This window comes from Lutjanus erythropterus, chromosome 11, assembly GCF_056507025.1.
Source record: "Lutjanus erythropterus isolate fLutEry1 chromosome 11, fLutEry1.hap2, whole genome shotgun sequence".
Taxonomy (NCBI): domain Eukaryota; kingdom Metazoa; phylum Chordata; class Actinopteri; order Lutjaniformes; family Lutjanidae; genus Lutjanus; species Lutjanus erythropterus.
In genome coordinates, this window is record NC_139327.1 from 2,105,015 (window position 1) to 2,393,372 (window position 288,358).

General features: G+C 38.5%; 11 protein-coding genes across 16 annotated transcripts in view; 4 read left to right on the plus strand and 7 right to left on the minus strand.

Annotated features, from left to right (window-relative positions):
- Positions 1-10,807, minus strand: part of tiprl (TIP41, TOR signaling pathway regulator-like (S. cerevisiae)) — an 11,437-nt gene extending 630 nt beyond the window's left edge. Inside the window, exons 1-8 of the mRNA XM_084730510.1 lie at positions 10,712-10,807; positions 7,579-7,706; positions 6,394-6,573; positions 3,923-4,022; positions 3,682-3,813; positions 1,531-1,626; positions 1,365-1,427; positions 1-77 (exon numbers count right to left, since the gene is read on the minus strand). The exon at positions 1-77 is cut by the window's left edge and continues 630 nt beyond it. Coding sequence (XP_084586636.1) covers positions 1-77; positions 1,365-1,427; positions 1,531-1,626; positions 3,682-3,813; positions 3,923-4,022; positions 6,394-6,573; positions 7,579-7,703 — 773 coding nt within the window. The 5' untranslated portion in view covers positions 7,704-7,706; positions 10,712-10,807. The remainder of the gene's footprint in view (positions 78-1,364; positions 1,428-1,530; positions 1,627-3,681; positions 3,814-3,922; positions 4,023-6,393; positions 6,574-7,578; positions 7,707-10,711) is intronic.
- Positions 10,808-25,362: 14,555 nt separating this feature from the next.
- Positions 25,363-39,007, plus strand: riox2 (ribosomal oxygenase 2). 2 transcript variants are annotated; one of them, XM_084730557.1, is made up of 10 exons: positions 25,363-25,562; positions 27,382-27,819; positions 29,908-30,027; positions 31,407-31,535; positions 32,386-32,489; positions 33,075-33,177; positions 35,606-35,774; positions 35,880-35,968; positions 38,438-38,548; positions 38,743-39,007. In XM_084730557.1, exons 2-10 carry the CDS (start codon positions 27,388-27,390, stop codon positions 38,893-38,895), a joined length of 1,410 nt encoding a protein of 469 aa, XP_084586683.1. In that variant the 5' UTR covers positions 25,363-25,562; positions 27,382-27,387; the 3' UTR covers positions 38,896-39,007. The 2 variants fall into 2 exon arrangements, with proteins under 2 accessions (XP_084586683.1, XP_084586684.1); XM_084730558.1 differs by lacking the exon at positions 25,363-25,562 and adding an exon at positions 25,570-25,743.
- Positions 39,008-55,488: 16,481 nt separating this feature from the next.
- Positions 55,489-76,703, minus strand: LOC146318512 (flotillin-2a). 3 transcript variants are annotated; one of them, XM_084730422.1, is made up of 11 exons: positions 76,497-76,703; positions 71,926-72,007; positions 68,426-68,516; positions 62,710-62,833; positions 62,221-62,339; positions 61,983-62,096; positions 61,744-61,863; positions 61,400-61,614; positions 60,566-60,749; positions 58,946-59,095; positions 55,489-56,008 (listed from the first exon to the last, which is right to left on the minus strand). In XM_084730422.1, the coding sequence occupies exons 1-11, from the start codon at positions 76,543-76,545 to the stop codon at positions 55,958-55,960; spliced, it is 1,299 nt and encodes a 432-aa protein (XP_084586548.1). In that variant the 5' UTR covers positions 76,546-76,703; the 3' UTR covers positions 55,489-55,957. The 3 variants fall into 3 exon arrangements, with proteins under 3 accessions (XP_084586548.1, XP_084586547.1, XP_084586550.1); XM_084730421.1 differs by lacking the exon at positions 68,426-68,516 and adding an exon at positions 67,813-67,903 and having other exon boundaries at positions 76,497-76,699; XM_084730424.1 differs by lacking the exons at positions 68,426-68,516; positions 76,497-76,703.
- Positions 76,704-82,431: 5,728 nt separating this feature from the next.
- LOC146318513 (sodium- and chloride-dependent GABA transporter ine) lies at positions 82,432-108,705 on the plus strand. The gene is made up of 13 exons (XM_084730425.1): positions 82,432-82,639; positions 83,080-83,214; positions 88,567-88,771; positions 94,723-94,855; positions 94,949-95,083; positions 96,050-96,153; positions 96,258-96,382; positions 97,734-97,846; positions 100,796-100,936; positions 101,030-101,129; positions 102,504-102,604; positions 103,256-103,423; positions 108,191-108,705. Exons 1-13 carry the CDS (start codon positions 82,465-82,467, stop codon positions 108,341-108,343), a joined length of 1,788 nt encoding a protein of 595 aa, XP_084586551.1. The 5' UTR covers positions 82,432-82,464; the 3' UTR covers positions 108,344-108,705.
- A 1,036-nt stretch (positions 108,706-109,741) lies between these two features.
- dhrs11a (dehydrogenase/reductase 11a) lies at positions 109,742-146,252 on the minus strand. Its single transcript, XM_084730426.1, has 7 exons — positions 145,875-146,252; positions 118,628-118,837; positions 117,652-117,746; positions 113,451-113,580; positions 111,184-111,276; positions 111,032-111,097; positions 109,742-110,939 (listed from the first exon to the last, which is right to left on the minus strand). Exons 1-7 carry the CDS (start codon positions 146,004-146,006, stop codon positions 110,898-110,900), a joined length of 768 nt encoding a protein of 255 aa, XP_084586552.1. The 5' UTR covers positions 146,007-146,252; the 3' UTR covers positions 109,742-110,897.
- A 3,395-nt stretch (positions 146,253-149,647) lies between these two features.
- On the minus strand, positions 149,648-170,393 carry ggnbp2 (gametogenetin binding protein 2). Its single transcript, XM_084730427.1, has 14 exons — positions 170,248-170,393; positions 169,277-169,389; positions 166,026-166,106; positions 165,624-165,877; positions 164,694-164,792; positions 157,525-157,638; positions 157,216-157,425; positions 155,560-155,734; positions 155,275-155,463; positions 155,056-155,188; positions 152,729-152,854; positions 152,470-152,618; positions 152,172-152,384; positions 149,648-150,407 (listed from the first exon to the last, which is right to left on the minus strand). Exons 2-14 carry the CDS (start codon positions 169,367-169,369, stop codon positions 150,204-150,206), a joined length of 2,040 nt encoding a protein of 679 aa, XP_084586553.1. The 5' UTR covers positions 169,370-169,389; positions 170,248-170,393; the 3' UTR covers positions 149,648-150,203.
- A 1,786-nt stretch (positions 170,394-172,179) lies between these two features.
- On the minus strand, positions 172,180-174,355 carry pigw (phosphatidylinositol glycan anchor biosynthesis, class W). 3 transcript variants are annotated; one of them, XM_084730428.1, is made up of 2 exons: positions 174,234-174,355; positions 172,180-173,668 (listed from the first exon to the last, which is right to left on the minus strand). In XM_084730428.1, the coding sequence occupies exon 2, from the start codon at positions 173,663-173,665 to the stop codon at positions 172,193-172,195; it is 1,473 nt and encodes a 490-aa protein (XP_084586554.1). In that variant the 5' UTR covers positions 173,666-173,668; positions 174,234-174,355; the 3' UTR covers positions 172,180-172,192. The 3 variants fall into 3 exon arrangements, with proteins under 3 accessions (XP_084586554.1, XP_084586556.1, XP_084586555.1); XM_084730430.1 differs by having other exon boundaries at positions 174,331-174,347; XM_084730429.1 differs by having other exon boundaries at positions 174,149-174,239.
- A 997-nt stretch (positions 174,356-175,352) lies between these two features.
- myo19 (myosin XIX) lies at positions 175,353-195,658 on the plus strand. Its single transcript, XM_084730431.1, has 24 exons — positions 175,353-175,601; positions 177,359-177,500; positions 178,758-178,906; positions 179,353-179,466; positions 182,765-182,897; positions 182,985-183,054; positions 183,151-183,253; positions 183,921-184,017; positions 184,118-184,194; positions 184,551-184,641; positions 185,207-185,372; positions 185,615-185,688; positions 185,770-185,891; positions 186,067-186,180; positions 188,519-188,695; positions 188,780-188,917; positions 188,998-189,105; positions 189,202-189,272; positions 189,362-189,441; positions 190,720-190,865; positions 191,680-191,809; positions 192,135-192,220; positions 195,101-195,424; positions 195,515-195,658. Exons 1-24 carry the CDS (start codon positions 175,539-175,541, stop codon positions 195,626-195,628), a joined length of 2,889 nt encoding a protein of 962 aa, XP_084586557.1. The 5' UTR covers positions 175,353-175,538; the 3' UTR covers positions 195,629-195,658.
- Positions 195,659-197,271: 1,613 nt separating this feature from the next.
- Positions 197,272-201,475, minus strand: znhit3 (zinc finger, HIT-type containing 3). Its single transcript, XM_084730432.1, has 6 exons — positions 201,267-201,475; positions 200,022-200,089; positions 198,789-198,820; positions 198,600-198,665; positions 197,971-198,048; positions 197,272-197,849 (listed from the first exon to the last, which is right to left on the minus strand). The coding sequence occupies exons 2-6, from the start codon at positions 200,087-200,089 to the stop codon at positions 197,647-197,649; spliced, it is 447 nt and encodes a 148-aa protein (XP_084586558.1). The 5' UTR covers positions 201,267-201,475; the 3' UTR covers positions 197,272-197,646.
- A 2,550-nt stretch (positions 201,476-204,025) lies between these two features.
- Positions 204,026-216,214, plus strand: vkorc1l1 (vitamin K epoxide reductase complex, subunit 1L1). Its single transcript, XM_084730433.1, has 3 exons — positions 204,026-204,288; positions 210,077-210,186; positions 213,431-216,214. The coding sequence occupies exons 1-3, from the start codon at positions 204,065-204,067 to the stop codon at positions 213,655-213,657; spliced, it is 561 nt and encodes a 186-aa protein (XP_084586559.1). The 5' UTR covers positions 204,026-204,064; the 3' UTR covers positions 213,658-216,214.
- Positions 216,215-222,129: 5,915 nt separating this feature from the next.
- Positions 222,130-238,772, minus strand: gusb (glucuronidase, beta). The gene is made up of 12 exons (XM_084730434.1): positions 238,504-238,772; positions 237,105-237,290; positions 236,776-236,957; positions 235,503-235,645; positions 235,160-235,347; positions 234,263-234,403; positions 233,912-234,090; positions 231,636-231,782; positions 230,971-231,055; positions 225,524-225,700; positions 225,210-225,345; positions 222,130-223,463 (listed from the first exon to the last, which is right to left on the minus strand). Exons 1-12 carry the CDS (start codon positions 238,720-238,722, stop codon positions 223,312-223,314), a joined length of 1,935 nt encoding a protein of 644 aa, XP_084586560.1. The 5' UTR covers positions 238,723-238,772; the 3' UTR covers positions 222,130-223,311.
- Between the last annotated feature and the right edge of the window lie 49,586 nt (positions 238,773-288,358).

The window sequence follows — 288,358 nt, forward strand, 5'->3', positions numbered from 1 at the left end:
TTCTCACACTCTGTCAGCTTCAGGGTTAAGTGCTGGGCGATCTCATTAGGGTCAGTGTACAGAGCAGGCGGAACGTTCTGAAGGAGAGAGGAACAAGAAATACAGTGCATCAGTGGACACTCCACATATTGATAATCAGCCCCAGATTTCATCTTCGTACCTGAAATGTAAAATCTCTGTGGAAACCTACACTCCTTGTATGTGGTCCTGTCCAAAAAATCAAGCTAACATGCAAGATAACATGCAAGATCTGAGTCAAGATGTAATTGCTGGTGCTAGTTTCTAGCAGACTGTACAATATCCTTGTATTAAGCTGCTAGAAAGAATATCGCTTTGTCTCAATAAATGACAAACCTTCTAAAGCAGTGTTCAAGAGCAAGAGTGTTCTGCTCTTTTATACTTGTCCAAAGGACAATTCAGGAAGATATGGACTCCATACCTCTGCTTTTCCAACTCCACATTGCAAGTGTCATTTGCATTTTAAATTGTTATATTTGGGGTTTTAATTCTTTAATTTTTCTAAAAAGAGCACCTATTATTAATGCTGATTGTGTAGGCCACTGTTTTTGCTGAGCTCTTCATCATTTGTCAGATTTTCCATCTGATGGAGCTGATATATAAATTTAATTGAAAATAATAATCACTAGGAGTTTAGCCTGTTACAAGGTTTAATAGCCAAGAGTTTGATCTTTTAAAATATATTTTCCATCATAAATGAAGTGTAAAAATCACCCCCTCAGTTTTGTCGCAGTAATAAAGAATGATTGATGTATGTAGACATGAAAATAGTGTTCACATGCACACATGGTAATGTTGAGATTATTTTTCAAATGTAAAAAACTGGTATTACATTAACGCTGTATGCAAACATTGGTGATGAAGTTATACTGTGGTAATAAAAAAGGGTTTTATGTTCCTCTTCAATGGCACGTGGCAGCATTTTGTCAACCAAAACTGTGATAAAATGGAAAGGACAAAACAAACTTTATGTAAGAAAAAATGACTACATCATGTCATGTTAGCTAACATCAGACCACACACACACACTTCCTCTCAGCATTTTTTTTTTCAGGAGACATGAACCCACAAAGCTGACCCATATTGGACCCCCATCCCACCTAAAGACATGTCTTCCTTAAAAATAAACACATCAGTATGATGCTCTGATTATCATAAGGCCTATAAACGAGGTGATCTGCAATGTTAATAGTTTTGATGAAAAAAGAAATAAATATGCAGATTAGGTGATTTTTGCTCTTAAATTTTAATTTGCAAAACATGAGTAAACTCTATCAAGCACAGTTCTGCATGTTAGTGCTCTGAAGCTGTGCTGTGATATGAGTGTGTGACGTGTCACAGCTCACCTTCAGTTCTGCTACTTTGCTTTCCCTTGTGCTGAACTCTCGTAGCATGTAATCCTTTCCAGCCTGGAATCAAAAACAGCACAATAATTTCGTTACTCATTAGAGACTTTATCATAATCTGTGTGGATTAACATTTAAATCCTCCGACCTGCACCGCCCAACTAACCTCATGATACAGTCGTGTGTCATTTATTCTGATCAGCACTCCGTCCACTCGTAGGAAGAAACGCAGCAACAAGAAGAAGCTGGTGGGCATCACCCTCTGCATCATTAACCACACATACAGAAACATCAGACTGTCGAATGCAACATTATAAACTTGCCAAAGTTTGGAAATTTGTGTTTGATCGATCATATCTCTGTTGTCACTGTATTCTTAACATTGTATCTGATACAACTGGAAAGCCTGTTCATTTCCCTTTACAATGTTCCATTTGTCAGGATCCTGTATTTGTGGGATGAGCAGCACAGCTGATTATGTGGGTGGGACCCAAGTGAAATGTGCCAAATTTTCCTGCAAAAGTCAAAGTGAGTATTCTCCTGTTGGTGTTGTTGTTTTGAGCTGTTATTGGCTGATTGAACTCTCTATCAGTAACAAGAAAAAAAAAAGACAAGACATTCATAATTTTACACTTTATTCATAGAACAGACAGTTGGGAGCCTCAGTAGCGGGTGGAAGAACCACATGCAGCCAATGTGGTTGTGTTGGTCACTCAGCATATACACCACGCACAAGCTGATCTCACAAGTGTTGGGTTGATGGAGACGACGTGCTGGGCCTTCTTTTCCGATGACGGTTTCCCAGACTGTCCCTTGGCAGGTGCCCTTACGGAAGTGCTGCTAAAGTACATTGTAAGCTGTAAGCTGTCTTTCGCTGCGGTGCACACATCCATTGATCACCTGTAAATGCTCATAAATAACATTTTAACAGAAGTCATTTAACCTCAATCTAATATTACAGCAAATGAAGCTATGACTACTAAAGATCATCTGCTTAATATATATAAGAGTCCAGGCGAGACCTTGTGATAGTTCCAATAAATGCATAACCTATAGTTTACAAAATATAAAACAGAGTATGAACTGGGACAAATAAGACACAGTCTGAGACTTGTTGAAAGGTTAGGGTAAATGATAATGCTAAATGGGTGAATGATTTTGTTCTCATACAATAGACACCTGTAGCAGCATATCCACATTTAATTGCAGTGTGTGTGTGCGTGTGTGTGTGTGTGTGTGCGTGTGTGTGCATGTGTGTGTGTGTGTGTGCGTGTGTGTGTGTGTGTGTGTGTGTGTGTGTGTGTGTGTGTGTGTGTGTGTGCACTGTGCTCCTCTGATGGCAGTGTTCAGCACTCAGGCTCAGTCTAGGGTTCAGGCTCAGAAAAGCCATTACACAAAAAATCTACAATCTTTCACAAATTGGATTAGTATTATGGAAAGGTCCTATATTTTATTAGGCTACCATCATGATAAGAATAAACAGATGAAATGACGTTCTCATGATGTGTTCTGTACAGAAACACTGTTTTCATAATTAATTTTCATAAAGTTAATTTTAAACTAATCGTGTCATTTATGCAAGTAGCCTAGATATGAGCTATACTGCAACTGTCCATTTGAAAAACATAATGTTGGTCTAATAAAGCTAAAACTACGACAGCATGAATGGAGCACATCACTAAAGGACAGCTTATGAGTGGTTCAGACCGTCCTTCTAAAGGTAAACATTTCAGAAGGCATACCTGAGCTAAGGAGACTCTGGGAAACAGCCTGTAAGCTAACAGGAGACCTTAAGGCACAGCTTATTAGGTTATACATGCTAGAGTGATCGACGCAACCATGCTGGCTGACCTGTTACAAATCCTGGTTGAGGGATGGAGTGCCAGCCCAGAGCAACGTGTGACCAGCATGAGGTGGAGGAGCCAGGCTGTTGCAGCTGCATGTGGTTCTTTCACCCACTACTGAGGGTGGAGGAACCTACTGGGAAATTTGACACATTTCACTTGGGTTCCACCCACATTATCAGCTGTGCTGCTCATCCCACTAATGCAGGATCCTTACAAATGGCACATCATGGTAAAGGGAAATGAACAGGCCTTCCAATGATATCAAATACAATGCTAATAAAAGAGAAACTACAGAGATATGATCAACCAAAAACAAATTTCAAAACTTTCTTCATAATAACACATCCTGCTTCAGTAGATTAGGCACTGATTACACACACACAGTGTCTGGAAAATCAGTTAAAGGTGAGCAAATCTGGTCCTCATTTGGATCAGCACTATCAGCTTGTTTACATGAACACAACACTCACAATTTTGACGCTGATCATTGAGACTCCGTGGTCGTGCAGCTCGTCCTCGAACAACAGCACCTCATCAAAGAACATGATCTGTTCCCGAGCCTTCAGCTTCTCCATGTCGATCCGTTCCGCTGTCTTCATCACCTTCACGTGAACAACAAAGTGAAATCAAACACAGCTGGAAACACAGCTGTTCAAAGACACTAAACCACTCTGCATGTTTGTGTTCCATTCTATAGTGAAGATGACCCACCTTTATCTGCATACCTTCTCCTATAAGGGTGCCTCTGTAGTCTGTGGTGTACGTCCAGTCGTAGGGTCTCACCACCTCTTTGGAGTGTTCAGAGTCCGCTCTGAAGGAGATCACACAGACTCATGTTAACAACACAGGTGACACTCATTATGTTTCTGGAAATTAACTGCTTTTTACATTTTCACAGTTTTTTCAACACAAAAGTACACCCCTTTGTGTCATATCTGTGATGTCCTGTTGTCTCAGAGTCGAGGACCCCTTTTCTCTCTCTCTTAACTGCAGTGCAGAGTCTTATTGCCTGATGCAGCCTGACTTGCTGCAACAACAACACACTCAGGTTCTTCAGGTTGTGTCTGACAAAGAAGATATGATGTGTGCAAGTGCACAAGCAGCTGATGGACTAAAAGGGAGTGTAGAACAGCATACAAAACTGTTCGAAAATCTCCAACTGGATTCTGAGAACAAATCTACACATTAAAAGGCTGAAAAATTACTGTTTCCCACTGACCTTTTTTTAATCAAATCAGCAGCAACATCTTAAACACATGATTAAACTGTCTGTGGACAGACTCATTTATTCTGCAAACCTTTGAGCTTTAAAAAACTGTGCCAACAAAGAAATATCCCCGATGACAGGAGCAGGCTGCACTGAAACTATAATCAGTGGCTACATTTACATGCTCACTAGTTTTCCTACAATATTCTGACTTTGGATATTCTGAGTTAGGCCTTAATCGAAATGGATTATATTCTTATTTAGACACGTGGGACATGCTGGTATTATTCTGGTTTAAGGAGCATTCTTCAGACACGGAAACAGCAAATTGAGAATATGCCTCTAAGTTGTGTTTTTTACAGCAATTTGTGATACACAACATCTTCCACTCTGTGCTGTGAACAAACCAACTAGCCAACAGTTCACAAGGCTGAAGCAGAGATGCATGCCCAAAGGGAAATCTCAAATTTATGCTCAGAAGGAGGAACACACTTTTAAATATTATTTTAAACATTTTATATCAACAGATTTTGGTGGTTAAATGGATGAAAGACAGAGGCAGAAAGAAGCATGCATAATCAGAGTATGCACACCTGCATGTGAATGGGAATATTACAGGTCATTTTCATTAGCCATGTAAACAGCATAGTAGGAACATGGTCTTTTACAGAATAAAGACAAAAACTGGAATATTGTGTGCATGTACATGTTTGGGCCAATATGTGTTTGGTGTTTTCTACTCTGAAACACTTAAAATCACAGCACAGATCAATCTTCACTGACTATGTTAACATGTACAAAATATTCAGTTTCTTGTCCTTAGTTTGAAAATGACAATATTCCTACTGTAATGAAAATGAATACTACACTAATACAGACTATTACAGACTCTGATTAACATAACAAACACAGCCTCCCTCTGTCATTCATTCAACCACCTTAGTGAAAAGATTAGCACTGTGATATTTGTCCATGTAAAAACCTGTTGATATCCACATCTTTCATAATGTTTAACAGAAGAAGGTGTGTTTCTCCTTCCATCCAGCAATGTGGGCTTTTCTTTGATGCATGCATCTCTACCTCAGTCTTGCAAACTGCTGGCTAGTTGGTTTGTTTACAACACACAGATCTGACCATAAAACAGGCAAGTAAAAACCCAACTGAGATGCAATTTCTGCATCTACATATGCTACATGTCAAGAATGCTCCTAAAACCTGAAACATACATACATACATGTATTAATTGGAAAATCCAGTCCAGTCTGAAAAAGGCCAAATCAGGAACCTCCAAACAAAATATGTCGTTTACATGACCAGCATCTTTTTTACAATACTGACATATTCTAAATCCTAGATTCTGGTATGTGTACTACTGGTGATACATGAACTCCTTCTAGTAGTACACAGAAGAATATCAGAATTTTCATATAATTTCAAAAAACATACAATACTCTCAAATGCTACAAAATTTAGAATGGGAATATGTAAAATATAAGATAACTGAAATATAAGTTAAAATAAGTTTTCTTTCCTATATTTTTGTTTCAAAGTCAACCAGCTATGACAAAGAGAAAAATAGATCAGGAACCGCTGTGTTGAAAAGAAGTGGGTATCACTGAACTGAGTGCTAGTGGTTACTTAACAAGCACCAGTGAAGCCTTCACAGCACCTCCTGCCACCACACAACACAAAACAGTAAGGTGGTACTTGGAGAGCTTAGTATTTTCTCAGGTGGTACATGGTATAAAGTTTGAGAAACACTATTCAAAATAATAGCAGCAACTCAGTGCGCATGTAAATGTTGTCACTGACACACACACAGTGCAAGTGAGTTGCTCTAAGGAGCCACAGTGTAATACAAGTCAGATTTCAAAAGGATAGTGGAAATCAAGGAGTGTCAGAAATTCAACAGCGATTCAACAGTTCAGGCCACATAACTGTGGCCTTTGCTAACACACTGTGATGCTCATCTTGCCTGCTCTCCAGCCATTCCTGCGCACAGGCCACCTTCACAGCATCCTCCATGTTGTTGACTCTCTTTAGGGCATCGATTGCATTGAATTCGATGCCATAGCCGTCTGTGTGTTGGATGCGCAGGACATTGTCCCCAAACAACATCTCTGGAAGGGAGGGCATGTTCATCTCCTCTGCTAACCTGGAAAGAGAGAAGAAAAGATTCATTTCTTTGTGGTGAAAAAAATTACACGCATTCTTTAACCTATTAAAGTCTTGATTTTCCCATTGAAGTCCAAAGTTATGGCTGACGCTGTGTGAGAAAATTGCACATACAGAATAATATATCTCTGCAAGGTCAAAAGCTTTATTGAACATACTAGTGTTGTTAAAATATTGATCAATATCAATAGTGAATATTTGAAATGATTTCAATACTCTTGTTTCACAGTATCAATATTCTGGTACCAGCCCTCCTTCATACTTTTTCCTCTCTTTTACAGCGAGTTGACAAACACAGCTGCAGTGTCCACATAGTCCCGCCTCCTCTCACTTATTCACAGTGCTGTCTTCTTCTTGTCACTTGTCTCATTTGCTATATCCACTGTAATGTCATAGCCTTGTTTTGTTTGTCTTTTAATAAAAAGCTAAACTTTCATACTATCAATGCTGAGTCAATTTCCCCTGTCGTCTTGAAAATGGTATCAAATGTTGACATTTTTCAAGGTCCTGTATCAAAATTGGAGATTCCAGTATCATGACAAAACTGAATACATATTGGATATAATGATTGATACAGTGTAGGCTGGGGGATGTCTACCAAATTGGCATATGATAACATGCAGTGAAGCACTGCAATGGACCATGATATCATTGCTGAGTCTAAAAGGGTCTTCGTCTCTGCAACACGTCTGTAACTTAGTTGTATTTAAAAAGAAAATAATAAACGGAACATGGAGACATTGTGCAATGAACAGCAGCAACATCAACAACAACAACAGCAACTTCTTTTTATTTACTCTCCCAAATGTCAAAAACTTGGGTAACAATTCTAAGTGAAGTGATAAGTGATAGCAATAACTCCAAAATTTGGTAACTCTCACAGAAACTATTTTGATGAGTAGCGCTAAAGCCAGAGGAAAAATGAGGTGAACTGTCCCAACAAGCCGATGTATATCTGCTCCCCAGAATAAGAAGACCATCTCACCGTTCAATGTCTTTGGATTTCATGATGTGGTTTTTGGCAGCAGTCACTTTCCATGGCCCAAAGGTGAAGTCCTGCTTACTGCTCTTGAAACCATGTGACATCATCGTGGACAGAGTGGCGAACATCAACTGCAAAAGACATCAGCAGATCTTTCAAACAGAATGAGATGGACAGAGCCTGAAATAAGAGCATGTGGATGGAGTGTACAATCCCTTTCACTGGTCATACTTGTGTGGCTCCTCGATCCATTATGAGTTTCCACAGGTACAGCCAGATGTGGCATTCACAGTGGGGCTGCACAAATACTCAAAACTTAATCAAAAGTGCAATATGGCTTTCTGCAATTTTCAAAAATCACAGGAGGTGCAATATTTGTTACAGGCAAAATGTGTCAAAAAAAAAACAGCTGTTATGAAGAAACACTGAGCTGACTGAGTGATGGTCTGACACCAGCAGCCTCATTCTAGAAAAAAAATCCTCGTCCTATCTTAATTTAAGTTTTCAAGACAGGATAAATCCAATCCTCCTCTTAGAGAAGCAGTTTCTAAATTCATGTCTGTGTCCTGTCCTATCTCAGACCTTAACTGAAATTCTAACTAGAGCTGTAAACTTAATTCTCCTCTATCTGAGTCTAATGTATACACAAGACTGCCTGTATCCATGACAACTGCTGTCTCACTTCATTTGTCACTGGCTTGTGAATGGACAAGGAAAGACGGGTGTTCAGTTTTAGCTTTCATGAGTCACAGGAATTAATTGTGTCTTAGAGGAGAGGAAACACCACCTCTTTGGGAAGTTCCCATTATTGACCCATGGTAAGGATTTGAAGGAAAGGAGCCCATCAATCAAATTCAAACTTGATTGTCTTGGCAGTCAATATTCACCCATTACATGGGTCAGGGAAATTTAAAACATCATCACAGGGTTTGAGCAGCCTTTCAGTCATAGCGATTTGGAGTTGTTCCCCATCCTCACTGTCATTTCCAGACACACCTAACAACAGAGATGCTGCCATGTCTGACAGTTATTTTGAATTTATTTGAATCCTCCTAACTGAGGATATTCTTAGGATGCTTCTGTAATAGCTAAATTCTTATCCAAATATGAGATGGGATGTTTTCCTAAATGTAGTTGGGTCTGTAATATGCCATCCTAAACTGACATAAGAGAGGATTTCAGAGTTTTCTGTAATGAGGCCCCAGGGCTCTGCCAAGCCAGTCAAGTGCACAGGGGCAAACAGAAAGGTGCCTCATCTCGTATTAGCTGCATGTTATGATTTCTTATTTACATCTGCACATGTCAGGTTGTCAAACTGTAAAAAAGAAAAAAAAAGTTCTGAGCCTGCGAACAGCCAGCACCCTCCCAGTGATCTACAGATGGCTAGAGTGCAAATCTACTATACACTGCATGTACTGTAGTCAATATGGAAATGGAAGAAAAAACTAGGGCTGAACAATTAATTACAAATTTTTATCAAACTGTAATTTACAGGATGCACAATATTTGTTAAAGGCGTATCAAAATACTGTTTTAAATGAAATATTGTGGTGCTACAGTGGTGTCCTGGCCAACACATCATTCTACAGACTTTAGAAAATATCCATGTTTAGTACAGATCCCTGCAAAAAATAACATTCCATAATACTTTTAAAGGAATAGTTCACCCAAAAATGAAAAGGCTGAGTTTAGTTTCACAGGAAAACAGTGTCGCAGAATCTCCCTAGAAATGGAAGTGAATGGTGACCACTTTTCAAATGTAAAAACACAACAGAATAAAAACATAAAATGCCTCCATACTGCTTGTCTGCTGTAATCCAAGTCTCCCAAAGCCACAACATGCCATGCTGACAAAAAAAATGTTATTTACACCATATTTTTAGCCTGAATCTTCGCTGTGGATCTTTAGCTTGGAGTCACATTCACATGCACATACACACCATCTGAAGTGGGGGGGGGGGTATGTTGTGAGGGTGTGCAAATGTCATGTCAGGACTTGGATTATGCCAGACAAGCAGTATTATGGAGGCAATTTATGTTTTTTCTCCCTGTTGTTTTTTCAGTTTGAAAACTGGTCATCATTCACTTCCATTGTTTGGAAGATTCTGCAACACTGATTTCCTATGAAACTCCAGCAGTGTTCTGTGGACTAAAAAAAAACAGAACCGACCTTTAATCGGCATGATGGTGAGTGGATAATGACTGAATTTTCATTTTTGAGTGAACTATCCCTTTAATGTGTTTTCAATGAAAATGAAATTAATGATGTAAAAATTATCCCTTCTTCTAATGTTGTAAATCATATCACAATTAACTGCAATTAGATACTTCTTCAAAATTGTTCAGCCCTCGGAAACACATGTATCCTAACAAACAAACCAATACAAATAAGCTGAGGACAAAAAAGGACTGGCAGCAACAATAAAAATGAAAGGATCCACCTGATCCCACATGCTGTTAACTGATGCACCAACACACGTGCTCACATACTGACACACCTTCACATGTGCAGTCTGTTTCTGCCCATCCCAACTCCTCCTGTTACCACAATCACAGCTGAACTACACTGACAGTGAGTGAGTGTATGTTGATTAGAATTAAAACAAAGTAAAATGAATTGTTGGCACTTTAATTATATCAATTTAAATGTACTTAGTCCAATCAGTTCATATATTACGCCACATAATCATATATTATATTCATATATGTTTACATCAGTTGGTTAGCACCCAGAACATGTAGCCTCTTGAATCAATTAGTTCGGCTTCTGGTTATTTAACCACAATCCCAGTTTTATAGAACGTTAGAATAACGATCAGGAAACTTGCTTTGTTGTTTTGATTCACTAATTTAATCAGAAGTAAAAGTAATAACAGCAGGTGGAAATGTCTTCAGCTCTAGTTTCTGACAAAAATAACATGTATAACATGTATAAATGTTGTCAGTAGACTCTACTGTCCCTGTCATGAACACTGACATTAGAATGAACTGCTGTCTGTCGGCTCTGTCTGTTTGTCTGTCTGTGTGTCTGTGTGCTGGTTGGTTAGGACAGACAGCCTTCAATAACCACAGACACCGTCAGTCAGTCCAGCTGTGTGTCACAACCCATTTCATCAGAGAAAAAACATCTGTTTACCTCGGTTTTGTTGTCAACTGCTAACTGTCATGGAGTCTACTTGAGTGCGCCGGTAAAAACAGTCCGGTTAGCCGCTGCGCTCACACTGTGGTTCCGCTATTTGGTCACGTGTCGGTCTGCTGTTACAGTCAATCTAAAGGGCAGATTCCGAGCACACCGCCCCCTGCTGACGGTGCAGCTGAGTGCACCTTCAGGATGGAGCCATCAAAGTCTTTCTCACTATGGACGCTCTTGCAGGAGTATCATTTCCACCATTGACATTCGATTCTTGTGTTGAACTGTTGTGTGAATGATCCCTGTCTTGTTTTATATATATATATATATATATATATATATATATATATATATATATATATATATATATATATATATATATATATATACTTTATGTAACTGTAACTGTATATATGTGTGTGTGTGTGTGTGTGTGTGTGTGTGTGTGTGTGTGTATATATATATATATTTTGTTTGTTTGTTTGTTTTGTTCATCAATAATTATTATATCAATTATTTATTTATTTATTTGTATTATTTCAGCAGAGGTAGAACAAATAAACTTACAGCAGCGGAAAAGATATTAAAGAAAGTCTACACCACTGTGAACATTCAAGGTCAAACCCCCCACCCCTGTAGCAACCTGTGTCCTCCCCTCCCCTCCCCTCTCACCATAGTTCTATCTTAAATAATAGATACAAAATAATACACAGATTCATAAATAACCAGCCTTCAAATGAAATGCACTTCCATACAACATAATAGTTTACAGATAATATGTTCAGATCAACAGCTGCAGCTGCAGCTACAGAGGTCCATGCCTGAATAGTCCATTCAGTGGCTCCATGTATTCCAGCTATAGATTGTTCAAAAAGTATAATATTCAAAAAATATGTCAGCCATTGCACATGAGTGAGTGTATGGGGGGGGGGGGGGGGGGGGGGGTTCCATCTAAGCACTAACATCTTCTTCGCTGCTGTGAGGCCTGAAAACAAAACTTAATATTGGGAGGGAGAAAGAGCCAGTGATGATACCATTCAAAATCAACAGCCTGGGACAACAAGGTATACGCACATCCAGTAAATCTGTTAAGGTAGATGATACCTCTTTCCAAAAAGCAGCAACTGCAGGACACTCCCAGTACATATGTAAAAATGAACCCATGAGACCAAGGGAACATAAATGACAAGTTGGAGAGGATGCAAGTTTCATGAGATATCATTTTGTAGGAGTGAGGTATAGCCTATGTATAAAATTAAAATGAATAAGTTTATGGTTAGGATTTTTGGATGTGTGATTCAAGTTGTCCAAGACAGCCAACCAGTCCACATTACCAATGTCTCTCTCCCACACCTGGTGAATAGCAAGTGGGCCACAAGAAGAGTTCAATAACAGTATAAAGCTTAGACACTAAACCACTTGATTAGACATCAACATCTAAAAGGATATGAAGCTCATGAGTTTGTAAAGGATGGTCCCAGGGTACCCCATAGGCATGCATTGAAGATCTGAGTTGCAGGTACAAGAAAAATGAAGAACCAGGTAAATCAAATGATAATTGCAAATCGTTGAATGCTCTGAGGCCCTCTTCATTATAGACGTCTCACAAAGTATGGATTCCTCTGTTGCTCCACTGGGGAAATGTAAAGGGGACGCCTCCAGTAAGGAGGGCAAAATTATGAAAGATAGGACTGTGAGTATGCCACTTTAGATGAGAATGAGTTGCTTTTCCTACTTTTTGCCAGGTTGATAAAAGGAAAGACATTATGGGGCCCAGTTTAGATTTGGAACATTTATGAGAGAGATTAGTGTATACCAAGTCTTGTAATCAATGAGGAGAGGCCAGATTCTCCTTAATAGCTCTCCATGAAGGTACTAGCTTGGGGTCAAACCAGACTGATAATGGCACAACACATATGACCAGAAATACATCTCAAAATTAGCGACGGAAAGTCCTCCTTCTTTCCTGACACGTTGTAAGGTAGACAATTTGAGACAAGGACATTTGCCTTTCCAGATAAATTTAGAGATAAGGTCATGGATCTTACCCCAATAACCCTGAGGGGGTGAGAGGGGAAGCATATTCAAATAAAAATGAACCCTTGATAAAATATCAGTTTTTATAGTTGAGATACGTGCTGTACGTTTCACATCAGTTTCAACTCTGCTTAAGATGGCCTGAAAGTTTTTATTAAAAGTGGTGTATAAGGAGGGAAAAAATCAACTGCTAGATAATTAAAAGACTTCACTACTGGAATATTGGATGGTATGGTGGAAGGTACAAGGAAAGAGTTGAGAGGAAGTAGTGATGACTTAGACCAGTTAATTACAAAGCCAGATAAAGCACTAAATTCTTCAAACGTGTCCAAAACCTGGGGGATGGAGGTATGGGCATTATCAAAATATAATAAAATATCATAAGCAAATAAAGATATTTGATGTGATGTTTTACAAAAGGTAATGGGAGAGATGAATGGGTGTTGTCTTGTTTTTTGCACCAAGGGCTCAAGAGAAAGGGCAAATAATAAGGGTGAAAGAACACAGCCCTGCCTAAAACCCCTTGAAATACTAAAATAAGGTAAGAAGAGCTTTCCTGTAATAATCATGGCTGAGGGGTTAGCATATAGGACTTTAACCATGTTTATGAAGTTAGAGCCCAAGCCAAATCTGTCCAAAGTCATCCATAAATAGTCCCATTCCAGGCGATTGAAGGCTTGTTTAGCATCCAATGAGAGGACTGCACAAGGAGACGCAATATCCTTAGAGAAATGTAGAACATGCAATAGTTTACGTTCATTGTCTGCTGCGTGGAGAGTTTTAATAAAGTTGGTCTGATCATGATGTACAAGTTTGGATCATATGTGTTTCGAGTCTTACCGCTAGCACTTTAGTGTATATCTTAATTTAGGCGTTTAAAATTGAGAGAGGCCTATAGTTGCTACAGAGGGTGGGGTCTTTATTTGGCTTTAGGAGAATAGTCAAAATGGCAGAATTGGCATCCCTATCAAAGAATCCTTTATCAATAGATGTAATAATCATCTCTAACATGAATTGTCCTAGACAATCCCAAAATGCAAGATAGAATTCAGGGGGGATACCACCACTGGAGATTTGCCCTTTTTCATTGATTGAGTGGCATATTTGAATTCCTCTAGAGAAATAGGGGCCTGCAGGTGATAGATATATATATCTATATGTGTAACCTGAATAGTTTGTTTCCGGTTCTCACAGATTATTAATTGTTGTTTTTTTTTCCAATTCTACAAGCTTTAATTCCAATTTGTTAATTTTACTTAGCCAAGACTTATTAAAATGGGAAGCAAAGGATATAGTGAAGTTCCTAATGCATCCCTTCAATGCGTACCAGAATATCCGGAGGTCATCAACAGTACCAGAGTTTTAACAAGCTCACCCCTAATTGCACTTATATAATTAAATTATAATAAAATAATATAATAAAATAATTGCAGTGATTAGTATTTTCCAAGAGGGTGGTGTTAAAATACCAGCAGGATGCTTTAGTAGGTCTGTTTATTAAGGTAAGATTGACCAGTATGGTCAGACAACGGACAGGGCACCATTGATGCATCATGTATTTCTGAAATGGCTGGGGAAACAAAAATGTAGTCTATACATGAGTAGGTTCTATGTCTATTTGAGAAGAAACTATATTGTTTGGCTGTAGGATTAACCACTCTGAATGCATCTAACAGATAAAAGTCTGAAACAACCTGAGACAGAAAAGATGATGCAGAGATTTGGGAATGGGAATGCTGTTCCAGTGGATTTGAACAATCTAAATTGGGATCTAAAACAGCATTCATATCCCCTCCCATAATCAATGCATAATCCTGAAGCTCTGAAAGTATCATGGATAGGTAGCAGAAGAATTCTTAGTCACATTGGTTAGGTGTGTAAACAGACAAAAAAGCTATTTTACGTCCTTCAATGACAAAATTTATCAATGAAATTTGCCTGTACTGCCAAATTTCTCCAAGATATTTATAGATAGGGAGCATTTTAAAACTATGAGGGAACCACAAGCTTTGGAAACATAAGAAGCAGATGCTGCAACATAGTAAAATCTGTTAGCAAATCGCTGTACATCTACAACTTTAAGATGTGACTCTTGGATAAAGGCAATATCAATATTCTAGTTTTCTTTAAAAAAAAAAAAAGTGCATGCATTTCCGCCACCGAAACAAAAATATCCCCATAGTATCTCATAATTAGAGATTAAAAAGTGGAAATTATTAATTTTTATTGTATAATTTCAACTTTAAACATATATTTTTGACTTTTATTTCATACTTTTGACTTTTTTATCTCATATTTTCGACTTACCATGGGGATATTTTTCTTTCAGTGGTGGAAATAGGCTTCCATAGTATTATTATATTTATATGAATGTGAGATTCTGTATTTATTTTATTGTCCATCTGGGCCACAACATTTTTCCCAGATCCAATCACAAGAGGCCTCCTGGTTAAATAAAGGTTTCAAAAACTTTGAATAAGAGTCACAGATTTTTGTTACCAGCAATTATAGTTCCAGGGTCTTGAAAAGTGTTCAGATGCCTAAGGTCTATGATTCTAACAACAATACATACCCTGCTCAGACTTAAAGAAATAGTATTATAAATATATTTGACCAAAATAAAAATATCCAAACTGAAAATACCCAGTTCCACCCAAAACAGAAGAAAGTCACTACAAAATAATGAATGCTTTCTGCCCCTGCAGTGAATTTGGACTTTTGGTTTTGAGGTTGATGAATGTGTTTTCTGTGAAGGTGATACTGAAACAACAGAACATCTCTTTGTGTCATGCTCTCATTTGTTCTGGAAGTAGCAATACCAGACCTTAATAGTATTAATTTTGGTGTAAGACACAAAATTGGACCTACTCTAAAATAATGGACCTGGTCAATGTTTTACTCATTTTGGCCATTTCTGTAATCCATGATACTACAATGAAATTCAACTTTATACAAAGTCCTCATCGATGAAAATCCTTTAATCTGTCATATTGAAATTGTTACTTTATGATTCCCTCTGCTTAATCTATTTCAATGTATACTTTTTTAATACTAGATTCAGTTGTCTCTGTGTAAATGTCTCTTAGTGTCTGCTCATTAGACATTATTGAGGGTTTATAACTGTAATTGAATGAATGAATTGCTTTATAGTCTGTAAATTTTAAGTTCTTATAAAAACACAGTTATAGAGACCTGAACACAATTTCTCAGTTGTTTCACACTAGACGATGTGCTGGTCCACTGACCCACAATCTGATGTCAGTAGTCTACAGACCAAAAGAAAAAGGCATAATACCAAGAAATGTCTCATGAAGTTTCCTAAAATAACTGATAAATCTTATTAGCAATTAAGACTGTGACCCCTCCCAGTACAGTGTGAATCCTGCTGTCATTCTTTATCACAACTCAACATCCATCAGGAGGTTCAGGTTGACTTTTATTGGGCTTATTCTTTATGGTTTAAAGAGGAGTTAAACACACCTTGTATCCTATTAGAAAAATATTTAATATCACCATATACTTTCAAAGATGTGCTTTTCAAGGCTTATCACAAAGGGATAGTTCACACAAAAATGAAAATCCAGTCATTATCTACTCACCCTCATGCCAAGTGAGGGTCGGGTTTACTTGTTAGTCCATAAAACACTGCTGGAGTTTCACAGGAATCTCCCAAACAATGGAAGTGAATGGTGACCAGTTTTCAAACATAAAAAAAACAACATGAAGCTAAAGGGAAGTGCAGCATGTGAGGCTGCAACAGGAGGGATAGCTGATAAGCCTGGTCAAGTGCCAGCAAAAAAAAGAACACAGATATGTCAATGTGACCTTCGAAACAAAAGCGACACTATTATTTACACACTAACTCTGCAATGCAACCTTTATATTGAAAGCCATAAGCAGAAGTGATAGGTCGTATTTTGCTGGGTTTGACGCACCCATCATTGCTCAAATCAGCAAAAATTCATAGATAATCGAGTTGGTGGGGGGAAACGCGTTGACAAACCAAATTACTTTTCTATGCATCGTGTACGTTTGGATACGCGTTTCTTCTGTCCGTAAAATGGGAAACTGCCACACCGTTGGACCGAACGAGGCCCTGGTGGTTTCAGGTAACGCACACACTGTTTGGACGTTGTGTTTTAGCACCTTGAGCTGCTCCTTCCTGCTCCAGACGAACCTGGAAACGCATTTTAACACTCTCCTAAGATTTACTTGATGTTTATCTCTTATTTGTATCAAACAGTGTGTCAGAAAGCTAACAGAACAAACCACCTAACCATTTTACTTGAGCAGTTGGTCCACCCCAACTCATGTTGGACAAGCATTTGCATTACTCGGCATACTTCTGTGCCGTTCTCCGAATAAATCCACCGGTTGTCTCTGATTAATATTGAGTAAAACAAGGAATAGGAATAGGAATAGTGACAAACATGACAAACATTTGCAAGAATATTTTTGATCCATTTGCATGCCTTTTGCTTTACTCATGCCGACACATAGGTGATGTGTTCACACACAGAACACAACAAAAGGTTAAATGTTAATCTAACATGCCAGAGGTAAATCCCCCTTTGCAGAACTTGTGTGTTGTTTTTGCTGGATCCTGCCAGAACAGGATCGGGGACCTCCCAGACTTGGACTGGCACATATGTAATAGGAACCAGTGCCTCCTTTGTCACAATCAAAATCTTTAAATAAAGTTTTGTAATAAAGTTTGTGTAATATTTAATGTTATCTGATGATAACTGCAATCTCTATAAGTAAGTGGCTATTTGTGCTGTAAAGTTGATGAAATAACAGGCTAAATTCAGAGGTTCAGTGATGCTTATTAAGTACCAGAGCACACTAGGAAGGCTGTACACTGACACAAATTTGGAGTGGCATTAACTTAAAAAAAAAAGCTCGGTAACAATTTCTACACAAAAATTCCTAGTAATAGTTACTTGGGAAATCCTCAAGTAAAGTTTACTTACACCTAGGACTAGTTAAATCTAAAATCCTCAAGCAGAACACGATTTTCTCAGTTTTTCTCTGCTTTTCTGGTTGGGCCACAGGCTGGGCCACTCAGGGACTACTTATGGGCCCATTTCCCGCTCTGACCCAAAGTCAGCGTTCATTAACCGGCCTTGGGAAAGCTGGGCTCAACTCACTTTGGCCCCTCCTCTGTTGCTGTGGGCTGTAGGACCCCTGCAGACACTCATTCCATCTTCGTAAGTATGTGTGTGTGAGTGTGTGTGTGTGAGACAACCGTTCGTCTTTCATAAGCTGTAGTGGGCTCAGTTTTAAAGTTAGTGAAGATGCTGGTATCATATGAAACTACAAGCCCTGTTCCAAAAAGTTTAATCCATAAATAAAACCTGAATGCAATGATTTGCAAACCGTTTTGGACTTAACAAGTTTGTGGTTTGTGACTTTCATGTATAAGTGTGTGTTTGGGTCACTGATGTAACCAGTGTTTTTTCTCAAAGATAATTCACTAGCATTGGTTTTCAGCTTTTTCAGAATCCTTAAAACACCTGAGATAAACTTTGGGATTTGGATTCAACTTCAAAATAAATTCAGAAACCAATTAAAAATGATTGACAAATAAATTAAGACATAATTTACAAGATGGAATAAGGTAAAATGTTTTAAACATTCAAGACAGTACATGTAAAAAACTGTCCCAACAACTTACTGTATCATAAATACAAATTTTAGTTAATGCCTGAAAATTTGTTGAACTGAATTAAAAAGTTAACCAAGATTATTAGGTTGGAAAAAAGACACGTTTATTATGGTCCAAATAATTATTGGAAACACACAAATTTTCAGAACTGACCTGGTTGTTTTTCCTCTCAGACTCTCCATCAAGCAGTGCTTTGGAAAAACTGCACAAGGCTTGCAATTTGAAACTAACAGTGACATAAATTGTGACAGTAAACCAAAAAAGAAATCTAGCTTTACTTGTGCAGACGTCAACAGTCCCATGTGCCCTCAGAAATGTTTTAGAAATCCAAAAAAGTGTTTTTTTATTTTTTGGGCATTTTTGCCTTTAATGACAGTGACAGCTGAAGGTATGACAGGAAAGGGGGGAGAAGAGACAGGGGATGACACGCAGCAAATGGTCCACAGGTGGGATCCGAACCGGCGGCCGCTGCAGAGGACTAACAGCCTCAATACATGGTGCGCGCACCCTACCGACTGAGATATAGGGGTGCCCCGATTTGTTTGTATTTTGAGGAGTGAAAATTAAAGGGTTTTAACTGAAAATATTGAAATTTTAATCATCATTCACTTTCACTTCAATAAATAATAAAAATTTTTAAATACACCTTTTTAGAATTTCTGAAACTCCAAGAAGAAATCAGTTCATTATCTCAACAAAAGATCTGTAGTTGGATAAAACTTTGAGTTGAGCTTAAATATCAACAATTTATTGCACTAAATTGTCACAGCTTAAGTTTGAGTTTTCTCATTTTTTTCACATTTAGTTCATGTGACAAAACAGACTGGTTGTGTACATATATATATATATGTATATATATATATATATATACACACACACACACACACACACACACACGCACGCATATACACTTAAATATACATATACATACAGTATCACACAAAAGTGAGTCACACTTCTGCAAATATTTAATTATATTTTTTCATGGGACAACACTGAAGAAATTACACTTTGATACAATGTAAAGTAGTCAGTGTACAGCTTGTATAACAGTGTAAATTTACTTTCCCCTCAAAATAACTCAACACACAGCCATTAATGTCTAAACCACTGGAAACAAAAGTGAGTACACCCCTAGGTGAAAATGTCCAAATTGAGCCCAAAGTGTCAATATTTTGTGTGGCCACCATTATTTTCCAGCACTGCCTTAACCTTCTTGGGCGTGGAGTTCACCAGAGCTTCACAGGTTGTTACTGGAATCCTCTTCCACTCCTCCATGATGACATCACGGGGCTGATGGATGTTAGAGACCTTGCGCTCCTCCACCTTCCGTTTGAAGATGCCCTACAGATGCTCAATAGGGTTTAGGTCTGGAGACATGCTTGGCCAGTCCATCACCTTTACACTCAACTTCTTTAGCAAGGCAGTGGTCGTCTTGGAGGTGTGTTTGGGGTCATTAACATGTTGAAATACTGCCCTGTGGCCCAGTTTCTGAAGGGAGGGGATCATGCTCTGCTTCAGTATGTCACAGTACATGTTGGCATTCTGTAGCTCCCACCACCATGCTTGACTGTAGGTGAGACACATTTGTCTTTGTACTCCTCACCCAGTTGCTGCCACACACGCTTGACACCATGTGAAACAAATAAGTTTATCTTGGTCTCATCAGACCACAGGACATAGTTCCAGTAATCCATGTCCTTAGTCTGCTTGTCTTTAGCAAACTGTTTGTGGGCTTTCATGTGCATCATCTTTAGAAGAGGCTTCCTTCTGAGACGACAGCCATGCAGACCAATATGATGCAGTGTGTGGCGTATGGTCTGAGCACTGACAGGCTGAAACCCCACCCCTTCAACCTCTGCAGCAATGCTGGCAGCACTCATACATCTATTTTCCAAAGACAACCTCTGAATATGACGCTGAGCATGTGCACTCAACCTCTTTGGTAGACCCTGGTGAGGCCTGTTCTGAGTGGAACCACGGACCGCCCAGACCCACACACCGTCCTATACAAACCCAGACCTATAACCAGTAAACTATTAAGAGATTTTAAATTTTGACGGGACGCTTCTATTTTAACTGGCACAACTTTTCTAGTCTTTCTGCTGCTGGTTTAGCTGATCAGGAAACACACAGACCAACTGCAGAGAAGCTGCTGTGGAGGAGACTGTTGTTAATGATGGAGTTTATTACAACAGAAACTAACGTGATGGTTAATGACATCGACACCAACCAGATGCACTTATAAAATTAAACAACTGTATAAGGAGGCCTATACGTAAAACAGGAGAGTCTGTGTTTCTCTGTGAGAAACTTTCAGATCTTCTCACAGCAGAGTGAACAGGTGAGGGAGGAGAGGAGGACAGACTGATCACTAATCAATCACTGATACCGTTGTCCTCTCGGACTGATTAAAAAAATAAAAATGCCAAAATTGGTGACAAACCAAACCTGGATGTCCACACAAATAAAGTCTTTGTGTGAAACACTGCAGAGTGTAACATCGTGCTGTTTACAGACAGTCTGCTGTCTGTAGTTTGACAGAGAGACAAAGAGGGTCATATCTAGAAGGGAACCTTAGACCCGCGAAAGATCGCGCGAGTTTGATTATTTTAGTAGAAATAATGGAAACAAATCTCGTGAGAGTTGTGCAAATAAAGAGTTACCTTCTAGACACGATGAAGAAAAATGTGACTTTAACATGTGAACAAAACATTCTGGTGACTGTTTCAGTTAAAAGAGTTATTTCCACCTTCTGTTTGTGGTTTCTGCAGACATTACTACCTTTACTTTTACCTTTGTGCTTGAAAAAAAAAAGTAAAAAGTAAATACAGTTAAAGTAACTCTACATTAAAAGTAAAGTTACTTTACTGAGGATTTTTACTTTAGCAATTTATAGTTGTTCATTTAATAGACCTGTCTTATCTTCTCTTTTGTATATTACCATTGTTCTTAAATAAAGCAAAAGTAATGTAATAGAAAAAAATGCAGAACATGCAATATTTCTTATCTGATTACTCAATTAATCGCCAGAATAATCGATAGATTATGCTTTAATTTTACTGTGGCCCCTGAACCAAAATGAGTTTGACACTGCTGAAGTAAGTGTAGTAGTTGTATCAACGTGTAGACGTTGATACAACTACTACACTACTTCAGTATATATCACTCTAAATCAAAACACAAATTAGACATTATGATGTTCCGGACCTTTGCTTTAGGAAATTTTCTCTAACTGGACCTCTTTGAATTTTAGTTGAATACCCCTTGCCTAGGCCATCTTTATGTAGAGCAACAATTCTTTTTTTCAGATCCTCAGAGAGTTCTTTGCCATGAGGTGCCATGTTGAACCAGTATGAGAGAGAGTGAGAGCGATAACACCAAATTTAAAACACCTGCTCCCCCTTCATACATGAGACCTTGCAACACTAATGAGTCACATGACACCAGGGAGGGAAAATGGCTAACTGGGTCCAATTTGGACATTTTCCACCTAGGGGTGTACTCACTTTTGTTGCCAGTGGTTTAGACATTAATGGCTGTGTGTTGAGTTATTTTGAGGGGACAGTAAATTTACACAGTTATACAAGCTGTACACTGACTACTTTACATTGTATCAAAGTGTCATTTCTTCAGTGTTGTCCTATGAAAATTTATAATTAAATATTTGCAGAAATGTGAGGGATGTACTCACTTTTGTGAGATACTGTATATACACATATATATATATATCCAGTATATATGTACACAGCACTACATCGTTTCATTTTGTGCATGTATTCCTGCGTAACACAGCATCACGTGCAGGCACTTGAATGCACATGACACATACTTGCACCAACACATTAATATATTACATTAATTGTTTTAAGTCAAGCAATATCTATCACAAAAAGCCAAAATTGTTGAAAAAGACTATCTAGACATTACAGAAATCAGAGGGCCATGTGTTGTGAATCCAAGAATGACCTTATTGTATCCCATAAGCCACTCCCTTCCCTGTCCAGACCAAGAAAAAATTAAGCAGCCTCTTCCATGCTTATGAGATTCAGATCCATCCACTTACTCAGGTTAAGAAAACAATTGTGTTTCCTAACCTTCCGGTTCATAAGAATTAGATGTTTTGTTGCAAGGCATGCCAATGTTACAATTTTCTGTGCAGATTTACCATGGATGCCAGTGGACTGAATGCCTAGCAGGGATGTGGATGGACTTAAAGCTGTATTAGTGTTCAGTATCTTAGAAAGCAGATTTTGAACTGCGGAGGGGCCTTAACAGCTGGACAAAACCATAATTAGTGCACGAGGCTGCCCACCTCCCCACAGCCATGCCAGCATAAGCCTGAAAGAGTTTGATCCATCTTTTTAAGTCTGGATGGAGTGATGTAGGCTCTGTGCAGTATTTTCAGTTGTGTTATTTTGAATCTTACACATTTGGATAGAGATACTGAATGTCTCCAGATTTTATCCCATTTATGTGGGGTGAGTGACATACCCTAATCTTGCTCCCATTTTGTCAGTTTGAATATATTTGGTGAGGAGAGGAGAAGCAGCTTGTATACACCTGAAAACATTCTCCTCTCACTTGCAAGTTATCCTGGACTTCATGGCAACCTATGTGTGTACCATTAGCAGTTATTTTCAAAATGATAGCTTTTAAATGCAAATAAAAGAGGACAGAGGATGCATTCAAATTAAATTTTGTTTTCAGTTCAGAAAATGGAATTAAAGTATTGTATTGGTGTATGTTCTGTCCCTGCATAGGTATGATGGTCGGTAGTTTACCACCTACTGAAGACAGCGGATTTCTCCATACTGGACATGAGGGGAGAGAGGCACCTACCTAACCTAGTACCTAACTTCCTATGTAGAATTATAACTATACTAATGGAGAATTTGATCAATGGGTTATTCAACCCTTCAGTGGTTCTGGGACAATACCCTAGTAATGTTTAAGAGACAGATCCTTTATGCCCTGCGATTAACTGCTCCTCCAACCAGTCCCAGTTTGCTTTGAAGACGCACCTCCATAACCCCATACAATGGGAAATCTGGCATTATAGGACAAGTAATACAAATACATACCAGGGACGCCCAAATTGCCTTTACTGCTCAGCATAGACAACTTCTTCAGATTTTTTTGTCTTTCCATAGGAATTGAGATAAGACAGTATTTAGCTCTGAGAACCAGTATTGAGGGATTTGCAGAGGAATGGAGTATACAATGTAGGCCACTCTTGTGAGAACATTCATTTTTAAAATATCTACCTGTCCACACAGAGGTAAGTGTAGAGTTGACCATCTTCTCAGATCATCTTTAATAGTTTTTAGTTTTTACCTTGACTGTTTGATTCAAATTTTCCTTATTCATCAAATGAGGTGCTGTTACTGTCATGTCTGAAGACATTTTTAATTAGTCAACGGTAATTAATCCATTAATGGTTAATCATTAACATCCTTACTCCAAACATGTGCTGCTGCAGCATTTTGTTCTGTTTTTCATCTGTATGTCCTGGTTTTCATTGGCCCGTTTGTGATCAGATCAACTTATAGGCTACTAAAATGCAGATGAAAGGTTTGGATATTAACTCAAATTCTACTCAGTACTCAACTATGATTTTGAAAGTAACTAAATAGATTACATCTTGTAATGCATACTTAACTCCAAGAAAAAGTATAGACTTGATAATCTACTCATAAATGTAGAAGTACCCAAAGAACTACTTGATTACAGTAATTTTAGTATTTGTAATTAGTTACTTCCAACCATGTTTAATACAAGAGGTGGATTCGAGGGGTGTTCTTTCTTCTCTCTTCTGATACATACTACCTTTTAAACAGGAGGTCATGAGTTCAATTCTGGCTCTAAGCACTGATTTTTCATACCTGGCATGTATTTGTTTTTTGTTCATCTTACCAGCCCGATTCCTGTTATGCACCAAGGCACCAGGTCAGATTCCTTGTATGTGTGTAAATACTATAGCAAATTAAAAGTAGTAGCATAATTAATGACACATTTTATAGATTGATGCTGTTACAGTGAACGGTAATAATTTGACTGATTCCTAGAAGTTGTAGCCCCCAGGGGACATCGGTGAGAGTGCAGTCCAGACAAAATGTTCCTTTTTGGTTGTTTATTGAATAAAACAGGATGTATGAGGTTCTGGAACGCAGATAAATGAAATAATTAGTGCAGTCTATGTATATGCAGTATACATAACACACACAACAGATTCTTATTGCCCTACAGGTATACAGTGCAATAAACACACATTTAGAAGTACTATATAGATATATAATCTTATAATAGATGCCTAACCTAACCCAAATACAACCAGAAATAAAATATTTACCACATCTGTGATCTCTGTTCAACATCAAGTTGCAAATTAAGTGAAATGCAGCAATAAAGCTATCCCTTCTATCTGCTGAACATGTTTTACGTCATTTCTAAACACAGAATCAATATTTTCTTCAACCCAAATTCACCTACAACACAAATGTTGAGAAACAACAGAAATAAACACATACCATGTGCAGAAAACAATACACTAATAACTTCCAAATGGAGGCACTGGAAGCTTATAAGACAAAATTTCTATCAGTGTAAGACCTTTTTCAATGATTGCACATTCACAGGCACAAATACAGGTAAAAACAAAAAAAGTGTTGGCGAACACTAAGCTCCACCATTAATCAGACACCAACAAACAAACACAATGTAAACACTGACAAACTAGCAACAAGGTAAAACTAGCAACAGATATCAGGTACTTACTGGTTGTTTACACGCACAGTCAGTACATACAACCTACACACCACAGTCTTCAGCACGAACACGCTCCCGCTGAACGTTTCCATCCTGTGCCGCAAACGAGCGTGAGGTCATTCCTGATTGGCTGCTTCACAGACAGCTTGTAATCCCGCTGTAGAGCCCGGCCTTCATCACAAATGACTACACTATTTTCAACATTATTTTGGTGGATTTCGTGGCATTATTTATTCGATTATTTATTTGTTTAAACCCTTTTTTTCATTTTTGGTACTTCCCGTCCTCTGTAGCTTCAGTACAACATCAGGCTGTGTGGTTTCTAGTCGGACACATTAAGGGAAACACCATTCGGTTCACGTGGGGCGGTCTCGGGCTGAACTGGTGAGTGAACATGTATGGAGGGTAGTTAAACTCTTTTTCCTCTGTAATCTTGCAGTGGTTTTGGTATGTTGGAAGACATAAAGAGTTAAGCAGTTGAAATGAGTTTAAATGTGAAGATACGTGACTGTCACCAGCATTAAAGTCACACTGTCAAGCCAAAGCAGCCTTAAATAAAGACTAAGTGACACCATGTTAGAAATGCAGAGGAGGTGTATTATGTGGCAGATCTAATGTTACAGTTGACCGTAAACGCACCATCTCTTATCTCACCGTGTACGAATGTTACACTGTCAAATCAGACTGAAGTGCTGGTGAGAACAGCTGATCCTAAAGCATCTGTAGAAAGTTAAAGGTGCTCAGTGGAGTTTCTGTTTACGTTAAGTGTTACCACAATGCATTGTGGGTGTCCATGTGATCTAACAAACTGCTGAATGCACAACCTTCCTCAAAGAACAATTGCAAAGCAGATTTTTTTTTTTTTTTTTTTTTTTTGGAAAATTGCATCATTTGCAGCATTTGCATCTATGTTTATTTGCTAGCAGTCATCTTCTCCAGCTTTTGCTGCCTCATTGCTGCATTACCTGGTGTATTAAGAGACCTGAGGGCTGTACTATGAAGGGAGCTCAACACAGTCAGACTTTCTTTTCCTAAAACCCCAGTCAGAGATAACAAGTGTCACGACTGTGGTTATCAACTCGTTTTGTTAACTCAGGTTTGCATCTTCAGAATCTGTGTGCTCACATAAAAAGGGGTGTTTTGCATCATTTGACTCTCCTTCTGCACAAAGGGCAGTGATCATGAGCCACCCACGTCAGTCAAGATGAACAAGTCATTATAATGAAGAGCTATGGAAAATAAATAAACAATTAATAAATAATAAATAAAACAATATGTTGAAGCAGAAAGCAACACTGTTGCTACAAATAAGGCAAGAGAAGAAAAATGCTGCAGAAAAATACTGATTGACTGAATGTGATCTTAATGCTATCACTTATGACAACTGCAGCAGATTTAAACATGATGCTGTCAGTTTGACAGTCCTATGATGACAGAGACGTGCGGATCACTTCAAAGTAAAATGAATGGAACTGAAGATTTCCTGTGATCAATAGGATAAAGTAAAAAAAAAATAAAATTAAAAATTAAGTAAATTAAAAGTTCAGTAGTTCTATGCATCCTCATGCAGATTGAAGGTTTGTTTTTAGTTTTTTAGTCCACAAAACACTGCTGGAGTTTCACAGGAAAACAGTGCTGCAGAATCTCCCAAACAGTGGAAGTGAATGAAAGCAGTTTTCAAATGGAAACTGAGAAAAACATAAAATCCTCCATACTGTTCATCTGGTGTAATCCAGTTGTATGTTCTGTTCATAAGTTAGCTCCATTACATATAAAATATCCATAGTTTTTCACAGTTTGGATTAGTATTATGGAGAGTTCCGATATTTTATTAGGCTACCATCATGATAAGAATAGACAAATTAAATGACACCCTCATGATGTGTTCTTCACAGACACATTGTTTTCATAATTAATTTTCATGAAGATAATTTTAAGATAATGATGTAATTTGCACAAGTAGCCTAGATATGAACTATACTGCAACCCTCCATTTGAGTGATATGAAACTTCTCTATGGGGGTAGGTTTCTCAGCTACATCGCCCAGGCCTATGAGGTCTTTTAGTAGCTGGTGTAGCAGTAGAGTTTAATGGTTAGTCATTCCTTTAGACGTAACAACAAGTCATTTTTCTGGTAGCTCTGAGATTGGGCCTGGCTGTAGATGAGATGGTTATTGATAATATTCTTTGAATTTGTCCTCAGGTTAAAATGCCAAAGAAAAGCAAAGCAAAGAGGCAGAGCAGTGATGACGAACAGCTCCCTGTTAAACAGAGCAGGGTGGAGCCCAGCGACACTCCGTCCCCCCTGTGCTTCGACAGTCCGGCCAGCCTGTTCCAGGGCCTGATCCAGCCCCTGGATACAGAGCAGTTCTTCAGGGAGTACTGGGAGAAGAAACCCCTCCACCTGCAGAGGAACGACCCCATCACAGCCTCCTACTACCAGTCCCTGTTCCAGGTGTCTGACTTGCAGGGCCTGTGTTCTCAGGGTCTGGAATACTACAGGGACGTCAATGTTGTCCGCTGCATCAATGGCAAGAAGAAAGTCCTCAACAAAGAGGGGGAAGTAAAGAGCAGTGTTCTCAGTAAGAACATGGTGCAGAACAAGGCCACCATCCAGTTCCATCAGCCACAGAGGTTCAAGGTCAGAGTCCTGCCAGCAAAGACTGTATTTTTACTGCATAGTACAGTTTGACTTCGAAAACTTCATTTTCCACTGCAGATGGTACCCAAAGAAGGTGAAGCTTATCGCTATAGCAATGTTATTCCAGCATTTGGGAACCAAAACACACGCTTTGGTTTTGAGAGGCTGCAGCGTTTATTCATTGACAAACTGTAACCTGCTCACCTTTCCCTGATGCATTCACTGACACTATGTGCCTCTTGCGCTCTGTCCTTCACTACTCATACAGAAGGAGCTGTGCTGCTCTTATAGCAGAGGAGCTGAAGGGATGTTGTTCTTTAGGTGTGCAACAGATTGCAGTTGTCCTGTGTTTGGTATGGATCACCCCCATGGTTCGGCAAGCATGTGATCTGCAGACTACATGTAAACATCACAGTGTGAAACACAGTTTTACGGATGGTGTTATTTGTACATGAGTCAGAATACCTGAAATCTCTATGCAGAGTTGCAGTGAAATGTAAGACAGATGAGTGTTTTGTGCGAAGAGCGACTGATTTAAAAGCCATCACATCGCCTCAAGTGAAATCCCAACCATGACTTCTCACATTTTGACTGGTGTAACTATGTTGTTGTCATAGAAACAGATCATAAGTTTTTGGTATTTCTTGAAACTTTGCCAATACTGTCTGAACTTCTACAGACACACACAGCTCCTCTCAGCTCTCTGTGTCTGTCTGTGACACAGTGTGTCTCTGTTGATTGGCTGTTCCTGACTTCTAACCAATCAGTGCTGTGGGTGGGACATTGAGCCGGTATAGTAGCGTAGTATACTGTAAAGTGTATGATTATCTATTATGTGTATACTATATACATAGTATAGTACTGTATAATATAACCATAGAGTCTAGTATTTGAAGTATACTATATACTATTATTTTTTAGTCTATTTTAGTATTTTATGTGTTTATATAATATCATTCTTATTACTGATAACTACAGACAGAGAGATCAAAGCCAAGTGCATTTTTCAAATAATTTAACCCTAATCTCACCTCTTTTTTCTTTTTTGTGTGTTTGTTCAATCCAGTGCACTCCTACTGTTAATATTAGTCGATCAGATGCTCATTTCCACAGGACATCTCTGGAAACAACATCCATTGAGCTGCACTCTGTGGGTTTTTGATTGAGATGAATTTTATATGACATTTGGTTTCACTGTTTTGATAAACTATTGTGCTGCTTTCCTCCTTTTTTGTTTGTCTTTTTAAATATTTTGGGGCCATTACAAATACATCAGGTCAATTTCAGAAGCAACAACAAAACAGCAACAACAGAGATATATGCTACCAGAGAAAAAGAGTACCACAATCAACTGATCATTCTTAAAAAGCAGTCATATTGTTATATCAAAAATACTATAAATATAACTTATTTTTGGCAGCATTTGTAGTATGAACACAATGTTCTGAGGCCTTTTTTCATTTGCAAATTGATTATTAACCCTCATCCTACCAACATTTAATATACAAGGACTACAAACTGTGGTCCTTGGGAACCCCAAGAATAAACTACTGTAAGAAACATCACAGTAAAATGTTAACCTATTTCTTCTAAATATCATTAGGTATATAATAATGCTATCTAAAGAAAAAAAAATATTATTATTATTATTATTATTATAGGAAGTTACAGTAAATTTGTGTGTTATCTAGAACTAAAATAAACAGAGCATGAGGAAATGTGTTTGCTGCATCTGTCTCCCTCAGAACGACTGACAGTGACACAGGTTAAGCAATAAGCTACACAAAAATTTTAATCAGGAGCTATCTGATTTTAAATCCAGCCTCCACCCAGCAGACACGGGTGATGAGATCTTGTGAAGAAGTCATGTTTGTTAATACACTTATTTCATTTACTGACCCCTCAGTGGATACAGATATTCTGAACTATTTTTCCATGTTCAAGATATGATCAGGAAAACTGATGAAGTGTGATCAAAATGTCTGAAGTTCTGTTTTTTTTTTTTTTCACTGATCTCAGATGTGTCAGTTGAGTTGGCTGAGAGTTATGAGGAGCAGCTCTCATGTTCTTTGTCCTGTGTGTTGTCAGGATGAGCTGTGGAGGATCCAGGAGAAGCTGGAGTGTTTCTTTGGAGCCTTGGTGGGCTCTAACGTCTACATCACACCACAGGACTCCCAGGGCCTCCCTGCTCACTATGATGATGTGGAGGTACAACAATGATTCCATGACTGGACTCATTCAAGACATTTACAGCACTAAATATTTGTTTTAAACAAAAAAAATGTAGCAGTTGCTCCTTCAAAAATGACTACAGCAGTCCAAATAGTGCGCCAGAAATAGGTTGAAATCCCATTTAATATACGATCTATGGTTGAAGTGAGTTGTGTCCCTGATGCCACCTCCTCCCCAGACTGAGGGACGCTGGGGCAGGCTGCAGCAACACTGCAGGAGCACAAGACACGCACAACATTGTAATTTGACAATAACAACAAAGGAGGGGTCCTCCACTGTAAATTGATCAGTTGTCGTAAGTGTCAGTAGTCTGTCAATGTAAAGTTAAGCCCTTTATAATGAAAACAGAACCCCTCTCCTCTGGTTTCTTTACTCCTTTATGACAGTGAACTGAATATGTTTGGGTGTCAGACATAACAAGACATTTGAAGACGTCATCTTGGACTTTGGGAAACACTGATGGACATTTTTCACCATTTTCTGACATTTTATACACCAAGTAACTACTCAAGAAAATAACTGACAGATTAATCAACAATGAAAATAATGGTTGTTTGCAGCCTCACTGCTGTGCACAGGGCCAGCAGCAAGATGTATTTTAGATACGTAAAAAAAACCTATATCAGTTTGACTGTATGCTATATTTAAAATATTTTCACTGCTTTACCTTCCTGCCAGACAGCCTTTTCTGACAGGAAACTGAAGCCATGCTATAAGTCAACTGTCATGCAAAGGAACCAGACTTCTTTGACAAAAACATGAATTTTACCTTGCAGAACACAGGCATTGCTGATCTACAGCTCCCTCAACTGGTTTGTTTGTCTCTTTTATTCTGTTTATTTTATTCTAATGCTGGATCTAATGACCTAATGGAGCTAATGTGATACACAATATGGCAAACAAACAAACCAGTCGAGGCAGCTTTTTTTAGATGCTTTTGTCCAAGCATGTATAAATAAGGTACAGTCCACACCACAGTGGATCGAGGAGATGCCCACAAGAACATCAGTTCCATGTTCCAAATGACACACCAGGCTGCAGGTGAAGTAACACATAGGTCACATATTGTGCCAAATGAATGGAGTTTGGTTACTGATTCCACCAGCGAGAGAGCTGCCTCACAGTGACATTTCGCTAGTTTCAGGTCATTGTGAATGAAAACGATCAGAAAGCTGAATGAGGGAGTTGAGGTCTGTAGACGAACATACTGAACTTAATATGAGAAAGTGATAAGGAGCCAGTGGAAAGAAATGAAAAGCTGGAGTGAGCAGTTTTTGACTGACAGTACACTAGTTGAGTGAATGTGATTTGTTACTTTCAATTACAGAATCATAATGATGGTGCTCTTTGCCCAGGTGTTTATTCTGCAGCTGGAGGGGCAGAAATGTTGGCGTCTCTACAATCCTACTGTTCCTCTGGCAGCAGAGTACAGTGTGGAGCCAGAGGAGAGGATTGGCAGCCCAACACATGAGATTGTACTGAAGGTAAAACATATACATAATATATGTGTGTGTGAGCTGTGAGTATTGTATTAGGACAAACTTTTAAAGGTGCCTTATATGACATTTACCCTAGAGGTCACTGTTAAACACTAGCATCGCAGACCAGAACATGAAGACTTTGGTTTTTCAATAAAATTAGGGAAAAAAGTGTTGTCTGAACTCACACTGCTCATAAAACTCAGAAACTCAGAACTCAGAACTGATCAAATGTGGATCACGATTGTTACATCACCTTTTTACCTAACCCTAACCACATGCTTTCTGTCCCTAAACCTACCCAGCTCTTAAACAAAGCATTGCCACTTTATAAAACACAATTAGTTTGTGCACAATGAAGAAACAATGTGTCCAAATCCTACGACTTTAACAAATCAATGTTTCCCTTCTAGACACAACCGTTTGCATCAGAGTCTCCTGAAACTCAGATCAAAGAATCAGACTAAGCAGTGTTGATCAGAAAACCCTCAATATTCTGTTACTACATCATCTATTTCTGCCTAAAATAATTTCAGAAACACATTTTAGTCACTGTTTAGCTGTAATATAGGAAAGTTCCTCACCGGGCCACCATAGTGAAAACAGATGCAGGGAAGACCGAGGGGCGTTCTGAAGCACAAGCATGCATGCTCACATGCTCGAGCCTGCACACACAGCTGTCCCAGCTAACAGAAGAAGACCAAACAACAACAAAACCACAGGCAGTGTGATGTCTCTCCTCAGGAAGACATTACTCCACTCTTCACATTGCAAATAGTTGTTTGTTGGTATCTTATGAGACTGTTATATTATATTTAGACTACGTTATATTTAGACTGTGTTGCATTTCCTACAGGCAGGAGATCTTCTGTACTTTCCCAGAGGAACCATCCATCAGGCGAGCACTCCAGCAGGAGTGGAACACTCCACCCACCTGACCCTCAGCACCTACCAGAGAATGTATGAGAGCTCCTCTTCTCTGTTCCCTTCACTATGTTTACACAGGAGGCGTAGTGACAGCAGCATGTTAGCTTCAGCTCTGTCTCTGTCCACACAGGATGCATTCAGGCACAGTACAGTACAGTGTATGTAAAACTGGAGGAAAACACACAATAACACACATGATGTGTTGCTGATTCATGTATATATAGTTATACAGCATGTGTAGACTGTAGACTCTACTTAGTTACTTTCAAAATCATAGCTGATTACTGATTACCATTTGGATTAATATCCAAACCTTTCATCTGCATTTTAGTAGCCAATTAGGCGATCTGATCACAGATCAGCCAATGAAAACAAAGACATGCAAATGAAAAACAAAACAAAATGCTGCAGCAGCAAACATTTGGAGTAAGGATGTTAATGATTAATCATTAATCGATTAATTACCATTAAGAATTTAACCAATTAGAAATGTATCCATTGATATTTCATCAATAGTAACTGCATCTCATTTGACATTGTTTTGTCTGGTGGAGACATTTGTTGAATAAGGAGGAAAATTAGGGAAAAAAGTCTGTACTCTGTCTGTCCTTCACTCAGGTCATGGGGAGATCTGCTGTTGGACATATTTCCCAGCATGCTGTGTGACCGCAGCAGGACTGAAGTCAGCCTGAGAGAAGGGATGCCCAGAAGGCTCTTACTGGTAAAAGTGTTTGTTTGGTTGACTAAGAATGATGCTTTCTGTTTAGCTGAAAGGATTCACATGGCACAGTTTGTCATCTGCCTGTGTTTGTGAGCTCTGTACAGACACCCATGTGTCTACATGCATGGATTGTATCCACGTCTCTTCATGTGAACACCCAGAGTCCTACAAACAGAAGCCGTTTTGGAGAGCAGCCTTTAGGCCTTCAACAGTCAGCCAGTCAAATCAAAATTTTGGCCCAACATCACACTTCAGAACAAAGTCTGAATTAAAACACCTGTGCTGGTCTGATGCACACACATTTGAACGTTCAGTAACTGATAAAATGTGGCATAACCTGAATGTACATCACTAAACAATATAAGTTGTGTCATGAGGAAAAACTCATGCGCAGGAAAAGTGAAACAAATTCAGTAAAGTGCAAGTTCCTTCACAGTCTGCAGTCCAAAGATGGTGGACAACACATGTGAGACCACACCTGACACTGCACCTACCACAGAGAGAAACTGCAGACACCCAGAGCAGTGGTTAAGACAGACATATCCTCTTTATAGATGAATCCAGTGACTGCTTTGAGTATACCACCATCTTGTGGTGCTGTCATTGCTGTGGTGGTACCTTGTGTCATTCGCTCTCTGTGTCTGCTGGTTGGGTCAAGAAGGGAACCCCAAGTTTGCAAGACTCTATCAAGATTTTTCATGGCTTCGGTCAAAATGTTCACTCTCACGAGATCTTTGGATCTGGAGTTCCCTTCTAGACCCCATGTCTGCTGTGATTTGCTAATAGTGACAACATGGATAATTGGATTGACACTGGTCCTCAGTAAGGGGTGAAGGTTCTCCTCATTAACATTATTCACATGCCATATTTTGTTGGACTGCCTTTAGCATTAATTATAGCATACATTCGTCATGGCATTGTTTCAATAAGCTTCAACAATGTTACATCATTTATTTCTGTCCAGAGTTGCATTAATTTTTCACCACATCTTCTATTGATGATGGGAGAGTCAGGCCTCTGTGTAAAGTCTTCTCCAGCACATCCCAAAGATTCTCAGTGGGGTTCAGGTCTGGACTCTGTGGTGGACAATCCATGTGTGAAAATGATGTCTCATGCTCCCTGAACCACTCTTTCACTATTTGAGCCTGATGAATCCTGACGTTGTCATCTTGGAATATGTTCGTGTCATCAGGGAAGAAAAAATCCATTGATGTAAAAACCTGCTCATTCAGTGTATCCAGGTAGTGAGTTGACCTCATTTTTTGGGAACATAACGTTTCTGAACCTCGACCTGAGCAACTGAAGCAACCCCAGATCATAACACTGCCTCCACAGGCTTGTACAGTAGATACTAGGCATGATGGGAGCATCACTTCATCTGCCTCTCTTCTTACTCTGATGCCCCCATCACTCTGGAACAGGGTAAATCTGGACTCATCAGACCATATGACCTTTTTCCATTGCTTCAGAGTCCAATCTTTATGCTCCCCAGCAAACTGAAGCCTTTATTTTTGACTATCTTCACTGATAAGTGGTTTTCTTAAGGCTACACAGCTGTTTGGTCCCGATCCCTTCAGTTCTCTTCACTCTGTGTGTGGAAATGTTCTTACTTTCACTATTAAACATAAACATGAGTTCTACTGTTCATGATTTATGATTTGATTTCACCAAACATTTAAGTGATCTCTGATCACAATCATTCAATATTTTTTTCTGACCACATTTCTTCCTTGAAGATGATGGTTCTCCACTATCCTTCCAGGTTTTAATAATGTGTTGGACAGTTCTTAACACAGTTTTAATAGTTTCATCAGTCTCCTTAGTTGTTTTCTTTGCTTGATGCAGGACAATAATTTGATCCTTCTGAAACAGAGTAACATCTTTTCCTCGACCACAGGATATGTCTTCTGACATGGTTGTTTAAGAAATGAGAAGCTGCTCACTGCATCAGTTAGAGTTCAATAACTTGTTACCAGCTCAAACATATTAATCACTGCAGTAACTATTTGCTTAGATAAATCCAGGTGCTGACTTTTTTTTTTGGCCAGGCAGTGTATATGAAACATTAATGCATTAATAAATGGTACGTACGGTTCAGTGGATGCACACAAGTTAAATACAAAGGCTGTAGCATCCGTTTCAGGCCTTTTTAACATACAAACGTGCTATGAACTTGTTTTCTTACTTCTCCTCACTTTATTTTACAAAGTTTTAGATTATTGTTATTATACTTTGTACATATGTGAGCTGTTTCTGAAAAAGACAATGACTACTTAAAAAAAAAAATAAAAAAAACACCTGCAGACACTGCAAGCTTCTGCTTCTCACTGAGGGAAATGCTATTCAGGCACAAAACTTCACCACTGACTGTATGTGTGTCCATTGTGTGTGTGTCTGTCTTTTGTGTGTGTCTCGTGTGTGCATGCAGGGCAGCAGTGAAGACGTGGACACAAGCAGGCGGCTGGCCTCTTATCTCAGATCTCTAGCTGATGAGGTAGAAACAGGGATGCAGGACATTCGCTCTGCTCACATGAAGAGAGACTTCATCATGAACAGATTACCACCATACAGCCAGCAGGAGGAGCTGCTGACACCAGGTCAGCTTCACACATGTACACAGGACTGTATACTGTGTGCCTAGTCAGAGAGGTTTCTGTGCCATTTTGTGTATATATGCATCTAAGTGTGTTTGTGTGTCACAGCTGGGAAGATTCCTGCCCTGGAGGACACGGTGTGTTTGAAGTTTAAAGAACATATGGTGATAACAGTGGAGCCCAGCCCAGAGAGAACAGTAAGTCCATTAAGACTTTTATTTAAAGGGACAGTTCACCCCAAAATCAAAAATACACATTTTTACCCTGGCCAGTAGTGGTATTTATCCATCTAGATTTTTTTAGTGTGACTTGCAGAGTTTTAGAGGTATCGGCTGTACAGATATCTGCCTTCTCTCAGGTATAATGGAACTAATGGGCCTTTTCCACACACAGAGCTGGCCTGGCTCAACTTGGTTTGACTTGGCCTTTCAGCCCATCATGGTGGGCTTTTACATTTCCATTACAACAGCATTACTTGCCTGAAGGTGTGTCTTTTACATGAAGACGAGCTTGAGGAGGTGTGAGGCGAGCAGCTGTAAAGTGGTGGATAAACTGTTCATATACATCTCTTGGATAAGCACACTGTTTCCTTAAATTCTTCACAATAAAAGTCCCTTGTTTTTTCATAATTTATATGCTTTTATAATAGCAGCACAAACAGGAAATCTTTTCATTTGGCATTCAGCAGTAATATGACACGGTAAAATAATGCAGATACCTGAAAGTACAAACAGAGACACAGGAGAGAAACAATATTTAATATTATATTTATATATATCAGGGCTCCAGACTAACTTTTTTTACTAGGAGCACAGTGGCCCTGAACTTAAAATTTTAGGAGCGCAAGCAGAAAATTTAGGGGTGCACACCGAAATCGACTCGCAAAGTACTTATTCACATTTCCTCTCATTTTCACTGTATTACTGATAAATACTTTATCAATAAATGCAGAAACTGTAATGTTTTCCTTGGCAATGAAATAGGCCATGTTAAACTTTAATATCAATTTGGCCTCCTCAGCGCACTGGTTAGCAGCCTCTTGTCTTCTAAATGCAACTGGGAGTGGAGTTGCACTTTCGTTACACAGGTCACAGCACATTTTATGTTTCAGAGTGGCACTGTGTTTTGCTCAAAGTGTTGTGTTTTAATTGTGTGGTGCCAGTATTATCAGTGAATTTCGTGTTCCCCTCATGTTGTGGGTATCTACAGTAGAATTTGCAGTTCATTGAATTTGTCTCCTTGAAATACCTCAGTCAAGTGAACTCGCGCAGCCACTCATCGCGAAAACAGAATTTCCTGGCTTTTTTTGCCATGACCGTTTCCTTGCAGTCTGAGTCAGACTCATTATCAGCATTTGTCTCCTCTGGAACACGAGGTTTACTGGGGAGAAAGTAAGAACTGATAGTCCTCTTCGCCATTGGTCATTGTCTACAAGAGTTATGTGAAACCTGTGGATTTGCGCAATAACCCCAAGACCCGCCCCTTTTCACACATAAGCCAATCACAGTGGTCATTCGCCCCCACACTCTCACACACATTGGCCCGCCTTCTTCTTCTTTGGTGTTCGTCTCCTTTCTTCTTCTTTGGAGTTAATGTCGGTTGGCAAACCAGCTCATTTGTGCATTACTGTCAACTACTGGGCTGAAGTGTGGAGCAGAAGTTTGTCAGCAACAAACAATATTCAATAATAATAATTTTAAAAAAAATCGGCAAATTTACTGGTTGCACATGTGCGAGTAGATGAAAAATTTACTCGCACTGTCTCAAATTTTATATGCAAAATGCGACCATTTAGTTGCAGTCTGGAGCCCTGTATATTATATAATATTTCAAAACAAGATTCTGTTAGAAGCTACAAAAGAACTGAGAGCTGAACAAACTGTAAAGAGACTTTAAGAAGCGTCTTTCTCTCTGCTGGTCTGCACACACATGAACTGAGTATGACAACACACGTTTGTTGGAGGGGGAGAAAGGAGACTTGTCACATGTTGGTGGCAGCCCACTTGGAGGTGGGTTGGGTTTGCTTCGGCCCACTCCTGAGTTGGTCCATCTTGATTCAGTGCAGGTCGGTGTGATAAAAGTCCTAAAGGAAATGCAATCAGCGCAGCACGGTTTGACTCGACACAGCCAAAAGTGCCAGTGAAAAAGACCTATAAATGCCACTCAGCTTGCAGTGCTCAAAGGACCAAAAATACATTTGAAAAATTCAAAACCAGTATCTCTTTTCAAAATCCTGGTTACTCAGGATATCCCACAGACCTTGTTGTGAGCAGGAACCACTTTCTTTCTGCTATAGAATCTCTGGAACTACTTTAGAATTTACAAGATTCAATTACTGCTACTCTAGAATCGAACGGATCTACTTTCTATCTGCTCCAAAGAAAGTAGTTCCTACATGAAACTGCTCACAATAAGGTCTGTGGATTATCTTGTGTAAAATGGACATGATTTTTGTAAAGAGACACTGGTTTTGAATTTTTCAAATGTAGCTAAATAGCCGAGTGCCATACTAAAGGCCAGGGGGAAAAAATGTACTTTTGATTTTGGGGTAAACTGTCCCTTTCTGTATTTTGTCTGTAAGGACACTACCTGCATTTGTTTTGTCACTCTAACACAACTGGTCAGATACCCTGACAAACAGTGACGTGTGTTTGTGTTTGTTTCAGGATGAGGCCACAGAGCTGGTAGTGTTTGTCTTACACTCCCTGAAGAACCAAAGAGAGAACCACATGATGGGTGAAAGTTGTGATGAAGAGGAGGAACAGGACATCTCCAGGGTAAGCAGCTGACTCACTGAACACTGAGAGGATGGACTGTTATTTCTTCTTCAATGATAACTGTTTCCTCTGTTCCTTATAGCTCCACTGTTTTCATAAACAATTAAAAACCATCACCTAGCCACAGTAATGTATGTGATGTCCGTGTCCCTGGTTGTCCAAACCCACTTCCATGTGTCTGTTGTCTCTTGCAGGGCCTGCAGTTCCCTCTGTCCCACCTCCAGGCCTTGAAGCAGCTCCAGCAGGTGGAGCAGTTGACTGTGTCCCAGCTCCAGCTGCCCACACAGGAGGACAAACTCAGTCTGGTCCTGGCCCTGTGGAGTGAGAGCCTGCTGATGGTGCTATAGCATCAAACATCACTGAAGTCAGCTATTAAACTCACATCTGTTGATTTTTATGAATGCCTCTAAATATTGGCTTCTTTTCCTGCTCCTCCTGAATAAAGCTGCCACAGGTCCAGCAGTGTAGAGGTAGATCTTTGTTCCCATTTACATTAAATTATATCTTCTATACAGCTGCCCCATTTACACTGATACATTCAGAAAGACAAGCAAAAGCATTTCTTTCATGCAGGTTTTTAAACTTTTTTTTAATCATTTTTGAATACAGTACGGCACTTTGTTATAATGGGTTTACAATATTTAGTTCTTTGAACTTGTTCCCTTCGTCCCATCCCAACCCACTGATAAACTCTGAGCCATAAAGTATAGTTGAAAAGGTACATTCTCTTACTCATGTACAGTTATAGTCAAAAGTTTACATACACTTATAGAGAACATGTAAATCATGGCAGTTCTGAGTTTCCAATGATTCTGAATTTTCTATGATGCAATGATTGAAACGTGTGTGACAAAAAAAATCATGCATTTTGCTTCTTTCATAAATTTATTCCAGGTCTTCTAAAAATATGACAAAATGCGCAAGTCAAAAATATAATACAATGATGCTAATATTTGGTTAAATGTCATTTTCACCTCAGTTAGGCTCTTTTGGTCGCCATCCACAAGCTTCTGGTTGTGTCTTTGACCGCTCCTCTTGACTGAATTAGTGCAGTTCAACTAAATTTGTTGCTTTTCTAACAGACTTCTGTCTTCAACACAGTCCACATATAGATACTAATAAATTATATGCGGAGAAAATGAAAAATAAAATAAAAGGTAGACAATAGATCAAAATCAGATAAAGGAGGGGCACCTTGGAGAAATGTATGTTTTCCATAATTCCCAATTTTCTTCAAATTTAGTTTTCTGTAGCCTTATAGAAAAAGTAAGTCTTTCCATTACAAAAAATTCATAAATGATATCGTACCAGTCCTCAATGGATGGTCTGCCTGGTTTGAGCCATGTCCTAGTGATTGCTGTCCTAGCTGCTACACTCAGTATCCCAAATAGATATTTAGCCTTTGTGTTTGTTGATATTGAGTGTGACATCCCAAAAAGGAGTTCATCCCAGTTAAAAAACATTTTTGACCCAAATATAACTCTTAATTCTGTGCAGATCGTTTGCCAAAATGTGGTTATAACTGGGCAAGCCCAAAACAGGTGAAAATGATTTTTAGTCCAGAATCCATTGTATAAGCACAAATAAACACTTTCAATAACTTATTATCAACACATATGAACACCATCTTAAGATCTTTATGTCCTCAAGCCAACCCCTCTTAGAAACTACATATAACCAACTTTTTAGAGATGGAGTGACCCATCTGTTACCTGTTTCGATTAATTTTTTTTTGATTAGTTTTTTATCCCCTAGACATGCCTGGATTGAATCTACCCAGATATATTCCCCTCTGTTTCTCTCCATCTGGCACGAAAATCAGAGTTACACCAACAAATCAAGATTCTCAATTGGGCAGCTAAATAATAGTCTTTTAAACAGGGTAGTGCAACTCCCCCCTTAGTTTTCATCAGTTGGAGATTTTGATATTTAATTTTGGGATTTTTCCCCTGCTATGCATATCGTGATATGAATTTGTCCCATTCACTGAATTGTACATCAGATATTTCAACTGGGAGAGTCTGGAACAAATATAGTATCTTTGACATGATATTCATTTTTACTGATTCAATCCGTGAATCAAAACTTAAAAATGGTATTAAATTTTACCTCTTGATATCCTCCTTTATCTTCTTATTTAACAAATTAAAATTTAAAGCATATAAATTTGTTAGTTCTTTTGGTATGTTTACTCCGAGATATTTAAGTTGGTCCAGGTTCCAGTTTAATTGAAAGTTCAATTTTATAATATGGCTTGGTTGGCAATCGAAACTCGAGATTTAGTTTTTCAGGATATTTCATTTATAGCCTGAGGCGGCACTAAATGAGTCTTAACACTGACCACAATTTTGGAATTGAGTTCTCTGGGTCAGACAAATAAATTAAAACGTCATCAGCGAATAACGAAATTTTGTGTTCTTGACTTAATATTTTGATGCCTGTTATATTAGTGTCCTGAATAATCCCCTGACTTAATACTTCAATAAATATTGCAAAAAGTAATGGACTGATGGAGCAACCCTGTCTAGTTCCTCTTTCCAGGTCAAATGAGTTTGAGATTGCACCGTGCCTGTATGGTTCTAATAAAGATCTGATGGAATCCAAATTTTTGTAGCACTCTATATAAGAACTCCCAATTTACAAGGTTGAAAGCCTTTTCTGCATCTAGGCTCAATAGTACAGCCTGAACGTTATAGGGGTGGTGAAAAAAATTGATTGATTATTAATTCATCGCGATTTTGTTGTGGACGAGTATGAATCGATTATTAAAATTTCAAAAATTGATTATTTTTTGCATTTTTTTATTTTGAAAAATGTTATCCCGCGGTCAACGGAAGTTGAACGTCACACGAGCGCGCCCAGTTCCAATTCGCAAGTGCAACCAGCAACGAGCAACCAACTAGAGCTGCAACGGATCGCAGTTGATCCGTGTCCCATACGGATCGCCCTCTACGGTTCGGCACGCATGTGATCCGCGGACCACATGTGAGCATCATAGTTTTACTGTCATTGGTACTTTTGTATAAGTTATAATACCCAACATCTCAATGCAGAGTTGCAGTGAAAAGACAGGACAGATGCTGCTGTGTGCAGCACATCTCTGATTTAAAAGCCGTCACATCACCTTGAGTGAAATCCAGACCATAACTTTTTTCACTGATGTAACTATGCTATCACCAAAGAAACAGATCATAAAACTGTGATGTTCATTGAAACTTTGGTGATATCAGCTGTCTTAACTTCTACACAGCTCCTCTCTGCTCACCAGAGCAGCTCTGTGTCACAGTGTGTCTACTGATTGATTGATTGATCATGACTTCTAACCAATCAGATGTGCTGTGCTGTAGGCGGGACATTGAGCCAGACTACAGAGAATAGTTGTGTATTATACTGTACAGTGTATAATGATCTAATATATGTATAGTGTATACATAGTACAGCACTGTATAAGTTTGAAGTTTTTAATATTATTACCATTATTACTATTATCATTATTACATTACATAACTATGGTGATAATTACAGACAGACAAAGATTAAAGACAAGTGCATTTTTAAAATAATTTAACCCTAATCCCACCACTTCTATCTTTTTTGCACTACACAGGAAGTGCTTTGAGTTGTTACTCAATAAAAGAGTTAAGTAATTCAGCAACTGTTTTTTTTAATGGTGCAATAACTTTGTGGTGTATTTTGGGTTACTGTTGTCAAATGGAAAATCAATAATTGCTAATCGAGAATCGTTAATAATCGAAAATCGGTTGGTAATCGAATCTGGACCTCAGTAATCCTAATCGAATTGGATTGGGAAATCAGATAGATTAACCACCCCTAATGATCGATTACATGTAGTGTTAGTGAAATCTGTCTGGTCCAAGCTTATTATTTGGGGGAGAATTTTTTCAAGTCTTTTTTCCAATATGTGCGTGAAGATCTTGCTATCTTGGTTCAACACGCTTATTGGTTGATAATTACCACAATCAAGTTTATCTTTTCCTTCTTTTGGTATCAAAGAAATCACAGCTTCCTTCCAGGAAGGAGGTGTCTCACCTGTTTGAAGAACGTGATTAAAGGTTTTTTTCATTATTGGGATTAATAGGTCTTTCATCTCCTTATACCACTCAGACGGAAAACCATCTGGCCCTGCTGCCTTATTTGGTTTCAGATTTGAAATAGCCATTTTGATTTATTCATCTGTTATTTCTTGTATCAAATGCTCATTTTGATCATCTCCCACTTCAGGTAAGTTTATATGATCAAGAAAGGTATCCATTTTTGTTTAATCTATTTTGGACTGTGTGTATAATTTTTTATAGTATGTTTCAAATGACTGTTGTATAGCTATTAATTTGTGACATAAAGAATTTGTTAAAGGGTTCTTTAATTTATATATTGTACTATCTGCTTGTTGTTTCTTCAATTGGTATGCCAATAGTTTAGCCGATCTCCCTCCAGCTTCATAATATCTTTGTTTTAGAAATAAGATGTCTTTTTATATTGTTTGAATAGATTTCATTTAGTTCATTGTTTGTCTTATCCAGTTCCATTTTTATTCTTTGATTTTGTGCTTTTTTATGGATATTTTCTAGATTTTTAAGTTTTATTTGCAGCCTTTCCAAGTTTTCCTTGTTTTGCTTTTTCAAGTTGGAGCAATAGCCAATAATCCTACCCCTTAGGACGGCCTTTAATGCGTCCCAAAGAATTGGGGTGGACACCTCCCCGTTATCATTTTCTTCAAGATAATTTTTAATATCCGTTCTTATTTGATTTAGAATCCCTGTGTTTAGTCTCCAGATTGCTCTCTTCTTTTCAGAATCTAATTGTATAACAGTATAGACTGGACAGATCCATGCATCCAATACAATACATCCACTACAGCTATGTACGCTACCTATATCCTTTTGAAACATGAAAAAGTAATCAAGCCTAGGATATACAGAGTGTGGGTGGAAGAAAAAAATGAAATCTCTTTGTTGGATTCAACTCCCTCCATGTGTCTATGAGGCCCAGCTCTGCCATCATTAATTTTACATTTCTTGTAATTTTTGTTTCTCCTGAATAGGAAGGTCTAGTAGTGTCCAGAAATGAATTGAGTACAAGTAAACCTTGAGCCTCTGAGATTATCAGTTCAAATATATGTTTATAAAATTTCCATACAAATCCTGGTAGGGCATAAACACTTAGAATAGTGATCAATACCCCTTCCAGGTATCCCCAAATGAGTATAAATCTTCCATCAGCATCTTTTTTTTTTTCCATATGTGCACTCAAAGTTTAATTTATTGGAAATCAGAACAGTTGCACCTCTCCTAGGGCCCTGGTTACAAGATGATGACATCTGCTTAAACCCAAATCCTTTCAATTTTGTATGTTTAATTCTGTCAATTGGGTTTCCTGGAGAAGAGCTATTTCCACTTTCTCTTGCTTTAATTTTGCCAAAATTTTCCTTCTCTTAATCGGATTACCTAAACCATTTACATTGTATGTAATAAGTTTAAAACTTTCCATTTGTGAATCTGATAGTGTTTTAAGCCCCCCCCAAAACAAGTTTACCTGAGTCATAAAGCTCATTTCTGCTACCACAATGAACGGTGGCAAAAGAAAAAACATAAAACACTAATGACAAAGTGAAACAACTGACCAAAAACTTCCAAAAGTAAGGCCTGTAATGTGGCCTTGTGACTCTGATGGAATGAGTGTAGAGGGAAAGCCTCTTTCTCTTTGCAGTGAGAGAAGGCCCTCTTCAGCCTCAGAGCTGACAAAAGATTTAACCTCTTAATGCCCATAACTTTGTCTTCACAATAACGATTATATCACACCGAAAAAAAGTTCAAAGCGAGAAACTGTACCATGCTATATTCAGTACTAAAAGATTTGTTTCTACTTGCATTATTTCTGACAGAGCAATACTTATCTATATTTTCCATCAATATTATACTCATCAACAGTAATGTTGTCATCAAAATTATGTTTGTATCACGCTGGAAAAAAGATCAAGGCAAATGTCTGTAGCAGAAGATATTAAGTAATGAAAAAAGACTTGTTCGGACTTGCAGTGTTTCTGATAGAGCCAGAGTAGCTCTGCATACTTATTAAATATGACCTGACATAATTATGTCAAAGAGCAGCTTCAGTTACTTATCTTCTCTTATCTTGTTGCTGGAATGCCTGGAGCTGTTCCTTGTAGCCTCGTGCTGTGCTGGCATTTTCCCTGTTTCCTCATCTTCTGCTGGTTCGCCAAGTCATCTGGCTTATTTGGCCCAAGAGGGAAGTCTGCTTTTTCAGGACTGTCATGGGGATGCCCCTCTCTACAAAATCCACTGTAGCCTCTTGTGCTGATCCATAAACCATTGTGCCATCCTAGTAAAACACTCTCATTCTTGCCAGTTATGGAGTTTGAAACTTTGTTTTTTTTTTTCCCTCAGCACAGCTTTTGCCTCAGCATACTCCCTTTGACTCGTCAACAACTCCAGTGCATAAGCATGGTCCAATTGCACTCTTTTGTCTTGGAAATCGAAACCCCTCTTCTGTCAGGCTCTTCTGATAATATCCTGTAGCTGGAGAACTTGACCACAAGTGGTCTCGGAGGGGCTTCTTTTGGTGGTTTCGATGCTAGCGCCCTGTGTGCTCCCTCAATGTTAAGCACTGTGGTGGAAGGAAGCTCCAGTCCTTTCATTAATAAGTCCTCCACAAATGCTATGACCGGTGTCGAATCGTTTTCAGCTCCCTCCATTACTCTATGAATTCTGACATTTTCACGCCGTGTGTGCCCCTCCAAGTCTGTTAACTTGGCCGTCGTTTGCGTATGGAGCTTCGAGTTTCAACGGGCGGATATTTGACCTTGTTGTCGGGAGCCTACCGCACTATGCTGCCATCACCACCTCAACTAACCCGGAAGTCCCCTCTTCAAAAGTCTTAATGTGTTTACACTTCCAAATACAGTGAAATAGAGTCCTTTTTTTCCCTACATTTTATACAATTGTCTGTGATATTGAGATTGAATTTATTGAGTTTTTCAGGGATTATGTATGTTTTCATGAGCCAGTCATATTGAATAAGTTTAAATCTGCTATTAATAGATAATTCTTGTTCTGTGTCCTTTCCCACTTCTGCTCTGTGTTATTGATCTGAAGATCCTCTATCCACACCATTCTTTCAGAATCTGAGGATTCTGTAGAAGCCTTTATCAAGTTTCAATATATTACTGAGATCCTTCCTTTCATGCAGGAATCTGATGTTACCAGTGTTTCAATGGTACTTAAAGGAGGGTGGTGAATGAATGCTAATGCTGATGAAAGTTTGAGTGATCCCAAATTTTATTTAATTTTGCAAAAATGAAAATTCAGTCCATCATCTCCTCACCCTCATGCTGATTGAAGGTTGGGTTTATTTTGTTAGTCCACAAAACACTGCTGGAGTTTCACAGGAAAACAGTGTTGCAAAATCTCCCAAACAATGGAAGTTAACGGTGACCAGTTTAAGCAGAAAAAAACAGGATAAAAACAAAATGCCTCAATACTGCTCATCTATTGTAATCCAAATCTTCTAAAGCCCCAGTATGCCATTTGCACACCTTCACACCTCACATCAGCAGTGCATGTGCTTGTGAACGTGGCTCCAAGCTCAGGATCTAGAGTGAAGATTCATGGTGTAAATGGCATTTTTGCATCAACTTCACATGTTGGGACTTACACCAGACAAACAGTATGGAGGCATTTTACGTTTTTATTCTGTTGGAGTTTTTTTTTAAATTACTTGTCAGCCTCCTGCCATGCCCAAAAATGATCGTAGTTGCTTCCTTGTCTGTGGCAAAGAGCATGACTCAATGGCCTGGATCTTATTGACCTGTGGTTGTATCACCCCACTCCCGATGACATGGCCCAAGTATTCAGTCTCTGTAGCAGCAAAGACACACTTTGATGGGTTGACAGTCAACCTGGCAGCGCGGAGACGACCCAAGACAGCATGCAGATGTTCCAAGTGCTCCTCCCAGGTGGTACTGTAAATGACAATGTCATCCAAATATGCTGCAGCAAAGTTATGGAAATCACACAGTACCTGGTCCATGAGCCTCTGGAAGGTAGCTGGAGCCCCATGCAGGCCAAAGGGCAGAACTGTGAACTGGAAAAGCCCCCATGGCGTCCTGAAGGCCGTCAGCTCCCTGGATCGCTCAGCAAGTGGAACCTGCCAGTAACCCTTGCAGAGATCTATTGTGGTCAAGTATTTTGCTTTCCCCAGTCGTTCCAGCAGTTCATCAATTCTTGGTGTGGGATAGGAATCAAACTGAGAAACTGAATTCAGGTACCTGAAGTCAATGCAGAATCTCATGCTGCCATCCTTCTTCGGCACCAGAACCACTGGGTTACACCACTCACTTTTTGAAGTCTCAGTGATTCCCAGGGAAAGCATCAGGTCAATTTCTTTTCTCAATGAGGCTAGCAGGCGTTCAGGAATCCTGTAACTAAGCCGTCTCACAGAAGCACCTTCTTTAACAACAATATCATGTTCAACAATACTTGTCCTCCCAGGATTCTCCTGGAATACATCTGAATTACAGATTTCTCTCACCTGGTGCTGCTTGTCGTCCGAGAGGTGGCTGAGGTCGTGGTCCACTGAAGCACCAACTGAAGGTAAGTATTGCTCATCCACTTCTTCGTCCTCCAGCACTCCTCTAATGAGCATCACCTCTTTCTTCTCAGGTCGCTGCACCCACTCCTTCAGAAGATTTATATGCAGTACCCTACTTGACCGAGGCTGCCCTGGGGTTGATACCTGGTATGTGGTGGGCCCAAGTTTCTTCATGATCTCGAATGGTCCTTGCCACTTTGCCAGAAGCTTGTTGTCCTCACTGGGGAGGAGCACTAGCACTTTCTGTCCTGGGTTGAAGGATCTCTGCCGGGCTGACCATACCATACCAGGACTTCTGCTGCTGCTGGGCCTCCGCCATGTGTGACTGGGCAAGCTCACTCATCTTCTCCAATCGCTCTCTCATCTGGACAACATAGGATATAATGTTAACAGAATCCCCCCTCCCCTTGCCTCCCTCCCAGATCTCTCTCAGCAGTGAAAGAGGTCCCCAGACCTCATGCCCATACAAAAGTTCAAATGGAGAGAAACCAGTGGAGGCTTGGGGTACTTCCTTGTATGCAAAAAGCAGATATGGCAGCCACTGATCCCAGTCTGTGCCACTGCTGTTGACAAATTTCCTTAGCATCTGCTTAACTGTCTGGTTGAAGCACTCTGTCAAACCATCAGTTTGACGATGATATGGTGTGGTCCTCAGCCCCCTTATGCCCGGTAACTGGTAAACCTGTTTCAGCAGAGAGAACATGAAGTTAGTTCCTTGATCAGTCAGTATTTCCCGAGGGAAGCCTACTCTGGAAAAGAACTGCACTAGACAGAAAGCAACAGATTTGGCTTTTATGGATTTCAATGGAAACACTTCGGTGTACTTTGTGGCATAGTCTGTTATAACCAGCATGTAACGATTTCCGGCTTTACTCCTTTCAAGTGGACCCACAATGTCCATCCCCAGGCGCTCAAATGGGATGCCAATGATGGGTAGCCAATGAAGTGGAGCTCTGGAGGGAGTTTTAGCAGATGTTATTTGGCACTGAGGGCAACTTCTACAGAATTGAGTGACATCCCTGCGTAGGCCAGGCCAGTGGAAATGATGTTTGATGCGTGCTGTGGTTTTGTGCTTACCTAGGTGGCCAGCCCAGGGAACAGAATGCCCCAAGGCGAGTATGTTGTCTCTACTAGCTGCTTGGGGAACCACTAGTTGCAACACTGACCCTTGTTCACGGTAGAGTATGCCATTTGCAGAACATACCCATCTCTGTTGAAGTCCAGCTCAGCTCCTTCTCCTTTGCTTTCTGAAAGAGAGATACTAAAGATGGATCAGTTTTTTGCATCTCACTGATGTTGTTCCGGCACTTTAAATCCTAGTGGTAACTCTGGCTCCGTGTTATTTTGTGGTTTCACAACTGTATGTTGGAATTTCTCCTGCCTTCTCTGACTGCGAGTTTTGCGAGACTTCCCGGGTGTGGTATCCAACTCGTCATTGTAGAAGGGTAGGGCACTGAGAGTCTCAGAGTATTCACCAGATTCTTTTGCCTGTGCTCTGGTGACAACAACATAACTCTTTTGGCCCTGGTCAGATTCCAACAAATCAAACAGTACTGGAAGGTCTCGTCCTAGCACAGCAGGAAAAGGCAAGTTATCAACAACTCCAATGTTCAACAAGTAAGTTTGCCCATCTCCTGTTATGTACAGGTCAGCTGTTGAATAGCTCTTCTCATCTCCATGCACACAACAGATAGGTATAGTGTCTCTGGTGCTGATTACATTTGGAGGTACAAATTTCCTGTGCACGAGAGTCTGATCACTCCCTGAATCAAGTAGGGCCTTGAGAGTCATTCCATTTACTTCAATGTTTGTCATTTTAATAGACTGGTCTTTCTTTAACTCAGGTTCCACATGAGAGCGTGGCACAAAGCACATTTGTGTCATCTTCGAAGAGTTTTTAGGGCACATGGGCTTCGTGTGGCCTTCTACTCCACAAAGATAACAAATTGGCTTTTTACCAGAATACTTCACTGGTCGGCTAGCTGGCTGGTTCTCCCCCATGGGGGGCTTACCTGCACCGGTTGCTGGCCCCTATTGTGGGCTGGTTTGCGGTTGTCTTTTGTTCTCCACGAGTTGTAGCTCCATGGTTGTCCCTTCCTCCGGGCAGCCACAAAGACATCAGCCAGCTTAGCAGCCTCCAGTGCTGATTCTGGATCATGCTCTCGGATCCAGACCTGAAGCTCAGGGGACAACATTCTCAAATATTGTTCTAATATGATCATTTCACCAATTTCCTGGATGGTTTTACCTTTTGGTTGGATCCACTTCCCATACAGTTCCTTGAGCCTTGCATACAGCTCCTTGGGCTCTCAACAGGGTTGACCTCTAGGGAGCGGAATCTTTGCCTGTAGGTCTCAGGGTTAATGTCATACTTAGAAAGAATGGCAGATTTTACCTGGTCATAATCAAGAGAGTCATCAATGTCCATCTGCACATATGCACTTCTAGCATAGCCTGTTAGCAACGGGATCAAATGAAAAACCCAATCTGATTTCTACCATCGGCATGCTACAGCAATGCGTTCAAATGTGATAAGAAAATGGTTAATGTCATCATTATCAGTCAATTTTTCCAATCTGGGGTCATAGTGTGTATGAGACTGACCTGCAGAGGCCATGATTGGGTTGGCGGGCTCAGCTTGGGCCTGAGGAGGGTGCATGGTAGATGACTGAACCTCTGAACCTAATGGATCAGTGTCTGCTAACAGAGGATCTGGCACTGGAGATGTTCGGGCCTGAACTTCTAACTGCAAAAGCTGAAACTGATATTGAAGCGCTTTAAAACGCTGTTCTTGTCTTGCAGTTACCTCATTCTGCTTTGCCTCTCGTGCCTCCTGTTGCCCCATGTGAGCTTGAAGAATGGCCACCACATCTGACAGAGTTGGCTCCCGACCTTCACCCTCAGTGCTCTCTACCACTCCAGAAGCTCCATTTTCCTCCTCCTCACCGGCTTGCCTCTCCTGGACACCTGTCAGGCTTGCAGGCCCTCCTGGTCTCCTTCCACCTTTTCCTCCTCGATTCATTTGTCCTTTTTATGCCGGGGGGGGACTGCAAACTGAAGGAAAAAGGAAAAAAAAAAATCCTGTTTCTTCCACTGGATGATCCCACCACTGCCACCAATTGTCAGGGACCAAGCAGTAAGGCAACGAGGAGAACAGGAATTTGTGGAAAAGAGGGTTTTTATTTATCCAAAAAATAATGCCAAACAATATAAATCAAGAACTTATTAATTAGGCCTATAAAAGAGGTCACCAAAATATAACTATACTCAAAAATGACAGCAACAAAACTGTGTTGACTGAAGAAACTGACCTAACAAAATGAAATGTGAGGGAACATATATACCGGTTTGGCCAAACCAACTAACACAAAAAGGGGGAAACAAAATGGTATCTACTAAAACTAATACAGAGAAAAAACAAACTAAACCCAAAACCCCCCTCTGACACGGCTGCAGATGGTACGGCCTGATGAGCTGGCCACAGGATTTAACAGGTTCCACTCCTGTGCCACACCTTTTGCCCATCCAGGAGGAAACCACCCCCACCAGCATGGTAACTCAAAAAAAGAGACAGAAAAATGATTAATACAACAGAAAATTACTAAATCTAACCTTAAAGTGTGAAAATGTGTGCACTCCATTTAAACAGTGTAAAGCTAAAGGAAAATAAAGAAATTATAACTCAAATAAACTGTGTGGACCTAAATTGTTTGGGGTGTGGTTGACTGCAAATTAAACTAACCTGTGCATTGAACAAAGAAGTGAGGTGAGTGTGCATGGTTTCTACCCTCAACTGTCCATTTGTGTGGCCTTGGGCATCACATTACTACTTATCCTTTTTTTTTTAAACTAGAAAAGTAAATAATCTCAACTAAAGACTATAGGTTGGCAAAAAAAATTAAAGTTTATTTCAAAGCTGCAGAGTCTATTGCAGTTCTTTGCCTTGAAATGTTGAGTTGTCTCAACTTTTTTTAGTGTGCAAATTGATTCTTAATGTTCTTTTTTGTTCAGATTTTGGTAGTTAGTCTTATATATTGAGCAGAAGCTCACTATGGATGCCATATCAAAAACTGAAATGTCCTCAGGGAAAAGTGAGAATTTCATAGTTGCTGCTCCAGACAGATTTAATTTTCTAATGTCCATTTTGATTTTTTGATTTGAACCAAGATCCCAGATGGTGTATGGGACAGTCATCTCAAGGTCCTGATCCCTCATCAGGAGGATTGATGTGTTGAATCATGTCATATCGTCTTGAACTACGGCCTTTATTGCTTGAGTGAGGCTTTAAACAATCTTCTAGAGCAGTGGTTCCCAACCTTTTTCCTAGAAGCCCCCCCACACACACACAATTCAATCTATGAAGATCTTAGCCCCCCCCCAGCCCACACACACACATATGTGTGGCAAAAGAATAAGTGATTATTTCCAGGCTTTGACATTCATTCAGTTATAATTGTTTCCATTTCTTCAACTTTTACCAACCTCTTTTAAAGATGTGTGTGAGATGTCAAGCCTTCCTATTTTAAAGGGACAGTTCACCCAAAAATGTATGAAAAAATATTTTTACAAGAGATCAAAGCTCAGCTGAGGGGAACACCATTTATGTTTGTATCCCCCACTGACACAAGCACAACCCTCTCATCCATTAGTAGATGCACACTTTCCTCTGCAGGGTGATACTGTCAGCAAGTGTAGTTCATGAGCTCTAGAGAGAAACATCTGTTGAGTTCAAATTTATTTTGGCATCTGAGCACCATCTAGTGAAATTATATCAGAGAGAAGGCAGACATCTATACAGCTGATCTCAAAGCAATCTAGATGGATAAACAGCACTACAGGGAAGAGGAAAAATATGTATTTTTTTATTTAGGGTGAACTGTCCCTTTAATGCTGTATAACAGACAGGCAGTGAGGTCAAAAGGAAGTGGTATCAACATTTATTATAGGGTGACACACAACACAGAATAACATGAATACATGTTTAAAATGCCATGCTGCATCGGTTTTTCCAAAGGCCAGTGTTACATGGGAAGTCACAAGATAAATCCACAATATCATTTTTATAGAGCTTATAGATTACTTCCATGATAGACAACAGATGGACAGTTAGATCAGGATGAGAGTTAAGGCATAGGTCTGTAGAGTTTGGTCTTTAATTACATTCTCCTTCTCTTGGGAGGATCACAAAGTTGCCTCTATTCTGATTAGTCAAAGGAAATCAAACAATTGTAGTTTCTGGCACACACAATCATGGCCAAATGATGAGTGATAATACTTTAAGAGGTCCAGATTCCAAAGGAAAAGCTGTAAAATGCTACAATTGTATTTATCATTTAACTAGATATAATCTGTTCGCTTGTACATTTGTAGTGCAGTAAAGTACATAAAAGAGAACAAGTAGAAAGAGCAAAGGTTACAGCTGAACACCATGTATCTCTAACATACACATATTCTACAAGTTAGTCTAAATTCATCATAGAATGTCCCATCAGTACTTCCAAGTGTGTAATTATGTAACAGTCAACAAAGTGTACAGTAAAGTACAGATGACCTAATTATTTAACAAAGGCACTGTGTACAGAAACAAAGCCGACTTTTCTAAATGACACCACCATTTTAACCAGTTTATTTAGACACTTTTACCTTTGCACAGCCTGGAAACAACCACTCACAAGATGATAATCCTGACCGGAATGTAAAGAACATAACCAGATGTTTCTGACAGTCAAATGATTCTGCAAATGTTCAATTTTCACCTTCAATGTATTCAGAAACTAAACTGGGTGGGTTATTTTTGTGTTTTTCTAGCCCATGGACTGCCAGGGACCTTTCAGTCAGGTGTACAAAAGGTTCCATGTTGATATGTGAGTGAAGACAAAAAGTGTGCAGCTGACTTCAGCATGACATCCACAGCCCTACAGACCACACTGACATGTAGACTGTTGGAGTACCAGGCTGCAGAGTGGGACAGTGTATGCATGATCAGGTGATCTTTGTCAGGTTTCAAAGACTAATATCAGATACTTGTTAAAAATATTGGCCATATCAAATGATGGTAAAGAATATTATCAACAGGTTAACAGTATGATTGTATTTGCAGTAAGCCAGGCAGTGTTTCCACCAACATGTACAGAAATGAAACAGCTGCAGGAACATTAGAACTTGAAGGGAACTGTTAACATTCATGACAAAAATAAAAACAAGATGAAATTTGCTCAGACTGAACAAGCCACAAGCCTCATGTTTATTCACAGACAAAAAAGAAAATGGTGCGCCTGTGATGGCTTCAGAACGGTCAGCCGCAAAATAAAACAAAAGGTCACAGATTCTATAAAGTGGTTCATGATCATTCACAATGTGATTTAAAAAAGGGCAGCCCAGCCTGACTGTGTGCACAGAAAGCAGCTTCAATAATGTGGCAGAACAACAGACATAAGAGTACGAAGATTAAATTTAGCTCTGACAGCAACAGAAAGCTCATTTACTTTGAATTCTAAAGGGGTGAAACTTCCAACTTGTTGCACACTGTCCTCACACCACATGTGATGATGTCACACTGAACCATTGCTTTGGACATTGGCTGTGACCTGGCTTTCTAATGACTAAATGATGTAACCGACTGCATCAATTACTTTGACATTTTCAGAACGCAACAAGGAAACTTGTTGCAGCAGGAAAAGGAAAACTGGTCCAACTGCTCAACTTTGACATTTACCCAACTGAGGATTGACAGCGCAGAAACACCACGTACGCTGGTGTGCGACCTCATCACGTGCTCATCATCCAACTTCATAAGTCATGGACAGACTGAATGAATGTAACACTAATTTCCTGCTTCTTCATCACAGATTGGGTGTGGTCAGGTCACAAAATATGTACAAAGTAGGCAAAAGTGAACATTAAAACATCTGAGTGGTAGGACTAACAGTTCTTCTGAGGGAGAGGAAACAGAAAGAAGTGACAAAATGAATTAAAGCTCAGACCCTGAACATCTACCATCTATCATGATTAATAAAGAAATATTCTGTGAGCCTAGCAGGCATCCAGAAGGTCTTTTAAGGCGGATCTTTTCTAAGTATGGCTTTGTGTTATGCTCAGCATTTATATCTGCTTATGTGCCCAAACACACAACAAAGTGAAGTGTAAGCTCTACTGTTAGTATAAGCAGATGATATGAGAACAGGGAACACTTTCTAAACATCATCCATCTATAACTGCGATATATATACTCTGACATAAATCTTACTGAAGCCAAACCACTGTCCTAAGGTTTGGGCACTTGAGTGATGAACAGGCACTGCACATCAGAACCGAGAAGACAACATGACAATATACCGTGAGGTAACAATTATCGTATAAGAGATTCACTCATATTGTAATATCCTGTAAATTTTACAATCACAGTGGGTGAAGACCTGGTGAGCCTTAAGTAGAACGGTGATTTGGTAGTCTGTCAAGTTCTCTGAGTTAGAGGTAAGTAGGGCTGTACCGAATACTTCAAATCTTCTTCACATTGACATTAGAATTCTAAATAGACATTTAAATGCTGCTTCTTATTCTTCCTCCAAGGAAATAGGCCTCCAATAAGGCCACACTAACATTATCACTATTATAATATTTGTAAAAATTAATTCTAATGGAGGCTGCATAGGATTGTTCCAGTAACTCCAGAGTGTTAGTGGAGTCCAAAACTCAAAATGTATTTGAAAAAGATAGATGTAATCATGTCCAAAATGTTTTTATCAACAAAATCTTCTTCTTCAATCCATATGTGTTGGTGTTGAACCTTTCAAAAACATTTTTCATGGCAGCTGTTCACTGTCCCACTTGTGTACAAAGGGAGACATGTACCTGGACTAACAGGGTGGTCTAGCAGCAGTCTAACAGGAACAGAAAGTGCTGTTCATTAAAGGACTTGATTTAATAAAAATAAAGTAACTCATTTAATGATGAATCATTTTACTCAAATTAAGTAAAACTGTTCAAGAATTGTTTAATTTTTTTTAGGGCAATGATGTCATTAAATATGACACCAGACATTTGAAGCTTCATTCAAAAATGTCAACAGAAGCTTTGAGTGTAAAAAAAAAAAAAAAAAGACATTCGGTACAGCCCCAGAGGTAAGTCTGACTAGTTGAAACAAAAACAGTTTTTGAAAAGCAAAGAGGAAATAAAAGCTGCCTGTTCCACACTGTGTGTCAGTCTACTGAGTACTACTTCACTAGCTGAGCTCTGACTATTTAGACAAAGACTAACTGATGAAGAGGCCGGAGCTGGGACACTTTGCTCTGCTCCCAAGGTGAATAAATGTCATAACATGTGGCAGGAAGTGGTGCCCTCCAAACAGCTGCTCAATATTTGTCCAGCACCTGCTACTGAATACTGTGATGTTTTTCCTTCTATAGATAAAGTCTAACAATACCACATTTAAAGTTGGCCAACTCTGCTTTGGAGGACCTGTAGGACTGAACAGGACTGCAGCATATAATCCTGGTTAACTAGTGCAGTGAGAGAAGAATCAATGTGTCTACAACAAAACCTAAAAACAACGCAAGATATATACAGTCTGGTCCTGTAGAGGTAAGGCCCCAGATTTTTTCCTTTAGAAAATTAAAAACCTCTTAAAAATATATATTAAAAAAAAAAACACCTCTTGGTTGGCATCAAGTGTTTCTGGTCGAAGGCAGTTGCATAAGGGGTTAGAGGCTGAGAAAACTATTGTCATGCTTGAGGCAGATAAATGTCGCAGGATTCAGAGTAACCAGTCCGTGGCCTGATTCATCAAATGGCTGTTTGGCACTGTGGACCCACCATCTTCTGGAGCAGAGGCATCTGTGGGGTCAGAGGACAGAAGGATTAGCTGGTTTTTAACAAAGAGTGATAAACATCAGGGCTGAGCTCACAGGACTGTCCCACATTCACAAAATACATCTAAGTGTTACATTTCTGACAACATTTTACACTTCACAATGAAATATGAAACTAAAGGAGATGTTTTCTGAAAAAATACTCAGCATGGATGCTCATATAAGAACATGAATGTCTTCTGTTGTTTTTTATGGTGACATTAAATTAAACAGCACCACCTGATGGCCAATCATTGTTAACAGGAGCTGATGAGAGGCCGATGGCATTCTGGAAGAATATCAAAGTTACGGCCAATTATTCTGAATTATGACATCAGGAACGTACGGATGCTTTTTTGACATTCCATGTTTTCTCTCCATGTGCTGTGTAGTTTTTTTTTTTAGCTTTTTGCCTTTATTCAGATAGAACAGCTGAAGATATGACAGGAAAGGGGGAGAGAGAGGGGATGACATGCAGCAAATGTGCTGCAAGCGGGAATCGAACCGACAGCCACTGCAGAAGGATAAATAGATACAATCATGGTGCACACGCCCTACCAACCGAGCTATAGGGGTGCCTCGTGCTGTGTAGCTTTGTGTGCATGTAACAGGTTTGCAAGTCACAAAGAAAAAAAGTCTATGTCAATGGAAGTTACACACTCCTAAAGAAAACAATGCTCCTCAACTGCCCAACGTGCCTTGTTTGCCTTTACTTGGTGACATCACTACGGAACACATTTGCATAATGCACAGCTAGTTTTTGTGTCCTTGAGGAGACATGAGCTCAAACAGTGTTTCAGATAGGAGAATAGTGCTGCTGTGGCTGTGAGCAGTATGAGCAAAAATAATGTGTGAGATTTAGTTGGAGATGACAGTCTGACGCTGCCGTTTTGTAAAGTTGTGACTCCAGCAGCCTCCCACTCAAGCTAACATTAGCTGTGCATCAGCGTGAAGTTTCACCAGTATTGATCAGCTATTTACCACACTGACAGTGAATATTCATCTATCGTGTGCCTCAAATGTCAGTGTGAAAGCCCTGGTATTAATATGATTGTTTCTTGTCCGGCTAATTTAAACGAGAAAATTCATATTTATTGTCACCAAAAAGGAATTAACAGTGCTGCCAAAATAAAGAATGACCATTTTCTGGAGGGTCATACATTCTTACTGCTGTTCTTTTGGGATCCTTTCCTTTCCAGAAGGGGTGGGGAACCAGAGATTGTGATGGATTTGTATGTAGGGCTGGGTAATATGGCAAAAAATATTATTGTGATAATGTTCCCTATGCAAACATTTTGTAATAACACTTTAAACATGCAAACATGCTTTGTGCATTGCCCTCTAGTGTCAAAAGAAAATGAAGAGAAGCAGTGTTCCTTCCATTCGCCAGGTTTTTGTTTTGTTTTTGTTTTTTTTTTTAGTGCCCGAGTTGACAGTCAGTTTTGGCTACATTTTTGTGAAGTGGTACCTCTGTCTTTGTTTTTTTAAACAACTAATTAAAACAACCTAAAATATATTCAAATAATGTAAATAAAAGTAAAAGCTGTGACTTTTATCACATCACATTCCTAGGGTAGCAAACATTTCAATCTCAAATATTTGTAGCGGTACAACCCAAACAAAAAAGTAAACAAATGGATCATAATTAAGAATACTAAGAAAAAATAATTATATACAGTGGACTGGTTTTACATCTCAAATGTTGGAGGTGGAAATCTGAATAAAAGCTGAAGTGCAAAATGTAAACATTCACACTCTTCTTTTCGATTACATTTCATATGGGATTACAACGACAAAAGAGGACACTATTGATTGCTGTTGTGGTACAGCCCCGCTAGCACTGCCCACAGCAGCAGAAGTACTAGCTCGTTGACCAACATTTGTTGGTGGACTTACTGCAGTTTTGGCCCAGATTTTCATGCTCTCAGTGTAGTTGCTGAGATGCCACCTTTTCAAATGATGGAAAAAGTTTGTTGTGCTTCCTGTCCTAGTTTGCACAAACAGATGACATATTTTGCAGCCCATCTTTGACATTATGTAACCTATTCCATCCACAATTTCATTGTTTTGGAGGATTTGCTCCTCACTTCCACCCATTTTCCCCTCTTTTCTTTATGTCCAAAAATAATCAAAACAACAGAATAAAAAAATAAAATGCCTCCATACTGCTTGTCTAGTGTAGTCCAAGTCTCCTAAAGCCCTAACATGCCATTTGCACACCATCACACCTCATACTGGCAGTGTGAGGTGTCTTGTCTTGTCTTTACAAGACTCATTATGCCAGACAAGCAGTATGGAGATGTTTTATGATTTTTCCCAGTTGTATTTTTCCGTTTGAAAACTAGTCACCATTCACTTCCATTCTTTGGGAGATTCTGCAACTCTGTTTTCCTGTGAAACTCCAGCAGGACAAAAAAACTAAACCTGACCTTCAATCAGTATGAGGATGAGTAGATAATGACTGAATTTTCATTTTTGGGTGAACTGTCCTTTTAAAAAGTTATGTGACTGTGTTAGACACAATAACGACTATTATACTCATGTGGGTGGTCAAATCATCCATGTGGCTTCTCAGGCTGCTGATATTTTGTTGGGAAGTCCCTGAACACATGAATGATAAACAAACAGCATGGAGGCTGAAGCTGGGCAGGTTGGAGAATTGTTGAGCACTGACAGGGGTGTGTTTGTGCTCTTTTAAGTGACCGCCGTTCAGCGGTTGTTATTTTTATTCCACTGAAAATATCTTTTCTGAAAAATCTAACAGTATCATGGATCAACAGCAGGATTATGAGGCTGCTTTGTATTCTATCTTTTGTTCAAGAAGTTCAAACACCCTGAAGGTAACATAGTAAAAGCTAAAAGTAAAAACAAGAGGGTTCTTAGGACATACAGGAACTCTTGTGGAGAACAGCGACACACTCACCTTAGTCAGATCCACTCCGGTGAGGGCGTTGACAGACACAGGGAGCTCAGCTAATAGACGGTTCACTTCTCCAGTCACACGGCTGCCTTCTCCACTCAGGATGACGATCTCATTGGTCCTGGACAGCGGTGCAGCCACTTTCCCAGCAATCTGAGGAAACACAGAGAACATCTGTGTGCTACTTCACTGACAAAACACTCTTGGAGTTGTCTAGACATCTGAGGATCTAACAGGAATTAATATAAATATCTTCTATTCATCTTCTTCTTGGAGGTTTTGTCCCTCTGTTCTCATCACCAATGCATGGCTTAAGTATTTGTACCAAATTCATCTGATAGCTCACTTCAACAAACACCATGCAGAGGCATTGCAGGTGCAGAGCATTACTCTAAATGTGAGAAAATTACTACTTACAGCATCTGTAAGGCAGGAGGAGCAGGTCATTTTGAATGACGCACATGTAAACCTGCCAGGTGTGTTGAAATGTAAATGCACTCTAGTTTATAAAGTTTATGACATGTGACCTATATTTTAATGCAGTTGACAGGTGTGAATGCTGTCACAACATACATTCATCTACTACCAACATTTCTTCGTCTTATTCTTCTCATGTGTTTATTGTTACTTAAATCCTCCCACATTTTTCAAACATGAAAACATTCAGCTTAATTAGGAAGCTTGAGCCGTTACTTTTCTCATTCATACCTTTCATACATTCTGAAATATTTCAGATTTTCCAGGAAATTAAAATAAACAAACAGAATGTTAAAAATTGACACATTTGACACTTTTTCAAGGATTTTCAAATCTTATGTACTTTCAGCCAGATACTCCATTTAAACTTCAAAATGTTCCACACCCTTCATACATTATGAGAGTTCAACTTTTAAATTCCATTCCTATCAAATACACAATTTCCCACTGTTCCAAACCTTCATAGTCCTTCAGCTGCTTCTTCATACAAAGTTATGGCAGTTGTGCAGTTTAGCTTCCAGCCATTAGTCAAAGGATGCAGTTTCCATTCTTCAGCCCCTTCCCAGTTTTGTAACTTTTTCATGCTTTTTTCAACTTGAATCTACTCATTTGTACTTTTAGTGAAAAACTCCATTCAAACATAATGTTCTGCATTGTTCATAGACAACATGAGGAGCGTTATTGAGCTTTAAAACCAGCAATTCAGTTTAGCCTAAGCTTTTCAATAAACCTTAAAATATTCCACATCTTTCATACATTATTAGTATTATTCAACTTTTAAAGCCAGCAATGCAGTTTAGCCTCAGCTTTTCAACATCTAGTATTCACAATGTAATTTGCTTCTCTAGTTTATAAAATACTTATCTGAAGGTCAGGATTAGTTTGCTGATGTTTGAGTTTACAAATATGTATACCAACTTCAGAATACAAAAAAATATTTAATGTTTTAATCATGTCAACTGCCTTGATTATTTTTTTACAATATGTGAGTAGTTGTTAGCATTATGGAAAAAGCTGTTTAAAGAAGACACAGAGATGACTTTGGTGCCAACCCTCTAGTGATGAAGACGTTGGGTAAACAAACCAAACTCCCCACAGGTTGTGGATTTCTTTAAAACCAGTGGTGTATGAATGTAGACAACAGACCTTGGGCAGAGCCTCGAGGACCAAAGCTGTCTTGGCAGCATCACCGTACTGCTGGTAGGCTTCAGCTTTCAGCCTCATCTTCTCAGCCTCTGCCTTTCCCACAGCTTCAATGGAGGCAGCTTCTGCCTCGCCGACAAAGCGGATCTTCTCTGCCTCTGCTTGTGCTGTCAGCACCTTCTTTGTCCTGGGGAAGAGTTCGAGAAGCAGCAAAAGGACTGTTTAGTGTTCACTTTCATTAGCAGTCAATCATGTACACTAGTGCAATTTGTGATGTGTCACTTCAAAGTCATCATTCCAGTATCAATTAGGGCTGCAACTAATGATTGTTTTTATTGTTGATGAATCTGTTGTGTATTTTCGCGATTAATCAATTAGTTGTTTGGTAGATAAAGTGTCAGAAAATTTTGATTTTATATTTATTATCAGATCATTTGGTGATTACTGTAATAGTTGACAACTAATTGATTAGTAAAGTAATTATTGCAACTGCTGGCATCAATTAAATGACCATAAAAATGTGTTTGTTTTTTCCAGATGACTGGGTGGAAGGAAGTAATAAACTGTCTGCCACTTTGTTTTTTGGGACTCATTTTGTATGATGTTGTGTCATTTAATCCAAAGAGTCTGTAGATGAGCAAACACACTTGTGCTTCAAGGTATGTTCCTTTATCCAACATTGGTTGCTGCTACATAGTTTCTCCTGTCTCCAGAATTGTGGTTCAATAAATGAAAAGACAATGAAGTAAGAGCACTTGAATTAAGAACCGTTTGGACCAGAAACTTAAATGATGATGCACTGTGCACTGAAAGGTGATCTATGTGGGACCTACTCACTTCTGTCCCTCAGCCAGCTGCTGCATCTTGTATGCTTCAGCCTCGGCGGGCCTCTTCACGGTGGCGATGAGCTCCTTGTCAGTGCGCTCGATCTCCTTCTCCTCAATAGTGATCTGCTTCTTCCTCTGCACCACCTCGATTTCAATCTCTTCTAGACGGATCTTCTGCTGCTCTTTGGCTGCCTGAAGCTCATAGGCCAGCTGAGCCTCTGCTTTCTACAGAGATGACAAGTTTTATTCATACTTAATGCTCTTACTACTACACACTACTACTACTACTACACACTACTTAACACATGTTTGATTTCTGACAATATCTTCAGTCAAATCTGTATGACTCTATACCTTTGTGTTCACTTCCTGGTTAAAGGAAGCTTTCTGCATTTCCAGCTCACGTTTGGAATCAGCCATTTTTGTGTCAGCTAAGAACTTAACATCCATCATTTCTTTCTTACATTCAGCTTCCTGTAAAAGACAGTGTGCAAAAGACAATGACAAGGAGATGGATTAGGAGCAGTTTGTGATAGCTGTTAGCTATGAGTGAACAGACATTGTTTCATTCCTCATTTGTTGTTTCCTCTTACTCTGATGCCAGCGTCTCTCTCTGCCTCTGCCACTCCGATGTCTGCATCCCTCTGTACTGCAGCTGTCTGAGTTTTACCCAGTGAGCTCAGGTACTCCACTTTATCATACACATCCTGTCAGGAGGAAAAATAAATATGGAGGCACAGTATGGTAAGAAATAAAAGTAGAAAACAAGGAAATGGATGTTGAAAAGATAAATGAAGAATGAAGTGAACTTGACATTTCCATGTCTCACACCTTGATGGTGAAGCTGAGGATCTCGATGCCCATGCGGCCGACATCAGGTGCAGCCACCTCTCGCACCAGTGTGGCAAATTTATCTCTGTCTTGGTAAATCTGTTCAACAGTCAGGGTGCCTGAAAGGATGGAAACAGCAGTTAGTGTCTTCCCATTCAAATCATCACTTCCACAGTTATTATTGAACTAAAACTGGGCACACAGCCACAAAATATAACAACATTTAAAAACCACAATCATGATCATTACAGCCATTTACAAAAAGTGTTCATCCTGTGATCCTGTCGTTCTTATCTCTATCTGCATGCTTTGACGTGAAAAATAAAAAGTTGAAGGTGAAAAAGATTTGATAGGGCCATCTTTATCTGCATTTCCCTTTATACCTGCCGATCTCTACTTTCCAAGAATATAAGCAAACATTTAAAAAACTAACTGGACTGGGCATATTTTGGGGGGAAAAAATAAATGCAGTTTTTGGAGATTACCCACCAAGAATGGCACGCAGGTGACCCTCAAGAGTCTGCAGGATGACACTCTTGATCTCCATGACCGACTTTCCCAGGAACTGTTCACAGGCATAACCCAGCAGTTCATTGTCTGTCATCACCTTCACCTGGTGCCAAAGTGAACAAAGATCGTCAGCTGAACACACATCCACTAACACAGACACAAATACAAATTGAGGCACACATGGGTGTAGTACACATGAAAACAGGACAGATATGAGCCATTCAACTGTCATTTTCTAGCTTATCGTTTACCACACGTTTCACTTTTACACTATTTAGTGAAGTATAGAAAACAGCTGAAATTACAAAAGAAAACAGAACATTTAGAACGGGAAATCAACACACAAATACAATTAGGCTACAGAAAAACTTAGTCTGCAATGTATTAAGTGACATGGTTCATAAAAGCTGGATTGTCTGGAAATGCAAACTTATGGTCACACATCATTGTTATTGATTTGGCACCGTGGCAAATGCTTCAATTCTTAAAGGTAATCTTGTATATAATAGTCACCTTGATTGATTAAACAAGTGTGTAGAAAATACTGGCCAAAACTAACATGGAACAAAAGCTATGTGTATGGCAGAATAATCAATAATCAATTACCAGTTCATGTTCAAGTTCCTGCTGAATTTGCTTCTCAAAAACAAAAACTCCATGTGCAAAATTCAATACACCACACTAGCTATGCATGTTCATATGATCATTTTAGGATAACCTTTGGATAGAAATGAATACAATTGATATTAATTTATCATATCAATCATCATAACATAGGGACTGTAGTCACAGTGTGTGTGTACATGGATCAATGCAGAAGGCTGCATCCTTGTATCTAATCTGTGGTCTCTAAACTGTTTTTAGATGCTTTACATCTGCTATCAATATCAGAAGATGCAGACAGAAATTTGACTTTAAACTTTCTTTTGGGCTTATGATGACAAGAAAAACATGTACCTGTAAAGAAAATGCTTCTCTATCACTTGTTGACGCACAAGTACATGTACCTGGTGAATTAAGTTCTACTTTCAAGAACATCCCAACATCTTAGCTAGATTCAGCAATCTACTGTATGTTCCTGATAACATGGTCAAAAGTAATGAACAGTATCATTTAGTACTGGAGGGAATCCGATGAGGAAAAAAAAATCATTAGTGGGATCATTCACAATAAAATTAAACAAAAGGAAAATTTATGACAATGACCAGTTTACAAGATAAACACAAGGACAGCCACTGACAGTAAGAGAGGCCACTTATACAGTCAAAAAATTAAAAAAGGTGTAATAGGGAAACTTTTGGGTGATGTACTCCACTGGAGCTGTGAAAAAAGAGAAAGTGAGCTGGGTCCTTAGGCGAGAGGTCTGCACATGGTTTGTTTTGCAACATGCACTCATAACAGGAATGAGGGCAACATAAAGTCCGGGAGGATGGACGTCATTCCAAGGAAACACATGTCTGAAAGCAGAAAGGGCTGCAGGCCAGATACACAACCACACACAGGCCAGCTCAGACAGACAGCAGGGGGAGCTGTGCCGCAGCCGAGACTGAAATAAAGACTTGGTTGCAATGGTGATCTCTTTCCCTTAACTTCTGACCACCTACCCCAGCCCCCATCCCATCAGTGCCACCACCCTTCTCCTGCCTCCTCCAAACCTGCAGCTCCTTCAAGATACAGGAAGTACAAGAAATGGTGTCCAAACTTTTACTGACTGTTCCTCGAAAGCCAGAAAATACTTCTTTAAAACGGTGATAGATTTGTCAGGTCAAAAAAAATAAATAAATAAAATACAGAGTGAGTGATTAATATCCAATTTTCAGAAAAAAGTTAAAACAATATCCTAGATTGACATTCTGCTGTGGTTTGCTGGGTGCCTCCCCCTGATGCTACACACATGTGTCACTTTAATTTAAGAAGGACACACAACTCCTGTTGCCATGAGACACAGGCTTTACAATGGCTTTGGTTTAGGCTGGACCAATCAAACAGTGGCATGATAAGCCTCTCTGTGAAGTGAACTGTGTGAGAGTGAGGGGCTGTTCAGCTCCAGACAGTGGGCTCATTGTCAGCATGCATGTAGGAAAACACAGAAGAGAGGAACATTGGCATGACTGTGGTTTAAATACAGAACTGATAATGAGGTACCCTCTCTCCCACACAAAAAAATACTGGCATGCAGACAAAAACAGGGAAATGAATAAGAGCACAGAACTGCAGATTGTAGTGGTATATTATATTACAAGCTCTTAAGGAGAAAATCCACCAAAAAAAAGAGTGTACTTTTACTGCACTTGTTAAAAACTTAGTCAACACTCATTTTCCTCAAGCGGTGGTACTACAGTTGTTTGCACAGAGGGTCCAGGGTCAGGGACAGCTACCAAGAGGTCAGGATTCAGTTTGCAGCTCACACACTTACACTGGATTTACAATGGACACAAGGTGTTAACAACAGTCCTGCTACAGATTGTTACAGCAATGATTTGGAATACTTTAATTAAACTCAGAAAAAGTTTGCTTTACTTATTTAGGAGGAGGTGCTTTCCTTGTTTCATTCACTGTGATAGAGAGTAGAGTACGACCGATATTGACCTGACATAGGCCAATAACAGATATATCGATACTGTTTGTGTTTTAACTGATATGCACCTTTGTGAAAAGTTCTTTACAGAACATATAATACAGAAAATTATGCTTGTGGTGATTTGGCTTCAGCACAAGGTGGAACATTTTTGAAGACAAGAGGAGTAAATGTTTTACAACCTGCCCGTAACTGACTGACACTAATAAAATATTGATCAATTTACTGATACTGAACAGTACTGATGTTTATTGAGCTATATTTTTTTATTTATTCTTTATTTTCTCTGTGTTCCTTTCTACAGTTGGTAGACAGTGTATATGTTAAAATTATTTAACATTGTAAATAGAATATATTAAATATATTATTATATTAAATGGTAACTGTTTAAGATAACAGCCTTCTAAATATCTTTGCATTGTCATATAAGTGCAAAATTGGTGCACAATTCACATAGAAAAGGTCTATTTTTATTCAGACTCAGAAATTCACTCCGTCATCCACCATATTAGCAATCAGAGAATTTTTCCCCTCTTAAATCGGTTGGGCTCTAACAGCTACAACTGCAGGAAGCAGAAGGTTAGCAGTGCAGGCAGCTTGGCTTGATAAGAGTCACTGTAAAACAGCAGATTACTGAGCTTTTCTTTAACTTGAAGTTGTGTTCACTGCACGACAGTCATCAGAAAGAAGCATCAGAAACTTGCAGCAGAAAACACAAGCAACCCAAGCTGACCAAATCACACTTCTTACTGCCTCCACAATGTGTAGTTCCAGTTTTGCCTCCTTGCTTGGTTGCTATAATTTCCATTATTCTGGTTTTAGCAGGAGATACATAAACTGCCACATTTCTACAATCCTTGCTGCATTGAGCTGTCAGCTGTTTAGCTGTCAGTTTTAGATAAATGGGTGTTTGCTGCTGGGTTTTCAAAGTTTACTTGCAGGGACCAAAATTAACTTTTTGGTCTATTTGCCAGTGGCTGGAAAACTGAACTAATTTACCAGCCAAAATCTTTTTCAACCAGTAATAAAGCTGCAGCTTCACAAATGTGACAATTTGCTGCTTTTCCACTTTATTATTTAAATAATGCTGTTTTATTTTTTTTGGACTGCTAGCTAGACAAAACAAGTATTGTGACAGTGTCTCTTAGAGCTCTGAGGTGGCATTTCTCACCATTTTCTAATTAATGGAGAAAATAATCAGTACATTCATCAACATGAAAAATATTTAGTAGTCCTATACAAAATGCTGAAAAATGCTCCACGTCCACCAACTACAACAGTAAAATCCTGCTTTTACATTACTGCATGAGTAACAATAATCTAATGATAGAATAGTGTCACAGGGAACATTATTCTGTATGGAGTATGTTTAACTAACATACTCTAATTATACTTCAATTATCTTGTTTTTAACAACTTAGGTAGAACACCCACAGCCTAACTGCATCTACTTGTTGTCTGACCCTACACTGTGATTCCAGATTATTTAGTGGTGACCTGGTCAGTGACCTCAATTTATTTTTCAGTCCAACCCAAAATTTACCCACATTTGGCGCCTGGCAAGTGTTAACTGTGAGTGGACTGTGATTGCATGTCATGCATTATTGTATTTTAGTTTGCTTGTCATCATCTGCTAATGTGATCATTGTTTTTATACTGCAGAGAGATTTAACACTGTAACACTGAAAAGTGCTATATATGAAGAATTTCATTTTTATGTATTTAGTGCCAGTGTCTTTATGCTGCTCATTTTCATTTTGTAACTTTAGTTACCCAAACGGATTGTGGAGTAGATGTGTGTGTATATATATATATATATATATTTTTTTTTTTATAGCAAATTTTATTTTAAGGTGGATTTTCTCTTTCACATCTCAAAGTGGAAAACCTAAAAAAAAAAAAGTTAATTTTGGCACAGAACAGGATCAAACAACCAAACAGCAGACACAATAAAAGAAAAAAAAAAAAACACTGAGATTGACACTGAAATGCACACATCAGGCTCTACACAGACCCGTTCCCCTGACAAACTATGACCAAGTTCAGACTGAAAAGGACACTGTGTCCACAAAGTGCAGTGTGTGCTGCTACAGAGATCAGTGAGGCAATAAAATATGAACTAGGAAGTCCAGTTTGACATTGTGTCAGACACAGAGTGCCGACTGAATTGTGCTGAAATGAATAAAGAAGCTGCGCTTCTGACACAGAGCCACTGTCAGTCTGAATGTGGCCAGACCAGGTGAGTTTAACTAGGTGTATTCTGACCAGATATGAGGGAAAATCATGCAGACAACAATTTGAGCCAACATCTGTATGTACATCTGTCTTAATGTCTTAATCAAAAATACAGGTGTGCATCTCCATTTGAGCCCTCTGTATGAAATACCACCTCTGCTGTGATTACGGGGTGATGCCAGACAACAGAAAAAGAGGGGAGGAGGGGCAGGGGAGGTGTGGGTTAGTGGAGTCTGAACTGGCATTCCCAGAAAAGTGTGGTGATTTACCTGAGCCACCCCAGTGACAGTAATAGCTACACCCTCCGCTGTCTCTACATCCTCACACTTGGGCTGCAGGGTCATAATCTCAAGCGTTATCCTGTGAAGAATGTGGAAAAATATAAAATAAAAATTGACATGTACGGAGGGAAGGCAATTGAAGGGAAGGGCCAGAACAGAAGGAAAGAAACAGAACAAAGTGAAACCATTCACCCAAGGACTCCAGATCACTAACAACGGAGCAAAATGAGATGCTATCCAGAGCTCAAACCTCACAGGATTCAGGTTTTTGTCTGAATTATTGTAAAATGCAGCTTTATTCAAATAATTCAATCTGTATATTGCATTGGGTCCTTCAACCATCTTTTTAGCAACTTCTATAGCCTTCATTTATTGACCCCGTTGCCATAGGTGACTCAGAGTTCAGCTTTATGGCCAAGGCCAAGTTAGTGACAGCTGACTGCCTCCTTTCCACTGCCGAGGAAAAAAGCCATGAAGATCAGAAAAAACAAAATCACACACAGACGTTAGCTTGTTAGTTGAACCATTTTCCTGTGTCTTCCTTTGGTCTCGAGCATCAGCAGCCACTGGTTTTTTGTTTTGGTCTTTTGAAATGCATTACCTGAGCCACCCCTGTCACATCCAAGGGAACACCCTCCGAAGTTTCGATATTCTCACAGCGACAGAGGATGGTCATAACCTCCAGAGACATTCTACGCAGGCAGGCAGGCAGGCGGGAATAGCAGAGGCAAAACAGTAAGTTGGACAACAGCTGTTAGGAATGTCAGTAACCAAGGTCAAGAGGAAGAGGGAAGAGAGAGGGGGTAAAAGACACAACCTGACCTCCTGTTCTGCTGGTTTTAGCCCCAAAGGCTATTTTCATGTTGTGACACCTCTAACAAAACCAGAGTGGTCACAGCTACTGCACAGCTTCTCTTGTCTCTGTCTGTTCATACATGTTTCAGTAAACTAGGACAAAGAACAAGATCCGTAGATGAAAAGTCAAGTGTTGAAATGATTCTTGATCCTATCCCTCCACAAGATTACATCTGCATAGAGATTACAAAAGAATGTCCTATACAATCAATCATTATATGCCATTTCATCACTAGTCCGGATGGACTGTTTACATGAGATAATGTTTCAGAGCTGATAAAACAGCCAGAGCTGTTCAGCAATGAATGCTGGCTTGGATTCATTGTTGTTAAAGGCAAAGACATGGAAGGCTGACTGCAGCAACACTGGAAAGAGGAGACTCTCTGGTTAACAGCTCCTCCCTCTTCTTTCCAGAAGAATTAGATCAATGAGTCACCGGCCTGGACATTAACATGATTACTGCATCACGAGCGGGAAGCCACACGGCCTCCCCTTGTGTAATACTGTCCAGCGACCAGCATGTGCACACAGAGCTTTTAGCTGAAATGGTCACTACCCTGAAAAACAGCTCGATCACCTCTCCTGTTTTTATCATCCAAGAAGGCATCTGAAATGTTGACCAAGCCGCACATGACCGGAATAAAAATAGACAAACAAGGATTCCCTGGACAGCCTGTCTCTAAATGGAGATTTATAAATCCAGCCATGCATCAACTGTATTTTATTGTTGAGCTCTACCATTCATGTTTCCTAGCAACTCAAGACAAAGAGCAGCACTTAAAGGGAAATGGGTAACTTGAAGAAGACACACCAGGACTGACACAGGACAAGATCAACACCAGACAAAGCAAAGCAGGTTAGCAAAGTAGAAACAAAGAAGCAGGCAAACACCAAACAACAGTTAATACTAAGAGCTCCAGACACAAGGTGTCTAGAGCTCTTAGTATTATTATTAGAGCTGCAACAACTGATTAATTAATCAGTTGTCAACTATTTAATTAATCAATAACTATTTCGATAACTGATTAATTGGTTTGAGTAATTTTTAAGAAAAAAAGTAAAAATTCCCTGTTTCCAGTTTCTTCAATATAATTATTTTTTGGCTTGTCTAGTCCTCTATGATGGCAAACTGAAGAACTTTGGTTATTATGGACAATGTAAGACATCTGAAGACATCTTGGGCTTTGGGAAACACTGATCAACATTTTTCACCTTGTCTCACATTTTATGGACTAACTGATGAATCGATTAATGGAGAAAATAAAAAACTGACAATGAAAATAGTTGCAGCACTAACATATTCAAAGGATTACTGTACACTAACTTGTAAAGAAAGGTAAACACAGGTGTTACCAATATATTAATTAAGGTCCTGTTCCATTTAGTGTGACAGAGCCTTTCCATAATAATGTTGTGAAATTATTATACTGAAACATACACAGTAAACTGCACAGCTTAATAAGGAACACAAAATCAGTAAAGTAACTTACTACAAATAAAAAATGTAATGTGTATAGTAACCATGGTTACACTTGTAGCACGAAACAGCAACAATGATTTGTTACATTTAGAAAGTGACCATCAGTGAAAATAAAACCTGTTTTAAAAGTTAGTGTAAGAATTTTAATGACATTATAAAGTACTCGTATCAGTACTCGGTATTGGCAAGTACCCGAATCTAAGTACTTGTACTCGGCTTGAAAAAAAGTGGTATCGGTGCATCCCTAATAAATACACAGAAATATATTTGTAATGACTATCATGGACAAGTCTCACTGAAAGCTGATCATATCACAGTTTCATTACAAATAGAAGCTGCTTCACTGAGATTTGCAAATCAACCACATTTTGAGCACTGGTGTTCCAGTTGCAGGTTTTTATCTCTTGATTAGAACTAGACTTGATAAAGATCAGACTAAGGATTCTGTTTTCTCATTTTAAGCTCTGACAGAGAAACAAAACCCAGTTAGTCATTTGTTTATTATCAAATGAATAACAAGCACATTATTTTCAGTTTCTTCTAACTTCAGTGTCAGTGGTTCAGAAGTGTTCAACACACTACAAGGCTAACTTTTTTTTTTTGTAAATATTATGTTTGGAACTTTCCCTGACCTTGCCATTATGCACCATATGTTTATATTTCCATTTTTTCTCAGAAGCTGGCATGCTGAAGCTACATTTAAAAGCAGCTGACAGTAATGTTTACACATTTGGTAAACATTAGTTTTTACTATCAATGTTGTTTGCCTCAACTGACCATGAATATTTTGTTTATTTTTCACAGAACTGTTAAAGGGTATAAAATGTTTGGCATATTGTGGTAAAGAGACTTATTTGTACATATTGTACAAACCCCAATTCCAAAGAAGTTGGGACACTTTACTTTTTGGGACACTTGAATATCTGTATTCAAGTGAATACAGTACAAAGACAAGTTTTGTCATCTTCAAACTGATAAACTTGAAATATACACTCATTCTGGACTAGCATTAAAAGCCCACATAACTGTAAAAAGGACAGTACGTGTTCAGGAAGACTTTGATTGTCAGTGAACAGTTTGTCATTGCATTTACAAATGTAAATTTAGACGTTACAGCAGAACATCCTGAAAAGCTGCAGAATTCTCTGGACCAGGGCTAATCAAGATGGACTGACACAGAGTGAAAAAGTGTGCTGCGGTCTGATGAGTCCACATTTCTGATTGTTTTTGGAAATCATGGACGTTGTGTCCTCTGGGCTAAAAAAAAAGCCATCATCTGTGATAGTATGGGGGTGTGTTAGTGCCCATGGCATCACAGGTAACTGCTGCATTGTCACAACTGTGAAGACCTCACTAATGCAATGAGAATGAGTGTACATTTACAAAAACAATAAAGTTTGAACATTAAATATCTTGCCTTTTTACTGTACTCAACTGAATACAGGTCAAAAAGTTTTTGCAAATCATTGCATTGCATTTATTTACATTTTAGACAGCGTCCCAACTTTTGTGGAATTAAAGTTTGTACAACAAGCCCATTTTCTCTAACATATGATGCAGAAGAGTCTGTGAATTATATATTGTGCTTGCGATGCAGAGAATAGGACTTCTAAAATTTGGTTGAATGTGTCATTCGGATCTGCAGATACCCCATTCTTAAAAGCTTCCTGAGTGAGTCTGTGAGCACTGTGCCATGTAAGACTGAATGGCTCTAGAGGATATTTAAGGGTTTTCTTTGGTCTGGAGCCAGAGCAGACAGGTCTTACCTCTGGATGTCAGAGATGAGCCACCAGGCCCAAGCCCAGCCTCCCACAACATACGTCTTCTCATCTGAGCCACAGCAGCCACCTTTGGAACAACACAGATGAAATGGACGTCACATGGTTTTAATCCACACAGACAAAAAAAGAGTAGAGCATCAGTTACTAACAGTCAGAAAAAAACAGAAGGGCAAGCCCAAATGCAACACGGTAGTGGTCTAGTACAGCAGCACGTTGATTTGGATTGTTTAGACCTTTAAAATAGCCATAATCCATATTTAATGCAAACAATGTATGCTAACAAAAACAGAATCAGTCATTGCAACCAAAAACTATGACATACAACAGCACATGGAAAGAAATACATGTATAATAATACATTTTATAATAATACATTTCAAGTACAGTCTCATATGAAACTACAGCAGCAGCAAACCTTAAACATTTGGCTTAAAACTTGAAGTTGCATAGAGATAGAGGTGGAAAAAAAGAGAGACCAGATCAGACAGTGACCCAGTTTTCATGTTCTGCAAGTGGTTTTCTCTGGAAGATGATCATGTGCTGTTCAGAAAGCTGTGAAAACATGCACCAATCCATCTTCCAACCACAGCACCCACAGTGTTTGTTCCTCTGGTGTTATCCTATGGTAGGTGCTTCACTTCACCTTTGCTTTCACTTTTCTTGATTTGATCTTGAAACTGGCAACTTATAAGACGTGTGTTTTAATTGTCAGTGCTTCATTGTTTTTGATCCACTCTGATTTTGATGTTGTATTTAATCATGGTGGTTCATGTGACTTAATACCATTTATCCTACTCATACATCATGACTGTCTTCACAATGCCTTTACAGAAAATTTACACCTGAAACAAACTCTTCTTTCCACACAATACACTACCAACACTTATTAGCTGTACTGTTGTAATAACATGTAGAACACAACCAAAACATCAGATTTCCAACCCTCCTGTTGAACCCAAACATCTCCTCAGTCAGACAAGACAGATGTGCTGCCATCACTGGAGCATGCATAATATTTACTTAGGCTACACTCACTTTAAACCACTGACATGTCATTTTAAACCACTGACCATGTGCAATATTTCTACACCAACCACACATTAATCAGTCCCTCCAGAATTTTGCAGGTTTTTTTGGGATTGCTGTGACCTGAAATGTCTGATTTCCTGGCAATTTTCTAAATAATACTGATGCATGTTGCAGTGTTCTAGGCATTTCTTGGAAACCTTGTGATTTTTTTTGTATAATTTACTAAAAATCAAAGGCAACTTGTTAGCAATGACAAACTTTCTGTTCTTTTCAGTGCACGTGACAATTAAATAAATAAAAAATACATCTTGATACATTAAAGATCTTGAACTCTGAATCTCCCAACATCACACTGGAGAAATTACAGTAACAATAGTTTTAAAGTGAGTTAAGTTTATTTAGGCAGTAAACTTAATTCACAGTCACTGGCCTCCGTCTGATAGTTTAATCTCCAGTGTTTAGTGTGACATTCCCAGCTGTCACATGTTAACTGACAGACAGAGGAGGGGGAGGAGCTGGACTATCTTTACTGGCACATACAGCAGGACACTGACCCACATCTCACACACACTGCTGATGAGGGTTTTTTTTTTTTTTTTTAACATTTCCATCAACAGTGTTACTGTTAAGACTCTTCGAGGCAGGCCTTTTCAATTGACAGCCCAATGGCCGAATCCAGCCCTTTCATCATATATATAAATATGAAAAAATGTTTGAATAATTAATTTCTTGAAATGAGACAGTGGCTAATAAGCTGATTAACTGGACATATATGTTTTTCAGCACAGAAACAAAAAAGTTTTAACTCCGGCTGTTTAGGCAGTGGGAATTAAAGAGTCCAACTGAATAAAAAAATATGTTAAATACAACACTGTGTTTATTAAAGCATCAAGCTAGTTCTAATCTAGGATTAAAAAGGCACATTGTCTTTTCTTGTACAATTGTGCATATGTACATTTATATATTGTTTAATTTATGAAACTAATGAAGTTTTGCAGGTAATTTCACTTTACTGTTTTTCTTTAAAAGTCCAAAAAAGTAATTGAACAGACCTGCTTTATGGTTGTATGGTGAAATTTTAAGTGTATGAGGAGCAGTCTCAGTCTTTGACACAGTTTTCCCATTTTTCCCATTATGCAAGTAATGCACTTTCCTGCTGAGATCCAACAATATCCGGCAGGAAACAGTAGCACTGCAATGTACGGGCCAGGAAAAGGACAAAGAGTTCTTGAAAAACCAAGTAATACTCTCAACTTGAGTTAATGATGGTGTGACAAACTACTGCACTAGTCTGTCATGTGAATTTTTATGTTGCTACATGTCCCTCAATCTTGCCTCAATCAAGTCAATATCTGAAAAATTACAACATGCACCATACTTTGCCTTTGGTTTCTTAAATCCTGAAACTTTAAACCAGAGTCTGGTCATGAACAGAATGCATGCCATGAAAATATTTTACTCTGTTGCAATATAATCTTGGTCATACTGAGTACTACTGCCATTTTAACGAAGGAATGTGAGTGGCTCAGGTTTTTCGTACTTAAATAAACCTGACTCCAGCTAAATGCAATGCCAAGTAAAGCAGTAACAGGCCAAGTCTGACCTATAGATATGCTCAGCGCTACACACCCCACCCCAGTGGCTCCAGTCTACCACTGACATTACTGAGATTCCTGACTGCATTCACTTCAAAGAGTGGGGGAGGGGCTCCATGTGACTGAATGAAACTTTACACAAGATAAAATAAAAGCTAAAGGCTAAAAATACAAGTCCTGATATCAACTTAAGATGTCTTAATGCAGGGTTTTATGAGCACAGCCTTTATGCACAAAGAATTACTTTCTCTGCAAGATGAAGGGAGACATTGATGTGTTTATCAATGTCAGTGATGACTGGTGCTCAAACACAGTCAAAGTAGACACATGTCACACAAAATGTTAAGACTGTTGCTGCTCTCTACATCCCCAGATACAAATTAAAAACTGCACTAGTGAATTATTGCTTTCTGAATATATATATGTGTATATATATGTGTATATATATATGTATAAAACCGTATGTTGCTTTATTTGGATCTATTCTTGATTAAAATATCTGTATATACAATTGTCTATGGGTGTTAGAAAATGACACATAGATGACGTTGTTATCTTGAGATAATGTGGTATTATTTCTTGCTTTGCCTTTCAGATAAGGCCAAAAAAAGGTAACTGTCCTTTGGAGCCCAACCTAAAAAAAATCATTAAGTCCTTTCTTTTAACGTAGATGAACTCACTCTTTTGAGCAATCAGGATATGCAGCTCACACCCACTCAACTCTACTCCCAATCTAGTTCCACTATGTGGTAACTGACATGATCTTAAAAGTGTGTTCACAATGGAAAATCCCTCCGTTGTTTCTCTATTTTGCCCATCACAAGTGGATTCAGACAGGAAAAGGTTTCTGACAGATTCAGTAGCAGAAGAGGGCTGTAAAGCTTTTACGCACAACACTGCCAAATCACGTTTATAAACTAAGGAATTAGGCAAGATTTTCAAAAAGAGGCAAAGATCGGGAATTCCTAAAAGTGAGGCCTGTGGTCCACCAGGTGCCCATATCAGATCAATGGAGACTGTGTGATGAATAATTTGGATTTTACAATTATTTGACTAAATAGAAACTAGTGACACCATGTGTGGAATGAAGAGATCTGACTCTCAACTGAGAATTTTGAATAAGAAAAAATCCTATGTCAGTCTGTGGGACGAAACACCAAACAGGACCCTGGCTTCTTAGTTTTTATGGAGGGCCCTGAGGAACCGGGGCAGTTTATCAGCGTCTGTCCTGTAATTTAATTAATTTTGCTGTATTCATCCTGCAGCAGAGGGCCGTGTCCGTGTCCTACCACCACCCATCAAGAAAATGAGACATAAAACAAAAATCTCGCTTCCTATAGTTATCCCAAGCATGGCTGCTTTATGTCATGAAATGCCAGAGAAAGCAGTTTTATGAGCAAATGTTACACCAAAATGAGAACAGATGCAGAACAATGACCAACCGAATCTCAACCACTAAAACAGAGAAAGAGGAAACACTTGAATAGACATTACAACAGTGAAATAATACTTTCACACAAGGTATTTATATAATATTAAACAGAGAAAACCGGTGGATTTATTCCGAAAACGCTACATAAATAACGAACGGAACGAAAACGTCGGTCCAACACGATGGGTATTAATGGTGGCTGGTTTCTAGAGGCAAAAAAAATCAACATATTTTCCCAGTTAAACACTCACTTATCAACACGAATGAAAAAAACATGTTTTTTTTTCTTTTCTGTTTCGGAGTTGGGGTGGACCAACTGCTCAAGTAAAATGGTTAGGTGGTTTGTTCTGTTAGCTTTCTGACACACTGTTTGATACAAATAAGAGATAAACATCAAGTAAATCTTAGGAGAGTGTTAAAATGCGTTTCCAGGTTCGTCTGGAGCAGGAAGGAGCAGCTCAAGGTGCTAAAACACAACGTCCAAACAGTGTGTACGTTACCTGAAACCACCAGGGCCTCGTTCGGTCCAACGGTGTGGCAGTTTCCCATTTTACGGACAGAAGAAACGCGTATCCAAACGTACACGACGGATACAAAAGTAATCTGGCTTATTAACACGTTTTCCCCACCAAATCCCGATTATCGATGATTTTTTTTAACTGAAGACCCGAGCAATGGCGGGTGCATCAAATTCAACGAAATGCGAAACAAAACTTCCGCCTACGGCTTTCAAAATAAAAGTCGCATTGCGGATTACGTGGGCAGGTAATAGTTTCGTTTTGTTTTGAAGGTCACATTGACATGCTTGTGCCCTTCTTTCGCTAGCGCTTGACTGTGCTGATCAGCTACCCCTCCCCTGTATTCTGCCCCTCCTCCACAGCAGAGGGATACGATATCATAATAATGAAATGGGCGTGGTTGTTTAAATTTCCTCTCACGCACTAACACAAACAAGAAACTCTGTAATTTTCCGGACTTAGACGTGTGATTGAGCAGTTCAACCTCGTGTTTAGTGACGCGTAGACGTACCATTTATGTTCTTTGGTGTAACATTGTCATAAATTGCTGTGATCGCCACAGCCTTAACATCTCTGTCTGTCTGTACTATCTGTTCTGTATACTGGGCGTTGCAGGGACACGCCTAATCTGGCTGGAAGTTGTGATACTATAGAAATGTGCTTTAATATTTGCAAATAAAATTTATACATTGTCCTGAAATACGACACTCTCATCCTTTGACCTTCATTACCAAAGTAAGATTTGAAAAGGCCTGATATGTCGTGCCCTCCTGCAGAGATAGCCCTTTACCAACACCTGTAATCAGAATATAAAATCTGTCTATTATCAGGGAATTACAACACTTGACAGAATGCTCTCACTGTATTTTAGCAGCTGCCTCTGTGTGCATGATGAACTGACAAACTCTGACCCACATTTAGACTCCTGACAGAGTCTGGATTGGCTTTGAACAGTCAGATTATGCTTGATGGTTACATGTTATCAACTAGACAATTATCTTCTTCCATTATAACCCAAACAATGATCTCTGTGACAATTCTGTGAGGTGACACATGTTCTTCTTCTTCAATGTATTCAGTATTTTGATGATCAATGATCATTGCCATAATTTCATGACATCCTAATCTCTAGTTATTTATTCTTCATTTAGTTCATGATAGCTTTAGCTGATGCATATTGTTTTTTTCATACTCCATATCTGTCCCCTTGTGATGTGTCATGTTTTCCATATGGCTGGCAGATGGATGTGTGAGTGCTGCTGCTGCCATATAAAAGGACAAAACATGCTCCAGGGCAGGAAAGGACAAGGACTCTCCCTGGACAACAACTCCACACTGGTTCCTCTACATCTAGCATGTGAATATCCCACAACTCAGCCTCTGCAAGGTTTTCATGATACCTTAAAGGTGCATTCACAGACATTCCTGAGATATAAAAAAACATTGAATCCTGCTGCACTCTACAGGACAGCCTGTGTACTGTTGGAGTTGTGATCTCTCATGAGGGCAGCACTTTCTGACTAACATAAGGCCCCAATAATGGTGGTAGTGAGGGTCCTCAAGAAGAAGACTATTCAAATTAAACGCACAATATGCAAGTTCTGCTGCTAGGTGTCTCTGTTGCATTAAAACAAAATCAGTTTGTTGATGTTGTGGAATAGTGTGGGATTATGAGTTATCTTCACTTTTAAACAACAAGTATAGCAGATGAAAATCTATCTGACATGACTCAGGCAGAAATCAGGTCATAGATGAAGTAATGTCTTCATGTTACATTTAGTCACATGCATCAACTTCCTTCCCCACTCTGATGTATCTGGACATATCCTGTGTTTTGACGCTTCACAATAATGACCTGATCACTGTACATTATCCCTTACTTGGTTTGATCAGAGAGTGTATTGAAATCTTTGAGTTTAAATTTAACTTTGGTTAGGAACTGTGTCCTAATATCTTCATATTCGCTGCAGTGTAGCAGGAAATATTGCTTTGTCTCCATAGACACAGTTGACACAGCCAGTCTTCTCTGGGCAGCCAAGTCTTCCTGTGTCAGCCAGTCTATACAGCCAGGCTGTGGTCACATCTTCTTATGCCACCACCACCAGTGTCTAGACTTCAAATGGGGTTTCATGTTCTACTTCACACAGAATGAAGCCTCTCCTGATTGAACACTGCACACATCAGTCTGAAGTTTGCAGTTTGAAAGTGGATATGAGCTTGTCTTAAACTAATCGCAACAGGAAGTGGATTAAGGATTCCTATCTCATGTCGCCATCATCTCACAGCCACACTGCTTTACTTCTCATTCTCTGCCTCCCCTCCATACTCCAGGCTTCTTGCAGCACCACATTTGTCGTCTCAGCAGAGTCGGCTTTGGGATAGAGACTGGACGCATGTCGACCTTACCCCAGAAATCTCAGTGTTTATATTCCATGTAGGGGTGAACGATTTGGAAAAAATGATTGATATTGTAATTGACCCTTTGCTAAGCACCTTAGTTACTGTTCCTAAGCCTCCCAAACTTTCCATTCTCGCACTGTATTTATGCATTTTACAGTGTTAACATGGCAGATTTTAACATCCAAATTAGGAGTAATTGTTGAAACACAAGATCTTTGGATCCTTAAAGGCGTAAACAAAAGCAGATTCTCATTCCTAGCTAATGTGGTGGATTTTCTCAGCTAAAATAATAACTCATAAGTGTAGCTGGTTGATGTAAGCTAATACTGACTCCTTGAGTTGGCCAAGTCAGTCTACAGCTGACATTTTAATGTTTCCCTCTGACACGTTTTAAAGCAAGAACTCTGGGAAAGTGTTTATGTAAAGATAGCTTACAGCTGAATACATGATATAACATTAATGCTAAAAGACTGAGGCTAAAGCTAGCTTTCATCTCAGCAAACATTGGTGGTGAAATACAGCAGGTATATGTATGTGATAGATGACAGAAATACACTAATTAACGTGGGAAAAGGAAGCGCAGGGACTTGATTAGTGCAGTGGACTTTGAGACGGGTCACCCCACCAGACCAGCCAGACCACAATTGCAGGAGACAGTCAGGATAAGAGCTAAGCTGAGACAGCGAGCCAGAGAGAGATGCATCATCGTCAACCCACTTTGATTCTGCATCAGCCCACATCCTCCTCCTCAAACCCCCACAGAACAAATGCAGATGCAGTGGGATCTGACAAGTTTGACTGGAGGTAAAGTTACTGCAGCTAGTACATTGTTAGTCAGCCACACATGCTAATGCTCACAGTTTATGTTAGAGCAGATGAAGACAGAGTTTAATCCATTCACCACGCATGTGCTCTAATGTTTCACGATTTGAGAGACAATAAAAAAAGACACCACCATCCAGAGGCCTCAGAGCCTCCTGCACACCTTCAACATGCAGAGAAATGGAAAGCTTGACAGCTCTAATTACGGTTGCTAAGCTATGATTGGACAGTTGCTGTTTGGAGGTGGGGCTTAGCAAGGGGTCAATTGCAATCTGTACCAAACAAAGTTGTTTTATTAAGTCTGCAAAATATGATATTTAGGCTGGAACACATCTGCAGCACCACAATATTTAATTTAAAACATATTTTGATAAACATTGTTTAAATTGTTTAAAAATTGCAATTTTGCTAAAATTCTGATAAACTGTTAAGCCCAATTTCTGTGTACAATATACTAAAACTGTTGTCAACATAATATACAGTATGTCTAATATTCAATCCTTAACTTCTATTAAAACGCACCCTGCGACTCATGTTGTGACTTGTGAGCGCTCACCTAATGTTTATTTCCCCATTAGCCAAAGTCTCCCATGAGTGATATGGGACAATACAGGAAATCCATAAATGTGCATTTGGGATATGAGCCTAATTGCAAAGACATTGCAAACAAGGTTTGATAAAAGCCCTCCACAAAGCTGCTGTGTAGTTTTCCTTGCAGCTGTTCTTTGTGGTTACATATTTAAAGAGCCTCTATGTCTCTCCTTATCATAAAGGTTATTGTCATAAAAATATGGGTTGTTTGACCACAATGACCCCACATGAAGTCTGTTACAACATTACAGCACGTGTTGCTGGTAGTTTTACCACGTACTCATTACATATGTGTCATTCTGCACATGTGTAACAGACTAGTCATGAAGGACTAAAAGGAATACAGTAAAAGATATCACTGTCTTTTTCTGTCTTTACTGGGGAGCTCTAGATTTCTTGTTGATGTAAAGATTTTATAGTGTTACAGAGATAGAGCTTGTGGCTTTTACAAAATGCCATAGAATGTTCATAGTGATAACTGATATAAAATGATTTCATGTTTAGTTAAGTAGATGATGATTTTTGACCATGTCAGTTTTGTCAAAAATATTTAAAAAACTTTTTGATGTATCTAAATGAGGGTATGTATATGTACATAGTATGTGTATGTGCATACATGTGTTTATATTTATTTATTGTTTGTTTGTTTGTTCATTCTTGTGACTGCCTTGTAATGTCTGTGAAGGAAATAAAAAACATAACTGAAAGAATTTTTCATGTAAAGAAAAAATTTTTCAAACTAAACATTGTATTTATTATGAATTCAAAATTGAAAATACCCACTTACTACTCAATTAATGTAAAAACAAAACAAAACACTGCAAATAAATGATACAGGAATGTTGTGAGTTTTATTTGTTCAAGTTAATTAAACAAAACAAATACACATGCTGAAAATATGTTCAAAGGCTGAGAACTATGTAGAACTGAACTGTTCAACCATTCAACTGTTCACAATTTCAGTGTTGAGGATTTTTTTGTCAAACCTGAAACATGGCTCTGTGATGTGCCAGAGCCACGGTCTCTTGATACTATATAAGCCCCACAAACCAACACACAAATGACAGAGACTCCCTTTTCCTCACCCTACCTAGTGGTCAGTTACAATGTACCAAATCAGCCCAGCAGTTCACTTCAGCTCACTTGAGTTCCAACAACCCGACACAGAAAGAAAAAATATCATCCTGTCACCGTCCTCTGCCTCTGGTGGCTCAAATATGTCTGGACATGTCCAATAAAGCTGCTAGACGGAATGTCCATATTTCATGTTGTTTTCAGGTCATAGTGGTGTTTGACACTCATTCAAATTTGGCTAGGTGGTTAATAACACGTGTCTGTAGTATGGCAAACTCACAACACACATTCATTGTTGATTTACACAACCTTTAAAACCCTCCTAAGAACCCCCTTTTATAGCTTGAAGAAAACATATATGAAGAAAACTTGTTGTGTGTCTCCAATAAAATTTAGGATTAAGTCATGGTTGTTCACTTTCACAATAATGAAAATATTATAAATCATGATGTAGGTTTGTATTGATTTCATTCCCTACCCCCTTACACTGAAATTTAATAAGTTCACTGGGAGCAGTTTCACATGCTGGAACAAAGTAGCCCAAACAGGAGCAAATGCAGCTGCAAGTTCATTGTGTGACATGAAAAACTGACTTTTCTAACTGAGAAAATGTTAAAAGAAATCAAATTTATTTGCAATGTCAGGGTGACTGTGAGTTGTTGGTTCAATTAAATATCTTAATTATCTTTATTGACCAAGTTTTCTCAAGTATAGCTGAATTAATTTAAATTGTATTTGACTAGAAAAGTTTATTTGTTTTGAATTGTTGTGTTTTTGTTTTGTTGTTTTTACTGTACACATTGGTTTGACAAATTGGAAAAAAATTATGTTAAACTATGAACTTGTCAAAATAAATATTTCCATGAAATAATTAATGGAAATGTATTGAACCATTGTTCACTTCATGTGTTATTCAACAACACAAATCTGAGTTTTATGGCACCTATTAACTAAGGGAAACGTTTTCCTGCATGCTGAAGTGTTTCTGCTAAGCTAATCATTAAGGATAATAAAAAGGAAGGTTATATCAGCCAGAGTCACTTAAATTCCAGCAAACATTTCCATGGAGTTTGGGTCCGGACACGCGACGGTGGTGACACAGGGAGCAGGCATGGAAGAGCAGCGCAACAGACCAACGTGGAGCAGGCAGATAGAGTTCACCCTGGCCGGCATCGGCTGTGCTGTGGGTCTAGGCAACGTTTGGAGGTTCCCTTACCTCTGCTACAGGAGTGGAGGAGGTGAGAAATGAAGCTGACTTTTCAGCCATAGAATTATGACACTAGACCACCCTCTGTACTTATACAAACAGGGTCCAAAGGTTTACAAACTGAGCTGTGAGCATAACTTAAGGTTATTTATTCTCTAGTGATACTGATTGTGTAGGAAAGTGTTCAAAGTGTTCTGGAATTAACTGCATTTCATGTACGTAATGTGTGTTACTCAGCCGTGCTGGGGTGGAAGGAACAGTATTTACAGTAATAAAGATGTAAAATATTATGGAGTGACGCCTTCTTCACCTGTCAGTTATAAATGACCAGAGATACGATGAAAAAAATGCAAGTGCAGGATGACATTCACAAAAGTTAAAGATAAAAAGATAATAAAACTAGTGAGATCGATGTGACCTTGGCATGAAAATGTGTGTAAGAGCTCATTAATTGCCGTCATTTCCTGCCAGGTGCCTTTCTGGTGCCGTATCTGATCATGCTGGTGGCGCTGGGGATCCCTCTGCTCTTCATGGAGCTGACTGTGGGTCAGTACACGAGGAGAGGGCCTGTCCACGCCCTGGCTATTGTCTGCCCACTGTTAAAAGGTATGATGTAACTGGAAAACTGGAAAATACACTGGAAAACCAAATGCTCAAATTAATGAATTGTTACAAGTAGTGAAAACTTTCAATTTATTTGGAAGTTCTGCAAACCTTTCTTTTGTGTTCATACCTGTCAATTTATATGAACTTTACTTAACATGAAATAATAGGTTTTTATTCCTAAAATTATTCTGTTCCCTTATTGCGAGGGGTGAATGAAATTCTTAGTGGCATCTACAGAATATATTTGATTTACACACACACACACACACACACACACACACACACACACACACAGACAGCTTGGATACATTATCACATTTTGAATACAATATGTGCCTATGTCTACAGTATACACACATCAATACTCTATAACCCTACTGATAATACAATACTGTGATAATAATAACATTTAAAATTTAAAATCTTCCTATCAATAATCCAACTATCATACTGCTCTTGAGCGAGTTATTGTAATGAATACCATAATTTAATGGTTAAAAAAAGTCTGTCTTCCCATGTCAGTTTTTATTTTTGGTATTACATAAAGATTTTTATCTCTTATTTTTATGTTTACTTCATGTTTGTCATGCAATAATAGCAATTTGTCCTTAGTACTAACTGTATTTTTAAATGTTTGAATCTTTGAAATTAATGCAATAGAATGTTGTCTTACATGCTCTGCCACTGTGGGACATCCCATTATAGTATGAAGTTCACTTGCTCCTTTTTCAAACCCACATCTTAAGACAATTGTAGCTGCCTTAACTAAAGGAAGCTCATTTGTGTATATACTAATCAATAATGGTCCAATGCAACTGTTGTGTGTAGTTAAAGCTATTTTAGCATCTTTAGGAATGGGGCAGATATTTGCATATTTCCATTTGGTGCATATTTCCATTTGGTGCAAAGAGAGATTAAACAGATATTTATAGATATATATAAGTTTCACAATATACAGGGTTTCTACCCTGGGGATTTATTGCCAGGAAGTGAACTCAAATTTTGTTTATAGATAGTGCTGACAAGAGATTAAAAAAATTGAGAGATTAATTAATTATGATCTGTAATTAATTGATCCGATTAATCTCTGTTTTAATCTCACCTAAAAATTCCTGAGAAAAGCCCTCAACTTGAGGTATTTTCATTTAAATTCATTACATTATTGTGGCAGATCAAAGATTGATATATAACAAAAAAAGTGGCTTCATAAAGTCATTTATTGTTTTTAACAGACTTGAATCATTGAATCATGGATTTACCTTCCGCTGTATTTGAGACTAATCCCAAGTGCTGCCTACAACCTTTAGTTTCGACCACCAGGGGGGACTATTGCTGTGTTCTTTTGTCAATTTCCAAATAATTAAAAATAAAAATAAAATAAAACATCAGGTCCATATGAAGTGCTGTAAGTTAACATCAAAAAACAGTAAGAACACTTTTCTGAGCAATACAAGTATTGAACACTGAACTTGTTGCTTTTCCTCTGCTTCAGATAATATAGAATAAATAAAACACACCCATCAATGTAATCAGTGCTGTAAGTTAGCACATAAAAAATAACATTGTTCATCATCACAAAATAAAGTGCTGAAATAACATCAAGCAATCACTTCTAGTAGGCTACAGAGGACATAGCAGCTATGCTGACCTCATGCATCTTATTTCTTCTTCTTCAGCCAATCGCTGAGACCTACGGTAGCGCATTGCATTCACTGGATAAAAAAACAAAATAGACACCTTATCTCGTAATTACAAGAAAAGGAAAGGTGCCACATTGGCCACTGCTTCACTCAGAACCACTAACTGCACATCCACGAAGAGGTAGTTAAATTCATATATAAATAAAAACTTGGTTTATTTACGACTGTGGCTTTGTTACGTTTTGCAATGTGACGTCGTTACAGTGGCAACAGAAAAGCTGACATGGCTGACATGCATGATCGAGTTGTTGTTATTGTTAAGGTGCCGTACAGTTCTCTGAGTCACTACCAAACCAGATTGGATGCATTTCAAATATATGAATTTGTATCCATGAAGCATCCCGTGTTGGTTCAACTGCTCCTGCAGTCTCCTGCGTCAGACTGGGCTTTCTGCCTGAACAATCCTAATGACTTGAGATGCCTGCGCAGTGTTGACATACTAATATTAATACCATCCTTTGTACCATTTAGGAACAACCCATTGAAATAAACGTGTAAAGTGTAATTCTTCTAACTTTAAATTACTTAAATCAACAAAGATAACCATTACCATAACCATTTGAAAAACAAAAACAACAAGTGTCAAATTCCAGTTTTGATCATCACTGCTTCATTTCAGTACATGTTTTCTGTCAGTCCCCTGTGTCTTTCCTGACATGTGTTGCCATCACTTGTGGTGTTGCTGCTCAGTGCTTATGGAACTCCATGAAGCAGTTTTTTTCAGGAGTGAAGCACAGGTAGGTGATACATTTTGTGCACTGCAATTTTACTATACCCTTACATCCAGGGTATTTGCATCTGCCCTTTCTCTCCACCCAAATAGGCCAGTGGTCAGTGTTGTGTTTGCTATAGTGATTCCATAATGGTTCACTGTTGCCTAAAGGCAACACTGCAATTTTCCATGATGGCACGTTGTTGCCTCAGGGCAACAGCTGCATTTTAACAAGTTTCCACTATTAAATTAGCAAATAAGTTGCATGAAACTATCAAAACTTAAAGTTTACTCACCTATTAGTGTGAAGACATTTTTTTCCAGGTGGAAAAGGGACAAGTAATAACTTTTTGAGAGTCTTTTTTTGCAGCAAGATAGCAGAGCTGTTTCCTTAGAAGAAGCCCACCAAGAAGGGTTTCAAAATGGCTTCCTGGAGGTCATGTGACAAATTAAAGCATTGTTAATGGTTCCCTATGGTTTTTCCTCTTTTTTAAAGTATTGCATCATTTAAAGGGATGCATTGTGGAGATGTGACAGGGCAAAAATGGGTTTGTTGCCTGAGGGCAACATGGTACCATAGAGTGTTAAATACAAAATAAGTTTTCTTTTTGAAAAACGTTCAACGTACAATTCCTGAAATATATAATAACAATATAAAACAATTTGGGGCACGCGTACCTGCAGTTAAGACAAAGGATTATAGAGCATAATCATCATTGCTTGTGGACAACCGCGCATGCTCTCTCTCTGGAAAGACAGCATACGTTACTTTAAGATAGACCTCAGTGCAAATAATCCGTTACTTTGAGGATTACCCAAAATCATTTGCTACTATTACTAACTGCAGGTACAGATTAAAAGCAGCAGATGGCATCGTGTTCCCATTTAGCGGGATTTAAACATTACTTTTAACATGAACCTTATTTAACTATGTTACACTTGGTCACATTTTCTGGGAGCAAGGCTGCCCTTTTCTTTTGCACTATGTGGCCTGCGAGGCTAAACAGTCTCTCACAAAGTACAGAGGTTGCCAGGGAGGCCAGGTACTTCCGTGCTAGGGCCGACAGCTTTTCATAGGCTCCTGAGTGAGCATACCACCACTGCTGGGGACAGTCTTTAATACTGATGCTGGGCTCTGCTCTGTAGCGCTGCAGCTCTCCACACAACTCTCACATGCTCCTCCATTTTCACGCCTCCTCTCTGGTACTCACCACTCCTCACCTTGCCCTCCCAACTACAATGGGAGCCTATCAGCTTATGCTAAACAAGCCCAAACACAATGACAGCCAATCAATGTCCACTTCAGGGTGTGACTGACCATTGTTTTCTACCCCCAACAACTCAAGCACAAGAAGCCCAATGCATAAAAACCGATTGTATAAAAAAGGCAACTCGCATACAGAAACAGTAAGGTTAGAGATGAAAAATTAGATTAATGCGATTAAAAAACATAATGCGCTAAATATGACTGTAATTAATTAACTGCAATTAACGCAATAATTTGACACCCCTATTTATAGATGTCAAGTGTTTTTGTAATAGTGTCATGATTTTGTTCCTGGACTTCAACACCCCATTTATACCAGGTATTAAAATGCCGTCTGTATCTGGATAGGTTATCCAGATTATTGCACAGACAGGCCAGTTTAACACAACAGTACAGACCCATTTAGCTTAGCTGACAGAGATAGACAGATTTGTTGCTAAAGTAGGCTAACAGTTGTCTGAAGCTGGCATTAGCTAGTTAAATTAGCCACTTAGCCATAGAGCTAGCTGCCTAATGAGCCGACTCAATCCTAAGGTGCCAGGAACTAACCTGGCATTTCAGACCGTTTGTTACACAGAACCATCTGGGAAACCGTCCATAGAAACTCTTTGGAAAAGTTTGGGCACTTTCAAACAACACTTGGCAGGTGATTGGATGAACCATGTCATGACTAACATGGGCTAACTTTAACCAATCTGATCAACTCACCCAACTGTGGCTGAAGGCGGCCGGAAGAAAAGTGAACATCTTTTCCTTCAATAAAAGGCATCAGTGTTGTTCTTTGCTCTTCTTTCAAAGAAGAAATACCTCCAGTTCTGATATAACTGATGCTATCACAAGATCTATACTAACCTCTTCAGGAGCCACCTTTGTTTGTTTGAGACAAGCTGGTTCCATGGACAGTTTTCACTGTCGGCACACCTGTGGCTGCCAGTAGTCCTTCTGAGGATGCTGATTGGCTTTCACCGCCTCTGGTGCAGACACAAACGGATAGTTTGGAGCATAGCAAGATGGATTCCCATGTGATCTTGGGAATCCAGCTGCCTCGCAAGGTAAGCCAGGAGTCAAACCCAGCAAGAAAACCACCTCGGTACTCTCTTCCCTGTTAAACTGACCACTGCCGTTCTCAGAGGCTGTGTTCCGGCTGGGATCTGCAGTCCAGTCACACCCAACTAGATGCTGATTGAAAATGACACCAGTAACTTAATGACACTTACACAGTCAATAAATAAACACACTAAAAGAGCGGTGTGTTTCTTGAATATGCTCATATTTTTGTTGAACTTAACAAATCAGTTTGCAATTAATTAATGTGAAAGTGAGCATTGTTTATTCTTGAGAGAGAGAACACTGCTGACATCGTTAGCTGATGAAAAACAGTGTGATCACAACAGGCAGAGTGTGTGCACGAAAACATGATATAAAAACTTTCTTTGATCTTGAAGCCTCATGTTTCTGGTGTATCAGGGAAGTATACAAACTACACAACATACTAAATTCGCACAACACTAAATATAATGACTTATGCACACCCCTTCAAATAAAGTGTTAACATTTTTTTTTTATTCCCTTATATCACTACAGGCATCAGCCCCAAAAGTCCCTTATCAGTTAGGCTCTTAAAAAAAAAAAAAAAACTTTTTCTTTACATTATTATTTTTGTCTCCTTTCAGGGGTGGGCATAGCATCAGTGGCCATCTCCTTCATTATGTGCACCTATTACAACGTCGTCATCACCTGGGCCCTCTATTACCTCTTCAGCTCCTTCCAGGCACCACTACCCTGGGTGAACTGCAACAACACCTGGAACACACCAAACTGTACTGACCATGCCACCAACAGCAGCTACTCCTCCACAGCCAGCCAGGAGTTCTTCAAGTATGTCTTTCTCAACTCAACTCAACTCAGCTTTATACAGCACCTTTAATACACACATGCAACCCAAAGTACAGATAGGAAAAAAATAAAAATGAGCAAATAATGATAAAAATACATAAATAAAATCAAATAAAAATGCAGCAATAAAATGACAACAATAAAACAATACAATGAAAGTCATTAAAATTAAGTAAAAGGAACAATGAGAAATAGAATAATATAAAAACCAATGGCAAAAGCTTAAAAGACTGAGGTTATAACTTCACTCCCAAAGTAACAATTAAAGCAGACTTTATTTTTCTCTTAAAAATGCTGAGAGAGCTTTCCAATTTAATGTGCAAAGGCAAAGAGTTCCACAGTTTAGGGGCATAAAAACAGAAGGCAGTATGTTTATGGGACACATAAGGAAAAGAAAAAAAAAAGAAAAAACAGTGGAGCACCTAAGTGATCTGGCTGGAATATAAAATGAAACATGTCTGATGTTTGGAGGAGCGAGGTCATTCAGTAAAAGAACTTTAAAATCAATTCTAACAACATGAATCTAATGGTGATAATAATAATGTGGATATCAAAGCGAAATGGGAATTGGAAGATAATAACATTATTAGGTAACACAAACATTTAAAGCTGGCCATAAACTAACTAGTAGTCCATCATGGAGAGAATTTGATTGGAAGGTAAAGATGTGGTTCTTTAATACTCCATCTGTCACTTCAAAATATAGTAATACATCAGAATCATGTTGGCGGGGCTGCAGAACAGTGGAAGATGATATTCTGGGACTGCCCAAAGCTCTTGTTTTTTTTTTGTTTTTTTTTTTGGAAAAGTGTTCAAAGAGCGATTGAACAGATTTGTGGTATTAACCTTGCTCTAGATCCTGGTCTTTGTATACTGGGGATACTCCCAGATAATATGACAGATCAGGACTTGATTTCTTTATTGAGAACTCTGCTCTTAATAGCAAAGAAGACAATAATGGTTTCCTAGTTGAAACCGCAGCCCCCCAACATATTGCAATGGAGAGACAGGATAAAAAAAACATAATGAAAATCACAGTGAAATTGCTATTGAAAACAGACGTACAGTGGTCACCTAACTGTACATTAATGTTCAGAATGGACATGAAACGGATGTGAACTTTGAACAGTCTTGTATTTGCATCTCCATGTTGTATGTTCTCTGTGTTTTGTGTTTGACAAAAAAATGCATCCCTCTGAGTTAAAAAGGCTCTAACCTTAGCAACATTTCTAAGATTAAAAAAATAGGTTTTAATTGTTTTAAATGAGAATGTAAATTTTAATCAGAATCTAAAATCACTCCTAAATTTAATCTGTCTGTTAAGACCACCAAGCATTGGGTGCAGTTTTTCTCCTCCACTTAAAAGAATCTCAGTTTTATCATCACTGAGCTTTAAAAGTTCTTGCTCATTCAAACATGAATTTCAGTGAGACAGGCAATTAGTGTGAGAGATATTTACATATTTATACATATATGTATATATGCATATATACACACATACAGTGCTTAACAGATTTATTAGATCACCTGTCAAAAAAATGAGATATTTTAGAAATCTTTCAAAAACTTGTTTAAAACTAAAAATGTTATTGTTATTTATTTTGTAAATAACAAACTGAAATAACTAAACAGTCCTTTTTCACACATAACCAAAAAACTTCATATTTTGTATGGCCTCCTTTGGCCTTGATAACAGCTTGCATTCTTGCTGGCATTATTTTTCTGTACTTTTCCACAGTCTCTTTTGTTATTGAGTTAGAAATTGTTTCTAGCTGTTCCCACAGACTTGCTTTAGATTAAACTTTTGTGTGATCAATCTTTGAACCTACTAAACACCAAATTTGGTCAATAGGATTCAAATCTGGACTTTGACTTGGACAGTCCATCAGTTCCAGAACTCCAGATTCATTTTTCTTGGTCAAATAGTCTCTGCACAGCTTTGAAGTTTGCTTGGGCTCATTGTCTTGTTGGTATATGAACCCACGACCAATCAGATTCAGTCTAGAGGGGATTCCATCATGCACTGAGATGTTGTGGTAGACATTCTTGTTCATGATACAGTCGATTTTCACTAATTTGCCCAATGCCGTTTACATAAATGGAACCTGATACCATAATGGAATCTCCACCATGTTTCACTGTGGGTGAAATGCATCTGGCATCAAAACATTCTCCAGCTTTTCTGCAGACATGAACACGATGATGTTGACTGAAGAGTTCAAACTTGGACTCATCCGTCCAGAGTCATTAACAGTCCAGTGTTTGTGCTCCCTGGAAAATCTGAGGTGTTTCTGGATGTTTGCAGGCCTCAGCAATGTCTTCTTAGCAGCTAGTCTTCCCTTTAAGCCTTGTTCCATCAGTCATCTGCTTGTGGTCATTCTGGAGACTTTTTTAAGACTCTGATCTAGAAGCATTTATCTCTGCCTGAAGATCAGCAGTGGTCTTCCTTCTGTCTCTAGTACTTCAAATCTTGAGGTGTCTGACATCTGCTGTAGTTAACTTTCATTTCCTGCCTTTTGTAAGTACCAGTCTCAGTGATTGAAGTGCTTTAATGTGGACTCTTTCATTTTCAGTGAGGTATTATCATTTTGAACAGGAATGAGGAATTTCAAACTGAATTCACCTTTTTAAATTTGAGCCGGCTCACTGGGCTTCTCTGAGAAGTCAGAAATAAATCAAGCATAACATTCAACCACTAAAACAATTTTTTCTGTTCAGGAATGCAAGTAAATAACTATAATCTGACATCTTAATCAAGAAATAATAATGTGCTTTATTATTTTTTCTGTTTTTTGTAAAACAGTAAATTTGAAAATTCATGAATAACAATAATAATTATATTTTAGCATTAAAAATATCATTTCAGTTAAAGAGCTTCTACATACTTGTGTATTAACCATTACAGAAACATAAAAAATCATTTTGGTAATTACCAATGCTGTTTAGGGCAGCTGTTGCATAAATCTTACACTGGGTGGTGGTCTAATAAATTTGTTAATCATTATACACACACACACACACACACACACACACACACACACACACACACAGTGAGAGAAACCAGTACTGTTTTAGTGAATTATAAAACAATTAGACAATTAGATAATTAGAGGGTTGTAGCAGGGCTACAGATTACTGGTTTACACAACCGGCGATTATAAATAGAGGTGAAAAGGCACTGATTATTTTAACACACAGCATGACATTTATTTTGAAACCACATATTATCAGATTCATGTGAGGAATATCAATCTAGGTGGAGGTTAGTGATAAGCAAACATATTAAATATGTTAAGGAAGAGTAGGAAATGTTAAGTCAGTTTTAATGCCATCAATAGGCTAATATAAAATGTAAATACTTATAAAAATGAAAACGTGTAGCTTTCAACTGTGTACAGCTCAGGCTCATAATTTATACAAGTTAAAGAGAATTTAGATAGAAATAAAACAAACAATGACTGTCCAGATTATTATTAGGCCTAATGGAAGTTGAAGGTATAGGTTGGCAGTCTGTGAAAATCCAAGACACTCTGACTGTGAATATTAAATTCCTTTATTCAATGTAAGGTCATCAGGACATGATGCTTTGATGAAACCTGATAAAGGATTTTTTTTTTATTCCTATGTAACAACTGGCCCTATCCTTGACAGGCACCAGATTCTTCATCAGCACTACTTTTTTTACCCTGTGCTGCGCTCCCTATTTTTTTCTATCTTCAAATAGATGTTTGTTCTTTGGTTCTGATGTGGAAACATTAAGAAAAACAGAAGATTTTTGGGGGCAGTTGAGTGCAAACCTTGTGTTTTTATATTGATTTACTCATTAACTTGTTTAACTGCAGTTGGTGGATGAATGCCAGTCTCTGGATAATGATTGAAATATAAAGTGAGTTCTACAGATAACAGCTTTGTTTCTGGGTCATGAAGAGTCTACACTCATGCTAGTGGCACTCGGTTGTATTGAAATGAATGTAATAATTTGGATGTTGTCACAATAAAGGTCATTGTTGAATCAACAAAGGTGAAAAATGAGCTACAGCGAAAGAAATACAGCCTTTTTTCAAATGTGGTTGTGAATTATCTATATTATATATGATACTAGATGTCAGTCCAGTACAATGTAAACAGCATCAGTGCTTTTATCAGTACATTACAAGTATAGTTGAGGCTAATGGGAATGGGGAACTTAATGGACAAATTCAAATTTTGACCTGACAATGGCATTTGATAAAAAGTCACTTCATAAAGACCAAGAATGTCTGCACCAAATTGCAAGTGAACCTGCTGGTGGAGCTTGAGGAAAAGTCAGATGAACATCAAGGTCAGTAGGATTCATCCCCTGTGGAATATGAATGTTTTTGCCAAAATCTGTGTCCAATCATCTGTGTAGATGTTGACAGAATAGTGGTGCAAAGGGTTCAGGGATCACCAAAGTTGTTCTTTTCTTTTTACTTGGCTCTCTCTGTATGTTCAGACGTTTCTTTATCTTTTGATGGGCATGGTGCCAAAAAATTTATTCTAAAAGACTGGAAGACATCAACTGGGTGTGTGAACTTGCGTCATTAATTCACACAGAACAACCGTGATTTAATCATCCAAAATGTGAATGTAAATGGGAAGAAGCTCGGGTCCATTTTTGCAATATCTGGACTCAATGAGTGGATCTGGATGAGTTTTTGCAGATCTTTTTTGGTCTTCTTGTTTCTGCATACTCTTATTTATGATAGACTGTATTTAAAAATCGTACATGAATGATATGTATGGTTAGGTGCCTTTCTGTTATTGATTTTAGGCCATGATGAACTTAAGTACGTGTCAAGATCCCTCTCCCATATGTGGGCGTTTGTTAGGTGTGTGTGTGTGTCTGTTTTGGTTGGGTCTTGGGCATGGATTTTTTGTAGTTTGTATGTTATTGAAATACATCAAATTAAAAATAATATTTAGAAAAAACAGCAACTTAAAATTATGTTGAACCAAACTTTAAAACTAGCTTAAAATTCAGAAAGATTAAATCGAACCTTTCCTTAGTTTAGTTTTTACTATAAACCTAGATTAAATTTAATTCTGTTAAATATTTTTAAAAATGGCTGCCCTTTTTTCAAAAGTAAAAAAAAACAAAAAAAAAACAACACAACAGAATAAAAACATAAAATGCCTCCATACTGCTTGTCTGGTGTCATCCAAATTTTCAAACACCCAACATACCAAGTTGACTTAAAAAATATTATTTACACCATTGTTTGGGAGATTCTGCAGCACTGTTTTCCTGTGAAACTCCAGCAGTGTTTTGTGGACTAAAAAACTAAACCTGACCTTCAATCAGCATGAGGGTGAGTAGATAATGACTGAATTTTTATTTTTAGGTGACCTATCCCTTTAAGGGACAGAGTCAACCCAATTGATGCGTCTTTTCTTTCCTTCACTAGCTGACCCATTAAACTCCCAGTCACTGCCGGGCAGTCTCTTTATTCCTTACTCTGCTGATAACCATTTTTAAGCTTCTATGATTTGCTGTATTGCTACATTAATGTAACCAACAGGTTTTGGCAGGACATGACATTTTTTCTCATATGTATTCATTTATTTTAATTTAGGCAAACAAGGATCTCCATGTTGATTTAACTTTAGGTTTACATCAATAAACCTTTCTTTAAAATAGTGCAACAGAGCTACATGATTAATACTGATTTTAAAGCTCGTTTTGCTAAACTCTGATTAGAATTGATCTTAGATTAAATTCATATTTGTTGGTGTAACCCAGTCTAAAAGGCCTGGACTCCACATGTTAATTGTCTGCCTGATTTAACACTTTGTTAATGGCTGCACTCTTAAGTTTTAAGGCTTAACAGAAGGATTCATATGGAATGTAATTGTCTTAGAGCAATAATTATCACTACAACTTTTTTTTTAGTTTTTGTTTGGTTTCTTTGAAGATACAAGATGCTGGAGCAGACTAGTGGAGTTGAGGACACAGGAGTGATCCGGTGGGAGCTTTTCCTTACTCTCCTCCTGGCTTGGATCGTTATTTACCTGTGCATCTTTAAGGGGGTGAAATCAACAGGAAAGGTGAGTGAAAAGAGAGAGAAATTGAGACAGAGACAAGGAGGGACACAGATAGACGGAGAGTCAGTGACAACCCTTGTTTGTTTCTGTTTGTAGGTGGTCTACTTCACAGCTCTGTTTCCTTATATTATCCTGATTGCCCTGCTGATCAATAATGTGCAGCTCCCTGGAGCATTAGATGGAATAACCTTCTTCATTGTGCCGGTATGGGACAAACTACTTGAAGTGGAGGTAAGAGAACTCTAGCATCTGAATTCTGGACATACTGTAGTCTAAGCCCCAAGAGGAAGGGGATATTTTATTTATTTCTATTTTATTCTTATTTTGTATGGTTCTTTGTATATTCTGAATTTGAGTGTCTCTGCTGAGAATCAGCCATTCATTCATTAACATACCCTTGTAAATGAGCCTTTTGTTGTATTGTGAAGAGAGCCCAGTTGTCCCCTGAAATTACACCTTACCTACCGCCAACTGCAAATTCACATTCACAACCTTGTGATGGAATCTGCATTCTGACCCTCCTGTGATTTCCTGTAAAACTGTATATAACCTGGCAAACAACCTGACTCCAGCAGATAGTATCATGCCTCCGTGTTGTGAAGCAGTCTCTGCTGTGCAGTGAATAAAGCCCATCTAGAACCAGCCAAAGATCTTGGACCTGAAATAATCTTTTCTTCAACAAGGGGCATTACAGTAATCTAGTCAGGATGTAATAAAGACGTGAATCACACAGATTTATATCAGAGAAATTGCAAAGTGTGGCCAGGGAGGCAATGAGCCTCAGACTTATCCTGATTAAGCTTGAGGTAGTTGCAGGTCATCTATGCATTAATATCATTTAAGCAGGGGTGTCCCTATAGCTCAGTTGGTAGAGCAGTCAGTCAAGTTGGATGGTTTTTAGTGCCTGAAGGTTGGGTGTACATATAGAGTTGTGTGTCATCAGCATAGAAGTGAAAACTGAGGCTGTGTTGAAAAATGATGTGTCTGGGGGGGGGGATGTAAATAGAATAGCAATGAACCAAGATCTGAGCCCTGGGGAACACCAAGGAATCTGGCAATCCTGGATACTCTGTTCTTTAAAGGATCATTTAGATAAGGTGATGCAGCAGCAAGAGAAAAAAAATATCAGTGTTCATATTGGCTTTGGCATTGACAATTGATACTGTACTTTTGGATGAATATCCCTTTGTGTTGCAGGTGTGGGTGAATGCTGCATCTCAGATCTTCAACTCCATTGGGATTGGTTTTGGCTCCCTCTTGGCCATGTCCAGCTACAACTCCTTCAACAACAATGTTCTGAAGTAATAAACCAAAAAAATCATCTGCTCAGTTTTCCCCTGAGCAGTGCAGTAACACTCTCTAGGCAGAAAGAAAGTGAGACAAAAGACATTTTCTTTCCCCACAGGGACACCCTGACTATATCCATCGTCAACTCCCTCACCAGTATCCTGGCAGGTTTTGTCATTTTCTCAGCTCTTGGATACATGTCTCATCTGCAGGGCCTTCCTGTCAAAAAGCTGGCTGTGGATGGTAAGAAAACAACTGATTTAATGCAGATGCCTTTAAGACCCCAGTGTCAGGAGCAAACAGTGCTATTTGCACCCAGGGTGTAATAGCCAATATAGCGACTTACACCTGGGATTTTATAGACTAGCATGGCAGAAACAAGCACCTGAGTGTCAATAGCCAACAATGGTATTTGGACTCAGTGTGGAATAGCCAAAGTAACTATGTGCACCCACATGACCAAGTAGTTTTTTATTGCCTGCCTAACCAAACTGAGACTGAAAAGTGAAAATAATGAAGAAATGTGAAAATAATAAGTGGAAACTTAATAACACCGAGTGCAGATTAAATTTTGACTTGTCTCTCTTTATAGCTAAATTATGGGGAGTGAGTGTGAATAACCGAAGAGCTGCCATGTGTCTATTCTTACCCAGGTGCAAATAGACATCTCATTTAAAAAGAACAATTTTGGGGCAGCTATTTAGCTCAGTTGGTAGAGCGTCCCGATCTCAGCTAAAATTGTCAGCTCCTGGGGGACTGGTTTTAATTTCTAATTTTTTAAATTTAATTTTATTTTGGAGGGTGTTATCTCCAATAATAGTTGTGGGAGGGTTAGGGTTAGGGTGATTACTTTATGGAAGCCCATTTACACCGCTGAAAGAAAAAATACTCCTGTGGTAAGCCATCATTATGAAATAAAATGTCAGAATCATGAGATAAAAAGACGAAATCAAGACATAAAAAGTAGAAATTATGAGATAAAAAGTCATCATTTCAATTTTTAATCTCATAGTTATATTTTTTATCTCATAATTTTGACTTGCCATGTGGATATTTTTTGTTTCAGTGGTGGAGATGAGCTTCCATATTACTAAAACTGAGGAGAAATTAGGTTAAACTGAAGTGAATGCAGTCTCTGACGATGTTGACAAGCTCATCATACACCTAACTTTTTCCAGATAGAAAAAATGTTTGAGCCGACATGAAAAGGCCTCAGATCCAGCAGAGAGTAGACATCTGTGTTTTTATGTAGCATGGCATGCTCAGAATATCACCCCAAATCAGTAATTTACCCCTGTAAGGACAACTGTATGCAGCAGCTCACCACATGTATTAACAGGTACACATATAGGAAAATGCTTTTTTCTGTAAACACTTCCTTCAAATGCATGCAGTCTATAGCTATGAACAATTTGAAGTATTATGGTATATATTCATATACTTGCAGTTATGTCTCACTGAGTGGTTGTGTTGGAGACGCAGATAAATTCTGCATGTGTTGCTCTTTCAATCACAATTTCATAATCTGAAAGTATTCCAGACAGGCCACGATTTTTATTCACTGACATTTTTGTGTGTGTGTTTGTGTACCCAGGTCCAGGACTGGTTTATGTTGTTTACCCACAAGCCTTTGCCAACATGCCATTACCTCAGCTCTGGGCTGTGATGTTCTTCTTCATGCTGTTTTGCCTTGGGCTGGATAGTGAGGTAGTGCTGTTGGAAAAAAAAAAAAAAACTTCAGATGGGCCAAAAGTCTTCAGGTCCTCCTAAACAATGTTTCCTAAACCTTTTTGCTGGGGACCCATGTTTTTAAAAATGACAAACCATCATGACCCAAATCAAAATATTTATGATATATATAATACAAATGATCAATATGTCAATTATATTCTCGATTATTAGTTGTTTTGTCAGAAAATGGTGAAACGTCCAGTGAATGTCTGTGCACTCCACCTGTTTTTACATGTTTAGACCTATTTTTCAACTAATGATCAAGCTAGTGATCATTTTTCCACTAATCGATAAGTTGTTTGGTCCATAAAATGTCAGAAAATGTTGATCAAAATCCAAAATCTTTTTATACATATATATCATTGTCATCTTGAATTTATATAGGCGTGCGTTCACAACATCCAATAGACAAAATAAACTCACTTTAATAAACGCGCTTTTCTGCAGTTAACTGAAAAATTAAATGTTCCAGTGGGTGCACCTGTGACATAAAGCTTGAGATCTGTGCCCAAACCTGATGGGACAGGTTTGGGTCAGGTTGAGTTGTATTTCTCACATATTTCGTGGGCTTACGTCAGGTTTGGGCTGTATTTTTCTTCTTCTTATTATTATTATTATTGTTGTTGCTGTTGTCATTACTATCATTACCACCATCATCATCATTATTATTATTACTACTGTTATTATTAAATAACACTACTGTTATTATCATCAGTAGTTGTGGCTTTTTAAAAATTTTCTCCCCAATTTTTTTTTTTTTTTTTTTTTTTTGTTCAAAGCCCCCCCATGTCTTGTCTCTGTCACTGCCAACTCCTGCTGTTTGGTACATAGAGAGAAGCTTGTTAAGAAAAATGTCTGGCTGTAATCAGCTTCGGGCTGCAATATGCTAATGAGGGATGGGATCGGGCTGGGCTTGTGTCAGGTTCACTTTTCACTTTTCATCATTATTATTATATATTTTATTCTAACTCCTACTGTTTGGTACATAGAGGGAAGCTTGTTGAGAAAAATGTTGGGCTGTAATCAGGTTTGGGCTGAAATATGTTAATAAGGGTCGGATCTGGGTTGGGTTTGGACAGAATTTTGTTGGGCTTGTGCCTTTTTGGGCTCAACATTTCAAACCTGATTAAAGTTCTAAAAGTCTCTGATGAGCTGATGAATCCCATAAACACTCAATAATTTTTCTCTAACACGATCATCTCAGTGCAGAGCAATGTGTATACATGAATAAACATAAAATTATAAGTATATGACAGCCGATGTCATCAAAAGTTGCGTGTGCATTTTGGCAACAGAAGTAGTGGTCTCCCCCAGCCAGTAATCCAGATGAGTTATCAAGCTCCAAACGTTGAATTAAACATTTTACCAGCACCCAAATCACCAAAATGCCTGGTTGCTATGTCAGAATTGATATTCCACTGGTTGACTCTCTGGGAACCATCACCTTATTGTGGTGGAGAGGTTTGTGTGTCCCTGTGAACCTAGGAGCTGTGTTGCCTGGAGCCTAGTGCTTCTGGTAGGGTCTCCCATGGCAAATTGGTCCCAGGTGAGGGTCCAGACTAAGAATGGTTCAAATACACCATGACAGAACAAGGAAGGAGCAGAGTGACCCTGCCCAGAGGAGGCCACCATCTGGAGCCAGGCCTGGAAAGGGGGCCCGACAGCAAGCGCCTGGTGGCCAGGTACACCATAGAGCCCGGTCAGGCACAGCCTGAACAAGCAATGGCGGAGGTGCTCCTCCATCCTGTGGGCCCACCATCTGCAGGAGGAACCGCTGGGGTCAGGTACACTGCTCGTTGGGTGGCAGTGAAGGTAGGGGGTCCCAACGGACCAGAGCCAGGCAGCAGAGGCTGGCTCTGGGGACGTGGAATATCACCTCTCTGGTGGGGAAGTAACTGGAGCTTTTGCGGGAGGTGGAGCGCTATCAGTTAGATCTGGTGGGTCTTACCTCGGCTCTGGAAACATTCTCCTGGATAGGGATTGGACTCTGTTCTTCGCCTGAGTTTCCCAGGGTGTGAGGCACCAGACAGGTGTGGGGATACTCACTAGTCCCCGGCTGAGTGTGGATGAGAGGGTCACCTCCCTACGCCTGTACTGTGCTTATGCACTGAACAGCAGTTCGGAGTATCCTTCTTAGATACCCTGAACGGAGTCTGTGAGGAACTCAGAGTAGAGCCGCTGCTCCTTTGCGTAGAAAGGAGCCAGTTGAGGAGGTTCAGGCATCTTGCAAGGATGCCACCTGCCACCTGGGAGGTGGTCTAAGCACATCCAGCTGGTTGGAGGCGATGGGGCAGAATGAGGACAAGGTGGAGGGATTTATTATATCTCTGCCCTGGCCTGGGAACGCCTCGAGATCCCCAGTCAGAGCTGGCTAATGTAGCTGGGGGAAAGGGATGTCTGGGCTCCCCTCCTGGAACTGTTACCTCTGTGAGCCGATTTTGGATAAGCAGTCGAAGATGGATGTATGGATGGATAGATGGTTGACTCAAGAATTCAGACAGGATCATGACCGTTTCAGACCAATCGGCAGCATTTATGGCTGCAAGCTATTAAATTTGTTGACTGAACGGAGGATGTGATCAAAATTGCGGCGCCCACTGTACTCCTGTTGCCAAACTGCAAACAAGCTGTAAAATGGTCTATATATGAGTACTGAGACACTGGTTTGGAATTTTTCAAATATATTTTTTTGTTGCTTATAGCAACACAGGACTGCAGACATTTCTGCAGCCAATATCTCCGAAATTCTGCAGATCATACTCAAAATATCAAATCTAGATGGATCAATAGTACTACAGGCCAGAGGAAAAATATACATTCTTGATTTTGTGGTGTACTGTCCCTTTAATGTTGAAAACAGGGTAATTGCATGCAGAAGTTCAATGCTGCTGTGCAACTTCTTTGTTTTTTGTTCTTTACTGGCAGTTTGCAATGGTTGAAGTGCTGGTGACCAGTCTCATGGATCAATTCTATTCAAGTCTGATCAGAATTTTCAAGAGGAAGGAGCTGCTTGTTCTTGTTATTTGTGTTGCAGCTCTCCTCCTTGGAATTCCTTGCATCTTGCAGGTACAGAGTGTAATTTACTGGCTGAATTATGATCAAAGTATGTGATCCTTTGTCTCACATACCTGCTGTTCTAAAGACTGTGTCTCTGTTCAGGTGGGAATCTATGTTTTCCAGTTGATGGACTATTACACCGCTATAGTGTCCATCCTGTTTCTTGCGCTCTTTGAGGTTGTAGCCATCTGTTGGATTTATGGTGAGAAAACACGTGTTCAGTTTGTGATGAGGCACTAAAGTCGTAAAAATCTGAACAATTTTTAAGTTGATATGTTTATACACTGCCTGGCCAAAAATAAGTCACCACCTGGATTTAACTGAGCAAATAGTTAAGAGGCTTCCATTGGATAATTAGTGCAGTGATTAATATGTTTGAACTGGTAACAAGTTATTGAACTCTAACTGATGCAGTGAGCAGCTTCTCATTTCTTAAACAACCATGTCAGAAGACATATCCTGTGGTCGAGGAAAAGATGTTACTCTGTTTCAGAAGGATCAAATTATTGTCCTGCATCAAGCAAAGAAAACAACTAAGGAGATTGATGAAACTATTAAAACTGTGTTAAGAACTGTCCAACACATTATTAAAACCTGGAAGGATAGTGGAGAACCATCATCTTCAAGGAAGAAATGTGGTCAGAAAAAAATATTGAATGATTGTGATCAGAGATCACTTAAATGTTTGGTGAAATCAAATCATAAATCATGAACAGTAGAACTCATGTTTATGTTTAATAGTGAAAGTAAGAACATTTCCACACACAGAGTGAAGAGAACTGAAGGGATCGGGACCAAACAGCTGTGTAGCCTTAAGAAAACCACTTATCAGTGAAGATAGTCAGAAATATAGGCTTCAGTTTGCTGGGGAGCATAAAGATTGGACTCTGAAGCAATGGAAAAAGGTCATGTGGTCTGATGAGTCCAGATTTACCCTGTTCCAGAGTGATGGGGGCATCAGAGTAAGAAGAGAGGCAGATGAAGTGATGCTCCCATCATGCCTAGTATCTACTGTACAAGCCTGTGGAGGCAGTGTTGTGATCTGGGGTTGCTTCAGTTGCTCAGGTCGAGGTTCAGAAACGTTATGTTCCCAAAAAATGAGGTCAACTCACTACCTGGATACACTGAATGAGCAGGTTTTTACATCAATGGATTTTTTCTTCCCTGATGACACGAACATATTCCAAGATGACAATGTCAGGATTCATCAGGCTCAAATAGTGAAAGAGAGGTTCAGGGAGCATGAGACATCATTTTCACACATGGATTGTCCACCACAGAGTCCAGACCTGAACCTCACTGAGAATCTTTGGGATGTGCTGGAGAAGACTTTACACAGAGGTCTGACTCTCCCATCATCAATAGAAGATCTTGGTGAAAAATGAATCCAACTCTGTTGTAATGTTGTGACACTGCATAAGCTTATCAAAACTATGCTATGATGTCCAACAAAATATTAGAGTGTGTGACTTTTTTTGGTCAGGCAGTGTATCTGCCTTTCAGTCTCATTGCAAAATGCTGTAAAAGCCAAACAAAAGATGCCTGGCTGTTTATTAAAGGAGCTTTTTGTGTGCAGGAGTGACTCGACTTTCAGACAATGTGGAAGAGATGACTGGAAAAAGAGCAAACATCTTCTTCAGACTGTGTTGGCTGATAGTTGCTCCTGTGCTGATTGGCGTAAGTCATCAGGCCTTTTTCTCCAACAGGATTCTGACTGAAACAAGCTGAAATACATCTTAAAGGCATAGTTCACCCAAAAATGAAAATTCAGTCATTATCTGCTCACCCTCATGCTGAATCAAGTTTGTATATAGTTTTTATTCCACAAAACACTGTTGGAGTTTCACAGGAAAACAGTGTTACATATTCTCCCAAACAATGGAGGTGAATGGTGACCAGTTTTCAAATGTATAAAACTACTGGGAAAAAACAACATAAAATGACTCCATACTACTCATCCGGTGTAATTCAAGTCTCCTAAAGTCTCGACATGCCATTTGCACACCATCACATCACACACACACAGACTGTGTGCATGTGCCTGTGAACGTGGCTCCAAGCTGAGGATCTACAGTGAAGATTCAGGCTAAAAACATGGTGTAAATAACATTTATTTAAATCAGCTTGGGGTCACTTCCATTTTTGAGAGATTCTGCAACACTGTTTTCCTGTGAAACTCCTGCATTGTTTTGTGGACTAAAAATACTAAACCTGACCTTCAATCAGCATGAGGGTGAGAAGATAATGACTGAATTTTCATTTTTGGGTGAACTATCCCTTTAAAGTGTCAATGCTTCTGTAAAATTTGAATGTGTGTTCTTGTTGCAGGTTATCTTAATTTTCTCCATCATCCAGTTCAAACCGGCTCGCTATGGGGACTACGTGTTCCCTCCCTGGGCTCAGGGGGTCGGCTGGGTCATCGCCCTGGCTTCCATCATATGGATTCCTTTGGGTGCCATTCACACACTGTGGGTGCTCCCTGGTTCATTCATGCAGGTGACATATATTTATTTTATTTATTTTTCCACCCAACAGTACAGGTATAATGGTAACCCTTTATTTCATGGGTTGTTAATAAGACTGACCTGACACTGTCATAAGCATGACATGACACTGTCATTAAGATGGAATCTTTATGAATGTTTCTGTATCATTATTAATGTAAGGTTGACATTGTTTGAGAGGTCTTTGTTTTGACAACTTGACATTAACCCAGACAACATAACCTGTGTTACGCCCCTCCCAGTCCTGTACGCTTGAGACTGGCTGACATGGGAGGGTCGTCAGCTGATTGAGTTCACCTGGGCCTCTTAGCCTAAAAGCTGGGTCCTTTGTTCACTTTTTCTCCAACTTCCTCCAGCTGCCCTCCATGTTGTGTTGTTTTTTGTTTGTCTTATGAGTTGTGTTAGCTTTAGGTTAATAAAATATTCTTGTTTTTACAATAAACCCTTGGTGGACACATTCTTTGAGCTGGTTTGTGACAAATGGGGGCTCGTCTGGGATTTGAAACCTGTTTGGTAAGGAAAAAATCCAGCCTGTGACAAATGAGGAATTGTTGATTAGTATGATCATGACCAATGTGGTTTTAACCCCTGTTAAGGTTTTATTTGTTCTGTTTAGACTGGTTATACCATAGTTACTTGAGTTTGTTTTTGGTGGATGTTTGAAGGGAGCAGGATCAGTCTCAAATGAGTTTAGGTTGCAAACCCATTTGTTCATTTACAATAAGAATTGGTGCATATAATTGGTGAATATATTGCCACCTCTCAGTTTGTCAGAGCAACGTATCCCCTTTGTAGGCTTAAGTGGTTGATCTCGATAGGAGACCAGCCAATTTGTTGTTTTTGCACAGGGTGATGGACAGTGTGGGTAAAGACAATGTCTTGGGAGCATTTCCCTGGTTTCTGGAGGGTTGCCAGCTTCCTGGCTGCCCTTTGGTTCTGGTGGAATTAGTGTCCCTCCCACAACTATCTGTCAGAAGACTAGGGCTGAGCTAGTTAGTTAGTGGAACTAGTTAGGGCTGGGGAGCCTGGCCTCCGTGGTGGCTTGTTTTCACCATTGTACATGTTCCAGTGCCAACATGATTATTTGTTCCCTGGGTTTGTCATCTCCTCATATGGTTACTGTGGTCAGATCTGATTATCCACCTGGCATGCCTTCAGATGGCTAGGCAGACATTAGAACTTGGTTTGGTAGGTTAAGAGCTTGAATGAGGAAGTGGTTATGTCATTTAGTTAGTGTTACAAGTTGGTAGTTTGTCTGTTAGCTTTTGTAAAGTAAGTGCAATAGCTCATGCTTTGTTTGGTTTTGTCTGTATGAGTTTTGTTGTAGCTTGGTTTCTTCTTTGTGGGCATGTTGGGATGACTTGGTGGGCTAGTGAGCCTTTTCTTCAGAGGAACCTTTGGAGATGCTACTTTGGTTTTGCACTTATGTTAATTTCAGTTTTGTGTGTTTGGTGGCTGAATTTTGTGAAGGCAGTGTTAAGCTCTGCTCATGTTTAAGAGCAACATTTTGACATGTAGTTTGGGCATGGGGATTTTGGCCTTGTGTCCTGCTGACCACAAACCTCATCTGAGGTGAGTACTGTTTTAACACTCTCTTGGTCTAAAATCATGTGCAATCCTATACACCTGTCAACAATTTGTTCATATGGCTCATATTTGCAATTAAGCTGCCTCTTATTAGTAATTCCTCAGCCTTAAATTGCTCCTCAGGATCCAAGATTGCTGGGTGGGGGATTGAATTTGGTAAGGGGGATGATGGGGGTGGTATGTTCAGGTCACTGATCATGTGGGAGTGTGTTTGTAATATCAAGTCTGTCATAATGGGGACTAAACGCTGCTGAAAATTTGGAGAAATGTTAGTTTTGCTTAGAGCTTTAGATTTTGTTCTGGTATTTACTTTGTCTTGTCTTACACATGTCAAGGTGGAACCTTGATCTTAAGAAAACATGCCATAGCAGGTCTAATTATCAAATTTTTAAAAACAATTTTGCTTCATGTGTTAACATTAAACTGTCATGGACACTGACACCATTATAATTGTGTCCTGAGTATTTTCTTTGATCTCAGATATAGTGGTATATTCAGACTAGACCTAAAGATGTCATTCCGTTTTATTACACTGTCAAATGATTTTTATAATTTTAGGATGTCATTAAATGTTATCACACTGTCAAATGCTTTCACATATCTTACAGAAACATTATGCAAGAATTTGGTCATTTTTTGCAACTCTGCACGCTGGCAGTTTCAGAGTGAAATTCACTTTTCCACTTTTTGTAGCACAGCTCTGACCAGGACTCTGATCTGGAATATATTTTACAGAGAAAAGTCTCAACTCTCTTGTCTATGGAGTTTCTTGATGAAAAGACAGCTTTAGCGCTGCTTGTTGCTTAAGTAACCACTAACTGTTGCTGAGTGTGGCTGCCATTCGCTAGTTAGCTGTGTTAGCCATGCAGGTGGCAGTCCTGACTTGGTTGGTGTTTACACCCAAAGCACAGACACATTGGACAGCCAGGAGGAGGTTTTCAGGTCCAACCTGCACCACTGGAACTGAGGTCCAGGAAATTATGCATGACACTATTATAAAAGCGTTCGACAGTGTAACATCACCTACTGACCATTTAAGGTCTAGCTCAAATTGTACAATTAGAGTTGAGGCCAAGAAAAATATTCATGACACAATTATAATGATCATTATGGTCACAACACATAAAGCAATAAATAAAGTCCTGCCTCTTTTTCTATGTGCTCCAATAACAGAGCAAACTCTGTACCTTTACCTGGAAAAAACGACATGTAGGGTCACATCTTAAGTTAGCGAATAGTCACCAAACTCTAGTTCACCAGCTATGTAATGATTTACGTAGAATAGCCAAATGCTAGCTAATTAGCTAGCACTGGTGAAAGTAACTAAGTATGCATTACTAGGTGTAATGTACTAAATTACTTTTAAAATTATAGTTGAGTACTGAGTACAATTTGAATTAATATATATTATGTATGACTAAGTTTTCATGTGTATTTTAGTAGAAAATCAGGTGATCTGATCACAAACGGGCCAATGAGAAACAACACATATGGATGGAAAACAAAACAAAATGCTGCAGCAGCACATGTTTGGAGTAAGGATGTTAATAATTAATTGATTAATTGCCATTAAGAATTTAACCAATTAAAAATGCATTCATGGATATTTAATTCATTCATTCATGGCAGTCATTCCCCTCATCTGGCGTTGTTGGTTTGTGTGGCGGAGCCATTTGTTGGATAAGTAAAATTTAACTTAAAATGGGGAAAAAATGACAAAAAAAAGAAAGAAAATGAGGAAAAAATATTAACGATTAATTGATTGTTAGCAACTACTGGTTCAGGAAAACACACAAAATTTGCAACCCTGTGACATCAACAGTTAAAAGTAACTGATACTGACTAAATTTTGCAATGAATACTTTGTGCTTTTACTTCAGTATATTTTTAACACTAGTACTTTTACCTGTAATTGAGTAATATTTTAGGGATGTCACAGTACTTGTACCTGAGTACATATTTTCTGCACTATTTCCACCACTGCATATAAATCTGTGATGTGAATTCTATGTCACTTTTACAAGTCCTCTGGTAACGTCTTAACCATCTTCAATATTTGAACATATTCAACATAAATGATCCAAGCACACAGCATATCTAAATACAAAAAACACAGGAAAAGAAGAAAGTTGACCGAGGCACCAAGCTTGCTCCACTGCCATTGGAGGAAGGGCATATTAGGCCTGCTATGACATGTTTATGACAGGACTGGTTAAGGTCAGGTTGTCGCATCTCAAACAATGTCAGCTTTGTATTTAAATGACTGAATGGCAATATTACAATGTTACAGTTTCATTTAGCAGATGCTTTTATCAGGTGTGAAAGTGTTCATGTAAGAGCCGCTCTTCAGTCTTCTCTTAAAGACTGAGAGGGACTCAGTAGCTCGTTCCACCATCGGGGAGTCACAGACTGCAAGAGTCTAGCTAGTGACTTTGGACCCTGGTGTGGTGGTTGAATCAGGTGTCTTTGACTGGCAGAGCGCACAGAACAGGAGGGAGCATAGACCTGACTGAGGGAGTTCAGGTAGGTGGGGGCAGCTTTAGTTCCTATTTTGTAGGCGAGTGTCAGGGTTTCAAATTGGATGTGGGCAGCGACTGGAAGCCAGTTGAGTGATCTGAACAGCGGGGTGACATGCTGTTTTTGGCTGATTGAAAACCAGATGTGCCGCCATGTTCTGGATCATCTGCAGAGGTTTCACCATGCAGGCAGGGAGGCCTGCCAGTCAAGAGTCGCAGCAGACAATAAATGATATTACAAGAGCCTGAAGCAGGAGTTGTACTGCATGCTCAGAAAGGTAGGGTCTGATCTTCCTGATGTTGTTTAGGGAAAACTTAACACAACCGAGCAATCGAGGCCACATGGACCTTCAAGGTTAGTTGGTCGTCAATCATGATGCCCAAGTTTTAGGCAGATTTTGTTGGTGTGAGCTGGGTGGATTCAAGTTGACTACTGATTTCTTGTTGTACAGAGGACTGACTGGGATGACAAGGAGAATGACAAGTCTTGAACATTTATAAAGACTCCTTCACGTCCATGATAGTGTCATGTCAGTGTTATGTACATCCCTTCAAATAAAGTGTTACCCAGGTAGCACCCATATGCATGTGTTGCCATGTTATGTTCACAGAGAATCAAGCTGTGTGTTAATATTGTTGGTACATTTCTTCAACAGAAGCTGAAGCTGTCCATCAAACCATATGCGCTGAATGAAATGCCAAAAATGGCATATTATGAGAGGGGGGGGAAGTGTGGAGAACCAGCCATAGCTGTCATCAGCTCCAACGTCCAGCTACCTGAAAAACCTCCTATAGAGACAAACCTCTGATACCTCAGTGCTTCGCACAATCATAATGTTCACCAAGCCACACAGAGCGGCAGACCTTAAAGCTCAAGTTAATCACAAATAACTGTCTGCCATTAGCTTTCAATCTTAACACAAATTTCTGGTTAGAAAGTTAAAGAGAAGTAGGCTAATATAATAATTTACAGGACTGTGAAAATGTGTTGCTGCATATCTGCTATGCAGATATATTAAAGTGGCCATTGTCATGGGCCGATGAATTTGATTTGTGAAATTTTGTTGAATTCCTGCAAACAGTTTTGATAATTTTTATTGTGATATTGTGGAAACAGTGTTTAGAGTCTGTTATGTTTGTGTACATCTGTAATATCTGGCCAACACCTCCTCTGATGGAGCTCATGTTTCACCACTCTCATTTGTGGCTTTTACTTTGCTAAGGCTGCCATCTTTTGGCCATGTCTGTTGATGCAATTATGAGCGTTAGTAAATTTGAGATCTGGCACTGTGCTTTTTTTTTTATATTTTAGCTAATAAAATGACAAAAAATGACACTATTTAACGTTCACATTTCAGCTACACATTTGTGTTGAACCAGGGGTCTTGAAACAGGGGTCTGCAACTTGTGGCTCTAGAGCCACATGCAGCTCTTTATTTCCATATTTCTGGAAAGAAATATGGAAATGAATAATTATTTGTTTTTCTTAACATTCACATCATCATTTATCATTGTTGTAGGTCTACGTCACAACAATGAAAAAGTTGAGAAAACTCAAACTTAAAGACAACATCCTGCAATAGATTTTTGAGTTTTGAGCCCAACTCAAATTCTTAAGTTTTATCTAACTACAAATCTTTTGTTTGAGATAATTAACTTTTCTTCTTTGGATAAACTTACATTTTTGAATTTTATAAACTTGTATTTAAAAAAAAATCTTTGTGTAAAGTGATTGAGGTGAAAGTGAAATTGTAATATTTTCACTTAAAACCATTTCATTTCAGGCACCAAAATAAATCAGGTTCACAGCTCAATGTGACCAATTTTTTTAATACATATTTTTGAGTTTCTAAAACTCAAAGACTCAAGTTTATCTAAAAAAGAAAAGTAAATAATCTCAACTAAAGACTATAGGTTATCAAAACTTTTAAAGGTTTGTTTCCTAACTTTTGGGCTCAAATCTCAAAAATCTATTGCAGTACCTCGCCTGGAAATGTCTCAACTACTTTTTACAGTGTGAACTGATTCTTGATTCACCACCAAAAATGATTTTGTCAACTAAATTTTGCTGATTTTTCAGGGAAAATTAAAGTTGAGATAATCGTTGTGGCTCCAGACATTTTTTTTCTTTGTCTGACCATAAATGGCTCTTCTGATCATAAAGGTTGCAGACCCCTGCACTAAAAACATAAACCACTGTGGACCAATTCATTGTGACTGGCTTATTTATTAGGTCAAATGCAACATTGCACTGCTGATAAAAATGAGATGGTTGTTAACAGAGGAGTACACAGGTCATGCAACTCTATATAAGGTGTAATAAAAATCTGTCACAAAGTCCATAGCTTGTATTGTGTCTTACCTCTGCAATAACAGTCTGTGGTCAACATAAAACAAACCATAACTTCCTTCTGGGCAATCAGTTTTATTTATTTATTGAAGGAGAAATTTCCACTGAAAGGTACACATTTCTAGGGTATACATGTGCACAGAGTTTTTCCCCCAACAGAAGTTGCCAGTGTTTCCTTCTCATAACTCCTCATAAATGAATCCAAAGTGCAGAACAACTGAAATTACACAGGCAAAAAGGTGGGTTGTAGAAACTTGTGTGCTTTAACAGAGAAGGCTTTGTCTCTTTTATGTTTCCTGATTCCTTATATGAGTTTGAAAACTGAGTATATCCAAACTTGGGTGACTGAATGTGTTTGTGAAAATATGGTGTGTAAAGGTGGCTGGATGGAGAGAGTGTTGATGGTTAGTTACAGTGAGTACAACATATTGTTGTCTATGGTTAGTGAGTTTGAGACCACACTATGATCAAAAGTTAAAATATTTATATAAAAAAAAAAAAAAAATCAAAAAAATCAAAACAAAAAAACAAAAACAAAAAGCCATTCTTAAAAACAGTAATTACTCTTTCCATTTAATTTCAAAAAGATATGTCATATGACCTACAAAAACAAAACAAAAACACATGTGCAATCAATGGCATACTCTTCCCTCTGAAGTGATGGTCGTGCAGATGACCACATAGCACAGCAGCAGCAACTCCCTCCTTTCTCATTTGTTTCTACTGTAGTTTGGAGTCGGCTCAGTTGGGGACTGGGCTCAACGATTCACAAATACCAGGTTGCTGCGTTCAGTAGTATTTTCGTAGTGGTTTACAAAGTCCACACCCTTCATTTCCTCGCACAGCCTCCTCAAGGCTCCAAGCCCTCTCTGACTGTGGTCCCTGCAGATCTGACACAGCTGTAGTTGATTTGTTTTAAGCCCCCACCCTCCCACCCTTTGCCCAGCAGAGGTCGCTAAGGAGTCACCATGGCTGCCATCTGTCTGCTCCTCCTGCAGCTTCCTGTTTCACTGCTATGACACCTGCTCCACTGGCCTCATCTGCACATCTCCGATCTGAGGACACAAATAAGGGAGATCAATACAGAAACCATCCAGTATTCAATATGGATGCACTTTACAGTAGAACGAGAGACAGAGAGATATACCTGGACATGAGGAGGGGCACTCAGGACAAATGTGACTGCACTGGCTATGTCTTCTGCTTTCAAACACTGGAAAGAGGAGAAAAGAGGTGTTACTGATGCAGCCACACAAGCATACTTTGACTTTTATGTGAAATACATCTGCTGACTCTTACTTTCATACTCTCATACACTGCAGCGGCTTTCTCTGGATCACTGTTGTGGTGCCTGAAGGCAAACTCAGTCTCCACGATTCCAGGAGATATACACTGCAGGGAAGACAACTTTATTAGAAATGCACTGCTTCATGTTTACACACTGATACATACACAGACATCACAGTTGTCCTGTACTGATCGCCCCTCTTGGTTGAGCATGCATGTGATCCGTGTACTACATGTAACCATCATGGTGTGAAATAGTTTTACTGTTGCTGTTACTTTTATATAAGTAATAATACTTGAAATCTGAATGCAGAGTTGCAGTGAACAGACAGGACAGATGCTGCTGTGTTTTACTCTGCAGCTAATCTCTGTGAAGAGCCACTGAAGTCACCACATCACCTCGAGTGAAATCCTGACCATGACTTTGGGTATTTTCACTGGTGTAACTATGCTGTCGTCATAGAAACACATCATAGCGTGGTGATATTTATTGAAACTTTGGTGATATCTGCTGTCTGAACTTCTGCACACACAGAGCTCCTCCCAGCTCACCAGAGCAGCTCTGCGTCTACCTGTCTGTGACAAAGTGCGTCTGTGTTTATTGGCTGTTGCTTGTGACTTCAAACCAATCAGATGGTGCTGTGGGTGGGATACTGAGCCGAGTATGAGTGATTTAGGGGAACTTGACACGTTCACCAATTTTCTTGTATATATTTTCTTTCAGATATGAATGCAGTTTACAAGGTCCAGACCTGTTGTAGAGTCAGTCAGTCTGCTGGTATCCAACTGAAATGTTTTACTAATTACTGTATATTTCATTAAACTACAGACATTTGAGTTTGACAAAAAAAATACACTTCATAATTATCTTCATATTATCCTGTGACTACAACTGAAATGATAATAGAATTGTAAATTTACATATGAAGCCTCTCATCATTCATTCAATGACCTATTATTACCTTCTGCCAGGTGTATTAGCTGTATATTTGCACATGTAGGTTTATGAAGTCTGTCCAGGTCAACATCTTCACTTATTCTGTCCCTGTTCTCTGTGATGAAAACTTCCCTTGAGCCCCTCCTCCTGCTGCAGTTACTTCAGTTACTGCAGTTACTTCCCTTACTTTTCCTTACTTATTGCGAGTGTTTTTTTTTTCCTCTGAGGTCATTTTCATATGACAGTCCAACCCTCCAGTAACACTGCATTAACAGCATTCACTTTTTTCGTTTCTTTGCTTTAGCAAGTCTTTAAATTCCACTGCTGACACTGTTAAAATGACAGATCTTCCTTCATGATCTCTGAAAGCAGAACATCAAACTCCAATCTTGTAAAGTTCTTCTTTTTTGTCTCTGATGTCATTTTCATGAATGAGCACTTCCTGACATCATTAATTGTGCTAATTTACAAGTCTCATGGACGTGCACTCAAATACACACAGGTGGATAAGGTATACAGTTACCTGCGTTGAGAGCGTTGATTCTGATGTGGCATGTTTGCATGAGCCATTCATATGAAAAAATGTAAGAAATTTAAGATATGAAAATGTTCTTGCATGAAGTCCCCTTGTTTTGCACGCACTAAAGGCGTCTGACGCTCCGTTTTGAAGTGCACCCATTGTTCTAAATGGCAGAACACACACTGAAAGCATCTTGACGTGCATCAAACTGACTTGACGCTCACACTCCGAACTTGTTTCGATTTTGGAGCGTCAAATGAGGACCAGGGCTTTTTTTTAGCTGCAGCTGCAGTTGGTGTTTGGGGAGTTAAATGGAATAAATAAGGCAGGGACGTGAGGAGCGAGTGCTGATTGAGCTTTAGCTCCACCTGAAAGCAGATAAAAAAAATCTACCCGCCGCAGAGAGCAAGGGAGGGAGAGAGTGTGTGAATATGGACAGATGCACCGACTTGATATAAAAACTTTTTATGATCATGAAACATAATATTACTGTTTCATGATTTTAATTACTCCCTGTCGATTAATCATAACTACGAAGATCTAGAGACAGCAGAGAGGAGGGAGGGGGATCGTGTGTGAAGTGCAGACTGATAGAAAACTTTTTTTGGTGATAAATCCTGATGGTACTGAACAGTGCCCTGACTAAAATATCAGTAACAAACAGACAGATGCTCGTCTCCTCCTTGAAACGTTTGTTACTTCACTGGATTATTCTGCAGTGTGTTTTGGCTTTTTTGAAAAAAAAGAAAAAAAAAAAAAAGAAAAAAACCTGAATATTTGTATGCATGTAAACGCAGTCGCTGATGTTGACAACTAACTTACCGTGGCTCTGATGTGGGTGTTTGCTTCTCGAAGCTCTTGCCGTAGTCCCTCAGTCAAAGCAGTCACAGCGTATTTGGTGGCACAGTAGAAATGCTCATCAGCACTCGGTACCACTCGGTGCCCGCCCATACTGTAACAGGTAGTAGGGGAGATAGAGAAACATGAGATGATGAACATAATGTAATAAATTCTCTCTGAATGACTTGCCATGCTGTAAATCTTGCACAATAAGACTTCTCACAAGTCAGGTTTATTCATATGGTCTAATGTTGCATTTGCAGAGGTCATTTTTTGGACTGCAAAGTGTTCACGAGCTTTTAAGTCACAATGCAGAAACAATGTGGATGCAACAAAGTGTAGGGTAGGGTGGTTGTATGTGTCATCTGGGTGATGGATTGGCTGATACTTGCTTCTCAGTGAAGATTTCATGTTGCTATTCAAGTATGCAGAAATGAAAAGTTTGAAGCTTTACTTACCATCTCAGAATTGTTGCTGCACCTTGAAATGCCCTAAAACCCCTAAAATGTTGCTCTACCTGACTTGTTATCAGGATTAATACTAAAAAAATAACTTGTGTAACTAATCTAGGTCACTCTGCGTCAGTCATTCCCATTCTTGGACTCTGATCAGCATTTTTCACCATTTTCTGACATGTTATGGACTAAACAACAAATGGACTAGTGGAAAAAGTATTGCCTGATTGATCACTAGTTGAAAAATAGGTCCAAACATGCGTACTTCCATGTGCTCCATCTGTTTTCACATGTTTGGACTTATTTTTCAATTGACAAAATTGTAACAGGATATAAACCAAGCAACTAATAATCAATTAATTGAGAAAATAATCAACAGATTGATCGACTATCTAAAAAGTATTTTGATTTGAATCACAATGGTTTGTCATTTTTAAAAAGTGAGTCCCCAGAAAAATGGTTTGGGAAACACTGCTCTACATGATATGCAATATATTATTATTATTATTATTATTATTATTATTATTATTATTATTATTATTATTATTATTAATAATAATAATAATAACAACAATAATAATAAAAACTTATCAACATTTACTTTTGCATGCCATGTTTCTGCATATATGATGTCAACAGACAACAATTTGTATACCAACATTTTTGCTGACTTTTTGTTTTGTTCAGACTCAAAGGGGCGTTCATTTTAATTTACCCAGTCAGGAACTCATTTTTCTGATTATATTGATACCACATGAATGCAGGATAATATCACAGACAGTGTCTTGTAGGGCTTTACATGCCCAGAACAGTTAAAAAAAAATGCAAAACTGACATTTGAATCAATTAATATTTATACAATTTTCAACAAAAATATTATTTTATCAACAGAGTGCTGCAGTGTGTGTCTAAAACATGAAACAAGTTAGCATTTTTGCACATTGGTTCCCTTGTCTGAAAATCAATGGGTTTTTGATGATTTGTCTGAAATAAGATATTTTCATGTTTTGTTCTATGACATAAAATATGTCACTAAATACCCGACTCATGATTTTTAAGCTTTAATTTGTCTTTAAAAAAGTGCCTGCTAACAAGTGGCTAAACAAGACAACAGTGATTATCATGGACATTAAACTTCATCATACTGTAACCTTGCTGACAAGATGATTGATATTGTTTAGCTGTAAAGCCAAAAATCCTCCCTCTCATTTTCATCAGATTGCAGATATTCTTTACTACCTTAAATTGTATAAAAACAAACAAAAAAAAACATCTTTGAAGGCTCTTCCAGTAAGTTCCTGAAACTGTGGCTCCCTTTTTTTGATTTTGTGAAGAGTCAACTTGTCACCTGACAAACATTAGAGGATACAGCCCACCGGCTGCTCCTTCCCCTCCTGTGCCTAATGTGAGATGTGACCTCTGGATATTCTTGCACGTACTTTGTGCTCCTCACTGACTCCAACGACTGTTCTTTTCTTCTTCTCTTTCCTCTCTCTCTCTCTCTCTCTCTCTCTCTCTCTCCCCTCTCCCTCTCTCCCTCTTTCTCTCTCTCTCTCATCTAATTTATCTCTTTATTGTTATTTTTGTTTACTTACTCATTTCCTTATTTTCCCTTATGTTCCCCCTTGTTTGTCTTTTGTTTTTGCCCTTTATCATATTGTATACAATCAATATTATCAATTTGTTACTGCCAGTATTTTTAATGTTCATTCTTTTTTTCTTTATTCTTTTCACTTGCTTATGATAGTACACTGATTGTTACAATCATCTTGTTGGTGTAAATATTCTATGTAAAACCATAGAAATTAAAAGTGGGGGGAAAACAAACAAAACAAAACAAAACTTCATCATGCTGAACACTAGACAACTACGGACAACGAATGAAAACAAAATGTTTGTTCACCAGTTTATTTTCTGCACTGATCTGAAATCCAAATAAAAACTCTTATTAGGTTTTTTCTTGAGGGAACTAGTGTGATACTGAGAGTGCATTCATGTGGTGTTGGAAATACGGGAAAAATTATTTCCTGACTGGAAATTCACATGAACGCCCCTTCAACTCAGACAGTCGGAGTAAATTTTGTTATACGAGTTGCCAAGTTATTTGTCTGCATCATATATACAGACATATGGTAAACGAAAATAAATGTTTGGTTGATAAGTTTTCATTAATTCACATATGGCATAACATTTTTGGTCTCTGTAATTTGTAATATAGTATTAAGTCATGACCTTAGTTGCATAAAGTGACCTGATTAATTAGAAATGTTTTTTATTAGCATTAACACTGATAACAAGTCCTGTACCACTAGCATCCCATACTATTAGTGGCATCCATGTTGTTTCCACTTTACGACTGAACAGCACATGAACACACCGAAGTCAGAAAAATGACCCATTAATATCTCGGAAACTGGGACCAACTTAGGAGCACATGAATGCATAAAAACTTTGGGGTTGGCCTACAAAAATGCAACCCACCAATCTTGAGGCAAAGCAGGAAAAATTAAGTTTTAAAAATGCCATAGACTAATAAATTTAATTGGCATTTGACAGGAAAGGAAAATAAAGTCATAGCATGTTGACACATTATTCTTAAGATTTAATTTTCATGCAGAGTAGCGTGTGTTTTGTTGCTCTTATGTGTTACCGCACGAGGACACCAAGCACTCTAATTAATTAGTTGACAATCATAAAAAGCCATGAATTCAAATGCCTCTGATCATTAATAAACTTCACACAGGAACTTGTGGCTCTACCATCTGAATTAGACACAACCTGATGTGTGCCACCAGCTTTGAGCAGAAATATTAGACAATGGAGATGTAAATTGTGCGCATTCCAGGTGAAGCCAAAAGCTTCAGGAACACTGGAATTATAGTTTTTCCAAAATACATCTGAGTGAAATACTGGCAGAGATAGCAGCATATGATGGCTTTACCTTCAGCAGTTGGCTGTGGCAAAAAACGCCCCTCCCTGAAGAAAGATGCCAAAATCTGTTGAAGAATTCATCTGCACACCCAGTGAGTGAGAGCTTTTTTAAAGTTTTGTTTTTTAACTTTAAATGATCATTACATTAATTAAGTTGACTATGTTGAAAAGTTAAGTGCGCATGGTGACAGCTGTCTGCTGCGCTCAGCAGCAGCCTCTGAATGCCAACAGAATGTGGAATCTGTTTCAGCTCAATATCAAGACTCTGGAAACACCAAATGACTTGATTTAACAAATTTCATTAGTTTAAAATATGAAGAATTGTAAAATCTCACTTCCATGAGGCTGTTCAGTCAGACAGTGACAGATCACAGGCTGAACTTGCATTTCATCCTTGCATGCAGCCACAGTGAAGGTCAGATGTCACGCAGCATGTTTATATCATGTTCATTATAATGCTGAAATAATGTTTTTCCTGCCTCAATAATAATTCTTAATACCACCAGATTAAACACTAAAGTGATCTGGTTTGGAACCCACATATATTGGGATAGTGAGTTTCTGTTCCCAGGGTAGAAAATGTGTCATTTTTGCTAAAATATTAATCCCTACCCCACCACATCACACCCTAACATTACACAGGCTGACATTTTTTCCCCCCAGTGTTCAACTCACGTCAGCTCCCATGGTCAAATTTAGATAGAAATTCAATATCAATTCTTGTTCACCTTGTATTGGTATTGGTACTGGTATTTTCAGATGAACTGATACATTTGTTCTTAAATCTAATAGCTTACCTGTTAATATTGATGATGTGGCCGTCGTCCACATTCCTCTCCTTCATCGATTTGTATGCCTCGCGGGTGCAGATAGACAAGGCTAAGACGTTCACCTGCAGGAGAGGTGAAAAGGGCAACTTAAACCATGTATCAGTCAGTGGATGTTTCTATTAACCTATATTATACTTAAGTAAGACAAGGAGTTGAAGTCACACTGTGTGAACAAACATGAGAAAGTTGACATCATTTGCAGAACCTAACTGTGGCCTATTGCTTAATCACTTATAAGAATGCCACATGATGAGTCTAACTGACTGATGTTCACTGGGTCGCTGTGTTGGACCATCTGAACCTGCTGTTCCTGTTCAGCTTGAGGCCTCTAAGCTGCTCCCGTACTGACATTGATAGACGGCAGGTTAAAGCCAACGTGGTGGCAAGATAGAGGGGAAGTGACCAAACAAGGTCAGCATACAGATTAAACACAGGCTAAAAATACACCGCTGTACACATTCACGTGGGCTGCCATGACAACAGATGGACGAACGTTATGAATGCGGGGAGTCTGGGGACAGAGACTTTAGAGCGGGGGGGTTTCGGTGGTCAAGAGCTCAATGAATCAGAATGTCCCAGCGAGAAATAGTGCTGGCTTTCATTAGTGGGCCTCTGCCGTGCCAAGGCTTCTCCTCTGAGCCAATCAAGGGGAGGTGAAGGGAGGGGATCAGTGTGCGTGTGTGTGCACAAATCCACACATTTCTGCTTTAACTCTTTATCTTTGAACAACACAAGCTCTACAAACACAAGACTTCCACTCACACTCGGCAACGGTTATAGCTCCTCCCTCTGCTTTTCTGTTTGAGCAGAGCAACCATAAAATCAATACAGCATAAACCTAAGACGGATCATTCTAACAATCTCTGTTATAAATAAATACTAAGATTCTCTCCAGCTTGTTTCAGCCCAGGCATTTGTATTTGTGTGTTTGCGATCCACCCACATCGATCATGTTCCTCCAGCCCTCTGTCTTCCCACTGAGCAAGGGCTCATTGTGGGCCAGCCCAGCATTGTTGATGCACACATCCACACCCTTGTGCAGCGTCTTGATCGCTGAGAACATGGACAGGATCTCCTCCTCATTGGACAGGTCGCACTTGTAGGGGATCAGTGTGCCGCTGTAGCCTGCACTTTGACATTCTGCTGCCAGCTTCTGAAAAACACAAATCAGACCCAGTTTGACAATGTGCATATTTGTTGTAATGATAATAAATATGACATTTTAAATATAAGTTGCGATTTAAGCGGCCATAAATTGATTATCAGGACTGAGACACTGTTAGATAAGAGCAAGAACTAGAAATGATTAACCTGCGGCAGCGCCATAATTAAGATCGATCATGATAAACACCCTACCCACTCAGACACTGAGAAAGCAGTGAGAGCGTGCATCCATAAAATCAACAGCACATCAGTTAAGGGCCAGAGGTAACCTGACAGCATCAGTTTAGCTAAAACCACTTCAGTCTGTTTGTTTCCTGATAATAAAAAGCATATTCAGTGAAATTCCACTTTCTACCAAAATCCAAATCATGACCCTGGATGAGGAAGAGTGAGCTCTGCACTGATGGGATGCCACTTCCTTGGGGATACAGCTGGGCTGAGCCTGCTGCAGGCTGAGCGGGCTACACTCCAACCAGGTCAGCGAGCCGTCCACCGCTGTGGGGTTTGATACAAACTGACACAGATCCTCCTGCCAGGCACAGCTGCACCAGTCACCTGACGTTGTGTGCTCTGGGTGCCAGTCAGACTGGAGGGGGCGTGGGTGATCAGGGCGGGGCTGGTGGTAGACAGAGATGATATCCGCACTGTGGAACGCTCTGCCTGTGTGAGCATCTGTGCAGCCCAAAGGTTTAAATGTTTACAAAGTCGACCATGCTGACATACTAAAAGAAGCTGAACTTTTAGCACCTTACAAAATCTGCAGCACCCAGCAATAATACAGTCCATCATAGAGTACATTCTATGTTAACATATTAGGTGTGTTGGTCTTATTCTGTACATGAATATGAAGTTGCATTCAGATATTTCCAGCCCAGCCACAAAGAATCCTATGCCTATGTTTTTTTTCTGTGATCTACAGCAGTAGCTTCCAACTGTTTTCATTACTTTAAGCCTAGTATTTCAACTGTTAACAAAATACTTTTAGTTAACCATTTCTACAGTTTATTCATTACTTTTAGTTAACCATTTCTACAGTTTATTCATTACTTTTAGTTACTCATTTCTACAGTTTATTCATTGCTTTTAGTTAACCATTTCTACAGTTTATTCATTACTTTTAGTTACTTATTTCTACAGTTTACTCATTACTTTTAGTTAACCATTTCTACAGTTTATTCATTACTTTTAGTTAACTATTTCTACAGTTCATTCATTACTTTTAGTTAACTATTTCTACAGTTCATTCATTACTTTTAGTTAACTATTTCTACAGTTTATTCATTACTTTTAGTTACTAATTTCTACAGTTTATTCATTACTTTTAGTTAACCATTTCTACAGTTTATTCATTACTTTTAGTTAACTATTTCTACAGTTCATTCATTACTTTTAGTTAACTATTTCTACAGATTATTCATTACTTTTAGTTACTCATTTCTACAGTTTATTCATTACTTTTAGTTAACTATTTCTACAGTTTACTCATTACTTCTTAGCTAACTATTTAAACTGCTAACAAATTACTTTTAGCTAACTATTTAGACTGTTTACCTTTAGCTAGTTAGTTAACTATTTCTACAGTTTATTCATTACTTTTAGTTAACAATTTCTACAGTTTATTCATTACTTTTAGTTACTTATTTCTACAGTTTATTCATTACTTTTAGTTACTCATTTCTACAGTTTATTCATTACTTTTAGTTAACTATTTCTACAGTTTACTCATTACTTCTTAGTTAACTATTTAAACTGCTAACAAATTACTTTTAGCTAACTAGTTATCCTGTTTATTCATTACTTAAACTATTTTAATCATTCATCCACATTGTCTTTAAGACTAGCAAATTACTTCAACTTCTCAGAACGCTTGCCAACTAGTTTTCACACACTTTCATTTACAAAACGTGGCATTGTGTTTCACTTGACACAGGCTGATGGGCAGCTTAATAGTTATTGTAAAATTAATCAAGATCACCATCACTCCATTGCTTGGTAATCCTATGGTGTTCAGCTGAGTTAATGGGTTAAGCTTTCCACAAACCCCCTGGAAAATGCAGAGGTACCCTTTAAGGCCTAGATTCTCAAACTGTGGCACATGTACCACTAGTGGTACACAAGCTACTTCTAGTGGTATGCGGAGGAATATCATTTAAAAAATGTATACTATTAAAATGCTGCAAAATTTCAAGGGAAAATAGACAAAGTTCAAAGAAGTTTTGACACTCCTGTGTTGTTTCGATATAAACCTGCTACGTAGTCTCAGTCACACATATAGCATGCATCATATGTCATCCATGATTACCAGCAGCTACGAGCTCAACTGTGATGGCAAGATAGCAAGTGGAGGTAAAATGAAGAGACTGAAAATGTTTCAAGAACAACAAGATTCAGATCAGGAGGAGAAAATTTCAAGCTGCTGCGTTGAAAATTATGTGGATGACAGTCAACCTGTGCTTGTAAAGCCCCAGTGAAGACTTCACAGCATCTTCTACCACCAAATGGCACAAAATAGTTAGGTGGTACAGCTCAGTATTTTCTGATGTGGTAAACAGCAAAAACATTTGAGAAACACTGCTTTAGGGTACAAGCATTTCTGGTTGGGAGTCACTGATCTAAACAAATAAACTAAACAATAAATGTTGGTTTTGGCCTCAGTCCCACATAAAGAAACAGCAAGGACTCATCTCCAGATGTATCACTTGTTTAATGTTGTTGTTGTCCACCAAACAAGAAGAAATCCATTAAAGCCCTGGCAAAGATACCAACTTACGCAAAATGTGTAATGATAACAGATCAGAATTCAGATCCGCCATGTGACCATAAGTACGTAACACACTATTATTAGTGAACTCATATCGAAATTGGTGATATCTACCTGGGCCTGCATTTGATGTTAAATGTCAATCACCTGGACAGAAGTAGTATATCTGCTGATCCCATCTCCTTAAGAGAAAAAGAAACACTAAGTATACTTGTGTTATTATCAGGATGAAATTGGATTGAGAGATCATTCTGGCTTTTTCTAATAAAACCTGTAATAGAGTGAATGCACCCTATCTCACACTTGGAGTGTGCAGATTTCCCTGCCCTTCCTCTAAGCTGTTTAACGCGGATTATCCAGAGAGAAGGCATTACCCGCATAAAGCTGTCAAAATGCTAAAACACCGAAAACATGTCTACAACTTCAACTGCAGCTGTGTGGTACTGTAGACAGGTGAACCACAAGCTTTAATGTGAAGCTAGACTGAAGATCTTTAAATCACACTGGCCTGAATCCCTGGAGATACAGGCTGTGGTGCAGGAAGGAGCCGGCAGACACACTGATGGAGAGGCTCTTTCATTTACTCAGAAAGGAGGTTAACGTAAAGGGGAGACCAGGGCAGGCTTTTGTTCAAGGGGGAGAATTAGCTGAGTTACTGAGGTTTAAGTGGGAGCAGCAGAGCAAACAGGCTGTGTGATCATGGTCCAACAACAGGAAGTCTCTGGCTGTGAATCTCTACGTGTGTGTGTGTTTGTGTGGGTGAGTGCTGGCACCAGCTGTACTGCCATGGCCGGTACTAGCCCTCACACTGGCCACACCTACAGCAATAGCACTACAGCATGCTGTGCCACAGATAAGAAACCAGGCCGGAAAATGTAGCTGCAGCATAGTTGGCAAATGCACAACACACATCATTCATTTATCACAATCCAATCCAGATTATTGGAAAAAGGATATCTGCAGGTTAAAGAGATAGTTAGAGGATTATTTAAGGTGGGGTTGTGTTATCGATAGTCAGCGCATTACTTACAATAGATGGTACCCCCAGTTTGCAGAGGCAGAGAGGAATAGCAGCCTGGAAGCTAAGTAATGAACTGTTGTGGACAGGGTCAACAACTAAAATAATTTAAGGCACAGTTCACCCATAAATGAAAATTCAGTCAGTATCTACTCACCCTCATGCCGACTGAAGGTCAGGTTTAGTTTTTTAGTTCACAAAACACTGCTAGAGTTTCACTGGAAAACAGTGTTGCAGAATCTCTCTAACAGTGGAAGTGAATGGTGACCAGTTTTCAAACAACAGAATAAAAACATAAAATCCCCCCATACTGTTTGGTGTTATCCATGTCTCCTAAAGTCCCAACATGACTAAAAAGGCATTATTTACACCGTTTTTAGCCTGTAGATCTTTAGCTTGGAGCCACGTTCATGTGCACATGCACACTGTTGGAACTGGGTATGTGTGGTGTGACGGTGTGCAAATGGCATGTCAGGACTTCAAGAGACTTGGATTATGCCAGTCCAGCAGTATGGAGGCATTCTATGTTTTTTATCCAAATGTTTTTCCTGTTTGAAAACTGGTCACCATTTACTTCCACTGCTTGGAAGATTCTGCAGCACTGTTTTCCTTTCTGACAGATAAGATGCAAACTCCTTGAGTCCTTTTAACCATTAAAGACACCAAAGTCAAACAATAACAGAAATGAACTAACCAGTCGAGGTACCGACTAACAAGCAACCCATGTTCTGTGAGCTAAAGGAATTAGTTTTCCTCACTACGAGGAACTTTCATATGGTGCTGATTTTGGATGCCTCTGTGGACAAAAGTGGTAGTGTTTCCACCATAATAACCAGAAATTATTACATCAAAAATAAAATGATCTAACTAATTTAATTAGCCATCGTACTACTCACTGCAACTCTGCCTGGAAAATGTAAACAGGCTTGTTTCATCTGACTTCAAGGAGAATCCAACCCGTTGGCAGGTGTTAAGAACTAGAGAAATAGCTAATTGTCAGGCAGAGGGTCTTGTTAACTTGTGTCACATACAGGCATCAGTCAGTTGAGATGATTACATAACCGGTTAAAAACTCCTTGTAGGTTGTTTATTCATTATTTTTAGCTAACTATTTCAACTGTTTATTCATTACTTTTAGCTAAATGTTTCAAGGGTTTATTCATTAATTCTAGCTAGCTATTGCTGTTTAATCAGTTTTAGCTATTTTTTTAGTTGGTTAAAATATGTTTTCCTGCTGGCTCTATCCACAGCAGTACATTTCTACTTCCTACACCAACACTTCTGCTTGCCCAGACTCGGGGTATGTCTATGGAGAACCACCTCATACAACCCCACTTCAGAAATTCCAAACTATCTCTTTAATCATGTTTGGCATCGCACCTTTAAAGACAGGAATGAAAAACATGAGTGTGAAAACCACTAAACATATCTCAGTGACAGACTCACATAGCAGTGCTGCTAAATGAGCCTTGGGGAAAAACATAAGCTAAGTATGTTTGAGGTCAAAATGTACTGGAGTCAATCATATTCTGCATCAGATTTCATTTTTCAATAAACCAAAATGTAAACAACTCATGACATTATGTAATTCATTTTCTCTCAATGCATCATTGACGTTTTGAACTTCCTGCCATACTCATTCTCCATCTGGTTTGTTTTTCTTTGGACAATATTTAATACATTCAAAAGATATGTCTACATGTACAAACCTGTTTTCATATTGCCTGTATTATCAGTTACTTTTATATGGGTTTGTTCCTGGGCAGTTATGGAAGAGTGCACATGTGTACACTCTGTAACTTAAATAAAATCATTGTTTGCTATTACCCAGACAGTCCTGATAAGACCAATAGTGACAGATAAAAATTCTTACAATTCAAAAGACAAATAATGTTGCAACAGGTCATAAAAGCTTTATATGTTAGAGCGGGGGTCTGCAACCTGTGGTTCCAGAGCTGCATGAGGCTCTTTGGCTGCCAAGTTTGTTGTTGATGTTTTTTTTAAACATTTAAATTTTTATTTATCATTGCTCTAGGTCTACACTGTTAAAATTAAAAAGTTGAGAAAACTCAAACTTAAAAGGCAACATAATGCAATAGATTGTTGAGTTTTGAGCCCAACTCAAACTTTTCTTCTTTGGTTAAACTTAAATCTTTGAAAAAGTTGTATCAAAATATCTTTGAGTAAAGTCAATGAACCGAAAGTGAATGATGGTTAAAATTGCAATATTTTCAATTAAAATCATTTAACTTTGAGGCACCAACATCTAAAATTGAACAGCAAATAATCTCAACTAAAGACTATAGGTTGGGATAACTTTTAAAGCTCAAAAGTTAATGTTGGGCTCAAAACTCAAAAATCTATTGCAGTACCTTGCCTTAAAATGTTGAGTTGTCTCAACTATTTTCACAGTGTAAACTGATTCTTACTTTATTTTGTGTCAACTAAATTTTGATGGTAGCTAGTCTTTTTAAGTCTCTATAAGCTCGCTCAGGTGCAAAATAAACAAACAAACAAACAAACAAACAAACCAACAAAAAAAAAATCCTCAGGGAAAAGGAAGAATTAGTTAGAAATAGTTGCTTTTTTTCTGACCAAAAATGGCTCTTTTGATCATAATGGCTGCAGAGGTTCCCCCTGTGTTACACTAATGGATGCATACACCCACGGGGTGCTCTCAGACACATGTGCACAGGACTACATGGACACATTCATGGCTTGTAACCCCTGCAGCGGGCTGTTATATAAGGCCTACAATGTAAAGGACATCATTGTCCTGCACCATGTTCATCAATCATTTACCCACTCACGTGGAACTGGTGTAAATGGACCAGCAAAACAACTTGCTAGAGGACAGGAAAAGAGATAAAAATAAAAACGGCAAAGTGCTAAAGGCAGACGAGCTTTAAGTGGTGAGCCAAATCAATAGCACAAGGTACCAGCCATCAGCAGAGGGAGATAAGAAATTAGATTTGTCTCAGGTTGACTCAGGAGGTCTCCCAGACAAAACAGGGATTGTGTTAAAGCCCGCTATGCTTCCTCTTATTCTACAAAGACTGGTAGGCAGTTAAAAAAAAATCAAAAGATGTAATGCAGCCAGCAACTCCTCCCCTCTTAATCTTTTCTGTTCTCTCTTAAATACCTGTGACACACAAAACAATTTTGCCTGTCATACTGCATTTTCATCCTCATTACTGAGGCTGTTGTCCAGTGATCACAAAAAAGTGTGCAGAAGGAGGGTGGAGGAGGAGAGGGAGGGTTGGCAGCCACAAAGTGAAACAGAAGGAGAGTGAGAGGGAGAAAACAAAACCTCAAGCATATACTGCATTAAAGCTGATCAGAATGCACTCAGATGCTCAAATTTTAGTTGACAAAATACTTTTTGGTGTACATATTTTTACAGTTAAAGAATGTAAGAATCAATTTACACTGTAAAAAGTAGTTGAGACAACTCAACATTTCCAGGCAAGATACTGTAATAGATTTTTTAGTTTTGAGCACAACAGTTTGTAAATTATCACAACTAAAGACTACAGGTTGACAAAACGTTTCTTTCCTTTTTGTCTTTAGATATAATTGAGCATTTAAGTTTTAGAAACTGAAAATTAATTTATTTCCAAAAACTGGTCACCGTGAGCTGTAAACCTTGTTCACAGGTTACTATGTATTTCATACTGTATTTTGTAATGTGCAGTGTGTTCCTACTGCTTTTATTATGTTAGGCACCTTTATTAACTGTAGTCTATATTGCACTTTAAATTTTATTTATTGCATCTACTTGTTATGTGTTATGATGGAAATTAGTGTCTCACTAAATCTGGTGCAACCATGTGTTCAGTTATTGTAATTGATCAATGTCATTTCACACTGTCCTTTTATAAATCAAATAAACTAAACTAAAACCTGTTTTGTCATTATTTTGGTGGCTGAAAGTTAAATGGTTTTAACTGGAAATATTACAGTTTTACCCATCATTTACTTTCACTTCAATGAATTTACTTTAGGATTTTTTAAATATAACTTTTTGGGGTTTCTAAAATTCAAAGATTTACATGTATCCAAAGAAGAAAAGTTAATTATCTCAACAAAAGATTTGTAGTTAGATAAACTTTCAAAACTTAAGAATTTAAATTGCCTTTAAGTTTGAGTTTTCAACTTTTTTGTTTTTACAGTGTAGACCTACAAAAATGATAAATGAAAATTTAAATTCAAAAACAAAACAGAACTATAAACTACAAACTATTATTAATTTCCAAATATTTTTTTGGCATAGCAACAGGGAGTCAGTGGAGAGCAGCTAAAGAGCCGCAGGTATCAGACCCCCACTCTTTAAGAAGACGGCGGGAGAACAGCAGCAGCACAGGACGGGTCACGCAAAAAAGTAAGCACAGCTTCAAGGGAAATTACAGAATTTAGTAACATTATCTTCAGTGTAAGCACTAAAAAGTCAGTCCCTCCAGGATTTCGTGGGCCTTTTTTTGGGATTGTTGCAGCCTAAACTGCCTAATTTCATAGCAGCTTTTCTAAAAAAAAAAAAAAAAAAAAAAAAAAAAGTTGCAATGCATGTTGCAAATATTTTAGGCATTTTTATGCAATGAAATTTGCTGGACCAAGAGAAAATTGTAAAAAGAATCTGAGATTTTTTCTGTAATTCAATGATCCATTCAAAATCAAAGGCAACTTGTTCCAGGGAGAACAAAACACAATCTGTCCAGAATGTTCTGAGTAAACTTGCTAAAAAGCCTCAGGATTACAACAATTTTAACACTGCTTTATTTGCAGATGAAGACGTGCACCAGGGGTGTATATAAGCAAAATCAAACTCAGTCAAAACAGCAAACACAAAATTATAAAATATAAAAGTGCAGGGATAAACATCAATAACACTGACAAACCTTGTGTTCTTTTCAGCAACAGTGTAAAAAATATAAAAAATAAATAAATACAAAAATAGTAAATAATTAAACATTGAGTTGTTTCATTGAGATGTATACATAAGAGGTTTGTGTGGGGGGCTGCTATGATTGGTACTAGTTGTTGGAAGCAATTATGATTGGTCCAAATTGCGGAAAAGTTGCAGAGTTTGGACAAAATTGCAAGGTTGTGCAGAATTCATAGAGATTGGTTGAATTTGCATGAACTGTTGTGATTGCAACATTGCAACTTGGAGGGACTGAAAAGTAAGCAACACTACCCTCTAAAGCCAAGAGATTTTATTCCACATTTCTTTTCTGCAAACAAACCAACAAGCTGGTCTCTGAGGAACACATTCAGCTGAGACAGTTTATTTTGCTGAGCCCCATCACTCATTATCCAGCTCAGCTACTGTTGTGCGACATAAAAATAGACTCTTTTCAGCCTTAGCCTGAGCAGAATCATAGCGAGTGTGGGGTCAAAGGTGACAGTAGGCAGTGTAATAGGATTGCAGCAGGGTAGAAGGGAAGGTTGTGTGATTATCTCCTCTTCACACACACACTGCCACCAAAAGGTCTAAAGGTTGAACAGGGTGGTTTTATAACAATTCCTCCAGGATAGTCTCATCAAGACAAAGAGATAAGAAAAACTACACTCATTGACAGACTAAGGATTTTCTGGGAAGTTCCAATCAAGGAATGACGATTGAGCAACAGTGTTGGGGGTTACAAAGTAATGTGTTAGAGTACTTACATTACCTTTTTGCTGTAATGAGCATCATAATACAATAAAAGTACTCTTTTTTAAAAAAAAAAAAATGAGGTCCGCTTTTTATGCCTTTAATCAATAGGACAGCTAAAGTGAAAACAGGAAAGTGGGAGAAAGAGTGGGGGAATGCCATGCAGCAAAGGGCCACAGGCAGGAGTGAAATGAATGAATGCAAGCTGTCATAAGAAGTTTGCAATTTTCTACTTCTATACTTACTTTATATTAAATGTTACTTTTGACAAAAACGTCTAGGAAGTTGGGAAGAACCTGTGCTGTTCAGCTGCTCCAACAGTCGGGTCAAATTTCAACTTTGGACAAAAACAGAATGCAGTATCTACAAAGCTTTACTTGATGAAGAGAGCTGCTGTCTGAGAGCAGAGACTCGTCAGAGATTCACTGAGTGTGCAGAGGACCACCATGTCTCACAGTTAGAGATGCACCGATTGCAATTTTCTTAGCCGATTCCGATTTTCGGTTTTTATACGGGTCTGACCTGCCAATTCCGATTTTGGGCAATTCCAATTTTCAGTCTTTCTAAGAACTGTAATTGACAGCATTCACAAACATTTTTGCAACTTTTCTTGTAAAAATTAAATTAGATGTTCATAATAAGACACTGACTATTAAATATTCATTAAACATTACATTAAGATTATGAATCAGCTGAAGGTGATCTTGTGAGATTTCGCAGGACGCGATTTCACGTGATCTCCTGTGGAAGCAGATGTAAACAAACTGGAGACGGACGCTGTGCAACAGTTTGCTGCGGTAAAACTTTGCCGTGAGAAAAACAGATGCAAAAGTTATGTGAAAATGTTTGAGGAGACACATCAACACAGGTTGTTTATTCTTCATCCAGAACAGGAGGTGAGATTTTAAGTGTCCCTCTATGAACAGCAGTCTGCTGCTGGCTAACATTAGCCTGAAGAGCTACAAAGTTTACGGATGTTGTGCGACATTGTCAGCTGCTCTGTCTTGTTGTAGACTGTCTGTCTTCTCTTTATCCATCCTTCTTGGAATCTTTTGCTAACATCAACTTCATGCAAGCATGTGTCAGTGTGTGTAGCTGTTATCAGCGCTGTGTTGATATCACGGTCAGTTTGTCTGCGCGCATGACGTGACCATCGTGCAGAACATGTGTGTGACAATGACCGGCACAGAATCGGATATGTGACGCTGACCGGCTGGTCACTGGTCAGGGCCGGTCACGTTGAAAACCGGCCGGTTCCGGTCTCTGGCCGGTCGATCGGTGCATCTCTAGTCACAGTGGATCAAAAATATAAATAGACAGAAACTTTGTTCCTGAAAATCTTAAATATATGATGAGAAATGTGACTTCACATATTTTTTTAAATATATATTACACAGTACTATAATCACTAAAACATGGTGGAGGTGGTCCATTTTTGTCTCATCTCCATTGTCAGTCCAATACATGATGTCACTCTCAGAAGGCAACAGCAGACACAGTGTCAAAAAAGGGAATCACAGACCCACAAAATCTCTTGAGAGTGAACTTTTTGACTGAAACCATGAAAAATCTTGCTAGAGTCTTGCAAATTTGAGGTTCCCTTCTAGACACAACCAGCAATGGCACAAAACACAAAAAACAGTCACCAGAATTGTCTATTGAAATGGGAATACCACATTTGACATAGTTTTGTCTGGCAGAGCCATTTGTTGAAGACAAACAGAGCAGTTGTTTAGAGTCGGCGCCTTATTGTGTTGTCATTCTGCTTCTTTAAATGGTTTGTGCTTCATGATTTAATACTAATATTCCACTAGATGAACTGTGTATTCTATTAATTATTAAAGATTAATTGATTATTGATTGTTAATGTGGAAAATGCAACAGTTTTTGTTAATGTTGCAAATAAAAGTTGACTGCTAATGAACTCTCTTTCAACTGATTTAAATGTGAAAACTGAGGGGAATCATCTGAATTTTGATGACTTTTGTGACTTTCTTGACTTGAGCAATGACTTGACTTGTCTTGTTTGACTTCTGGCAGGGACTTGATTAGGGCTGCAACTAGCGAATATTTTCATATTTGAATATTTTCTCGATGAATCCATTAATAGATGTTTGTTTTAAAATGTCAAAAAACTGTGAGAAATGACAATCAGTGTTTCCCAAAGCCTAAGATGACATCCTCAAATGTCTTGTTTTACTCACAGCCCAAAGATACTAATTTTATTGTCATAAAGGTTTCAAGAAACCAAAAATATTCACAGTTGAATCAGAGTTTTGACTTTTACTCTTAGAAAATTATTCCACCTGAGTCTACTTAAGACTTGAAGGCTAAGACTTAGGCCGGAGATATACTTGCTGTTTAACCATGCGTTTGCGTTCGCGTATGCGTCGCGTTAATTTCTGAGGACGCGCACAACCATCGCTCCAAATGGACGCAGGATACGTGAGGCAGCCATGAAGCGTAGGGATGCGTAGGGGTGCGTATGCGAACGCGTAGTTTAAAGCAAGTATATCTCCGCCCTTACTCCCAACTCTGGCATTGAGAAGGCCTGGGCACTATAGCTGAAAAACCTACCATGATAAAGATTCAAGTGAAGTTTGATATCAGTCGATATTGATAATTATTGATCATGTAGGTTGTGACTGACTATATGGGAAGTTCAGAAAATAACCACTTTAATGTAAAGCAGCCTTCAGAAACAAGAAAAGACAACAACAATGGCATATTTTGGATATAACTATATCCAAAAATCTATCACAATATCTATGCTTGTATCATGATACAATATAATATTGATATATTGCCCAACCCTAGTATTGGGTGAATTAAAAGAACATGACAACTGATGTTTGGTATGAGTATCTGGCACTAAAGAAAAAGCCTTTTATAACCCTGACAGACTAAGTCAGGGTTATAAAAGGCTGGCAGTGAGCAGGCAGACAGGTGTTGTGTAACAAACTGGTGCAACCAGTGCGGTCACATTGTATTTTCCCAAACATAGTGATAAAAAGCAGAAAGAAGCAGCAGCAGATCTTTATTCTAAAATAAGAGTGAGAGTGTGAGGATGACATTTCTGTCAGCAGCACTTCAAGACTAGATTAACTACAGAGAAAGAGCAGTTTTTATTCATATATTCACATGGGCATCATATGATAAAAAGTGGCTCTCCAGCTCTTTTGTTTGCAGTTGCAACATGCTGATGGATGAAGCGCCTTTCTAGTGAACCAGCATCGCCCTGTGCCTTCTACGTCTCATGTGATGGGTTATTCCTGCACCTGATGCCGGCCACTGGTGCAACAACAACTCTGCACTCACCACAGGCCTGAGGGTGGCCCCCATGCTAGCTATGAGCCACATCATTATGCATGCTAAGTTTATAATAACTGGAACCCAGAACAGACAACAAAAACAGACAGTCTCATGGTGACGGTGTTGATCCAACGCGTCCAAAATGAAAACCTTTTAAACTGGGCCAGTCTGAGCTGGGTCTATTCAGAATGTGGGCTTTAGAGTAGCCATAAAACGTTTCCAATATCAAACAAACACCCAGCAGCAAATCCAATTTGGCTGCTGTCAGAGCGAAAACAATCCAATTTGCATTCTTTCTCCCCTCCCCATTTTTAGAAATGCTGAACTTGGTGACCTCAAAGCTGTCTGTGTTTGTGTTGTAGATTCATCAAATCTTCTCACTGCTAAGTGCTTCCTTTCGCACTCTGCTCTCTCTGCTACAGATGTACATTCAATTACAAGCGCCAGCGTGTTCCCGTACTTAGTGTGTATACATGACGTCTTCCTCCCTTGCAACATCAGACCTCCTCACAGAAATACACACACACAATCTCACACACAGGGAAGAGCTTTCCAGCAAGTCTTCAATAGGACAGGACAGGAAGTGCCCCACCTATCATAGCAGGAGGCCCCGGGAGAGAATGTCAATGCTGGTAAACCTTACACCTTGAAAGATGATAAGTACAGAGAGGACAGCACAGTGGTGGTGCCGGGAGACTGGTGCACAGGGGTCACTGAGCTGTCCCGACCAATCAGATTGCTGGCTGTACGAGACCCCAGTGGTGTCGCATAAGAAGTAACTAAAAATGCTCCTGACAGAAGAGCTTTAAAAGGTAGAATATGTAACATTTTCACATTAAAATATCTAAAACAAACTACACCTATGTTATATGTTGAGTTGAGTACTGTTCTTACATTATCTCAAATGTTTCCAACCACATTCAAAGATAGAAAGAGGAATGCGCAGTTTCATTCGAGGTAGCCAGGGGTCTACAACCTTTACAAGCAAAAGAGCCATTTTGGTCAATAAAATAAAATAAAATCTATCTGGAGCCACAACAACTAAATTCTCAATTTTCCGTGAGGATATTTCTCTCTTTTTTTTTTTAATTTGTCATCTATAACAAGCTAATGGAGACTCAAGAAGATGAGTCACCATCAAAATTTAGCTTACAAAAAAGAACAAAAAGAATCCATTTACACTGTAAAAAATAGTTGAGGCAACTCAATATTTCAAGGCAAGGTAGTGCAATACCTTTTCGAGCCCAACGTTAACTCTTCAGCTTTGACATAAACTCAAAAACTTAGGTTTGCCAACCTGTAGTCGAGATTATTACTTTTTACTTGGAATTGTTAATTACAGTTAGTTAGTTTTAGAAAAAAATACTCTGAGGTTTACTGTGATATAATGAGACTGTAAGCAAAGTGATATAGTATATTGCTATTTTTAAATCTAATTTTAGTAAAACTATCATAGTATAAAGAATATACTAGAGTGGAGCAATTGGACAAATATATCAGCTATCAGTGATTTTTTTTTTTTTTTTTTTTTTTTCTGGGTGAGTTTTTTCATTTTATTTTGATAATTTAACGCTGCGCTGCAATGCACTCTCAGTCAGCAGTGCAGTACACACCTACTGGGCTGGATGATGAGTGAGTGGAAAACAGCCAGGAGAGCCAGAATATTTTCACATCTATCACTGTGAATTATGGATTTATTTCAACCAAACCAGAGTTGGTGATTGCCTAACCAGTACGGGCTTTGGTGAGTTTGATTTTGCTTCTGTCTTTCAAGTTTGAATAAGGTGTGTTACATGATGTTAACAAGGCAATTATAGCTCTTAAGTCTGTAAAGGAAAGAAACTTTTAAATAGGTAGGAGAATTAAGACACACTTGCGTAATTATGATGGATGATCATTGGTTGCTGGTTCCAGTTGGAAAATTTTAACATATTGCACAGCCCTAGAACACACCGCTATCTAGTGTTATGAGGTTTAAACACAACACAAGATAAACCACTGACACAAATCTTTGCATGTATCATGACATTACGATACAGTGCTTTGAGAACTGTCACAGTATCACAAAATATAACTCAAGTGTTATTTTTTCTTGCACCCTGACTGTGAATGGTGTCATATTCCCTTTATCCTCTCTAGATGCTCTAACTTCCGAGAAAGCACAGGAAACACCAGATGATATGTCAGAAAGTGAGGAAGGAAGTCGGGCAGCTAGCTAATTAGCCACTCTATTGCTGCATTTGCCATCCTTGTAAAATGCAAACATAAAGCCTAACCCTAACCCCACAAAACAGGACTACAGAGAGACACTGATTTCTTGCTCTTGTTCTATGAGACAGGACAGTGGCCATTTTCTAACACTATCAAAATAAGATTTTCATCAGCAAAGGTGGTCGTTTAACAATGAAGACAACAACTCCCATGATCCAACATTACTTAATGATGTCAAACTCTGTCTTTTCCTTTAGTTTTGATTGAGACCCTGGTGGCAGATATTGCATGCTATGCATTTATATAAATTGTAGCACATCAAGAAAAAATAAATCTGCTTTTTTATTAATGTGCAGTAATAATGGTTGTAATACTAGAATACTGTGTAGCAGTAATAAAAATGAGAGCTCAGTTCACTTTTCACTGTCGTGTCTGAAATCTGGCTTGCAGCATAACAAACCCAGACAGTGTGACTGTTTCTGCACCAGCAGTGTGCAGGTTGTTAAGTTAAAAAAAAAAAAGGAAAAAAAGAAATCATATTTTTTGTGCCTAGAACGTTTTTCTTTTTGCCGTGGTATTGAAAGAAGTATCAAGTTTTTTTGCACTAGTTTATATGTATATATAGGCTATACAACACTGTACTGACGTGTAAAATTCTTCTAGTAGATATTAGTAGAGTAATGGAGATTAAAGTAGTAGAGAATAAATCAATACAATTGAGATATTAATATCTGATTAGTTCTTTATCCCTCAATGTTCTAGCTATTGTACCAGCTATTTCTACATTGTGTTAAAATAGACAAAGACACTTTTCTTATGCTCAAATTCTTGCATAAAAGCCTGTCAGTTTGGAAGAGGAAAAGGTGATTTAGTATACTGTACACAGATTGGACCATTACAGAGATGAAATAGATGGATTTCTTATCAGCATCGGTGACCCTTATTACATAAGTCTGCATTTACAAACCCACATGTCACCATATATCCTCAAACCAATATGGACTGCTGCTTTTGGAGGATTTATATATGAGAAAATGTAGTTATTAATTGTGTCGGTGAGAATGTTGCATCTCTTCAGGGGTAGAATCCACAGACACATAATGGATTATTAGTTAGCTATATGTCTTTGTCAGCTCACAGCTCAAGTGGAAAAACATGCAGTCAGTGGAAAAGCTTTCTGCATGCGTAAGACAAAAGCCTGTGTTGAAGAAGCCATGAGGTAACTCGATGAGCTCAGGAGAAAACTGACACGAGAAATCAGAGAGCAACTGTGCAGGTGGAGACAGCAGCAGTGCCTTGGTTTCTCACAGCTACAGATGACAAGTGATACAGCAAAAAGCTCAATGCTGTAATGACTGGACTATTCATAGATACTGCATTTAAAGGAAAAATCTGTATTATATTTACTGTAATAGATCATAAAATGACAGTGAGAGGTCATCAGAGATTAAGGAAACATGCTAGGTTGAAATGCTGGCTTCTCTAACAACAACGCTACGCTGCAATGTCCTTTCAAATTTTTATTCTGACCCATAACTTGTGTTATTGTTTGCCTATTTCATGCCTTTTAGAGTTAAAATTAATGGCGAATATTACCTGAGTGACCAAGTGTTTGTTTATGAGTTGTAAGAAATGTTTAATAATCTTTTAGAAGGAGTAGGTGTTTGAGCAAAATGTTACTGGAGATTGGCAGGCAGTGAGACAGGCAGCTCCACAGTGTGTATTTTCAGAGCAGTGGGATTTTGTTTTCAGGATAACAAACATTTTCGTACCTTCATACCTTCCTAACATTTCAACAGGGTATATGGTATTTGTGTGAAAAACACAAATCATTAAAAGCTGGTGATGGAAGTCATTGTAACATATACATTGTCTAGATTTAAAAAGTGTTATGTCTTATATGCAATTAGCTTTCCTAAGGCCAAAACGCACTAAAGGCGTCTGATGCTCACGTTTTGAAGTGCACCCATTCTTCTAAATGGCAGAACACACACTGAAAGCATCTTGACGTGCATCAAACTGACTTGACGCTCGCACTCCGAACTTGTTTCGATTTTGGAGCGTCAAATGAGGACTAGGGAATATGGACAGATGCGCTGACTTGATATAAAAACTGTTAATGATCATGAAACATAATATTACTGTACACTTCAGTTGTGTATGATTTTTTGTTGCTCCAAGTCCCATTTGTGCACTTTTAAATATTTAATTACTCCCCGTCGATTAATCATAACTACGAAGATCTAGAGAGGGATAGCAGAGAGGACGGAGGGGGATCGTGTGTGAAGTGCAGACTGATATAAAACCTTTTTGATGATAAATCCTGATGGTACTGAACAGTTATCTGACTAAAATATCTGTCTGAAACAGACAGATGCTCGGCTTCTCCATGAAACGTTTGTCACTTCGCTGCGTTATTCTGAAGCCTGCAGTGCCCTATAGAAGCTTCATCTGACGCGTGTTTATTGACGCGTGTCAGATGAAGCCTGCAGTGCGTTTTGGCCTTTAGACAGTCTTGCTGAGTTTAAAATACTGATGGCCCACAGAGTAATGAATATAATAGGAAATAAGCTCCCTTATTCCATAGATTCTGTAGTTGCCGTGGATACCAGCACATCATTTGGCTGAACAGAGATGATTTATAGATGTATCATGCTGAAATGTTTGACACTTTGCACCACACAATACGAACACTGCACATTAACCTACAAAACATGACAACAACTCACTAAATTATTCAAATTTTCTGAACAAAAAGGATCACAGTGTCTCCAGGTGAACAACATTGTTCACACAGAGCTGATGTTAGCTATAGCCTGACACAGTGTAACTAACATTAGCAGTGTTAGCAGCAGCAGCTGCTCTGCTTGCAGGTTAATATCTGTGTCTGTGCTGAATGTGATCACATGTTGCTCCAGTCGACTGATTAAATACCACCTTATTATGTCACAGTTTACATTCAACTTTATTTTCATGTTCTAGATCAAAACACTGCTAAACCATGCTGATTCTGAGCTTTTATCTGTCCGACTTTACTGATAGAAACATCCAGGGTTGTGTGGGCCATCGAGACATATGCGCTGGGACTAGTGGTGGGCTGCTGCATAACATCTTAGAAGCAACAGGCAACCAGCACTGTACATGAATAAAGTATTGTTAAATAGTTTAACCAACTAGTATTTCTGGTGCTGACTAGCGAGGGTGGTGACGTTTATATGTGTAGTCGACTAATCGCTCATCCCTAATTTGGACTGCAGTACTCATTTTTGCTATATTAAAGTGGCTTTGGTAAATTTTTCCAACAGCCATCTAACACTGCATTTTGCACATCACACATTAACACTGAATTACAAAAGACAAAAAACAAGACAAGAAAATAAACTATAAAAGTGAATCAGGACAGACTAAAAGAGACAAACACAAAGTGAGGCCGAGGGTGTGAGACAAAGAGAGTAAAGCTGTCTGACCTGACCCACTTCAAATCCTTTCTGGAGTGAAATCTATTCACAGTGAAATATCAGGACAGGATGTCCAGACACAGCCTACAGGAGGCAGCGGCAACGGCTTCAAATTTGCAGACAGGGAGACACTGATTGACTTTTATTGTGTCACCTCAGCTTTTGAAGCATGACTGAGCACCTTTTACCTCCGTCAGAATGGGCACTGAATCGAAGTTGGTCAGCCAAGGGCTTAAATTAAGCTGCTGTCTCACCTGCCAAAGGCCTTTGAGTTTGAATTTAGAATCTACTCACTCAAATAAAAGATGCTTAGGCTAATTTAAAAAGTGCAGAGGCGACTGCTTTGTGCAGAGTTGTGTGAACGGCCAGCCAATCAAATATGAGTCCAATGAAGAAAAATGTGTTGGTCAGCTTTGATGAAGTCTTAAAACAGAGAGAAACTAAATCTAACCAAGGTATTCAAATATCATCATCTCAAAAGATCAAAATATTAATCTGTCAGTCACTCATGCTCCTCCTGGTTTGAGTTTTCTTCTACCAGATGGTTTTCTTTCTTGCTGAGCACATTAATTTAACATAGGTTATCATCTCTGGACATATTTATGCAGAGTCTCGCACTAACACAGGCTCTCTGTATGCCAAACACAAATCTGTTTAGCACTAAAACCTCACAAATTATGTTTTCTAAATTAATCTGATCTAAAATTGCGGCAGCCAAAGCTTTGAATTTTGACAGATGCCTCTTTTGTGAGCAGCCTAAAAGCACCCTGGAAATGTCAGTTTCACTTTATCACTTTTAAATGGACTTAGAATACAAATAAATGTATTTATTATCAGGAAGCAGGTGTTCTTTCTGCTTTTAGCCTTGGTTAGAAGAAATGTGACTACTTGTAGGGAGGATAGAAAAGCAATTCTGCTCTAAAAAAGCACATTTCAAAAATTGCCTGAAAAGACTGAATCATTCAGAGACATGCTAAATGTAGCATGCATATGCATTTTTCCCGATCAGTGAAGGGGCACAGCTGAGATTGTGGGTCCTTATTTGTGAAGAATCATTTTACACAAACTCAGGGATTAACCTAGGTCTGAATGTTTCTTATTGGCCTGCATTCAGTACGACACACACTATACTGTCCAGGAATCATTAGATATATGGACCACTCAATGTGATTGATTATTTGACTGACCCCATCCCACCCTCTCCCTCTCCTCCCCAGAGCAACAGCAGCACTGACACTAATCCCCTCTACACCAGCCCTGACCTGCAGATAAAGCAATAACATAAAAATGCAATTTATGGTTATATCTTCATGGTGTGCACAGACACTTAATGACATCTGTGTTATGGGAGATTCAGATAGATTTCATTATAACTCAACAGGTTTCATTTGGAAAATAAGGTTTAGCAAATAAAAATAAATTTAAATGTTATCTAAATTCATTCAGTGTTATGGAATTTCCCTGAGGCTGAAAGAAAAATTAATAGTGGTCTTAAATCTAGTATTTGTGTTTGAAATGACAGCTTTTTTTAGTTGTTTTGATCAGCAGCTGGAGTTCACTCTCCCATAACTGTTTGTTTACTACAGCATCACATGATGCTAGGTAAGCAGACATAAATACAACCAACATATGGGCAATGTGGGCCAGAGTGCAGGGCCCCACAGTAATGGTTGCCAGGCGGCCTTTGGTTGACATCAATGTCAACCATTTTCTAACATGCAGCTAATTTTTTTGTTGCATTAGTGATAATTAAATTAGAGCCAGACAGACATATTAGTTGGCCAATATTACTGGCCTGACAATTGCCTAGCACAGCTGGATTGGCCTATATTGGTATTTCTGTATGTAGCATAATGCTGATTGTTATTTGTGTATTTAACCCATTTTCTTAATTCAAGTTGTTCTTGTCTATACTGAATCCAGAATATTGGCTAATATATCACTATCAGAATTTATTTTACTACCTATTATCAATATTATCCCCAAAAATTCCAGTATCTTTTGGGTTCTAATTGAGACATTGCTGTTACAGTCTAGTCTTTGCACCAGATGCACACTGCTGATATAAGTCCTGCTACTGGCTGTGGTATCACAACGTCCACTATCTGTGTTCTCACACTCCCCGGAAAACAAGAACAACCCCTGAGCAGCAACCTATACACTGGTACAAACATAAACAAGCTAACAGCTGTTAGCTTTTCTTTTGTAGTGATGTGGTCATTTTATTGCAAAAGCTCACCTCCAGATATACAAATGTTCCGCCAATACAAGTTCCCCCTCGACACTACTTTGTGACAGCATCATCGCTGCATCCTGGGCTTAGCTCCGCCCAAGAAGTTTGCGACTGCAAACAAGGCAGGGTGTTTTTTCCCTTATAGCAGAATGTGTAAGCGTGGAACCAGACTTTTCTCCAGTGCTGAGTGCTTTGGAGAGACATTTGACTATGCAAGACTAGTTACAGTCAGAGCCAAGCTTATACTTTTTTCAATTATTAAGGTGACATGTAACTGCATATTATCTTAATTACTCAAAATATAAGATGACTAAAAATGCTAACTATATTTTCAGTTTAGACAGGCAAATTCTGATGCCTGGCAACCACTTTTAAAAGTTAGTGCTGAGCCCTGAGATTGAGGAAAAAAACCCTGTTCAAATGGTAACTAGGTGTCCTTGTCCTCCTCTGAGTCAGATGTGAGTTCAGACTCAAACTCCTTCTAATGTACAAGATTCTCACAAACATGCGTATAGTTTAATATACTTTGCTTCACTTGATGGTGACATCACCACTGAAGTCAAATACTGCAGAGCTCAATTGTAATGAAAATGTGACTACATAACATACGTCTCTCAATGGCACACTTTTGGACCATGCTGTCCTCTGCACAGAGGCCATGTTTAAACCTTTTATAACCTCGAAGAATACGCTGTGTGCAGCGTGAAGACATTTCTCTTCCAGTTAAATAAAAGCTTCTTCCTCACTGGTCTTAAAAGGTTTCACAAGAGTTAATGAGAAGCTGTGTTGCTGCTACTTGGACGCGGCCCTGTTGTCTCCATTCCTGCACAGAGCCCATGGTGACCACACGTCTCCCTTCAGCTCGCCTCTCCCCCCACTGACTGCTCTATAGTCTCACAGACAATAAAACAATACCACAGCCACAACTCTCCACTCTGCCTTCTCCCGGTTTTGTTTACACAGAAAAACAGACACCTAAAATATTTGAGTACATTTCTCACTTTAATGACTGTATCTGAATGGTGAGGAGTGGGAATATTGCTGTTGGAAAATGCTGACCATAAATAGCTTTATTTCCCCAATTAAAGAAATAAACACTAAAAGGGAAGTCAAGAACAATTGCATAGTGATGGACACTTTGCATCCCCCACCAGCAGCATGCCAGGTTTGGCAGAACTACAGCAAGAACCCAGTTTACATAGCAGAGAGAGTACAATACTGGCTTTGTCCCTCAACTCACACAGACAGCTCTCTAAGGTCCTGTAAAAGTGATGAAACCTGTCATAGGCTAAGAGAGATCTGTACAATTGCTCTCTCTAGTTCTGAACAAATATTTAGTTAGTAGAATCAAAGCTGTATTGCAAACTATGATAGACTGGTTCAGACTGCTGTAGCTGTGATGTAGTCAGCTCTTTAATGCTGACTGACATGGACATTATGTAAAAGTGTTACAAAGATTGTAGATGTTGTGACCTTGTTTTAGTCTTGCACAAGTGACAGACAGGGGCCAAAACAAGCTGCTGTGGTTAAAGATTGACAGGAGGGGCCATGTGACCTGAGTATGAATGGAGGGAGGCTCTGTTGCACAATTCATACTCACTGTATGCATGTATGGGCATGTGTGTGTGTGTGTGTGTGTGTGTGTGTGTGTGTGTGTGTGTGTGTGTGTGCGTGTGTGCGTGCATGCGTGTGTGCGTGTGTGCGTGTGCATGCATGTGCAGTCAAAGAGGTGAAAGTGCCTGAATGTCTGAAAAAAATGAAAAACAAGACCTGCCTGAAATATGGAAGATTTCTTTTTTATGTCTGCACGCAATTCACACCTTCTCAACACCATCATCAGCAGAGTTCCCCAAACTGACATTACTCCAATACTCTTGCAAAGCTCTGTTACTGCAAACTATAGGCAGTGTAACAGCAGCCACAGTCCTGCAGTGATGGGCTGAAACTAGCGATTAATCTCTCAATTATTTTCTTAATTAATTATTTCAGTCATCCCCAAACACTGGGTTGGGAACCACAGGTGGGTCACAGGTGATTATATTTGGGTCACGTATATGTTTGCATATGTGAATGTGTATATGTGGGCCTTTTTGTGGATTGTTGTGGCCGAAATTGCCTAATTCCACAACAGCTTTACTAAAAGAAAACTGTGATACATGTTGCAATGTTTTAGGCATTTTTTTTGCAATAAACTGCAGGACCAAGTGAAAATTGCAAATGGAAGCTGCCATTTTTTCCTATAATTCAATAATTCATTAAAAATCAAAGGCAACTTGTTCCAGGGAGAACAAAAACCCAATCTGTCCAGAGTGCTCTGAGTAAACCTGCTAAGAATTTCAAAAATTTGAACAAAATCTGCTTTATTTGTAGATGAAGAAGTGCACTGGGGGGTACTCTACACAGAAGCTCAGTCAAAATGGCATGCATAAAATTTTGCTGTTTAGTTTTCATTTATCATTGTTGTAGGTATATGAAAAAGTTGAGACAAATCAAAATTTCAGCAACAGATTTTGAGTCAGCTCAAACTTTTACAATCGACTCTTTAGATAAAAATTGTCTAAATTCAAGTGAAGTAAATGTTAAAAATGTTTATAGCCCATTAATTTTTCAGGCACCAAAATAATGATAAATCAGGTTCACAGCTCACTGTGACGAATTTTAAATACATTTTTTTGAGTCTCTTCAAGTTTATCTACGGAAGAAAAGAAAATTATCTTATTATAGTTTGGTAAGAGTTTGAGTTCAGCTCAAAACTAAAAAATGTGCTGCAGTACATTGCCTGGAAGTGCTGTACATTTACATTGTAAAGTGATTCTTACATTCACTAACTGCAATACCAAATTTTAGAAAGTTTCAAAAGTTTTTGACAGTGGCTTGTCTTCTTCAGTCTCTATAAGCTTGCTGTGGATGAAAAAAAGGCTTCAGGGAAAAGAGAGAATTTAATTGAACAGTTGCAGCTCCAGACAGATTTTTTTTTTCTTTTTTTGGCCCAAAATAGCTCTTATAATTGTAAAGGGTGCAGACCCCTGACTTGGGTGATATTCTACACCTAAATATTCAAATATGGCAGCCACAGGCTTGCCAAAGTACAACCCCCTGCGTTGCTGTAGCTGTGTAAAAGCTGGCTGAATGTAGGTGTAGCAGCCTTCGGCAGCCCAGTATTGGAAGATTGGACAAGTGTGGGGTGAGAAGGAGAGTGAGGCTTAATTATTGGCTGACCAGATAAGCAAGGTGCAGTGCCTTATGGCTTATGATTAGGCAACAGTTAGTGGGGAGGGGCCACCGACACCTGCCCTAGAGGAGGCATCTGCCTGCCTTAGTCCACTAAAGTCTGTGCCAGTGTGTCACAGAAGTTGAACTACAACCAGTGCACTTAAACTGAACTTTTGCCTCATGTATTCACCTGAGGAGTTAAATTATTTTTTAATTATAGCCATAAATTCACTGGTTCAATATGTAGGTGAAAAATTCTTGTGCAGTTCAAGCATAATCACCACTGGCACTAATTACTTTTTTTTTTATAGTGACGATGAGAGCAGGACTTAAATAATGATTGGACTTGTCTTTTATTCTTGTAGTGGGGGTGATTTAAGCTCTCTGTTACACAGCTAATTGAGGATTGACCTAAAAAAATGTGATAAGCGTATTGAATCATGATTGTCCCAAACCACATCAGAACTTAATACTGCTGCACCAAGTCTGGGTGGGAGAATTAAATAAAGGAGTATAGCAGCAGACATGTTGATTAACATGGCTTGTTTTAAAATACATTGATGGTTATATAAGGTAGAAATAAATTTGGGTCATGTTTTATCAGGATCTTTTAATGGGTGAGCTTATTGGTTGAGAGACAGCAGAGACCTGAAACCTGTGATAAGGATTGACGTTCTTTTACACTGAAGAGTAGTGATTCCCAAACCTTTTTTCTGGGGACCCACTTTTAAAAATGACAAACCATCGTGACTCAAATCAGAATACTTTATTTTTGATTAATCTGTCGATTTTCTCCATTAATTGATTTTTAGTTGTTTGGTCTATAAAATATCAGAAAATGGTGAAAAATTTATCCTGTCACAATCTTCAGGTAGACTGGTTTTCACATGTTTGGACCTATTTTTCAACTAGTGATCGATCTGGCAATAATTTTTCCGCTAATCGATTAGTTGATTGGTCCAAAATGTCAGAAAATGTTGAAAAATGTTGATCACAGTCCATGATGATGTCCTAAAATATTTTGTTTTGTCTGGTTTGTCTTGTTTAAAATTAATTTAATACTCGATTAATAATTGAATAATTGTTGCAGCTCCAGTGTTAACAGGCCATCTCACCCTTTTAAATTCCTCTCATCAGGAAACCAATAAGACATTAATAGCCGAGTTCATAAATGAGACACAATAAGTGCATACATATATATAACATAGACATTTTAAATGCTTTATTATGCATATATAAATCTTAAATTTGCAGAATTTCTTCCATAATCTTTTATTTATTTGGCAACCCAAATAAAAGCTCCTCTGACCCACGTGTTGGTCACGACCCAGTGTTTGGGAGTGACTGCTCTAGAAAACACTTCATTTACATTGTCCCATGAGACAGGGGACACCCTGACACTCCTGTGTGCGTCTGCTGATACCTCTTTGGAAACTGTGATAAGGTAACTCGACTCTACCTGGGCAGACCATTCATTACTGTAACACTGGCTGTAGATCACAGGTGACACCAGTAACTGTCTCACACAATGGTCAGCTGTTAGCAGGCATCTGTCTTGCTAGTGCTTGTGCAGGTCATAGTGAACCCCTGCCAGCTGTATAAATGGTGGTCTGCTGCTGCTGACCCTGACCTCTGACCTCACTGGAGAGGGTCACACAATGCAAAATGAATTTTCCAGCAAGGATTGATAATCAGAGATTATTAGTTGGAGATTAGGGGTGTGCTGCGATATGAAGAGTGATGCTGGTTTAGGAGCATCACATTTGTACACACAGTATGGTGATACTGTATGACATCTAATACTTTCCCTGTGTCGAATCAAAGACAATATATAATATTATCCCTGTAATATTTAAACGGGAAACTAACAACATTGTTTTAGCTGTTTCATTGTTTGCTTTTACCCACTAAGTCAATATATCCACATTTGTGATCATTATTTATCAAAAATTTCATGATTTCAGTCCTACATTAATATTGTCATAATATTGTTATCAAGGTATCTGGTCAAAAATATTGTGATCACTCAGCCCTGCTATAAGATCATCACGTTTGCACTATTTGAGAATTTACAGTATGTTATCTTAGAGTATGTGTGTGTATATTTATATAGACGATAGATAGATAGAATTAATGGATAATTTATTAATTAATTTAATAATCACCAACTATTTTGATAATTGATTCATTGGTATAAGTAAGTTGTTATGGAAAAAAATGGAAAACAAATCTGACTCCAGCTTCTTAAATGTGAATATTTTCTTTATACTCTATATTTTCTTATTTAAATTTGTGTTGTGGGCAAAATTAGGTATTTGAGGAAACAGTGATCAACATTTTTCACCATTTCTGACATCTTTAGAAAAAAAGTATCAATCCATTAATCAAGAAAATCGTCGACCAAGTAATCCACTATGAAAATAATTGTTTGATACGGCTCTAATATGTGTGTGTGTGTATATACATAATATACATACACACACACACACACACACACACACACATATATAAACATTTTTATATTTTTTAAATTATATTGTTGAGATATTATTCTGTCTTTCACTCTGTGGATTCAGATTATTTTATAGTATACCATACAAAATATAAATCCTAACTAAAAAATAGGCCTAATACAGTACAAAACTTAATAAAGAACAATAATGAGCCTAGCGTGGGACTTAAATATGACAGGCCTTTAAAATTGTTTGTGGAAATGAAATAGTTTGTTTAAATAAGTATGAATTACCAGAAGTCTAATCATAAAATTAATGCAGGTTATAATGAAGCATTTTTGTAAAAAGATATAAATATATATATATTTTCTCATGACAATTTAAATGAATGAATGTGAAAACTTTTCCTGGTGTCCCTGGCAGAGTGCCACAGACTCCTGTTTGAGAACCTCTGGTTTACACATGTTATGATGCAACTGCTCAGGTTTCTATTGTTAATTTAAACACACAAAGCTAGAACGTTACCTAATGTCAGTGTCCATGTAGCCATGTACCGCTGGGGCTCAAGGTTCCTAGCTGAAGTTGTAAAGCTAATGTTAGCTAGCAGTTAACGTCAGTTAGCTAGTTTGTTGTTGCCCTAACAGAGCTAGCCTCTGCTACGAGTCGGACCGACTTCTCTCACAGCTGTTAATGACATTAAATTAAATTGCCCACCTCTATTTTGTCGACATTCCTGGCACAGCCGACAACCCTCATGCCTTGCTGGACCAGTGCCCGGGCTACAGCCGCTCCAATCCCCACCGAGGCTCCGGTCACCAGGGCCACTCTGCCTTTCCACCGCTCCATCTCCTTCGTACAGTCTGCACCGGTACTGTACACGAACAACAGCCTGTGTGCGGTGTGTCTGTCTGCTCACTTCACGCTGTCACACTTGTGTCTGTCAGTATTAATGTAGGATATGTTGAGAATGAAGGATGCAGCAGCCTCCTGCCTCAATCTGTGCAGCATCCAGGACAGCGGCGGGCAGTGTGCCTGAGCCCGGATCCATGCGCTCCTCTGGATGAAATATGAAGAGCCCTGCTGGCGTGTGTAAATGTTTGGTTCACATCACCTCCCACTTTCTTTTTGAGCCCCGGGGCCTGGAGTGCTCACCGTGTGTGGCTATCTATCGCCGCCTATTGGACAAAACTAAAACAACACTGGTTTACATGTTGCCTTCAAGTATTTCATCAAATCAAATGCAGTAAATTAGTCTTATGTGAACTGATTACTGAACAAATCTACTGGGCACCGGCCTAGGGGCCCAAAGGATCAGGCCCCCCCTGGGCTTCACCTGTTGCTTAAAGAGAAACAACAACTAGAAAGACTCAAAATGACAACAAAAAGGAGAAAAGCAACCACAAAGATGCACACAATAATCATAAGGAGACACAAAGTGATGAAAAAGGGGTACATAAAGACCACACAGAGACCCAAAATGACCTAAAAGAGATCCAAAATGACTATAGATGCAAAGCTACTACAAAAATAGAGGAAAAACTACCACAAAGAGACACAGTATAACTGCAGAAACCCAAAATGACCTAAAAGAGACGCAAAATGATCACAAGGAGACAAAATTGATGACAAAGAGACACGTAAAGACCACAAGAAGGCACAAAATGATCAAAAAGAGACACAAAGCGATGATAAAGATACGAATAAAGACCACAAAAAGACACAAAATGGTCATTAGGAGACACAAAGTGATGACAAAGAGACACATAAATACCACGGGGAGATGCAAAATGACCAAAAAGAGACACAAAATGACTACAGATGCAAAGCAACTACAAAAAAAAGAAAAACTACCACAAGGAGATACAAAAATAATAACAGAACCCAAAAAGACCACAAAGACACAAAATGATTCTAAAATAAGGGATGTTGGGACCTTTAACACATCTGTGCCCAGAGGCCTGTTGTCTCATAATCCATCCATTCATTCAGAAATTAGGCTTAAGTGAGATATAATGTACCATGCTGCACCCCAATACAACTCATATTTGAAGATTTCTTCAGAGCATATTTGACAGCTACAAAAGAACAGAAATATATACATTGATGACACTTACACATATTATAAAGTCATAACATTTAAATCAGCACATCATAGATTTAACTGTATCAAAGACTTTAGGAATATTGAGGCTTAAAGGGACAGTTCACCTCATAATCCAAAATACATATTTTCCCTCTTTCCTGTAGTGCTGTGTATCCATCTGTACTAGGACTTCAATCAGGCCTGTGAGGTTGAGCCCAGAAAGGTCCAAACCCAACAAACTTCTGTCTGAACCTGACCCCAACACATCAGAACCTGATTACAGCATGACATTTTTCTTAACAAGCTTCCCTCTGTGTACCCAACAGTGGGAGTCGGCAGTGACAGGAACAATACATGGGGGGAATTTGAACTGGCAACGACAAAACTGGGGAGAAAAACAGAAAAAAGAGAGAAATTACTACTACTATGTATAATAATGATAAAAATAATAATAATAATAATAATAATGATAATAATAATAATAATAATAATAATAATAATAATACAGCCCAAACCCAATTGTTGTGAGCAGTTTCATGTAGGAACTATGTTGTTTCTGCAGTAGAATCAACTGGAACTACTTTAGAATCTACCGTAACTAAAGTAGTCTTTCTAATAGAAAGAAAGTAGTTCCTATTGAAAAGTGCTCACAACGAGGTGTGTGAATTATCTTGAGTAATCAGGTATTGTTTTTTTTGGAAAGTGATGCTGGTTTTGAATTTTTCAAATGCATTTTATGGTGCTTTGAGCCCCACAAGCCAAGTGCCACTTAGTTCTATTATATTTGAGAGAAGGTAGACATCTCCACGGCCAATATCTCCAAAACTCTGCAACTCACACTTAAAAAATCTAGACGGATAAACATCACTACAGGCCACAGGGAAAATATATATTTGTGACTGGGGTGAACTGAGGACGACATCTCCCTGGTTGGTTAATTAGTTTAACTGAGAACTGTCAAATTTCTAATAAAATTTGAGGGTAGTAATATCTCCACACATTTGCTGAAGTTAGTTCCAGGAACTGTCAAATTCATTTGTTCCAGCATAAACATTTTTCACAGCAGCCATTTTGACATGAAATAGTCAACACAGGTGCAACCAATAATACGTATTAAGGTTCCATTGCATTCAGGTCAAAGTCAAGAGTATCACTGGTAACACCTGTGTTTACTCCACTATTTCAAATCAGAATGGCTGCTGTGAAAAAGGGATATTCAATTTCAGTAAATTACAAAAAGTATTATGTATAGATACACATCTGATACATCTGACTAGTAGCCCATTTAATTTGATTAATATCATTACTGACATTGAAGGTTTTCTCCAAATGTTCAGTTTCCATTGCAAGGATAACAGCTAGTTAGTGCTTTAATCATTCCTGAAACATTGAGCCTGTCAGGGCCTGATGCCAATAAAAGTCTGTCTGAAACTGACCCAAGCCCAACCCTCATTAGCACAGTTCAGCCTGAACCAAATCAAAGCTTACATTTTTCTTAACAAGTTTCCCTCTATGAACCAAACAGAGTTTTCAGTGACAGGGAATTGGAATCGACTAAAATGAGCAGAAGAATGAAAATAAATAAATAAATAAATAAATGTAGTACAGCCTAAACCTGACAGAGCCTGTGAAATATGTGAGAAAAAAGGCACAACCTGACCCAAACCCATTGGGTCCCATCAGATGTGGTCACAGATCTCAAGCCCTAGAACTAGTCCCAGACTATTTTTCCTGTGGACTCTGGACTTTTTAAAAATGACAAACCATCGCATCCCACCTCACAATAAGACTTCAGTCAGTAAATTCTGAGTTCATTTTTCATGTTCTGTGCATAAATGATCTGTCCTTACCATTTTTACTGCCATTTCTGCATCACCCTATATTATCTTGATGTTTTATTGAAAATATACACATTAAAACTTTCTAAACAAGAAATTAATTTACTGAATTATACATTTTATTTCCTCTTGTCAGGTAAACAACGTAGGACATTTTTGCCTAAATGAGATAAAATATGTGCATTTGGATAGGATTATCAGGCTCTTGCTTTTTCCTCTTATCAGTAAAACTATATACACATTTTAAATGCTTTATGAAAGGTGAACTGCAGATATAACTCTTTAATTTGCAGAATTTTCTCCATAGTCTTTTATTTGTTTGGAGACCCAAATAAAATCTCCTGTGACCCACCTGCAGGTCCCAACCTAGTATTTGGGAATGACAGCATTAAAGAATATTATAAACTCAGGGCTGGACTTGCTCCTGTTCTGGTAAACTGTTTATAGTGTTTATGACTTGGTAAAGGCCAAGAAAAAACAGCTCAAAGAAAGAATATGCATTTCTCTTCAAAGACCAAAATGTATTTGTGCTCTCATAAGATGAAGAAAAAAAAACAACAACAATGTATAATGCATATTAATAAATATTCTTTATTTAGTAAATTTTGCACATTGCGCTCTTAACATCACACCCAAATCTTTATTACAAATGGATGTTTATTCTCTGTAAAATCTTTATATTTGGAATTTCTGTACACATTTAATGGTACAACCTTTACCACTACATTGAAGTGTCACCAAAGAGAAACAAAATAGAAAAAAAAAAGAATACATAAAATAAGACTCCTAAAATTTATCCCTAATGTCACAGCTTGCAAAGCTTGATTACTGATTCCACTGTGCTGTTACCCAATGACCCTACAGAAGACCAACAACAAATAGCTAGGCTTGGTCAAAGAGAACAATTACAGGTGAGAAAGTGGCCAAGAAATGAGATGGAAAATTGTGAAGTGTAAAAAGAAAGAGAGAGCAAAAGAAAATAAAAATCACATTTACTTTAAAGGAGAAATGACTGAACAAGACCCCAAATGTACTTCAGTTCAGAATGATCTTTTCTAAAGATGTTGCAGCAGTGGTCACGAGTGTTTTTCCCCGGGGGATGGGGAGATGTTATTAGTGCAGTTAGTTGACACTGGTGGTGGCGAACCACTTTCCACAGACCGGCTTACTCCGCTCAGTGGCCCGACAGTAGTTGGTGAACTTCTCTTTCAGGAGCTGTCGGTACTGGTGGCGGTTGTTGTAGAAGGACTGGTTTCTTTCTAAAAATGCTTGGATTTCATCTTGTGTCAGACAATTCTCTTCATCTGAAGTCACCTCTGAATCATCCTGTATTAGGAACACAACCAGTACAACGTTCAATACAATGTTTTCATTCATACTTATAAAAAAGTATCATGTAGTTACAGGGATAATTTGAATTATTTGATGTGGGGTTGTGTAACGTACTTGTCAATAGTCAGTATATGAGTTACAGTAGATGATGGACAGCATACCCCCAGTTAAGAGAAGCAGAGAGGGGCACCAGCTTGGAAGCTAAGCACAGTGCAGCTGTGGACAGGGTCTGCAGCAAAATGTATTTTAGCCACTTCAAAAAATAATTATTCATTGTATATTTTTATATACAATATATTCACAGTATTTTCTAAATGTGGCTTTAGTTTGCGTCAGACAGCCTTTTCTGAGGGGAGATCACTGTTAAATAAGCTAAGAATCGCTCTCTCCAAACCAACCAATTTCCACAAGCAAAATCATTTTACCTCACAAAACACAGGGAGTTGCTTATCTACAGCTGCCTCGATCTTTTAGTTTGTTTGTGTTATGGTGTGACTTGGTGATTTCACTTTATGGTGTTTTGAAAATGATAGTTTGGATTCACCAAAATCACACAATAACACAAAGTAACTAACAGATCAAGGCAGCGGTAGAACAGAAACTCCTGTGTTCTGTGTGGTAAAATGACTGATTTTCTCATGGAGTCTGGATGGTTTGGAGGGAGCAATAACTGTCTTATATGATAGCAATTTCCTGTTGGGAAAGGCTGTCTGGCAGCAAGGTAAATCTGTGAGAATATTCTACATGAAGCGTAACCTTACACTGATATAGATTCTTTTAAGTAGACATGTTTTAAGTGGCTAATACCTTTTATTGTTGTCCCTGTCCACAGCAGTACATCACTTAGTTTCTGTTCTAGTGATGCTCTCTTCTTCTCTTAACTGAGGATGTGTCAACTCATCTACTGTCAGTAATACACTGACTACCAACAACTATCTCATACAAGTAGACATCAAATAATCCAAAGTATCCCTTTATTGGTTGATTTCACTAAGCACAGCACATCTGCACCATTATTTTTGATCCATCCTACACACAACTGCATGCCACGACCAGTAGCGTTTCAGAAGTGGAGTGTTTTGCCTGCCTGATTATGTTTCTTTGCTCAGATTTTGTTGATTTGGTCCTCTTTACTTGCTCTTTGCGTTTCTACGATGGATAAGTAGTTTGTTTTCCATCTATCTTTATATTATTTATTTATTTATTTTATGATCTCAAGTCTGCACGAGGTCTTTTATTTTGAAAACTGACCAGATTCTCTCTGCTTTATTTGTGTCTGTCTTCCTGTCTGCTCACTCTCTGTGATAATTGACGCAGCATCCGTCAAAAATAGACTTGGTGCACATCTTAAGTTGAGAGCTGCTTCAGGGACGCACTGGGTGCTGCTGATGGAGTCATAAACATGGCGTAGAATGACAGTGATCAGCTCCTGATGCTGCAGTGCAGCCATGATGCAACACAGCCCTGCCTGGTGGAATTTAGTTGTTAAATATCAAGATTACAAGCTCTTTATTTTCTTCTAAAGCATCAACTTTAGACCTTTCGTACAGCAGACATACAGTACGTAGGTGTGCCAGTTTTTGGGCCCTGCCACTCAGCACATTAGCTTACTAGCACGGCTTACAGGCTAAGCTAAATACAAGACAGCTATCATTAATGTTATCAGTTGCAAACTCTACTTGTTCAACTATAACAAGTCAAATTGTCTCCTGTGAGAAAGATGTATTTTTTGAGTTTTAAACTACATTTGTTACTAACCAGAAGTTCCACGAGACTGATGTTTGCCTCTGGAGGACTCGAATGACGGCTGAGGTTCTTCTGACGTACTGTCCATGGTAACCGTAGTGCAATGCTGGCAAATGTATCACCACATAAGGAGGAAAAGATTTCTTTGGTTCGGCAGGTGTGTGATGATGGTGGACTGTGGCCTGTTGTGTTCCCCTCTGGCATACAACCTTCACCCTTTTGTCCCTGCAGACAGGAAATGTAAACTCTTTATTTGATACCAAGCTGGAAATATTCTGCATACAGCATATGAATCGTACAGTCTTCTCACCTGACTGTTGCATAAACCCTTGCCCTTCCTTTTCTTCTTTTTACTCTTGCATTGAGTGTTTTCCTCAGAGTGTGGCCAGCAGTCAACACAACTGTCTGTCCCATCCTCCTCTTTGTCGTCAGCACAGTGGTGGACATTTGATTCATCTCCTGTCAGAAGACAAACAAGACCACAGTGAGAAAATAGACTCACAACACTATACTTTACGTTTAAAAGATTGTGAAATGGTCTCAGCATTTTAGAGCCTCTCAGACCAGACCTGGTTCATCGTGGTTGCATATGCCCTCAGAGCAGGCGATGTCAGATCCCTCTCGCGATCCTGTCTCACTGCCCTCCATACTTGAGGAGTAGCCGCAGTCACTACCATTGCTGTGGGGGGACAAATCTGGAGAGACACATGGAAAAATGCACATTTTCAAGCTAATTATTTGTCCTTACAATACATTTGTCTTACTAATGCAGTAACCTCCACAGACAAACAGGTGTTCATACATTTTCAAGCTTCTCCAGCACCTTCCAGCTGTGGTTAAGTATGCACGCATGCGCGCACACACATATATATTTTGCTCATAATTACTTGATTTCATTTCCTCATTGCATTAATTTAGATGTTACTGTACTACAAACAGCTAAAGTTATGTTTCGTGATAGACATTAAAGCAAAACCCTACTAACCTGGATGAACTGATATGAAACAATCACTCAAACAATTTCTAGACAAATAACTTTAATTTCAATCAATTCCTTTTCATTTAAACAAAATAATATTTTTGTCTGTTTTTTTTTGTTTTCAAGCTTTCAAGTTCTGTTAACCTCTGCAACACTGTTCCATCAGAAGGCGCACATCAACAAAGACTGAAAGATGACATTGAAGGCGTTTTCACCCCCTGCCTCATTTGGTCCAGTTAAAACAGGTCCTTGTCCTGCTGTCAATCGAACCCTGCTACGGTCTAAAGAACCGGACCAAGTCCGCCTGAAAAGGTGGGTCTCTGAGTGGTGGAAACAAAATTCTGGTGTGGTTCGTTTGTGATGTGAAAGCAAACAATCCAACCACAGGATTTTATGATAGCAGATGTGATTTTAGCATGATTTCAAAGCCTAAACTGCTAATAAATCCATCTGTTGATCATTACACCTGTTCAGGAGGCCACTGTATATATAAAACTATATTTATGAAAGTGTGGATATTTTCCCTGATTAACAGGCCAAAAGCTGTTAATACTAATATACTTGTATCCTACTCTGTATGCTTTGCCCAATTAAAAAGTGTGTGACAGTGATCCCGCAGTAATACAACTGAATGTTACACATATGAAAAAGCCGGTGAAAGGCAGATGTGCTGTCCCTATCCCTCCCTCACTTTCTCTCTCTAAATGAAGGAAAACAAAAACCCCAGTGTTTTCTTCTTATCCTTTCCTTCTCTTCCCAGCACTTCTGCCAGTGCATACTTAAGGATCTACAGTAGAGCTGTCAGACACAGTGCTGCAGCACACTGTCTCTGTGTGGACATTACACACATTAGAGTCACAGCAGGTCAGAAAGGTGCACACAGGTGCTCAATGTGCTGTCGTCTACAAGACGCCTCCTTTTCGTCCTGTTTCTACTTGTCACTCATTCATAACATGCCCTGATTTACTGAATAATGCTTATAATTGGTTATTTTTTGTGAGCTGAGCTATACACATCTGAAGCATGAAAGTGCTGCATAAATCTCTGTCAGTCATGGGAATTTGATTTTCCCATGTGGGTCCTGATGATGCAGGATGACAATCACTAAAAGTGTCCAATTAATGAGTTACCTGTAAAATATCAAGAAGTTTCCTCTTCTTGGTTCATTCATAAAAAGTAAATGTGAACACGAACCTGAGCAGGACTAAAATGCAACAATGGTTCTTTTAATTCCTTTTGGTCCGGACTAAATGAATCAAACTACAGGTGAGAAAACGGCCTACATGTGGCCACAACTGCTGAGTACCAAACTTCAATTTGAATGAAAGGTAAAAGCAATTAGACTCTGTCTTATTTTATTTCTTTATCTAAATAGCAAACTCAAAGAGAGATTTATTATGAATGTAATACAATTTTAAGCAGTTTCAGGCACTTTCTCTGAAACTGAAGCACTTTGAAAACTTTACATTTAAATTAAAATTCAAGTGTTTTAAAGGATTTCCAGCACACATCAGAACCCTGTTAATGGTTTGTGCCTCCTTGTTAGGGCTGTCACTTTATATTCCAAATCTGAACTTTTGTTTAAAAAATAATATTTTTGACTTTTAATGAGCTGTTTGGGTTAAAACTATACCTTCTCTTTGTGTATAAGACTGTTTGAAGTAGTTTGAAGAAGTCCAGCAGAGGGCACCATCAGCTTGACCTATTCCATGGCCTATTAACCTTTCAGTAAGCTGAGCTAATAAATAAAAATGAAGGAAGACACTAGTAAAGCCGGGCTGATCTGATAATCACAGACACCGAAGCATCTGAGAGGAAGTGTGTGGACGCATTTTGGGTTCTGCATCACATTACACAATAGGTGGCAAACTTGCCTGTTTTGAAAAAGTGTGAGCTTTAGTCTGTGTGCATTTTTACCCTGTTTGGTGTTGTCTGGGCAGCTACAGGAAGTGCTTCCACTGGCAGCAACGTTCTCATCACACCCGGTCTCCTCCTCCTCATCGTGGCTACCACAGACTTTGCAAGAGCTCTCAACAGACTCAAGAGAACCCTGTAACACACCAGTGGGCCACATGTAAATAAAGGCAAACAGATGAGATGAGGGGATCTTGACCTGCACTGTCGTCGGAGGATTACCTCGTCCAGATTCTTCTCCTTGTCCTCTGCCTCCTGTTCAGTCATGTCGAAGCCACACTTGTTTTTGCGTCTATTTTTTCGCTTTTGCCTCTTTTTCTCCTGCTTCAGCTCTTTGGCCCGCTCCTCCTCAGACAGCTCCTCAACAAACTGCTCTAGCCGACTGATCCCTTGCATTTTCTCCACCGCCATCTAGGGGGAGCATGGAAACAGATACATTATGCATTGATCATCTGATAAATCAGTTTAAAACGATACCACACACACACTGGCTTAGAAGTTGGGTACCTCAAAACTTTTGCGTAGTGCATCGACTCCCAAATGGAACAATATCTGCCAGGTCTGCTCCTCCGCTCGTAGTTTCTGCCACATCCTGTGCAGGCGCTCGTAGAGGTGAATACCCAGACAGGTCAGGACTTCTTCTTGTGCAATGTCAATCGTCTTGGCATGTCTCTCTCTGCGTCTTAAAAACAAAACCCACCATCATCAGCTAAATGTAGACACACACTGAAAAGAACGCGAGATGATAGAAAATGACTCAAATGAAACTGAAGATTATCAAATCAAGGCTAAAAGAATGTCCCAACGTTTTAGACAAGGGAGACATAACTAGACACTTATTGATCAAGCTATTGAAAAAGTCAACAAAACAAGAGCGAAGAACTATTGAATCTTCTCCCTAACCAAACTGAAAACTGAATACTGTACAGCCTCTATACAAGTCAAACAGATTATAAACAAACACTGGAAAATCCTAGAAGGTGACCCAAGTTCAATCATTTATCATCATCTACACCTTATTTTTGTTTTAAGAGAAGCAGAATTATCAGACAATGTGTGTGGGCCAAACAAAGCCTCATCTCAAATTGGGAGTAGCTGAAAGGCTGTCATTAGAAATGGAAACACGGTCTATGCCACAGCTAGACACTACATGTAGAAAACACATGGCTCTGCTACTTCCCAAGAGTGGGCTATGTGATTGACCAGCTTTTAACCTATGAATAACCTATGAACTTAATGAAACACAGGATTTGACTTGTTTTCTGTCTATGATATGAGTATGAATCTTAATTCATATCTCTCTCTCTACAGGTAATTTAGGCTCTTACGGGGAGATGTGCCACACATTTAGTGGTGCAGAGGAACAGGTGTAGGACCTGGTCTATTTTCTCAAGATTTTTAGCATCCAGTCAGTGGTATAATGGGGTTAATTTAAATAATGTAAAGCAATATGATTCTTGTAAATCTGTATTAACCTTGTTGTGTTTTTAGAGAAATTATTTTTTGCATAAAGACATTGTCAAGTTTTTTGGATATTTTTTCTTTTTGAAAAATGTTGCAATATTGAAAAATGAAGTGAGATGAATGTGATAATCAGTCATGTGGGGCGGCAAGGTGGTGCAGTGGTTAGCACTGCCGCCTCACAGCAAGAAGGGGCCTTTCTGTGCAGAGTTTGCATGTTCTCCCCGTGTCTGGGTGGGTTCTCTCTGGGTTCTCCGGCTTCCTCCCACAGTCCAAAGACATGCATGCTAGGTTAATTGGTGACTCGTAGGTGTGAATGTGAGTGTGAGTGGTTGTCTGTCTATGTGTCTGCCCTGTGATGAACTGGCGACTTGTCCAGGGTGAACCCCACCTCTCGCTCAATGTCAGCTGGGATAGGCTCCAGCAGCCCGCGACCCTTACAGAATAAGCGGTTACAGAAAATGAATGAATGAATGAATGAATCAGTCATGTGATCTATGTGTATTTATCCCACCTGTGAGTGCTCATGTCATTTTGCTGAGCAAACCTGCAGAAGCCACAGGTGGAACACGTTTGTTCTTAATAACGTCACAATAAAGTCAGCTCAGTGTGCAATGGTTTACTTTGATTCTTCAAATGAAATTGAGTTCATCAGTGGTGAAAGTGAGCTCTGTAGCACTCACTGTTTAAATCTTTACTTACTCGTAGCCTCCTGCAAATTCAGGCTCTGCCCGGCCGAGGAGGTGAGCGATGAAGTCAGTCTCGCAGCACACGTGGATGTGGCGTTCATGGGGACAACAGCAGAGTCCCTCATACAAAGCAGCGCAGTACCCCTTCTCTTTACTGCAGTCAAGCTCCCCCACCAGGATGTTGTATGCCCTCAACACTTTATTCTTACAGTCAGTGCAAAACCTGTAGACAACAGTAGAATGAATTTAATCCCGATCTCTTTAAACCTTGAACATCACATTTCAAAGAGAGAAAATAATGGCTGTGATAGCCACACATTACCTGTGTTTACGCAAGTATGTCTCCAGCGTCTCTAAGAGACAAGCACTGTCGATGACGACCACCTCATCCCTGCACACCTGAGACATCAGCTCCCACACATCCATCCAGCTTCCCCTGTAAGCAAACATACAACCATTATCCCATCCCAATGTACACTTATTGTCTCCTAAATGTGAAATAACAGATTTCTGGGACACTTGGGGGTAGCTAATGTGGTGAAATTTTTAGCAAACAGTTGCCAGCAGATATGGAGCAACATTGGCATTCATTAGGAGTCCTGTCTCTGGCCACCTGGTAAATCTAAGTCCAATATCCAATCTCCCTATAGCTCTGGATAAAAGATAATTGGCTCATTGGCTGCTAAATGCTTGCTACATTCAATACATTTAGACAATGCCAGCATATCTGACCGAGGCTGTTTGATTAAAACTATGAGCCATTCCAAATGTCCTAAGTCTGTTTTAAAGGCATGCTACTGCTGCTGTCTCAAAGCACTGCCGGAAGATTTCTAGCAGAAATAAAATATTCACAGGGTTTCCCTCTTTCCCCCTTCTTATTTGCCCTGGCTATTGAACCTCTAGCTATCTGGCTGCATCAGGAGGGTGGGTTTGAGGGCATCACCTGGGGGGAGAAGGTTCATAAATTATCGCTGTACGCTGACGACCTCCTTTTATACATGTCCAACCCAGTTGTCTCCCTCCCTGTGGTTCTCAGTATCTTCGACAAATTTGGTCTCTACTCAGGGTATAAACTGAACCTAGTGAGTGAAATTCTTCCCCTCAATTATCAGGCCAAAAATATGCCCCAGACTTTCTTCCCTTTCAAATATGCTTCAGATGGATATAAATATTTGTGGGTGTTCATTACTAATTCAATCAATCGACTTTTCTCTAAAAATTTTCCTCCTCTCTTTGAGAGGTGTAAATTAGATTTCGACAGATGGGCTGGTCTCTCATTATCCCTAGTAGGTCGAGTCAGTTTGGTTAAAATGATTGTTTTACCTAAGTTTTTATATCTTTTTTTGCATATCCCCGTACTGATCAAGAAGTCATTTTTTAGATGGCTAGATCAATTAATAAGTTCATTCCTCTGGAGCAATAAAAATCCACACAGGAAATCAGTGCTACAGCTCCCCAAAGCTGTCGGCGGCTTGGCATTGCCTAATTTCTTACACTATTACTGGTCTTGCAATATTCATAAACTTTTATATTGGATCAACAAAAAAGCAGGCGACATGCGCCCCGCATGGTTGGAGATGGAACTTGCATCCTCTAATCTCCTTTTCTGAGCTCTCAAAGAAATTTGACTTAGCTAAATCTCACCTATTTCGTTTTTTTCAGCTAAGACATTTCATTCGAAATCAGAACCCCAAATTCCCTAGCCGTCCTCCAGAAACTCTGGTAGACGCCCTTGATCCTGAAAAAAAAAACACAGCTAATTTCTTCCATTTACAGCCTTATCAACTCTGCTGTTGATAGCCCAACACTCGGCTCCAAGGATTCTTGGGAGCGAGAGCTTGGAACCACGTTGCCTGATGACTATTGGCAACAAGTCTTACGGTTGGTTCACTCCTCTTCAATCTGTGCAAGGCATGGCCTCCTACAATGTAAAATTGTACACAAAGCTCACTACACTAATTTGAGGCTGTCTTGGATTTAGCCCGATGTAACTGACTCATGTAATAGGTGCAAACAATCTCCAGCCGACCATGCCCATATGTTCTGGTTCTGTCCCAGGCTTGCCACATACTGGTCCGAAATCTTCAAAACTCTTAGCACAGCATATAATACTACTATCACTCCTGAACCTCTCTTGGCCTTGTTTGGTGCCCCCTTGCAGCCTATTACCTCTAAAGTCATGCAGACTGTTCTTGCCTTTACCACCCTGCTGGCCAGGCGACTTATACTCCTTAATTGGAAACACCCTCAACCTCCATCCCACAACAGGTGGGTGAAAGAGCTGTTACTGTCCATTAGACTTGAAAAACTTAGATTCTCCCTCAATGGCTCTCTAAACTCATTTAAAAAGACTTGGAGACCTCTCTTAATCATGTTGATTCTTTGACATCTCTGCCTGATTGTGATGTCTGAGTTGCTAATTTTTAAAGCATTTTTTCTTTTATTTACTTATTTATTTGTTTTCCTAACTGGTGTATTTGTTGTATGTACTCTGTATTCTTAACAGGATGTTAATGGATGCACAATGATAATCGCTCTCCCTTGGGTGGGGTGGGATTGTGGGAGGGATATAGGGATAAAGGAAGGGAAAAATGGAAATAAAGGAAGTTTTCATCACATTCCATTGTTGTGTTGGTGCCTGTGAAATTGCTTCCAATAAAGAAAGTAAATTAAAGAAATAAAATATTCAAACATTACAGCAGAAGTGATAGGAGATGGTGTAACGGTCAGACTGTATTTGTTTGGGGTGCCAGTTAGGTCAGCGCCTAACAATACCTCGTCAGGGTGTGAGTCAGTATTTTTATTTTTTTTTAAGTTGTCAACCGCACATAAGAGCAGAAACTCTTTTTCCCTTAAAGAAAATACTACCATCCCCCAGCAAGGCCACAAACAACACAAAATCACTGCATTACACTGTGTGTATACAATGCCTTGGTTTAAATGACAATATAATTATCAGATTTAGAAGGATTAACAACACTTGGTATGTTTTGGTTCCCAAACTTGAATACAAACTAAACTATCATCTCATGAAAGGTCTCCAATGTTTATTGAACAAAATCAAGACAAGTAACTGTATTCACGAACCCATAGTTGTACATGTAAATAACAGTGTCTCCTAACTGCAGGACTGTTTCTGTAATGGTGCTTCCAGTGCAAATATCAAGTAATGTGCTCTCATTCATAATTATGTTACAACAAGGCTCAACAATAAGGCTGGCCTGCTTGTCAAGGGCAAGTAAAATGCCACATTGGGCTCCTAAATCTAGCATCTCACTGGTCAGATTGGGCAAGTTGTAAAAAGCAATTTTTCATGCAAAATGAAAAAAAAATGCTGTTTTCAGCCTCTCAAATATGGATTTTTCCCACTTTTCTTCATTGATCATCATATTAACCTGAATACCTTTGGGTTTTTACAGTGACAAAATGAAACATTTAAAGACACTGAAAAACTGGGAGGGACATCAGGCAAGTGAAACGAAACATTAAAGGCACAGTTCACCCTAAAACGAAAATTCAGTCATTATCTTCTCACCTTCATGCTGATTGAAGGTCACGTTTAGTTTTTTTTAGTCCACAAAACACTGCTGAAGTTTCACAGGGAAACAGTGTCACAGAATCAGAAAAAAACAAAAAACAAAAAAAACACCTCCATACTGCTCGTCTGGTGTAATCCAAGTCTCATAAAGCCTTGACTTTATGTTTTAGTTGACTTGAAAGACATCATTTACACCATGTTTTGAGTCTAAATCTTCATAGTAGATCCTTAGATTGGAGCCACGTTCACATGCATGAACACACTGTCTGAACTGTGTGTGTGTGTGTGTGTGTGTGTGTGTGTGTGTGTGTGTGTGTGTGTGTGTGCGTGTGGCATGATGGTGAGCAAACGGCATGTCTGGACTTTAGGGATTACACCAGACATGCAGTATGGCACCATTTTATAATTTTTGATCTGTTGTTCTTTATTTGAAAACTGGTCACCATTCACTTCCATTGTTTGGGAGATTCTGCAACACTGTTTTCTGACTGAATTTTGAATTTCTGAGTGAACTATCCCTTTAATGTTGAATCTATTACGAGCATATACTGTATATGGAGTATGTGACTATGCTATTAACTGACATTATTTTAAAAAAAACGCTGCTCTTTCATTTTGCAGACGTGTTTAAGTCTGATGATGTAGATATCAGATAAACACATTTCATGATTAGAGCTAAAAACCACAACCACAGTTAAAACTCTGCAAGAAAATAATCAACACCTCATGGTTTCTGTCTAGTTTTACATTTCTCTGTCAAAACCCTTGTCGACTTTCCAAGTTGATACTTATGTCTGTATATATTATCAACAATCCAGGGGACAAAAGAAAACCTCAAATGGTCCACAGTGATGACTGGCATAAAGCCGACATCTTCTAGAGAAAGAGCATACAGACTTCATACAGCTGTTTAAGAGTTCAAGCACTTTCAATCAATGTAGCAAAGAGTTATGAAAATGTCTAATCAAGTACTGTTACATTACTAAAACATTACTCAGCTACAAGTAAAAGCACAGATGTTAGAAACGCTGAAGTACAAAGTATTCTTGTCAAAAACTACTCGGAGTATTAGTTACTTTTTAATAGTTAATGTATAATTTCTGTTTGTTTTGTTTGTTTCTCCAAATCTTCAGTCTGAATGACTCCTGATATTCTGCCTCTCCTCTGCCTCTGCTAACAATCAATTAATCATTCATTTAGATTTGTAAGATACAGACTGTTTGTTTTTTTCTCACTTTCAATTTTTTCTGTATTTTTGGTCTTTTTTTTTTCTTTTTTTTTTATTTATATAGCACTACTCATGCAAAAAATGCACACAAAGTGCTAAACATAAGTTCAGAAAAAAAAAACATTTAAAACAAAAGCAGGGATAAAATAAATAAAATTAAATTAAAATGATGATAAAAAGACGTGTCTTAAGATTTCCTTTAAAAGTGTCAACAGATGTAGAGCCCCTGATTAACATTTCATTGATTTTTAATTGATTACATTCTTGGCAACGGTTAACTGATAGAGGATTAATCATTAATTATAAACATCCTTATAACAAATCTGTGCAGTGACCTGCAGTGTTTTGTTTTTCTGCTCTCATTGGCCTGTTTGTGACCACATCACCTTTATTGGCTGCAAAAATGTAGCTAAAATGTTTGGATATTAATTCAAACTGTACTCAATACTCAATATATTTTAAAAGTAACTAAATAATTACATAGTGTAATGCATACCTAAGTATAAGTAAAAGTACAGACTCAAAAATCTACTCATAAAAGTACAAGTACCCCAAAAAAACTACTTAATCACCAGCGTTTCCCCTAGCTTTTTCACTTTGGGAGGGGGGGCGCCTGGGCTGGAATGAGTGTGGTCCGTCGTTGGGGTCCTTGCAGGACCCTTTCACCAAAGGACCCCATTACCATGATTACAGAGCATTTGGACCTGAATAAACAGTTAACACTGATTTGTGATCACATTTTTTTAATTTTAGCAGTGGAACACTATTTTTGCTCATTTATTCAGTCATTTATTTATTTATGCATCTATCCATCCATCCATCAGGGGCGGCGTTATGGGTGGGTTTAACGGGCCTGGGCCCACCCACTTATACAACTGGCCCACCCACTTATACAACTGGCCCACCTTAAATGACTGGGAGAACATATATTTTCTTAACTTTTATTTTTAATTATTAAAATCAGCATTTTAATACACCCTTAAGACAGAAAGTTTCCATTTGACAAAAAGACAACATTTATTCAGCTATTATCACATGTGAGGTCTGGACCAATCACAGTGGGCCATAATTCATCGCACCAGATATGTTACGCTTGCGCATGCATGTCACACTATGGCGGTTGTTCATCAGAAATGATGACCAGTGTACTGAGGAAAGCTCATCATTGTTTTATTTTAAACCTGCAAATGCATTTTTCATCAAAACTAGAATGTCTATAAAATGTAGACGATACAGGAGGTAGAGCTGAATATTGGTGCCTGACTTGAATGTCCTCAGATTACCTTCACAGCACAGATAGTTAAGTTTATGAATGAACAGCGCATCACAGTGCGCTCTCTCTCCTGTTAAAAGTCATTGTGGCTCACCCATCGTTCTGATCGCTTCGTTTCTCTCTCTGCCTACAATCAATTTAAAGAGTAATCCAGCCAGATCGGGCGAGACCCGCCCGTCACAGAGGAGAGGAGAAATGCATTGTAATGATTTAATGAAACGATAGCAACGCATCCGACTCTGAAATTGCACAAATTAGAGTTAGCTTTTTTATTTGATAAAAAAGAACACCTGTTATAGGCCCTTTGATTCAAATAAAAATTAAATAATGGAATTAAAATTACAAAAAAATCTCCAACTTGAATTTCTGTGTGGGGGTCCTGTTGGCAGGGTGGGGGCATCTGTTGGGGGGGCGGGGCGCCCTCCCAAATACACTATAGGGGAAACACTGATTACAATAATTTGTGTATTTGTCATTAGTTACTAGGGATGTCCCGATACAACTTTTTCACTTCCAATATGATACCGATATTGCAGCCTTGAGTACTGGCCGATACCGATATAGATCCGATACGATATCAGCACGAATCATACATACTTTTATTACTTCTTTTGTAGTGTGGAATGTTAGAAAAGGCTTGATCAAGTGATGTTACTCAAACAGAGAACAATAGTCAGCAACCAGAGTCACCTATGGATAGAAGTGCTGGAGCGGAAAATGGACTGCTTATCAGAGCGCTTATATCAGAGATTTTAGATGCAGTCCGATAAAATCTGATACTCGTTTTTTGGCTGATATCGGACCGATATCAATATCGGATCGGGACACACCTATTAGTTACTTCCCATGCTTTCAAGGTACTTAAACCAAAACTTCCCAGCCTTTATCACCACATTGTTACTGTAGGTACAACTGCAGATTCCTATATACCCACAACAATCAATGTATATTATTACTTTTTTATTTTTAGCGAGCAGCTATTCATATTAATTTCTATTGTGTGCTTAGATTCATGATTATTTAATGAATATGAATGACAAATATAAGGACCAGATCATTTCAATTGAATGACGAAAATATTTTTGGTTTACATGAGTGACAACAGATGATGTTGAAAATCAGGGCATAGGAGTATATTGACATTCAAGAATATTCCTAACCTTGAAAACATAACAGTTCAAATTAAGATTTTTCTAAACTGTGTGTTTACATGAAGGGGGACAAAAACTGTCCAAAGGGAAAGACAATACCAAATATGTTGTTTTCCAGTGGAATTCCTAAAACCTACCTCTCTCTCTGTGCCAACTTCAAGACACCGGCCCTGCCAGCTGGGAAGAGTTTCTGTTCCTACTTCTAAAGCACAGCCTCTTAACGCTAACACCCTGACAACAGCCACATCAACAAATACAACAATCTGATGAGGGGAAAAAAATGAAAAATCATACTACTCACCCCAAAGGTTTAGGTTTGTGCGTGTCCAAGGAGTGCAACTGACACCGCTTGTTCTTTTTACTTTTTGGAATGGCATCAATCATGCCATTTAACTTTGACCTGTAAAAAAAAGTGAGGGGGGGGGGGGATTAATAAATCCAAGTATTGTTTTCACAGTAATACAACAGTGCAAGTTTTACAACTTAGAGTATGTGCACTGCTTGAAGTTTATTTATTTAAACCACCTTTTCAAATCCATGTCTCAAAGAAGTTAATATAGAAAAATCAGCCTAATAAAGAGGAAAATAGTGGGTTTATTTGAGAGCAGTGTTTCAGTTTGGTATAGCATTACCTATAACGGTCATCCCAAACACTGAATTGAGACCCACAGGTGGGTCATAGGAGATTTTATTTGGGTCGCTAAATAAATAAAGATTATGGAAGAAATATAGTAGAATCTTAATTACATTCTTAGAATTCAGTGGACTAAAATGTTCTATATTGTTTTCCTGATGAGAGGAAATAAAAACAATGAGATGTCCTGTTAACCCAACCTAAATGTAAATATTTCTCATTATTTAACATGTGTACATGTTTGCCATAACATCAGTCAAGATTAGGGCTGCAAATAATTTTTTGCCAATCAGTCTGTCCATTACATTCGCAATTGATCAATCAGTTGTTGGTGAAGTATGGTGAAAAATATCAATCTGGCAATAATTTTTCAACTACTCAGCCCATAAAATTTAAGTAAATTAGTAAAATCATTTTATTAATCCTGTCACAATCTTCTCAATTGAAAAATAGGTCGAAACGTGAAGACGGCTGGAACGCACGGACGTACATACATTCTTCAAAAGTGGGTCCCCAGGAAAAAAGTTTGTGAAGCACTGATCTATAATATGATCGACTTGGATATGAAAATCTAAGAAACCTTTTTCTGTATCTTACCCATGGACGTAGAAGAGGGTGTAGAGCTTCTTTACATCTGTTAAACAGGCTTTGGTGACAGAGAGCATGCCTGTGGGTTTCACTGTGAGGGGCTCCAGCGCCGGGTTCCCCGTTTCCACTAAATGTGAGAAGAGGCGCTCGACACTTCGCCTGCAGCCCACACATGGCACCAGCTGAGATAATGCACTGTACACCTCCCTGGATGTCACCATCAGGGCGATATTCAAGTCCTGTTGCGTCAACTTGGAGTGATACTAAAAAAGCCAATGAATCATACATCTGTCACACTAAGGCAAATGACACACATTTTGGCTCAGTTATGTAACTAATAGATGGCAAAGTGCAAAAATGTACACACTTTTGTGCATTTAAATGATGCAAAGGCAATTAAAAACTACTCACCTCAGAAAATTGTTTCCAATGAGATGTGTTTATTTCATGGGTGTCAACATCCATGACACTATCAGGAAATTCCATCACCATCTGACAACAATATAATATACAAGAGTTAATGTACAATATAGAAATTCTCTGACTCATTTCAGCCATGCTGATAACTTGTTCAAAGCATAACCACTTCTCAGAGAACTTCCTGTATCATTGTTCACATTATTAATGTGGCACCTCTTAGATGTATGGTTAACTGAATTCTAGTGAATATCCCCAGTGTGGGTACAATAAAGTTTGTCTCATCTTATGGTGTCACATGCCGATGATCAGAGTAAAGACTGTCTTCTTCGTTGTTTAAGTTTATTAACACAAAAAATTCTTGACACTGATTGGCTGGCAAGTGTCTATTATTTTCTTGAAACACACTGTAAAAGGACACCCCTAACTCAGGTTTTTACCATTTAAATGAATAAGTTTACAGTTTTACTGTAACTGCATGACGCTTTGGCTTCAGTACCTTTGTTTAGCAAGAGAGCTCGGAGCTCATGTACACAGCAGTTATGTATAAGTGGAACAGTAACATTTGAGGTGATTGACTGAAATATGCAATGTAATAATAAAAAACATGATTTATGTCCTTATCAATATTAGGGCTAAGGCTGGGCAATAAATTGATATTATATCATATTGTGAAATGAAACTCAATATCATAACACATTTTGGATATCACTATATATCGTGATATAGAATAAGTGTTGCCTTTTCTTGCTTTTTTCTTTAAAGGTATTACAGTGAAGTGATGTCATTTTCTGAATTTATCAGACTGTTGTAGCTGTTCTGTTATTTATTTACTTACTTAGTCCTTATATCCACATTACTGATGATGATGAAAAATTTCATTGTGTTAATTACTGATGTTCATGATTAATCATTAATCACAGTTCAACTTTTAATTTTTAATGGCAGTAACTGTGCCTAATTTTACATTATTTTGTAGAGATGCACCAATCGACCGGCCAGAGACTGGCGTCAGCATCACATATCCGATTCTGTGCCCGTCATCGTCACACACATGTTCTGCACGATGGTCACGTCATGCGCGCAGCTGACAAACTGACCATGACGTCAACGCAGCGCTGATAACAGCTACACACTCTGATACATGTCTGCTTGAAGCTGGTGTCAGAGACAGATTCCAAGAACAAGATAAAGAGAAGACAGACAGTCTACAACGAGACAGAGCAGCTGACAATGTCGCAAAACAGCCGTAAACTTTGTAGCTCTTCAGGCTAATGTTAGCCAGCAGCAGACTGCTGTTCACAGAGGGACACTTAAAATCTCACTTCCTGTTCTAGCTGAAGAATAAACAACCTGTGTTGATGTGTCTCCTCAAACATTTTCTCATCCAGACTCGTTTAACTTTTGCATCTGTTTTTCTCACGGCAAAGTTTTACCGCAGCAAACTGTTGCATAGCGTCCGTCTCCGGTTTGTTTACATCTGCTTCCACAGGAGATCATGTGAAATCGCGTCCCGCGAAATCTCACGAGATCACCTTCAGCTGATTCATAATCTTTTTTTTATTTTTTATTTTTTTTAAAGGTTATTTTTTTTGGCAAAATTGGAATCGGCAGGTCAGACTCTTATAAAAACCGGAAATCGGAATCGGCTAAGAAAATTACAATCGGTGCATCTCTATTATTTTGTCTGGTGAAGGCATTAGTTGAATAAGGAAACTTAAACTTCTACTCAAAATGAGGGGAAAAAAGAGAAAATAATGAAAATGACAAAATAAACATGCATTATGTATCTTATAAATTATCGGTGATTAATTGAATGTTAGTGTTTTCAGCTATGAGTAAATGAAAATGCATAAACTTAGAACCCTTGTGTTAATAATCTATAATCAATATGGCATCTACAACCTCACAACATGCTTAAGGGAAAATTTGGCACTTTTCATGTGGGTATCCACTCAGTGTTGATGATAAATGTCATCAATTGAAGCAATAGACCCCTCAATGTTATATGGAATAAGGAAGCTGAATTCTCCTGCTTGTGGAGCCATGCCCACAGTTCCTATATGTACCAGGATGCACTGCACACAAGTTTATGATGCCCACACCCATGCGGCCACACATCACCACACTAGCATATAGCTACTTTGTTGGACAAAATATAGTGTTAGGTGACAAAAATACTCATGTAGTACGGCCCCTGCCTCCCCCAAAGCAAAAACAGACATGAGGCGTGCAAATTTCGTGCATTTTCTTTAACTGATTATGTTAAAATCATTAACAATCAATAGTTCAACTATTTTGATAATTGATTGATGCAATTGATTTTCACCATTTTCTGACATTTTATCAATCAAACAACAATTCAATTAATTGTGGAAATAATCTCCAATGAAAATAAGTTTGTTTCTGCCCTAATGTAAAACATTAATTCATGAAGCAGAAACAATTTAAAAAAAGCACAATAATAAAGCAAAAGGGCTCTTACTCAAAAAGGCTGCTCTCGTCTGCCTGTTCTTATTCACCAAACAGCGCAGCCAGCCAAAATGTTAAATGGGGCGCAATTACTGCTATTTCTAGACTAGCAAGGCAGAGCAAATGAAATTATGAGAAAACCTGTGCGCTCTGGAGAAAAGGTACACAAAACATAGATTATCAAAAATATTTTCATTGATTAAATTTTTTACAACAATGAGTAATTATTAACATTTCTACTGGGAATCCAAGTTGAAATACCTGTAGTTCTTCCTTACATTACTTACTTACTTCCCTACATCACGGTGACATCGGTAGATGCAGGAAGAACAACAGATTTTGCAGGAGAACTCAGCTTTCTCAGGAAATATAGTGCACTGAAGAATTTTTGCCTCAACCGACTACATTTTCCATTAACACTGACTGGATAGCCACACAAAAGTGTCAAATATCCCTTTAAGATAATCAAACTGGTTGAATATTAAGCTTGTAAAAAGTGTGTCTCTCACACCTATGGGGCCATAAAATTTTAATTATCTGTCTAAACCTTAAGATGTCATAATTGGGTGTCTAATAGAAGTTAGAATAACTGAATGTTTGTCCTTTAACAGATTAGGACTTGGCTAAGTAATAACTAAGCCTTTACTTCTGATGTAGAGTGCTAACACATGATCAAAAGAGGCTTATGTTTGAGCTAGCCACTTAAGCTAGCATCTGTGATCTTTCTACTCATTCTCCTTGTGGTGGTCATTGACATGGAAAGACTTATTTACCGTGAGAGTATCATCGATGTACAAGGGGATCTGTCTGGCGAGAAATGGGTAGTCTTCCTCCCCTTCCCTGCAAACTGCCACCAGACGTGCCATGACTTCTTCCAGCAGCTCTCCTGCAGGTGACACACAAGAGACCACCGACTGACCACACTGACATCAGCAGAGGCTACAACGAGCTAATGCTAATCTACTGCAGGTCACTGCAGCTAACTACAACATCACCATGTCACTGCAATAAAAGCTATATTACAGACTACCTGGCATTATAACACTGTACAAAAGGGCGGTTATTTGTTCCTGGCGTTGACAACATGTGATCTCACGTTACTAACACTGATGCGGTGCAAACAGATTTGTCTTGACCCAGATTTAATCAGCTAAGTTAGCAAAACAACCTCGGAAACGACATATTGGAAGGGGAAATCGTGTAATACTTTTGTTTGTATACTCTGTTCAAAGCTGTTTTTGGCTAGACGTGTTAATTTACGAAGACCGGTTTAGCTATTAATCATACTAACGTCTTACAAACTATCAGCTGGGCAGAATAAGGCAGAAACCGGTGGCTAGCTAGTTAACGTTAGCTGCTAGCTAATTTCATTTGCCAGTACAATGTTACAGATTGAGGAAGCCGGTCGGTTTATTTCATGGCCAATATGCTCAAACCACGTACATACTTGGAAGTTTACAATACCATAACAAATGATAAATATGTTGCAGTGTTGATATAGCTAGTTTGTCAACGCCCTGTCGATGGCAGCAAACTTGGCTAACTTACTAGTTAGCAGCTGCTCTGTGAAGCTAACGCTAGCAAGCTTGAATACGGCTAATATAAAGTTCAACTGGGTGACTGGCTACTTAGCGTCTGTCACTTTCGTCAGCGTCTCTTACTAACGCAGAAAAGATTGACCATAACCTGTCACCCCGAGAAAACTAAGGCATATCTTATTAGCAGCTATTGTTGTTTCACTTACCCGCTTCCGAAATTTCCCCTTAAAAATAAACAAGTGCGACAGGGAGTGAGGCTGCTACGGTGGCGGAATCTTCATTACCGATTTGACCTTTGCCCCCTGCACACGTAGTAGCTGACGTTGTAATGCGCGTCGCCTCCAGGGGGCGAACTGTGGCTATGTTTAGACAGGGACAAAATGTTCATTCATGCATTTAAAGGAAATCCAGTTTGTCTGAAATGAATAACAGACCCTTTATTTCCTTATTCCTTTGTATTCATAAGTTTTACATACACATGTTGCTGGAATGGATTTTAACCTCAGCTCTTACTTTTGGTTGAGGATTTGGTGCACAGACTGCAATAGACTGTTGCTTTAAGAGTTTAAGAATTATTTATTTCTGTATAGATGTTGCAGTCATCGAGATTTTACATAAACAGCACTACAATGAGTAATGAAATAACCAGAGAATTACAAAAAAGAAATACAAGAGATTAAGAAAAGACAGCAGATGTAAACATATAAATAAATAGAAGAGTAAAATCTCTTAAACTAATTTTTAGAGGCTATGATCAACTGCTGCACCATTTAAATGCCATTTCTCCTTTTATGAAAAGCTCAGATTTACTGCTGACAAACTTTTAAAAGTCCACTGTATAAAATTTACAGCAATCTACTGGCAGAATATGGAATATAATATTCACAAACATGTTTTCATTAGCATATAATAATCTGAAATATGAGCTGCTTATATATATGAATATGTAGATACCACATGGCCTTTGGATGATATGTCAACATATAGAGTAAGCTGGAGAAAAGGCCATTTTTCCTACTCCATGTAGACCAAAGACAGACCCTTGAATACAACATGAGTCATTGAAATTTGGTTGACAAAATGTAAATGTTATAGTGCTAATTATCCAGAAATTACACATATTTGTTCACAGGTCAATTTTGACTGGACCAATATAGTGACAACTTCAATGTATCACAGTTCGGGGCTGAAGTGATCAATTTGGGGTCTGTATTATATGTCAACAGAGCAGTTCCTTTTCTACTGAGCCCACCAGTAGTCCAGAAAGGACAAACCAAACACTGGCTCTGGAGAGAGCCTTTCACATTTTTTGTGAGTTTCATGGCCACTGTAGATTCTCCTATATGCTTGAAAGGGAGGGTGAGAGAAGGTGTTTGCTATCTGCAAGGTGACTGTTAGATGCCACTAATTCCTACACACTGGTCCTTCAAAATCCTTGTAAACCAGTGCCAGTGTTTCATGTAGGCCAGTGTAAGCAAAATGCATTATTTAGCAGCAACCACTGTATTGTTGTTAAAAAAAAAAATCAGACAAATGTAAATCATTTAAGCACACTTGACATGTCTGTAGTCCAAGTCTTCACTTATTCTGAGCCACCATTTTATCAACACATGTTCATTTGCATATTTAAACATATAATGTACAATAATAACCAGAGCATTACAGATCATATCTTCTTATAATACAAGTCTTCCCACTGTTTTTAACTGTCCTGAAGTTCAATGTCCAACTCCAAAAAACCCTTCAAAATACTAGGAGTGTCACAATGTCAATATTGAATTGAAAGTCAATCGAAATGAGCTTTCAGTTTTAACAATCAAACTCAAAGGCAGAATCAGCAATTCTCAGATTTTTTTGTCCCTCCACCCCTACCTACTTACAGCATCTGGTGTCTGCTTTTTACATTTAAAAACTGGTCATCATTCATTTCCATTGTTTAGGAGATTCTGCAACACTGTGAAACTTGTGTGTTTTGTGGACTAAAAAACTAAAACTGACCTTCACTCCTGCGGGTGAGTAGATAATGATGAAATGAACATTTTAGAGTAAATTATCCCTTTAAAATCAAAATTCAAATCAAACTGTAGATTTGGAGAATCATGACACCCCTACAAAACACACAAATGATCGCTGCACAGTTACAGTGTCATTTTACCAGAATTTTACTGTAATTCCACAAAGATGCAAAACATATATTACAAGGCAATTCATGAACATGTAAGACAGCAAAACACACACTGAAACTAAACTGCTACAACTAAGTGTGTCCACTATGGAGTTGGTCAACCCTGTCATGACATTTGCAAGCAAGAAAAACAACAACTGATTCCTGCTGACAGCCTGAACAAGGCAGTGTTTTTCTATTTCACCTGTCTTTTTGTCAGAGTCTGAATGTTTTTTACACAAATTCCATGATGAAGGCACAAAGTGACAGCCTGATGTTTTTTTGGAAAACAGTAAAACCATATCAGCTATACCAAGACAGGACATGAAAAACAAAGACTGAGCAACACTCCAGATGCAGAAAGGTAAATTACCTATGCGGCGAGACACTGGCTCCAAGAGTGTCTGACATGGGTACAAAGCAGCATACAGGACAAAACTTCCCATTGAGAGGTTAAATAGTACTCTGAGCCACTGTCTAACCTGGGATCTTGGTTCCATCACATAGAGTCCTGCCTGAACTCCTGCCATGTAGATGGCTACATAACCCACTACGGAGAAAATGCCTTCTTTGTTAGCATGCAGGAAGTCCTTTTCTCTGTCATTGTTGTGGATGATGAAAGCCTTCAGCCCTGATGTCTCCAGGGTGAACTGATAAACTACACTGATCAGAAGAGCAATGATCCATGACTGACTGGCTGGTAAAACAGACAAAATCATAGAGGCCACAACCCTGACAATGGCTAGCGTGAAGAAGAAGTTCCAGTGGACACCATATTCTGTCACATGCTCATGGTAGCCACTCATTTTGACACTCACTAGTCGTGCCATACCAAGAACAACCAGGGGCCAGACTGACATGAGTTGCTTTGTGATATGATTCATCTTGGACCCTGAGATGTTCTTCCTGCGTGCCTCTGGACAGACAAGGGCATTTGCAAAGACATACGCTCCAACGCCAAAGTCCATAACCCCTGTTCCATAGGTTTCTGTTTTAGCATATCGCCTTGGGAAGACACTAAAGTCTACGGCAAGAATGCTGATGGCTGTTTTCACATTTACAAACACTCTGAAGATAGTCACAAAGGGAACCTGGTCGAATTGAACGTGACTCTGAAGGAAGGCACTGACAGCGTGTTGGGTATTGCTGTTGACTCCATAGATGCAGCATATCACACAAGCTGAAACAAAGGTTAGGCTCAGGATGACCTGGTGGAGAATGCTGCTCAGAACAGTGCATGACAGGACGAGGGGGAGAATGAGCACAGAGAAGTCTAGCAGCAGGTGAGAAATCAGTGGAAGTGGCAGCGGGATAGTCCCTTTGGCCTGATGGTAGAGGATCAGGATGAGTCCTCTGTTGATGAGGCATAGTGGAGTGAGAAATGAGCCCAAAGCCACTTCCTGCAGACTGGTCCCATTTAGATTACTGACAAACGCCTCCTTCAGTTCCCTCTGAGACATGGCCTGCAAACATTGAAATTCATTTTTTACTACATGAGAGAAACATGGCTGTACTTAAGAGACAAATAACTAGGAAGATGCTCAACAGACCTTTTTCACAGCAGCCAGACTGCTATGAGATAGTAGGGCAAAGCAGGTGTTACCAATTATACTAATTCAGCTCGTGTTCCATTTAGTGTAGCTGAGACTTTCCTGTGAGTCAACATGCACATTAGGAGCACCCTGACTCTGTTTAACCTGAATGGTACTGAACTATAATCAGTAACACGAGTAACACCTGTGTTTAGCCCACTAATTAATGTCAAAATGATTGCTGTGAAAGTTAAACGTTTAGGAAACTGTGACAGAAACGACGGTGAATTTACTCTTTTTGGTCGGAGGTATTAAGTGTCACTTAAATGGCCTAACTGTACAAAAGAACATTTTGAACTGCTCTGCAGGATAAATATTCACTTTCCCAAGAAGTATTTCACTGGCACTCACCACGAATGGAGTCAGTTCTCTAATTTATAGTGCGGCGTTTATCATTCTCAGTGAGGCAGTTATGTGTCGAGTTACTAAAACTTACCACGGGTCTGTCTGCTCGGCGTGGGGAAAGCAAATTCACAAAATACCTGTTTTACAGCATACCTATTTACAGTTACATTCAACTACAGATAACTTACGGTTACTTCCGTATTCGGCTCCATGCCACATTCAGGGCAGCTCGGAATTCTGTGAACTTCCAGCCTAGTCTAGACTTAAGTCAAAAGCTTTAGTTCTAGTGGTATTAGTGGTATTGTGTTTGGTAATAAAATCAAGGACATTAAGAGTGTCTTAATATTAAATAGTCTAATAATCCTTCAGATGGGGAAAATATCTCTGCTTTAGTGTGTGTGTGTGTGTGTGTGTGTGTGTGTGTGTGTGTGTGTGTGTGTGTGTGTGTGTGTTTATGACCCCTAAAACAACCATGCAAGTATTATTTTTCCCCCCTGTATTTCTAATTTTTTATTACTATTATTGATTTTATATAATTTATGTTATCCCTATCCCTATACATAATGTGCCTTGAATCTTATTTTTTTTAGGATGTTAGGACTATGCCTTGTTGTTTGTACATGTTTAATTATAAATACAGAATAAAAAAAACTTTCTGAAACCTTAAAAAAGAAAAATGGTATTTCTAATTTAAGTATATCATGAATATGAGAACGTGGTTTAGTCCGAACCAAGTGATAAATGCAGAATGGCCATTAATGTTTGAGGTTTGGAAACAATAAATGAAAACTGATAAATATTTAACTCCAGTTAAGTGGCACGAGAAAGGTTCTAAAGTAAGAGTAATTTCATGGAAAACCATACCCGTTTAATTGTCAGTTAGTGGTGGCCAGCTGAGCCTAGAGGCATCAGGAAGAGGGCGGGAATAAGAGTCGTTTCTAGAGAGGGATCCCCAGACCCGCGAAAGATCTCGCGAGAATCATCATTTTAACCCCAACTATGATAGTTTCCTAACCCTAACCAACTGTTTTCGGTCTCTATGCCTAACTTAATATTACACACAGTATTGTCACGTCATAAAACACAATAAATTTGTACTGTGCACGGTGCACAATTACGAAACTCTCGCGAGAGCTTCGGAATTCAAAGGTTCCCTAGAATACACGATCGGGAATAAGTGTGTGGTTTGAGAGTTTGGGAGGCATACGGACAGGCGGCGCTGCGGCACGGGAAGTTGTCCTTGAGGAATGTTTCTGACAGTAATGGGAAATACAGAGGTTCTGGAAGACTTCGGGGCAGAATAACCACAGCTCATCTTAAGCAGAATTTAGACACAGTTGCTATCAAAGTTTTTCGGCTGAGTTTTAAGACAGACACGAAATTTACGGCAAAATCAATGAGTTCTGCGGACAACCGACGTACCGTTGGAGCAGTGGGATACAGAAATGGAGGGGCGACGGTAAGTTAGGACACGGGGGGAACACCCGTCCACTGTTTCTCAACTGGTGGTTTAGAGATTTTACCATTTTGGCTTATGAAATTTAAAAGTTAGAGAGAAGTTTAACATAACCTGGAGTAACATTATCGTTCTGTACTGGTTCTCAGTCATGATTGGTTGGTGAAATGTTTAATGAACGGATACCTGTGACTCAGCGCTGTAATCCAGTTTTTACGTTAATGTCCCAGATAAAAATAGTCCCTACTCACTACAGTGCGTGGAGTAAATGACAACGATCGGGCTGCCAAAAAATTACAATCTTGCTTTTAGAAAAGGTAGCTAGAAATAAAATAGCTTGTCATATTCTTAGAAGCATGACTGAAAACTGGTAAATTGTTGCAGGCCACTTTGAAATCTGCTATTTCAGTAAATGTCAGCATATAGACATTATTTACTAACGTTGTGTAACGTTTTGTGTCTATCAGTGGCTTAAAAAATTTAGATGGTTCCTTATTATATTGGGGTAGTTGCCACTTTGCACACATATACATATACATGACATCATTCACTGAATTGCCAGATTTTTGAATGGAGTTTTGAATAAGAGCAGCAGATAACGAGGACAACTTGAACAGGTGTCACAGAACTTAATAAGTCACTTATTGATCATTATCTACCTATATATGAATTACTTGATGTCTTTGATTTATTTTTCTGCGGCCCGCTGTTTCCAAAAATCATAATATAACATCCTGCAATAATATGAGACTGAAGTGTTAAATGTACTGTGTATGTCAGCTACACACCAATTGAATATGTTGTGTACTGTGTGTACTCAGGGTGTTATTAATGCAGCATTAGGTATTTGGATGTATTGTTTACATTGTGTACTCAGGATATTGTTCATACAGCATTAGGTATTAAATTAATGGCATCAGGACTACTTACATGGTTTAAAATGGCCTTACGTAATGATGGGATGTAGGCTACCTGCCTACATTTCATTGGATTAATTCTGTCTGCACACATTTAGTACCTCTGAGACGGCTGACAGTTGTCAGGCAGGCTGCAGGTCCGGGCCATGTGTTCTAGTAGGATAAAGCAGACCTCCTTTAGTCAGTCTGGAATGACTGTTACTGGATGAATTAGAAGTGAGACAAGTGGTTCTGCACAAATCCATGTATCAGTGAGGTCCTGTAAGACTATGGGGTTGTTTTAGGTTTGTACAACTAACCATGGTGTTAATTGGAAAATAGCATGTGAGAATAAATACTTGATTAGTGTATGTAATCTGTATGATGTTTATTCTCTTGAAGCAAAGAATAAAAAGCTTTAATTACATGGGCAACAGGTGCTTCGTATGTTTGACAGATTGTATGCTTGAAAAAAAAAAAAAGACCTGCTTTGTGGTAATGTTATGGATATGGAGATAGGAAATCAGCCCTTATTTTGAAAATACTGCCCTTACCTTGAATCAACTTGCTGAAAACTAGCATGATCAGGTTTGACATCATGATTACATTAGTGGTTTGGGCACAGCTGTTTGTTTTCTGACTTCTGTAGAGCAGTGATTATGTTTTTAATATGTGTCCTGCATTTTGAGAATAAAAAATACAGTATGCATAAAAACATAATCCTATTCTCACATTTTTTATACGTTTTCTTTTGTTTTACCATTGTTTCAATCCATAGGCATTTATTTAGCATTTACTTGCAAGATGTCAGTTCTTGTTTTAAAATCTGTGTCCTTTCTGCCTCATGGTTTGCCTTCCACAAAGGTGAGAGGTCTTGTCCAGAAAGTCCCTCAGATGTCCCTAAATGATTCACTGGAGGGAGAAGTTCAGGCCTTCCTCACTGATGAAGACCAACTTCACACTTATGATGACCTCACCAAAGTCAATCCAGTGACCCCATCCACAGGTACAGTGTCAGTTGGGGCTCTAGAGCTTCTAAAGCGCTTGATAACGTAAGCATGATGCATCACGGGGCTTAGTGCTCAGTATGATGGCGTAAATCTTAAAATCTCTACTGTTGAATGTCAGTGAGTGCTGCTGAGTGTTTGGTATGTCACATAAACTTTGTCTTTATTTACAAATACACAGCCAGTGTGACACAGTGTTCTCCAGTTCATGTCACCTTGAATTGCATGTGACGATAAAATCTGCAGGCGTGATAAAAACAAAATGAAAGCATGAATGATTGCTATGCTACCAAAATACTGTGATAGGGAATGATATGGGAACAATTGTAACTTAAGTGAGTGAACCAAGGGCATGATTTGCTTTGCTGGCACATTCCTCCCCCAAAAAACAATGATTCTTGTATTCCTTTTTAAGCACATGGAGAGAAAACCTATCAATGCAACTTACGTCAGGGTGACTGTATGGAACTGCTGTAGGACAGTTTTTAAAGCCCTTGGATTGATTATCTTGCATTTGTTATATGTATTTATATATACAATTTATTCTAGAAAAATGCATCCTTGGCATTTTAAGCTGCCTTTTTCTCTTATATGTTCTCTTGTTCCTGCCCCTAGTTGATATTATCTGTAAAATACTGCCTGTTGTTCCTATTAAAGGGATAGTTCACCTAAAAATGAAAGTTCAGTCATTATCTACTCACCCTCATGCTGACTGAAGGTCGGGTTTGGTTTTGTAGTCCACAAAACACTGCTTGAGTTTTACAGGAAAACAATATCACAGACTTCCCAAACAATGGAAGTGAATGGTGACCAGTTTTAAAATGTAATAAAAGAACAGAGTAAAAACATAAAATGCCTCCACACTGCTCATCTGGTCCAACATACCAAGCTGACTATAACAAATGTCATTTACAGCATGTTTTAAGCCTGAATCTTCACTGTAGATCCTGTAGTGTGCAAATAGCATGTCCGGACTTGAGGAGATTTGGATTACACCCGATGAGCAGTATTGAGACATTTAATGCGTTTTTCAGGTTATTTTTTATATTTGAAAACTGGTCACCATTCACTTCCATTGTTTGGGAGATTCTGCACCACTGTTTTCCTGTGAAGGTCCAGCATTGTTTTTTGCGGACTAATAAAACAATCCCAACTGTCAGTCACCATGAGCGTGAGTAGATACTGATGAAATTTAGATTTTTTATCAAACCATAACTTTTAATGCCTCATGATATTTAATGTTTTTCCTCTGGTAGTGCTGAAATGTCTGCAGGCCAGGTACAGTGTGAAGGTGTTTTACACCCATGCTGGCTGCACCCTGGTGGCTCTTAACCCCTTCCAGCCAATCCCAGACCTCTACTCTCTGGATGTGATGAAGGAGTATCACTACGCTCCTCAGCCCCAGGTATTTACAGAGTCACAGCTCTCTCTCATTGTAGTTCAGCTCACTTATGTACATTTCTCTGCAGGGTTTTATGTTGGAGATGGATGGTGACAGCAAGTGGTTGGGTGCATTATATGAGTTTGTTGTTTTCAAGGGGCTGTTTCCTGGACTTTGAGGATTCACTAATGCAGCCCTTCAAATATGACCCACATACTACCATGAGTGTGTCAACAGTTCAACAATGATCAATATTTCATCAGTATGTCTGATGTTAACCAATTTTGCAGAGTTTTAAAGTGCAAAAACCAAAAGCCATGCTGTTCTGTGGTCACTTCCTTGTCTGCCTCCTTTTGTCAAAAGCAGCTTTAAAGTCAAGCTCATTAAAGTGGACCCTCCTGAAGGCACTAACGATTCTCCCTGCAGTCAGGAATCTGATATTGAGGAAGTCTGTGTATTTTTGTCAACAGGAGTTCAAACCACACATCTTTATTGTGGCAGAAGAAGCCTACAGGAATGTTCAGGGCCAGCTGGAGCCAGTGAACCAGTCGTTGGTGGTCAGCGGTGAGAGCGGTGCAGGAAAGGTAAATCAACACATACTTTAGTGTATTAAGATTAAAGAATAAGTGTAACCTACGGCATCTACCAGGGATTAACACTGTCAGTTTCTCTTTTTACTTACAGTGCCACAGATTCAACCATGCAAATTGACTATTGGCCAGTTTACATTGTATGGTCTAAGCTGATTAGGTAGTCGTGGGCTCTCTTGTTCAAATCATTTTAAGTGTTTGTGTGACTCATTCAATGAATATTATTGGTTCACTGTAAAATATTTCTATTTCTTGTTATTTGCTCAGTATAAGATTAGAGGCACAGTTTGGATGTGTATAGACTGTATGTGGGCATTTCATTTTCAGACTAGTTTATTTGCTGTTCAGGAGCACTAGAGGTTTGTTTTGACTTAAAGGGGAACTATTATGCTTTTCCTCTTTTCTGACCTATAAATGTTGTCACAATGTTGGATACTCGTGTTAAACGATTCCAAAGCGTCAAATATTGAGGTTCATGCATTTGGAAGTGAGCCCTGCAAGCTGTTTTGGATGGCTCTACACCCTGTGTTTTACTGTCTTTTTTTTTAACGTTGTGGTAACATTGACGTCAATGTGTGCCAGACTTCTTATATGGTCATACCCCGGCATGTGCTCTAGGCCTGCCCGCTCCCCCGCTCTGCTTCGTAACTACGAAGTGAGATTAATGTGTTAGCGAGCTATGTTGAGTCTAAAACCAGGATTTTCAGTGTCACGAAGGTGGCTCTCTTTTAACTGGTAACCATGGTAACTTCTACTAAACTCATAACCTGGTCGCGAGCAGGTTATGTTCAGAGTTTCAAATTAAATCGTCTGTAAAACGCGCTGTTCTTTAACTAATTATTGTCCTTAGCTTTTAAACTGAGGGAGGACGTTAACATTGAAAAATTGCTGAGCTGTATGTTCGCAATATCACCAAACGAATCCATATAATGTAAAAATGTAACAGCAGCACAAACTGTCTGCAGCACGCTGTCATGATGGTAACCTCAGTTTGGTGATGCAGAGTCATTTTCCCCATTTGCTCCAGATCATATTAACACTTTAAATTGACATGGAATATAATCCACACAGTAAAATAATGATGAAGCAACTACAGACACTTTGAATACTTTTTACTGTTATCTGTTTTGTCTTGGTGATATTGCAGCTCAGATTACTGATTAGAAAATTCATCATCATTTATCACGGACAATCTTAAATCAGTTACACTCATTTTACGTTGGTTTGGTCAAAAACTTCAGTGATCTCCACGTCTCTGTCATCATAGGACAGTGTCAGACAGACTTCATCATGTTTAAATCTGCTGTATGGAGTTTTATTGTTTAATGTGCAGTTTTCATGTTAGAATAAACGGCAGCATTAAGACGGCATTTAGTCCATCAGTAATTTTCTGACATCATTCTTCTTCTCCTGCTTTATTTGCAGCAACAATGTTGCTTTTTGCCGTAATGTATTTTGTATATTTTCCACAGCTCATAATTATAAAAAATTGATGATTTTGACTTAAGTAAGTGGCTCGCGATCGCTTCATTTCATGTGGAAGAAGAGTCAAATGATGCAACAGACGCCCCTTATATGTGAGCGCGCACAGAGTCTGAAGACGAAAGCCTGGATTAACAAAGTGAGTTGATAACCACCATCGTGATACCCGTTATCTCTGATTGCAGTTTTAGGCTTTGTCGATCCAGATCATGCAGAGAAAGCCTGGCCTTCATAGTACAGCCCCCTGCTGTCTACAACGATTTTACAGTGTTAGTATGTTGAGCAGTGGCTCCCAGAAAATGATTGTTTGGGTGTGAGGGAAAGTTAACTTTGTTTAGCTTTCCTAAAGAGGCAAGCACCAGGCAGAAGTGGATAGAGTTGCTTTTTCCCGGCCAGCAAAGGAAAAATACCTCCGTGTTTGTCTGTCTATGGCACTTCACAGGGAACTGTTTTGTCAACACGGGCCAATACCAAGCTGAATTAGCCAGTAGCTGGGCTCGGCAGCGCTCGCCAGCCCTTCAGAAGTCCTCGGGAGTGTGACCAATCACAGCGGAGTGGGCTCGGCGGGAGGCGTACATGGAGGCTGGGGGGTGGAGTAAATTACACAGACCGTTTTCGTGGGATGCAGAAAATACAAGGAAGAGATACAGCGAGAGGCACAGCATCCCAAAGATCTACAAAGCTTTCTGTGCGGACAATCGTGTGTAGCTGCTCTATAGGAGTCCAAAATCAAATACAAAGGCCCGAAAATGAGTGTAATAGGTCCCCTTTTAACAGAGACTTTCTGGTTTGAGCTTCTGAGATTTAACAATGTTTTGCTTTTCTTTTATATCACAGTTTTATAAATAAGTAACTGCTTAGAGTTTTGGTTTGTCAGGCCAAATAAGCAATTTCAAGAAATAATGTAACATCTGATGTCATTATTTTTCCCCATTTCATAGACGTAGTATTAAATAGTTGGTTAATGGAAAAAAGGAAAAAAATAAAAAAATAATAGCCATTGTGCGCAGAATCTCAAAACTACATGATCTGAAAATGTAAATTAAGAATACTGACAGTTGATCTCCCCCCAAAATAAAAAATAATAATGTTGGTAGAGCTGAAACAATTAATATATTGATTGATTAATCAATCAAAAAAAATGTGACGATGTTCTGCATGGAATATTGAATATTATATATGATCTTTGAGTTGAATTTTCTGTCATTTTTATACTAAACATCTAATCATAAAAATAATCGAGAGATGAATCATTCAGGAAAATTATCATTAGTTGCAACTGTAGGCATAAGTGAGTGCTGTAAATTGGATCACAGAATTAATGAAATACATGAAATACACTTATTCATATAACATACATTAATACTCCACATAAGATTGCTGCATGGACACAAAACAAAAAAGGGAGACAACAAACAATGACAAGAATGCTCCTTCTGACTTAACAAATGAAATCTTTACAACATGTATATTAAATGCAGTAGATGCAAAATATGCAACAAGTATTTAGAAGAAAAAAATTCTACAATGTCCAACACTGTATTGTCAACACAAATTAGTCAGTCGCTTGATCAGGTATTAAATGTAAATCCTTAAAAAAAATTAATGAATGGCCTCCATATATTCGCAATAATATGCAATTTACCTTTTTGATATGTAAGTTATCCTTTTGAATGCAAGGTTTGATAACATCTGTCTGATCCATTGAGTAGTGCTTGGACTGTGAACATTTTTCCATGACAGTGTAATCCATTTTTTTTTACTTAAAGCAAGCTGAGGTGTCTAAATAGAAATAATCTTTCGTTTACAGACATGGACGTCTCGTTGCCTGATGAAATACTATGCTACTGTGGCGGCCTCCTCCTCAGTGGTGAAGAGTCAGGACACAGTGGAGAGGATAGAGAGGAGGGTGCTGGACTCCAACCCCATCATGGAAGCTTTTGGTGAGAGAATTAATTAAATTCTGGTGTCTTGTTAATGTGAAAATCACCACTGTAGAGAGTTAACTCAACACTTTTTCCTCTATGTAGGCAATGCCTGTACGCTACGGAACAACAACAGCAGTCGCTTTGGAAAGTACATCCAGCTCCAGCTAGACAGGTACTGACAACTGAACCTGCTGTACACTGTATATATGAGCTATAATACAAGTAGTTGTTCAGTTTAATCTGTTCAACATGTTATTTTTACATGAAGGAGTCAACTGTTAGTGGGAGCGTCTGTGCAGACATATTTGCTAGAGAAGACCAGGGTGGCCTGCCAACCAGCAAATGAGAGAAACTTCCACATCTTTTACCAAGTGAGTAATAGGGCAACACTGGACCTCATATGCTCAGTTTAAAGGGATAGTTCACCCAAAATCATTTTCAGTCATTATCTATGCACCCTCATGCTGATTAAAGGTCACGTTTAGTTTTTTAGTCCATAAAACACTGCTGGAGTTTCACAGGAAAACAGTGTTGCAGAATCACCCAAACAATGGAAGTCAATGGTGACTGGTGTAATCCAAGTCTCCTCAAGCCCTGACATGCTTTTCACTTGCATTTGCACACTGTCGCACCACACACACACACACACACACACACACACACACACACACACACACACACACACACACACACACACACACACACACACGCACACACACACACACACACACAGAATTCAGACTGTGCATGTGAATGTGGCTCTAAGCTAAGGGTCTAAAAGTGAAGATTCAGACTAAAAAAGATGGTGTAAATGACATCTTTCATGTCAACTTAGCATGTTGGGGCTTTAGGAGACTTGGATTACAGCAGATGAGCAGTATGGAGGCATTTTGGAGTTTATTTTTGTAAACTCCAGATAATCCAGATAACAACTCTTTTTGTTGAAATGATTTTTCATATTTTGGTGAACTGTCCCTTTAATATTAACACATTAACATGAAATTCAGATGTAAATGCTGAGAGCATCATGTTTTTCAGATGATGAAGGGGGCCTCAGACGAGCAGAGGAAGGAGTGGAAGATGCCGTGTGGTCAACATTTTGCGTGGCTGCCAAATTGTGAAAAAACAGTTGAAGGTTCATCTTTATTTTTATGCATATTTAGGCAATTTTGTCTTTAATTCTATTCACGTCTGTGATTATCAAAAGTAACTGCTGCTAATTTAATGTCTTATAGAGGATTGTTTTCAAGAGACTGTCGAGGCAATGGTTCATCTGGGCATTAAAGCAGAAAGGCAGCAACAGATATTCAGGGTAAGATTTTCATCATTGATTATGCTTTACCTTAACCCCTCTTTTAATACAAACAATGAATCAATAGTGACTATAATGTAGTTATAAGCACATTTAACAACATTGTTAATGTACAGTATTTGTCAACAAGTATGATGTCTCCTATGAAGGCATTTTATCTTATTAAAACTGTTTACTACATTGTCATTCATTATGTATTTATCCACTAACATCCAGTCATGGGTGCCAACGGGAGGCAGTATAATTGTTCATAAAGACGCATGATTTTCAGTCTAGTTTTGTGTGCATTTTGTACGTGTCGTTCTTTCTCTGTAAGCATAGACTTAAAACGTTCTGTGTGCTGTAATGTATTACAGATATTATCAGGGATCCTGCAGTTGGGGAATGTGAATTTCTCCCCTTCAACAGACGAATCACAACCTTGTAACCTCAATGACCAGTCCAAAGGTATTGAATACAATTATTAATTGTTTAATCAACTCTTATCAATCACTTTGAGTCACTGGGTACTTAAAATCTCACTTATTTAGAAAGTTAAAGGGATAGTTTGGATTTTTTGAAGTGGGGTTGTATGAAGCAGAGAGGAGTACTGGTGTAGGAAACTAAACAATATGTTGCTGTGGACAGGGTCACAGCAAAACACAGCAGCTTTTTAAAAAAATTGTGATGCGTGTTGTGTTGCAATGAAATTGCAGGACCAAATGAAAATTGCAATTTTTTTTTGTATAATTCATGAAAAACAGCTTGTTCCAGGGAGAACAAAACAGCACTATGTTCTGAGTGTTCAAACTAACCTTTCCAAAAAGGTTCAGAATTACAAAAATTATAAAAATCTGCTTTATTTGTAAACGAGCAAGTGCACCGGGGGGGTATTACACAAAGAAGCAGAGTCTTTTTGGATCTCAAACTCAGTCAAAACAGCATAAACATTCATAAATAAAACGATGACAAATGTCAATCAACAAACATGAAATCTGTAGTTAATAGCCTTCCTCTCCTGCCTGTGTTTCAGACTTCTTGCAGAAGGCTGCTGAGCTGCTGTGCATCCCTGCTGAGGAGCTTCAGACCTGTTTGAGAGTGAGGACGTTGAAGGCAGGGAAGCAGAACGTGTTCAAGCCCTGTTCCCAGACAGAGTGCAGCATGAGGAGAGACTGCCTGGCCAAGGTCATCTATGCCCAGTAAGAATGAAGAGCTCAACATTGAACAATACAGGAATTTTGTCACAATGTGATACTGTTATATGGAGGGGTGGTCATGCAAGAGCTTGTTTTTGTCTTGTGACTGATACTCGTCATCAAATGCTTGTTTCTGCCAAACACTCAAATCCTTTTTGTTTACAGTAAACAGTGAGAAAGATATGTCTGTCTGATGGTGTATGGGCTCTTTATCCTTTGGAGTAAGTGTCACATTTTCCCAACAGATTATTTGAGTGGCTGGTTATGTTCATCAACAACAGCATATGTGCAGACAAATCTATGTGGTCCAACTTCATAGGTAAAAGCAATATTCAACGTTTGTCATTTTTGCTCCAGTTTCTTTTCATAAGCTCACACAGTCCTCTCCTCTGATCTCCAGGAGTCCTGGATGTGTATGGCTTTGAGTGTTTCCACATCAATAACCTGGAGCAGCTCTGCATCAACTATGCCAATGAGAAACTACAGCAGCACTTTGTGGCTCATTATCTGCGAGCTCAGCAGGTAGCATCTTTCTGTTTTCTGGACTTTCCTTGATGATGATCTGTGTATTGTGTTGATGTCCAGGCCTTAGATATTTAGAAAGTTCCTTCAGTCTGTGTGAAACTTCTATTGATCAAAAACAGGGTAACTTGTTGTACCTTGTTTGAATATTTATGTTTATCTCTGCTTCTCTCAGGAGGAATATGTGTCAGAGGGGTTGCAGTGGTCCTTTGTCAACTACCAAGACAACCAGAGCTGTCTGGATCTTATAGAGGGGAGCCCTGTCAGTGTGTTTTCTCTTCTTAATGAGGTATGCTGCTGCCCACCTTCTTGGTTTTTTATTACATTGAAGAAAGTACTGAAAACATAATATACAGCTTACAACAATACAATACAAACAAACAGCACTGAAAACATCATAGACAATCTTGTAACAGTTTTATGTGTTTAACTTCTCTTGTCTATTCAGTGATAGAGAGCTCTGGCCCCACCAGACACCAAGCCTCTGAATTTGGGGGCCCAAATGTAAAATTATGTAAAAACAATACAGGAAAGGCCATGAAATGCAACTAAACATAGCTCTCTTTAACTGTGACACTTTGTGATGTAGTTGTGATGTGTTTTCTGAAGTCATTGTCTCCAATGAAAAACAAGCTTGGAGGAAACTGGCGGCGCACAAGACAGTACATGATGTCTTCAGATTTGACAGATTCTAGCCACTTAAACTCCTGCTTCCATTTTCTCCTAAAATTCTATTGCTGTTTTGTTCTTTCAGAGTATGCTTTTTGTGTGTCTGTAAGGATCACGTTGGCATAAATCCAAACATCAGTTGCCCTGACATATCAGAAGCTCGCTGGTGAAGAGTGTTTGCTGTTTTCATAGAACCTTGAATTCAAAGGCACAAAGGGATCAGGATGTTGGTACAACTGTGATGTGTTGATGAAGGCTTACAGTCGGTGGATGAAACTTGGCTGCCATTGGGGCGCCACCTACATGGAATATTTGGTGGTCACAGAGTAACTTTTTGTGGCCACAGGCCATCGGGCCATGGTTAATGTCGACCCCTGCTATTTACAGTTGTTCCTCCTAGAATAAAAACTGCCTAACGAGCACATGAAGAGTACAACAGTATTTGCTTCTGCTTCTTAAATCAATCATTGTTTGTGGGCACAGACTCAAGGCAATAGAATGCAAAGATAAACATATTTTAATCTCCACCCACAAGATAATAATATGGGGACAAGACCAAAATTAATGCATCATATCCTCCATATTATTATTCGAAAAATCATGATCATTTTCTAAACCCTATCTGAAAAGCATTTGTCTTGAATTTGAAGGTCTAGGGTCTGGTACAAAATGTTTAATTGTCCTGGTGTCATAGTGATAAATCAAGCTCTACACCTTTCTTAAAGGAAGCAGTATATCACATCCCTGCAGAGACGTAATTTATGGTGAATTTCGTGTCAATTATTTTGTTTTCTCAAGAAATGATAAAAATATGGATTTATCTTTTTATGTTTAGGCCTATTGTAACTTTGTATTGAGAGATGGCTAAGTAATTTTCCTCCAGATCTTTTAACTCTTTGCTGTCGTGCAGAAGAGATTGCAGGCATTTTCTTGTTTAATACATACAGTGATTAGGGCTTGGCAATATATGGCTTATAAATGATATCTTGATATTTTCAAGTTATGCCACAATATATGATACATATCTCAATACATGCAGGGGTGCCCCTGTATCTCAGTTGGTAGAGCATGTGACTCATGTTCAATGCCTGCCTGTGGCCCTTTGCTGCATGTTATCCCCTCTCTCTCTACCCCCTGTCCTGTCTTCATTTTAGCTGCCTGTCAAATAAAGGCAAAAAAAGACCCCCAAAAATAATATATAATTATAAATATTGCAAACATGATTTCAGGAATATGATTCAGTGCTGTAGACTAAATTACACAAAAGTAAATAATCGGGCTGGAATAGGGCTGGATAATATAGACAAAATCAAATATCACAATATTTTTGACCAAATACTTTGCTATCAATGTTGTAGGGATGGCTTTCACAAAATATTAACGTAAGAATATTTTTGATAAATTATCATCAGAAATGTGGATATAATGATTAAGGGAGTACTAGAACAGAAAATAACAGCTAGAAGAGTCTTTTATGTTCAGAAAATGACATCATTCATCATTACTGAAATACACCCTTTAAAACCAAGAAAACACTCATGCCATATCACAGTATATCCAAAATATAAGATGATATCTGGTCTCATATCACAATATTGATATAATATTGATATATTGCCCAGCCCTAACCGTGATACATATATTTAATAATGAATCTATAGCTTGTGCAGTGGTTCTCAAACTGGGGGGCACAGAGCCACTGGAGGGAGTGTGGATGACCAGGGGAGAAATAAAGAGAATTATGTAGGAGGAATATATTTGCTGATGCCATCATGCTGACCTTTACTTTATCAAAATTTTACTTTTATCAGTTGCTTTTCCTGTTATTGTTAATGATTGCTAATAATTGTGAGGTGTGTGGGCCTGAACTTTTTTCAGCTTCTGAAAGGGGGGCGTGGCAAAAAAGTTTGGGAACCTCTGAGCTAGTGGATGTTTTCTTTCACATTCCTTTCCTATAGGAGAGTCGCCTTAATCGAGCCTCAGATGCAAAGACATTCAGGGTTCGTTTGGAGAAGGAGCTCAGTGATAATGCCAACATCAGCTGGGACAAGTTCAGCAAGGAGCCCCACTTCACTGTGGCCCATTACGCTGGCAAAGTCAACTACCAGATACAGGGGATGGTGGAGAAGAACAAGGTGTGTAAGAACAGCCTTTAAAATGTGTTCAGAAAGTTGACCACAAATCAATCCCCTCACTCTCTACTGGATTCTGTGTTTTAGGACCCAGTACCACCAGAGCTCATCAACCTGCTCCAGAAGTCTGACAACCCCCTGCTTCACCAGATCTTCACTGACAAGGAATCTGAGAACCCAAACAGCAAAGGGCTCAGTAAAGTCACTGTGGTCTCCAAGTTCAAGGTGGGAGCCAACTAAAGCCTGTATTAACTTGTTGGGTCATGTTCAGTCATGTCACTGATGATTGTAATGTGTGATTGTAGAACTCTCTGGAGAGCCTGATGAAGATCCTCCACACCACAACACCTCACTACACTCGCTGCATCAAACCAAACCCAGACTGCAAACCACTGACCTTTAAAAAGGAGGAGGTACACATTCTACACACATTTGATACTGTTCTCTTGGTCGCCTATGACAACAATAAGAAGTAAAGGTTTTAATGGATATTTACTGTGTGCTGTCAGGTTATCATGCAGTTGGAGGCCTGTGGGATTGTAGAGACTATTCATATCAGTGCTGCTGGCTTTCCAATAAGGTGAAACCTTGTTCTTATGTTTACTCTGAATCTTAATGTATTGCTTGTTTCTCTTGGATTTTGGTTGACTTGTCATTTCTGTTTTACAGAATTCCTTTCACAGGCTTCATTCAACGCTATGGACTGATTGCAAAATATGCAAATTTCAAGTCAGGGAATCATTGCGTGGGTAAGTGCAGATTGTTTTGGGATGCATTTACAGTTAATTTTAGCATGTTTACTGTGGACAAAGAGTGATTTTCTTTCTTCTCTTTAGGTTTGCTGGTTTATTCTCATTTTCCTTCATTAGCCCTCTTTGTAAATTTGATCCTCAGTTCTCTTCTCCTGTTGGGACTTTTCCATTCGGTGTATAAAAACAGGACTGTCTAACAAAATTTTCAACTTCTTATGAACTTTCCAGGTAAATGCATGCACCTCTGACTACCAGGGTTTGCTTTGCATGTTGTTTTTTATTTCTCTTCTCATTCCTGATCAGTGCATGCTTGATCTTATATTCATTTTAACCCACAATTCAGCTGCTCTTTAGCTATGCTTGCAGCTCTGTGAATGGCAATGTTGGTCCAATCGTATGTGAGTTTATGGTCCCAACTGTTATTTTAACGTCTTTTTCAGCATGATGCTCATTTTCTACATTATGCTACCATTTAGAGTATAACAGATGATAAAGCAGAGTATGCTTTAGGGCGGGGCCACCTTGTGATTGATAAGTTGCAACCACAGCATGTCCTTGGGCTCCCATTCAGATCCAGTCAGGGTATAGGTGTAACAATGCATATAGCTCCACCCCCTCATTACCTCTCACTCCAAAAAAAACAAACAAACAAAAAAACAAAAATAAGATAGCCATGGCCATAATGCCAAACTCAAGGCATTTAAGGAGCTGCAATAAGAGAATTTTGAACCAGTTAATTGATTATCAAAATAGTTGGCAATTAATTGAACAATCAATTATTCAATTAACTGTTGCAGCTCTACATGCAGTCATGGTCTCCTCAGGATAAATAGTAAAAACCTTGGTGATCCCTTGGCTTTTCCTGTAGCAGCACCATGAAGTTAAACTTGTTATTTGTCCCATACTTTACTTTATGACCAAATACCTGCCAGAACTTTAATCAGGCCAGGTACAGCCTCAAAGAGCTGCTAGCATGGAGTCTAGATTCCTAATGAATGAACACTGAACAAATGTTCAAGGATCCTGCTAACTAACTCTGAATGCTGCCAAATATTCTCAGGTTTGAAAGATGCATTGAATTCACAGTAGTCACATCAGTGTGTTTGGAAATTGTGCTGTTGATTCTGATGGATTTCTCTGTGCTCCCATGTTCTCCCACTGAACAGCTTTTACCTCACTGACTGACACAAACACTCCTGTATGTGGTGAAATTGCTGCTCTGCCCATACTTGAATTATGTCTCCAGTGTGTCACTCACTTTCCTCTCTGTCTTAGATGTGGAGGCTGAAAACAATGACATTCTTCAGCAGGCGGTTCAGAAGCTCCTCTGTGTTGTGTTGCAAGACCAGGCATTTGACAGTGAAAAACACAATTCATCAGTGCACTGTGGAAGGACTAAAGTTTTTCTCACACAGTCGATGGTCAGTCATTTTTATACACAGGCATCCTTACACATAATTTGTAGTGCATGTAGTATTAATAGAAAATATTTTACTGCATAAAGCCAAGAATTTGTACTTCACTTTGGTCATATTGTGCTTGGCAGTCACTCCAGGAAGTTGTGATGTTGTGATCACAACAATTCATGCAAATTCAGCCAATCCTTGTAAATTCTGCATAACCTTGCAATTTTGTCCAATTACTGCAACTTTGCTGCAAATTTTACCAATCATTGTTGTTTCCCATGGGTTTCAGCTATCATAGCAGTCCCCCACCCTAAAATCATACATGCATGTCTCAATGAACCAGCTGTTTTTATTATTTACTATCTTGTTGTATTTTCATTTTTTTTTATTTTGCCATGAGTAGTGAGTAGTTGAGTATTTGTTTTAAATAATGTTGTGCTGGTTTTGAGCCTTTTTTTGTGAGCCTTTTTGGGCCAGGTCCATTAGAACACTCAGGCCAGAGTGTGGTTTCATTCTTACTGGAACAAGTTGCCTTTAATTTTTAATGAAGTATACAAATGGATTATTAGAAGAATATAAAAATTGCAACTTTTTTCACTTGTTCCTACAATTTCTTTGCAAGCAAACCCAAAAAACAGGGCAACATGCCTTGCAGTTTTTTGGAAAAGCTGCCGTGAAATCAGACATTTTAGGCCACAACAATCCTCCAAAAAGCCTGTGAACTCCTGGAGGGACTGTCTTGGGTGTTTAAGTCAATTGTCAGGCCTGTAAAGTAAATAAGGTGTCTGGTCATTTTGGAGTCCTGACCTGTCTGGCTTTTGTCTTACAGCTTGATTTTCTGGAGGATCAGAGGAAGAAGATTCTGTCTCGTTGTGCCTTCTCCATTCAGTGCTGCTGGCGGCGGTACCAGCACCGCAGACGCCTCACCCACCGGCAGTCTGCCACTCTGATCCAAGCAGGTAACCTCCTAATGCCCTGGCCAGGTACCACTGAGTGGAATCAGCTCTGTGGCCTTACTCCCTCTCTGTTGAGTCTGCTGGCTTTGACCTCAGTGTCTGGCCAGCAGGAACCAGCTGGCAGAGTCTGTACACAGTGTTTACAGACTGACACTGTTCATCCTGTCAGAGGCTGCAGAACACTGAAGCTCATCTGATTAACTGTTAATGACAAATGTTCTTTTGATACATCCCTCTGGACAGGGGGACACAAACATTTGTCTCACAGATTAAACTCACAGAATGAATGCCTTGGTCAGATGTTGAAGTGTTTTTCTGCCTCTTGCAGCGGTGCGGTCCTGGCTGGTCAGGAGGCAGGTCCACAGATGGAACAGAGCAGCTTCAGTCATCCAGAGCACCTGGAGGAAGTGGAGGGTGAGATTTATCATATCTTTATTATGTTTTCTTGCTCATTCTTCATGACTCTGTTAAAGCTGCACAACACTGGAACTCTGCTTTATTTCAAGATAATTAGCATCCATTTTTGTCAGCACTAAAAATCAGTTTCTCCTTACTGTCCTCAGTCTCTCTGTCCTGCTTGCTGCCTCCTGTGGCCACTTTGTCCTTATGTACCTGCATGCATGTACTTGTTAATGACCTTGTATTTATTGTGCCAAAATAATTTGCATATTTGATGTATTGTACATGCACTCGTGGGAAGGTTATATTTAAAATCTAATAGGTTACAGATGACTAGTTTTCCTGTTAAATATTTTAACAATGTCAATGGCCTGGTTGGTAGAGTGTGCGCTACATGTACTGAGGCTGAGTCCTCTTTAATTGATCAATTAAAGGCATAAAAGCCCCCCAGAAATGTAGTAAGGCACTAGTCAATTGACTTTATCAAAGTAATGTATCTTACTACATTTGATTACTTTTCTAACAAATGTTTGAAACAGGTCAATAAAGCTGAAAAGTCCTAAGAACAATTTAAGCTAAGCAGTGTAAACATCACAACTTTATTTGTAGTGACTGATTGTGGCCACATTACAAAGAAAATATAGTTGAGTTTCCAGCACTGAAAGGTGATCTTATCTGACGATATGACCAGCTGCCTTGACATGGTCAGCTGGTCGCAGGCAGACAGGTTGTTGAGAGCAAAGTGCATTGATCAAATTCAAACAATCAAGAACAACACTGGGGATGCTCCCATAGCTCGGTTAGTGGAGCGTTCGCCCCATGTACTGAGGCTGTTGGTCCTCTGCAGCAGTCGCTGGTTCAATTCCTGCCTGTGGCCCATTTGCTGCATGTCATTCCCCCTCTCTCTACCCCCTTTCCTGTCATATCTTCAGCGGTCCCTATACAAATAAAGGCAAAAAGCCCAAAAAATAATCTTCAAAAAAAAAAAAAAAAAAAAACACTCAAAATTTGTGACTCTTTCTACAGTCAATGGTGCTGCGCTCAAACTTGTCCCAACATCTTTGCTGACCTGTGTTGTCCAGAAATATGATAAAAGAAGGCTGACTGCAGCAGAGTGAATGCTGTATTCTGCATATAAGCTTTATACTGAAATGAATATGTTTGGATGTAACGTCTTCTTAATCACCAACATTTTGATTAGAAACTGTAGTTTCATTACATGTTACCAGTTACTGTGCAGTGTACTGTATGTGTATATGTGTTTTATGTCTGTGTACTATATGTCTCTGCTTTGCATGTTTCAATTAGTGCTTAATAGAGCTGCAGCTATTGATTATTTTAATAATTGAGTATTCTATCTAATATTCTGGCGATTAATCTGATACAAATACGCTCTGCAATTTTTTCCATTAAATTGCTTTCACTTTATTTAAGAGCAAGAGTCATATACAAAAGACAAAAAAAGACAGGTCTCTTAAATTAACAATATTTTTTCCTTTTTTTGAAAAAAATCATTTTATTGTTAACATATAGTTACAGTTACCTTGTGTCCGGTCCGCTCTGTGGATGTTTTCTGTTGAGGTGCTGCAGCATTGAAGTGCTATTGTGCTGAGCTAATATTGTTTTACAGTAGACACACAGCACTGTGTTTTCTTTTCATTTCAAACTGTAGTGATCCCACACTTTTTCACATTTTCTGTCATTTTCTCTGGGGTGTCTCTTCTTTTTGCTCCTCACTATTTTTTTTTTTCTTTCTCTTCCTCCATGATTTTGTAATCCGCACCTCATGTACACCTCACAGCAGCTTATTAGCAGTGGAAGCAAACATGTTGCACAACAGAATCAAAATCCAAATCAGAATCAGATATACTTTGATACTTTGGGGGAAATTGTTCATGTTACAAATGTTCCTTTCAGGAATAAAAAAATATATGGCATAGTGCAATTAGAAGAGAAAATCTAAAAAAATATAACAAGGTTTATAGAAATATGTACAGTCTACCAAATATACACAGAGACAAAAGGGCAATAACAGATAATAAAACTGAATATATACAGTAAAGGCATGAGCTTTGCTTTCCCTACAGTAATATACTGTTATACATATGTACTGTAATAGAGATATAGAGCAAGAAAACATGCATTGTGATACAAAAATCTATCTTTATATATATCAGTGTAAACAAAAATGCTGTGTGACAGAGTAGACAGAGTTATAGAGCAAGTTGAATTATTGCACAGAGCAAATATATTGTTCAGTTATTGCACAGGATTATGTAACTATCCATCAGATTCTAAACATGCTGCGCTGTATAGTTGTCCAGATTTAAGCAAAGGCAAATAATTTGCCTTGAGGCTTTTTAGTAATCAAGTTACTTGAGGACTCATTTAAGCCTTAGTACCTGATTCCGTGCATTTCTACTACAGGTCTTGGGGAGTGCAATTCCATATGTGAAAAAACATGTATAAAGTCATTTGTGGCTCCAGAGGGATCTGTATGAAAGCTGATACTTTCTGTGTCAGTTGGATCTGAAGAAGACAACAAGTCTGAAAAAGAAAAAAGTATGGCCATGTGGAGTAAGAGAGCTTAGCAGACATCTGTATCCTGTTCTTACGCTAGGCTGCACTAGTTACTACCAGTATAAAACAGATGCTAGAACATATCAGAATCTCTCACCCAACAGTTGGCGGTTGAGTTGTATTGTGGGCAATGAAGGAACAGTTTTGACAAGAATAAGAATTCATGGAAGAGAAAGTTTCCACCATGAGTCTGATGATGTCGTAGTCCTATGCTAAACCTCTTCAGGGACTACAGATGAATAATGTTTATTAATGTACACTGTCCCTGGAGTGGAGTTTTGGATCATATATAAATAACTGTCGTTTTTGTGCCAGGCACTGCTGAAGTCCTTGGCTGAGGCAGAACTGGATGATGCAAAGGACCTTGTGGAGGAGGAAGTGCCAGCATTGAATCCTGTTATCAGGGAGCGAGGCTCGGTGCAGCTCTCCAGCATCCAGGAGCCCGTCTCAGTGCGAGGGTGGCCCATGGGCCTGGCTCTGGCCTCAGCCCCGTCAATCAGCGTGTCTCTGACTGCCACAGGCTTCCAGAAGATGATGTCTGTCATGGCCTCCCTCAACCTGCCCTCCAGGAAAGGAGAGTACAAGGTGGAGACTAACCAGTACACGAAGGGGGTCGCTTCCATACGGGCTCAACCCAAGGTGAGGGCACAGCCGCACAAGTTCTGTCAAATCTCCCATTAAGTTTTTATCATGTCTGATTTTATTGTGAAATTTTTCTTCTCCACTCAGGGATCTGTAAAGCTGCACTGTCAGCGATCTCCACTTCTCTACGCTGACAGGCAACCAGACATGAAGAGCGACGTGACGGGGTTCAACGAGATCCTGCTAGAGAAAACTTTGTAAGAGTTCCCTCTTCCCAGAACATTAAAGTCTGATTTCACCGACACAAATGAAGAACAGTCTGACACAGAGGTTCTTTTGCAGTGAAGCAGCTGCTTTTTTATAATCTGACATAGAGGAAACAAACCTGGTATTTTAGGCTGTCCGTCTGCTAAATGTAATTTTGTTTGAAGTGATCATTTACAGCTCTAATTAAATTTTTAAGAATGCCCAAGTTTCTCATCAAACCTTTTCCACAAAGTTAGCTCTGGTTCTTCAACCGGTTCCATTAAAGATTCTATCTAGTGAACCAGCCCTGTGTTCCCACCAGTTTTGAGTGGAACCAATGTAATCAGGATGTTATCAACAGAGGGCGCTACATAAAACACAATGATGAGTAGAATATGACACACAAACCTTGGTTGCCAAGGAAGACCTGTTTATCTTTTTGTTGCAGCTGGGAAAGAACTTTTCATGTTCCAAACCAGTTTATTTAGTAGAAATGCTCAGAGCAGTTCAATATTATGTGCACCAACTGGAACAAAGCCAGTTCAGTATTAGTGGAAAAGGGGTAACTGTGTTATAAAAGAGCACAAAGACCTCAAAAAACTGCAGTCTTGCATAATATTTGTGCTGGCAACCTGACCTACTTATAAAAAAATCATCTGTAGTGGCCCTCATGGCCCAGAGATTTAAAAAAAAAAAAATCTCTAATTCAGAACAGCGCACTATCCAGAAACACTGACTAGTAATGTCAGACAAGACAGGGCCGATCTTGTCAACCATTAGTGGAAAACAAACAAAATAATATTTAAAATGACTGTAAAATGATAACTGGAATTACATGGCAGAGTTTTAGGACCTTTTAGAACAGATGACTGCAGGTTTCTGTCTCATTGTTGCCACTTTGGCACATCTTGACTGTTGATCAAAGTGTTGGGCCTTTGACAAGTGCCTTTCTTTAAATCTACTCTCAAATCACTGATGGGCTGTTGATGTATGTATTTATTTAAGGGTGAATATTTATGATTTGATAGATGTATTGTGGGTGTAAAACATAGTGGTGATTCGGATGCTCATATGATTACATATGTTAGCAAAAAATCCTGCATTTACTTCAAGTGTGATTTATGCTGGTGGAAAAAGTAAGCAAGTTTTGCACATGTAAAGCACATATTGCACATTAAAATCACACACAGAAACTGATAACAAGCAGACACATCACTCATGTGAAACAGGGAAAGGATGAACCCTGATTTATTGAAAGTGCTGCTTTTTGTTTAGTGAGGGGTCTTTATATTCTGTACATGTACCAAATGTTTGACCACTTCTCATGTGGATTTTAATCTGCTGCAGTCCAAAGTGTCAGTGGAAGTACTGTATAACATACCAAAGTCTTTTTACACTACTGTTTCATTTGGGAAAACAAACGTAATCATAGCCATCAGGTTTTATATTCATTATTTTAATATTCAAACATGTTTTGCTATAAATGTAATTTTGACACTGATATTTATCCTCCTCACTCACCTTCAATCTACAGGCACAGCAGGTGGCATCTTCCTTTGCTTGCTAGACAATTGTTTTTCAGCTTGACGACAGACATTGTATTTGAAATCTGTACACTTGTTTCGGTCAATGGTACCAAGGGATCAATGTACAACAACTTGTATTGTGCTAATATTTAAATGTCTGTTTTATTGAAATAAATGTCAGTGTTTTAACATTTTCAATGCACTTTTCCTTCCACTTTAACCTTTGTTTACATGTGGGCAGCCATTTTACAGGTGATTTAGTTAACTACACTGCAAAACCTTTGGCACTGAGTCACTCAGGAACTGATCACTTGAAAACATTTCATTTATTTGAAAACTCTATACATACTGCAGCATGACAAGGCACAGGACAAGATCAACAAAAATTACAGTAACAATATGCGTGGCACAGTGCGCCTTATTCCAAGACAGTTGATATTTTAACAAAAGGTACTGTCCTTCCTACAAAAATATAATAAAAAAAGTGACTGGATAAAAAAAACTAGTTTACAAATTATCAGCTTCATTGGATATCAATGATTCTGCTTCATTTTCTACAATTTTCAAACACTGATCTGAAAATTCAACAAACAGAGGCTCCTGCATGGCTGCCTTCATTGCATCATATTTGTTGTCAGCACTGTCGACAGAGCGTAACAACTGCCTCAGATGAGGGTTACATAGAAGATCTCTCAGCTCCTTTGACTGACCTGAAGAGGAAATAAGAAAACATGAATTATCCTTATCAGTTTTTGTTGAAAACTTGATATATGCTGATGGCTGCAATGTTAAGACAAACTGAAGAGACAAAAGGTACAGTTGGATTAATACCTAACTGCTGGAGCCTCTGCAGAGGAACTTTGTCAGTGATGTCACCTTCATCCAGAAGATCATCGACGGTCCACGGCTCTGCAGAGACAGTAAAGCAAAAAGAAGTTTTCACACAGGGCATCAGAAAATTGTGAAAGTTGAACTCTGCGGGTCTTTGCTATGACTTAATCTATTACAGGGATAATTAGATGACAATTGACAACTTTAAGTAAAATTAATATTTCCCACCACTTGTCAAGTTCAGCTTGTCTTACCCAGTCCACATTACCATGAGTGTAATGTGACCAGTGGAACGTACAGTTTGGTGTCATTCATAGATTACCACAGTACTATATTGTTTATCTTTCTATATATAGTAACTTCAGAATTCTCAGGGGTACACTGCAATTGAAGAAGTTACATCTATTTTCCCATCCATCTTCAACTGCTTATCCAAAATCGGGTTGTGGGGGTAACAGTTCCACATACATCTATTTTTTTTTATCTATTGTTTATTGCACTATTAACTTTGTCCATGTTGTCCACCTCCACCTATTGCGATCTATTTAATTTATGCTCTTGCCGGCTGGTATGGACACACAACACAAAGACACAAGAGTACAGTGATGACGAGACAAATAACAGCATACCTTTGTTAAAGGCTTCCTTAACTTCAGGATCATTTGGTGCAGGCTGCTCAAAAGGAACACAAGTGTCTGTGGGGAAAAAAAAAAGAAATTAGGTGGCAGATCAGGGGATGTTGAGCAGTGGAAGAGTCTGATCACAGCAACTACAACCCATATCTACATTACTAAAATCTTCAGATCAAGCTAATTTACCTTTATGCCTCTTGTAACATCCAAGTGAACAACTGTCAAGAAAAAAACAATAATTAAAAACAGTTATTTATCTGGTACATCATAATGATGACCTCTGTGCAATACAACACACAGTGACATAAGTACTGTACATGTTTACTTATTTGAAGGGATAGTTCACCCAAAATGAATATTCAGTCATTATTTACTCACCCTCATGCTGATTGAAGGTCAGGTTTAGTTTTTTAGTCCACAAAACACTGCTGGAGTTTCACAGGAAAACAGTGTTGCAGAATCTCCCAAACAACTGAGGTGAACAGTGACCAGTTTTCACATTTTTAAAGAACAACTGAATGAATAAATAGATAACTCCATACTGCTGATCTGGTGTAATCAAGTCTCATAAAGCCCCGACATGTTGAACTGACTTGAAAGACGTCATTTAAGCCATGTTTCTAGGCTGAATCTTCACTTGGATTACACCAGATGAGCAGTATGGAGACATTTTATGTTTTTGTTAAAGTTTTTATCATTTGAAAACCATTCACCTCCATTCATTGTTTGGGAGATTCTGCAATGCTGTTTTCCTGTGAAAATCCAGCAGTTTTTGTGGACTGAAAAATTAAACCTGACCTTCAATTGGGATGAGGATGGGAAGATAATGACTGAGTTTTCATTTCTGGGTGAACTTTTGGGGTAAGTGTATACTCACTTTCAAACCAGTGAATTAATGAAAGCATTAACTAAATCATTAATCTACACAATTGGGTAATGCTTTAATATATTATTCGACTGGGGGTAATATTGGCCCATGACGTCAAACCGCAAATCGTTTTGACCTACGTGGGTTGCCGTCCCATGTGGTGTTGATGTCCAATACTGTTTTCACGTGTAACTTTAAGAACATTACTCTAAGTAAACGGAATGTTCTGTAAAAATGATTACATTTTCTCTGTTTTAAAAAAATATTTATCTACAAAGATTCCAGGGTCCTGTTTTACAAACAATGTATAGTTTACAGCACTGTAACCTAATCGTAATTTAGCTTTAGCTTTTGGTGTATAAGGCAGATATATATGTTCTTTCCAAGACAAGTCCGACAATCAACATTTTTTCGTAATAACAGCTAATATTCTACTCTATTCAAATTACTGTTTTAAATTTTGATTAGCAGCTAGCCAAACAAACAAGTCGGAAGTTAACTAACCTAGATGTTGCCTAGCTAACAGTTAGCTTGCGAGCAGTCGTACTTACTATCTGACTTTGCAGGCAGGACATCTGTATTTCGGTGTCTGTTCGCTGCACACGCTGCATATCTGCATCTTGGAGAGAAGAACAAATAAAAATGACGAACAAACTAGTCAGTTTACTAACGCTTCATACATGTGGAAGCTCATACAGGAAGAAGCGATATCAGTTCCGGTGGAGCAGTCCTTCAAAATAAAAGCAGGTACATTTGTTTTAAAGGAACTTCTTCCTCTTTTTTGTTTTACTGCGGTTGGTATCCAGCTAAATGGTACATTACCGCCACCTTCTGCACCGCCATGAGTCAAACAGTAAGCTTTTCAGTATTTTGTTTAATGCCCCAACTCTTACACCTGTTGCCATGGTTTCCTTTCTCCTGTGCTAACTACCCTGGTAACTTGACACTCTCTTTGTATATATTAATTATGCCACCCTTTCCTCTCTCTGTTCCACCTTTCTTGCCACCTTAACCTTGCTCAGTCTGAGGCTTAGAGCATACCAACACCATTGTCCATTTTTTTCCTACCCAACTTCATACATGCTTAATATTAGGCCAGTAGTCAATACTAATGAAATCCAAACACTGGCAAGAATTTGCAAGCCTCTGCATTAAACTGCTGCAGACTTAACCTTTATATTTGTCATTCATTCATATAATATACTCACTGCAGTGTCCCTTTCATAACTTACAGGTGCAGATATTGTGAATTATCACTGTTTGTTACTCATCATCCAGTTAAAGACACTGATTTAGGAGTGTTGCGAGTGTAATTTGCAGTCAGTTTCTATAATTAAATAGCTTATACTAGTAAAAAAAAAAATGCAAACCAAAATGCAAAAAAATTCTCTATGCTGCCTGCAGGCCATGTCCTTGAGCATTTTTTGAAAGCACTGGTACTTGGCCTTGGTGTCTCATTCCCACCAAGAAAAGAGACAGGAGTCATAGTCCTTGGGAACAGGAAGATATTTGAGTCCAGTGATCGACACGAGGATAGATTCTGCTTTTATAGAAACTATAAACACACAAAACAGTGGCAAACCTGTAACACAGCCAACTTAAACAGAGCTAAACCAGTTGTATTAATGGATGGAAACTGTTTTTATTATCAGTTATGAGCAATAAAAATAAAATTATCCAAAGTAGTTTAGATAAGATCATATTTTATTGAATCAAAATACAGTATAATATCTTATGCACCCACAGAAATGACTATATCTATTTATATATATGTTCATCAAGCACACACCACTGACCTATATAGTTCAACACAAACTATTCTTGCACAGCTGTAACTTGAGAGCCGGAGGTCTTGTTACAGGGTTTAGGAGATGGAATGGAGGGCTGTTTCATGACTGATTATTATAGGACATATTCCCGGTGTCACAGCGCTCCATTCACTGGGTCAGGGAGGGCAGAGACACGTGGCCACGGTCAACATCAGGAATCCAACTTGTGTCCAGATCTGTGTGGAAAACAGGAATGAAAAGGTCATCACAAAGTCCAGATCAATTCACCTGCAGGTTATTGTCTCAATTAATCATTTTGTCTCCAAAATGTCAGTGAGTATGACCATCACTATTTCTAAAAGCACATGCTGGCAGATTCCTCTCACTTGTTTTGTTTGACCATCAGTCTAGAAGCAAATTACAGTGATACACAACAGGGAGAAAACATGAAATCCTCACATTTGAGAAGGTGAAGCCAGCAAATACATGGCATTAAAAAAATCATATTCATTTTTTGCAGTTGGTTGCCGAATTGATAATTTTCTGTTTTTTTTTCATTGTGCTGCTCTGAGTTATCGGATAATGGCTCAGTTTTTATGGCATTGAAATACTTATCAGTTATTCCACCTGTGCAAAAAAAGGAGCATGGTTTGATTGTATTATGATAAAAAAACAGACAATATGGAATAAAAAGATCGCAAAAGAAAAGGTTTGATCTAATGATAACTTTCATTATCAATTAACCTGTTGATTATTAGTTGTTTGGCCCATAAAATTATTGATCAGTGTGGCATCCTCAAATTCTTTGTCCACAATCTAAACATATTCAGGTTACTGTCAGAGAGGAATAAAGAAACCAGAAAATATTTACATTTGAGATGCTGAAATCAGAGAATTTGACCATTTTTCCCTCTTTAAAAAAGATTAATCAAAATAAAAATAGTGGCAATCACTTTAATCAATTAATCCATTAAAGTCTACAACTAAAGTTTAAGCCATGTATGACTCCACCTATAAGAGTGACCTAACAGGAAAAGTAATGTTGAATTTTCAAGCATAGATTACAGTGTTCCTGACTGTGTCCACACAAAAGAAGGCGTTGTTCACTTCATATTTATGGGAGTCAACTGGTTGCCCAATCTGCAGGATCTCGTTGCTTATGTAAATATCCAGGCAGGAGTGTTTTTTTTCTATCACAAAGGCCGATTGTTGCATACAGAACATTATTCGAACCACAAAGACTCATTATTACCTGTAAACATCGAGGAAAAGCCATCAGGACGACGAGCTCTTGGTTCTCCTGCGTTTCATCTGGCTGTTGTGAAATTTTTCTGCTATCTTCCTCTCGTGTCCTGCGGGGCAATGGCGGTTCGTGTTCAACTCGATTTCTCTCTTGCTTCTCCCTTTGCCACAAGCGTGGCACGAGTACTCGAGTAGATTGTAATAGTCATACTGATCGTAATAAGCCTCCTCAAAAGAGACGAATCTTTCCATGTCTGTCGCCATTTGGAAATGGAAAGCAGCTGTTTGCACCAGACGAGTCTGCGAACGAGTAAACAGATGATGTCACCCTGTGTTTATATACATGGAGTCACGTGATCACGACTGTGTCACTGGGGGAACACTGACTACATGCTTAAATAACTATAGTCTGCTGGTTATTTATTCCAGTTTGTTCTATGTTATTTCACGTTGTAAGTACATGTTCGTGCATGGTGGATTGAATCTTTGTTTTGTTGTTGTTGGTTTTCTTTCTTTTCTTGTTTCGTGACTATTTGAACAAGTGTGTTGTGTGTATTTATGACAAACTGAACAACATTCAAATCAAATCAATGTTGAAAATTATGATAATGTAATACTAAATAGTTGTAATGACAATGTTTGTTATACTGTAAGTGACTGGAATGTGTTTGGGATATACAGTGAATTATCAATATTTCCAATGTGTCGTGGTCTTTATAGGCTGTAGGAATAATATAAACAAGAAAAAATCTAAAACTATAGGGACAAAATAAATAAGAAAGTACTTTTTTAAAAATGGAAAAAATAAACAATAAAATATAGAACAACAATATAAACAAGAGGAAACAGTTGGAATTCTTTTGTTTATATTCTATTTTGTTTTGCTTGAATTTCCAAATACTTTATATTTTCTCTCGTATATATTCTTTTTATACTTTATATTGGTTATTTACTTTTGTTGCTTTTATTGCTCTTTTATTGACACTTCTTTCTATGTTGCTATCCCATTTGCCCCAAATTTCCCTGTTCGGGGAATAAAGGACTATCTTACCTCAAATATCCAAGGAAATTATAGTAATTCTGATAAATATAATTTACACTGGACACACTTACTGGCATGTTGTATGTATCCGTTAAATGCATGATAACCACACTGTCTGTAGGCCTACATTACATTCAAATGTTACTTTTACATGAGATGAAGAATATATACCCTGTGCTTCGAGCGCTGTTTTGTTCCTCAGCACAGGATCGTTTTTACAAGAGAACCTCAGACCCGCGAAAGATCCCGCGAGAGTGATCATTTTAACCCAAACCATGATTTTTTCCAAACCCTAACTATGTGTTTTTGTCCGTAAGCCAAGGATAAATTTAACCACACCGCCGTCACATTAGAATTCGGTATTATTTTGTACAATGTGCGCAATGCATAAACAACCCTTACAAATCTCGCGAGAGTTTTGTCAAATCGAGAGTTCCCTTCTAAACATGACTTCTGAGCGCAGCGGCCCGCCCCTGACGGTGTGGCACGTCCTGACGCGTTTCCACGTCGCAGTTCTGTCTCACAGGCGAGCTCGCTGCGTATGTATGCGTGTCTCCAGCTAGGCCAGAGAGTGATGGCGGCGCCCGTCCTGAGAGTGTCCACCCCTCGGTGGGAAAGAATAGCTCGGCTTCTAGTTTGCCTCTTGGGCATATTGTTGTCTCTATATGCCTTTCACGTCGAGAGGGAAAAGGCTCGGGACCCGAGTTACAAGGCTATGTGCGACGTCAGCAGCTCCATCAGCTGTTCAAAAGTGTTCAGCTCAAGGTAATTTGAATTCAGCAAAGAGCGCTCAATGAAGCTGCCTGCTGCTATTGTGGTGGCAAAGGGAAGGGCTGCGCGGTTCAAACTGTCAAATGCACTCAGCTAGCTAACATTTACCGGCTGCTAGAGCTAACTGTAAACTGTTACTGCTGCTGCGCTGTGAGCTGACCGATAGCTAATTAACCTGCCTGAAATAACTTTACTTTTAGCTTATAATTTAATAAGAACACCCTTAGCTGTGTAGCTCGATGAAGCTAACATTGCTAACTGTTAGCTAACACAACCCATCTGTTAACATTGTACTTCTTAGCCTGTTAGCTTTCAGCAGAGAGCCGTCAGTATTGTTGAATTATTAGTTGATAAGTTGCTGGTTGCCATTATTTCCTCTCCATGTATGTAATGTAAGGGTAACACATCTGTAACAGCAACTTTGGTACAAAAGTTGTCGACAGCTAGCTGCTTATTCAGTCCAACGTTATTATTGTTGTGTGTGTTGTTACTGGATGAAGTCATTCATTCCGCAGAGATAAACTGTGGTTTTTGGTGTTTCGCTGGCTTCGTGTTGACCATTCTGGGTTACTTCAAAACTTACTAGCTAGTCCTCACGTTAGCTGTCACGCCGCTGTCATTAGCTGCCGTGCTAATGTCACCGGGCACCTACCAGTCATTCAGACCAAGGGGTTAAACCCTACACTAGCTAACTAAAGGGACAGTGCACAGAACTGCTCCAGAGGTCAGTGGAAAGGACTGTAATAAATGTTAGCTACCTTAAAGTGCCAGTGCTGATCACAGTCACATACTGTTACCAGATGACTATATTGCTGCAGCTACACAGATAAAGCTGCTATTAGAGTTAAACTTTAGCTACGTGCATCAGAAATAGTTTGTTTACTCTCAGCCATTTACCATAACATCTTTTTGCTTTCTTATTACTTGTTTGACACCTATTCTGTGAAGTTGCCATGTCAGCTTTACTGTGGCCATGCAACTATTATTGAAAGTCAGCCCCACCTATTGATTCTCACTGAATGAATGTCTTTGCAGGACCGGAACAAATACTCACAGCATAACTGGAATGCAACCTGTCAGGGAGTTATCACATATTTGTTAAATGAGTGAGTGCAATGTCTGTCTGAGACAGTATCAGCTTCGTCCCCTAAAACAAGCTGTGAACCATCATTTTTGACTGAATGTCTGTGTTCGTGTTGAAATAATGACTGAATGAAAACCATGATTTCTTCCATCCAAATGAAAAATCCTATTAGTTCTATGTTAGGCTGCGTATTGATTCAGATTTCCCAAGTCGACTGGATTCAGTGCACAAGGTTTTGGTTCAATTCACAATTGGATATCAATTTGGTTTGAGATACTTCAGTTTCAACACCATATTTGCTTTGAAATAAAAGAGAGTCTTGGAGCACTAATGCCGTAGATTACTCCTCTACTCTAACCAGGTGCATTATTAAAAATATTAATGTTTACATCAAGAATTGACCCCAAAATTTTTACATTAATCATGTACATTTTAAACATGACCTGAACAATCCATTAAAATGAGCTATATCTCACACCACAAGATCTTGCGCCAAAAGCTGGTCACGTGAGACTAACAGGGTTAAAACTGTAGGCTACGCCACATGTCTGTGTGAGAAAAGACATATATTAAAAATTGATTTAGGGATTTCATGAATTAATATTGGACCAGGCAAAGGAAAATTGTTTTGTAATGATTTTTTTAACCCAGGCCTAGTTCTATTTCAGTCTAAACAATGTAATCAAGGGCTATAGAGAAAGTGAATACCCTGTACTTAGGCCTGGGCAATATAGCTAATAAATGTGTCACAGTACTTTTCAAAAGTTTCATATTGGTCAATATCGATCTTTATTGGTCATTTAGATTGTGACTGAAGACGTGTTGTGTACTCCAAGGAGTGGAAGCAGCTAAAGTGATAAAATGATTTTGTTATGTTTTTGCTGGGTGCAAGAGACAAAATACAGTATCACAATATTTTTGACCAAGTACCTCTGTATTGATATTGTGACAGTATTGTAGGGATGACTATTGGTGCTTTCACAAAAATATTAACCCCATTAGACTTTTTGATAAATAATCATAAGAATGATTTTTAATGGGGTAAAAATAAGTAACAGATCAGCTAGAACAGTCTGGTGAGTTCAGAAAAGACATAATTTTACTGTAATGCAGCCTTTAAAACCAGGAAAAGACAACACTTTATGCCATAACATGATATAATGATATCCAAACTCTATCACAGTATCTAGTCACAGTACCATACAATATCGATATATTGCCCAGCTCTAAACTATACAAAGTCTGGGCAATATGGACAAAACAGATTTCACTATTTTTGACCAAATGCCCTCAATATCAATATTGCAGCAATACTGTAGGGATGACAATTGGTGATGTAACACAATGAGTTTTTTGATCAGTAATCAGCAGTGTTGATATAATGACTAAGTTGGTAAAGGCAAATAATAGAACAGCCTGGTAAGTTCAGAAAATATCATCATTTTCTCGTATTTCAGCCTTTAAAACTAGAAAAAAGACAACACATATGCCATATCATGATTTGAAGATATCCAAAATCTAAGATATCTAGTCCCCTATCATCTCAATATAATATTGATATATTGCCCAGCCCTGCCCTTTATTTGTTGATGCCACTTATTGTGTTTATGTATGTTGAATTGCCCGTTTTGTGCACGCCTCCTCACATGCTTATCAGATTAAGATAAAATTTTGAAACAGTAGCCAGAATGCCTGCTGTTGTGAAAATAATTGAAAGCATTACTCTCTGTAATGTGGGAAAATAGTTTATTATATAGGAGGAGAATGAACTCCCACAAAGTGGTAAATGCAATGAGATTGCTAAACATATTGCACCACAAATGCAAATTAGCTGTATAGCTAACTCTGACTGAATGGTTGTGTTGTGCATGGTCACTGTTAAAATAAGATATAACTGTCACATGCTATTTCTTTATTATTTTAAAATGGTAACATATTTGCACAGAGGCTTTTAAATTTGCATCATCACCAAACTTGCTGCATCAATACAGTTACTGTGTGGCACAACTTTTGTTTGGTTGTGGTAAATGAAACCAAAGGTCTGGTCTCCATGCGCCTCCTCTGTTGCCTCAAATGAGACTTGAAAAAGTTTAAACATTCACACTGAATTAAATATAATGTTCACTCAGACAGAATAATAAAATAATAAGAAACTTTGGGTGTTATGATGCTCTTTTGTGCAAGAAATTAAGCATGCAGAAAAAGGTTTGTAGCACTACAGGGCTATTTCAGGCTATGTGAAAAAGAGTACTGTTTACTGAACATGTTAAGTAAGTTGAACATTCCCACTGAGTGAAACTCAGACTGGTTTTAATTAAGCAAAATTAACACACATCTATGTATCTTGTCATTTAATGTGCTGAATGTTGTTTTTTTATTTTAAATAAATCAATCACAAATAACATATAGCACATATAGGACATAAAAATGATGTTGAAATTTGCCATACATGGATGCTGCCTTCAGATGAAACTATTACAACATGAGAGGTCTAACCATACATGATTAGTGAACTTGGAGCTTTCAGAAAACTTCCAGTTTCCACGGGCATAAATATCACAAGACAGGAGCATTCATATGGACTCTTCTCATGAACACGTTAAGCACAACCTCATTTGAAAGTAACAAGAATCTCAACTGACTTCAGACGAACAGCTTCACAGCAGTACAAAGATTTCAGTTTTATTGGAACACCAACTGGAATGAGAGCTAACGTCTTGCAGAGGTTTAAAGCTGGCAGTGAACAACAGAAAGGTATTAACAGGTGGGCAGTACCAGTGGTTCTGCCACAAAGGTGCAGATACATAAATATCCTCTTTAGATAATACTAAGAAAGTTCTTAAAACCAGACAGGGTTGTCCTACCATCTGTCACATGCACTGAAGAGCTCATTGTTCAATGCAGTGAAGAAATGCTGTTTTGTTTTGCATTCGGGCTGCAACTGACTATTATTTTATTTGTAGATTATTGTGTTATTTTCTCAATTAGTTGATTAATATATCCTGTTACAGTCTTGTCAGTTGAAAAACAGGTCCAAACATGTATAGCACCTGTGTGTTCCTCATATTTGGACCTGTTTTCCAAGTCTTTCCTGTAATGATTATTTTCATTGACAATTAATCTGTTGATCGTTTTCTCCATTAATCAGTTACTTGTTTGGTCTATAAAATGCCAAATGTTAAATTGTTGATCAGTTTTGTCCACAACTCAGATATTCAGTTTACTGTCAGAGAGGAGTGAAGAAACCAGAAAAATATTCACATTTAAGAAGCTGAAGTCAGAGAAATTTCCCTTTTTATTAAAAAAAATAAAGTTACATAAAAAGATTAGCCGGTTATCAAAATAGTCGGCAATTATTTTAATAGTTGTTTAATAATTGATTAATCACCGCAGCTCTGTTTTGTGGCACTTGTTTTCTCCACCTAAAAAGTTTAGATGGGTTTTGTCAACAGAGAATTGATTATCAGCTTTTGCTTTGGACTTAATAGAGAAGTGTGTGGCATCTAGCGTTCAAACCTTAGATTGCAACTAAGAGGATTTACCCTGACACCGCCCCTCTCTCACCAAGAGTACGGTGGCTGTCAGCGGACAAAATGGCGAGCGAAAGCTATCTCACAACAAACTACAATTTTGTGTGTAGGATGAATTACCTGTTCAGCAGAAAACAGGCAACCTCGGCGTCACTGTGAAAACGTTTGTCCTCCATCAGCGATTTCCATCGTGTGAACGCTATGCTGATGTTGATTCGTGTTTTTGCCGTTTCCTGTCATGCTTGCGTTTACTTTCTTCGCGTCTCTGCTTCTTGGATGATGGGGATGCACTGTCCGCTGCTTTTTGTTCTGGTACAGTGTATGTATGATGCTCCATTTGTCAAAACTGTGCCAGTCAAGGTTCACAATGCTAAACGGTCTGCCAGCAATCACCCGCGTCTATCCTCCCCGTCTACTTCCGTGTTTACGCTGCCGCGTCTACGTAAGGTCGCCATGGGCTTCCCAAGACTCACTGTTAGTGCAGTTTGTCCGTTCTGCGCTGCCGTAGACGGCGCAGGATGATGATCTCCGTAAGTTGACCCAACAGTATGTAACTATAAATGGCTATTTCTAAAGTAACGGGAACATATAGATTATGAGTTTACGTTGATTGATAATAATAAATAACATACTTATATATAATATATCTCATTTATGTACATAAATTCCTGTAATTATTACACACTGGTCCTTTAAGAATAGTCACTTTCAAACTAGGGTCCATGGACCAACAATGGTCCTTGGGTGGGTGTAGGAAATCTACCCAAAAAGGAAGAATGGAATTTTTAAACTTTTATTACATTTTTTAGAAGCTGAAACAACACAGTATGAAATGCTTGGCCTTTTTGATTGATTAGAATTTGAATTGATCCTCATTTGATTATTGATTGACTATGAAGACTATCTTCAAACCTAAAAAAAAAAAAATACTATTTTTCTATGCTCAAACACAGTTATCCTATAAATAAATAAAGAAGACCACGGCCAGGTTGTACCTCGAGTTCATGGAGACCTGGGCCTGATCATTGTGCCCTGTTTTCTTGATCTTTTTATATGTAGTGTGACACATTGGGTTTTGTTAATCCTGAACTGTGATGTAGTGTGTTTTCTTCTGCACTCCTGAAACAAAAAAACAGCCTTTTTTGCTGATGTGTTTTTTGTGGTTTAGGTGGGGTCGAGGATTTGGACTCTTGGGCTCAATTTTTGGAAATGACAGTGCACTGAACCAACCCAATAGTGTCTACGGGATTGTCTTTTATGCCTTTCAGCTTCTACTAGGTAAGATGCCATTTTATTCAATAATCTGCTAGTGTTGCTAATTCAGACAAATCTCCCTAGATATTGTATAAGAAACTACTGCTGACTCAACACTATGCCTGTCATGGCTATATTTGATTCAAGCTGACTCGCATGACACTGACATAATTTTTAGTAGCCATGTATACATTTTAACTGTTAATAGGAGACTCACATTTTGAAGCTCACCCTACTGACTTTGTGTTTTTTGGACTTAATTTTAATCAACTTCTACTAAGACTTCAGAGGTAACAGTACAGTAAGAATAAGCCAAGTGATCAAAATGCCTTGACTGCTGTTCTGCAGCTGACAGGAGCTTCAGTCTTTGAAGTTCGACTCTCATTAATTCTGACTTTGTCCCACTCTGATTTTGGCAGTGACAGTTGAGAGTGACTATAAAGTGACTTGTTTTAACTTGAAGAAAAATGTTTTCATCTCTTGGTTGCATTCACAGTCACACTCTCCTCCCCTCAGTACATTGATGGTGTTGCTGACTTAGTCATGCTGGTTTGACATGTTTGCCTGCCGAGTGGCCTGTAGGCTCGCCTGGCCACCTGGTGCTGGCACAGAACAAGAGGTCTTTTTAGCCACAGCAGTTAGCACTCGTTTGAATAACACAATAGCAGCCCAGTTACACCAAACTGCTACAGCGGCTCAAGATTTCCATATTAAAGGCAAGACCACTCAGTTTCAGAACTTTCATTATACCCATGGCCTTGGACTGTCCAGTAGTTCTGCAATAGCATGACTCCAGAATTTGCGTAACCAAGGCTATAATCTCTGATTAATGCTGGTGTACACAAACAAACAAGCATGTTTTTGCAATTTTCACTTGCTCCTGCAATTTTTTTGCACAACACCTAAAAACATTGCAACATGCATCGCATTTTTTTTTTAGATATATAAAGCATTTTATGTTGCAACAGTCCCCCCAAAAGGCTGTGAAATCCCAGAGGGACTGATAAATAGTTGCAGGGAATAAACGTGACAAAATCTTTGACAAATTAATTCCTGTACTGGCACAACTTTCTGTCTGGTAGTGATTGGTGTTACCACCTGTTTGGCCCCCCAGTGATAGAATACAGGTGGCAACATCATCATCAGCAGTACCACAGTGGAAAAACACTGTTACATGTAAAAGTCCTACATTCAAAATTCTGCTTGAGTTAAACTTCTAAACCTCTACAAAACTTTAAAGTTTTACAAGTAAAAGTGCTCATTATGCAGAACAGCTATAAAATACATAGTTTATTTGTTGATTTAATTTTGTTTGAATGATCTGAATCTATAAAGTAACTAAAAAGTAAAGCTTTAAAATACATACAGTGCAGTGAAAATTACAATATTTTATCTGAAATATAGTGAAGGAGAAGAATAAAATGCCATAAAATGGGATTACTCGAATAAAATACAAGTACCTCAGATTTATACATTTACAGTACTTGACTAAATACACTTATTTTCCAAGTCTGGACCCAGTGCAACGTCAGGAACATCAGGATTTCTTTTTCTGTCATTATTAATCATTGAAATTGACTGTGTGTAAACCATTGATTCTAACTGAACACTAATTATATTAATTCAAGCACATCCATTAACACCTCTTAGTGATTCACAGCCCTCAGACATGCACTTTATTCATGACTTTTGAGTTGACAGGCTGTGGGACTCAAGCATGTGAGAGAAACCAGAAACTGCTTTAGTGGATAATTTGCCAGTAAGAGAAGCCAGCAGCCTGTGGCACCAGCTGTGTGTAAGTTCAAACTTAGCCTTGTTATAATGGAAATTATTACCAAGTTGTGAAATTAAGGTGTGATTTATGCATTGCTAAAAATAAAAGTAGTTCAACTCAGAGATAAGTTAAAACATAACTCCAAGTAACAATTAAAATAGTTATATATATATGCTAGAGCAGGTGTAACACATTAAATGTTACAGAATTACACTCATTAATAGTTAATCAGCAGTTATTCTGCCACACAGCATCATTGTTTTGTGAATTGTTTGCCCTTTTGAAGCATAGTAATTGAGCAGAGACCTTATTTCTGGATATACTTCAGTATTAGTCTTGTTTACTATGATGTCAAGTAGCCCATGTCAGCAAGAACACTAATGGGCATATTAACCATGATGATGGGCAACTTGTCTTAGTTATGACTTTATGTGCAAACTAGTTATGGCATGGATGTATTATAATGAACTAGATATAATATGCAAAGATGGCGCCCATTCAAGCCAATGATAATTGCTCACCTGGCGCCAAAAGAAGTTTTTCAGCTTCCAGCTTTACTTCATGTACATATGTTCCACAGAATATGCACAGGAGTGTACCCTTCACCCCACCCCCACCCATGAGTTCCCGCTCTGCCCATAGACTTTACATTGTGATGACGTCACAGATTTGTAAATGTCTTTTCTCAATTCTAGGATTTTTTTTTTTTCAAATATAATTCATAATTGAAGCCAGTGAAGGTAGCAGCAGAAAATTCCACCGTTGCCCAAAAAGTATTTTCCCCCATAGATTAACATTATAAAAGAGACACCTGTACAACTGTTTATAGGACTCCTCAGGGTCAGTGGTGACTTAATCTGATTTGAAGTTTTTGATCCATGGAGGTTGTATATTCGTAAAATATTCCTTTAGCCATTTTAAAAATTCATAACATCGTCATAGAATGAAGTCTATGGGCCAAGCAGGAACTCACAGGCGGGTCAGTGGGAGAAACACATATTCAGTGGCCTGCATACCCAGATCACTTATCCAGTCTTTAATATATCCATAAACAGAACTTACACACAGCTGGTGCAATCCAGTGCTCCTGTTTCATCTTAAATATGGAAAAACCATCATTTTGGGAATAATGGATAAATCTTAAGTCTCATGACGAGGTATATGAAATAATTTTGGTAGAAAAAGCAAATCCTCATCTGTTGTTTAGCAATAATTGAAATGAAATCATGAAAATGAAAATCTCACCAGCACAAACACTAAGGAAACTTTGCCTTAGAACTATGACTGCAGCTCATGTGACAACAGAATGATATGAGCAGTCTCTTTAGTGTTTAAGTTGAGTGTTATCACGAGGATGCTGCTAACATAAATAGAGAACTAGTCTGAGGCTGAAAGCTCTGAGGAAAGAGCCGACTCATCAGGTTGCTTCAATGTGTGTGCCAAGATTGTGTCTCTTTTTTTTGTCTAAGCTTTAGTTTGTGTTTCTTGCCGTAGGAATGACTGTCAGTGCAATGGCCGCCCTTATTCTCATGACGACATCCATCTTGTCGGTGGTGGGTTCACTCTACCTGGGCTACATCCTCTACTTTGTCCTAAAGGACTTCTGCATCATCTGCATCACCACATATGCGCTGAACTTCATTCTCTTTATTCTCAACTACAAGCGACTAGTTTACTTGAACGAGGCCTGGAAGCAGCAGCTTCAGGCCAAGCAGGACTAAGCTGTTGAGAACGGCAAGAAAAATATGATAAACAAACAAACGACAACAAAAAAAAGAAATGTGACCTCTGAACATTTGACTTGCCACCAGGAGACCTTGCTTCCAAACAATGTTTATTCTGCTGTGTGTTCAAAAAAATGAAGAAATTTAACTTAAATGTTGGGCCTGACATCTCAATGTTGCAAACACGGAAGGATTTGTAAGTGAAAGATGATTTTCCTTTTAGTTTCTTTTTTCCTTGTTTAACATTGTACTCACTTAAAGGAGGGGGCTGGCTATGTGTGTGCACACATGGGGGAACACATCAACCCTGAGCAAGCAGAGGCAGAACGCCACAATACAGAGCGATGGAGGACAGCTCTCTTGAACAAAAAGGATCGCAAAATGGAAGAAAAACAGGACATTAAAGGTTACTTGAAATGGTTAGAATGGTCCTATTACTGCACAGCGGATCTGCACTAAAACTCGGAACCGAATAAAGGGTCCCAAAATTAGAAAAAAAAACACTCATTAGGTCATCGTACAGGTTGCAGATAAGGTCCTATGGTGGGGCAGGGTGGGGCAGGGCAGGGTGGGGTGGGAGGACAAAACGATTAACATTTATACAGAATAGTTTTTTTTTTTTTTTCTCCATGTTTACACTTTGTAGTACGTTTCTTTTTGAAAAGGACCACTAAAAATAAACACAGGACAATGTGAGATTGTGCGTAGATCAGGCGGATTGTTTGTTTTGCAATTCTGTAAATAGCTGCTGAGCAATACTCCAGGCTAGATCGTGATTTTAGTGTTGACACAAACCTTTAAGGAAACAAAAAATAACGGGAGAAAACATCAGTAAATCTGGAACAAAAAAAAGTGATCGGTCGATCGATCGCTGTTAGGTGGATGAGTCTGAAGATGCACTCTAAGGACATCTTCCCGTCCTGTAATCCTGGTCAGGCATGCAGTTCAGAGTTGTGTGGATTTCTTTGTTGTAAGTGGTTTATTGTTTCATCTGAAGCCACCGACACAAGTCTTTTAAACAGAACTGTAGGTTCTTCTCACCATAAAGGCACCCTCACTCTTTATTTTGTTTTGTTATTCTGTGAAAAGCATTCCTGACCACCACTCAAGTGGGATCCATAAAGACTTATGTGCCTAAAGGAGTGTTAAGGTGAATTACCTTTCTTTTTTTTTATGTTTTGGGTGCGGGCGGGTGGGGGTAATGTCATGTTAACACCAGTTTTGCTCGTTGTTTTATTGTCACAGGTCCAAGGCTTTATTTTTATGATCACAGTTTTGTAAATTAAGATACCAGTGAAGTGTTTCTCCCTCCCTAATAGTCTCATGAGGTAGCAAAAGGCTGCTACACTGTGATTGTCTGCTCAAGGGTAGAGTGGCCTGGTGGCAGAAGCATCTCTTTATCTCGCTGTTTCAGTTGCGTTTAATGCTCACCTGGCTTTTGTTCACCGTCCAGCCTGTATACATTTGATGTCAATTGAACAGTAACAGTGATCTTTAAAAGCTGAGTTACAGTTCATTTGCAGGATGTGAACAAAACTCGGAGAATGTCATGCTTTTGTTGACACGAGTGGCAGAAGCCCAGCAAGGTGTTAAGATTCTGTAAGAAAACAAAACGGTATGTTAAGCCATATGTGGAGTTTGTAGGAAAGATATCCAGGTTGCTGATGGTTTTCTAAGGTGAACAGACACTGAAGCTTTTCATAAGTGGTTGATCTAACATAGCTAGGTTTGTACAGAGACAGATCACAGTCTGAGGGACAAGCAGCCACAGATTGTAGTGGCTTCGCTAGAAATCCACTGTACTGTCGGTTCAGTTTAGCACAAAGCGACGGAGTTGGACCATTGTCTCTTTTCCATCCAGATTCCACTGATTGAAGCATCCTACATGTCAGATGCATGGTACACTATCTCCTGGCTTTAAGCATATGTTGGCCATCGGACAATCTTACACACTGTCAAAGATGTAGACCAGTCGTAGTAATAACTGTAAAAATGTGATTCATCTGTGGTGTTAATAGTTTCCATCACTGCTAGTCTCCATGCCCCTTCACTTTTACTAGAATTCGAGTTCTCCTTGACAGTTTTGTATTGTGGGTTGGTGGTTGTCAAAGTATTGATGATGGCAACTGTCAGTGACATGCTTCCTGTGATATGAAGTCATCGGCTGTGTGTTAAAGTGGAAATGGAATTGATACTTTTTTTTTCCAGGATGTTGTCAAAGTGAAACTGCTCATGCATGTTGTAACCCACTTACTACTTCTCATATATAGGCTGTAATACATAACTGTTAACCATTTTCCAAAGTATGTGTGTTATGTATTTTAAATAGTTTTTCAGACAGGCAGTTTCACTTGTTTCACTTTATCCATCTCTGTGAGGATCATACAGACTGATCCTTTGAATCGGAGCAAAGGTTCCCTAATTTTTGTTGGCCATGCACCCCCTCCAGGTTGACACACCCCTATTCCCCCTACACCTTTAAAAGAAAACCAACATGGCCTATTTATAGCCATTGCCATGGTTAAAGGTATGCTATTTAAGATATTGCAACAAATTGAAGATTGAGAATGACACATGCATAGACTCAAAAGTTTTATTCCCACTCCCACTGATTGACAACTAAGTGATATGTGTAAGGAGGCCCAGTAACCTAGTAGTTATAATAAGCATATCAAAAATGCACCTTTACACTACCATTACCTTTTTCCTTTCACGCATCCTGTTGAGCTGGTGCACCCCACTTTGGGAGCAGCAGTAACAGCAGTGTAATTGTAATCACACATGTGATGCAATTTGGCAGCCTACTAGCCAGATCTAGACTTCAGTTTTACTGTGATGGATAACTTAGTAGTAGGAGTATTCCATAGATGTAGCATCTATTCAGAATCCAAACTAACTAATACTTGCTGTAGTACTCCCCAACCTGTAACACAAAATTGAAAAAAAAAAAAAAAAATTGAAGTGGTTTTTGCCTTTTTTGAAAATATTTATGGGAGATGGAAACACTTTCTGAATAAGTTCTGATGTAGCGAGTGTTAAACTCATGAGAGTGATCAGCTGTTTCTGTTCTTCCAGCCTCTTCATCGCTCACATGGCTCTGTAATACATCCATGATCTCTCTACACAGATCTGATGGAACCGTCCTCACAAACGGAACAAACGGAAATGTCATATTTCCATCATGTGTTTCCATTCTCTGTGGAAACAAGCATTCACTTACATTTTCTTTTGCAGATTTACTTTAACTGCTTTCTAAAATTGGAGTTTCCCTTTATGCAAATTTAAAATATTTGCATGTTGATTTTCATGCCGCACAGAAAAGAACAGCAACCAGTGGCTGCCTGGAAGAGAAACTCATTTAAACACAGTGGTTTACTTTGGAAAATGGTTTGTAGTAATGTTGCATTAACATGATGGGTAGTTAACATGGTAAAAACATGCAAGCTCCAGTCCTCTTAAATTATATGGTCCTCCATAGAATGATTTAAATGTTTGGATCACTTCCTAGCAAGTCATTTTAAGATCTTCTTTATACAGTATTGCCTTGTCTGGCTTACATCAGGTTCTTATTCATCTCAACTCACAATGAGATTAAAAACCACTCTGTTTTGTCTTTGTCCTTTTTTCTGGAAATCCTGTGCACTCACGTATACAACATGTCTCCCATGGATTCACTTGCACAAGACAAATTTTTTATTTTGAGAAGTCGAACTGACATAAAATAATAGTTTTTGTGGAAACAACAAAGGGTCCTGTGAGCATCGACCATAGAACTGACAGGTGTACAGTAGGTAACCCATTATTACGTCCATGATTTCAGTCATATGAAAGCCTATTACACTAGTGTGCAGTTACTTTAAAGAAATGGGTAAGGAATTAAGAAGTTGAGTCAAAAGTTTGAAGTGTTTGGCTGGTAAAAGGATCACAATGTTGTGTACTGATTTAATGTCAAAAAGAAGGTCAAAACGATAACAGACTTTACTGCATTCTCATCAACATTCATTTAGGCCCTGCGGTATAACTGCCATGTTAGTTGCATCACCAATGCCAACAAAAGTGCCTTCTGTTTGATCACTAGGCCTTGAGCCAAAGACGAGCAACAGTAATAGCCTTGTAAAACAATGAATGGTAACATCCTTAAAATGTAATCTGATAAATTTGGTAATTCCCAAAGATTTGATATCCAGTATCGGTGCAAAAATCCATTCAGAAATTGCCAGACAAAATACCCTGTCAGACCAATGGCCGTTCCTTTTTCTCTTCCTGAACTCCACTATAGAATTCTCATCTTTTTTTTTTTCTCTAGCTAGGACATGTTTGTTAGCTGAGAAGACACTCTGATTAAACTACATGATTGTAATGTTCTTTTTCATCATTAAGTATGCCCTTTAGCTGTATAGACTGTTAACATTCTGGGTTATTTTAGTTAAAAAAAAGTTGAGGGGTTGGAGGGCTAGGAATCCATGTGTCAGCATAAAATGTTTAATACATTTCTTTGTGGAGGAAAACTTACTGGGTTTGCTTCTGTATTGCCAAATATGTTTTAAAATGCTGTATTTTCTTACATGGAAAAGTGTTACATGAATGGTAGGAGGGTGCAAAAATAATCTGTTTGAATCCAGCTTACTTTAAGGGAAAACTGTGGAAAAAGGTTGACATGAGAACATTTTTAATTGTGTCATTGTCATGTGGAAATGATCTACCATTAAAACATTCCCTCTGAATAACCTGTCACTTTATGTTCTTTGAATGAAATTAAATGCTGTTGAAGATACAGTGAATGGCTAAAGGGGGATCACAGCTAAATTCAATCATTTTGTTTACATCTTCTTAATGTTTTTCCACTGGTGGGGTGGGAGGACAAAATCCACAGTCCTCATTCTGTAGAAAATCTATTCTTTAATTTATTTGAAATTATTATGAGGCATCAGCAGTCTGGAAGATACTTACTTGATTTGTCTTACTCAAAGTTAGTGTTTTTATACAAAAATATCCTCTTTTGGTCATTGTCCATATTCCCAGCTAAGCAGCATATACAGCTGAAGCCTCATTAAGTCAAATAAATGTTGGAATATATTTTTGCTCAGAACAAAACGGGATCTGGCCCCAGGGCTACTATGGGAAGCATGGAGGAAGGGATCTTTTTAGTAGCCAGTATGGACAAAATGTATGATTGTGGGAAGCAAAAATTATTTTTATGTTCATATGGGCATGTGAATATTGATTTTATTTTATTTTTTTAATTGAAAAATTGTGAACCTGTCCTTTAAGGTTATAATAACTGCATTTGTTAAAAGGTTCTCCAGCTATCAACTATTGTAATTCAGGGTCATTCATTTTAAAAAACTTTTAGTCAGAAACCACCAATGCAAGAAATCCTACAATTTCCATAATGCAACTTGATAGCGTCAAAGCCCAGTTGATGTCACAGGGATAATTCTTTTTAAACTTTGGAGAGCTCCGTCAGTGCAACGGAAATCATATCACAACTGTTACCACCGGTGTAGTAGTAGTCTTCATGATCAGCAGAAGTAACTTCATGTGGAAAGATTGGTGGAATGCCCCTTTAAGGTAATTCAGACAAGTCTCATCAGGTCTCTTTTTATTGACATTTTAGCAGCAATTTAGCTAAGGTGAGTTAATTTCCATAAATCTGTCAGTTCTTAACTTAATATTAATTTTTTCCGGAAACCTAAACCGATATTTCAAAGGATTCAGCTTCAGCAACTAAAATCAATTCTTGATGCAGGTGTAATAAAATGATATCAAGTGTCAAGCTTATATGACAGGATATTAAAAGTTCAGTAAGACAGCCTCTCTCCTGATTCTAACTGAACCGTGTCTTTATCTTGATGCCACTGACACCAAGAAAAGGTACTGACTGTGGATTAGTCATATCTGGCTGATACTGTGTATTTAAAGGGTAACTTCAGTATTTACTTTTTTTTTTTTTTTTTTTTTTTTTTACCAAGGTTTTGGGTCTAGGTGTTGACTAAGCAGTAAAACAGGCTGTCATGTAATCCCTTCGGGCAGTGAGGCAACATGCAAGTATGTCAACTAAAAGTACTTGTTTTTGCTACTGACAGGCTCAGATTTTTATTCAAAGTGCCCAACATCATAATGGAAATGATCTCTACAAAAAATGAGAGCTTTTTGTTAAAGAGTAAGATACGTTTTGTTGAACAAGAAACTGCAGAATTGCCTCTGTCACTAAACCCACCGGACTCCATTTCCACCAGTAATTTTATCATTTTAAAACATGCGTCATTCAAACTCGAAAGAAAGAAAATAAAATTCACCAAAACCATCTTGGTTTGTCTTTATACTCTTCCAACAATCACCAACTCTGGTGGTTTGGTTGAAATAAACTCTTAATTTACTGCATTAGATATGAAAATATCAGGAGAGGAGTGAGAAATATCAGACATCAGAGAAGCACTGGGGAGAAACAGTGGGTGGGCCAGCATATTTCACATCTAACACTGATATAAGAGTTTATTTCAACTAAATTAGCAGAGCTGGTGATAGTTGAAACAGTGGAAAGATGAATCAAGACAGTTTTTTGTGAGTTTTACTTAGTTTCTGATAAGTTTGAATGAAACAGTGATCAAGTTTATGTTTCTATAGATGGAGTCTGGTGTCTTTAATAAATCACCTGTTTCTGGTTAAATAAAATGGTCTGTCTGTGGATATCCTTTCCATCATGATGTCAGACACGTAGAAGAACAATCTGAGCCTGTCAACTGCAAAACAAGCACTTCCAGTGGATGAACTTTGACATTTCACAACTGTCCATACAGATTACATAGCAGGCTGTTTCACAGCTACAGCACTCTCCCTCAATACTGGACCAATGTCAAAAATGGTTGTCTTCATTAGTCACTTGGACAGAAAAACATGGGAAAATGGGGTGCAGGTTGAAAAATAACCAACTCAATCTTTGATAAAGTCAGCATCAGTGCAGATACAAGTGCAGATTTCAAGTTATTTGTTGAAACAGCTGTTGTGCAACAATTATTGTGTCAACAGCTATTACAGCTGGACCAAAACCAAAAAAGGTTCTTTATTGCTTTTCACATTTTGTTTTTACAATCTAAGGTCATAAAATGTCTATATCTAGTTAATAAGTATAGTGCTACAGTAGCTACTGTATGTTTGAAAGGAATCTAAATATTCAGTGTTGTTGTCCAGACAGCTGTACTACGAAGGGAGCTCAACACAGCCAGACTTTCTTTGCATGAGCTGCTCAACAAAACCTAGAACCCCAGTCAGAGATAACAGGCATTTCTTGCTCTTTTCTTCAGACTCTCTGTACGCTCACATTAAAAAAGGGGCGTTTGGTGTATCATCTGGCTCTTCTTCCGCACACAAGCCACCCACTTCTGTCAAAATGAATGAGTGGTTATAATGGAGAGATGTGGAGAATATAAAAATATACAATACAGCAAAAAGCAACACTGTTGCTGCAAATAAGACGAGATGAACGTTTGCAGAAAATTACTGACTGACACAATGAGCTCTTAATGATAACGTTTATTTCTTAAGTGACAAATGCATGTGAAGGAATTAAACTTCATAGAGCTGATTTAAACATGATGCTGTCGGTCTCACACTGTCCCACTGTAGGTAAGGTTTTGGACAAAATCATAGTAAAAGGAAAGTTACTGATAGAATATTTTCCATAATAAAATAGGACTGACTGATCTGTTTTCTAATCAGTGTTCTGAGCTGCAGGATAAAACAGACTTCGCAGCAAATCAGTATCAAGTTTAAAGACAGTGTCTGTAGCTGCTTCATTATTGTTTTAGTGTGTGGATTATCTGCTGTGTAACATTTTAGTGATAATATGACCTGAAACACACAGGAAAAGTTACTGCATCAGTAAACTGACATTCCCGTGACAATGCAATGCAGTTTGTGCTGCTGCGATATGACTTTATTTGGTTAATTTACGAACATACAGCTCAGCAACTTTACAATGTTTTCCCTCAGCTTAGAACCTATATAACACATAAAGAACATCATCAGGAAAAGAATTAGTTAAGGAGTGACGCTCTCACAGCCAATTTAATCTGAAACTCAGAACATAACCTGCTCCTGATCAGGTTATGAGTTCAGCATCAGTTACTATGGTGATCAAGCCAGGTTATATTAAAGCCACCTTTGTGACACTGAAAACCCTGACTTTAGACTCAACATACCTCGCTAACACATTCATCTTGCTCTGTAGTACAGCCCTCAAGTGTGACTGAAATTAAGCAACCATCTGCAATCCACACATCACTTAACCCTTTAGGTGTATGTTGAGTTTTTGAAAACATTCCATCCGTGACTTGAAGAAACAAGTACACGAGTACACTTTAATGTGCCCTAAAAAACTGAAAAAGGAATGTTGAAAAATAAATAAATACACTTTAGATACTGAAAGCATGGTTTGTCTTTAATACCGTGATTTATATATATATTCAGATTTAAAAATCACTGTTTTCTCTTGATTTTCAAATAAAAAATAAAACACCTTCATGATTAAATTCAGCAATGTCGTTCACATTCATCAGGCAGACTGGCTGCACAGTGCACAGAAATTTCAGACATATTCAACACTCTTGTTACATCAATCTGCTAAAACATTTTACAGTTTATGCTTTTTATTAAAAAAAATACACACAAGCAAAATGTAAAGTGAGGGAGTTGCCACAATATCCCCACCAAAGATTTGTGATATGTGCTTTGTCTGGTGTACTCATGACCTGACTGAGGAATGGTCAGATTTAGTCACTAGCTGTGTTTACATGGTCCCTAATATTCCACTAATAATCAGAATAATATCCTATCAAAATAAAAGCGCCTTGTGAATTTTCAATCAGTTTCAAAAGGGTGGTGTAAATAATATTCATATTAATCTTAATGGGTAAACAATGAGTCATGAACGAGTTTCCAGGCAAGACAGAAACAGAACTGGTCAGTAGTGGATACAACTTTTCTGCAAGAACCCTTAAAAATTTTGAAGATGCTAATGTTCTTCTCAAGATACAACATGGCCCCATCTTGAAAATTACAAAATGAATACCACTTCTTTGGTGTTTCCCCATGGCTGGTAAATCTGAACCACTTCTGTTATATTTCTGTCAGATTAGATGCTTCACAGCGGACAGAACCAGTTCAAGTTAAGGTTAAGTCAGAGTTTCTAGTCAGAATGATTTCAATCAGATTGAAGAAATGCTGATGACCTTTTTATGACAGCTATGAAAAGCACCTTCCATATGTGATTCAAAATATCCTGTAACATCTAAACTGTCACACCCTTACTCACATGTATCCAAATGAAATTATATCACAATTCTAATTACAGTATTATTAAATGTGAATTGCACCATTGCTGAGGCACTAGAGGCTATTTTTTAGCAGCATTAAATACTGGTTTAATGTTCTGAAAATTCTGCAGATTAACTGGATTTGCAGTGTTGGCGGTTCATATTGCAGAGCACAGAAACAGCACAGCTGCTAAACTGTGTTTCATGGTGGTCTGTACAAGTTTTAAGTAAACTGCCTCAAGAAACTTACCAAATTTTACCAGCATTATCCCTAAGGCAGAGTGTTGACATACTGTACATGGGGTCAAGCCTAACTGGGTGCCTCAACTGGCAGGAGTCACAGTGAGCAAGGGTACTTGGTCCAAGGAGGCAGTGTGCCTGTTTCATTTGCCAGTCTCCAGTACCGCTCCTTCAAGATGAATGCTGCTGGTTTTGGCTGCCTTTGCCTGGTGAAGACTCCCTTCTTGTTCCCCACCACACGGGTGATTCCTGGAGACACAAGAGGGACCAACAAGAATCATGTCATGGACAAGACGCAAAAACAGCACAGCCTCTTGTCAGGCAAACTGACTAAGGTGTGAAGAGGTTTATTTAGTCTCTTTAGTCGTCCAAGTGTTGGCAAGTTCATTTTTAACAAACAAGTCTATAATACACTTAAATTTGAAAGCTGGCAAGAAATCAGTGTTGGCTTTCACACACACCTCCTGTAGGTTTTAACAACGCCAATGTGATGCAGAGCATCAACTACAATCATTAAAAATATATTATCAAAATCATAATCATAATCTTTGAAAATTAAATGCAAATAATGTTTCCACTAAAATCATTAATCATATCACATATTTGTTATATTCAGTCTCTCCAGGAAGCTGCGATCACAAGAATTCACGCAAACTCAACCAGTCCCTGTGATTTCTACACAGCCTTGCAATTTTGTCCAACTTTTACACAAACTGAGCCAATCATGTAGTCATTTTATGGTATATGCATAATAGTCCCTGTTCAGACTTATCCTGGTTTTAGTTATGTTCTGGAAACATTATGAAACATAACAAACCTGGTTATTAAGTATCTCAGTATGATTCTAACATTATTAAGACCTGATCATCTGTGCAGGAGAGTCTTTGACTCCTCCACATCTCTGTCATGTCTGCACTGAGGTGCAGGTGTAGCACACTGACTACTGGATGTCTTCATTGCATTTTAGAATCCAATATTCATTTAAATTATATGTTTTACCAATTTACATAATACACTACCATGCAATATACAAGACCCACATTAAAATGAGTGAAGGGATTTAGATATGTTTCACAGCTGAACAGCTCTGCATTAAGAAAATAAAACTTGCTGGTGTCCTGCAGTATTTTTTTGTGTCCCAGAAGGAAGGTCTGGACTCATTGTTCACTGCTGTTTTTATATGTTTATATACAGGGGTCAACAGCTGGATCACAAAAGGCCTGGATTGGTCTTTATCTAGATCCTGTTGATCAGCTGCAGACTAGGACTGCAACTGACATTTATTTTCATTATCAATTAATGTGGATGATTTTATTGATAGTTTGCCATAAAATGAGGAAACCAGAAAATATATCATAGCAGTCTGTATATGACAGCTGGCAGCAGTGAACAATCAGAGAAGAGCAGTCCTCAAAAGATATTCAACTACTCAAATTTAGAAATGGCATATGTGATTCTGTATCATGCATTTTGTTAATGCTGAGATGAAAGAGTCAGTCCACATCCTGTCCAGACCAAAGACTTTCCCCTTTGTTAAACTTTCTGACTTACTGCCAACATCATGACTCGACTTGATGGCATACCTTTGTACACAACCTTTTATGTGGAGGTGTGCATCATGTTATGATGATGACATGGAGTGAATTAATGACTCCTATAATGAACTGCAGGGTCGTGGAATAAGCATCAGCAGGTTATATGAGTTACAGAGTCTGTTCACACTGCACTGAACACCTGATCCTGACAGGAGACTACACACTGTTTTTGTTTCCACTAAGTCACATGCTTCCTGAACATCAGTGTGACAGACTTTTATGAGTGGACTGACTGACTAAAGTCAACTACAAAACATTTTTTTTAACTCTGGTGCCTCTCCAGCTGCATAAAACAGCCCCTGTCTATAGTAGTGACAGAGCCCTCAATATACTGCAGTCATGAAAGGAAATAAACAACAGTTGTGATTCTACAGGTTGTTGTGTTCTGCAGCTGCAGTACCTTGTGCTGTCATGAAGTCCGCAAAGTTCCAGATGAGTTCACCAATAACATACTGCTTCCTCTTCAGGTCAAACACATTGTGGTAGCTCTGCAGGACCACATTCTGGTACTCCTCAGTGAACATCATGGGTGGATCCTTCAGAGTGAAAAGACAGATTTTTGTCTCTGGGAAAATGTTTTGCAATCAGAACCTCTTAGACAGATGTGGGGAGACTGAGATTTAGCCTTAGGATGCAACAAAAAATGATAAAATAAATACAACTGCTGCTGCACTACAGTCGGGTACTTGGATGTGTATGTGTGTGAATCCTCACACTGTGAAGCCCTGGGACTGCATCCGCTCCATATTCACTCTGGATGATGGGTTTCTGGTACTTTCCGTACCAGTTCTCAAACTGAGTGTTGAGCTGGATGGGGATGACCTCAAGGTGGCCTGGATCATGGTACCAGGAGAAGTAACTGTTGACACAGATTACATCTACATACGGAGCCTGGGGACAAGACAAAAGACTAAATGTGACTTGGACAGATACAATTCATTAGTATTAGCGGTAATGATTGAAAACTTAATTGAGAGGTCCTGTATTCATCCAGACAGATTCTTTACAAATTACTGACTGCAGAGAGTCAGTGACTCCAAACTAATCAGCACCTTTAAGCTACTAACTGCACCCTGACAGATATTCCTCACAGCACAGGAATGTGAACAATCCTGAGGTACGTCAACAACTTAGTTTGACTTTGGGTCAACAAGAGTTTTGGAATTCCAACAGATGAAGCTCTGAAGCTTAGTAGGATTTGTTGACAATTTGTTGACTTTTACTTGCTTTGACACATTATCTGATTCAATAAAGGTTATTATGTTGATAAACAAGAACATCCTGGTTATTACACTCACAAGTAAACTTACCCTTAAATAGTGAGTAGAACTTTATTATTTCAGAACAATATGTCTGATTATATCACTGATATCTGCCCTTCAAGGGCCTAAAAACACATTTTCTCCAGCGACTTCTATTATTGATGTGGTCCTACATGAACACACTACAGTATGTTCTGCTCAAGTTGTGATTTCTGTCTGTTGTTTTGTCTGTGCTCTTCTCACTGGTTTGACACAAGTGTCGCCAAGATAAGAAAAGGTGACACTTCTGTGGACCAATAAGAACCTGACAGCGATTATGTTTGTTCATGCTGCCAGAGTCTCTGATAAAGTCGCACCCGCACAGTCCTGATTACATAGATTATTTGAGTTTGAGTGTTAAACACCTGATAAAGAATAACACATAATATTTCACTTTGTGTCTAATGTAGTCAAGAATATTTAATTTCACAGAATAATAATTAAAACTCTAAACCTTTTTCCAGGGCTTTAAAATGATCTAGTTCAGGTGTATTCAACTAAAATTCAAAGAGGTCCAGTTAGAGAAAATTTCCTAAAGCAAAGGTCCGGAACACCATAATGTCTAACTTGTGTTATGAAAGTGATATATACTGAAGTAGTGTAGTAGTTGTATCAACTTCTACATCAGGGGGGTGTCAAACTCATTTTAGTTCAGGGGCCACATACAGACCAATTTGATCTCAAGTGGGCCGAACCAGTAAAATTAAAGCATAATCTATCGATTATTCTGGTAATTAATCGAGTAATCAGATAAGAAATATTGCATGTTCTGCATTTTTTTTCTGTTACATTACTTTTGCTTTATTTAAGAACAATGTTAATCAGTGTTGGAACTAACGCGTTACAAAGTAACGCGTTACTGTAACGCCGTTATTTTATGCAGTAACTAGTAATCTAACGCATTATTTTTTAAATTCAATAACTCAGTTAACGTTACTACATGATGCGTTACTCCGTTATTTTGCGTTATTTTTTGTGTAGAGACTGAGCTGCAGCCAGAGCTGTGTAGTCCTGAATCTTCCAGTGTGTGTGTGTGTGTGTGTGTGTGTGTGTGTGTGTGTGTCAGCGGGGAGACGGGAGAAGACACGCCGTGTGGGCGTGTCTGTTTACAAGACTGGTATCATCATGGCGTCAGCGGCGGAGCCCAAGTCAAGTTTCTTTACATGGAGATATTCTCACTACTTTACCTTTGTCGAGCACAAAGACAAGAACGTTTTAGTTAAATGTAAGTTGTGTCTTGGATCAAAGATCTTATCTACTGCCCAAAATAGCAATTCAAACCTGTTGAAACACCTACAGAAACAACATGCTGCGACAAAGCTAGTAGCTAAGAGTACAGACACAGACTCTGATGCCACTTCACCTCCACCACCTCAGCAACAGCGGCTTGATTTGAACCGAGGGACTGACTGCTCCTGCTAATCAGGAAAAAGTTGATAAAGCCATTGCAGGGTATGTTGTAGAAGACATGCAGCCAATTTCTATTGTGGAGTCGCCCGCTTTCAGGAAGCTAGTTAGCATGATACCGGGCGTCACGCGACAAATGGGACGAAACACTTTTTCTAAGTACCTGGAGAGCGAATACACAAAAATGGAAACCGAGCTAAAGAAAACTTAACTTAAAACTTAATGGGAGACCTTTTTTTTTCATAGTAACTAAAAAGTTACTTTTCACAGTACTGCGTTACCTTTTGGTGTAAGTAATCAGTAAAGTAACTGAGTTACTTTTGAAATAAAGTAACTAGTAACGGTAACTAGTTACTGGTTTTCAGTAACTAGCACAACACTGATGGAAATATACAAAAGAGAAGATAAGACAGGTCTATTAAACGAACAACTATAAATTGCTAAAGTAAAAATACTCAGCAAAGTAACTTTACTTTTACTGTATTTACTTTTTACTTTTTTTCAAACACAAAGGTAAATGAAAAGGCAGTAATGTTTGCAGAAACCACAAACAGAAGAGTGAACTAACTCTTAACTGAAACAGTCACCAGAATGTTTTGTTAACATGTTAAAATCACAACATTTTTCTTCTGGAGCAGGACAGACGCTCCCAGACCCCCAGGGGACAGGGGACTGGTTTACCAACATGCCACCTTTTTCTCCTCTTATGAGTTTGCAGGTCTGTATTTAGTCATCAAAAAATACCAATAAGAATACCAGTAAAGTACAACAACAGCAATAAAAATGTTGATTTTTCAAAAAAGGAAACAATAACATGCAAAATATTTAAATTGTAATTAAGTAAAAACACTAATACCACAATATAAAAATACCTAAGTAAAGAATGTGAGTATTTTTTCCATCACAGCAGGTCAGTGATCAGTGTTTCAGTGACTCTCTGTGGTTCAGTGAATAGTGTTTTATTTATGGAGGCCCGCCACATTAAAAACATCGACACCAAGACATGATTTTCTACCCTTTTCGGTTGTGTCTAGAAGGTAACTCTTTATTTGCACAACTCTCGCGAGATTTCGTTATATCTACTAAAATAATCAAACTTGCGCGATCTTTCGCGGGTCTAAGGTTCCCTTCTAGACACGACCCTCTCTGTCTCTTTGTCAAACTACAGACAGCAGACTGTCTGTAAACAGCACAATGTTAAACTCTGCAGTGTTTCACACAAAGACTTTATTTGTGTGGACACCCAGGTTTGGTTTGTCACCAATTTTGGCATTTTTATGGTTTTAATCAGTCTGAGAGGACGACGGTATCAGTGATTGATTGATCAGTCTGTCCTCCTCTCCTCCCTCACCTGTTCACTCTGCTGTGAGAAGATCTGAAAGTTTCTCACAGAGAAACACAGACTCTCCTGTTTTACGTTTAGGCCTCCTTATACAGTTGTTTAATTTTATAAGTGCATCTGGTTGGTCTCGATGTCATTAACCATCACGTTAGTTTCGACTGTTGTAATAAACTCCATCATTAACAACAGTCTCCTCCCCACGCAGCTTCTCTGCAGTTGGTCTGTGCGTTTCCTGATCAGCTAAACAGAAAAGTTGCGCCAGTTAAAATAGAAGCATCCCGTCAAAATTTAAAATATCTTAATAATTTATTGGTTATAGGTCCGGGTCCATATAGGACGGCGTGTGGGTCCGGACTCGGACCGCGGTCCGCCAGTTAGGGACCCCTGATCTAGTTGATTCCCCCGATGCACAATGTTGCCTCTGATATTTGCTTATTCATGGTAAAAACAAATGTGAAGTTTTAGTTCAGTTTAGCATGTAGCTCACATTTTTTTGTTGTTTGTTTGTTTAAAGGGATCGTTCACATTGAAGGTCAGGTTTATTTTTTTTCGTCCACAAAACACTGCTTAAGTTTCACAGGAGCAGTGTTGCAGAATCTCCCAAACAATGGAAGTGAATGGTGACCAGTTTTCAAATGGGGAAAAAAACATGGAGCGTCTGCCCAATGTGTGGAGGCTGTTGGTCCTCTGCGGCGACCGCTAATTCGACTCCTGCCTGTGCTGCGTGTCATCCCCTCTCCTCTTCACCCCCCTTTCCTGTCTACTCTTCAGCTGTCCTATCAAATAGAGGCAAGAAAAGCCCAAAAACATAACTGCAAAAAACAAAATAAAACAAAACATGGAATGCCTAAATATTACTCGTCTGCACACTGTCACACCACACACACACACACACACACACACACACACACACACAGAGATCAGACAGTGTGCATATGCACATAAACGTGGCTCCAAGTTACGGATCAATAATGAAGACTCAGGATAAAAACGGTGTAAATAACATCTTTTTAGTCAACTTGACATGTTGGGTCTTTAGGAGACTTGGATTACACCAGATGAAAAGTATGGAGGCATTTTGTTTTTATTCTGTTTTTCAAGTTTAAAAACTGGTCACCATTCACTTCCATTGTTTAGGAGATTCTGCAACACTGTTTTCCTGTGAAACTCCAGCAGTGTTTTGTGGACTAAAAAACTAAGCCTGACCTTTAATTGGCAGGAGGGTGAGTAGATAATGACTGAATTGTCATTTCTGGGTGGACTATCCCTTTCAGTAAACTCTAGTAAAGTAACTTAAATGTGTCAAATAATAAACATGACAAATAATCATGCAATGCAATAAAGTTGGTCAATATGTTAAAATTTTCCAAACAATCAGCCCATCCATCAGCGATTGATGATATCTTCTTCCCCCACCACGTCCTCCCATCCTCTCGGGTCTCAGCTGGGAGATGTGCGCAAGCCGCAAATTCACTATGTTACACATGCTGCGTACGTTCACTACGTGCAATAGACAAAATAAACTCATGAAGTATCTAGAAATGACATATTCTCACTTATTTCTCTTCTCTTATTTTCCATTTTAAACTGAGAAATTCAACCGTATACCTTCTGAATTCAAGTTTCTCTCTTTTACTGAACTAAGACGACCTTAATTGGCTTACTCCTCAGAAAACACACTTAATTCGAACTCGACAGAAAAACACGTAAAACTCATCAGAACTGTCTTTGTTAGTCTGTCCACTCTTCCAATAGTCACAAACTCTGGTTTGGTCAAAATAAATCCTTAATTCACAGAGTGAAAAGAGTTTAAAGAGTCTGACTCTGCAGGCTGTTTTCCTCTCACTTGTCACCCAGCTCAGTGCACTCACGGTCGGCTGAGTGGCTGTGAACTGCACTGCTGGATGAGAGCGCGGTGCAGAGCAGAGGCTGTCACTCTGCAGACTGTTACATTGGCAAAATAAAATGACAAATATTGCCCCAAAAATCAGCCAAAAAAAAAAAGAAAAACAATTGGCAATGGATTCAGCCCATCATTGAGAGACAATATAGTTGTCCAATCGCCCAATCCTACAATGCAACCTGCACATTCACTTGCTATGAAAACTCACCCCTTTGTCTCTGGCATAGTTACTGTCTGTGATAAAAGTGACAGGCCGGGTTGGGTCCAGAGATTTGGTATGTTGTATCAATGTCCTGTAAGAAAAACAAAAAGCACCCTTACGTGATTACATTTCAAATTTTTAATGATTACAATGTTAAATAATTACTACAACAAAATGCCACCAAACACATTATATTTGTGCAATTTTAAAGAAAGTACTTTACTCTACTGTCACAACTCGAGTGTGAGGAATGTGTAGAGTTTGTTTCCCACACAGCACTCTGTTGTACTCGATGGGTATAGTAGTTGGGCAGGTGAGGCATTAGTGTGCCTTGTTTGCGCTCCTGAGGCCTCAGGTTATAACTGAGCTCTGTTAGTGTTCGGAACAGCTCCATGACTACTCTTACTGCATTCCTCATACAGAGTAAACGGAGAGACTATGACTGACAAAACAACCAGCATTTCTCCTACAGACACACAGACAGACAGACAGACCAATGTCCTGGTAGCCCAGTTCTTGTCTGTCTCTATTAAATAAAGTTAAAAATAGAAAAAAAAGGAAAAAAAAGTGAGTGATCTTGCACTGAGATGGACCAGATAAGTTATCAGTCAATTTTGATATAAATGGTCATTTGATTCAGTGCTGCACATCTTAACATGATCAGTGCTCACTTGAAATAGAATCCAGCAGGGGGCATCTCTGCGGCCGGCTCATTGGCTACTGACCACATGACCACAGAGGGATGGTTCTTGTCCCGACGTACAAGCTCATCCATGACAACCAGGTGATGGGCTAGGGAGGCGTTTCCAAGACTGCGACTACACCAGCAAAGCACAGAAGTCACAATAAATACCAGATTATTACAGGTTACCCCCCATTATTCATATGAATTCCTGACAGAGCCTTAAAGGAGAAATATGTAACAACTGCACATCCAAAATGAGTACTGCAGTCCAAATAGTTGGAGCCATACACTGTACATGAAATCGGTTAAAATCCTTTTTGATAAACAATCTATAGTTGAAATGAGTTTTCTCCCCCTTACCCCTCCTCCCAAGACATGAGGAAGCACTGCAGGAGTGCTGGAGGTGCGCAACATCAAAATTGACAATAACAGGCGTTGACAAGTCCTCCATTGTAAGTAGATCAGCTGTTTATGACTGACAGTTGTTTGTCGATGTAAAGTTACATTCATTATCCTGAAAACAAAAGTTCACTGCTCTGAAAATACACACTCTGGAGTTGAAGCTCAGTGACTGCCAGCCTTACTGCCTGCCAGACTTCATAAATATATCACTCAATTTAACTGTTTTAAACATCTACTCCTACCTACTTTTAACTTAACATGTTTGTTGATCTCTGATGACATCATGGTCATTTTATGCTTTATTAGGTTCACATTTACATCAAGTTAATCTTAAAACAACACTCACTTACCCACATGTAGGCCTATATTGAAAGAGTTACTGGTGGCTGAAATAATTCCTTCATGTTGATAGTAATAGCAGAGACTATGACTAATTCCATAGTTCTCATTTGTGCAATATATTATAAAGTTAAATTCAAGTTACACAAGGTTTCAGCAGCCTGAATTTGTCAAATAAATAACAGGTTATCTTCAAAAGTTATAGTCTTTGTAGGGACTAAATTGAGTGTTGTGTTGAGATAGACTTCTATGTGCAATGTGTGTACCTGTCCTTTAAATATTCAGCTGTCCAAAATTATCTCAAAAATGAATGTTTGATACAAGTTTATGACAAATGTCTACAGCTGTGCTAGCAGCTCTGGGAGACTGAACTCTGCACAGCTACACCTTGAACTGAATGCATGCAAACATCAGCATGCTAACATGCTCATAATCACAATGCTAACAGATTGATGGGTGTAATGTTTACCATGTTCACCTTCTTAGGTAAGTATGTTAGGATGCTAACGTTTGTTATGTACAGCTGAGGATGATGGGAATGTAATATGTTCATAAAAATATAAAGTACTAGACAAATGAAATTCTGAGGTGATGATGGCAGAGGACAGGCTTACAGATGCTGAGAAGTGAGAAATCTTTCTGCATGTTTCCTCCTGCAGTGCTGACCTGTTTTTGATTGACTCATACTGAACTGCACTGCACATGGGCGTTCACAATTAACTGAAACACAATGAAATTAGGCTTAAAGCTGAATGGTCTCATTCTTAATTTTGCCCCCCCACTCCACGTTCCATTTAAGTAGAGCTGCAGTGATTAACTGAATATGAATCTATTATTACATTAATCTGCAGCTATTTTGATAATCAATTAATCTGTGAGTCATTTTCAAAGAACAAAAAGTCAAAATTTTCTGGGTTCTTTACTCTTTTATGAAAGTAAACTGAATATCTTTGGGTTGTGAGCAAGACATCTGAGGACGTCATCTCAGGTTTGGGAAGCACTGATTGGCTTTTTTGAAAAAAATCATTTTCTGACATTTTATTGACCAAACAACCAATAATGGATTAATTGAGAAAATAAGTGACAATTAACAATACAAAATAATTATTAGTTGCAGTGGGATGGATATAGATGAAATTTAGATTTCATTGTTTTGTGATGTGTCTTCTTTTAAAGACTTATTTTAAGATAATGTTTTTGGGCTTTTCCCTTTATTTGTATAGGACAGCTGAACATATGACAGGAAAGGGCTTAGAGAGAGGGGGAATGACATGCAGCAAATGGGTCACAGGTGAGAATCCAACCAGCGACTGCTGCAGAGGACCAACAGCCTCAGTACATGGGGCGAACGCTCTACCAACTGAGCTATGGGAGCACCTTTTAAAGACTTTTTAAGCAGAGGTTTTCACAAGCAGTGCTGATAGCACCAAATACAGTAAGTCTGTCCTCATTCACTCTGTTGACCGCTCTGGGCTCTAAAACACACCCAAATATCACAGAGATGTGAGCAGTGATACTTACATGTCTTTGATGCCCACACCAGGGCACTCATCTATTACCACAATGCCATGGCGGTCACACATCTGCAGGATCTCCTCAGCATAGGGGTAGTGGCTGGTGCGGAACGAGTTGGCCCCCAGCCACTTCAGCAAGTTAAAGTCTTTGACAATCAGGGGCCAGTCCAAGCCTTTACCTCGAATCTACAACACAGGGGTTGAACTTACTGAACCAGATCCAGTTTTTCTACTAAATTCATCACGAATTAAATGTTCATGTGACTGGGCTACAGTGACGACAGCCTGTTAGCTCTGTTATAACAGACATGTTGTTTCAATGCTAAATGAGTCTTTGCTTCCCTCTGGTGGTACTCACATCAGAGTCCTCATGTTTATTGACTCCATGGAAGTAGAAGGGCTTGTTGTTGATGAGGAACTGGGTGCTGGTAACTTTGACTGTGCGGATGCCAACTGGTAGAGTGTACACATCCTCACTATCAGCTGCCATTAAGCGCACCTAGATATTAAAGGGCCGACATCAGAAGAGGCTCTACCAAACATGCACTGTTATAACAGGTATGAGAAGAGGAGGCAAGAGGAGAGACAAAGACCAGCTGCTCACCTTCACAGTACACATTGTTGAAATTTAGGAGTGAACAAAAAAACTATTTGCCTGCTGAGTGTGACAACAACCTGGCCAAAGACCCCAAGGTCATTTGATTTAAGAGAACTTTGAATTACAGAGTAACTATGGTGGTAGAACTGGACTGTTTTACCTTATCGTCTTATTACATACATTAACTTTTCCCCCTACGTTAAGCTTGAGGTGGAGGTTTTGTGATTTTTTTCAAGCGAGTCAGACAATCAATTTGGTTGGTGTGGAGAGAGTAATATTTGCCTCATATAACAGGAGTTTCCCATCAGAAACATCTCTCTGGCTGCAGGGTAAAGTGCTGAAAATATTTTAAATATAGCGTGGACTTAAACTGATATTGATTTCTTTTTTATTTACTATTGATTTTGCTGCTGATCCTGTCCACACCAGTATATTGCTTAGCTTCCTACACCAGTACTCCTGCTGCCTCTTCAAACTAGGGGCATGTCAACTAGCTCTCCTCTTGGTAAAACACAGACTAGCTCACACAACCCCACCTCAAATAATCCAAATTATCCCTTTAAGCCAACTGCTTTATTACTCTCACAAATCTAGTGGCAATTCTACAAACTTTAGGCCAAAAATCACCTGTCACATATGTAAAAACTGTTGTCTTACCTCCAGAGAGTAAAGATAACCTGGATTCTCATGCATCAAGTATGGCCACCACAGCTTGACATCCACGACTTTGAGCACTCCAGATGGCTCGCTGGAGGAGGCCACACAGTGGCCATCTTTGTCTATCAAAGTCACCTTGATGTTGGCTGTGGCAGCACCTTGGAATAATATGTTGTATTTGACTAGACCTGAAACACAGAGAAAACACATAAAATATATGAACAGAACAAATGTCTTCAATAAAGCTGCATGTGATTCTTACTCTTACAGTTGCTTTGGTGCTAGTGATGGATTGAAATGTAGTAAATTAGTAGTTTCAGTGTATTGAGACACATTCATTTACCAGTATTATCCAAGAAGTCAGTCACCACAGTGATGTCATCCACATAAGCCTTTGGAGTAGTGTACAGTAATACAGGACGGTGTATGCCAGCATAGTTGAAGAAATCAAAGTAGATGTTTTGCACAAAAAAGCCATCAGGATACCTGTTGAGAAATGACACTTTCTTCATTATTTGAATACTCATTAACACACACAAACAGGCAGTTATTCTCATTTTAATCTTGCTGAAATACTATGTTAAATAAAGAAAATACTGAAATTAGTGATTGGAGATTTTTAAATGTATTTGTATGGCAACAAGCTTTGAGGTTAAAGCACCTGAAAGCAGTTGAAGTATCAGCTGAGGTGTAAGTAAAGAGCAGAGCTGAAATTCAAGTAGAGAAAGGAGGTGAAGTAAATGAAATTAGATGAAATATCAGCAATTGTCATAAAGATGTCCAGTCAGTGTTGATGGGAAATGTAGTCAATTAAAGCAATAAATTCCTATGTGTGTTATATTGTTTGAGAAAGGTCCTCCTGTCTGCAGAACTGTGCCTACATGTACCAGGATGCACTGCAGGCAAGCTTCTAATGCCCACACCCATGTTGCCATGTTATCGCCACCTTGTTCCATAATTATTATTGCTGACCAGAATGTGGTGTTGGGTGACAGAAATACTCATCTAGAACGCTCCATGGCTACTCAGAGGTGGAGATTAGACATCTGAGCTGAAATAGTCTGTAGTTCTTCCTGCATGTCAGTGGAACAGCAGGTTTTGCAGCATTAGAACTCAGCTTTCTCCATCAATATAGCATGCACTGAATTTCTTGCTTCAGTTGACTGTATTTACCTTTAACACTGACTGGACATCCCCACGAAAAGTGGCAGAGTTTCTCTTTAAGTTGGGGTGTAAGTTGTGAAAGGAGCTGAAATGTCATTTGATGTGTCCCTGCTGAGCATCACTGTATTTTAAAGAATAAAAACAGTTGAAGAATGAGTGTGAATACAACTGAACTGACATTTGAAGTGCAAAAGCTCAACGGCAGCTGAATTTTCTTAAAATGTCACAACTGAAGTCAAAGTAAAACTGATGAAAGCAGTTGATTCATCAGTTGTTGTGTAAGTGTTGAAAGCAGCTGAAGGGTCAGTTTAGGAATAACTGATTCCATTTCTCAATTTCTCAATACATGTAAAAGATTTAAAAAGAAAACAAACAAAAAAACAAAACAAAAAACAAAAACAAAAAACCAAAGATGTTTTAAAGTGAAGCACATATGAAATGAATGAGGTTACTTGGTGCGGTCACCCATGTGCTGGATGATTCCAGGAGGAAGAGTCTCCAGAGTCAGGGTGTTGTTGACAGCAATGGTGATCCTGCACGGCATCACTGGGTCCTTGCGGAGTAAACCGCCAATCTCAGCCTCAAAAGGAAGATGGCCACCATTGTGCTCTGTCACTTTCACCCCGTTCACCCACTGCAAAGACCATGATTCCAGTTAGCTTGATCATTTTATTTCCAGATGTGAGTATAAAGGGATGAGTGTCATTTCTCATAAAGTGATGCAGATGATTTATTTGTCCACATCTGACTGGAATGGAGGGACAGTACACATAATACTCACCACTATTGAATAATAGTGCGCACTTCCCACTCTGAGAACCACTCTAGTTCCCTCATCAGCGAGCCAGCGGGCTGGCACCACCACCTCTCGCTCATACCACACCCAGCCTACAAAATCTCTCAGTGTGGGGTCCTGGGTGATGTCATTGTAGCTGGCAGGAACTGGCATGTCGATCACTGGCCCAGTCTAGAGGAATAAAAAATTCAGTGAAAAGCCAATATTCAAAGAGGTATAATCTGCAACACTCTCCTAAAAAAATAACCTGTAGACTCATATTACACAGTCCCTTTCAATCATCACACACTAGTGTGTGGTGGTGGCTGTATCTGCAGAGGCCCTGTCCTCTGCCTGTAAATCCTTATTTTATCTCACTATTTTGCTGTGATCGGGATGTTTCACCAACCCAAAATGTTGGTGTTTAACATCCTGATGAGTTTACAAAAAGCTTCAATAAATCTTAATTTCTAACAGTGTATCTGCCATACTCAGTAGCAAGTTTGGAGTTACTAGGATAATAGCAAACTCCAATAATTACAGTTAAGTGTGGAGTTAAAAAGGATTGATTTTTACTTGATCTTCCTTTTTTGTTCTGATGGCAATAGTTGGATCTCAACCTGGCAGTCAAGACCCCACAAGATAAATCTGAGGGGCACAAGATGATCAGTGCAATAAGAAATAAAAATCGATTTCTCCTATACACAAATACGTATAGTTTTTTCTCTGTTTGTGATTTTCTTGGCAAATCCTGGATACCTTTACTTCTTCTGGCTTAAAGAAATGTAGGAATACTCATTCCATTAATAGAACACACACAGAAGCCTGATCAATTTCTTATGTGGCCGCCCCATGAAAAATAATTGCCCATTCTTGATTTAAGGGGTCATAAGCCATAAAGGTTGGGAACACTATATAATTTGTATTTTACACTCTTTATCTTGTACAGTATCATTAGTCATAAACTAAACGGCTGACATTAGTCTCATCTCCAGTGGTATCACTATCATATTCATACAGTATGACTCTTATTTTAATGTTTCTGTGTATTGTAAATTTCTGCAGACTTAATGTACTTTGTGTTTTGTACCTCCAGTGGTATGCTTAGTAGATTTACTATGAGTTTTGACCAATATAATAGAGTGCAAGTACCTAAGCATTGCTTTTTTGTACTTACGTTACTGCAAACAAATAGACTTTCATGGCAGCCATACTGATATGAACTACTGCAGCAGAGTAAACACGCGTGTTACTAATGACACTAACTCTGTTTGTCCTCACTGGCACTGAACCTTCATTAGTATCATTACTAACACCTGCATCTACTCTGCTAATTCATGTCAAAATGGCTGCTGTGTAAAAGCTGCTTTATTTTATCAGCGCTGTTGTTTACTGCCCTGCTCACCTCTGCCAGACGACTTTTATACCATGCCCTGTCGAAGCCCTGGTTCCTGTTCGGGGACTTGTCTGCTCTGAAGTCCCACAGCCCGTTCAGCTCCTTCAGCTCTCTGGAGGAGGACTCTCGGGGGAACAGCATGCCGCCGTCCAGCGGACACACCGTGTCCAATACCGCAAACAGGCACATGACACGGAACACCATTCCCGGGCTCTCAGGTGAGACCATGCTGGACAAATGTTTTAGGAAGTATCTGCGCTGTTTCCTTTACTGATTCAGTCACATGACGTTTTTTCCTAGTCACGTGACCACAGAGCGGCTGGGTCATCTTTCCTACCAAATTAAAAGTCACCATGTGGCCTGGGGTGCCTGGAAAATGCCAAGGTTTTCAAGAAAAGACACAAACAGAATACATAAACCATTAAAAGGAAACTTATACTAAATATACATTATTATGGTAGTATTTTTCACTGGATTTAAATCATCATTCACTGATGCAACACTGTATAAATGGCGCAAGATGGCGCCAGACACTCGTTTATTAAAGTGGACGGAAAAATATAGCATAAAGGCCTCAGTTCATGATTTTGTAAGTGACCAATCTCCACGTCCCCAAAAAATGTCCTTTCAGCAGTGGTGAAAGAGGTACTCAGATTGAAGTAAAAATAAAGATTCTGTGGTCTAAAAATATTCAAGTGAAATTTCTGAAATCAAAATGTTGCTTAAAGGGACAGTTCACCCCAAAATCAAAAGTTGATATTTTTCCTCTTACTTATAGTGCTATATCTATCTAAATAGTTTTTGAGCTGTCAGCCATAGAAATGTCTGCCTTCTCTCAAATATAGTCGGGCTAAAAGGCACTTGGCTTGTGGTGTTCAATAAATCAGCACCAAAAATCATGATGCAGTTACTCAAGATAATCCATGGACCTTGTTGTGAGCAGTTTCATATAGTAACAACCTAATCTAAGCGGCATCTATTTCTGCTATATTCAAGAGAAGACAGACATTTCTACAGTTAAACTCCACAACTAACCAAAACTATCCAGTTTGGGGTGGACTGTCCCTTTAAGTGAAAGTGCAGAGTATTATTAGCAAATTGTACTTTTTAAGTACCAAATTAAAAGCACTCCTGTCTCAATGGCTCAAAATGTTATACAATTATAGGTGATTCTTTTATCACTAATGAATAACAGAATTTTTATGTTGTAGTGTGTTGATGTGAAGCCAATTTAAGATACTTTCTATATACTATTACTTAAAGTACTGCATGATATGATAAGAATATAGTATGTACATTTTCATGTTAAAAAAAAAAAAAAGGAACTATGTGTAAAATAAATGTAGTGGAGTACAATATTTTCCTGTGAAATTGGTGGAATAGAGGTATAAAGTGGCATAGAGGGGAAATACTCAAGTAAAGTACAAGTGCATCACAATAAGAAAAAAATAGTTGCAGCGCATAGGCAGACTAATCTGCTGGTGTAAAAATGAGTTTTGTGCTCCCTTTCGGTGGACATTTGGTTCAACAGAAATGTATTCAGGACTATGGCCCACATACATTTCAACAAGTAGAAAAGACTAAAGAGAAATCATTTTAGGCTGTTATCATTCAAGTTGATTGTGTGCTTTAGTGGTGTATAAGCAAATTTGCACTTAATGAAATTACTAAAATCCAAAATCAAGAGAGCAGGGAGGATATTTTGGCATTTGGAGAGTCGGCTAGATAGATGTTATAGAAAAACTTTTATTTAAACTATGCACCTCCTTGCAAACATACTGATAGTAATGCTAAAGTGTTTATGTCTCTTAATTTAGGAAGCAGAAGTCAGTGTTTTGTGTCCACATGGGGCTCAGTTTTGTATCAGTTGCAGGTTGTATTTTGGGTGACCAGTTGTCCCACTTTATGTGCTACTGCTCAGCATTTTTATCTCACGTCCCACATATAAGAGGTGATGTCCCACATTTTGATTGACTCTAGTTTTCAAAAGTCAAACCACTGCAGGACAGACCTTTTCTCAAATCTGACTTTTATTCAAAGGGTGTCATCATGGGGCTGCATTTGACGTCAGTCAAACTTTCCATTCATCGTAACTAACTTGTCACCATCTTTGCTGTGTACACTACTGGCAACAGGAAAAATTGCAAGTAATCGCAAAGTCACAAGCTATGCAGATTTAGAATATGATGGATTTTTTTTTTTGCCCACTTCTCAGCATTGTTAATGTGTCCCACATTGTCCCCAGATTTAGTTTGCTGGGATGAGGTCACGTTAGTTGTGGCCTTCTGTAAGATCACAAAGGGTCAGTGTGCACTAATGGCTTAGGAAGTTAAGACACTGACCATGACCTTTGTTTCTTCTTGTCATTCCCCAACTGTCTCCCCACCCATTTCCTGTCATCTCTCTACTGTCGAAATGCTAATAAGGCATAAAATAGCTCAACACTCTTTACAAAAAACAAATTAAGTAAAATAAAAGCACTTTTCACAAATGCAGCATAGGAATAGATTTTTTCTCTGCACTGTTGTCTTCTCAGCATTGTTACCAGGTATTGTAGTGAACCAGTATAGTCGAATTATTAGGGTTTTCCATGTACTACACTGTGTATACACTTAAGATTAGCTTATGTTATAGAATGGGCCTTATTTGCCTCGGGAGTTTTGTTAAGGTGGAATATAACCATCTAACAAAAAGAAACTCTTTCATTACATGGCAGGTGACATTAAAGTTTTAAAAGTATACTAATTAAAGAATATTTCAAAGGAATGTTTTGACGTGAGAATGCCACCAGTGGTGTAAAGAGTACTGAAAATCTGTAGTGATAGAAAAATACTTAAGTAAAAGTATTCTTCTCAAAAACTACTCAGAGTATTAGATACTTTTTAACCGTTAATGTTTAAGCGTCCCTCTAGGAAGCTGCAATGTTGATGATTCATGTAAATTCAACTAGTCTCCATGAAATCTGCACGACCCTTTCTACAAATCTGACCAATCATTGTAGTTTCCCAATCATAGAAGCTCCCCATGGAATTTCACACATGTAGGTCTTGATGAACTGACTCAGCGTTTAGTCATTTATTATTATTATTATTATTATTATTATTATTATTATTATTATTATTTACTTTTTATTTCTTTATTTTGTCATAGGTACTGAAAAGAACACAAGGTTTGTCATTGTTACTGATGTCAACACTCTGTGCACTTTTATATGTTGTTGCTACTGAGTTTGACCTCAAAAAGATTTTGCTTCTTTGAAGAATATCTCCCAAGTGCACAAATAAAGCAGATTTTGTTACATTTTTTTAAATCCTGAACCTTTTTGGTTACTTAGAACACTCAAAACAGAATGATTTTTTGTTGCAATTTTCAGCTTTCCCCACAATTTCATTGCAAAAATGTCTTTAAACATCACAACATACATAGCAATTTTTTTTTTTTTTAGAAAAGGTGCCATGAGAATAGTCATTATAGAACAAAATAACCTGGAGGGACTGATCAACGTGTGTGTAGTGAAATGCATACTGAAGTACGAGTAAAAATACATACTTGGAAAATATACTCATAAAAGTACAAGTACGCCAAAAAACTATTTAATTAACTTGAGTATTTGTAATTAGTGACTTCCACCCCTGGCCATGATCTTAAAGCGGCATTCATGGAGCGAGGGTCAGGTTTGCCCAGCTCACAGGTTCAGAACTCTGTCACCTAATTTCTGCAGATTTTTGAGAAATGGATGATGACAATGAGATTTTTGTTTCAGTCTAAAATTAATGAACGACAACAACAAGCTCTAAATGTATAAAACCGTTCCGTTTTGAAGGTTTTCTGTTGTGCTCCCCATAGCACATGTGAAGTTCTGTTGAAGTGAATAAATTGGATGGATGTTTTCAAAATGTTCCATACAGTCAGTCTTCATCTTCAATCATCAGTTATTGGCATTAAACTAAATGCACCCATACATTCTTCAACCCAGTTTTGGTATGTAATGCATGAGACACTGGCTTATTCATTGTCCAGGTATGTTTCCCATCCCTGATGGCCACAAACTGATGTATGCTTTCTTTTCCCACATAACTTTTTAATCCCCCAGAGAGAGTGGCACTGACTCCATGGGCTCTTGCAGACTGAAAAGAACAGTATTTTTTTTTTGTTTTACTTCAGATTTATGTCTGCCATTTTCTTATATTTTAACCCCATGACCCCCTGGTTCCCCTCCAAAAAGTTTTGTTCTGATTCATTCTCGAGGAGCATGCTTTCTCATTAAATCAAAATATTTCACATTGGCACGAGTGCCATACTGGAGTTGGAACACTCAATTCCCAAGAAACTGAGATAATCAAATCAATGGAATTTAATGTCACAGAAAAGTCAAATTTACTGGGCATCTCGAGCACAAACAGGGCAGGTTTGTAATAAAATGCTTCACAGTGTGACAAACTCATTTAAACAAGCCATAGCACTGCCATCTGCCTGAAATTAATGGAAGGTTAATGGTGAGTTCAGTGTTAATTTCCTGTCTGAAGTCTGCTCCAAGTCATTTTCCCACCAATTCATTTGGGATGTTTCTTTGGTTCCCACCCCATGTCAGCCATGTCTTACTCAACATATCTATCCTTTAATTAAAGGGATGGCAAAATCAGATATGCACTTGAAAAGGCATTCAGGCTTATTACCACAGTCTGCTGTTGTCATTTACTGTAAAAAGTGAAATAAAAACCTTTCATTAACCAGTTGTAACCATTATGGCAGTTTACATGTAGCAGATCCTGTGTGTTTCCAGCTTCAATTGATTTGATCCAAGTAAGACTAGAATGACAAAACCATTAAATACATTTTGAGACATCCATGCACATTTTTGTAATCCAGAGGTGAGTTGGAAGTTGCTTTTTTCAGCTGGAGCTCAGCAACTTAACAGTGGTTCTTCATGGTTCTCTCCTGCAACTTGGTTGGATGCTGTTGGACTGTTTCAAACAGTAGATCTGGGTAAATAAAGGGATAGTTCACCCAAAAGTTTAAATTCTGTCATTATCTTGTCACCTTCATGCTGATTGAAGGCTGGGTTTAGTTTTTTAATCTGCAAAACACTGTTTTAAGGCTGTACTACAAAGGAAGCTCAGCACAGCCAGGCTTTCTTTGCATGAGCTGCTCAACAAATCCTAAAACCCCAGTCAAAGATAACAGGTATCACGACGGTGGTTATCAGCTTTCTTTGTTAACTCAGGCCTTCTTCTTCAGACTCTGCACTCACATAAAAAGGGGCATTTCGTATGTCTGTTGACTCTTCTTACGCAAGTGAAGCAATCACGAGCTGCCCACTTCAGTCAAGATGATCGAGTTGTTACAATTAAGAGCTATAGAAAATATAGAAAAAATATTATGCCATGAAGAACAGCACTGTTTGAAAATTACTGACTGACTGAATGTGATCTTATGTTAGGAAAAGAATTAGTTAAAGGGTGGTGCTTTTTACAGCTCGCTTCAGCTCATTTAATATGTCACCTATGGCTCCAACTTACTATTTTGGCCTACAGTACTCATTCAAGTCAAGTTGCAAGTCTTTTTTTGATTTTGTCAAGTTGAGTGTAAAGTCATAAAATTTGTGACTCGATTCTGCCCAGTCCACTCCTGGTCTGATGACACAGACTGGTCCCAACATGCTTCACGGAGCATCAAATGACTTAATTTTCAATCCACAAGCTGTTCAGATGACTATTGTGTTTCCATAAGGCTTCACAGGAAGCTGGTCTCTTCTGCCTGCAGGCTCCTGCTCTCACTTTGCAGCCAGTAAAATCTAGACATTTTTCCACATTGCTTTGACTCCTTCTCAAAGGTTGACAGTTCTTCACCAACTCAGTCACGACTGTTGCAGGAGTGAAAACAGACCTCAAACCAAACCTCACTGACTTCTAAACCTTTAAGAAAATGGAAAATCAAGTGTTGTGATGGATTTTTATTCATGTTTATTTTCCATGTAGCTGTAGCATGTATGCAGCCTCTCTGTGAGCTACAAAAACTCTCCCCACACTCAGAGGACATGAGCTTACAAAAAAGCCATAACCTTGACCAAGAAAAAAAAAAAAGCCAGCAGAGGTCAGGGCCACATCAGTGAGGCAAGGAGGGCTTTGCTTTTGGCAAACATGTCAATCCATCCAAGCACTCTGTTGTTGTGTAAAAATCCTCTCTGTCCTTTACAGCCTGTTATTTTTGTTATTGTCTTTTGTATTCTACTCCTGAGTCTGTGATTGTGTTGGTTGCTTTACTGTAAATTACACCAATTACACATATCTACCCAGCTAACACATAACATTCTTAATAGATTACTTTTATGTCCAAAAATTCTTCTTTTAAAATCCAGAGAACACTGGGGGAAAATTCAACTAACCTTCTGAAAATGTTCTACACTGTAAAAATGATAACTAGGAATTGTTGATCTCATTAAAGTTTTAAAATTTATTTGACCCAAAAATTCTTGTAAGGACAACATTAGAGAGAATTTGTTGTACAGACAAGTTTTTGTTAGTTGTAAGAGGCAAAGCCTTATTTCTAAGTTCGTATAACAAGGAATTTTGACTTGTGGTTGACCCTTCACTAAGCCCCATCGCCAACCAGCAACTGTCCAATCATAGCTTAGCAACTTTGACTAAAGCAGTCAAGGTTGCCATTTCTCAACATGTTGAAGGTGTGCAGGAGGCTCTGAGGTGTTTTGTGACTCTGGATGGTGGCGTCTTTTTTCGAAGTCTCTCAAAAACATGGAGCACAACAGCACACGTGGTGAATGGATTAAACTCTGTCTTCATCTGCTCTAACATAAGCTGTGAGCATTAGCATGTCTGGCTAACTAACACTAGCTTACTACTGATAATACTAGTTTATCTCCAGACAAACTTGTCAGATCCCACTGCATCTGCATTTGTTCTGTGGGGGTTTGAGGAGGAGGATGTGGGCTGATGCAGAATCAAAGTGGGTAAACGACGATGCATCTCTCTCTGACTCACTGTCTCAGCTCTAAGCCGAGTCTCTGTCCTTCCTTTCCCCACATTAATGAGTGTATTTCTGTCATCTATCATGTAGATATATCTGCTGTATTTCACCATCCAAACAGTTAAAACATCAGCTGCAGACGGACTTGTCAGCTGACTCGAGGAGTTAGCATTAGCTTACATCAGCCAGCTACACTTATGAAATCTGCTTGTGAGTTATTATTTTAACCAACAAGATCTACTGTTGTCAGCTAGAAATCAGAATCTGCTTTTCTTTACATCTCTAAGAATCCAAAAACCTTGTGTTTTAACTATTAATCACAGTTTTGATGATAAATCTGCCACCATTATCACCGTAAACTGCATAAATGCAGCATGAGAATGGAAAGTTTGGCAGGAGTGGCAACAGTAACTAAGGAGGGCAGGACGTAGCGAAGAGTCAATTACAGCACCAATTACAAAACAAAAAAATCTATTGTATCATGTTGTCTTCATTTTGCATTTTCTTAGCATTTTCTTTTTAACAGTGTAACAATGTGATAATAAGTAGGTAGTCATTCAATCAAGTAGGAAAAGCCTGATATTTTAACAACTAGGGAACAGTAGGGGGAAACATTTCAGTAAAACATTGAACTAACTTTCCCAGAATGTTCATATCAATGATGTTGGTTTCACATCAGAAAAACTTGCTGTTATAACATCCAGGACACCTTGTGCAGGAATGTTCATACAGTGCTCTTAGACACAAATACAAACATGCCAAGAACATTTTGGGAGCCAGAATTTGAGGTGAAGGAGTCTGATTGCAGAGAAACCTCTCCAGATCACAGAGAAACTCTTCAGTTGTCGTCTGTCTGATATTCAGAGTTGAGCTATTTTCAGTTCTGCTGCAGCTTCATTCACCTCATCTCACTCTGTCATTTTTTAAGCACTAGTTATTTTCATAGTTGACCTGCTGCTCAACTTGTTATGGGATTTTTTGATGAATAAATTTGTTAGTCTGCAAAAAATAAAAAGCAGTTGGCAGTAAAAACAGTTTTAACGGGTGTTCATCCATGCATTATTGATATGTAAGCAAGGGGGAGCAAGGAATATAGGAGGTGAGAAAGGCAGAATAAAGGGCGACACAAGTTTCCAAAGCCAGACTTTTTGCTGATAAGCTTTCACAGTCCTGCTGTTCTGACTACATCAGTAATGACAGAAAACATGTTCAGATTCAGATTTTATTTTATCCTCTAGACTCTGCATCAATCACATAAAACAAAGCAACTATACAATGTTCAACAACCAGTAAGGATATATGACAGACTAGGACATCACTCAAAAAAACTGCACCTACTCTGCAATAATAATAGAAGTTGAAACATAGATGGATGATTTACAAAAGTATTTTGGCTGATACTACTTTCTATTCTCAATGATGCTTTTATTTTTACATTCAAATAATACGTGATAGAGTTCTACAAAGGTTTCTAAGGTATACCTTAGCAAAGGAACTTCTTCTCCTACGAGTGTTTCTTAGACTGTCCCTTAGCAGGTGCCCTTAAGAAAGAGCTGCTAAGCTACATCGTAAGCTGCAAGCTGTCTTTCACCGTGGTGCATGCTTCAATTGATCACTTGTAAAGGCACAGAAATGATGGTTTAACATAACAAATGTCGCCATAATCATTTTACCTCAATCTAATATTACAGCAAATGAAGCTATGACTACTAAAGATCATCTGCTTAATATATTTAAGAGTCCAGATGAGACCTTCTGATAGTTCCAATAAATATGTAACCTATAGGGGGCAGCGTGTCATCCCCCCTCTCCTCATCCTGTGTCCTGTCTGCTCTTCAGCTGTCCTATTTAATAAAGGCAAAAAATCCCAAAACTTAATTTAATTTATATACATATACATATACATATACATATACATATACATATACATATACCTGTATATATATATATATATATATATATATATGTATATGTATGTAACCTATAGCCTACAAAATATAAAAGAGAGTATGAATCAGCTGTGGTGGAAAGAGTACTGAAAATTTGTACTCAAGTACAACTAGTGTTAAATTGCTAAAATAATACTCAATTACTGTGACATAAATTACGTTGATGTCACAGTCACCTCTCCAAAGTAGCAGTGGTGGACAGCAACAAAGAGCATTTACTTGAGTACAGTACTTAAGTACATTTTTGAGTATCTGTTCTTTACTTGAGTATTTGTTTTTTTGAAAACTTACGTCTTTCACTCCACTACATTTCAAAGACAAATATTGTACTCTTGACTCCACTATATTTCTAGTAAGGGTTGTCGTTACTCGTTACTTTTAGTCTAAGCATAGATTTGAAATCAGCTGTTGCTGTTTTTTCTTTTCTATAATGGGCCATGTTCCTCACAGAAACAAACCAATCACAGTGCCCGCTCTCAACTGGCATTGATGTAAAAACAGAAATACGTCAACCAGGTGCTCTGAAACAAGCACAAGCAAGTTCTCCCTCTTTCATTTAAACAAGACTCAATAATGTTGACTTCACAAGAGAGATAAAATTAAATCTTAAAATGTTGTTATAATTCTAAAAAGAGAAATAATTCCAGGTAGGCTTTTAATGTTGGATTATTTTTATCAGGGTGAAAAATACCACATAATTCATGTATATCCTGCTCCTGAAGACAAAGAATCTCAGTTATTTAACAGACTTGGAGAACTCCTTACAGTTGGCTTCAATCTTATTTTATGCTGTGATTTTAATACAGTTACATCAGAAAATAACGACAGCTGTCCTTTTTGTTTCTGATTGTATTTCTATGCTGAAGTTTTTATAGGTGTTTCTATAGACTTTGTGTAGCAGAGTGGTTCTACAAGCAAATCTGTGCATCATTAGATGGTTTCAGAGAGTTACAAGGTTCTGTATAAGCATTGTGAAAACAAAACAGCAATGTACTGATATTAGAAAATGTATTTTAATTTGTACTTTTAAAAGCAAGTACTTTTGAATATTTAAGTACTTTGAAAAGCATGTACTCTAGTACTTTAACTCAGTAAAATTTTGACTGAGCAACTTTCACTTGTAGTTGAGTAATATTTGACCAGGAGTATCTATACTTTGACTCAAGTACTTGGCTTGAGTACTTTGTCCACCACTGCAAACTAGGGTTGCCAATTTTGTGCTTTTTCCTGAGCCAATAGTTGCTAACAATCAATTAATCATCAATAGTTTTTAATATACAGAACACATTTTTCCCCTTCATTCTAAGTTTAACTTTCCTCATTCAACAGATGTTCCATCAGACCGACTCAAATTATGTCAAATGAGCTGCAGTGACTGCCATGAATTCATGAATTATGAATACCCATGAATACATCTTTAATTGATTACACCTTGTAATGCATACTTTAATAAGTACAAGTGAAAGTAGAGACTTTAAAATCTATTCAGAAAAGTATCCCAAAAAAGTAATTAATTTCAGTAATTTGAGTGTATTTATAATTAGTTACTTCCACCCCTGTGGATCAGGACATGTAAGACACAGTCTGAGACTGTTGAAAGGTCAGGATAAATGATGTCGCAAAATAATGAATGATTTTGTTCTCATACAAAACAAAAGGGATAATACTAATTTGCTCTCGTCACTCAATAGGCACCTGTAGCTGTGTGTGTGTGTGTGTGTGTGTGTGTGTGTGTGTGTGTGTGTGTGTGTGTGTGTGTGTGTGTGTGTGTGTGTGTGTGTGTGTGTGTGTGTTTGTGCATGTGTGCGCCCCCAATTTTTCACAAATTGGATTAGTATTGGAGAGGTCCAATATTTTATCAGGTTACCATTATGATAAGATGAATGATTTTTTGCACAGAAATTTTGTTTTCTTAATTACTTTCATGAAGTTATTTTTAAACTAATGATTTATACTGCAACTGTCCATTTGAAAAGCATAATGTTTGTCTAATAAAGCAAAAACTGTTACAGGATAAATGGAGTGCAACTTCTTTTTCTTTCCTTCCATCAAACTTCAATGACTCTCTTTTTAATACTAATACATGGTGGGTTTCTTCCCAGCTCTCCATATATCATATTATTATAAGTGGCATTTTATAGTGCACTTGAAGAATTTCAGATGTAACCTCTTTAGGATAGCTGTCTTCTCAAACCCTAGTACTTTTCGTGCATATCAAATATGTCACAAACTTACCAAAGAACTCTGGTTTGTCATGTATTGGTAAACGCCCTATACTTACACAACAGAGTGAGTTCCTCCAAGGAAATTTAATAGAAACCCTTGTAATTAAATAAAATACCCAGGTATTTACAGATGTACACTATTTATAGCTCCTCACTATGACAGAATGTTGACATCAGTTTTGTAGTTGACAAATATTGTAACTGTACACACAACTTCCTTTTTCTATGGAAAAGAACGCATTTGATCAATCACCTTTACAAGTCATTCTTTTGTAACCATAATGATAGTATCTTCACAAAACTTAATAACTTAAAATATCAATTAAAGTTACAGTGTTAGTATATTTTATTTAATCCTTTATTTAAAGCTACTACCAGGGATTTTTAACTTGTTATGAAACAGTCAGTTTAATAGAGATGCCTCTGCATGACCTACATAAGCAAAGTCGACCACCAGAGAGAAGATTGGCTCTATCTATACTGCTATTCTAAATGCCTGCCACTGAGTTGTATTCTCCATGAAATCAGATGAAACAAGCCTGTGTTTACATCTTCCCAAGCAAAGTTACAGTGAGCAATATGTTGGCCAGTTAAAAGAGATAAAGAGGAAATATTAAATGTGGTTATTATGGTTTAAAAAGATGAGGCCTCATTCAGTCATTATCTATGATGAGGCCTCCAAAATGAACAAAATAGAGTTTCTTGTAGTAGCTTTAAATTGGTAGAATTTTTGAGCTCAGGAACTCTTTTTCAAGTGAGACGTACAGAAATAAACATACAGTTTAAAGGGATAGTTCACCCAAAAATGAAAATTCTGTCATTATCTACTCCCCCTCATTCTGATTCCAGAAAACACTGCTGGAGTTTCACAGGAAAACAGTGTTGCAGAATCTCCCAAACAATGGAATAGAATGGTGACCAGTTTTCAAATGTAAGAAAACAAGTGAATAAAAACATAAAATGCCTCCATACAGCTTGTCTCCTGTTTTTAGCCTGCTTCTTCACTGTAGATCCTTAGTTTGGAGCCACATTCATGTGCACATACACACTGTCTGAACTGGGTGTGTGTGGTGTGCAAAAGGCATGTTAGGACTTTAGGAGACTTGGATTGTGCCAGGATAGCAATATGGAGGCATTTTTTTTTTCCCACTTCACATTTGAAAACTGGTCACCATTCACTTCCATTGTTTGGGAGATTCTGCAACAATTTTTTCCTGTGAAACTCCAGCAGTGTTTTGTGGACTAAAAACTAAACCTGACCTTTAATCAGCATGAGGGTGAGAAGATAATGACTGAATTTTCACTTTAAGGTGAACTCTCCCTTTAAACACATAGAGCCATAACATATTTACATAAATATTTTGACAGGTGAGAAAAACATTTAAAAGAATGATTGCAACATAACATGTACATATAATAGCACAAGCTTATAAAATGATTAAATGAAGTAAGATAATTGAAGTTCATATTTTCTGGAGCTCACTCCATTTGTATGCAGCATGATAACTGAACCCACATTTATCAAGTTTAGCATGAACAAGAGGTACAGCTGAGTAGTTTTTGCAGCACAGCCTTATGAATAAACATACAGTTCTGCTCCTGTCTTGTTTTGTGTGACTTGTAACTGCCTTAGTTTTGACCTGCTCAGGTTGCCCTCCACCAAAAGCACGAGTTACAAATCACAACATACAGGAAATGGGGAAAAAACAGCAGAGGCAAAACAAGGTTTATTTGCTGGTACGTCCAAAATGCAAACAGAACTTATCTGATATATTCTAACATCCATGTAGATTATATATTTCAGTCATATCCTCCACAATTAGACTAGATATCTATTCAGTTCCTTCATTGATGGATTGTATTCAGTTTTGTGAATGTTTTGTGTAATTACATAGATCACCACTCATTTATGTAGTGGAATATATTTACAGTCATTTTAGCAGTCATTATGGTCATCTTCCAAACAGAAAGTGTACTGAATTGAATAGTCCTCTGAGAAGAGTCTAACAGTCTAATAATAGTAATCCACAGTTATTAGCAGAAACAGACTGCTGATGATGAACTGGTTCCAGAGCGGAGTGGATGTACTCGTGTGTTTCCTATAGTGCTCTCTGCATCCTGTCTCTTTTCATTGTTGAGAGTGTCCACTCCGCTTGGATAAACATTTACTGCTTGATGGCACATCCGATAAGGACCCTGAATTGTGTGGCTTTGCCCCCCAAGTTCTTCAGGTCACAATCCTAGCCAACGTCACCGCATGAGTTTATGACTCTAAATTCACTGATGGACAAAGATATTCTTCAAATTAATTTGTGGTGACTTCATGTGATGTATTGGTTGCTGGTTGCTAATGTCCAGAAGTGTGGACTTGACATGACTCGACAAAATCAAAAAAGACCTGCAACTTGACTAGGACTTTAACACCAATGACTTGTGGCTTCACTTGTACTTGAGCCTGGTGACTTGAGAATACTTAATACCTTCCCCTCAAACCCAAAGATTAAAAAGTATATCATTTAAAAAGTGTGCCATAAATCAATTAATATCCCTTTATTTCCAGAGTCAACTAATGTTTACATATTCATTTTTAGCAAGTCTACACTTAAACATCAAACAAATGTGTTTTTGTATCAAAATTTAATGTTGTCTTCCTGCATCCACCCATCAATCAATCTTCAACATGTAGTGATGCAGAGCCAGGGCTAAGATATATTTGTTAAACTTTTAGCAACAGTATGGTACATTAGTGTGTCTTCAGGTGTTTGTCACCTCAAACCTTCTTCTGTTTCCCCCCAAAATACTGTTATTTTGCTGGCTGGAAACATAAACATAATGACTTGTTTAGGACTCAGAGCTCAAACTTCAGGACTTGGGATTTGACTTGGAGTCGCCTGTCTTGACTTGGGACTTAAGACTTGCAGCTTAATTGTGACTGTAAACAATAATGTGGTCCTACCTTTGCTAATGCTAAAGGACAGAAGGGATTTTATTGCACTGTGCCTTTATGCCTTCCTCACCAATGTCAGTCAGAGAAGAAGGAAGGAGAGCTTTTCTTTGGCTCTGTGTGAGAACTACAAGTTGTGCCCAGTGAACATGTGTTACAAGGTGAAACCGGTCACTGAGACAGCTTGCCATGTGCTTCTTCCTCCACATCCTCTGCCTGGACACTAAAGTCATTCAATACATTCATGTTGTGTTATATTTTCTAACATCCAAAGCAATAAAAAGAATAATAAAACCTAATGAGGGAATAAGTTTCTCATCATGTAGTAAAATACTGAGAACATATTAATGTTATAACTCTTTGGCAGACAATCAGCATTACATGTAATATTAGGTCATTAATAGGTTATGAGGTGAGTTGAACATTATAAATGGGTTTGTAAATTGCTAAAGAGGTTAAGACACAGATGGAATTAAGTCAGGTGTGGTGTGTGACCTTCTAGCATAATTTAGTATCTAAAAACATTATAGAGGTGTTACCTTAATTGCAGAAATTTTGCTGCTTTATGTTTAGTTAGGGGCGAGAAGGTCCTGAGTTCGATCTCCCAGCTCCAGGGCTGGCAGGGCCTTTCTGTGCGGAGTTTGCATGTTCTCCCCGTGTCTGCGTGGGTTCTCTCCGGGTTCTCCAGCTTCCTCCCACAGTCCAAAGACATGCATGCTAGGTTAACTGGTGACTCTAAATTGCCCGTAGGTGTGAATGTGAGTGTGAGTGGTTGTCTGTCTATGTGTCTGCCCTGTGATGAACTGGTGACTTGTCCAGGGTGTACCCCGCCTCTCGCCCAATGTCAGCTGGGATAGACTCCAGCAGCCCACGACCCTTACGGAATAAGCGGTTACAGAAAATGAATGAATGAATGTTTAGTTAGTTTATTTTTTATTTCTGTGTCATGCCAATCATTTTTCAAGTCCCACATTACGGGAAGGGTCCGTCTGATACAGGATTTTTTGAGACTGATACCAATATTAAATGCCAATATTGATATAAGCCAATTTTCTTCATGCAGATTATAGAATATATACATTAAAACATTTTTTTGCAATGACCCCTCATTAGTTAACACATCTGACAAAGATATATAATGGAGGCAAGATATTTTACAGTTTTCCAATGAATGTTATTGTCCAAAATTCAAGGCAATGGAATGGTAAATTTTCACTGGTATGTTCTTTTTTTTTAAGATATACAATGTTTATTTTATAACATTCAAATCAGTCAGATCACCTGGTATAACAAAACAAAACAAATGTAACTGTAAATACTGTACACATTATATTTTGGGTTATTTTTATTACTTAATTTATTGTGTAAATTTGTGTTTCTTATCTAGCAGTTCAGTAGGTATATTATTTATATTTGAGTAGTAATATTTTTACAGCGTCATTGAGTTACTGTAAATTATTATTTCATTGTCATTTATATTACTTTGTATATTATTTCATTTGTATGTTCATGTGCAGTGTTTTAAGTGACGTATCCCCATGGTTGAGTTAATTGGTTCCTACCTGCTCTTGTCTTAGTACGGACAGATATAGGTGACACACTCGGAGAGAGTGCCTCGTGCTTGACAGTGTGTAGAGGTGTTGCTGTACCCCTAAGTTGGAGTTGTTTTTATACTGTTGTGCCGTGTTGGCGGATATTAAATGAGAGAAACAAAGACATATTGTAGCCCGCTTATTACCCACAGCCCGGAAGAACTGGAGAACACGAACAACAAGAAAAGAGGGTTACACAAACACCCCCACCCATCCCACCTGTAAGCCAGAGGGGTCACCCTATCTGTAGACGTGATTAACCAATGAGACACATGACAGAACATAATAAATAAAATTCTGTAGGTCACATGTTCATCATGTCTCAAACCTTTGTCACAAACAATGTTCCTCCACTTGTTCTTTACACTGGTACATTTATAGTGTCTCGGTACATGCCCCACTTCAGGAGATATTTTTCTGTTCTGTCTTGCATCTTATATGACAGTCACGCACTCCTGAACAGGAGGTTCTCCAGGTTTCTTCCAGTTTCTGAGGATGATCTATCATCCAATCATGATAGCAGTCTGCATCCATTATTTCAGTATTTGGAGAAAAGCAATACTTTCTCCTCATATGCAGCATATATAACTTTGGACAGAACACAAACTACCTTTCACTGATATTTTTAATAATTATAAATAACTATGAATAATATGCTGCCTTTAGAGCTAACAAATGAAAACAAGCTATATTATGTTCTGTTAGGAGAAAAAAATATCATAAGGGCACTTATCATCATATATGCTACAGTTATGATATTGGGCTGATAATCTCAGTCACCTAATATATCTGTCAGGCTCTTATTACAGGACATAAACATATTACAAAATATACACCTTCATGTAATACATATAGGAGCCAAATAAATAAATTACCACATTATTAAATTACTAAAGTGTCTCAAAAAAGTCATTTCAAAGTACGTTTATCTTTATAAAGAGCCTTTTTCTCATCTCCCAGGCTTTCTACAATGTGCTTATCTAAATGTTTCATATGTTAGCAGCAAACTTAATGTATGTGCATTATCCATATTTACAAAATGAGAACATATTTTTATGCAGCTGAACAAAGTATTGTGCAGCAAAAAGAACAGTAGAAAAAACAAGTTAAACTCATTTAATACATCAGTCAAACAGAACAACAACAAATGAGAAAAGAACAACAAATCTGCTTTTCTTCATCCAGACTGACACATCATCCAGTTTATTATATTCATAGTGTATTAAAGGGTTTTTGTTGTGTATTTTTAATTAATTTTTAACAATTACATTATGCACCATTGTCTTCCTCCAGAGATATGAGTGTGGGGCAAAGCAACGGAAGCCCAAATAAGGGTATATCTGCACCGAGGGTCCTGGGCAGCTCAGTCAGATAGCAGTCGTGGCAGATTGACTGTGTGGGCGCATGCATGACAGAGCAGGAAGTCATCCCTTAAGTCCCGCTGTGCCTCCCTCTGTGCCAAGGTTTTACACTGCCAAAGCCCCGGCTGTGATCAGGAGCCTGCAGAACCACCACCACCATCGCCACCTCACCTCAGCATAGATCTTCTCTCTCCCTCTTCCATGTTTTATTAACAGCTCGTTTCCTGCAGTAACATTGAGTTTAAGGAGGTGACAAACTGGCCGTTTGTGATGCAGCTGTACAGCGATTACAAATTACACTGCTTGGACCACAAGGAGCAAAACAGTTTTTCAGATTGTCGAGAGGGCTGCCATCTGTCAGATCTCGCAGTTATATTGGAAGATAGGATTTATATGCTGTGATTGCTTTATTGTGAATGAATAAAAATAATTTAAAAAACTCCTTCCCCATCCTGCAGGCTGGTGCAGGCTGCTCTCAGCAGACTCAGTAACACAGATGTACGACACCATAACGTGTGAGATGTGAGAGCTGCAGCTGCACAGGCACACACACAGACACACACACACACACACACACACACACACACACACACACACACCCGGGTGATCGATTTTGATTCCAGTTCACAACCGTCTCCCTGTCCAAACAGAGCGAAGAAGAGCTACTGCGTGACGGCTGTATCACTGACTGAGCCACTGACCCTGAGAAACAGGGTCATTTCAGAGACAATATGGATTACAATGTCCTCTATATTGCAGCGACATTAAAGGCAAATTGCATCATTATCCTGTTTGTGCACCATCTTGCAACCTGTGTAGGTGAGGGACAAAAGCGGCTAAAGATTAACTGTTTCGCTGCAACCTGTTAATGGCCATCAAAGGTCACATGGCCGAGGCTGTGGAGGAAAATGTAATAGCTATCATGGGACCAGGGCTGAGCAGAGGTCAGCAACCTTTTCTGTGGATTTGGATGCCTCATCATTTTTAGTGACAGGAAGCAGGTGGACTGGACCAGTGAGCAGCAGGGACATCAATGTCGAGAAAACAGGGTGATGTTTGGTGAACTTCTTAAGACCTCTTTTCAACCAGCTAAACTGTAGTTACAACATCAAAGTTTAGCAAAACACAAATTTGTATAATGGGATGGTTCACCCAAAAATGAAAATTCAATCATTATGTACTCACCCTCATGCTGGTTGAGGGTCACACATTCACATCTATTGTTTGGGACATTCTGGTTCATGATTTTCCTGTGAAACTCCAGCAGTGTTTTGTGGACTAAAAAACTAAACCAGACCTAGATAATGACTGAATTTTCATTTTTGGGTGAACCATCCCTTTAATCACTCTGATGATTTGTTCAGTTGTACGGTGAGAGATATTTGTATATGATTTTGGAATGGCCAGGTAGCTCAGTTGATAGAGCATTCATCAGCACATGTACTGAGTCTGAGTGCTCTGGAGCAGCCATGACTGTGACTCCTGCTTGTGGCCCTTCGCTGCGTGTCATCTCCACTCTCTCTCCCTCTTTCTTGTCCTCACTTCATCTGTCCTATCAAATTATATAAAGGCATTTATAAAGGCATTTCAGTGAGCATTTTCCCTTTGAAAAAACATTTTAAAAACAGTGAAAAGATTCAAAATTCATGAAAAGGTTCATGTTTTTCATTGATTAGTTGAAGATGTTGATTGAATGGTAACATTCGGACCATATTTGCAACAGTGATTTTTTTCCAAAACTGTAACTAATGCACTCAAATACTAGCACATGCATTGGTCTGTGCCAATATATTTTGTATTTCTGATATTTTATATAAAACATTAAAAGTGTCTTTTTGTTTACGTCTTTGTGTTTTGTGACACAGTGATTTTGTAACTGTGTTTCAGCTGGTTGAAAAGACGACAAAACATACAGTAGTATAAAGATATACAGTATCTCACAAAAGTGAGTACACCCCTCACATTTCTGCAAATATTTAATTATATCTTTTCATGGGACAACACTGAAGAAATTACACTTTCATGCTGAGCACATGCACTCAACTTCTTTGGTCAGCCATTGCGAGGCCTGTTCTGAGTGGAACCTGTCCTGAGGGCTGTACTACGAAGCAAGCTCAACACAGCCAGGCTTTCTTCGCATGATCTGGATCGACAAAGCCTAATTGCAGATTCTGACTGCAGATCAGAGATAACAGGTATCATGACGGTGGTTATCAACTTGCTTTGTTAATCCAGGCTCTCATCTTAAGGCTTTGTGCGCGCTCACATAAAAGGGGCATTTGTTGCATCATTTGACTCTTCTTCCGCATGAAATGAAGCGATCACGAGCCACTTAAGTCAAAATCATCAAGTTGTTATAATTACGAGCTGTGGAAAATATAAAATACATTACGGCAAAAAGTAACACTGCTACTGCAAATAAAGCAGGAGATCATGTCAGAAGATTACTGATGGACTAAATGTGGTATTAATGCTGCGGTTTATTCTAACATGAAAACTGCACATTAAACAATAAAACTCCATACAGCAGATTTAAACATGATTAAGTCTGTCTGACACTGTCCTATGATGACAGAGCCGTGGACATCACTGAAGTTTTTGACCAAACCAACATAAAATAAGTGTAACTGATTTAAGATTGTCCGTGATAAATGATGATGAATTTTCTAATCAGTGATCTGAGCTGCAAAATCACCAAAACAAAACAGATAACAGTAAAAAGTATTCAAAGTGTCTGTAGTTTCTTCATAATTATTTTAGTGTGTGGATTATATACCATGTCAATTTAAAGTGTTAATATGATCTGGAGCAAACGGGAAAAATGACTCTGCATCACCAAACGGAGGTTACCATGACAGCGCGATGCATTCATTTGTGCCACTGTTGCACTTTTACATTGTATGGATTCGTTCTGTGATATTACGAACATACAGCTCAACAACTTTTTATTTTTAATGTCTTTCCTCAGTTTAAAAGCTATACCGCTCATGAACAATCTTGTTAGGACAATAATTAGTTAAAGAACAGCACGTTTTACAGACAATTTAATCTGAAACTCTGAACATAACCTGCTTCCCGACCAGGTTATGAGTTTAGTATAAGTTACCATGGTGATCTAGCCAGGTAAAAAGAGAGCCACCTTCGTGACACTGAACATCCTGGCTCATCTTGACTCAACATAGCTCGCTAACCCATTAATCTCGCTTCATAGTAAACCCCTCTGTTAAACTGCTGTATGGTCTTGGCCACCATGCTGCAGCTCAGTTTCAGGGTGTTGGAAATCTTCTTATAGTCTAGGCCATCTTTATGTAGAGCTACAATTCTTTTTTTCAGATCATCAGAGTTCTTTGCCATGAGGTGCCATGTTGAACTTAGTGACCAGTATGAGAGAGAGTGAGAGCAATAACACCAAATTTAACACACCTGCTCCCCATTCACACCTGAGACCTTGTATTACTAACGAGTCACGTGGCACCGGGAAGGGAAAATGGCTAATTAGGTCCAATTTGGACATTTTCACCTAGGGGTGTACTCACTTTTTGTTGTTTAGACATTAATGGCTGTGTGTCTGTGCTGTACACTGACTACTTTACATTGTATCAAGTTGAAATACTGACCTCTGTACAGTAACTGCACAGCCAGTACAGTACTGCTTTTGTTGGCCTCTTTCATGTTTCTCAGAGTTACAGTTGATACCAAATGTTTGCCAATTGAGTAGTATAAGTATATGTATATGGAATCAATCAAATCATTAATATTTTGAGCTTGTGAAACAATGTTCACATGTAATTTCTCAGCCTGCAGTTGCATGTCATTTTTGTGAGCATGTGTAAAAAAAATAATGCAAATATACAAGTTTGTGAATGTGTAATTAAGTTTTGCAGTTGCAGAAGAAAAAGTTGTAAAAACATTTTGTAGCTGCAGAATTATTTTGTGCATGTGTGAAAAGTTTTTGTGCACACAGATATGAATTTGCACATGTGCAAAAAAAGTGTAACTGTAGAAATATTTTGAGCATGTGTGAAAAAGTTTCATACACACAGGTATCGTTTTCACATCTGTACACAGGGTTTTGTAGTTGAATTGTTTTGTATATTTATAATAACAATTTGTGCAGTAATATTTGTAAGAGTGATGTTACACAAAGTCTGAGACATGGACACATCTTTTTGTCGCTCTGGAGTCACAAAGCTACACGGCATGATTTACGAGTACCAATTTTGGCTGTGCATTTACGCCCGTCCAGTGTCTGTTTATGAATTTTAAGACATTAATAGAAGGAGTAGATGTTTTTAACGGTTCAATATGTTAATGAAGTCACTGAGCTCAAACTCCAGAATGTGTTTTTCAGAGCAGTGGGCTTTTGTTGTTGGGATCACAGGCTTCATTTTTCCTTACAGGACTCATCATTGCCTGTCGTCAAATTCATGTTGTGCTTGTATAGCTCAGTCCCTGCAGCCTGCCTGAGCTTCACGTTTGTAGAGAAAGGGCAGGTGGGAGACAACTCACTTCAGCCATAGACTGTGAAAAGTGTAAAGTAAGGATTCAGTCTATTTAATAGACTGGCAGTACTCACTTTTTAATGCTAGGGTCTTAGATTGCACCTTCAAACACTGGGCTTTCATCCAGGAGACTGAAGTCCTGTGTGACGCTTTTTTTCTGTCTTTCAACTGAGAAATATGGATGAAGTTTCTTAGTTTGGCTCCAAAGTGACGGGAGGGTAGTATTTGCACGTTATAGCAAAGGAAAAATTTCACAACTGAAAATCTTAATATAATCTAGATCTTCAAAGTTGGTAAAAAAACAAACAAACTGTTTTTTCACAAGAAAATTGTTTGTTGAGATTATTTGCTGCTCATATTTTTGTGCCATACTTGGCTGATTGATAATAATGAAGGATTATTTGTATTCAGGGGTGGATGTAACTAATTCTAAATACTCAAGTTACTGTAATTAAGCTAGTGTAATTAATTAGTTTTTTGGGGGATATGTATTACACTATGTAATCTACTTAGTTACTTTTAAAATCATATTTGAGCACAAATTGAATTAATATTCAAACCTTTCATCTACATTTTAGTATCCAGTAAGGTGATCTGATCACAAATGGGCCACTGAAAACCAGGACATACATGAAGAACAAAACAAAACGCTGCAGCAGCACACATTTGGAGTAAGGACATTGATGATTAATCATTAATCAGTTAATTGCTGTTAAGAATTTAACCAATTAAAATGTATTCATGGATATTTAATCAATAGTCTAGAAATGGTCGTAATTGCACCTCAGTTGACATTGCTATGTCTTTATATTTCAGACACCAGTACTTTTACTTGAGTAATATTTTAGCAATGTAACAGTACTTGTACTTGAGTACAGATTTTCAGCACTCTTTCCACCATTGGTTGCATTAGAAAAAAGCACTGCAGATATTTTAAAAGAGCTACATGCTGTTATTCTATTTTTTACATGGGCAAAAGCTTTGCTCTCAAATGTGACATGCTGCTAAAAATTCATTTTTCTTTTCACATGAAAAGAGTTACTGGAAACATGGTTTGCATTGAGCTAATGATGATGCATTCTTGGCTGAACAACATCAGTATTTACACTGAGATACCTCAAGGCTAGATCGTACACACTGACTGGATTCCTCCCCATTTTTGTCCTCCCTGTGCCAGGGTGACAATGGTGCATGAGGGAGGGAGATGATCCAGAAGGAAGAGGGAGGGGAGGAGGAGGAGTGAGAGGAAGAGTAAAGAACAGGAAACAGGCATCTTTCTCGTGTCTTCTCTCACTGTTCTCATGGAAGTTTCACGTGGAAATCCAAGAGTTGAATAATTCATAGCCTGTGGGAGGTGAATAATGAATATGTGCAAGTGATTAAAGGATGCATGCTGATGAGAGAGAGGAGGGCTTCCCCCGCTGAGTGATCTCTCACCTGCTTCACCAGCAGGAAAAAATGGAACAAGTGACAAATGCTCCAATAGCGGAGCTAAAATAGCACACAGACAAAGTGTTCAACCTGCATTGTGAGCTGGATTCTGCTGCTTGCAAACAAAACATGCATGTGCTCTGCTTGATGCATTTGTTTGCTTCACAGGTCTCTGAATGGCACAAAATTGTGTAAATGGAGTGAAAAGGAGAATCCATGTTTAAAAATGGTGAATAATACATCGCTGCAGCATCACGCAGAGCTGTGTCTGCATGCTGGGGTTTCCTATGCAGGGAGGGGTGGGAGAATGGAGCCGGTGCATCTGGGGTTTATCTTCCCTAACACACACTCTCTGTTTCAGTGTGTGTGCATGTAAATGATTCTCTGTGAAGTTGTGCATGTGTCTGTGCTGACACATCTGAGCCCATGCATGTGTGGTTGTTTTTGCAGAACATGGGTCATTAGTTCCCAGTCTTAAAAGTAACTCCACACATCCACCCACACATTTCACCCACTGTTACATACAACGATTCTAAATATACACCTCACATGTATGTGAGGAAGCAACGCACCCTCAGGCAAGACAAAGGAGCATGCTGCAGTTTTACTTATTAAAGTGATGTAGGAGGCATGTGCATGCGTGGTGGAGGTTAGAACCTGACAGTTTCATTGAAGCTGTAGCAGAACTCCAGGGAGCTGCTCAGCATGTAAAGAGCAGAGGCTGGTGTGTACAGCAGCATGGATTATATCAAAACAGGGGGTGTGTGTGGCAGCAGAATGAAATGATCTGTGCTTATTTAAGGCAGTGCTGAGGGTTTCCCTTTTTTAATGACACAGCAGGTGCTGCAGGAATAATTCATACTGACAATAAGCATAATGACAAAATATAAAGGCGTAGAGGCTTTCAGACATCACATGTTGTGTGAAGATAACTGCACTTTGTATACAGTGTTTGTTTTTAAATAAACTGAACATTACATCCTCACAAGGGAACCCGAGGGGCTAAAACACCTCGTCTGATCTGTCTGCAGCAGAGACTGTTATGTTCAAATGCTGATTGGAAAAATATCATGAATTTCTTTTGTGATAAGAGTCAACCAGGAGGCCCAGAGGACTGAAAAAGAGATCAAAAGAGCAGGTTTTCAGTAAATTCAGACATTTACAACTAAACTTCTCAGATAAAATGAAAATGCTAAAAAAAATGAATTAAATAAATTATAAATAGTTACAAAGGGATTTATAGTAACTAAACAGAATTAAAGCTGCAAGCAGCATTGAACAGGCCCTTGCAGCCATCGGGATGTGCGCCCAGCGTGACTCACTGGACCAGACCGGTCAACAAGGTGGGTGGCACTACAGCACAACCATTGATTACATTATATTCCAGTATATTAAGTGTAGACAACACTGAAACTTTCATGTAAATCAGATAAATGAGTATATCTCCCAATCTGGATGTAAATGTGATCATGAAGGGACATGTGAAGGGGCTGACTGGATCATTTATACTCAAATTACACTTACTTCCAGGTGGCACAGTTGTTAGCACTGCTGCCTCACAGCAAGATGATCCTGAGTGTGAATTCCTCATTGGCTGGGGCGCTAGAGATTTTGTGTCTGGGGCAGGACCGTTCTGTGCGGAGTTTGCATGTTCTCCTTGTGTTCTCGTGGGTTCTCTCTGGAAACTCCAGCTTCCTCCCACAGTCCAAAGACACGCATTAAATAGGTTAATTGGTGATTCTAAATTGCCCGTAGGTGTGAATGTGAGTGTGAGTGGTTGTCTGTCTATGTGTCAGCCCTGGGATGAACTGGTGACTTGTCCAGGGTGAACCCCGCCTCTCACCCAGTGTCAGCTGGGATAGGCTCCAGCAGCCCGCAACCCTTCAAGGAAAAGAGGTTATAGAAAATGAATGAATGAATACACCTACTTCCTCTTTCATGGCAGGACATTAGAACTCAACACCTTCCACAATAACCAAATCCTTTAGTAACTTTTGATCACAAACTAGTCAAGGTGGGACACACCAATTTTTAAGTCAATTTGATCAATTTGCTAGGAGGAGTTTGAAAAGTGCCAAAATTTACCACAAAATTCAAAAATGGCCAATGGATTTAGTTTGTTGCTCCAAGAGGCTGGATGTGAAACATGTGCCTACTGAGTTTTGTACATACTGTGGGGGCTGCTTCATTGTTTGGGAGATTCTGCAACATTATTTTCCTATAAAACTCCAGCAGTGTTTTGTGGAATAAAAAAAACTAAACTCAATCTTCAGTCGGCATGAAAGTGAGTAGATAATGACTGAATCTTCATTTTGGGGTGAACTATCCCTTTAAACTGTAAATTTATTTCTGTACCCATCTCACTTGAAAAAGAGATCCTACTGTCAATAAAACTACCTGTTTAAAGCTACAAAAGGAAAATCTTTTTGAATTTTCATTTTTGGGTGAAGTAGCCCTTTAAGGCCATGGTTAAAACCTGTGTGAGTATGTAAGTTGTTTTCCTGACTGGTTTAGTCTGGATGGAGCAGAGGTCCATGCTTCTGGTGTGGGTCAGTGGTCTCCTGGGTGGACCAGCATCCTGGGGTCTTCAGCTGAGAAAATAAATCAGTGTTCCCTCTTTTCTTGTCTTGTGTCATCAAAGCTGGCTGACACGGCTCTACTGTCACATTCCTTAACGTGACCTGAGGGAAAAAAACTACAACAGATAAGCTAAAGGTGGTGTAAGCGAGTCTGGAAAAAGGCAGCTGATTGTTTCCCAGTATCATCAAATACTGACTCTATGTTGGCTTCATTGTTGAGTGACATTTCCAGGTCAGTCGGAGCCACCAACCCAGAGCACCAGTAAATGACAACATGTGAATTGCTCCAACATTACTGGAGATTACTGTACCTTCCATGATTTCACAGAAATAAGTTGAATGGATAATAGTGCCATATAATAGAAGGAAAAGAAAAAGGATATGCTTTATTAAGGACAAAGACCTGTGTCATAGGTATTTCTTCACATACTGACATAGTTGCGTAATTTCTTACATTTTTCTATGCTCATGACACGATTTGTTATTAGAGGAGGAGTAATCCGGGGAATTTCTGATCAGTGTTTGGCTCCTACACACAATTGAGCACTTGGCTTCCTCTTCCTGCTCGTGAGGAGGCTGAATAAGAAGCAGGCACTACAGGAGAGCGCTCAGAGACAGACATAGAGGATGTCTGGGGGGACCGTGTCTCATAAAAACACACACGCACATATACATACATTCCTTTGCTCGGAAAAAGTGCGTGCCACAGACTTGAGGTCTCGGCGTTCAGGAGCTCAGGTGTTGACTCAGAGCTGCTGCAAACAGCTGAGTGAGCAGGATCTTCTCTTGGATAAGAGGACATTGAGATGCTGATAGTAATGTTTGTGACACACCTCCTTTGTTTATTTACCATAAGAATAAATAATTTAAAAATAGTTATAAAATTCTATACAATATCCTTGAATTTGGGTTATAGAAGGGGCCTTATTTGCCTGAGGAGTTTTGTTAAGGTGGAATGTAATTACTTGACAAAAAGACACACTTTCAGTACATGGCAGGTGACATTAAAGTTTTAAAAATAATAATAAAAAGATTTTTTTTTTTTTTACATTTTGGGAATGTCACCGGTGGTGGAAAGAGTACTGAAAATCTGTACTCAACTAAAAGTACTGTTACATTACTAAAATATTACTCTTTCCTCAAGTATTTTTCTAACACCAGTACTTTAAACTGGAATAAACATGTTTAGTATCTTGTAATTATTAATGATTGATTGTTAGTGTTTTTAACTTGATTAAGGAAAATGCACAAAATCAGCAGTGACTGTGACTTCTGAGCACAAACACAACAAGACAGTACTCTGAGACAAATTGTACTTTTACTTATTTTCAATTTTAATTTTAGGTTTCCTTATTCAGAAAAGACTCCCGCACACTGTCTCGCACCTGTCATACGTTCAGGTGTGCAGAGACCTTTTTTAATAATATACATGAATGCATTTTTAATTGGTTAAATTCTCAACAGTGATGAATTGATTATTGATTAATCATAAACATCCTGCTGCAGTGTTTAGTTTTGCTTTTCATTTGTATGTCCTGGTTTTCATTGGCCTGTCTGTGATCAGATCACCCGATTGGCTACTAAAATGCAGTTGAAAAGTTTGGATATTAATGCAAATTGTACTCACTACTCAATTATGATTTTAAAACTAGCTAAGTAGATTGGATAATGCAATGAATACCCAAGTAGAAGTAAAAGTACAGACTTGAAAATCTACTCTTAATTACAGTAATTTGAGTATTTGTAATTAGTTAGTTTAACATATTTTCCCAAATGAGTTGGGGTGGAACAGAAGGAAATGAGGGAAATTGTTTACACATAAAATTTGAAAAAGCCTAAACATATTGGGGCCAGGTAAATTATATTTTTGACATAGATGTATCGCTGTGAAACAAATCTTTAAACAACCATAGACCTACATCTCCATTTTGGAGATTTGGACTAATATAGGCCTAGTTGAGCTATGTTTTGCTTCTTTTGTGTTGGAATATTTTTTTTTCTTGGTGTCATACGTGTCACTTCTCAGCAAAAATGCCCCTGTGATGCAATCATACTCTATTTTCTCATACACCTCCACAGACGTTAGCTTCCTGCATCGCAGCCCACACATTTGTTGTTCCTGGCATCAGTGCAGCAAATTATTTCCCAGCTTTTCTTGTGCTAGCGACAAGAGACTTAATCAGTGTTTAGAATCATATCAACACAGAGGGGTTGCTCTTCTGAAGTTGGTGCCAGCACACTGCAGGGACACCGGTCAGCTCCAACACGCACCAGGCTGAAGGCCTTTGCAGAGTGGCAAAATTCATGTACACTAACCTGTCTGGCTTGACTCAGCAGCCTTATACTCCCTCCCTCCTGTATCCTGGTGCAATAAGAATGCTTGTGTGCCATGACGTTACACGTTTTTGTTTCCCATTGTTCCAGTAGGGGACAAGGTGTCTCTACCTTTTCCCCTAGGAGACTTGCTAAGGCTGTGTCACAAACTGTACTCCTGCCCTCAGTCATGGAGCACGTACCCATGGTTTTACTACGGCCTTAGAAAAACTCTGGGAAAGTAATGAGTAGAGTTTCTCATTATGTCACGTGTACTTCACCAACTAAGAAACGTGTGGCAAAGTGTTCCCCGTTTCCAACTCACTGACACACACTGACAGATATTAAAAGAAACGTTTGAGTGATGTTTTCAGAAAATGCTTCTGTGTCAAGTCAGCACCTCAAAAGAAGTCTACTTCATTAAAAATTTTGAGCAAGAACTATTACAGTCCTAAAGGAAGACTCAGGGGCTCCATTCTGTAGGGACACCACCTAACAGAGGGCACTCTAAAGCCAGAGGTAGGGCCAGGAGAGAGGAATAGGAATGGCCCTCAGACTATTGTCCCTAAGGGGAAATTAATTTCTATAGCACTGTAAACAGCCAAGAAACAACAACACACAGTAGCAACATATGTGGACATGCATACACATGGTAAAGTTTTATGAGGCCTATTAATTAAGGCGCCTATGGCTGCTGGAATTTAGCTTTGTCCAGGGCGAGCCATTCTGCACCTCAGTGTACCTGCACCCAGAGGGCAGCAGGGTCAGATGGTGAGTGAGTGGGTGCGTGACGTTCTGAGCTATTTTGGTTGCAGTGCACGTGAGGGCTTTATTGTTTAGTTTTATAAGGTTGGGTGTGGGGAGACAGATTATCCTGGCACCATGTTATTGGTTTTATGTGTGTTTGGTCCGGTTAGTAACAGATAACATGTTAAAGAAGCAGGTGGAACAGAGTGACGTGTTGGATAATGATCTGGTACAACAATAAGAGGAGCTTGCACATTGTATTTTGTGTAGTTTTGTGTACTATTCTGTGTAATCACTATCACTGTAAAATGACTGTTACCACTATAATGATACTATTATTATTTTTATTATTATTATTATTATTATTATTATTATTATTATTATTATTATTATTATTTTATTATTATTATTATTATTAATATTATTATTATTATTATTATTATTATTATTATTTTAATATTATCATAGCATGTAATATATATATATATATATATATATATATATATATATATATATATATATATATATATATATACATATATGTATTTAAATTTATAGAATTTAAATGTATAGATATGTATTTAAATGTATAGATTTTCCAGTATGTTGCAGAGTAAGGATATCTGATCCTGACCAAAGCAATTATTCACTGATTCAGATTTTCTAATGCGGATAGAAGAGGTTGTACATCAGAATGTGTGTGGCTCCTTTTTTAATTTTGATTTTGATTTATTCATTTCAAACATTTAAAAAAAATGAAATATGTAGAAAAAAAATACAAAATAGAGAATAGCAATAAATAATGAGCAGACTTACAATGAGAAACATAAATTAACATTTGATGTCAGAAAAGGAGCAGGAAGAAGCAACATGCTTGTCTAGCCCTACCTAATCCATCAATAATCAATCTATTACATAAATCTATTACACTCTCCTCTCTATTGACCAGCCCCACATTTATACCACTGTACTTCTTAATACCTGATCAACATTAGGCCATTTTTTTTTTTTTTTAAAAAAGAGAGAAAACAGATAACAGGATCACCCTCAGTGTGCTCTACATTCCTTTTAATTATTTCTGTACCTCACAGAAATCATTTCTGTACATCTTTACTTCTTTTTAAACTATCTGATATCTTAACGTTGCTTGAGTTCTTCACTCAGTGTGTTCCACAGAATCACCACACAAACTGATCTACACATAGTTTTAATAGTGAAAACAACTTTGTTTCAAATCTGTCCAAGAACATTTTTTGTATGTTGCCAAGAGGTAAGTTATTTCTTGCTTTGTGCATGACTTGAGCAGTTTTAAAATCCACTAGAAGTATAAATTTCAATGCATGTGACTTTAAACAATGTTGGATATCAGGAACACACTAATGACCTGTTTTTAATCTTCTTATGGATCTTTTTTGCAGGATGCATAATGGTTGTAGGGTGGATTTGTAGGTGTTGTCCCCAAATCTCAGCGCAATAATTTAATTTATGTGGATGTAGAACAGCAACGCTCCTCACCAACTTTGTACAAATGTTATATGTGGTTTCCAGCAGATTTTGTGGTCTATTACCACACCAAGAAATGTATTTTCATATACTCTTTCAATCATAGCATTGACTATTTTAATAAATACTTGTGTGTTTATTTTATGATTTCCAAACAACATGAGTTTGGTTTTGTTCAAATTAAGTTTAATAATCATTTGTTTGAGTCAAACCACATCTTTAATTTACTCATTTCTGATGTGACCAGCTGCAAATTCTGCAAATGTAACTTGTCTCCAGACCAGAAAATATCTGTAACATCTGCAAATAAAACTAATTTCAATATTTTTTATATATTCAGTTTGTCTGATTTATTTATTTATTTTTTGCCAGTTCTCTCCTTTGTTTTGTTAATTATAGCAGTATTGGCTTCATTACTCCTTTATATTCTTCATATAGTTTAATCCTGCAGCATTTATTCTGCAGCTGACAAGAAAATCACTCTCATTTTTAACTTCTTCTGTTCTCTGTGCACGCTCACAGTGCAGCTTGTTTTATCCTGGCTTGAGTTAGCACTGACTACATCAGGCTAAGTTGTCTTAGTGGAACGGCTTAAGTCTTGAATGGAAGTTATAGTTAATGTGAGCCAGGCTTTTTCCCTTAAGCACAGACTTATTTATCAGCCTTGATGGAATACCCCCCAGCTATTCTGGAGGGGAAAATGACTTTTTCCAAAGTGGTCTAGTGGCTTTGGAGGGAGGGATACAACAGCTTGTATAAAGACAATTCTTTGTCAGAAAGGGCTGTCTGGAGGCAACGTAAAGCACTGAAAATAATCTGAATATATATAGGATACATGTAAACTGATATAGATTTTTTTAGGTGGCTAAAATATGTTTTTGCTGCTGTTCACATCAGTGTATTGCTTAGCTTCTGTGCTGGTTCTAAAACAACAGATAAATCTAATTTAGTAGAGTAGTAAGTACAAAACATTAGGTCAAAACATTAGAACAGATACTGTACAGACAGTATTCGTGCAGCAAACCTGACCTTCTCTGCTCCAGCCTGATAAACTTTAATCAACAATGGTTTTATCTGACAAGACAACATGCTGGTCACCACTTATCTTCACCTCCAAGACATGGCAGGACATGTATGTCTGATGTTAGTGACAAAGTGGGTCAATCTATGTATAGAGAAGGCCTGATTTTTGGAGCACAGACTCAACTTTGATCCCTCTCACCTGCTCTCTTGTATAGGATGTGTGGATTCACATATGTGGTTAGAATAACATGGGGGTTTATGGTTAGAGGTCAAGGGAAGGTTTTAGTTGAATATGCAGTGGTAGCAGTGGGAAAAAAGACATTAATCATGAGAAACTTGCGGCCTTGTGCACAGACCACCCACAATAAACAAACCAGGGTGAAACATCTGGAACTGCCTGTAACATCAGCTCAGCTTAAGACCACAAGTACATCGGTCCTGTAAAATATCTCATCACATTTGACCTTTAATAAACTGCTTTTACCCAGATGGAAAAAAACAACATGATTTTAATTATACTATTTGCCTGTCAGGTGTCTCACACATACAGTGACCTAATTGAAGAATATGAAGACAGCAGATGATGTATTATTTTCCTTATCTCCAGTTCTCTAACTCATCCACTTCCCTCAAACTGAAAACAAACAAGATTCTGGGTATCTATCTCACATCCTCCCTGTGGGCTGGCTGCATGTGATGTCACCATCCCTCACCCTGCACCCATATAGACTTGTCACCTTTGTCGTCCCGTGTTGTGTCGGGTCGTGACCCGGTCTCTCCCCACACAATGCGTCTGGGACCCATGGGTTGAGGTCAGCGGTTCAGGTCTGCGACATTCGTCTGCAACAAAACAAACACGATGAGGATGAGACAATGTTTGGGTGAGCGTGAAGATGGAAAAAATATCACAATGGTGTCAAACTCCGTAGCTGAAGGAGCCCATGGTGTTTCTGTAGAATGATGGTGTGTGGGCGGGTCACACTTAGTCATTTCTCAGGGTAAATGATGAAGACTTTCTTAACCGTTGCATCACTTTCAGGTGACTAATAGTATTAAACATGCCGGTATTATATCTTACATACATTGTGAGGTTTATAAACTGATGGCTTAGTTGAAACCCATTCTTGAGAACTGGGACAAATCATGTCCTACCAAATAGAAACTTTATAAGTTATTAATAACAACACTCTAATTCCAATTTTTGGGTGAAAATGCATTCTTTAAGGATGTTGAAATGTTTTGGTTTGTTTAATTTTTTTTCTGTGCCAGAAAACAGCCTTATCCCAGGAAGAGATTCACAGCATCAAACTAAAAAGTAATAAAATCCTTCAAAATCTAAAACTAACAATACCTACTGATAACATAGATATAAAAATGTGCTATTATAATCATATTTGTTTTAAAATAGCTTTTGTATGAAAATGTTGGCCCTTTAAAGGACAGTTCACCGAAAATTGAAAATTCTGTCATTATCTACCCACCTTCATGCCGATTGAAGGTCATGTTTGGCTGCTGGAGTTTCACAGTAAAAAACAGTGTTGTAGAATTTCCTAAACAATGGAAGTGAATGGTGACTAGTTTTCAAACAAAAGAAAAACAACAGAATAAAAACATAAAATCTGTTGTAATCCAAATCTCCTACAGTCCCAACATGACGTTTGCACACCACACACACTCCAATCTAAGGATCTACAGTGAAGATTCAGGCTAAAAACATGGTAGAAATGATGTTTTTAAGTCAAGACGGCATGTTGGTCCTTTTAAAGTTGTGTCCTAGACTTCCATCAACTCTGTTAGATTTTTACAAAAACATGATTTAATCAGACATAAAAAGGGTGACCAAGGCTCTAGGCTAAACTGTCTCACTTCCTGGTTTTAAAAAAATGTGTCTCAACCATAACATGTCAACTCTGTAGCACTGAACCAAAAAAGATAAATAAAAATTATGGTTTAAACATGTTTATTTTTATTAGCATTAAGCATTCCATCTAGGAAGCTGCGATGTTGCAATTGCAACAATTCACACATATTCAATCAATCCCCATGAATTCTGTGCAGCCTTGCAATTTTGTCCAGACTCTGCAACTTTTCAGCAAATTTGACACACAGTGTTTTGTTTTTCTTATCCACTAGTTTTTTTTGCATTTATATATCTTTATTTTGTCACAAGCACTGAAAAGAACAGAAGGTTTGCTGACATTTATTAATGCACTGTGCATTTCTTCATGTTGGTAACTTAGAACACTCAGAATACAATGCTTTCTTTTTCCTACCTGGAACAAGTTGCCTTTGATTGTAATGAATTAAATATATAAAAGTTTTTGCAGCTTTCTTTTGCAATTTTCACTTTCTCCTACAATTTCATTGCAAAAAAGGCTGAAAACATTTCAACATGCATTGCAATTTTTTTTTATTTTTTTTTTTAGAAAAGCTGCCATGAAATCAGACATTTTAGGCTGCAATAATCCCCCAAACAGCCCACAGAATCCTGGAGGGACTGATTAAGAGAACTCCTGAGCAAAAAAATAAAATGGCTGCTCACTGTGACTATGCAGTGAAATAAAAAAAAAGGAACATTCTGTCAACTCCATCAGATAGATAATCTCCAAATTTAAAAAGCACTAGCAGTTTGGCCCATTACAAGGTTTAATAGTCAAGAGTTCTATTTTAAAATATATTTTTCCATCATTTGAGTACCCTCAAAATATAATTTTTTTCCCCCAATTCTCAAGAATGATCGAAAATTATTGATACTTCAGAAACCTTTTTGGGTTTCCAGCCTGTGAAAAGACTATTGTCCTCAGGCAACTTTATTTTTAATTTTTTAAATTCTGGGCTTTAATTAATGAGGAGGATCCCTTCATTGGAGTGATTGAGCACTTGCAGGTCATCTGAACCAAAACTAATTCATCATTTGTAGCTGTAGCTTTGGTGGCTTATTAGAAAATGAGAAACTCATAACTCTTTATTGATGATTTACTGACATTTCTAACTGCAGATTGCTGACTTACATATTAGAAAGTCATTAATTAATTCACAAAAGGTAATTTCTCACTTTATTTACCAGGCTTGCAGTTAGAAATGTTATTATGTCATTAATAAATGGTTCTTCCACTACAGTAATTCATCATGCTGAGGTTTGAAAAGTCTTTAATAAATAGACTTTGGTTAGGTATGCCCATCGGAGAGGTTTCTTGGCATAATTAACCAAAGACTACATAAAAAGGCAGAACAAGATGTGTTGGAGGATGATGCAGTGGTGGAAAGAGTACTGAAAATTTATACTCAAGTACAAGTACTGTTACACTGCTAAAATAAAACTAAATTTCAAGTAAAAGTATTGGTTTTAAAAATAAACTTAAATAAATGTACAAAGTATTTTTCACAAAAACTCAGAGTATAAGTTACTTTTAACTGCCAAACTTTTGTGTATTTTTTCTTTCTTTTTTGTGTTTTTTTTTCTTTTTCTTATTTTTGTATGTCAGTGGTTTTTTTTTTTGGTTTTTTTTTGCATTTTCCCCACATTTCTAATTTTCATTATTCAACAAATGGCTCTGCCAGACAATAGTGTCAAATGAGCTCCAGTGACTGCCATGAATTCATGAATTAAATATCCATGAACACATTTTTAATTGGTTAAATTCTTAATTCCAATTAATTGATTAATAATCAATCATTTACATCCTTACAAAAAGCAGTGCTGCTGCATCATTTTGTTTGTTTTCTATCTGCATGTCAGTGTTTTCATTGGCCTGTTTGTGATCAGATCACCTGATTGGCTACTAAAATGCAGATGAAAGGTTTGGATGTTAATTCAACATCTACTTAGTACTCAACTATGATTGTAAAAGTAACTAAGTAGATTACACCTTCTAATGCATACTTAAGTACATATAAAAGTACAAACTTGAAAATCTATTCAGGTACCCCAAAAAACTATTTAATTACAGAAATTTACAGAGTATCTGCAATTTGTTACTTAACGAAAACTGAATATACACTAAAACAAAGGTATTTCTTACAACTTGTCAACCCAAATGTTGATCTTAATAAGACTTAAAGTCTGCAGCAGCCACTGTTAGCAGCTCTAAATTCAGTGCTAACACCAGCATGCTGACATTCTGATAGGACTGCCCCGTAATAGTCAACTAAACCATAGACAGTGAAAAGTCTCTTTGTCACTCAAGTTTTAATTAATCTATGAGTCACAAAAACAAAAAACCCACCTCAAATTCCATTTGGGTGCTGCAGGCCTGCATGGGGGATTACCGCAACAAGGACCTTTTCTCTTGTAACACTTTAACGGTGCTCAGGGTGATGGAAAGGTCATTAATTTCACAAGTATTTGGTCATAAATCAAAGTATTGGATAAATAACAATTTTGACCTGATGATGATGATGATATATGAAAAATCAGGGGATCACCAAAATGATTAAAAATTATCCAAAGGGGGGGGTACAAATATCTGTGTCAAATTTCATAGCAATCCATTAATTAGTTGTTGAGAATTCTTTTTAAATTTTCAAATATATCACAAAACACATCCAACTTGAACATGGGACAGTTAAGTCAAGTTCCTGTCCACCCCCCCTCCCCAAAGTACTGGACCATCAGTAAGTTTACATGAAGCAGACTACAAATAGAAAAATCAACTGAACATGTACATTCACAGATCCACTTATACATAAATAAAGACATTAATGCAAAATAGAAAAATGTGAAATGTAAATAATAACACGAAATTAAGGAAAGAAAAGAAGAAAAAAATAAATACACATACACTTGGGTTACGTAGATATGTTGGTAGCTGCCATTTTTGGTGGAACCCCTAATGATATATCTAATTTTTTCTAGATATGACACATAACTTTTCTAATCGATTGGCCATATGTTAGAGGAGAGTGTTCTTCCATCTGAACAAGAGCAGAAAGCAAAATGCCATCACAGAGAATTCAGTTTGCTGACAGACTGATGTTGCATCCATGGAGCAAGGCCACCTGCTGGGCTAAAAATGTCTTATTATTGGTCCATAAAGCATTAATAAATGATTCATTAAAGGGTCGGTATGTAGGATTTAGTGGCATTTAGTAACCTTGTAAATTGTTAACAACTGAGCTCACTCTTCCCTTCTAAGTTTGTTGGAGAACCAACAAAAACAAATATTATATTCCATTTATGTCATATTTGGCCAATAAATCCCAGTAAATCTTACACACTGGACTTTTAACAACTAATAAAGCCAGTGGAACAGACCTGTTCTCATAATGTTTCATAAGCTGATGTCACAGAGTGCACACAACAAGTGCTCTCAAGTGCTCTTGTTCATCCAGTCCCTGCTGACACCACTTACTCTCTGTGGAGGTGTATTCTGCAGTGAAGTGCACAAATCTGAAAGAATTATCATGTGATTTGATTCTATAAAGCTGGTGGCTGTTGTAATAATGCTCATTAGGAAATGAAGAGGGGGACCAGGAGCTGCAGGGCAGGCTGGCAGCCCCCCTGCTGTGGGAATAGATGTAGACAAGGATAGTAGGTAAACACAAATGTTCCTTCTCTCACAGGCAATTAAGCTCATCTAATTAAGAATTCCATCTATAGTGAACATGAAATTTAATGAGCTGTTTAAGATGCCTCAGGTCTTTCTACATGACCTGTTTTACATCGTATGTCAGCAGAGATATTCCTAAGGAGCAGTTGTACAGTTTGCTGCTCACTGACACACAGCCTGTTGGTTTACTATACAATTGATGATTCCATCGTGTGAGTCAAAGGTCACAGCCAAGGCGGGTGAGGCACAAATAATATCCCCCCTCTGTGGCGCCCCCGTTTTTATAAATAAACAACATCTCAGTTTTTCAGCTAGTGACAAAATCTCATCCCATTCAGGAGAATAATTCACGGCAGGATGTGTGGATGATAAATATTAATAATCCAGAGGCCTGATGTTTTGAGAGCCACTCATCTGGGAGAAAATTCAGGAGCACAAAAACCCAAACATGCCTCAACAAATGCCGGCTTGACTGTGGGAAAATATTAGATATGACAAATTCAAGGAAAACTGCTTTAAAATAACTTTTGTATAACTGTAGTTCATTGTAAATACTACAATAAAATGTGTAAAAAGCAAAGCATTACCAGCTTTGTCTTTTGTAAAACTGCTTTAAATGAAAAGCATTTGTTTTCAAATGCAATACTTTAAATAAATGATGCCTGTTCTATTTTATGTAAGAATGCTTACACAAGCTACAGAATGTGCCCTTTTCAGCATTGTCTTTTAAATTTAAATTAAAGGTTCATCATTAACCCCGCCAAAATAATCTCACCACAAGGTCCATTTGTATTTGTGACAACAGTGCAGTTCTGAGGAAGATCATGTAATAAAAAAGCTCCAGAACAGCTCATTTATATTCATTTGTTTTTCTGTAGCCGCTCCTTGGCTCTGAAATATCCTGCCGGAGGCCATTTCACAGGCTGAGTCTGCTCATGCTTATAAGATCCATCTCAAGAACCACTTTTATTCTCTGGTTTTTAATTGTTTAACCTGTTTTTATTTCATTCCCCTGGGTTGTAAACTGTACTTAAATTGCACAAGTGTTTTATTATTATATGTGATGTTTTTGTATTATTATTACTGCTGCAGTAATGTGTTTGTTACATTTTACTGCTGTAGATGTTTAAGGTTGGGGTCATTTTAACTACTTTACATACTGTTTGGTAGTTAAATCAACAGCAATGTATCATATTCTATAAGACTGGTTCCCAACCTGGGGTTTGGGCTCCCCTCAGGGGGTTCTGAGGTCCTCAAATTTAGATTTGTACATGTTAAGAAAATCACATTTTCAGGCTTCTGGCACCTTTTCCACAGTCATATTCAAGGACTTTTCAAGCATGGTCAAGTTCCTCCAGCACCTCACAGCTAAACGACATATTTATATACAGAATGAGTATTTCATCTCTTCATTGCATTAAATCAGATGTTATTGTGCTGTTATCAACCAAAATTAGTAATGGAATCAAAATTTCAAACAGTTTCCACCACTTTATCCAAAATCCAAGCACTTTTCAAACATTGAAAACACAACATTAAAATTCAAGTTTTTTCTGGCACATGTATGACCCTGCAATTTATACAGTATTTATACATAAGTCTGTATATGAAACTGTTTGAAAAGATACATTTCCATGTCCTCAGTTAAAAATAGTAGGTCACTTTGTAGACATGACACTTAGTGTTAGGATAATCTGTAGCTATTGTTTTTATATTGTTTTTATATTTGTCTGCTGTTGCTTTTGCTTTACGTTTGCTTTTTAAATGCAGTTTCTGTAATGTTTTTAACTAGTTATTGTCTTGCTTTTTTGCTTTTGTTTTAATGACCTCAAACACAATTTTAATGTTCCTTTAATATTTGTGGGCTGCTCAGTGGGCCACAACTCTGTGAGCTCTCAAACTCTGTCATAATGATTCATGACTGTTTTTTGCTAAGTGTGTGTATAAGGTCTTTTTTTTTTTTTTTTTAAAGAAAAACTGTTATTCTTGTTCTAGAAAGGAGACATTTAGGTTCTAAGAATGGAAACAATTTAATTGATCTTTATTTTGGACAGCAAAGCTTTGGAATGAAACACTTATTCTTTTGATGTATGTGTGCATGTTTTCAGGCTGGGGGGCTCAAGTAGGGGAGCTCCAAGGAAAAAAGGTTGGGAACTGTTCTATAAGATCATCAAGTTTTTTTTCAGCTTTGTGATTATACATTTTCCTGCTAATCCAAGAGGGGTTTTTTTTCAGCTGAAGAAATAGAAGAATTTTCTCAACTCATAAAAAATACTTAATGTTTCACAAACATTCAAAATCAACAGATTTGGATTTATGTGGTTCTCATTGGACAGGAAAAAAATATTTTGAAAAGTAACTAGTGACTAAATCTGTCAGACAAATGTATTGAAGTAAAATGTACAATATTTTCCTCTGAGATGTAGTGGAGTAGAAGTTTAAAATGGCATAAAATGGAAAGTAGAAAGTGCCTTGAATTCATTCTTAAGTACAGAACTTGCGTAAATGTACTGAGCTACTTTCCACCACTGTAGAGGTCCTCAATTTGTGTCTGTCTTTGCAAAGCTCTTTGGTGCAAAACCTGTTTGCTTTTTAGAGAACTGTATTATTATTATTATTATTATTATTATTATTATTATTATTATTATTATTATTATTATATTAATTATATTGTGCTGATTTTGGAGGTCTCTGTGGACAAAAGCAGTTGTGCTTCCACCACTGTAATCATTAAAGATGACGTCAAAAATAAAATAATCTAGAGGAACAAGCTCTTCCTGCTTCTTTTTAACTGGCTAATGTGCCACTCACTGTAACTCACAGGAAAATATAAACATAGGCTCTTCTGGTCTGGATGCAATAAATCAGGTCTATTCAATTACCCTTTAGACGGGTCAGACTGGAAAAAAGCCAGGCGTTAACATTTCCTATGTCTGACTTGTAAAGGTAGGAACTTAAATGTGTAAAACAATGCACCTTTTTTGTTTTTTCCTCCACTTTATTAATTTTCAAAATATGAAAAGAAACATTATGTACAAAAGCGCAGGGACAAATGCACCTTTGTACGCCTGTTTAACTTGTTGCATCTTTTTTTCAGTCAGTTTGACTCCTTAATTCCTTTGAATAGCCTGCATTAAAACTTTTTATAATAATAAGGGCCTCTGTGCTTAACAACAGACATAACCAATGAATGTACTAATTATCCCACTAATAAAATGATAATCCTCTAAAAAACGATGTAAATGCCTGTAAACTTATATTAGCAGGCTATTTAAATACAACCCCAGTGCTAAAATAGTTGGGACGTTGGGTAAAATGTAAATAAAAACAGAATGCAGTTATTTACAAAATCTTTTAAACATATATTCAATTAAATACAGTACAAAGATCACATATTTAATGCATAACTGATTAACTTTGTTTTTTGCATCCAAGTTTGATGCCTGCAAAATGTTCCAAATAGGGTGAAAGAATTTAGTGCATAAACTCTTTCACTATGAAGTAGGGCTGTACAACATGATAAAAAAAAAGTGAGTATTTTGACTGAAAGTGTAATTGTAATATGCAATACAATTAGTGGGAATGATCATGTTTTGCATTACAATTTTCCTTTTTACTGAAAAAAAATGTGATGATGTGATATTTGTTGGGGTTTGGACTGTTACGGCCTCCATACAAACAAGAAAATCACAGCTCCATAGGGTCAGGAGGCTGCAACATATAAAAGAGGATGCCACACCAAAATGTAACGATTTACCCACAAGCTTTATTTGTTGAACCCAAAGTACTAAACCAAAGCACAAACAAACTAAAGAGGAAACAAAGGAGGGCTGGAGACCCCGGCCAAAAAGAACAAAAAGAGGGAAGACGCTGGGCCAACCACGCAGTGGGCCGTTGCTCCCAGCGTCTCCCCCTAAACTACCCAGAACAGAAACTAAGCCTAAAATAAACAGAGACAAATAACCTAACTACCGGTAATCTCCAGCCCAAACTAACACAACAAATTAAAACAAGAAAATCCCAGCACCTAAACGAGCATGGGGGAAAAACCTGCTTGGGAGAAAGAAAAACAAGGTGGAAGGAAAAAGTTCCTCACTACCTGTGCTGGTGTCTGTGCCATGTGCCGTGCCCCGTCTCTACACTCCCTGTCCAGACAGAGGGAGGAGGGAGACAAGCCGGACAGAGAGAGAGAGAGAGCAAACAGGCTGCTGCACGTAATGTTTTCTTTCATCTGAAGTTTGAGATTTTTAGGTCAGTTCATCTCTGCAGAACTACAGTACTTCACTATAATGCTGTTTTCTCAAACATTTTTTCTTTTTCAAAAAAAATTGTGATTTGATTTTGGTTCTGCAATTTGAATATTGCAGTTGGTAATATTGGGATTTCAATAATATTGCAATGTATTGTGCAGCCCTAGTACAAAGTCTTGTGTCGTGTCTTGCTGAAATATGATAAGCAGGGACGATTCTGCAAAAGATGCTGTCTGGATGGCAGCATATGTCACTCCAAAATGTATATGTATGTATGTATGTATGTATGCATGTATCAGCATTAAAGGGATAGTTCACCCCAAAATGAATATTCAGTCATCATTTACTCCCCCTCATCCTGATTGAGGGTCTGGTTTATTTTATTAGTCCACAAAACATTGCTGGAGTTTCAGAGAAAAACAGTGTTGCAGATTCTTCTAACAATGGAAGTGAATGGTGACCATCTGGTGTAATCCAAGTATCCTGAATTCCAGCAGTATTTTTCATTTTTGGGTGAACTATCCCTTTAATGGGGCTTCCACAGATGTGACAGTTACCCATGCAACTAAATAGCTGACTATTCTGTGAAACATCCACACACACATGCACACATATATGTATATATAATCTATGTATGTATGAATATGTATGTATAATCTATGTGTAAATAATAAAAAGGAAAAAGCTCCTCTCACTTTTCAAAACTTTCTGAAAGGACTCACTTTTCCTGGGAAAATGTAAACATGAGCTCTTCTAGTCTGCATGCTGTAAACTGTTCAGTAATTTCAAAGAGAATGTGGGTGGCAGGCATCACTAAGAATAACTACATATAGAAATGTCCAGTCTTCTCTCAGAGGGTCTTGGTTCCTCAGGTAGGTCATATAGAGGCATTAGTATTAAACTGAGACTGTTTCATAATATACATATATAGTCACTTTCCTGGTCCCTTATCTTACCTGGTGAATGAGTTATTTATGAATTTCACATGTAAGTTTGCCTCTGTTTGTCCTGGTATGGCCCTGTGTGCTCACCTTTTTCTGTGCATCCACCCATGATTGTACACTGTAGAAAGTGCTAAGGAGCTTCACTTCTGGATGGATGGAGCAGGGTGTCCCTTTATAAATGTTCATCACCTAAATAAGTCATGGTAAAATATATATAAATATATCCTTCCTGTAACCTTTTTCCATCTGTAAACTGTGTGAGATTAAAGATAGAAACTACAAAGTGATCCTGGTTACGTCAAGATGGTACAGAAGCTCAAATCAGGAAGAGCTGTCTGCTGGTTTTCTCACTCACTAGTTTGAAATCCTCCTGCGGGGATGTTCTCGTCTTCCCCCAGTGCGGGTGTATATCAGTCACTGTTTTACTCCAGTAAGACATGCTCCAGGCTTCAATGTCCTTCTGGGTTTGTGTGATCCGAGAAATCCCCCGATCAACAGCTATATGATGCTTACAAAAGATGTCATCTGTGCAGCATCACTCGGGGCGGAATGAGGACACGCACTTGCAGCTGATCGCACAGGCAAACAAACAAATGAGGCTGGTGGTATGTGGGGAGGGTGGGGGCAGAGGAGCTTCACCCTGCAGGGTGTCTGCAGACTCCTTTGAAAAGTTCTCTGCTTCTCATTCCAAATCAGCACAATGTCAGCAGAAGTAATGGAAAGAGAAGCCCCCTTGTCTCCTTCAGGCCAGCGGAAAAAAGGCTGAATGAACTTAAAGCAGATATCTGAGAGGCTCACAGTGTCCTCAACTGCACAGGACAGGAATGAACTGCCAAGAGACTGCTGTACATACAGGAGGACATAGGGGGAGTGATTGATGCATTTCAATAACAATACTGTGTGTTCTGTTAACAGCACATCGTGGGTGTCAGTCTATGCAGTCCACCACAACATTTACAGCTGTGTTTGTACACACAGCAGTAAGACCATCCTCAGTGGTGTCTTGTATGCATACATGCAGCCCACTGCAGTGTGTGCATCTGTGGACTGATTGGCTTGGCCACAGGAACACTCAGTAACACTACCCTCCAAATCCCGCCGATGCATTCCCTTTGAAACCAGAGTGCTTGTCTAATTCAGCGTAAAATTGAAGAAGTTGAATATGATCTGCACCTCTGAGCCGCAGCACACAGGCAACCCCCCCGAGCCTCATTCAGCTGTGAAACAAACGCCTGATGAGGAAGCTTTCTCTTGTTTTTAATGGGTCGCCACGGCCCTAATGACGACCCGCTGAAAGCCTGCTAACAGGAAGAAAAAGAGAGGGAAGTCTTTGATATTTCCTTTTTCCTTCCTCTGTTGTAAACGCGTCAGAAGTAAGGGCTGCCCAGTTTACGCTTCTGGCAGCCGCCAAGCCACTAATTTGACCGTGGCTCCCTCAGGAACGGTGGTGAGGTGGTGTAACAATATATGGAAGATATCTCACCAGCGTCTGGAAAGGTCAGAGAACTTTGCCACGGAGAGGGAAGGTGACACACGTCCCTTTGACTTGCAGCAGGCTTGTGGTGGCACTGCTTCAGAATATCTGAGGTCACAGTGGAAGAGCAGAAAAAGATGATTGATGGTGAGGAAAATAGCACAACTCCATATCTACTCTACAGAATTCCAGGATTCTAAGCACTCAAACCATCCAAATATTCCCTTAAATTATATTTCAGTGAAACCAGACCTTGTTGTGGCCACTATTTTGTGATTGTTTTTTCTTCAACAATAGCCATTCAACATACATTCCCTAATTACCGCTCTACTGTATATAGTAGTTTTTATTGTTAGTGGCGGGGTATGCCATGCTCCTGCTGGACTCAAGTTACTTTCCTGTGCACATGGGACTAATCCAGCTTTATTGTTTATAATTTTATCTGACTGACATAAGCCCCAATGTTTACAGTTCAATCTCTTATAAGAACTGTATGAGGGGTACTGCACACTTACACAGGTTTTTGAGCTGTAATCTAAATTACACTATTGAACTGTGATGAAACACATTAATGTTCATGTTGATATTTCTTAAAGTCTGTGTAAAGGTAAAGGGGAGTTTTTCTGCTAAGCACATTATACATGTTCAAAAATAATTGCTGAAAAATGTGAAATGACTTAAAGCTATATAGTACTGAATTGTTGAGTTAGACTGTTAAAGTGTTGTTCACCATTACTGTGTTCAGTATGTTTTTTGGGTGGACCTGAAACATAGCTCAGTGTGCTGGAGCCCCAACTCTGACAGTCACTTATGAATGTACCTTCAGTGACTCTCTCAGTCCAAATCAGTCCAGCAGTTCACTTCAGCTCACTTCAGTTCCAACAATCTGGCACAGAAGAAAAATAAATACCATCCTGTCACCGTCCTCTGGCTCTGGTGGATCAAACATGTCTGGACATGTCTAATAATACTGCTGGATGGAGTGTCCATGTTTAATGTTTGTTTTCAGGTTGTAGTGGTGTTTGACACTGATGGCTGGTTCACACCACATGCTGGACACGTGCACCATGGTGTCCATACAGGCTGCGTTTCTGGTGCAAGGCAGCTGCTGAAAGATCTATCTTTCTAAATTAAGTTTGTAGAAGAGTTTGATGAGAAGAAAATAACTGTTTATGAAATGCGATTAGTGATTTCTCCCTCACTCAGAGAGAGAGAGAGAGAGAGGATGAATGTATAGAAGGAGAAGAGAAAAGTGATAAAGAAAAAAGACACTGCACCTGATTTTTTTCATCATCCTATGAAATTGTAGTGAGGTGTCCTGTTGCTGATATAATGTCAATGTGAGTGTCAACAGATTTTTAACGTGTATTTTTGCTGAGAATCACACGCATCATGCAGAAAAAAACAGGTGAGCCTCCGATTCTCTACATGAAACATGGCAAGAAAAGAACCTGACACATGCTGTGTTAACACTCTAACCGGTTAATATGGGCACCAAAATGAAAACCAACACGTAACACCAGGCACACGTGCTGCTCAAGTGTGTAGTGTGAACCAGCCATGAGACAGCAGAGTGGACACGCCCCCAGCAGAAAAAAAATGATCATTTTGTCATGATTTTGAGACCTAACTTTATATACTTAGCATTTTTTTTTATGATTTGTATTTGGCTGGGTGGTTAATAACACATTTCTGTGGTGTGACAAACTCAGAACACACATTCATTGTTGCTTTACACGACCTTTAATATATAAAAATCTGCACTTTGTTGGTTATAAATAGCTTAAACTGTTTTAAATCAAGCATTTACACCATGCTGACAACTAATCAAATGAGTTGATGCTATTTTTTTTTTTTTGTTTTGTTTTTTTGCTAATCTACTATTTTAGATGGCTGTAAACTGTAAGCTCCACTAGACTGTTACAGCAGGGCTATTGCTGTACTGACAGTCCCCACAGACACACAGACACACACACACACACACACACACACACACACACACACACAGAGGATCTGACAGCAGCTGCCCATGGTTGGTTACCCCTGACTACCTAGCTGTTATTGCTACACTAAGGACCTGATACACTAAGATCCCAAATATAGGGTACTAAGTTGCGTGTACATTGTAATATATTGGTTGGTGTGCAGGTGATCAACTAATAACAACTGTGTAAATGACAACAGGTACAAACACCATAGAGACAGCAGAATTTAAATGAGGGGGTTGTGTGTTACAGGTTTCCGGAAACCAGAATGAAAAAGCAAAAAGTGCACAATTAAATTCAAAGTGAGGTGTCAGTAGAAGAGGCAAATAATCTATTGTTGAGCTACAGCAAAAAAAAAAAGAAAAAAAAGTCAAGAACAAGTCAAGAACAACAGATTAAATTAACAGAAGATGGCAAGATATAAGGTGAAGAACAAAAGAAAAGTTGGAATAAATAAAACTTTAACTATCTTCAATAAATAAATACATGAATAAATGAATGAATATATAAATAGATTATTATTATTATTAATACTACCACTACTACTACTACTACTACTACTACTACTACTAATAATAATAATAATAATAAGGTGCAAGCTGTGTCCTCTGTGGCCCGAGCGCTCAGGCGGGACACTCTGTGCTGTTGTTGTTGTAGGGAGAAGAGGTGTGTGATGTTGGAGAAAAGTGCAATGGAGCACTAAGGATTATTGAATGAAAATAAAAATAAATGCATCCCACAAACAGTCCATGAGAAATGACTTTAAAGCAGAGTATTTACTCCTCTCCAGAATAACAGCAGCCATCTGTGCACACCACTAGGCCAATTAGCACCTTCCATTCAAATGTATTAAATACAGATGCAGTCACAGTCACCACAAATAATTTTCAGGCTTGGTAAATCATAGTGTACTGCAACATTTGTTATGGCAAACATACTAAATAAGACAGTACATGCTGTCTTACACATTTGAAAAATGCAATCCTCAGTGCACACCGTTAGTAGATCAGCTTGTACATTTGTTTGTGAGTGATATCAAGTTTGCAAATGTTTTTACACACATAAACCTTTTGTAAATCAGGCCTTAAGTGGTGCTCAGTCTCTCTGGTCGGTGTCATAGCCATGAGGCCACACCCCCTACAGTGGTTGTTCTTGGCACCACCTGACCACCCTTGTCCACAACCCCTTGCCCGCTCCTTAGAATTTTTCAAAAATATGTAGTTGATGGAGTTATCCTACTGCTGCTGAATTAAAAGCATGTCATGACTTCACTATTGTGAAGCAGTCACAACATGCAACATATTTGTCATGAGGTTAGCACTGACAGTAATTATTCATTAAGAATGAGTTTAAAAAAATAATCAGGCAGTAATTTGTTGCATTTTTCATCAGCAGATCAGCTTGAAATGTTGTATTTTTTGTCAGCTGCATGTCATGTAGTGTAATGTATTTGTTCTTTGAGATCCTTGGGCAATCCTCTCGACAATATTCAAAAGAAATTTTTTGAGCTCTGCTTGTTTAGGCTGAAGAGGTTAAAGCTCTTGATTCTTGATAATACTTAAGAATTTTAAGCAAATTAAACATACATTTTTGAGGAGTGTTTTGAAATGTCCATTGCTAAGAATGTTCCAGGTGGAATCATGCAACCAACAGTTCTATTTAAATAGGGCAGTACAGTTACATGAGCAGTTTTTTAGAAAAGTGAGCTTACAGTATGATAAATCCAACTGATACATGAAGTGAAACATCTATCCAGTGATGACATCCTGAAAGATCTGTAAAAAAGTGCATTATGAGGAGTTTCTTTTATTAACTTGGTTCAGTCCAAAGCCTCTAAAATAGCTTCCCTAAACAGTTATAATACAAAGTATTATAAAGTACAAAGTACACAGTAAAGAAAGTAGATATAAAGCATGTAGAGAATAAAGTTCCAGCTCCTGGCTTGGAGGGACTGTCAGTAGGCCTACTGTTAGATTTATATTTAAATACATATTTAGATGCACAGACTTATTTATAAATTGATAGTACATTCACAATGTGTGTGTTATTTAAATTTGTGAGGAAATATCAAGAAATTTGATATTTTCTCAAATGTAAGATAATCAGGATTGTATTGGAGCTTAAGTTTCAACATTTTCTTATCTTCAAGATATTGTGTTATACTTTATATAACACTCATTTTAGATGCTATTTTTAGGTAATAAGCATGAAGAGTATTTTACAGTTAAAATGTCATATTTTTCATTTTTAATGTTTGTGTTATGGTGTATGTAATTAATAATGATTAGACATGAATTAAAAAGCTAAGTTTAATCATACAAGATGTGTTTAAATTTCTTTTTGTAATATTACGTTACACCATAGATACAATGCAGTCACCGTCTTGGTTTTCCTGTGTGGCGACACTGTGAGCTGTAACTGGCACAGCTCCTCCTAAAAATTGGTTGTCATGTTTTCTTGCATCTCAGTTACCATGACTGAGAAGACAATATACAACAAAACAGGAAGTTCAGGGTTCCTTTTTCTGAGAAACTTGATTAATTACTTTCTCAGCTAACATCCAACTTAAAATATCATATGAGAGCATATTAAACAATAGTCATCTGGGTGACGCACGTCTACTGAATGCTCACTTATCCTGTGGTTTGAGTAATACTCCTGATTAGCCTGTGTTCTAGACTCCAAATGTACCAAATTAAGTAAAGTAACATATAAAGCAGTACTGTTCAATATTGAATACAAATCCAAAAAGGTTATCACACATTCTGCAGCGCTACTGAGGTTTTTAGCTGCTTTTAGCGCATCATTTTGGTTTTATGCTATTACATTTACTGTAATGATGAGTCTGACAGCTGACAGAGTAGTTTTTAGTGAAAAAATATCATAAAGCCATGGTACACATCTGCAAATGACAAAGAAAGCAGCTAACATTAACTGGTGAAGAAAGTCAGACAAGTCAGACAAGCTTAGAAGTTGGACCCAGATGTTCTTCTTTGGGTTTGCTCACCTTGTGAAGCAGCTGGATTCTTGAGATACCATAAAAATCCATCTTGCTACGTTTCAAGTTATCCATTTATGTCTGCACCAAAAGTGGTGCAGCCAATCAGCATCCTAGGAGGGACTACTGGCAGCTGCGGGGGTGGTTTTAGGTGCACCAACAGTGACAAGCGTCCATAGAAACTACTACTCTCAAACAAACAATGGCAGCTCCTGAAGAGGTTAGTATAGATACTGTGATAGCATCAGTTACATCAGAAATGGGGAGTATTTCTTTATTGAAAGAAGAGCAAAGAACGACATTGAAGGCTTTTCTCTGTTGAAAAGATGTTTTTGTACTTCTCCTGACTGGCTTTGGCAAGAGTTTGATCTGGTTTTGTTGAAGTTCACACCAAGTTTTGGTGAAGCCTGTGTTCGATGTGATAGATAGATGGTTCATCCAATCACATGCAAGATGTTTTTTTTTAAAGTGCCTGCCCCTTTAGAAGACTTTCTAGATGGTTCTGTGCAACAAAACATCTGGCATGTCAGGTTAACTGAAGCCCAAAAGAAGAGAATACTAAATACTAAATGTCTACTTGTTGTGAAAACAGGCAATTGTTTGCTAATGTTGTAGCAACTATATAAGGCAATACTATATCTATTTATTGGCTGAGTGCCTGCCAGCCTGTTCTGTAATTGTTCTGCCCCTAAAAAATGATATGTAAAATCATTCAATAGACTTTTTTCACTGCAGCCATTTTGACACGAAATAGGAGAAATACAGGTGTTAACTAATTCTCTAATATCTCACATTAAAACAACAACAAAAGGTGTAGTTTGGTGACGTCATTAAGTAGTGTGGGATCATGGGTTTTCTTCACTTATATACAATCACCAAAACTGATGAAAATACTTGTTTTCCCAGAAGTTATAACAACTAGCAACTAGAGAGCACCAGCTAGCAGGAAACACATGGTGGCATTGAATACATTATGGATTTCTCTGTGTTTGAACATTGTTGGAAACATTTGGGATAATATACCCAACTCAACAAAAATATATCACATATGTCTAGCATTTTAAACGATTTTATGCAGAAATGCATATTATACCTTTGAAGTTCTCTTCCTTCAGGTGAGACAAAGTCAGGGTGATGCTACTGTGCATGTTGGCTCACTCTGCTGCACTAAATAAATCGAGTTCTTAATCAGTATTATTTTTAACACTTGTGTTTATCCTGCTATTTCATATCAACATGGTCACTATGAAAAAGGTCAGATAATGAGTTTAACCTCCATTACTGTGTCAGGCTAAATGAAGTATTTCCAAACTGTCCATGCTAAAGTTTGTATCATATCAGATTTATGAATGTCAGTTTCATTCATTCATGTCAGTTACATATTTAGAGTCATGTGTCCAGATGTGCAGCATTATCAGATCAGATTTGCAAGCAACAGTCACAGAAAACTGAATTTACAAAATAACAGAAATATATGCATGTTAAGAGCCTGAGCAGATTGAATGTACATA

What these genes read in the sequence shown, in the direction of transcription:
- riox2 (XM_084730557.1), top strand. Translation starts at nt 27,388, where the DNA reads ATGCCAAAGAAAAGCAAAGCAAAGAGGCAGAGCAGTGATGACGAACAG. An exon ending in ATCAGCCACAGAGGTTCAAG is followed by an intron (nt 27,820 to 29,907) that starts GTCAGAGTCCTG and finishes GTGTGTTGTCAG; the next exon opens with GATGAGCTGTGGAGGATCCA. An exon ending in GGAGGAGCTGCTGACACCAG is followed by an intron (nt 35,775 to 35,879) that starts GTCAGCTTCACA and finishes TGTGTGTCACAG; the next exon opens with CTGGGAAGATTCCTGCCCTG.
- LOC146318512 (XM_084730422.1), bottom strand. Translation starts at nt 76,545, where the DNA reads ATGGGAAACTGCCACACCGTTGGACCGAACGAGGCCCTGGTGGTTTCA. An exon ending in ATGTGACAGGGGTGGCTCAG is followed by an intron (nt 62,834 to 68,425) that starts GTAATGCATTTC and finishes CTTTGGCACCAG; the next exon opens with GTGAAGGTGATGACAGACAA. An exon ending in CAGCTGGCTGAGGGACAGAA is followed by an intron (nt 60,750 to 61,399) that starts GTGAGTAGGTCC and finishes ACTCTTCCCCAG; the next exon opens with GACAAAGAAGGTGCTGACAG.
- LOC146318513 (XM_084730425.1), top strand. Translation starts at nt 82,465, where the DNA reads ATGGAGTTTGGGTCCGGACACGCGACGGTGGTGACACAGGGAGCAGGC. An exon ending in CTGCTACAGGAGTGGAGGAG is followed by an intron (nt 82,640 to 83,079) that starts GTGAGAAATGAA and finishes ATTTCCTGCCAG; the next exon opens with GTGCCTTTCTGGTGCCGTAT. An exon ending in GCCAGCCAGGAGTTCTTCAA is followed by an intron (nt 88,772 to 94,722) that starts GTATGTCTTTCT and finishes GTTTCTTTGAAG; the next exon opens with ATACAAGATGCTGGAGCAGA.
- dhrs11a (XM_084730426.1), bottom strand. Translation starts at nt 146,006, where the DNA reads ATGGAGCGGTGGAAAGGCAGAGTGGCCCTGGTGACCGGAGCCTCGGTG. An exon ending in GGAATGTCGACAAAATAGAG is followed by an intron (nt 118,838 to 145,874) that starts GTGGGCAATTTA and finishes TGTGTTTTTCAG; the next exon opens with AAGCTGGCAGCAGAATGTCA. An exon ending in CAGTGTATGAGAGTATGAAA is followed by an intron (nt 111,098 to 111,183) that starts GTAAGAGTCAGC and finishes TCCTCTTTCCAG; the next exon opens with TGTTTGAAAGCAGAAGACAT.
- ggnbp2 (XM_084730427.1), bottom strand. Translation starts at nt 169,369, where the DNA reads ATGGCACGTCTGGTGGCAGTTTGCAGGGAAGGGGAGGAAGACTACCCA. An exon ending in ACATCGATGATACTCTCACG is followed by an intron (nt 166,107 to 169,276) that starts GTAAATAAGTCT and finishes TATTGTTGTCAG; the next exon opens with ATGGTGATGGAATTTCCTGA. An exon ending in ACCCTCTTCTACGTCCATGG is followed by an intron (nt 164,793 to 165,623) that starts GTAAGATACAGA and finishes TTTTTTTTACAG; the next exon opens with GTCAAAGTTAAATGGCATGA.
- pigw (XM_084730428.1), bottom strand. Translation starts at nt 173,665, where the DNA reads ATGTCTCAGAGGGAACTGAAGGAGGCGTTTGTCAGTAATCTAAATGGG.
- myo19 (XM_084730431.1), top strand. Translation starts at nt 175,539, where the DNA reads ATGAGTTCTGCGGACAACCGACGTACCGTTGGAGCAGTGGGATACAGA. An exon ending in ATCCAGCTCCAGCTAGACAG is followed by an intron (nt 183,055 to 183,150) that starts GTACTGACAACT and finishes TTTTACATGAAG; the next exon opens with GAGTCAACTGTTAGTGGGAG. An exon ending in CTGTGGTCTCCAAGTTCAAG is followed by an intron (nt 188,918 to 188,997) that starts GTGGGAGCCAAC and finishes GTGTGATTGTAG; the next exon opens with AACTCTCTGGAGAGCCTGAT.
- znhit3 (XM_084730432.1), bottom strand. Translation starts at nt 200,089, where the DNA reads ATGCAGATATGCAGCGTGTGCAGCGAACAGACACCGAAATACAGATGT. An exon ending in CCTGCCTGCAAAGTCAGATA is followed by an intron (nt 198,821 to 200,021) that starts GTAAGTACGACT and finishes TTTTCTTGACAG; the next exon opens with TTGTTCACTTGGATGTTACA. An exon ending in ATGTTACAAGAGGCATAAAG is followed by an intron (nt 198,666 to 198,788) that starts GTAAATTAGCTT and finishes TTTTCCCCACAG; the next exon opens with ACACTTGTGTTCCTTTTGAG.
- vkorc1l1 (XM_084730433.1), top strand. Translation starts at nt 204,065, where the DNA reads ATGTATGCGTGTCTCCAGCTAGGCCAGAGAGTGATGGCGGCGCCCGTC. An exon ending in TCAAAAGTGTTCAGCTCAAG is followed by an intron (nt 204,289 to 210,076) that starts GTAATTTGAATT and finishes TTTGTGGTTTAG; the next exon opens with GTGGGGTCGAGGATTTGGAC. An exon ending in TGCCTTTCAGCTTCTACTAG is followed by an intron (nt 210,187 to 213,430) that starts GTAAGATGCCAT and finishes TTCTTGCCGTAG; the next exon opens with GAATGACTGTCAGTGCAATG.
- gusb (XM_084730434.1), bottom strand. Translation starts at nt 238,722, where the DNA reads ATGGTCTCACCTGAGAGCCCGGGAATGGTGTTCCGTGTCATGTGCCTG. An exon ending in CCTGCTGGATTCTATTTCAA is followed by an intron (nt 231,056 to 231,635) that starts GTGAGCACTGAT and finishes TTTTTCTTACAG; the next exon opens with GACATTGATACAACATACCA. An exon ending in ACTATGCCAGAGACAAAGGG is followed by an intron (nt 225,701 to 230,970) that starts GTGAGTTTTCAT and finishes TCTTGTCCCCAG; the next exon opens with GCTCCGTATGTAGATGTAAT.